Raw genomic sequence first — 288358 nt, 5'->3', positions numbered from 1 at the left:
TTATAATATAATTATCATATATTAATAATATAATAATAAAAATAAATACTTCATCAAATAATAAAATAAACCTTCGAGGGAAAGAGAATAATTTCTCAAAATGTAATTATGTTGGTGAATAACATTGAGAAATAATTAAAATTTTAAGGTCAAATCAATTATCAACGAATTTTCGATGGGCAACAGAAGGTAGCTTGGTGCATGGGCAGATGTGGCATGGGAGGATCTGCCGCATGTGCCCCAATGGGTTTTTTCGAAGGGAAGATGGGAGGACATGGCTCCGCAGGTGATCCAAGGCAAGCAAAACAGGTTTTTTCGCCCGATCTCGAGATACTTTCAAGGGTTTTTCAGTAATCATCAAAGGTGGCAGTGTCACTTTGGAAGGTTTAACTTGCAAAGTCAGGGTGGTAATGGTTTGGTAAAATATAATCATCACTTGAAATTCAAGAATTAGTGGACCAATTATAGAGGTGATAAGAAATCATTTGCTCAAGTGGTGGGTTCTAGAAGCATGGAAACAACTAGGGCATCTATTTCTTTGAAACCAGAGGGCGCATTGGAGATTCTAAATTTGAAGGTTTCTAGCTTTGGCAAGGACAAGATGAATGCTGGTAGTTTTTCCCACTCTATTTCAGGTTTGACAAAAGGTAAGGGGGATGCTGGAGCCCCAGCAAAAGAGGTATGGGTTCATGTCCCATGTTTTGATTTTAGCAGATCTTTTATGGTAGAGAGGGATTATAAGTTACATTTTGTTGCTCTCTTGGGTGAAGTCTAGGGTCCTCAAACTAATTTGTCTAAGTTGCATTCTAAATTGAGGAAGTGTTGGTCTGCATTGGTTTATTTTTAGTTATTATCTGCAAATTCCTTTGTATTTGTTTTTTATTCCCCTCATTTTAGGGATGAAGTTCTTGCGAATCCGTTTCATTGGTTTGGCAATAATTTACTTATGTTATCTACTTGGAAGCCTTTTTTTGTCCTAGAATGGTCCAAATCTAAAAAAATTCTGGTCTAGTTTGGGTTGCCTAAATTTCCCTTCGAATTCATGGATCCTGAAGTTTTGAAATTGATAGGAGATAATTTTGAGACGTTTTTGACATCTAAATCTGATTTTGTGGAAGGGAAGGTTCTGGTAAAAATCTATGTGTTGGTTAACCCTACTTCTGTGTGCCCGAATTCATGTAATATTAAGTCAAATGAGGGTATTTGGAAACAATCTATTGACAAGTTGGATAATGACCTTCTTCAAAATCCGATTATTGTGGATGCCCATTTGTTTTTGGAGTTTCAGAGTAATTCCAACACTGTTACACATGATAAGGGTGGTTCTTATGTTCCTCTGAATCCCATTCCTGATAAAACTCCTTCTCTCCTTGCCTCCTTTGACTCTAATTCTTAGCCAAGGGAGGGTCCTATAGGGAATAATGCAGGTCAATTTATCCTTAATACTTCCTCTGATAAGGTGGAGGGTGTTTTGAACAATATAAATCAGGAGGGCCCAAAGGGGGTTAATATATCTAAGCCTATTAGTCAGGGACAAGGTGTTAATCCTTGGCTTTCTGGTCTTAAAAGACCTTCCTCCCCTCTTGCTCCCACTACTTTTAGTTTTACTCAGGAGGGTGGGCTGGATGGTAAAATGGGTGTTAAGGCTTCTACTTCTTTAGTAGGGATGGGTGTTCAGGTGAACATTAGAGAGCATAATGGGGTTGTAGGGGATAATTTTCCTGTTAAGCCTATTTCTTTAAGTCAAAATTATGATCTCTTAATTTATAAGGTAAAAGAATTAACACATAGTAAGCCTAATCTGGGTCATGGCAAGTCTCTGGAGCTTCCAGTTATCTCTCTAGATGAACATATTGTTCAGCAAGTTGAGAATCTGCTCAATAGTAATAAGGATCAGTTAGATGAGGAGGTTTTGGATAGGGTTGTGTGTTCTATTGAGAATGATTTGAATTCAATTCATAAGAGTTTTCCTATTTCCCCTTCCTTCAACCCTTTCGAGGTTTTCAATAATGATTTTTCTCAGGATGTTTTAAATAAGGTGGAACCTCAAGTAATGGTGTCTTCTCCTCTGTTAACTTCAGGAAAAAAGTCATCCTCTCCTATAGGTCCCCCTATTGCTCAAGAAGAGATGAAATTCCCTATCCCATTTGTGTCACCGGGTAGGGGTAGACCTCCAAAAAACCGTAAAACCCAATTAGAAATTGATGCAGGTATTCAGCAAGTGATGTCTGCTTCTCCTGGGGTTAAGAAGGGTTCATCCTTGTCTTTGGATAAGGAGAAAAGCATTTGGAATCTCTCAAGTTCCATTAAGAAGAAAAAGAAATTCTTAAAGAGTCCTCCGGTTACTAGATCCGTGGCTATTAAGAGGAGTTTACATAAAAGTTTTGGGGAGAATACTTCTTCCCCTAAGGATGGAAAGAGGGGAGCGTCGACCTCCCCTCGAGGGCAATGAGGATTATTTCCTGGAATGTTAGGGGCTTAAATGCCCCTAACAAGAGACACTTGATCAGGTCTCAATTGGACTTGGTTAATTGGGATATAGGTATGCTTCAGATCTCTTTGGAGAATTCTGATTTTATTTTTTCCTCTTGGAAGAGGTGGAAATTTTTTTCCTATCCGGCTTCTAGGGCATCGGGGGGTTTGGCCTTGTTATGGAATGATTTTGTGGTAGATGTAGAACTGGTTGCTTCTGCTCTTAACTGGATGCTATCATTAGTGTCTAATAAATCTTCTATGTTCAAATTCTGGCTTTTCAATATTTATGCCCCCTTGGGTGTTTTGGCTAAAGGCAGTCTTTAGCAAGAACTTATAAGAGTGTCATCCCCCTTAAGGGATCATTCTTTTATTATTTTGGGGGGGGATTTTAATGCAATTTTGGATTCGGGTGAAAAGACAGGGGGTATTTTCCCTAATAAGAAATCTATGGAAGACTTTAATGTTTTTATCTCTGATATGACTCTATTTGACTATAAGGCAAATAATGGTCTTTTTACTTGGACAAATATGAGGAAGGATTTCTCTCAAATTGCAGAGAGATTGGACAGGTTTTTACTTTCTAACAATTGGTTTGACTCAGATATTGAATTTTTTTCTTCTATCCTTCCAATCTCGGGGTCAGATCACTTTCCTCTCTCCCTCTCTATTATAGAAGATAGATCTACTCATAAGTTTCCTTTTAAGTTTGAACCCATGTGGTTTAGGGATCCTTCTTTTTTGTCCCTTCTTTAGAAATGGTGGGGTGAGGCTCCATTTGTAAGAGGTTCTAGAATGTTTCAGATTGTTAAGAAGCTCAGATTTTAAAAAAAAAATTAGGGAGTGGAATTCTCTACATTTTAAGAATATCTTTGAAGAAAAGCAAAGGATTTTGGATATGATTGAAGCCTTGAATAGTCATGTGATCCAGCATGGAATGGGTCCTAGGGTGTTTGATGAACTTAAGTCTCTTAGGAGTGAGTTAGAAGAAATTTTGGCGAGAGAGGAGGTATATTGGAGACAAAAATCTAGGGAGTTATGGCTATCCGATGGGGATAAAAATACAAAAAATTTCCATTCTTCCACTAAATTGAAAAGGGCTAGGAGTAGGATTACTTGTATTCAGAACTGTCATGGGAATATTCTTTCTGATTCGGATGATATTGCTAGTGAAGCAGTTAAGTTCTTTAAGAACTTACTCTCATTAGAAAATAATGATGTTACTAATAATATTACATCTCATATTCCTTCTTTAATCTCTTTAGATGACAACAAAATGTTAATGTCTCCTTTTTCATTAGAGGAAGTTAGGGGGGTTGTTTTTGCTATGAATCCAGACAAGGCACCTGGGCCTGATGGATTCACTCTATTATTCTTCCAGAAATACTAGGAGTTTGTGGGACTGAATGCTCTTTTGGCCCTTGAGGAAGCAAGATGAAATAGGTCGGTTCTTAAGGAAATAAATACTACCTTGATAGTCATTATCCCTAAAAAGGAGGACCCTAAAACTTTTGCAGATTTTCATCCTATAGCTTTATGTAATACCCTCTACAAGATCTTCGCAAAAGTGATTTCTATGAGATTGGCTAAACTTTTACCAAAAATTATTTCTCTAGAGCAAGGAGGTTTTGTCCCAATGAGGGAAACTGCGAAGGGGGCAATAGTTGCACACGAGGTTCTTCATTCAATATCAGTTCAAAAATGTCCTGCCATGATTCTAAAGTTAGATATGATGAAGGCATATGACAGGGTCGAATGGAATGCATTAAAAGTTGTGTTGTCTAGGCTAGGTTTCTCGATGGCTTGGATAAAATGGATTATGTCATGCATCTCCTCAGCTAGATTCTCGATTCTTGTTAATGGGTCTCCTTGTGGGTTTTTTCATTCTTCTAGGGGTTCGAGGCAAGGGGATCCCCTATCCCCTTTTTTGTTTATATTACTAGTTGAAACCTTGAGTTGGGAAATTAGAGCAGTTAGATTGAGTGGTTTATGGAGGGGTATTAAAATTCACAATTTTGATCAGAGGATTTCTCATTGCCTTTTTGCTGATGACAACCTATTATTTGGCAATGCATCTTTGAATGAGGCTAGAATTATTAATAAAGTGATTAAGAATTATGCTTCATTTTCTGGTCAGAAGGTCAATAAGGATAAGTCTAATATTTTCTTCTTAAATACTCACCCCTTGATTCAGGGTAGGCTTCAGAGTTTTTGGGGTTTCCAACTTGGGGATCTCCCTTGTAGATACCTTGGAATTCCCTTCTTTGTTAAAAAGGACAAGGTGGGTTTTTTGGATAAAGTAATTTTAGGAATATCAAAGAAAATCCTATCCTGGAACCAAAAATGGCTTACTATTGCAAGGAAAATTGTTCTGATTAAGTCTGTGTTGAATGCGGTACCAATTTACATAGTGTCAATTCTCAAAGCTCCATAGTGTGTTCTTGTTAGTTTGAAGGATGCTCTGAGATCCTTTCTTTGGAATAATAGTAAGGATGGGAAAAGTAGGATCCCCTTACTGGCCTAGGATAAAGTTTGTCTTCCAAAAGAGCTTGGTGGTCAGGGATTAGAAGTTTGGAGAGTCAAAATCTGGCCTTGGGGGATAAGCTAGTTTGGAGATTGTATGATAAGTCAGATTCCCTCTAGGCTAAGATTATGTTTGCTAAGTATTTTAACAATGGAGCAAAAGAGAGTGTTTTTCCTACTTCAAGTTTGCCCCATGGGTCAGCTATTTGGAATTTTTTGGTTAAATGTAGAAGTGTCTTATTGCCTCACCTTTCTTGGGTTGTGCATAATGGTAGCAAAGTTAGATTTTGGGATGACGCTTGGAATTCTCATTTCCCTTTGGACTCCATTAGGGATTGGTCCCCATTGAAGTCAATCCTTTCTATCAGTTGGGGAGTTTTTTTGGCTGATTATTTTGATATTGAACAATGTGGTCATGTGAAGTTGGCTAAATGGAAATCAATTGACTATCTGAATGTTGACTTAAGTTTGAAAGTAGAATTTTGTAATGTCCTGAAGAACAGAGTTGTCATCTTGTCTGAAAGGGAAGATGAGCTTATTTGGACTAAGAGTGTCTCAAGCAAATATTCTGTGAAAGATGGGTATAATTCCCTTATGCCTGCTAAGGATTTGTCTTCTTGGCCCTATAAATTGTTCTGGCACTCGGCTTGCCTTCCTAAGGCAGGTGCATTTGCTTGGCTTGTTGTACAAGACAGGGTTCTTACAGGAATGAGATTGGACAGGATGGGGTTGACTATTGTTTTCCCTTGTGTTTTGTGCAATAAGAATTTGGAATCTTCCTCTCACCTATTCCTTCATTGTGATTTTGATTTTGGGTGTTGGCAATGACTGTTTGAGAAGCTAGGCCTGTACTTTGTTATTGGATATGATCTTCTCTCTCACTTTAGAGCTTGGCCTATCTTGTTTTCCTCATCCTTTTATGCTTGTCTCTTGCTCGTCTCTCCTTTGATTATCATTTGGAACATATTGTTAGAGAGAAATAATAGGATTTTTAGAAAGCAACCATCTTTGATCTCTAACATTTTAACCAAGATTGAGGCTTCTATCTCGAAGGTGGCTCTGTCATACATACATAAAAATTTGGAGAATTTGACATCCTTCTCTCATTAGGATGGTGGGATTACAAGGACCTGGAAATCTCTCTCTTCCATCCCTTCTCATGGGTCTGTTGCAAAAGGTCTTATAACTATTAATAAGAGACTTGTTGCTAGATGGGATCCTCCTCCTCTGGGACATTTCAAGCTTCATTTTGATGGAGCTTCTAGGGGTAATCCGGGGTTGGCTGTGGCTAGTATGGCTATTTTTCACCATCAGGCAGACTTGATAGCAGCTCAGTGTCATGCCCTTGGTTCCCAGTCAAACAATTTTGATGAGTGCCAAGCTTTGTCTCTATGGATTGATTTGGCTATCTCTTTAGGGATTAAAAACCTATTAATTCAAGGGGATTTGATGGTCATTATTCAGAGTGTTTTGTCCAGTAAGAGTAATTGTTGGCATTTGAAGTGCATATTGGATCATATTTTGGAGAAGTTGTCATTCTTTGATACATTCTCGATATCGCATTGTTATAGAGAACTTAATAAGCTTGCAGATTTTTTGGCTAATATTGCAATTAACTCTGGTGCTCAATTAAAGAATGTGGAGGTAAGTGACATTCCTCAAGATATTCTCCTAGGGTATTTGATCTAATCTAAGGGTATTGTATGGTCACTAATCGCTCATCGCTCTCCTGGCATCTAAAGTATTGGTTGGACAAGAACACTGGCTTAGCTTGATCTATTCAATTCCTTCTCTATGGTCCATTGTTACTGAGAAGCTAATAAGGTGGCAGAGGCATGACCTTGTACCTTGTTTGGTGATTATATTCAGGCATGCAACGTATTGTAGTGTTGATGGCCTTTTTGGGCTTCAGCACTTCATCATGTCTGCATTTTTGTGTGTAATCTCAGTCTGGGTACGAATTTTTGCCTTTGTTGTTATGAGTTGGCACTTGCGGTGTGCGGGAACATTTTATAATTATGCTTTGCACCATTTACACACTTCAAATCTGCTTTGTGCTCTTTATTGCCATGTGGTTTATTGTTTGTCTAAATCATGATGGCTGTATGGGATTTTTTGTTGTGCTGATTTCTTTATGATTGTACTTCGGTCCGAGGGTGTGCTTTCAGTTTTAATGATTCATTTATCCTCATCTCTTACGATGGTAGTTTATTGAGTTATGTCGTTTCATGTGGGGGATTTCGTTCATGTGGCTATCTTGTTTTTTGGTTTGGTATGCTTATGTTGATTTATGGCTATGAGTTTCGTGCAGAGGTGGTCATCATTTTGTATGAAGGTGGCGGCCTCTGGTTGATTTTTTACACGAATGTCGTGGGTTTGTTTGAGATGATATTTATTTTTGTGTCCTTTGGTGGCTGAGCTTGTTCTCTCATAATGGCATTTGTTCTCCTTATATTCTTGTGCTCTCTTTTGGTTTTGCATTATCCTTTTATGGAGTCTGTGGGCTATCTCATTTTGATGCCTCGCAAGCAGTATGACTTCCAAGATTCTCATGTTTTTGATGAGAAAAAGCTTGGTGCCTCCTACTGTTCTCTTTGATGTTGATACCCCCCCTTCTTCTCCTCCATTGGAAAGCACTAGTTCGTGGTATATGATTTCTTCATTGTAACTTTCTCAGACAGAGAAATTTTTGTACTCATTGCAAGGGGCTGGGTTTTTTGTTGGCCAACATGGCAATTTTGTAATCTCGGGTGGGCTTCTATCTAATTTTTTGTATGAGCTAGACCGGAGGTTTTCTTTGCTTGGTTCTTTCCTACCGGTGCTCTTTGAACCAAGTTGTAAAAACTTATAATATTAATAGAATTTAGTGGTTTACCACTTTTATTTAAAATATATATATAATAATAATAATACAATAATATAAGAATTCTAATGTTTATCTATAAGAGAATTTTTTGTAGGAAAATAAGATTATACTATTTAACATTATATAAATAGTTAGTTTTATCCCTCGCTATTCGTGCAACTGGTATAACTATTTGAAACAACTAAATATAATCACACTTTCTTTCATATGAAAATATTTTCAAAATTTAAATCAGTGCATCTCTACTCAACTGGATGGGTTTTTGTTCTCAAATAACTCATAGGTATTGGCTATTAAATGCTTGCAATGACCAACATTAATGAAATAAACAATTCTTCTGAAAAAAAAAAAAGGTAGAATATGAAAATAATACTAGAAATACAATGTTACATTTTAATTTTATCATCAAGATTGGACATGCTAGGGTTTTAATTTTTCCTTTTTCTTTCATATTTTTTATATCTTCATATGGGTTTTAATGGATAATTTGCAAGAGGTTCAAAAATAAATTAATAAATAGAATTTTTTGTAGATTTTTCATAAATAATGTTTTATTTTATACTTATTTTAATAGCGAATTAATATTAGGGTTCTTTTATAATCGAGCAAAAAAATATTAAGGTTCTTTAACGTTTGATTAATTAAAATATGATCTTATTGTTTTATAAATATTTTAAAATTAAAACCTCTAAAGAATTTATATAAATTTTTTCATGAATTTGTATATCGTTCTTAATTTTTTCTATAACATATGTTTTGATGTAGTTTGATTTGTTACTGTTTCAAGAATTTCAATTTAGAATTTTACTTTTAGATATAACTGTATAAAATAAGAATGTAAATGTTGTTATCTATTAAGATATAATTAATGAATATTATGATTTGTACTATTTTGATATAGGTATTTTTATCTTTGATTAGTTAGAACTTTTAAAATAATGTTTCACTTGATATTTATTCTTCTTATAAAATTAAAAAAATTAAGTTATAAAATACATCATGAAGAACTAGATTTTTTTATAAATTAAGAGTAAACATTAAATTTGGAGCATGATCTTTCTTTCAACTTTCTTTGGAGGTCAAAAAATTACAAAATAATTCGAATAAATATTTTACCAAACTATTAGCTTTTAATATTTTCCATTATATACCTTTCTCTAATAATTTTTAATTTGTTAAAATGAAAATCAATTTATAAAATAAAAAATATAATCTCTTACAAAATTACTTTATTTTTTACAATTGCAATTAAATTAGAGTTTAGAGTTATAGTTAGACTACAAGTAACCTTGGGAATTAATCTTGCTAAATTAGAATTAGGGTTACTATTAAGTTAGGGTTACTATTTGGGTTAGGGTTATATTTTATATTTTGTCTTTTATATCTTAAATTATATCTTGTATAATCTTTAATTTGTTAAAATAAAAATCAATTTATAAAGTAAAACATACAATCATTTACAAAATTTGCATTATTTTTTTACGATTGCAATTAAATTAGAGTTTAGAATTATGGTTAGACTACAAGTAATCTTAGGAATTAATCTTGTTAAAATAGAATTAGGGTTACTATTAAATTAGGGTTACTATTAGGGTTAGGGTTATCTTTTATATATTAAATTATATCTTGTATTATAATATTTAAATTATTATTTTAGTTAGGTTAGGGTTATCTTCATGTATTTTAATATTCTATCACTTATAAGTGGAACTAAATTAGATAATATTACAAAATATCTTACTATTTCTAATACTCAACCTCATTTCTCAAAATCAAATTACAATACATATAAGTTTAGCCTACAATATATAATACAAAATTACAATTAGAATTCAAATCACATTGACTATTTCTATTTCTATTTCTAAATTATATCATTGCAATCTTATGATTTCACTTTCATAAAACTATACTAATAGACTAATAATCAATTCATTTAAACAAGCATTCTTATTCTTAAAATTAAAAATATAATAGTAGTTACAAAAAATAAAATCTTACATACTTTTCTTATTACATTTATTATTTCTACTTCTATTACAATATTAAAACAACAAGTACTAGCCACTACCTTACACTTGTTTTGTTAATTGCATATATTTTAAGGATGAAATCAAACAAACATATTAGAACCAAAATTCAAATAAGAAGTTAAATACATTGAAAAGGGTGATTGATGAATCCAATTTATTATTTTTGTTAATCAATAGATTCTTTGAAAAACCCACACCATCTATAATAAAAGAAGAGTAAGATATATTTCTATCAAGAGTTATTAGCTTCAATTTTAATGGTTTCCATAAACACTAATGACAAAAAAATATTAATTGACATTAATTGGTCATCAAAGATTATTATTTTTGTTTCAGAGATGTCAAAGAATGGTTGTGGTTAGGAAAAGGACAAGAATTTACTATTTTTCAAGATAATTTAGTGCAAAAACAAAAGGGACTTCATACAATATCAAATAATGGATGGAAAAATGGATTCACACCTTGATGGTACACAATTATTAATAGTTGTTGATGCATTTCTTGAAGGAAAATATTTGGAGTGAGTTCATGGTTGTGTATGATGAAGATAGTTGATGAAGATCAAATCTAATATGTGGTGATTACTATTCTTATAGTAGTATATAGTTGTAAAATCTTTTTAGATATCTTTAGAATGAAATACAACAATAATTTTATCTACTTCATAGGTTTTCTTATGGAAGATTATTTGACTTTTTTATTGCATGATCAAGTCTATCACCTAAGACCTGTTGCTTTAAGAAAGTGTTACAAATGTTGGAAGGATATTTATGTCATAATTAAATTCTAAACACTTAAGGCATGGTTGCTATTTTTACCAGTCTATAAATAGTTTTGTGTAACAAATTTCATTTATGTCATTTATACTTATGAAGACTATTTTTGTGTTTCCTTATTTTATGATGTTATTATGTATTTCGAAAAGTCACATTTTTATAGGAAAAATTAGAATGCTCATCTTTTGGTGATAAAGGAATAATTTGATTCTATTTCATAATTGGTAAAGCATCAATCTACTTGTAAATTTGGAGATTTTATAGGAACATATGCTGCAAGTATATTGTATGTTCCCTAGATAGCGCCTACTAAGTTATAAACACAACAAAATTGTATATTGACTCAAGTTTCAAGTTGATCATATCTTGAGTGGTCTTCAATGTAAAGTCATTAAAAAAAATATATTTTCCCTTCATTGTTGTCCTTTACTTTATTGTAATAGAATCATAGAATTGAGTGTTGATAGAAGGAATGGGTATTCAAAGATAACTTTGGTTACAATGGGCATAATTGAATAATTGAATACACCCAAGCATCATGGTCAAATTGAAGACATTTTATAGATGGGACTTCAAAAGCTATTTTTCACCTCAACAAATAATAATATGAGCTGAATTTTGAATAATTTCAATGTGCCTAAGACATAAACATGCACCCATACAAAAAGGAAACAAAGTCACTACAAAGGTGCATAGGGAATAGCATGCACTCAAAGGAAGAAATCTAATTTTGGGTTCAAAATGCAAAGGTTGTAGTATTTAAGTGCATTCTTTGAGATGGAAACACACTTATACTGTAAAAGAAATAATTCAAAAATATAATTTTTATTGGCCCTAGTACAAAGCTCTATGTGTAAGCATTAGGTTACAAGTAGTAACCATTCAAACTTTACCTTTGTGCAAGTGCATACTTTAGGAATAGGTTTAAAATTATAAAAAAAATTAAAATTAATCCATAGATGTTACCCCTAAATTTAAACTTTCCTTCATCTTCATCAAAAGTTGTCTCTCGACTTAGCCCCTTTACCTATTCTCACACTTTGTTGGCCAAGTCACAATTTTTTATTTTTTATTTTCTGAGTCTAGTCATCATGGTCCTAAAGTACTGAGAAATGCCAATTTCTCAAGGATCCTTTGAGTTGAGAGGGCATTGACAGTCATAAACAATGTCAATATCCACAAACTGGAATGATCAAAACATTTTCAAACCATAGCACTAGTTCTAAAAGTTCTAAGTATCTTCGACTAGTCGACCGTCTTGGAATGCTTGCCTCTTTACGTTGGTCACTTTGAGATGTTTCCAAAATTTTCTCATCACCCAATCGCATTAAATGTATCTCACCACAAAAGTTGACATCGTCTGGCTTGGTAATTCTTTGGTTCTCATGCAAAGGATCAAGAGCTTTTGCAACCATCTAACTACATAGAAATTTTCATTTTTCAAGACATAATCTGCTTGAAGATATGGTAAGTACATCTCCTTAATGACATATTAGGTGGTTAAAGAATGCAAAGCTACTGGCATAGTTTTCTAAGGAGGGTGATATTATCTTTTGCTACCAAAATTTAATGAGTTGATAGCCCTATACATAAGTGTAAGGTGGCAAATTCCCAAATTCATTCTTTCTTTAGGGATTAGCTAGAAAAATGGTAAGTTGGTAGACTAGTGTGTTCATTGGGAAAGAGTGAATTCTTCAATCTCAATTATTCTTGTTTTTAAAAAATCTCTCACACAAACATTCAACATGAATTATTCATCTACCTCAATATAGTAAGGCGCTTCTTCATGAAGATCAACTTCCCATAGTCTAACCTGATTTGAATTGGATTCAGAGAGAATAGGAAGACATCGTTTCTCAATTGAAAAAAGTTGCATGGAGAGAGAAATCCAATTACACTATGTACAAAAGGAAAACTTCCTTTGTGGAATGAGAGGAAAGACGAGCCAAAGTCCATAATTAGTTTCTGCAAAGGGAAATTATTGTAACTAGAAACCTAGAACCTGATGCAAATTAGCCCAATGCTTATCTGAGTCAATGTGGTATAGAATGGTTCTCCCAGGAGAAGGCATTGCTCTCATACTCTATCCCAACCCGATATTGGTTGAAGACCCACAAGAGGATATCCTTTTTGGATTGACTGCATTGGCTTGGAAATGTAAAAGGAATTATGCAAAGTACCTGAGGATTATATTTGTGTTGGAGGAAGAAGAAGAAAAGGCCAAAATGCATGATACCCAGCTCCATTTAGCAATCTTGGCTAGAAGGAACCCAATGCCTCCTGCCAATTGATAATTCTTTTCCTCTAAACCTATGGTTAGTTTTAGGCAATAAAAATCGGGCTCATATAGGCCATCTTTGTTTTTATTTGGGATAATTGTTTAGTTCTTTTCTTGGAACGATCATGTTCAAAGACCATTATTTTATAGAAAGACCTTTATGAATTGTGGTCTATTTATGTCAGATGAAATGCAAGGATAACTTGGTGAATTTTTCTTTCGCCTGTTCTGGGAACTTCTTAACAGTTTTTGAAAATATATTTTTAATGAAAAATTTGGATGTAGCTTCATGAACTTTGACCTTCGAGTTACAGTTGATGAAATGTATTATTCTTCTTACATTGAAATATTATGTATTTGGATTATCTTTCTTTTTCAATGGAAACTAATTTTTTTGGATATTTTCATTATTGTGAAAATTTATCTTTGAATAAATGAAGCAGTGATGTCTTATCTCCACAAATCTTCACATTTTAGAGTAAAATCTTTGTATTTTGTCCAATTATTTTTTCCTTAAATCTTCTTTTTCATACTTAGAACTTTCTAGTTAAAATTTTTGCCTTTTCTGCTTTCTGGTAAAAAGCATATCTTAAAAATATTCAAATTACACCATAGGAGGGAGTTGTAACTCTAAATTTCAAAGGAAAATCACTAATTCAATATTGATTTCTCCAACAGTTGGTTCATTTTGTCTCTTCTGTCTTGAGCATTCATGAGTCATCATCAAGTTATTTTTGGGAGACAAAATCAATTAACTAACAATGGATTTTCACTTCAATAGTAGTTTGCACTTCAATAACTATGCACAACGTAACTTCAATAATAGTGCACAACTATGAATGTTGAAATTAAAAAAAAAAAATGATCCCAATGTACAAGAGTACATCAAGAAATAAGTGGCCAATTTTTATATGCATGAGGAAATGCAAGCACACATCTGATAAGGCAATTTTATTTATTTATTTCATGATGATATCCAACTCAATATTCAAACCTATGCAAAATGATCTATAGATATGCTTATGAAAAGAGTTGATGGTTCATAAGAATAAAAAAATGTAGAGGCACCCCTTAGAGAAACAAATTCACACTTAAGGAGACTAGTGTATACACACACATGGGGAAATATGGGCACATTTATCTTAGGGAAATTTGTGCAAGTCATGATCACATTCCAATGCATAGGTGCACACTTGGGTAATAAGATATACCTCAAATAAGTAAAAACAAGTGTTTGATAACTTTCATTCATATGTGCATGCTTGAGACTAAGAACACACATTATAAAGGGAAAAATGATTGGTTTGCAAAACCCATTGTCTAGTTCCTCCATAAGGGCAAGGAAACACTATGTAAATATTTTATTTTTTTTCAAAATTTGTGATCAATCATCAAGGGAATGTTTCATCTAGGTAACTCATCTCAATAAAGGAAAAATTCAACACAAATAGTTTTTTAGTTCACGTCAAAGTTTGAAAACCTCATTATTAATGTGCACTTAGGGGCAATGACACACATTAGAAAGAAATTAAAATTCAAAAGTGTACAACTACCCTTTTTAATAGTTTAATTTAGAGACCCAAAAGTCCATTCTACATTTCTCATGGGCTTAGAGAAAATAATAGAAACATAATTTTAATTTAATACTTAATATTTGACATTTCTTAATTTTTTCATAAACTTTATTTTTTGAGGTCTTGAAAGCATTTATGGGCCCAAAAAAATCTTGCTTCTATAATTTTTCAATGTAAATTTAATACAAAACTTTCCAACACATTAAAGAAATTTGAAATTAGTTCGCTAGGCTAGGAGTCAGGATCTCACCAAGTTGGTGTACCTAAAATAAATAATATATTTTCTTCATGGCCCTTATGCAACTTTTATGATATTTAGAATATTCTATAACAAGGTTTTATGAACAAGATACTATCTATTTTCAGCTAGAGTGGCATTGGTATTTAAGTGTCTAATTTGGGCCTTCAACATCTATAAAATGCTAGAAATTTCCTCACTTCAACATCTCATATTTTACATATGAAAACTTTGCTAAAATTGTTCACATATCTATGTTCATTCATCAATTTAAGAATGGATCTCTAGGACAAAAAACTTTTAGTTTATTGAGAGAAATCTCATATAAAAGTTGTATTATGCACTTCAAAAAAAATTATTTTCATAGTTCTTCAATATTTTGTTTGTAGGATTTGTGATAGGAGGATGTTCAATATACATAGTTTTGTTTGCATATTTGAATATATCTTGTTTTAATATTAATTATATTATGTATTCAATTAACAATCAAAATGTACTAGATCTAAAATGCAACACATATGAAAGCAATCAAATAGTGTGTGGAAAAGAAGACATATTTTAATGTGAGAAACCCTTATAGGATGAATTCCACCACCAATGGTTGTTCATAATTGTATTAGTCAAAATCAACACTAATTCAATTTAATAAGGTCTATTGGAAAATATTTCACAAATTCTTAATGCACAACATACCTTTCTATGTTTTATCAACTATTTACACACCAATAATGTACAAATATCTTCAATGTCTATTACAATGAGTTTGTTGAGTAGCCTTGACACATCAATACAAACTATTATATATAGATGTATTAACAAGAATACCAGCTATCCAACTATATAACTGACTCATTGAACACTAGGAGTCACAAAAATATATTTCATAGACATGTGATGTTATCATACTATAATTATCACTATGATATCTTATTATTGACAAGCTCCTTATGAAATTTGTCACTATTGTACACTATGAAACAATAGTTACAACCTTTATATTTTTGATATTGGTATATTTATTGCAACCATCATCACCGGCTTTTCACTTATGATAACACATATCTTTTCTCTAGATTTCTTGTGGTATTTTGTATCTTCTTATGGGACATTAACCATCCTTTAGATGATTATAAAATATTAACCAATTATGTCACAAGTGCACCAATATTACTAATCATGCTTCCAACAAGTACGAAATGTCTATGCAATGGTGATTTCTTCTTCTAGGACCTTGTGATGGTTGTCACATCTCCCATATGTAGACAAGTCATGTATGATGCACCATGACACATCATTATCACATGTTAATCAACATATAATACTATTTTTCAATACTATAAACTCATTGCATTTCATAGTATTCCATCATATTCCATTGCAAATAAGGCTATAAGTTACCTTTACTCACAAGGATCCTTCTAGGTGAATATCACAAAATTCCCAACATTCTCCTCATTGATATTTATTATAGGAGATAGTGCAGTATTTTAATCCAAGAGATTAACCTCATGATTGAGAATTGAATAAATCCATATCCTTTTCAACATTATATTTTTTTGTAGCACTTACATGTTTATACAATGACTTTGTAGTATTTACCTAAGTTTTATTTTTTTCCATTTGGACTTTCCTATCCCCAATCATCTCCCTCACAAAATTTTATTGCATATCAATATATTTTATCCTTAAATGGTGAATATGATTCTTAACCAAATGAATTGCACTCTACGTATCATATTTCAACACTATTTGACTATAAAAACCAATACTATTACCTAACCTCTTTAAATACACCGCTTCCTAACAATCATGTGTTGCAGCCATTTATTCAACCTTAGTGGTTTTTCAAAGCAACTGCTTGTTGCCTCTTTCTCATCCAAATTACTTCACTAGACAAAATAAACACATATCCATTTGTAAATATTTTGTTTTCAAGATCTCTAATCTAATCAAAATCAATAAATATATTTACACTTAGAACTCTACCCATACCATTAGTATAATGAAAAATTAAGCAATTGCATAGAGTTCCCTTCAAGAAATTGAACACTCTTTACATGTGTTGAATGTTCTTGATTTGGTTGTACCATGAACCTACTTAGAACTCCCACTACTCAAGTAATATTATTTCTTGTCCAAACCATTACATACATGAGACTTCCTATTGTACTTATGCAAGGAACATTTTCTCATGTCCTACAAATCCTCTACAAATTTAGGACATTGTTTCATATTAAAATTTGCACCTATCGATAGAGTGGAACTTACTAGTTTATCGTCTCACATTCTAAACCTTTACAAATTTGTCTCGTGATACTTCCTCTAGGTTAGCCATAATTTCTTGTTACTTAGATATTCCTACACATCTCTCTTTTAAGAATATATTTCACAACTCCTAAGTCCATACTAAAATTTCTATATATTTTAGTTTTAAGTTCTTGAATTAATATTTTATTGTCTCTAATGATAAGCATGCCATCAACATATGGCATAATAAAAATATGACCATTTACCCTCTTGAGGGAATCACAATGATCAATATCACTTTTTCCAAAAACTAATTCTAGCACATATCAAATTTTTGGTTCCACATCCACATAGAGTGTCTTAATCCACACAAAATCTATTCACCTTATAAATTAGTTTTCTTGACCTTTCACCTTGTATTCTTAAGCTATTCCATTAAAATTTTCTCCTCTGAGTTTCCACACAAACATCAATTTTCTCAATGTTAATCAAGTGTTGAAACAATAGATAACAACAATATAATATAACTAAACATAACATTATGGGAGAATATCTATCCAAAGTATATTCCCTCAACTTGTGAACAACCCTTTGCCACCAACTATGCTTATACTTATCAAGTGATCCATCTACTCTAAACTTATCCTTAATTATCCACTTGTAGTCAATTGGTTTTCTATCCTTAGGTAGATCCACCAAATTTTAATTCTTGCATCCTTTTAGTGCCACCATATCTTCATTCAAGCCATTTTACCAAAGCTTTTCCTCCATGGAAGTGAGATCCTCTTCCGTAGAACTTGGTTCACTATTAGTACAAGTTAAAGAAAAGACATAATATAAATTTGGTGGATTGTACCTCTTAGGTTATCTCTATTGACCAACAAACCTTTTCACAACTTGTGGTGAAGAACTTCTTATTGTATTCACACCTTGTTCTTCAAATTTTGCATTAGATGGCATTTCCTCTTCTTGATCAAACTATCATGTCCATTAACCTATTCAACTTTTAATACACTCTATTGATCTATTTTTGTTTCAAAATGTACCCTCTCACTTTTAGTATTCTTTGGTTTTTTAACTTTAGGATTTACACTAAGGTCCTTGAATGCAATATCCCTTTAGTAGAGAACCTTCAAGGTTTCTAGATTCCAAATCATGTATCTCATTTATTTATATCCATTGAAAATGGACTTTTTTAGTTTTAGAATCCAACTTTGAATGTTGTAACATGTGTTTTACATTGCCTCCTCCAAAACTAATGTCCTAGGCCTATACCATAAATTTAATGCTCTTATTCTTTCTCACAAAATTTTTAACTATTTTATTTGACTTAGTTATACATCAACTATAACCTTTTAACTATTGTATGTTTACACTACTGCACACACTAGGGTTTGTACTCCAATGAACTAGTTACCACCTAAATAACCAATGTTGGTTCCTAATAATTCCCTAGTAATTAAGACACATTTTCTTGACTGTAAGGTTCAATTCTCTGCATCATTCTACTACTAATTCATTAATCATAAGCTCATTCACTTGTCAACCCAGGAACATATACTTGAAATAGGTTTGCACTATATGTGCACCAAGAAACTCATAAGGAATACTTAACTTAAGCTTAAAGCACCTAAATAAGAAATTGATGGAGAGCACTAAATTCTAGATTTGGTTCTACTGATATCAACTTAATCTACTTAATATGAAACTTATAACTTTATGCAGAAAATGAACTAACCAACTAGTAATCATAAAAATATGTTTTCCTTTGGCTGCAGGAAGTGTCACAGAATGGAGTTTCTATGGCTGAAGGACAATCAACAAAAAGATTCTAACCAACTAACATAAGATTTCTAATGAATTCACACATAAGAGAATAAAAGTAAATGAATGTGGATGCTCCCCAAGTGGGCCCCCTTGGGTGAGCCTCCAGAATCTTAACCAAATCTAAAGATTACAAAAGCATCATAAACACATTGATACTTTTTTACGGTGAATATGATATAACTGAAATCTCTTTATTATTTTCAACTAGGAAACAAGGTACACTTGGTGCTCAAGTAAGATAAAATTGCATTACATTCTCCATCTCTAACCGATGAATTTATAAGAGATTCTACAACTAACTAACTACACAGTCGATCCACTCCAAACAAACTAGGAGGATGACTTTTATTATAAATAAAAGCATAGAAGAATAAATCATTCTAGGACCCAGTCTCATGCACAAATATAGGCCAAGTTTTCCTCTAAAACAAATCGACAAATGTTTTGAAGCAAGAACTGCATCAACCGCAACTAGGAGTTTTGTGATAGTTAACAGTTGTTGGCTTGACTGGTTCAACATTTCTATTTGATCAAGAATGCAATTCTTTGAATCGGCAATAAATGTCCTTTGTTGACTTGGTCTTTCCTCTAGCTGTATACACAAAAGTTAAGACACACAACATTTATTTGAACAATACTACTTTTAATCAACATTTAATCAAGCATTCTCTTATCATTAAAATGGATTTAGTATATCATTTATAAGGTTGTTTAATAGATAAAAAAGTTCATAGGTTAAACACAAAAAGGCTTATATCTATCTCAAGCATTATGTCTGAGTCACAAAATGACAAATCTAACATAACATAAAGTTCATATAAAATAGCCAAAAAAGATGACTCATCATTTCCCCCCAACCTAACTAATGCTTGTCCTCAAGCATTTGCATGTTCCTCAAACCTGTCACCTCTGTCTCCCCTGTAGCCTGAACATATGGATCCCAATAAAAAACCTGATTTTTTTCTATTTCTTTCCAATGGGCATCCTCACCTTCTTTGTCATATGTCTAAAGGTTCTAACAATCTAGAACAGGGTATAGTAAAAGTGGAGAGTGAAATGTGAGAGGAATCCACCTTTCCTACAATTATCTTCCCAATTGGATGTACCTGATTGCCCTTTTCAACATTGCATGGTAGTTCTGCGGAGAGTGTGGTTCCCGCTACTTTAACTCATCTGGCAACCCATTCCATCATTGAGAAAGTTATCCAAACACCATGCATCCTGAAGTCTTGGCCATTGCTTCATATTCTTTGTACACATGTTCCCTTTTTATCAAAACAAGGTCTTTGTTCTTGTTGTCATTTAAAAGCTGATTCCATTGGTACAATACATTGTCTGAGTTAGATGTCTTAGCTATTAATTGTAATGGAAAAGTTAATTCTAGATCCCTATATTGCCTAAATTGTTGCCCCTAGAACTATTCTGATTCTAGATGTAAGACATGAATGCCTTGAGCTGAACATCACCAATGTATAACAAAGGGTTCTAATGAGTGTCAACTGGAACTGCATAATTATGCAAATATAACTCACAAAGAAAGTTTTTGTCAATATAATTTGAAGTCTCATATGCACATAGAAACTCTCTTGGGGTTAGCAGAGAAGAACATAAACTAGAAAAATCCCTTGATAACTGGTAGGAAAGATATAGTTCTTTTAAGTATAAAAAATATACTCAGGGTGGAGGCCAACATTGCACAATTTGAGGGACTAACTCCATGACCTCTCCCAAATTGGCTTTCAATTTCAGAATTTCCTTATCCTTCCTATTGATTTCATTCTGCAATTTTTCCTTCTCTTGTTTCTAGGTTTCATGTTCCTCTTGAATGGTTTGGTACATCTGAAACAACAATTCTGGATACATGAATGTTGGAGGAATTGGTAAGTGCATCCTTCTTTCTTCTTGACTTGCAGAAGCACCCTTGTATTATCCGAGTCACCCTTGTATTCTTTATCACTAGAGGTGCTTCACCAGTTTTCTTTTTCTTTCCTTTCCCACTTGTGGTAGGAGCAATATTGGTTTTGTCATGTGCATCCTGGAATACCACAATATCTAGTTTTTCCTTCTTTTTATCTTTAGGATATGCTAATAGGGTATTAGCATAACCAACCAGTAGGTCATGGTTCACCTCATAACTCATGTCTTCCATTTCCTCTTCTCTCAGCTCAATTGCTTGCATCAAACAAAAATCAGTGGTAACAGTAAAAACAATATCTTTTGCAAAATGACTTACCACATCTTCAGGCAATCTCATTCTCATGCTCATCTTCTTCTAAAACTCATTGAAATACTTATTCATAGCAGCAGGAAAAGTATTCTTTACAGCCTTGATGTTTTTCTTGATTTGTGCTGATACTGGTAGGTCCTTTGACCATTCAATATCACCTATTCCTGGTAGCAAATTTTGAAAACAAAAGAATAACCCCACCAATAGTTATCCATACTTGAACTTTAGACTTTTGTCCTTCTTGATAGATTGCAAATTTAGAAACAGTTGTCTTCTAATAGCCTCGCAAAGATCATAATCTACATTTTCAGCTATCATCTTGTAAGCTATGTGTACTGCTGCTGATGGAACACTATTTAGTCTACTGGAATAAAATACCTAGTAGCCTATCACCATTGCTGCCAATTTCACCATAGGGTCTTTGATATTGTTAACAGAAAAAGCATGTTTGTCAGATGTTGAACCGGTTAGAGAGTATACCGTTTCTTTTGAAATTCGTCTTAGCTCAGGTACTACACCGATTGAGAAATAACCAGTTATAGCTTGAATGGCTTCCTTGGTAATTGTGTGAGTTCTCTCTAAGTACATGTTCTAACCATGAACCCGACTCAAAATGATTCTTATATGCTCTTCCTCAAAATCTTCTAGAAAATAAGTGGCGTTGTGAAAACCTTTCTCAAAAACCCTATCATATTGTGTTTGAATATTTTCATTGTCATCACAGAGGGATTTTAGCTAAGTGTAAATGTATAGTGATCCTAGATCATCTATCTTACAGTCAATATAACTTGACAAATCTCCTTTTACTAAAACTCCACTCGGAACTTGTGATAATGCATTATACGACACAATTTGTTCTGCCTCTACTACTTCCATTGGCTCAGATGTAATCATTAACCTTTCTACAGTCTTTGAAGATGATGTCATTATGGATGAACAAGATTCCAAGCAGGATTTTCAAATAAATACCTTTTCTTATGCATGCTGCCTCGTTTACTGGTTGAATGCCCAAGTGCACACCAGCTCGATCTTCTGCAACCTTCAAATCAGCTTGATTGCAAATCACAATGCAACTTCGACAATGATCAACCAACAATCTTTCTTAGCTCAGCAAGCGCTCCAAATTTCTCTCTCAAATGCGTTAGGGTAAAAATAACAAAGTAAAAACTCGCTTTTATCCTTTTTACCTTCTGCATTAAATGCTCACCTGTTAGGGTTACAAACCCTAATTTCACCGCTCAAGGAGAAAACCAATTGATAACATATTGACAAAAAGTTATCAAAATTTCATGCTTCAAAATTCTCTTACCGCTCATTTATCTCAAGGGGTCCGAAGGTGGATTTACTGTTAAGCTCCCCTTAGCCATATTTAAAAGGCTTAACTCACCGGTGCAGGGTCCTCTTCATTGGGTGAAGGAACAGTTTCTTCTCCAGGTGATTCGTCACTTTTCTTCTTCCATATCCGATTCATTTCCTCTCTAGTTTCTTCAACATTACATTTCTTCTTTTCTTTCTAATCCTTATAATAATTGACCGGTTTGTTACAGTGATAGCAGGCCATACCAGATGATTTCCAAGGTCCTGCATTTCCTCTCCCAATTCTTCTTCTGCAGTTCATAGCCACATGACCAAAGCTATTACAGATGGTGCAAATGACATTTGTTACCTTTTCCATCTCAAATGGACTAAACCGGTTGTCGTAGGGTCTTTTCCAGTTCATGTTGACCCGGTTGTCAAAATTCCTCATCCAATTTCCATTCGGTCTTGGATGCATATGTGGTATAGGATTGTTTGCTCCATATTTGCACTCAACAAATCTATGTCCATACATTCTGCATGTGAAGCAATGACCTTAAAATTTCTTGGACACATACCTAGTATTAGTATTGTAGCTTGCATTTCTGTTAGGTTTGTCTTTACAAACATTTGCAGTGTGGCCAGGTTTATGGCAAACAACACAAACAGGTTTAAAGACCTTCTTACCGGTAGGCATTTTGGCCTTAGGAGCAGATTTGTTCTTAAGAGTGTTGCTCTTGGTACTAGAGGATTCACCTTTCTCAAATGTGTGAAAACCAAGTCCAAAGGTATCACCTTTCATCCTTTGTGATTGAATTTGTTCTTCAAGCAAGGTAGAACTCTTGTTCAACTTTTCCAATTTCTCATTATCTTCGGTAAGCTATTTGATGAGATCTTCATTATGCTTTGGCAGGTTCTCTCTTAGAGATGATGCTAACTCAAGATCTAGCTGTAAGTTCTCCTTCTCTTCTCTTTCAGCATTCAAATGCTCATGAAAGGTAGCATTTTCTCACTTGATCTTGGCAATCTCATGATCTCTTTCCTTGATAAGATCTCCAGTAGCTCTTCTAGCTTCCAGTTCCTGACTCATGCGAATAGTAAGACCTTCTAGCTCTCTTCTTGGATTTAGCTTTTCATAGTTTAACTTTTCAACCTCCTCAGCTAAAGCATCAATATTGGCCTCGTCTGAAGAACTATTATCAGATATCTCTAACAGTTGTTCAGTAAGCTCTCTCCTTTTGACTTGTGAAGCTTTCAGTTTGACCCTAAGGGTTTCAAGCTCATTTCTGCTAGCTTCTAGCTCTCTAGCCATCTCAAAGTAGCTCATGTCCCCCATGGTGGTTTCAAGGCTCCCTTCTAAGTGATTAGGCTTCAAAGAAGTTAGGCTCTGATACCAATTGATGGACTTGAAAAGAACTGAGGGGGGGGGTGAATCAGTGACACCAAAAATGAAACTACTTCAAACACTAACCGGTAGATGAACTTAGCAAAACTTTTATTCAAAAAGGAAGATGGAGGAACGCGGGCCTAGCAAGGATGAGTTGACACAAAGCAAAAAGGGAAAAAAAGCTACTGTGGAGAAAATTCAAGAGGACAAGGGTAATCAAAAGGATACGAAGATTGATTTAGAGGACATTGGAAAAGATGGAAGTGAGATGGAGACCGATGAGTTTGAAGGAGAGGAGAGCGCTCGAAGGAAGAGGAAGTGGGGGAAGAGGAAGGAGGAGCTGTGGATGTTTCTGATCAAAATAGTCCCACCCATAGTGTGAGCATAAGAAATGTTAAGAGCCAGCTAATGGAGGAGCAGGACAATAAGATTAATGAGGAAAGGGAAATGGAAATTGAGTAGGAGAAGGACAAGGAAACTATGCAGGAGAAGGACAAGGATAATTTGAGCAGGGATCAGGATAAAACTAGAGAGGGGATAATTCTGGATAAACTCAAAAACCAGTCTGAGGCTGGTATGGGATTTGACAGGTGGGTTTATGAAGGAATCAAGAATCTGGAAAAAACTGATAAGCAACAGGAAGAGAAAGGGAAGAAAGCTGAAATAAACCAGGAACAATGGAATAAAGGTATGGAGGAAAAAGTGGAGAGGCTGGAAGCTCATATTGGTAATCTGGAGGAAGGAAAAACAGATATGAAAAACTTTCTGGTAATGAATTCGGATATCCTTACCTCTGTGACTAAGAATTTAGAGGAAATTATCAAGTTCCTTGATGGTTCCAGCACCTCCAAACTTGTCGTGGACCTAGATATTGATGAGGATGCTATCGAGGCGGGGATAGTGGAAAGTGCTCCTGGTGGTGCGGCAAAAAGAACAAGGGCAAGCATGAAAAAAGCTATTGTGACCTCTTCCAAGGATATCCCTAAGCTTAGAGATAATATTAAAGATTTGCAAGGGATTAGAGAAAATTTGGCTAATGCCCTAAAAAACATTAAGTAATTTGTTGTCTGTCTTTTTTATGTTTTGGTTGGATGTGGCTGGTTTTCTTGGGCTTTTTTGCTGATTTTTGCCCATAACTGTATTGGTTTTTTGGCAGTCAGTCTTTTCATGTTTCTTAATGCTATTATCTTTTAAGGATCTTTTGTAAAGGGTTTCAGGATCCCTTCAAAACCTTCTTTTCCCATAATAAAAAACCAACTTTTAATCACAATGCATGTAATCCAAAATGTTATAACAACATCCACAATAAGTAAAACATCCACCATAACACAAGTGTTTGTATGTGGAAAACCCAAATAGGTAAAAACCATGGTGAGATGGAACTCACAAGTTAACTATCTACAGTAATGGATAACTGTCCGGTTAGGGTCTACAAAGTGCTCTTCTAGGAGCGAATCTTGTTAGAGATCCCAAAGCTTGATTAGAAGCTTATACCCTATTAAAGTAGTACCCTGTTAGGAGTAACCTCGGTGGAGGATTTTTGAACCCAAACTAATGGATCACCCTATTAGAGGATCTATACAAAGAAGCTTGTTAGAGCTTACCTAGTTAGGGGATTTGAATTCTATTGTGATTGTTAGAAAACAACAAGATTGGTTTGATCTATCTGAGTAGCACAATAATTGCTTGATCAGATCCTTCTAAGCATATTCGACACTTCTCTTCTACATACTCTGCAACTTAACTCTTTTGTCTTTCGCACACAACATAACACTTTCACTCATATGAAATAATTCATTGTAATGTCAATATATAGACATTAAGATTTCATGTCGGCCATAAGAAATCATAACACAATTTCTTAGGTGTAGTGTATCTGGTCAAGTGATCATAACACATCACAAAAATACCGCCAAAATTTGTCAGTGGGATAACTCATCACGATTTGTGGTAACTCGTCACAAAATCAATGAATACTGGTTGGAACAATCAATACCGGTTAGAGTTAAATATATGAACCATTATCCTTGAATCTCCTTATATAATCTCCGCTTGATCTTCATCTTGATGTTGACTAGGGAGTATCCATTGGTTGTCTTCTATGCATATACCGGTTGTCACAAAGTACCGGTTAGAGATAAACCCTCATAGTATAACCTCTTACATAACGGTTGTAGTATAAACAAATTGAAGTTATATCGGTAGACAATATAAACATATGTGTGTGTATGTGTTTCATTAGTGACAACATATGATGAATTCATTACAATCATCATCAAGCCAGCATTTTTCTCCAACTACAGGTAGTCTGGTTATCTCAGCTATGCATTCTTTTGTGGCTACTGTTGTCACAAAAGTATGCACCCTTGGTGATTAGGCTTGATCACCAACCTTGTGAAACATGGAAACAACCTCTCAAGTGTGGGACCTTGCGTTGTTGTGAGGTTGAATCTCCAGAGAAGGCCAACTTCCTTTCCAATCTGATGCAGGTGTTGAACCAACCCAGCATTGATAAAACTAACCTATGTTCAGACAGGGAAAAGGGAGAGAGGGAAGGATTGCATGAAAGAAGGGAAGTAAGGCTCACACCTAGACTGAAAGTTGATCTACCCCACCTATAACTGCACAAGACATTGACAAAACTGCCAAAATATACACTAGTTCCTATCTAAATCTAGCTTTATGAGACCAAGTCAAGGTTGTAATTCTTAACAATAGCAGAGAAACAAACAATGTTCTTGGATGCCACTCCAAGAGGGATCAACACTATTATAGATGCTAAGAAAGCAAGAAAAGATACATTCACACAAACAGGTAAAGAAAATACACAATTTGCATAAAATGAAACTAGGGTAAGCAAATTTTATTAATGAGAGGCAAGGTGATTCTATAGTTGCAGAAATCATAGATTACTGCTAGAGAAAAAAGGAGAAGATCCTGAGAAAATGTTACAAAATTTCCTTTATAGTTCAAGCATAACTCAGATGGGTTACAATTGAGAAAACCCTAACCCTGCCCGGGTTAGGTTACAAAAAATCTGAGAGGGAAGAAAAAGATCAGATCAAAGTTTAATCTGATGGCATGTTGCATCGAGCTTCAGAAGCGTTCTCTACCTCTAAAAAGGTGAAAACCACACCTTGGTGAGGAAAACCCTGCCGACAAGCATGGTCGAGCACACTTGTAGGAACAAAAGTCTTTGTTTAGCATTGAAGAGGGCATGATGGTGTCTGAAATCGATCCACATAAGTCACCTCTAGAGTAATGGCGTCTGAAAACTAGTCATTGGAAGAAAATCTGACCAAGATAGGGCACTGACTGAGCAAAAAATGTCCTCGACCAATGGGTACACAACCACCATGCACAGAGAAACTAAATGCCAATGGCCACTTTGAATTTGAACCTCTATCATTGATAAAGAGATCTTGCATGCAGACAGACACGCGAGATCTCGCCATGTAAGCGTGTTCAAAATCCTAACAAAAGATTAAAACATCGTCATTGGATCGAACTTTATGAAGATCCAACAATTGTTGATAGCTGATGTGGCACCCGGGGTCCACGCTTCCTTAATATATTTGACCATTGAGCGGCCTTGCAGTCATACCCTGCAGCATCTCCACAGGTCCATCTTTACTCTGTGGGATAAGACTCTCTGTGCTCCTACTTCTTTTCTTATCACGCAGGTCCCTTTCACTATCGGTTCACCCCTGTGGGATAAGCCATTGCCTTTGTTCTTTCATGTCTTCTTATCCCGCGACATCCTTTGTTGTCTCTATTTACCCCATGGGATAAGTGGTTTGAGCTTTGTCATAACACTTCCTTACCCCACGGGATGTTGCCACTGCCCTAGAAACCTCACGGGATAAGCCAAAAGTCCTCCCACCATCGACCATCCTTATCCCGCAGCACCTTGCACTCCTTCAATTTACCTCGCGGGATAAGGTCCCATTGTTTTCACCTTTATTTTCTTATCCCACGACATGCCTTGAGTCTTTGCTTTATTCCACAGGATAAGCATTTAATTTGTCTTTGTTGAGTCTTATCCCACGACATCATTTTGTCACCATTTCCCCCTCGTGAGATAAGAGAAACCCTTTCGCTTTTCTTGTCAATTCCTTATCATGTGAACTACCATTGTTGCCCCTTGTTCCTCATGGGATAAGGGTGAATGCCCTATTGCCACTGAGAGAAGACCACCATCGACCGATGAGAGGAAAAGGGGAAACCAGCCCACTTTCGACCATCGACCCCTCCAACTAGTAGACTTAAGTGAGTTGACCAGATGACCCGGTCAACTAAAAAATAGAATTAGAGCCCCGCCACTACATGTTCTCAACAAGGAAGAGTGCATAATGCGAAGGTTATGCAGGCACACATAACACACATTTTATGCAGGAAAGCATCTCTTAGATTGGACCCTAAGTTGATAGATTAAGGTCAACATTTTGGCAACTCGGAGGGGGCCCTAAGCCTGCTTAGGGAAAGACTAGGTGTCTTTGAGTATCCATTGGGAATGAGTCCAAACCTTGAAGCAAAAGAGACAAACTCTGTCCCTAGAAAATATCAAAACTTCACCATTTTGGAGAATAGCCTATGTGCACACACTTGTTGGAAAGCAGTAGAACATAAATTACAATATTTACAACATAAGTTGCGACATTAACCCTTAAGTGCATGCTTTAAGGTGAATCCCATTCACCCTAATGGGGAGATTTTCTCCCTTCAAACTGGTTAACTTGAAAGCATTAGCCTCCTTGCAGCCTGTAATCACATAGGGACCACTCCATATTGCATCAAATTTTGAGTATTTCCCAGGTTTTACTCTGTCAGCGTCCCATTTTAGGACAAAATCTCTGACTTGGAAGGTCCTCAAAATGGATTTCTTGTCAAAATGTCTCTTCACCTATCCCTGATGTACATTTAAAGTATGCTTGGCTTTCTCCCTAACCTCTTCAAGCTCTATAAGTTCAGCACACCCTACTAACAAGACATCATTTTCCAAGAGCTCCAGCTGATGTGCCAAGTCCAGGGATGGCAACTCAAGGGATAGAGGGAGCCTAGATTCCCTTCCATATACTAGCATGAAGGGTGAGTTTCCCAAAGCCCTCTTGGGAGTAATTCTATCAACCCATAGGGTTGTTCCCAACTTGAGGTGCCATGACCTCTTACTGTCCTCAAGATTCCTCTTGATGATTCTAATGAGATTTTTGTTAGAGGACTCAGCTAAGCCATTGCCCTGGGGATAATAATTTGATGATGTTTTCAAAAACACATCATGCTGGATTGCCCATAGACTGATCTAAGATCCCACAAAGGCCTTGACATTGTTTGATATGATGGTAGAAGGGGCTCCAAATCTGGTTGCAATCCCCTCAAGGAATTGAACCATTGAATCCTTGGTTGCATCCTTCAAAGAAACAAACTCTGTCCATCTTGTGAAATAAACCGTGGCAGCCAAAATCCACTTGTGGCCTGCACTTTACATTGGATTGATAGGGCCAATGAAATCAAGCCCCCATTGTACAAAAGTTTGATCAACAGAGATGGGATGAAGGGGCATAGCTGCTAATCTCTACTTACCTACAAAAAGTGCACACTCTTTGCACTGTCTAACCCATTTGTGAGCATCATTGAATAGAGAAGGCCAATAATAACCCGCTCTCATGATCTTCATAGCTATAGTTTTCACTGAGAAATGGCCACTAGAGGGCCCATTATGAAATTCCTCTAACAACTCGTCGGTTTGGTCTCCATGGATGCACCTCAGCAAGACACCATCTAGGCTTCTTTTGAGTAATATACCATCCACTAAGGCATAGGGGATGGACTGCAATCTGAGATGCCTTCTCTTGGCTCTATCAAAGTGGGAGGGATATTTGTCATCTTCCAGGAAGGCAGTCATAACCTCCAACCAACCTATTCTTCTTCCTACAGTAAGCGAGAGGTCTCTAACTCTTCCTTAAAAGATGAATTGAATTGATCACAGAGTCGTCTTCCCCTCACTAACCTGGTAATTTTGATGTCAAGGTCATACTCCATGACCTTAGTGATCCATCCAGCTCTCTTCTCACCCATATCCTTGTTGAGAAGGAAGTCCTTAACACTAGCATGTGGGACCTTAATCATGTTGTTTGAGAACATGTGTCTAAACTTTTTTAATGCTCTCACAACTGTGATGACTTGTTTTTCCACATAGATGTACCTAAGTTCATAGTCTTTTAGGCCTTCACTGAAAAAATCTATGGGCTACTCTAGATTATCCTGATTTAACTGTGTTAGGACAACAGATATGCTAGATTCTCCTCCAAAGGTGTAAAGGATGAAATCCTTCTCATAGTTCGGATTTACTAGGGCAGGAACTTGAACAATGGCCTGTTTGATCTGATCAAAGCCATCCTTCCCTTCCTTAGTCCATTTGAAGGGTAGGTCCTTCTTTAGCATGCCTGTGAGAGGCTTAACCAAAGCTGCAAGGTTTGGGATAAACCTTTTAACAAAGTTGATTCTTCCAAGGAAGCTTTGAAGTCCTTTCTTATGATGTGGAAGTGGAAGAGACACAATGGCTTCTACTTTATCTAGGTCTATAGCCAGGCCATCTTTGGATACAATGTGTCCAAGTAGTTTTCCCTGATTAGTGGCAAATACACGCTTGTTGGGGTTCAAGGAGACACCATATTCTCTGCACTTTTTGAAAACTTGCTCAAGATGAAAAAAGTGGTATGTCGCATGCTTGGAGTATAAAGTAATATCATCAAGATATACTAGTACAAATTCGTTTAATACTCCCTTAAAAGCCATATCCATGGCTCTCTAAAAAGTTGCACCTGCATTTGTTAGTCCAAAAGGCATCTTACAATAGGCATAAGTGCCCCTTTTAGTAGTGAATGCAGTCTTGTATTGGTCAGATTCTTGGACTAAGATTTGGTTATAACTTGAGTATCCATCCAAGAATGAAAATCTTTCAAAGCCACTAACTTTGGCTAGAGTTTGTTCCATGGAAGGGAGGGGATAATGGTCTTTAAGGGAGGCTCTATCGAGGTCCCTAAAGTCTACACACAGTCTAATTTCCCCATTTTTCTTCCTAACTGGAACAAGATTAGCTACCCAAGAAGAAGGCTTAATTGGAAAAATAACACTAGATTATATAAGCTTGGATAGCTCTTTCCTCGTCAAAGGCTCAATCTTGGGATTTATAGGCCTTTTCTTTTTCCTGACTAGTTTAGCGTTAGGATCTAACTCTATGGTATGTTCAGCTAGACTAGGATCAAACCCTTTTAGATCCTCATAGGTAAAACAAAAAATATCATTATATTCTTGAGAGAGATTAACAAAAGTATTTTGATCTGATTGGGAACATACCTTTCCCAAATTGAGAGATTTTCCTTGTGCCATGGTTATTGATTTGTAGTCTCCTTTCTTGGTAGCTAGGTTCATTGCTTTCCCTTTCATTTGATCATCATGGTTGAAGATCCCCTCCAAGGTGATCAACCCCTTGGGCAACTTGTTAGATCCGAGCTGCATGATTTGATCTCCATACTGGTCTTGTAGCATGCCCTGCTTCCTATGTGAGAACTCTGCTTCATCTTGCAGGAAGCTCACAATCTGCTGATCAGAATCAAAGACCTACCAATTCACTTGGTTATCAGGCACTGCAGGTCTCACCACCAATCTGATCTATTGTTCTTTCCCTGCTGCAACATGAGATGGAATGTCATGTTGGGCACCTACAGCTGCTAGTCTATCAACATGTTTATTCTGATTTCTAGGGACACTAGAAATATTGAAGGCCTCAAATCCCTCAATTAGGTCCCATGCTCTATGCTTGTAGGACTTGATAAGGTTGTTGTTGGTAATATTCTGATCTCTAACCTGATTTACAACCAAGTCATTGTCCCCATGCACCTTTAAAGATTTGATCCCTCTCCTATGCGTTGTTTGGAGACCCAAGATCAAAGCTTCATACTCAGCTACATTGTTAGTGCAACTAAATTGAAGTCTAACAAAAAAGAAATATTTCTCCCCCTTGGGATATATCAGCAATACACCAACCCCTGCACCATTTTTGTTCCTTGAACCATCAAATAACATATCCCATATCCCCTACATATCATTGTCTTCCTTTGAAAGATTGAGAATGGGGGTGTCTTCTTCATGTATACAATATGGACCCAGGCCGATACCATTGACCTTATCAATGGGGTCAAATTGAAATGCATTTGCCCACTCATCAAGTAGGCAATCATGAACCTCATCTAATTGAGTCGCATGTTCCTTTAATAAAATTTCTTCTTTCTCCTCATGGAGGGTACAATTCGTGTTGATAGGACTTGGGGTATAGGGCTCTATATGATCATTGGCAATGGGTTCATCCCTAATGGTGACTTTGGTACCATATCTTGTCCTAAACAACATGTGAGACCAGTCAAAAGATAGGTAGCCACCTATCTTGGCAGTGAATTCCCTAGATAAACAAATGGAAAAATAAGCAGGGAGGTCAATTACTGAGATGTCTTGCAACACACTACAACCCAGGCATGCATGCAAGATTAGATTTAAATCTTTAATGACTCCCACAGTCTGAACTAATGTGCCATCAAGATGCACCACCCCCCTTGTTATAGGTTCATACTTGATACCTAGGCAGTCAGCTATATCCTTAGGCATGACTGAACTACTAGCCCCACTATCTATCATGCAATTATAAACAATTTTATCTCCTATGATTAATGGCAGATAAAAGGGAGGAGGCTTACTAATTTTCTTATAATTCTCTACCTCCAAAGGTTGCACCAAGCTTGTGGAAGTTCAAGAATTGCAACTCTGGCTGGTACTTCCTACAATATCCATCCCCTTTAGGGCTTCTTGAAGTAGGTATCTTTGAGATGGGATATCAAGATCATCCCGCATAGATACATTGAGGTTGACCCTCTTCATCTGTTCAATAATATTGAAGGGAATGGCAACCTTAGTAGGGACCTTTTCCACAACAAGGCTCAATTTTGATATTATAGGGGTCTTAGGTGGCTCCCCCTCCTTGACTTTTTGCATCAAGTATCTCTCTTTGTTTGAAGAAGTCAAATTGTCAAGGGTCTTTGGCATTGTAATCTGTAGGACAGGTTGAGAAACTTGAGCTACAGATGGAGTCTAAGTTGCTGCTACAGAATTTGCACTAGGATCTATGGCCCTCCTTTTTTATCTTGTGTTGTTGGCCACATTATCTCCACTTGTCTGATTCATTCCACAAAAATTGGCCTCCTGCCAATTCACGAAAGTTGTATCCCCCTGTGTATGACTGGGACAATCAACAAATTGTTTCTGCTCTGATCTTGTTGGCTCCTCTTGTGGTACTAGGGCTTGAGAAAACTCACCATTCTGACATGAGACCTGGTTATGTGGCTGGTTGCATGGAACACACCAATATTGGTCATGAGCAAGATTGTTCTGAACTGGCACTATAGCCTTTGAGGTGCTCCCAGTTATGGGATTCAAACTGTTCAAAGACCTAACATTACTCCATTGGTTTTGCCCTTGAAAATTAGGCATCTACTACTGATAATTCTGGTTTTGGGGCCGATAAGGCCTATTGCTAGCCCGTGACAACTATCTCTTGACTAGGACCAAATCATTTCCAAACCCTTGCATCTGTTGGCTAATATTTTGCACTAAAACCTTGAGCTCTGGAATCTTAGAAGGTGGAGGAGGTGTAGGTGTAAGCATTTGACTTGTAGATGTCATTGGTATTGATTCTAAAACAGGCTATTGGGTAGGAGCCTCTAGAAATAAGGGCATTGGGGGCCTAGGAGACAACTTTCCTGCCTGTATTAAGCAATTTTCTGCCCTTACGACAGTCTCATAAGCTAATGGGAGATTATCTCCTCCCATGGATTGAATCATAGCTACAATATCACTATTCAAAGCCTTAAGATAATATAGAAAAACATGGTTTGATGAAGGCTTCACCAATGATGGGATCCTATCCCATGTTTTTTGGAATCTATAATTGAAATCACCCATGAACTCATGGGGTGCTCTTTTAATTGTGGTCAGTTGCTCCATAAGTGATAGATGGTCACTTTTGTCTCCAAAATGTTTGCAAAGCTTTTCTCCTAACTCATACCAATTAGGAATGGAGTTAGGAGCTAGCCCTCTATACCTTTGGAGGGCTTTTCCCTTGAAAGAGGAGGCGAGAAGCCTCACTGCAACATTGTCCTCAGTGACATCAAACACAGTGCAGATGCTTGCCACATCCTGGATATGTTCTTCAGGGGAGGTAGATGTTTCTCTAGTAAAAAAAGGTATAGCCTTCAAGGCTGCTACTGGAATATCATTCTTTTGGGCAAGGACTAAAGGACTGCCACCATTGAAAGTGACAAAGGTATGTTCTCTTGACACTTCCATAGCAAATAGGGGTATGTTGATATGGATGGCAGGGCCTCTAGATTGTGCTAATCTGATAAAAGGAGGGGTAGATTGAGACCTTAAGGGTGTAGGTGATTCCCCTTGAGTTCCCCTTGTTGGTGACAATGAAAGCCTACCTCTAGTTCTTCTAGAATTTGAATATGAAAGATCAAAGTATTGGAAATTACCTCTAGAAGATGCTCTGGTTTGTATTCTGGGCATGTAAAATGATAGCTGATCCTCACCAAGAGTCTGAATTTGTTCCTCAGAGTCACCAAGTTCTTGATTGATTGCCTCCAAAGGTTGGGTTTCTAAGAGCAACATTGAATCCTTAGGAGATATGTTGAAATTTTGTCCCACCGGACGTGCCAAAATTGATGTCACAAAAGTATTCACCCTTGGTGATTAGGATTGATCACCAACCTTGTGAAGCATGGAAACAACCTCTCAAGTGTGGGACCTTGCACTGTTGTGAGGTTGAATCTCCGGAGAAGGCCGACTTCCTTTCCAATCTGATGCAGGCATTGAACCAACCCAACACTAATAAAACTAACCTATGTTCTGACAGGGAAAAGGGAGAGAGGGAAGGGTTGCATGAAAGAAGGGAAATAAGGCTCGCACCTAGACTAAAAGTTGATCTACCCCATCTGTAACTGCACAAGACATTGACAAAACCACCCAAAGATCCACTAGTTCCTATCTAAATCTAGCTTTCTAAGACCGAGTCAAGGTTGGAATTCTTAACAATAGCAGAGGAACAGACAATGTTCTTGGATGCCACTCCAAGAGGGATCAAAACTATTATAGATGTTAAGAAAGAAATAAAAGATGCATTCACACAACCAGGTAAAGAAAATACACAATTTGCATAAAATGAAACTAGGTAAGGCAAGCGAATTCTAATAATGAGAGGCAAGGTGATTTTACAGTTGTAGAATTCATGGATTATTGCTAGAGAAAAAAGGAGAAGATCCTGAGAAAATGTTATAAAATTGCCTTTATAATTCAGGCATAACTTAGATGGGTTACAATTGCAAAAACCCTAACCTTGCCTAGGTTAGGTTACAAAAATTCGAGAGGGAAGAAAAAGATTAGATCAAAGTTTGATCTGATGGGATGCTTCATCGAGCTCTGGAAGCGTCCTCTGCCTTTGGAAAAGTGAAAACCACGCCTTGGTGAATAAAACCCTGCCGACAAGCATGGTTGAGCACACTTGCAAGGACAAAAGTCTTTGTTCTACATTCAAGAGGGCATGGTGGCATCTGAAATCGACCCACAAAAGTCACCTATGGAGTAATGGCATCTGAAAATTGGTGGTTGGAAGAAAATCTGACCAAGATCGGGTGATGACTGAGCAAAAAATGTCCTCGACCAATGGGTCGACAACCACTGCGCATAGAGAAACTAAATGCTAATGACCACTCTGAATTTGAACCTTCGTCGTCGATCAAGACATCTCGCATGTAGATAGACACACGAGATCTCACCATGTAAGCGCTTTCAAAAGCCCAACAAAAGATTAAAACATCGTTGTTGGATCGAGCTTTATGAAGATCCAACGACTGTTGATAGCTGACGTGGCACCCGGTGTCCATGCTTCCTTACTGTGTTTAACAGCTGAGTGGTCTTGCATTCATAACCCACAGTATCTCCACAGGTCCATCTTTACTCCACATGATAAGACTCTCTATGATCCTGCTTCTTTTCTTATCCCATGGGTCCCTTTCACTATCGGTTCACCCCTGCAGGATAAGCCATTGCCTTTGTTCTTTCATGTCTTCTTATCCCACGACATGCTTTCTTGTCTCTGTTTACCCTGCGGGATAAGCCATTTGAGCTTTTCCATAACATTTCCTTACCCTACGAGATGCCACTGCTACCCTAGAAACATCGCAAGATAAGCCAAAAGTCCTCCCACCATCGACCATCCTTATCCCGTGGTGCCTTGCACTCCTTCATTTTACCTCATGGGATAAGGTCCCATTGGTTTTGCCCTTATTTCCTTATCCTGCGACATGCCTTGAGTCCTTTCTTGATTCCACAACATAAGTATTTGATTGTCTTTGTTGATTCTTATCCAGCAACATCATTTTTTCAACATTTCCCCCTTGGGGGATAAGAGAAACCCTCACTTTTCTTGTCAATTCCTTATCCTGTGAACTGTCATTGTTGCCCCTTGTTCCCTGCGGGATAAGGGTGAATGCCCCGCTGCCACTGAGAGAAGAACACCATCGACCAGTGAGAGGAAAAGGGGAAACCGGCCTACCATTGACCATCGAACCCTCTAGCCAGTAGACTTAAGTGAGTTGACCGACTGACCCGGTCAACTCAAAAATAGAATTAGAGCCCCCTTGCTATAGGTTCTCAACAAGGAAGAGTGCATAAGGTGAAGGTTATTGCAGGCACGCATAACATGGAGGTTATGGAAGAAAACATCTCTTAGACTGGACCCTAAGTTGACAGAAAAAGGTCAACAACTACTACTTTGACCCCTCGTACCATGGCTTCCCCATCTTGAAATGTGGATGCAAACTCATAGACCACGACATTGTCAAGACTGTCGAGCTTTAGAAAGTAATCCAACCACCCACTTGCTTGAAATACTGGCTCACAGTCTGCATCTGAAAAAAGAAGTTCATGGTCTACCGGTTCATGCCTATTTGGTTGTCCTCCCATTTCTGCAAACTCAACATTCTCTCAACACAAAGAGACTCTCTTCCTTCTGAAACTTAACAAAAATTCTTTAACTGGCTACCCCCAATCTTTACATATTACAGAGCTAATTATAACACTTCATTTATCACATGTATAAACCGAAGACAACGGGGTGACAAGAAAGATATTTCAAAGGAAAAGCATGACTCTAAGCTTAGGATAGCTTAAAATCAATCTTTTTCCAAGATGACTAATGTGTGAATTTGCATAATTCTAAAAAAAATACATCATTGCAAAAAAAAAACACATCATCAAATAACCCCTCCCGCCAACCAAAATTTCACATGGGTCCTCACATGGGAAGGGATATCAATACAAGAAGGATGGAAAATAAATGATGTAAAGTAATGATAAGGAAATAACTCAAATTAAACGTAGTTAAGACTAATAAGTAAAAAAAAAATATGCACACGTACCTGAAGTTGTGATGCATAAAAAGTAATAATTACCGGTATTGATGTGATTGTTGATAAGCGTGCAATATAACAATAGAGCCAAAGAATGAAAGAAAATGAGGACGGATGAAAAAGTGAAAGATAGAGATGAGGTGGAATGACGACGAATGAAAGAAGAAAGCGTTTCCACGTGGACATGAAAAAATTATTAGGAAGTTGGAAAATAGAACCTTATTCAACACGTGGCGAACTAGGAAGCCCGCCAAATTTTCCTATAGCAAATTTGAAATTTGGATTATCAACAAATTGCTACAGGAACTCCTATTTAGAACTAGGCCTATGATAAAGGTGAATCATATGGTCATCTACCAACAAATTGAAACGGACCGGATCTATTGTGGTGAGTCACACAACACCAATTTCAAAGACCTCAGCAACTTCATATGGTCCCATCCAATGTGTCTGCAATTTCCCCTGAGTATCCTGATATTTGGAGTCAAATAACAGTGCCTAATCTCCAGGGGAAAATTTCTTATTTCTGATATGCTAATCATGTCATCGGGCCCGTTGCTACTGGATGAGCTCTGTATGATGGAGAGATTTATTTCTATATTCATCAAGGGCATTAAGTTGCATAATACATTCCTATTGTTCTTTAGAAATATCTATATCTAGGTCAAGGATTGTCCGCAAAGTCTTGTATTCATATTCTATTGGAAGAACAATTGTTTTTCCATAAAACAGCTCAAATGGTGTGAAGCCAGTAGTTGCCTTCCACGTTATTCTGTAAGCCCAGACTGCCTTAGGTAACCTAGATGCCCAATCCTTCTTATGGAGACCTACTATTTTTGTGAGAATGGCCTCAATCTCCTTGTTTGTGACCTCTGCCTAGCCATTGGCTTGGGGATGGTATGAAGTTGACTTTTTATGATGAATTTCATAGTCATTCATTGGGGCTGTTATAAAGTAGAAGTGAATTGTGGCCCTTGATCAATTACTAGCTCCCTAGGGACTCCATACCTAATAAAAATTTCTTCATAAAGGAATTCTGCAACTGTATTATCCCTAGAATGTTTCATAGCTCTAACTTCCACCTGTTTGGTAACATAATTATTACAAACAAGGATATAAGATTACCATTAGATGGAGGATCAATAGGACCAATAAAGTCTATTCCCCACTTATCAAACGGAGTGACAACTACCTATGATTGCAGAGGCATTTCATCAGATTTAGTTGGTCTCCCCATATGTTGACATCGGTCACACTTTCTGGTATATTTGATGGCATCCTTGTGAAGGGTTGGCCAATAATAACTAGTGTTGAGGATCTACATGGAGGCTCGCTTTGCAAAAAAATGTCCTCCACAGGGCTCATCATGATAGGCATGTAGAATGTCATAGGTTTCAACTTCTCTAACACGTGCACATCACATGGTCTGGCCCAATATAGTATAGACATCCTGCAATCCAAGAATATGGAAAACTCTTTTCAACTAGCAACCTTTTCTCCTTTGGGGAAAAATAGGGGAACTTTGTCTGAAACCAGATTGTTTGCTATGTCTCCATACCATGGGGTATAAGTGTTGATAGAAAATAGGTGCTCATCCAGAAATGAATCATCAATGATAGGTTCAGAGCTAGATGTTGTAAGCCTTGATAGAAAATTTGCTACCACATTGGACTTTCTTGGCTTGTTCAATATTGTAATGTCAAAATCCTGCAGTAATAACAACCACTTAGCTAACATGTCTGCTACCAAAGGTTTGTTCATGAGATATTTGATGGTTACATGATCAGTATGGACAAACACTAGATACCCAGTGATATAATGCTTGAATTTGTTTAAATCATAAACTAATGCTAACATTTTCCTTTTATGACATTGTGTAGTTTAACTTAGCTCCCTGTAGGTCCTTACTGATGAAATATATCACATATTCACTAGGTCCTTCATTTTGACCCAAGACAACTCCAATTGCATAGTCAAATGCGTCTGTATGAACGTGAAATGGAAGTTCCCAATTGGGTCCTCGGAGAATAGGTGTTTTAGTTAAAGCATCCTTGAGTGTGGAGAATTCTTGATCATAAGAATTTGTCCAGTTGAATTCAACATCTTTTGTTAAGAGTCCATATAGTGCTCCAGGTATTTTGTTAAAGTCTTGGATAAATCTTTTGTAATGGCCTACATGACCCGGGAAGCTTCTTACATATTTTTTCTTTGTAGGTACTACTAGATTTTTGATAGCTTCTATTTTAGCAGGGTCCACTTTAATACCTGATGGAGATATGTGGTGGCCTAGAACTATACCTTCTGTCATCATCATGAAACACTTCTCACTATTGAGGCATAAATGATGATCTTCACATCTTTGCAAAACCTTCTCCAAATTGGATAGGGCTCCATCAAATGTTTTTCCATAGGTTGTGAAATCATCCATGTATATTTCCATATTGTTAAGAGAAATATCAGAGAAGATACTGATGGCTACCCTTTGAAATGTTGCACGGGCATTGCACAAGCCAAAAGGAAGAATTAAATAAGTATATGTACCCCAAGGGCATGTGAAGGTAGTTTTCTCATGATCCTCAGGAGCAATTTTAATTTGGTTATATCTACTAAACCCATCCAAAAAGGAGAAATATTGTTGCCCTGCTAGATTATCCAATACTTAATCAATAAGAGGTAATGAGAAGTGATCCTTCTTAGTGGCTGCATTCAGTTATCTATAGTAAACACATACTCTCTACTTGCCTCCTTTCTTTGGTACAATGACCAAAGGAGATACCTACTGGCTATCCAAGATAGGATAGATGAAGCCTGCATTTAACAGTTTTTTCAATTCTTGTTTAAACAATTTCTTTGACTGCAGGGTTCACTCTCCTTTGTGGTTGCCTGATTGGTTTGCAATATTTGTTGATGTAAATTCTATGCATACAGAGCATAGGATCCAATCCTTTCATATCATGATAGTACCAAGCAAAAGCATGTTGGTGGGCTTTTAGAAGAGTTGTCAAAGAGTCATGTTGGGTTCTAGTCAACTTATTGTTGATATTTAGGAATCTTCCTAGAGAAATCTCTAATTGCTCAGTCAATTATATTATTGATGATGGACTAATAGTGGGGGTCTTCACTTCATGTGGGAGCAATGTGTGCAGCAGGAGTGACTGGCCTTAGAATTCAAGAGTAGAGGGTGATGGTAACAACATTTGCAAAGGACATGAAAGGTGATTCTCTGTTTCACTCCCAATTCATAATTATTTTGAATAATTTGGGATAAAATTTCATCATCATCTTACATTTCCAAGATAGAACTCCTACCAATCATAATCAATGATCATAGAGAATTAACCTCCTCAACATCATCACCCCAGTTAGGCCAAACTGCAATATCATTCTCTTCATTGGTCTTGGCTAGTGGAAAAAGAACAAGATTCTTGGTGGTATTTCCATTTGAAATGGTCATATCTCCAAACCTACATCCTATATAGGCATCTAGAATAGCTATCCATGGTCTTCCCAGTATAATAGTAGGGGATAGAATCATAAAATCTATTGGATATTCCCAAGAATCTAGGGTGACAATAAGGTCTTCAACAACCCCATCTAGTATGATTTTGGAACTGTCCACTAGTTGCAACACGGTGGGTGTGTGCCTTAAATTTGTGATGTTTAAATTCTCCATCAGGGGTTTGGTCATGACATTTATAGCAGCTCCCAAGTCTATAAGTGCATTTTTAACAAAAACCCCATTAATGGTTATCCCTACCACTAGACTGCCAGGATCAAAATACTTAGGAATTGCAGCTTTCCCCAACATAATATCTGATAATTGGCCCATGACATGAACAGTTTCGGGATCTTTTCTTTTTCTACTTGGTTTCTTTAGGCACATTTCCCTTATGGCCTTACTATAGATGGGAACATCTTTGATGGCCTGAAATAAGGGTATTTTAACACAAACATGCTAGAGTTGGTCTAGAAAATCAAAGGTTGGCTCCACTTTAGGTTCTTTGACTGCTAGCTTATGAGGAAATGGAGGGTCTAGCTTAACTGTTTGTGTTTTCTCAGGTTGTCTTATTGGAGTAGACGTGGTGGCTTGAGGGTAAACATTTTCTAATTTTTCTCCTTGTTCTAAAGAAAGTTTAGTAATAATAGGTGAATGAGGGACCCTCAAGTCCTTTCCTAAGCGTAATTGCATGTTACCGATATTCACAACATAGGTAGGGTATTGAATAGGATCAGTGGCAAACACTTGCTACTGTGTTTTACTGTTAGGATTTGTTGCAAGTTGTGCTGGCAATTGAGTGGGTCTAGTTGAATTGGCATTTTGGTTAGCTTGAGGTAATAGGGCTTGGTAAGGAGGAGGATTAGGTGGCTGCATGTAGCCATCTGATTGGTTTTGCCATTGCTGTCCTCCTCTCCATTGAGGTACTGTCTGCCAATTCCCCTGAGAGGGTTGCCAATTACCTTGAGGCGGTTGCATATTCATATTTTGGTGATTTGACCATGAAGGAGGTTGATTTCCCCAATAGTTTGGCCCATAATTTGACCAATTTGAAGGATTTTGAAATTGCCAATTATTACTATTAGCATTGGGATTTGCATAAGGAAGATTGAAAGAAAGAAGATCTTGAGGCATACCTTGTCTTGGTGCCCATGGTCTCCTTTGTGCCATAAAGAAGACTTGCCCTTCCTCATCCTCAATTGGTTTGAATTATCGATACTTATTCTTTCTCTCAATGCTTGAAATGTTTTTGCATTTGCAATCTCTCTTCTTTTGTCTGCAGTGAGGGCAATATTATGCTAACATAGCTTTTGCTTCAGCATGCTTCTTGTTGGCTTGAAGTGTGTCCAATTGTGTTGCCATATTGTTGATAATGTCTTCCTTGAAATCTTTCAACAGATAAGTTATCTTTATCCTAGAAACTATTGAAGATGCTTTTGTTGTTGTAGAGTCAGACCTATAGTGTCTACCCTTCTTGGCATAAGACCTAGAATATTTCAAGCAAATCTTCCTGATATCATCCCATTGAGCTTGAGTAATGTCTCCTCCTCCCATAAGGTCAAGTGCTTCAATACAATCCTCATTGATTCCCCTTATAAAAATCAATTTCAGGGATTCTTAACTCAAAGTGCTATGCTTGGACTTCCTAACACTGAGCAGAAACCTTTCAAGATAATCTTCCAAACTTTCATCCCCCTTTTGTGCCATTCAGAAGATATCATCACCATGTTGATCAATTCCTCTGTAATAGTCTTTATATTTCTCCAAAAACTTTGCCTTCATCTCATCCCAAGTAGTTATTGTATCCCTACCTAAACTCATAAACCATCTAAGAGCAACTTCCTTCAATGTAGCAAGGAATAGCTTGAGTTTATGGGCATCAATGGTATAATCATAACTTCTGCAGAGGATATCAAATTCAAACAAAAAGGTGTTTGGGTCTTCAGTGACCAGGCCATAGAATTTTGGAAGAGAGGAGGCTGGAATATTCTTCGGATTTGCATTATCATGCTGGTCAAGAATAGGGAATTCAAAAGTAGGATTGGGAGGTGGAGTACCTCCCCCACTAGGAGCCATCATTTGTGGTTGATAAAGAACCAAAGGTAAAATATTTTCTTCAGGGAGATCATTTAAGAAATAAAGGTCTCCTTCTAATTGATAAAAAATACCTCGGTTTCTATCTTCCACAAAGACTTCAACAAAAGGATTTATATCTGGGGATTGATAGGGACTTATTTCAAGATTAGACCGAGAGGGAAGGAATCTTCCTAATGTATCCCTCCTTCCCCTATGCATGCGGATTTTGTCTTAATTACCAATATACTTAAACAAAATGTTGGGTGATAGGTTTGTGCTTCTTTTCTCAAATGATTGAAAGGTGCCTCTAACTCTAATGACATCTACTGAAGGCTTAAAAATTCTAAATCCTATATTCCCAATAAGTTCTTAGTTTGACACCATCCCCGACAACGATGCCAAAAATGTTGGTTCCTAATAATGCCCTAGTAATTAAGACACATTTTCTTGACTGAAAGGTTCAATTCTTTGCATCATTCGACTAATAATTCATTAATCAGAAGCTCATTCACTTGTCAACCCAAAAACGTATACTTGAAACAGGTCTACACTATATGTGCACTAAGAAACTCATAAGGAATACTTAACTTAATATTGAAGCAACTAAATAAGAAATTGATGGAAAGCACTGAATTCTAGAATTGATTCTACTGATATTAACTTAATCTACTTAATAGAAACTTATATCTTTATGCAAAAAATGAACTGACCAACTGGTAATCATAAAACTCTACTTTCCTTTGGCTGCAGGAACAGTCACAGAATGGAGTTTCTATGGCTGCAAGACAGTCAACTGAAAGATTCTAACCAACGAACATAAGCTTGCTAATGAATTCACATTGAAGAGAATGAAAGTAAATGAATGTGGATGCTCCCCAAGTGGGGCCCCTTGGGTGAGCCTCCAAAATCTTAACCAAATCAAAATATTACAAAAGCATCATAAACACATTGATACTTTTTGACAGTGAATATGACAAAACTGAAATCTCTTTATTATTTTCAACTATGAAACAATGTACACTCGGTGCTCAAGTAAGATAAAATTGCATTACATTCTCCATCTCTAACTGATGGATTTATAAGAGATTCTACAACTAACTAACTACACAACCTATCCACTCCCAACAGACTAGGAGGACAACTTTTATTAGAAATAAAAGCATAAAAGAATGAATCATTCTAGGACTCATTCTCATGCACAAATATAGGCCAAGGTTTCCTCTAGATTTCCTTGACAAACCGACACATGTTCTGAAGCAACAACTGCATCAACCGCAACTAGAAGTTTTTTGATAGTTAACAACTGTTGGCTTGACTAGTTCAATGGTTCTATTTGATCAGGACTGCAATTCTTCGAATCAACAACACATGTCCTTTGTTGACTTGGTCTTTCCTCCAGTTTTTACTTTTAATCAAGCATTCCCTTATCATTAAAATGGATTTAATATATCATTTATAAGGTTGTTTAATAGATAGCAAAGTTCATAGGTTAAACACACAAAGGCTTATATCTATCTCAACCGTAATGTCTGAGTCACAAAATGACAAATCTAACATAACATAAAGTTCATATAAAATAGCCAAAAATACGACTCATCAACCAACATGCTTTGATACCAAGTGTTGAGGATTTTCACCCTTGTTATAGAGGACACACATATTGGAACAATGGATTCTTAAGATTGTGCTGAGTTAATAGTTAACATGTACCAAATCTAAATACATGTATGAAAGTAAGCAAAGAATATGTAGAAAACAAGTCATTTTTTATGTGGGAACCCTTACGATAGAAATCACACCAACATCAGATGCTCACAATATTATTATTCAAAATCGACACCAATTTAATACAAGGCCTATATAAAACCTTTCATAGAGTATCAATCTACAACATACCCTTCTTTTATAATTTGTCAAGTTTTTATACAACAACATACAAATGTCTTCAATGTCCATTACAATGAGTTTGTAACCTCGAGCAATCTTTCCACATTTATAAAAATTATTATATATAGACATATTCAATCATCCAATTGTATAACCAACTTATGGAAAAATCAAAGTTATATAAACATACTCCATACACATGCTACACCAACATATTGTACTTACCACTAAGTAAGATGTTTGCATGTAGACACTCTCCTCATAAATCTTGATCTTTCCACATAAAATGAAATGATAGTTACAACCTTTACAATGTTGATATCAATATGTTTCATGTATAACCCCCAATACAAGCTTCACTTAATTTAGCATATACAAACATAACTTCACTCCAAATTGGTTTTGACACCTTATATTATCTTTCATGCCATTAACTAATCCTCATATTATGTTCACATGCTCATCAATTCTATTGCAAGTGCACCTACATCACTGGTCATGTTTTCTACTATTACTAAGTATGTAAGTGATGGTAAATTTGTCCAGATGTACTTAGCAATGGGTGTCATAACATCTCTAGATGGAGATGATCCATGTATGATGAACTACAACCATTGTCACATTATTACTGCATGCTAATTAGCACATTCTATTTCATTGCAATATTAGAAACTCATTACATTTCATTGCATTCCATCATATTTCACCACCAAAAAAGACTACAGGCAAACTTTGACCACATGAATCCTCGTAGGTGAATATCACCTAAATCCCAACATTGTCATAATCAAAGGAAAAATTATATGATCATCAAGTCATTTAGAGACACTAAACTAGAGCCTATTTTTTGTTTGTGCTAACAATAGTTTTTAACTCACGTTAAAATTTTTCAAAGAGAATAGTGTATTATAGGATTTGTTATTTTTAGTTAGAGTTATTTATAATTTGTGCTAGTTTTAAGAATCTTTATTTTTAAGAAAAATAGCTCATGCTAATTTAATATTCATTGTTTATACCCTAGTGGCATCTATTTTTAGGTCTTTACCATAGAGGAGATGTGAACACCAAGTCATAGTTTATAATAAATTTAATGTACAACTAGATTGGAGGTTGCATGTCCTTAATTTTAAAATAATTTGATAGAATTTTGTAATAAAAATTACATTTAATGCAATCAGTTATTCATAAGAGTTGAAGTAATAGTTTTTAATTTATTTTTATGCAATTTAGCTTTGTTAAACAATATAAATAAGTATTATTTTGTGTCTAGATTTTTAATAATAATTTTCATGTCTAAATACTATTAGAGTTGCTATTCATGAGTGTTAACTATTATTGTGATCTAAAATTTATTACACTAAATGACATTTATTACCCTACTTTCTTACAATAGTTTATTGAGATGTCTTGATATGTTTATTGTAGATTAAATTGCTTTGAAAATTTTACAAACTTTGTATTGCATGTTAGCTTAAAATGTAAATTGTGGTTTCGTATTGAGTCCTATATTTCATTTACCACAACAATTATGTGTTAACCTATCCAATTCATCCGTACTTGTATTACTTAATTTTTGTTTTTAACTAAATAGTGTTAGTGCCTAGCTCTTGGATTTATTTTCACTAAAAAAACAAAATCTTTTGCTTTGTTGAAAAAGTATTTCTTCCTTTTACACTAAACAGCCCAAAAATATCAACATATAAATTACTTTTAACCTAAATGTGAAACACCTAGAAAAAACATTGTAAAGATTGTAAATTGCAAGTACATACTGTACAATTTGGGCTAGTTTTAATTTAACAAGAGTATCCCTTTCTCTTTCAAAGAGTGGATTTTGCCACACGTTTGTTTTGCTTTGTGTTGCACTAAAATGTACAAATTAAAACATTAATATAACATGAACTAACTATTTAGTGCAAACAAAGATTTGAAAAGAATTACAACACATAAATCCATATCACTAAATTTCAAGCATTAATCAATTAAGCTACACACAAAATCACAACTTATATGAATGATATTGAAAATACAAAAGCTTGACACTACAATCTACATTTAATTAGACTCACATAATTATAAAATCAAGTTCAACAATAACGTCAACTTGAACAATAATTTTGACAGCATCAATATAACATCGACTCTCCTTATGAACATCAAATGCCCAAGGAACTTATTTATAGTTTATAGTTTACAATGCAAATGCCTTTAGGATTTGAAAATAATCCTTAAATATTCCAAAAAGAAATGTTTTAGAGCAACCCACACAAAAGAAAGAAATCGACTTAAACAAATCTATTCTTATAAAAATAATACTTATTTTGGTGTACAAATAGGTACTCATCTTTGCCTAGAAACAAAACACTAGAATAGCCATTCCTAAAAATTACCATTTGCACAAGAGCATTCTGTGATTCTAAAACATTTTTAACACAAAATTCATGAATTCTCTAACAAATACTAAAACCCTAACCACCATGGATCCATCCACAAGATGAGAAATAATTCCTTTAATTTTGCCGATACTAAAAATCAAAGTTGAAACCTGATTGAAACTACATGGCATTAACCCTTTGTAATGCTACCATTCCAACCAACTTCCACATGATCAGACGATTCATTTGTGTCAAGTATTGTTATCAATAAATGATTCCTTCTTAACTTTGAAAAAAGATGCAACATAAAATAACAATACAAATATTTAAATTAAAAAAAAAACATCTCAACTATAAAAATCAAGTGTGTGTGTGTGTATATATATAGTGGTTTCCTTCAACTCCCAATATAGAACTTTTTTTAAAAAAAGGTGTAAATGGAGAACAACCCCATGATGGGATGCAAACAAAAGGTTAAAGGTCTCAAATTGACATTAAATTGCTAGAAGACTAATTCTAATTTTTCATTTGGCTACTACTACCACTTAACTATAATTTTATATGGTATCAAGGTGAAAGATCCCCAACCCAACTCTAACGAAATCTGAACCAAACTCTGAGGTTATTTGCAATTGTTTGTTTACTGATAAAGTCTTTGACCAACGTATGATGAAAAGGGTTTGACTGATTTTCTTGTTTTTATTTGGTTTTTAAGTGTTTTTAAAAGATTCTTGAATGCTAAATGAAAGAAACTGTTGATACAAAATAGAATAATGCATAACACATAAAGAAGACAAATAAGATGGCTTTCTTTCACTCAAAAGGCCGGTGTACATACCATTAGCTGAGCACATAGGTCTGATACAAATATCCAACTGATTTAATATGAAGATCGATTCCAATATTAGCTAAAAACCCCAAATACAACCTAGGGTTTGGTGCCCTTATTTCCAAGATGGAATGACTGGCTGAGAATAAGTTGGAAATGAGTGGTAGGGACCTCTAGAAGGTCTACCCTGCAATTAGTTGAAAAGGATCTACCCTCAAACTAATAAGCTTGCAATCAGAGCCCCAAATAAGGCTGCCAACTACACACTAAAGTTGGATAATGTTGAAACCTGTCAGTAGGAGAGATGGGTCTTCATCCGAATCTCCAAAATTCTCCCAGAAGTTTGCATTCTTGGAAGCTCCAAGCTGTTCAAACCCTCAAGTTTGTTGCTTCTCTCAAAATGAAGTCATAAGAATGAATCCAAATGAGACACAAAATGCCTTTTTACCCTCTCCAAGAAATTCGATTTGATTTGGGGTTACTATTTGGCCTTAAAATCATAAAATATCATTGAGGGTATAATTCCTCATTGTTAACTTGGCCCCCTTTTAAAAACAACTTAAGTTACTAAGATGGGAGGGGGGCACTTTTCACTATTCCTCTTATGTTTCTATGTTACTATTCACTTTTTACTATTCCCTTAAGGCCAGCTTTAATACTTGAATTTTAATCATGGATTCAACCCCAAAACTCCAATCTAGAAGACCCGTAAAGCTCCTTGTTGAGCTTCACAAACCAAGTTGGGTCCCCAAACCACACTACTGACCTACGAGACCCTAATAGTAGGCCAACCTCCACTAAAGTCTGAGATGCCTAAGGAAGGGACATGACAATCTTCCCTTCCCAAGATTGCTTCCTCCCAAGCAACTGCAAAGCTGGATGTTGTAGTATCCTCTCACCTTCCCACATAGCATCCTCTAACAAGTCCTTCCATCGTACCAAATAGTCCCTGATGCTCTTCAAGATCCTCTCCCTCATATCAAGAATCTTTGCAGGAATCAGTATCAACCAGCCTTCTTCATCCAATGGAGGCAAATCTGGTGATGAAGTAACATGCTGTCCCAAAGCCTTCTTCAAACAAGACACATGAAAAACATTATGTATCTTGCTTTTTAAAGGTAACTCAAGATCATAAGCAACCTCTCCAACCCTCTGGAGAACTCTATATGATCCATAAAATCTAGGCTTGAGCTTTTCAGCCCCACTCCTCTTGAGTGTACTCTACCTATAGGGTTGTCGATGCAAGAAAACCATATCACCAACCTCAAAGGTCCTCGCAATCCTATATCAATCAACATAAAGATTTTGTTGACTTTGTGCATGCTCAATGTTATACTTAAGTTCCTTAAGGATATTCTGACTGTCCTGAAGTCACTCTTGAGCTCTAGGCATTTTGCTATCACCTAGCGCCATATCCACAAATGACAAAGCATCATAACTATATAAGGCTCGGAAGGGAGTCATGCCAAAGACATATGATGTGTAGTATTATAACGATACTCACCCAAGTATAACCAACACACCCATGCTCTTTGTTGACTCGAAACATAGTTACACAAATATTCCTCAACCCACTTGTTGACAATCTCTATCTGCCCATCAGTCTGAGGGTGGTAACTAGTACTGGGGGGGTCAACTTTGTACCTTTAAGTCGAAATAGTTCTTGCCAAAATATACTCATGAATCTACTATCCCGATCACTGACAATGGTCTTGGGAAGACCATGGAGACAAAATACCTCACGAAAGAATAACTCTGCCACCTGTGAAGTTGTGACATCAAGTGCAATAAGAAAGAAGTGTGCATACTTCGTCATTCTATCAACAACCACATATATGCAGTCCTTCACCTAAACTTTTGGAAGACCCATAATGAATTTCATTGATATACCTTCCCACTTCTGCTCTAGAATAGGCAATGGTTGTAGAAGTCCAATTGGGAAAGTATGCTCTGACTTGTTTTGCTGACACATCACACACTCGTGAACATAACGTAAGACATCATCCTTGAGACCCTTCCATGAGAATCTCTCGCATACCTGCCTGTAAGTCTTTAAGTACCTATGATGTCCTGCTAGAGGTGTATCATGAATGGCACACAAAATCTTATCCTTCAACTTTGATCTAGGAACTAAATAGATTCTATCCTTGTAGTATATCACATCATCAATCACCACATACCTGTCATCCTGGACCTGTCCATCCACAACCTCACATGCGAACTGATTTTTGGAATACTCAACTAGAAGTTGAGAGTTCCAATTAGCTGAAATCTCACTCATGGAACAAAGGGCAACAACTGAAGGCCTCCTAGAAAGTGCATCAACAACAACATTTTTCTTCCCTTTGACAAAATCAATATTAAAATCATATGCCTAAATCTTGTTGACCCATTTCTGTTGGTGCTCATTAAGTTCTTTCCGTTCCAAGAAGTATTTCAAACTATTGTGATCAGTTCTAACCACAAACTTCCCACCCACTAAATATTGTCGAAACTTCACCAAGGCATGCATGATGGCGATCATCTCCTTATCATAGGTGGAGTACAATCTCTCATTGTCCCTCAATTTCTTGCTCTCATATGCAATGGTTTGGCGGTTCTGCATAAGTACGACTCCTATGCCACCTCCTGATGCATCAAACTCTAGAACAAAGGGCTAAGAGAAGTTTAGAAGAGTTAGGACAGCACGTGTGCTCATAACCTGCTTGATCCTGTCAAATACACTCTGTGCCTCATCTGTCCAGCTAAAAGAACCCTTTTGTGTAAGATTTGTCAAAGGGGGTGCCAGTTGTGAATACCCCTTCACAAACCTCATGTAATATGCACATAATCCTAGAAAACCATGCAACTCTAAAATAGTCCTAGATGGTGGCCAATTTAGCATTGCTTGTATCCTCTCTTGGTGAACGTTCACTCCATCTGCACAAATCACATGTGCCAAGTATAGTATCTATGTAAGTCCAAATTCACATTTGGACATCTTGGCAAACAGAGACTGAGCTTCCATAATACCAAGAACCTCATCCAAATGCCCCATCTGCTCCTCTTAGTTTCTACTATATATCAAAATGTCATCGAAGAATACAAGCACATAGTTATGCAACTGCTTATTGAACACAAGATTCATGCATGACTGAGACGTAGCAGGTGCGTTAGTGAGACCGAATGGCATCACTAAAAACTCATAGTGGCATTTGAATGCGGTCTTGTGGATGTCCTCCTAACGAATACGGATATGATGGTATTGTAATGTCCCCTTTTCCGCTCTAGTTTGTTTTGGGGAACTGTTGGCCAATTCCGAGACCCGTTGGTCAATCAAAGGCATAAATTAGGGTTTCCTTTTTTCTAGGAGGATGCTTTGGCAATTTTGGTAGCTTGCATGTTGGAATTTTACAGTTTCGATTCTAGATTTTTTCTGGGTTTTCAGAAAGCTTCGCAATGAGGGTACATGCATAGCAAGCAATGAAATTTGATTGACTTACTATTTTTAGTAAGTGGTGGCGGAAGCAGCTAAATTCTCTGGGTTTTCTGAGAGCTTCGCAATGATGTGACATGTAAACGAACCTAAAGACTTTTCTGGACTTACTATTTTTAGTAAGTTGTGACAATTGTTCAATATGTGGTTAACTTGCATGTGGACACACTATTTTTAGCAGTATGCTATTTTTAGTAAGTGACAGTTGCTTCCCGATTTGTGCCCTAATGGAGTTTTGAGACACTTACTATTTTTAGGGTTTTGGGTTGAGGTAGTGCAACACAGGCTATTTATGGCAGTCCAACTTGGCATGATGATCCATAGATTCAGTTCTATTTTTTGCAGGTTCCTGTGTTCTAGCTCAAATGGCTATTTTTAGCAATGCAGTTCAATACTTTGGCCTCAACTCAACATTGGCAGTTGTCAGTAATTGAAGAGGGTATATTTTAATGGTTAAGCGTTATATTTATTGTATTTAGATTTGGACGACTTGGAGAGGAGAAATAATATTTTTATCCTAAGTCTATTTGGTGAAATATTTTACCTTCATAATGGGGTGCCAAAATGAAGTTTAATTTTATAACTTATGGTTGGACGTCTTTGGAGGAAATTCTCATTATAAAGGTTTATACTTAGTGTTATTTTAGCATTGGCTAAAGTTGGCATCCACTTGAGGGAATAATGTATTTGTTGCCGAATAAAATATTATTATTCCTAGGGCGATTTATTGTTGAGGAAAAATATTTTATAAAGTGAAATATTAATAAGGCAAGATGGACGCCTTATGGAGAAATAAGTTAATTTTATAATATATTTCACTCATCTACCTTGGATGACACATTATGATTTTATTGTCATTTTTATAAAGTATATTTGCTTCTATGAGAAGGTCGACTTAGAGAAAGGAGAAATGAAATGTAATTTCAAATTAATGTGAAGTGAATGTGCATTTGGAGGGAATATGAATTTGAATTTGGAGACACAAATCTATAAATAAGAGTGTTGGGCTCTTGTTTTTGGTATCCATGAATATTTGTAACGAAGTGCCGCAGAATTGGTACCAGAGTTGAGCTTCAAAGTTGAGAGCTTCCTAGCAACCATCAGTTTCGTACATAAAAGACAGTGCCAAACTGATTATTTGTGACTATCTTTCACCCAGAGAGATAGATTGTGCTGATCGAATAGATTGAGAGATTTTCAGTTTTGGTGTGTGGGGTGTGTTTTTCAATTTGCTGGTTTTTGGAGTGGCTGTAGGTGATTTTCAGTCATATCTTCCTACTCGGGTGACTGTTTGCTCTGGGTAATAGCTCGTTGGAAGCCTCTCTGTTGGACGATTCATCATCTGGAGGCTTGTTTCAAGTCGTTTGGTGTGCATTTTTCTCTTGCTGATCGAACTTTCCTGCTGGCCATATATTTCTAGCCAACCCTAGGGCAGCGTGCAACATTTTCAGTGGTGATTTGATGGGATTGTTGAGCTGGGTGTCTGATCGCCTATCCTCTAGCATTCATTTGCCGCCAGTTTGGAGCTGTTTGGTTGAGTTTTGAGTGAGTTGTGTGCATTTCATTGTTGCTGGTTTGTTTTTGGTGTTGCTGATAGTTTCATTTCATATTTGTTTAAGTGTGTATTTGGGTTGTAATTTCAGTGTTATCCATTGTAATCTCTAGAATTTTCCTTCCATTAGAGTTGATAATTCTCTTGTTCTGACAATAGTTGCAGGATTCATTATTGTAAGATTGTTTCAGTAGTACTGATCAATCCCTTTGCTGCAATTTACTTATATTTCCCCACTGCATAAGTGGAAAAGACTGGCCCTACCGTCTATCTCTACTCTATTTTGTACTCCTGTCCTCCCGCTGAATAAGTGGTTGAGTGATAGTTTATTATTTCCAATCCTCCCACTGAATAAGCGGTAGAGTTGATTTGTAATTTCATTTCTAGTCCTCCCGCTAGATAAGCAATTGAGTGATTGTTATTTCAATTTCTTGGCTTGTCCTTGGTTGGTTTACCGCCAAGTGATTTTTAATATTTCTATCACCCGTTGTATAAGTGGAAGGGGATGGCTTGCCGTCCAAGCATTGTAATATTTCTAGTTATTTGAGGCTAACGATCCCCTCAACACCGTATGCTCTCACCTTCCCATATTGGGCACTTGGTGATCAGAAAGTGGAAGGGTTACAATTTCAGCATTATTGTATTTCGATTTCATAACCTTAATGGGTTTTTGTTGTGTTGTAACTAGAAATTAATTAAAAAAAATTGTGGGGATATTACAGGTATCCTGATCGAAGATCAATCTTTGAAAAATACACTACCCCATGGAGTTCATCAAGTAACTCATCTATGCGCAGAATTAGATACCCATTCTTAATTGTTTTCTTATTGAGTGCACGGTAGTCAATGCACATGCGCATAGTGCCATCCTTCTTCTTCACCAGCACCACAAAAGAAGCGAAGAGGCTAGAAATGGGCTTGATGAATCCCATGTCCAATAACTTCCAGATGGTCTTCTCTATCTCATCCTTAAATGCCTTAGGATGATGATAAGGGATATTAACCATAGGTTTGGCACCCTCCTCTAGCTCTATCACATGCTCAAACCCACGATCGAGAGGTCTACCAGAAGGAAGGTCTCCAAACACTATGTTGTGCCTTTCCAACACTGTTTGGGTATCTACATGCAATGTTGGTCTATCGTTTGAAGAAGCTGACTTGGATGAGATGAAACATTGCATTGCCCAAGCAGCATCCCCATGCCTGAAAATAGACTCCATCCTATGTGCTGAAACTGCAATAGGTTCACCATCAGAGAGAGCCTTCAACACAACATTCTTGCCATCCTCTATGAACTCCAATTCCATTTGCCTAAAATCACGAACATATCTGCCAAGCAACTGAAGCTACTTTATGCCAAGCACTATGTCAATCTCACCAAGACCCACATAGAAGTCATCGGTCAAAGTGTAATCACCCATCTGAATATAGAGCTGTGGGACCCTCCTAGTGCAACACATAGAAAACCCATCTACAATTATCACACTAAAACCCAGAAAATCCTCTGCTTGTAGCCCATGCTTAGCAACCAAACCCTCGTCAACAAAATTATGCATGGCACCATTGTCCACGAGGCAAGTCACACGCTATCCCTTAATCACTACCCTCAACCGAAAGGGATGGATCCTAGGGACTCCCAAAAGTGTGGCAATAGTGACCTTGGACATATCCAAAGTCTCATCCTCTCCAAGCTCTATCTGTGGAACCTCCTACTCATCATCACCATGGTTGTCCTCAGATGTTGTATCCTATGCGTGCTCATCATCTACATCTGAATAAACCTCTATGAGATGCGCTTTGCCTTTCCCAAGGCATCTGTGTTCGAGCTCCCAAGGTTCCTTACAGGAGAAGCAAAGCTTCTTCCTCCTCAACTCATTCTGTGTCTCCTAATCCATCCTAGGAGGAGGCGGTGTACCCCTATGCTATGTAGAAGACCTCTGATTAGGCTTAGAGCCTCTGGAAAACTTCCTATCTGAGTGATAAGAAGTGGGTGGTGGTGTGGTGTCTAAGTCTAGGGTAATCTGTATAGCCTCATGTAGGGTACTAGGCTTAAGAGCCTTGACCAGTTACTGTAGTCTTTCATGTAATCCCTTCACAAATAACATCACCACATGTCTGGCAAGCATCTCAGGAACCATCACTGCAATGCGTTGAAACTCATTGATGTAAGTTTCAAAATGGTCTGTCTGTCTCAATATTGCTAGATCCCTGTAATACAACTCCACGTCCCTGTGATCAAATCTAGATCAACCGCTCGATAAACTCAATATAGGAGTGTATAAGTCCATGGTTTTGGGTGACCAAACCATGGTGCCACCAATCGTAAGCCACACCCTCTAGATGCAACCCTACGAACTGTATGGCCTCATCCTCGAGCATAGGCTTAAGCGACAAGTATATACCGAACTTGTGCACCTAAGCACGCGCACTCATCGTCCCACTACCATCAAAAGTAGACAAAGAGAGTTTGTCGGTAGCCCTCTCTAGTTCATTGTTCCACTACTAACGGGGGTGTTTATCATCCCGCATCATGCTATCTTTGCGCTATGAACAGTACTAGTGGATAGGGAAGGCCTCTCTCACATGAGCAGGTAGGTGAGCCCACTCATCACTGGCTTCTATCACCACATCTTGAAATGCAATGCCCTCCCGTGGGTCATCTCTAGGAGGGAAATGAGGTTGCATGGATCTATCTATTGTCTGAGTATGATCCCTCTCATGTCTATGTGAACCACGAGCACTGTCAAACGATGATGGAGCTCTACTACTTCCACGACTACCAGCTACAGATACCAACCTGTCATGCCTGTCACGCCTATCCCTATGGCGTCCCAAATCCAACCTGTCCAATGTATCTTGTAACCTGTTAGGTGCATGCACAATCCTGGGTTGAGAATTAGCCAAGGTTCTCAACACCTCATCAGGGTCGGGGCGGTTTTGTCTATGATTAGGGCTCCTACTACCCTCCTGATGGTCACCCATATCTGCACCTACTGGAACACTGACATTAATGGCTAATTGACAATGTCCTCTCCTGCGGGTGTAGTATCTGTAAGGTCCAAACTGTCTACGATGGATGTAATAAGCCACAAAACCCTCAGGCTGGCAAGGTCATGGCTCTAATACCAATGAAAGATCCCCAAACCAACTTTAACCAAATCTGATCCAAACTCTGAGGTTATTTGCAATTGTTTTCATGTCAATAAAGTCTTTGGCCAACGTATGATGAAAAGGGTTTGACTGATTTTCTTGTTTCTATTTGGTTTTTGAGTGTTTTTGAAAGATTCTTGAATGGTAAATGAAAGAAACTATTGATACAAAATATAATAATGCATAACACATAAATAAGACAAATAAGATGACTTTCTTTCACTCAAAAGGCCGATGTACATACCATTAGCTAAGCATATAGGTCTGATACAAATTTCTAGCTGATTGAATATGAAGATCAACTCCAATATTAGCTAAAAACCCCAAATACAACCTAGGGTTTGGTGCCCTTATTTCCAAGATGGTATGGCTGGCTGAGAATAAACTGGAAATGAGTGGTAGTGACCTCTAGAAGGTCTGCCCTGTAATTCGTTGAAAATGATCTGTCCTCAAACTGATAAATCTGCAATTAGAGCCCCAAATAAGGCTGCCAACTACACACTGAAGCTGGATAGTGTTGGAACTTGTCACCAAGAGAGATGGGTCTTCGTCCAAATCTCCACAATTATCCCAGAAGTTTGCGTTCCTGGAAGCTCCAAGTTGTTCAAACTCTCAAGTTTGCTTCTGCTCTCAAAATGAAGTCATAAGAATGAATCCAAATGAGACAAAAAAATGTCTTTTTACCCTCTCCAAGAAGTTCGATCTGATTTGGGGTTACTATTTGGCCTTAAAATCATAAAATATTAGTGAGGATCTAATTCCTCATTGTGAACTTGACCCCCTTTTAAAAACAACTTAAATTACTAGGATGGGGGGGCCGGGGGACACTTTTCACTATTCATCTTATGTTTCTCTGTTACTATTCACTTTTTAAAAATTCCCTTAAGGCCAGCTTTACTACTTCAATTTTAATCATGGATTCAACCCCAAAACTCCAATCTGAAAGACACGTAAAGCTCCCTGCTGAGCTCCACAACCCCTGGTTGGGTCCCCAAACCACATTGCTGACCTACGAGACCCTAATAGTAGGCCAACCTCCACTAAAGTCTGAGATGCGTAAGGAAGGGACATGACACAAGGACAATAACAAATGTGATCATGGGAGTTCAATGGCTGGCTTGTTGGGTGCAAACACATTTATTCTCGTCCATAAGATGACCAAATAAATTTGTTTGGAGAGAAAGTAGAGGCCAAAGATTAATGTGTTGATGCTTGTGAGTAAATAAGTAATTAGCCTGGAAACCGCCTTTAAAAAAAAGTTGGGTCTTTGAGGTGACATTGCATTTAAGTAAATGAGTAAGCCACCTTCCATCATAACACAACTGAATACGAAAATATTGTTTATAGAACATTTTGTACATAACATAAGACTAGTTATAATTTTCACTGTTCAATGATATTTAACTTGGAGATCTTCAATCACCAAATAGCCTTGGGCGTTGTAAAACCAGGCCCAGTATAATGTTTATGCCATTCATAGTGTAGTGTTTATTTGGGAAAAAAAATATAAAAGTGGTGGTGGAGGTGTAATTTGGTGCTGCATTTGGACTTAGCAAAATTTAATGTACAAGGTGTCAACATTCAAACATTAAGAAACAAAAGAAGCTATATAACGCTCTGATTCTTAAGTCCGAACCAATACAAACACACCTATCTGTGCTTGTGTCATGTACCAGTTACCTGCCTCTTAAGTCTGAAGCATTATAAACACACCTAACTGTGCTTGTGTCATGTAACCGTTACAGTTATCAATATTGGATATTAGTTTCCTTCTATACAAGGCAACTACTTGCAAAAGCAAATATCTAGGGAACACAAAGTGATAAAATATGAATAAAAATTTCACTATTTAAAGCATAAAAGGTTGATATCTAACATAATGGTGGTCAGCAAAGTCAATACTGTTAATCACATTTTATTGTTTCACCAAAGACTGGGTAATGAAACAGAATTTTCTCAATTCTACCATTATTTACATCAGTCCATATGTATAATGATGTTCTTTAGATAAGTATAAATATCCTTATGGCATCCACAAGTTCAAATTCACTGAGCAACGATGATGGAAACAGTTAATGCAATTTTCAATATCGTTGCCTTTTAGTACAAATGTCATAGGAAAACTTGAACTTCTTTTTAGTGAAAACATGAAAAGAAATTGTGGCAAAGGGCAAAACAAAATGCTAAGAATTATCTTATACTTTCATTATACAGTTGCTATACTTGTTATAAATTACAGCCTGAATGAACAAAGGTTTTCTTAACAAATGTCATCTCTAGATGATTGGCAGCTAAATAGAACTAAATCCCTTGAGCTGAGAACAATTTGATGTATATAATTTCTTTGTTCAAAGGGGTAATTCATCCTCCAAGACCATCTGAATTAATGCCTACAAAAATGTTTCTCTTTCTATCAGGGATAGGCAAGGGAAGAGGACATGCCGGAGCCGATTAATCTTCAAAGAATACAAATACAGAAACTCGTGGGAAAAGCTCCGAAGAAGCAGATCCAGTTCACACATGTAGGAGTGTACATGTAACAGGCAACGGTTTGTGCATTGATAAATTGGCAGCACCGGTCCAGTGTAACTTTCTTGTGAATTCCCAAACAAAAGTCAAGAATTGTACTGACATTCTAAAGGTTTTCCATTCATGCACTGCTAAAATCTTTAAGAGATTCTTCTTCAACCTTCATGATTGCATCGACACGCAGCAATGATTCCAGTGCATACTTGACAAAAGATTTTTGTATTGCCATCTCATCAAGTATCATAAGATTTGCATACTTACATGCTTGCTCATCTGAAAAAGCAAGAGTCCACCTTCCATCAGACATCTGATTGGTTCTGTATCTTCCAATTGCTGCTATTTTGGAGCCAAAAGAGGGCAGGTCTGCTCGAATTTGCAAATGTAACCACCTTGGATGGATTTCATCTACTTTTGGCTGTTAACAAAAGTGAAATAACATACTCTCAGAGTTAATTTATGAAGTAACAAAATCTACGCCTGTTTTAAAATGATCTTTGTATTATAACTCATGAACATGGTCATGCTATCTTATAACATGACAAAACTACTGTAGTCTTGCAATGGGGTAATCTTTTCAGCAACAGTTCAAATTTTGGAATTGAAAATTTGAAGTTCAAATTAAGGAAATGTTTAGATAAAAACAGAAATCTATTAAACCTTCATAAGTCTCAACAAAAGGGTTCACTCAAAAAAATGATTATTTTTGCTAAGAAAAATCCTAAATCACTCCTAAAAAGCATTATTTTTATAAAAACAGATAGTAATCCTCCTCCAGCCTCAACAAGGCCTCTTTTTGAAAGTACACACGACAATTCACTATTCAACCTCATGCATAGGAAGAGAAATAATTTAAACATTTAGAACCAAAGCACTACTTTTCATTATATCATTATCATCTCCTAAATATAGCCTCTAAGAAGGTCTAGTTCCTATTTGGAAATATGATATTCTTTAAAGTGACGAGACTATTAAAATATCCAAAGGTTTAATCAATTATGAGGTCATAAATTAATTACCAAAACAAAAAGTGAGATATGTTTTCCCAATCAAGTAATGTAACATGTTAATTCCATGGCTATTCCTTAGATAATTGCATTGATACAGATTTATTTCTAAAGCCCTATTGTCCACATGTTCTATGCTTATTTAAATTTTAGAGATGTAAGTACAACAATTATGACTGACTTCTAGCACCTTAGAATATTTTATGCAAGTTTTCATATGACCACATCCATTCCTACATCAGTTGCATCACTTAATGCATACTCCAAAAATGCTACCACACACATGAATGCATAAACAATCCCCAAAACCTATGTTACCGGGCTGCCCCATAAAGGACCCAGATCTCAATCTGGCATGGGTTCAAGGTTTAGATCCGATCCTTCATGGGTTCAGCCAGGGCTCACCATTTCAATTGTGGGTTTGTCTCAGACAAACCCAAGAGAACCCATGATGAGTTTTGCAATTTTTTCTTCACTCTATCACATATTTGGTAGCCACTCCTCTCTCCGGCTTTAGGGACAAAGAAGGCTGGTAGCGACGTTCCCCGGTCTAGCTCCTTAATCTCTAGGAATTGGGTTAGAGGGTGGGTGCGGGTACGAATGCTATCCATGCATGCAGTTCGTTAAGTGGAGAAGTGGTAGACTCCACCATTATTCCCTATATTTATTTTCTTCAGCCTTGAGATCAAACACAGGAAAGGATGTCAAAATTGGGGAGTTTGGGAAAGCTGTGTGATTTGGCTTCACTAGATGGGCTTATCAGCAAATTCTCGTGGGTAGTGAAGAGGGCATTCAAGGAGGGGTTATATATATATGCATGCTTTTCCATTAAAATTCCTAACAATGAACTTCCCTGGCTTGACGCTTCTTCTAATTCAGAAACTACCCATGATTCCCGAAAAAGTAAAAAAAGAAACTTTCAATTTTTAGAAAAAAGAAAAACAAAAAAGTAGGTTCCCAGATTGGCCACAAAATGCCAAATATAAAACTTTTCAAAAAAACAAAAAGTAGAAAAAAGAAATTTTCCTAAACATAGGAAGTTGTCAGAATTGATCCTAGAAAATTGCGTTTTTACTCCTTCGACCTGTTTGAGCCCATCCGTAGCATCAGAGCACTCTTTTGATCATTCTTTCTCCTTATTGATTTGATGACTCCTCCAAATTTCTTGACTTATTTGCAAAGGTGAGAGACCGAAGACAGAACCTAAGATGCCAAAACAATACCCTAAAAAGCGAAAACTAGGGGGGGATCTCCATTTGTGTAATGTCCCCTTTTTTTGCTCTAGTTCGTTTTGGAGACCGTTAGCCTATTCCGGAGACCCGTAGGCTACTCGGAAGCAGAAATTAGGGTTTCCTATCTCTGGGAGGATGTTTCTGCTTTTTCAAAGGCTTGCATGTTGGAATTTGTCAGTTTGGGTTCTGGATTCCTTCTAGGTTTTCAAAATGCTTTGCAGTGAGGGTACATGCATAGCAAGCTATGGAGTTTGTTTGACTTACTATTTTTAGTAAGTGGAAGCAGAAGCAATTGAGTTCTCTGGGTTTTTCTGGGTTTTTTGTGAGCTCTGCGATGGTATAATATGCAAACCAATCTGAGGACCTTTTCGAGACATACTATTTTTACTAAGTTTGGTAACTGCTCAGAATGTGGTAAAATCACTTTGGAAACACTTACTATTTTTAGCAATATTCTATTTATAGTAAGTAATATTTTTGCCAATGCTCTTTTTGGCAGGGGTTTTGCAGCTTAGCTCAGTGGCTATTTCTGGTAGTATTATTTTGGCAGGATCCTGTGTTCACTCAGATGACTATTTTTAGCAGTTTAGTTCAGAGCTCCAATTTAGTTCAGTTTTGGCGATTTCTAGCATTTCAGTCCCCGGTTCAATTTGGCAATAATCAGCATTTGAGGAGAAGGTATTTTTAATATACTAATACCTTAGGCATAAGGTTTTAATATTCGATTATTTTATGGATGGATGACTTAGGAATAAGGAGAAAATAATATTTTTATCCTAAGTCTATTTGGCGAAATATTTTACCTTCATAATGGGGTGCCAAAATGCAGTTTAATTTTATAACTTTTGGTTGGACACCTTTGGAGGAAATTCTCATTAAAAAAAGGTTTATACTTAGTGTTATTTTAGCATTGGCTAAAGTTGGCGTCCACTTGAGGGAATAATGTATTCGTTGCCAAATAAAATATTACTATTCCTTGGGCAATTTATTGTTGAGGAAAAATATTTTATAAAGTGAAATATTAATAAGGCAAGATGGATGCCTTATGGAGAAATAAGTTAATTTTATAATATATTTCACTTATCTACCTTGGATGCCACATTATGATTTTATTGTCATTTTTATAAAGTATATTTGCTTCTTTGAGAAGGTCGACTTGGAGAAAGGAGAAATGAAATGTAATTTCAAAATAATGTGAAGTGAATAAGCATTTGGGTTTGGCATTCATTTGGAGGGAATGTGAATTTGAATTTGGAGACACAAAATCTATAAATAAGAGTGTTGGGCTCTTGTTTTTTGTATCCATGAATATTTGTAATGAAATGCTGCCGAATTGGTGCCAGAGTTGAGATTCGAAGTTGAGAGCTTCCTAGCAACCATCAATTTCGTACTTGAAAGACAATGCCTAGCTGATTATTTGTGACTATCTTTCATCCAGAGAGATAGATTGTGCCGATCAAAGTGATTGGGAGATTTTCAGTTTTTGGTGTGTTGAGTGTGTTTCCAGTTTGCTGGTTTTTGGAGTGGCTGTAGGTGATTTTCAGTCATATCTTCCTGCTCGAGTGTTTGTTTGTTCTGGGTATTTTCTCATTCGTTTCCTATGTTATGAGTGATTCATCTTGTAAGTTTTCGTTGGTTTTCTTGGAGTATTGAATTTTATTATGCAAGTTGAAGTTTTCTGTTGTAAACGCTTTATGCTGGGAGTGCTTTGGGTTGTGTGCCATGGGTTTGGGCATTGTTAGTTGATGTCATTCATTTCCATTCTTATCGCCATCATTGTATCTCTCATTTGCATCTGTCTAGAGGTGATTCTGACGAGTGTGGAAAGAGTAATGAGTAAATTAAAGAGTTCTTAGCTTGCTGGTCTGTGTGTTTTCAGCGTGTTGGGAGTATATCAGATTTAGAGATTTTCCGTTTTGGAGTGTCTTCTTGTGTGGAGTTGGTTATTGGGTGTCTAGGTTCTTTTGTGTGGAGAGAGAGTGATCTTGGTAATTGTTTGCAATTGTTGGTTCTTCATTCTTATCTTCTATGATTCATATTGTAATGCTGGTAGTAGTACTAACAACAATTTATTTGATCTCTCCTAGTCCCACTACATAAGTGGAAGAGGTTGGCCTTGCCACCTAGTTTGGACAGTGATTCTAGTAATTTTGTAATCCATGTTTGCATTGTAAAGTTGATCAGTAGTACTAACAGCTATATACTTGGATTGTTGTTCTTTGGCCCACTGCATAAGTGGAAGAGACTGGCTTGCCGCCTTCTTATCTATTGTAACTCTGTCCTCCCTCTGAATAAGCAATTGAGTTGATTGTAATCTCATTATCAGTCCTCCTGCTGAATAAGCGGTGGAGTTGATTGCTATTTCATTTCTAGTCCTCCCGCTGCATAAGCGGTAGAGTGATTGTTCTTCAGTTTCTTGCATCATCCTTGGCTGGTTTACTGCCAAGTGATTTTTAATATTCTCCATATCCCGCTGAAAAAGTGGGTTGGCTTTCCGCCCAAGCATTGTATTATTTCCAGTTATTTGAAGCTAACGATCCCCTCAACACCGTATGCTCTCACCTTCCCATATTGGGTACTTGGTGATCAGAAAGTGGAAGGGTTACAATTTCAGCATTATCGTATCTTGATTTCCTAACCTTAACAAGTTCTTGTTGTGATTGCAATTGGAAATAAATTGTGGGGATATTACAATTTGCAATGGGGCGATGTGTGAAAACGTCACAACACAGACATATGAATTTCCCCATTTTTGACCCAACAAGTAGCGGAGTTCATGAGAATTTTTCATTATTCCTTGTCGGACTTAGGAGTTTGCAATTTCATCAACATCCACCTTGCTTTGCCTTAGTGCAAAAATTTCCTAAGTTGCCGAACATTCAAACAAAAATGCAACATTTTCAAAACTTGACAACCTTGACACTTTCATCATCAATGTTGTACTTCACAAATTTTAGTGCTTCATCACTGTAAAGAAAGACTTGTATGAAATACTTGCAATTCCTGACGGAATCACAAGCAAATTTTCCACTCCGAATTTGTCTTGACAACATTTTTGCAACTTTTCTTGCATCTTTAACAACTTTGTAATTTTGACAAGATTTTGCAATTTTATCATCAAACAAACTATTTGGCTCAATCACACCCTACGGATGAACTTTGCACTCTTAAGACTCACTCCACCTCAGATTGACCAAACCAAACCCTCTCACAAGCAAAGGCTAAAAGACTAGGACTATTGCCAAGCTAAACACATTGAGCAAAACAACTACCCTAAAATGCAAAAAGTGGGGGTCCCCATTTGTAATGGGGTGATGTGCAAAAACGTCGCAACAAGTACCTAACATTGCCTAGTATTTGGGACACATCTTTCATTGTTTGCATTTGTGTACATTCTCCCTAAGTTGCACTTAAAGGGGGGTGCTAGTGTGAAAGAGGTGTTTTACCTAGCTAGTTCATCACCTAGGTCCTAATCACACATGTACATGTTACTTAAGTTTACTTAGGGTACACATAGGATAGTTATCACTTTACGTCTCAAGTTATAAGATCAAGACACAAGTCATAATCTTTTGCAATCCTATGTTCACCTTGGCCTATAAATCCAAGGGGTCTCCTTTGTAATCTCAATTCATTCAATCAATCTATCATTTGCATTCTTCGATAGAATAGCAATGTTCTTTCATAGCTGATCTCTTGTGCTTTCATGAAGTTCCTAGATCTTGGGTGGCTACAATCTTCAGCCAGATCTTGCAAGTTATAAAGCATTCTATACCAACTCTTAAACTAGGCAAGAAAGGCACAAAGACAACGAAAAGTCTCTTATTATTTTGGTGCTATACGAGACGTGCAGAGTTAGAAACTGAAACCGAACTACTCAATTGTGGTGATTTTTATGAGCAAATTGTGTCTAATATAAGGATTCTTCTTTCTTTGGAGGTTTGCTAACAACCAAATGTTTTTCCTAATGATTGTTACATATCCTTTGCAGTTCAGTACAATTGCATCTATTTCCATAATTGAAATATAACAGACCATATGTATATACTTCTCCAAAAAGTTTGATTTCAATAAGGTTGTTAAGTGCCAGTTTTTGTACCCCTTCTCTTATCATTTAAAACTACACTATAATATGCATGCTGTCAAACAAATCACAAAAAAAATCCTGATGATGGATCATGGAGTGTGATCCCAAACATTGATGCTAACAAAATCTTACACAATGGAATCCAAAAACAAAGCAATAATCTCTACGGACTATGGAAATCTGATCTCTCTTAGATCACAAAAATATTAATAAGAATAGACATGACTTTAAGCACATCCTCCTAATGTTAATAAGGCCTCAACACAAACAAAAAAATGATTGAAATAAAAAATATATGTGCCAGGATTTAACTTACTTTTAGGCCTGCTAATGGAGCATGTGCAATCACCACTCCACGCTGTGGTTTGGAAAGAACTTCTTCTGCAAGAAGAAGCCATCCATGAGCACCTTTAACCACTGCTAACATGCAAACATGCATTTCCTTCCCCTCCTCAAATGCGATTCTGCAAGGAATTGCCTCACCTGGATTAACAATACAAACTTGAAATTTTCAGGGGATCCACATTCATGGGATTGCTATTTGAAGTGTATAGAATTTCATAAATCAACATACCAGGATAGTGTATTTCTATGTTAAAAACTCACCTAAATTCACTTCAACACCAACTTTTAAAGCTACACAATCAAGGCCAGCACATTTGGCCCTAGAACTGGCAGGAAATTCTTTTATAAGATCTAATGGAGGAATTTCAGGAAATGTGCCTCTCAGAATTAAATTCACAACTTGATGAAAAAGTACAAACACCTGAAAATCAAATTGAGGATATCAGTAATTTAAACTGAGATGCAAACTGTATAGATGCAATATCTAGGTATTATTCTCAAGAATTTTTGGAAGAACAACATCAAGAAATGGTAATCTAAAAGTGTAATCATGTTCTTTAATGCATCTGAGGAATCCAAGACATGAATTCACTTGCACTAACTGCTTTTTGCTAGATTTTATTGAGACCAATAACAATTTATAAACCGATTACATTTTGATTAAATATATTGCAATTAATTACAACCTTCACAGCATCCAACATCCTTTCTCTAACAATAAATGAAGAACAGCTGCCTGCAAGTGTAAATAAACACAATTATAAAATTTACAACACATCATTAAAATATTCCTCAGCATATACTTTAAGAGATTGTGACAAGAATAAATCAAATCTTGTTAAGAAATGACAATAGCATCAGTGAATTTCTTCTTTACAGTACCAACTTACCATCAGGAACAACTGGCTGAGAATCAGGTAGGAGAATGAATCTGATGTCCTTATGAAGTGCTGATATTTCTAGAGCTGGTAAGTAATTTAGATGGAAGACCTTGTCAATTCTTGAAAAAAAAACACTATCAATGGCCATGAAATTTAATGGGATAACAGAAGTCTTAATACCTTTCTTGCAGTCTTTCCATTCAGCCAATAAAGCTTTCAGAATCAGATCGCAACATGAATCATTGATTTCATTCAAAATGTTAAAAGATGCATTCTCATAAGCAGCCTGTAAGATAGGAATAGGCAAAATGATTTTATTTTGATGGTATAATTTGGAATTCCAAAAGATTTTAAATGTTTGATATCAATATGTGATAGCTCATACAAACAGGTCTGTTAAGTTATTATACCTAAAAACAATTGTCTAGAAGAGTAAGATACCCATGCCTTTGAATGCGGCTGACATGTCAACAATTTTCATATTTATTCAATAACAGATGCAGATTACATTACATATATGAAGAGCACATATTTATATAAGCATTAGCAAGAAGGTCCAGGCTGTGTGACACCTTTCTATTTTGGGAGTGGCTAAAGCCGGTCTGGAAGCCAAAGTAAGTTTGATTAGTTTTACTTTGAGCATGTGTGCCCTCCATTGGATTCCTTCCCTAGTCTTTATTCACAATTAAATCAAGCTTTGAATTGTGGGATTATTTATTTTATCACATGCAAATTTAAACAAATAAAATCCAAAAATTGGCAAACTAAACTAATTGTGTATGATGGCATTGAACATGGCATATGACTACAAGTCAATCCATGCCGTATGACACATACGTAGGGAATGTGGTAGAAAGACTTTTCAATGTTGGAGACATGGCTTTGCTTTGCATATTGGTTATTCATCTTAGCTCAGCATCCACATGTCATCCGCCATTGATCTTCTACTCAAAGGTGCCAAATGTTTATTCTTGTGTGTGATTGATTATAGGTAACGCTCGTCTGCACTGCCTTTGCTCACATACCTTACGCCATAGGTTCCACTGTCATTGATTGATGTTCACTAAGTTTCAAGCCCATGCTACTTGAGCTTGCAAGGCTTAGTGAGCATCATTGACTATAATATGCCAAAGACTACCATCTCCAACACCATCAATGCTCTTGAAGTTCAAATGATTGATGTTTGCCCATGCCCATGTGTTTTTTTTCTTCTTATGTATCCAATGCCATTTCCAAAGGCTTTTTAGCTTGTAGATGTATGTGATAGGAGCAATGAAGGCTTTGTTATTCTATAGATGAAACACACATTGAAAACCATAAGATCACAATTACTTAAAGAAGATGCATATATACATGTACATATATATTCAAGAATTGCCTAAAGTCAGGGATGACCCCGCAACACAATTGAAGTTGCGAGCCTTGCTATTAGGAAGGTCTTGCGTTTGGAACTCCGCATGTTGATATGTTGTTTTGAACCCTCTCTGCTTGGTCAATTGTAGGTGTACATGCAAAGGTTGCATGTAATGTCCCCTTTTCCACTCTAGTTTGTTTTGGGGACTGTTGGCCAATCCTGAGACCCGTTGGTCAGTCAGAGGCAGAATTAGGGTTTCTTATTTTCTAAGAGGATGCTTTGGAAGTTTTGGTGGCTTTCATGTTGGAGTTTTACAGTTCTGATTTTGGATTCCTTCTGGGTATTCAGAGAGCTCCACGATGGTGTGACATGCAACTAAATATGAGGACTTTTTTGAAGGGGCGAAGATAGCTTATTTTTCTAGGTTTTTCTAGGTTTTCAGAGAGCCTCACGATGGTGTAACATGCAAACGAATCTGAAGACTTTTCTAAACTTACTATTTTTAGTAAGTTGCGATGGCTGCTCAGAATGTGGTCAAAATCACTTTGGAAACACTTACTATTTTTAGCAGTATTCTATTTTTAGTAAGTGTTATTTTTAGCAAGGATTTAGCAGGCCAGTTCAAATGGCTATTTCCGGTAGGTCAGTTTGAGCAGTTTGTCTTCCAACATTTTTGGAGCTTATTTTGGGTGATTTATGCTTGAGGAAAAATATTTTACAAGTGAATTATTTTTAAGGCATGATGGACGCCTTAGAAAGAAATATGTTATTTTTATGAAATAATTCACTTCATTTCCTTGGACGCCATATCTCACTTTATGAATATTTCATAAAGTATATTTGCTACCTTGAGGGGGTCGATTTGAAGAATTAAGAATTATTTTTGACTTATGTTAAGTGGGCGTCCCTTTAGGAGAAAATACATGATTTAAAATAATGGCAAATATTATTTTTGCTTGGGTGTCCAAATTAGTTGTAATTTCATTTCATTTCATGGCAATTTGGAGGGAGTTGAATTTGAATTTGGAGCTTCAAAAAGTTATAAATAAGAGTGTTGGGCTCTTGTTTTTGGATCCATTATTGCTTTGATAACGAAGTGCTGCCAAAATGTTGTTAGACTCTTGCTTCAAGGAACGCATACCTCCTAGTGCCTCAATTTCGTGCTTGAGAGATATCACCTAGCTGAATTTATGACTGTTTCTCACCCAGAGGAGCAGATTGGACTCAATGTGGTGAAGATTTGTGTGGATTTTTGAGTGTTCTTGTTGCTGGTCGCAGAGTGTGCTGAAGTAGATTCCTAGTTGCAGGTCTCAGTGTGTCATTCTTCTCGTTCTGTGTATTTCTTCTATCTCTTTTTGTGGTTTGGGCGATTCATTTTGAGAGTTTGTAGAGTCTAAAATGGTGTTTGGGATTTAATTTTGCAAAATCCTACCCTAGCTGGTCGTACCATGTGGCTGAGTTCTTTGGGATGTGTGCATAAATTATCGGGGTTAGTTTGCCATGTTTTGTTGTCGTAGGATTGATCGCCTACCTCCTAGTGATCTTATGCTTTCAGTTTCATGTCATTTGGTTAAGAATTGGGTGAGTTGTGAGTGTTTTAGTGGGATTTGGTGTTGCTGGTCTGTTTGTTTTCAGCGTGCTGGGAGTATATCAGATTTAGAGATTTCCGATTTGAAGTGTCTTCTTGTGCGGAGTTGGTTTTAGGGTGTGCGGGTAATTGTTTGCAATTGTTGGTTCTTCATTCTTATCTTCTATGATTCATATTGTAATGCTAGTAGTAGTACTATCAACAATTTCTATTGATCTTTCCTAGACCCACTGCAAAGTGGAAGAGGCTGGCCTTGCCGCCTATCTTTGGAATAGGGATTTCTCATAATTTGTAATCCATATTGTGCATTGTAAAGCTGGTTAGTAGTACTAACAACTATCTAATTGATTAATTGGAATATTGCTCTTAGTCCCACTGCATAAGTGGAATTGGCTAGCTTTGCCGCCTACTTTGAATATTGTAATATTGTCCTCCCGCTACATAAGCAGTAGAGTTGATTTGTAATTTCATTTCTAGTCCACCCGTTGGATAAGCGGTTGAGTGATTGCTATTTCAGTTTCTACCTTGTCCTTGGCTGGTTTACCGCCTAGTGATTTTTCAGTATTTTCATTAGCCCACTGAAAAGTGGAAGGGGCTGGCTTGCCGCCCAAGTATTGTAATCAATTTCAGTTTCTTGCATCTAACGATCCCCTCAACACTGTATACTCTCACCCTCCCAGATTGGGCTCTAGGTGATCAAAAGGTGGAAAGGGTTACTTTCAGCAGTATTGGGATTTCATTTTCTAACCCTAATGGGTGTTTGTGTTGATTGTAAACTGAAATAACTGAAAAAAATTAAGGGGGATATTACATTGAGCATGAAAGGTGGCGGCTTGTATCCAAGGACAAGAATGACGAAGGAGGTTGCATGGAGTTGAGTGTCGTTGAATGGCTGGTAGAGTCGATGACAAGCAGGCGGCGATGGCATGGAGGCAAAAGGTGTTGGGAGGGTATCGTGTTGGAGCCCGATGGATGCCCTGATAGACCAGAGGTCAGTGCATTGGAGGGATAAGGTGAGGGAAGTGGAGAGATAAGGGGTCGTTGATGGAGAGATAAGGAGATAAGAAGGCATGAGAGATAAGGGTGATTTGGTGCAGTGGAGAAATGAGAAGTGGAGAGATAAGGGTTGCATGAGCTTGGAGAAATAAGGAGAACAAAGGGATAAGGAAAATGTAGTGATAAGGAGTAAGGATAGCACAAAAATATTTCAGCAAGAGTCAAATCTAGGAGGTGTTAACACCTTAGCAAAAATAGAATTGTAACCACAAAGATGGGGTCCCCCAATGTGACCCCCACTAGTTCGTAGCTCTGGTCAAAAGTGAACTCAATATTATCAACCAAAAAAAAAAGAATTGCCTAAAGTAACTCAAATTTTCTATCAAACATATTGTACACTATATAGGATGATGTTCATGTGCTCCAAACTCTCAAAAATGAATCTGCACCTTACACATTTGAAAATTTAAACCACTTTAGTGAATGCCATATGAAACTTCAAGGAATGTCAAATCTCATCCTCACAATATAAGGTACAAAGAAAATTAATCACAATTTGAAATCGTTCAAGAGAATTACTACGAGTTCTTTTTTATTGAGTTTTAGGTATAAGTTTTTGTGTAGGCTATGGTGCTCAAAAGTGGCCCTTGTAACTATATCTTTAAAAAACCTACTTTCAATTATGCTTTGATGGATGTCCAAATCCTCTTTCAAAGCTTCAAATTGAGCAAAGGCAAAGGTTGATGAGTTTGGATTTACACCCGTCAGTTGCATTTGCTTAAAAGTTTCTAAGGCCTTTTTTAGAAAACCCATGTTGAACATATCCTACAAGCATGGTATTCCATGACACCAAAATTCTTTGAGACATTTTGTCAAACTATTCACTTGTCTTGTCTATGGTTTTACATTTTGCATAAATGTCTACCAAGGCACTTGTAACTACAATATCTTAAAAAAATTCCCCTTATCTTATGCTTTGATGGTTGTCAGTACCCTATTCCAAAGCTTCCATTTTTGCATAGGCTACAAGGATGTTGACAAAGGTTGCAAATTCTAGCTTTACACCTACCAACTACATTTGCTTGAAAGCTTTTTAGGCCTTTTCAACAAATCCATTTTGTGTGTATCCTACAATCATTTCATTCAATGAGACTACATTCTTGAGAACACCTTAAAATTACACAAACTTCCAAATGTGAAGGACAACTCAATGCCTTATGCATACTTCTACATGCATACATGTCTATCAAGGTAGTGGCAACTACAACATTTCATGAAATTCCTCTATCCTTTGTACTTTGATTGATGGCCATACCCTATTCTAAAGCTCTCATTTGGCACAAGCAAGATCCTAGTAAGAGTTATGTAATTTGACTTTACATGTGCTAATTGTGTTTGTTTGGAAGTTAGTAAAGCCTTTTAAAAAAATCAATTTTTTGCATATTCTACAACCATGGCATTCCACAAGACTATTGTAGTCATCATGCAATGTCAACTATAGTGGTAAACATTTGGCATCATATGAAAACTTCTAAAATCTGTACAACTTCTACTCATCACTGTACAACCCCAGATATGAAAGTGTCATTTCACATTTTGCACAGTATGGTGGCATTGTATTGCTCACATGCATAATTTGTTTCATATAGTACAACATGTTAAGATGCCCACTGCATAGCAGTCCTTCGTGCTTCACATATGACACCTTGATGCTCCTTTCATACAGCCTTGGCATTGTTCCTACATCGTACTGAAAATCCTTGACATCATATGGCCTTTTGAAGAGTTTAACAAATTCAATTGTACCACATTGTATGACCTCTCACTTTTGTGGTACGGTGACCTAGGCCGATGGCTATCATCCCTTGCATACGGCCATTAATTTTGAAATGGAGAGTATGACTTCATCATAATTTTCACATTTAAACTCTATTTTCGAGCTTTATTAGTATTGTTTTTGGCATCTTAAAAAATTGATGCAGGAGCATCCCCAGTTCACAGCAATCTTGCATCAACCAAAAACATTTTCCTTTTTGTTTTGTTTTTTGTTTGCAATTTCAGTTTTCCTTTCTGTGTGTCCCGGTTTTGGCTCATCGGATCCTATGAAGTTGGATTCTACTTGAAGACTTGATCATCTTTCTTGCTTCCAGACCGCATCGCATTTGGATCATTTTTCGGCAAGATATCACTACTGGTTTCCATGACAGTTTCATGTTACCGGTTGACAGTTCTTTGTTACCGATTGCCTGGACCTATTCTGGTGATCTACCGGAACCCATTCAGAAGCTTGCGGAGCCTTGGGCGTTGATTCCGATGTTCCTTGGCGTGTGGCCGATCGTTTCCTGCGATCTACGTTTCATCCTTTGGATTTTCCGGAGGAATCTCTTGGCGGAGGCCTTTTTGTATTTTGCATGTTAGGTCTTGTTCTTCGGGTTTTGATCCTTTTTGGGCCAACTGGATCCTTTGGATCAATATATATATATGTAATTAAGCATTAGAATGTAACGAATCAAGAGGAGAATCAAGTAGCTAGACTGTGCGTAGAAGATAGATCATAAGATTCAAGGTCCCGGTTGTAACCTATTCTACCAGGCCTGTGAGCCGGTATGTTGTAACCCGTTTGTTACTGTTTGGAAGTAATCAAATTTCATGCAATAAAACAATCTGTTCTGCATTGCCTCCATCATATCTTTGTGTTTCCATTGTGTTTACTCTTGCTGTCCGGTCCGGATTGATCTCTTTGAGGTCCCTCCTCACCGGTGATTGCTTCAAAAATCAAGAAAATGATGCGCGCCATGGAGTTTTGTGTGGTTCTAAATGTCTTAATTTGGGCCCTAGATGCCCACAAAGGAGACACCCCCTTGACCCTGTTGGGGTGTTGCCCCTAAACCCCCATTTGATTTTCCAAGTACAATACAAGTCTGAGTTTGCAAGGTACACTTCCAAGTTCACGTACAAGTATTTGTCTACAATAATGTACTTAGTCTTCCCAAATGTTACTTTATGTTTACTTGTCATCTGCAAGATGACTTTTTCTTTTCTTTTTTTTGGCAGGGAGCAGTGACAACATACAATGTCTATTGTTATGTTTGAAAATATTGGTTACACGACAATGTATTAATTGTTCATATTAAGTTGTTTGTCACTCTTGGGTAGTGTTGTGACATTTTCACACATCGCCCCATTGCAAATGGGGACCCCCACTTTTTCGTTTTTTAGGGTAGATGTTTTGCCTAGTTTCCTAGTTTCAACTTTTGCTTATGAGAGAGTGTCATGTCAAAATGTACCTGATGTTGAAATTGTTAAAATGATCCTAAATGTCAAGTTGCCTTAGAGTTTTGATTTATTCTTGCTAAGTGTTGAGTTTCAATTTTGCCTTGAAATGTGAGCGAAAATGATAAAAATGTTGCCAATTGGTGTGATTTATCTACGCAGGTGCTAAACATCCCTACAGGAGTTGTTTTTCCACTCCTAGGAGGTGAAATAAGTCAAAAATGCACAAAATCCCGATGGACCCCTATTTTCCCCCACTCAAATCTAGTTAAAGCATTGAAAGTCCCAATGGAAATAGAATTTCCACTAAGCAAAATGGCAAAATATGATAATTGGGACTTTACAATGTGAAAATCATCACAGTACCGATGGAAGATGTTATTCCCCATGAAATTAAGGCATAAAAGTTAGTTGTCTTGATGGGAGGCGTTTTTCCACCGAGTTTTGAAGGCATAAATGGACTTTGTCCCGATGGAGCATGATTTTCCACTATGTTTTGAGCAAAAAGAAGTGATTTTTATGGTATAAATGGTCTTTGTTTAGATGAGGTGCATTTTTCCCCTAATAGAGAGTGTTTTTTGGGAAAATCCCTATGCATCTAGATTCTCCACTAGGGTTGTCCCGATGGAGGTCGTTTTCCACTCAAGGGGAATAAAGTGTCTCGATGACCCATGTTTTTTCATTAGGCTGGTATTTTATAATATTTATCCCAAATTCATTGTGGAGTGGAACAAAATGAGGTAAGAATGAATAAACATGCAAGGACTTGAACAAGTTTGTGTCCCGATGGAAGTCGATTCTCCACTGGGGATAAAATGATGGAAAACGACGAGATTTTCATGTTCAGATGGAGTTTGAATTTCCCTTGGAGGTATTTTGATGGAATTTGACAAGTTTTAATGAGAGTTTTGAGTCCAAATGAAGGATGTTTTTCCAATGAGGAGTATTTTTACATGAACTGATCAAATCTGTGTCCCAATGGAGTGCGTTTTTCCCCCAAGTGACTGAAAGGTTGAATTTGAGTGGAATTTTAAAGACAAATGTGTCCCAATGAAGATCGATTTTCCCCTACCACATATTTAATAATCAAGCAAACAAAAAATGTGCCAAGTGTTGAATCCCAATGCATATCGATTTTCCTTTGTGGCTAGTAAAAGGCAAATTTTGATCCCACATTGGCTGTGTGGTGACTTTTCAAGGTAGAAACATGAATAAAGACACAGCCGAGCCCCTTATATTTTCATTATTTTGTAATTGATTTGACAATTGAAGGGCTGAAGAGGCGAGTTTGAAATCGGCCTGCAATGTCCCCTTCTCTGCAGTGATTAGTTCAGTTGGTCGTTAGCCTATTTCGGAGGCCCGTAGACTAGTTGGGAGCAAAAATTAGGGTTTCCTATTTTCTAGGAGGATTCTTTGGTGTTTTAAGGGGGTGTATGTGGGAGTTTGATAGTTTGGATTCTGGATTCCTTCCGGGTTTTCAGAGAGCTTCAGGATGGTTCAACATGCAACTGAATCTGAGGACTTTTCCGGACTTACTATTTTTAGTAAGTTGCGACAGCTTCTCAAAATGTGGTTAAAATGCATTTGGAAACACTATTTTTAGCAGTATGCTATATTTAGTAAGTGCTATTTTTAGTAAGAGAGGGCAAGGAAAGTTTATTTTTTGGGTTTTTTGAGAGCTTCACAACAGTGTGACATGCATCTCCATCTGTTCATTTTTGGCAGACTTACTATTTTTAGTAAGTGACAATTGTTTCTCGGTTTGTGCCCTAACGGAGTTTGGAAACACTATTTTAGTAAGCATTGTTTTAGGGTTTAAGACTGAGCCAGTGCAACCCAGACTATTTTTAGCAATCCAGCTTGACATGGTGATCCAGTGATTCAGTGCTATTTTTGGCTTTCTGCAACTCAGTGTAGTGGCTATATCCGGCAGGGTAGTTCTTTTAGTTTGAACTCCCATACTCTTGGAGCTTGTTTTGGCAAGTTCAATATTTGATGGAAAATGATGTTTTAAGTTGACTTATAACTTAAGGCAAAAATGGACGATTTATTAAAGGGATTGCTTAAGTTATATTAAAAAGTCATTTTCTCAATTATGTTGGGCGAATTCATGATTGAGCAAAAATATTTTATAAGTGAATTATTAATAAGGCAAGTTGGACGCCTTAGAAAGAAATATGTTAATTTTATGAAATAATTCACTTATTTACTTTGGATGCCATAATGCACTTTATTGATATTTCTTATTAAATATATTAACTTCCTTGTGATCGACAATTTTGGGGAAAAAAGAAACGAAATGCAAATTACAAATTTGAGAGAATTGAATGTGCATTGGATTTGGCATCCATTTCGAAGTGAATTTGAATTTGAATTTGGAGCTTCAAAAGCTATAAATAAGAGTGTTGGGCTCTTGTTTTGGTTATCCAATCTTGTTATAATAACGAAATGTTGTTGAAATGCCGTCAGACTCTTACTTCAAGGGATGCATACCTCCTAGTGCCTCAGTTTCATAATTGAAAGATAGCGCCTAGCTAAATGTATGACTGTTTCTCATCCAGAGGAGCAGATTGGGCTAAACGGTGGTGTAATGTCCCCTTCTCCGCAATGATTAGATCAATTGGCCGTTAGCCTATTTCGGAGGCCCGTAGGCTAGTCTGGAGCAGAAATTAGGGTTTCCTATTTTATAGGAGGATTCTTTGGTGTTTTCAGGGGGTGTATGTGGGAGTTTGATAGTTTGGATTCTGGATTCCTTCTGGGTTTTCAAAGAGCTTCAAGATGGTTCGACATGCATCTGCATTGGGTGACTTTTTTCGGACTTACTATTTTTAGTAAGTGCGACGGTTGCTCAGAATGTGGTTAAAATCACTTTGGAAACACTTACTATTTTTAGCAATATGCTATTTTTAGTAAGTACTATTTTTAGCAGTTCTATTTTTAGCAGGATGTCAGCATGCCTGTTCAAATGGCTATTTCCGACAGGTCAGTTTGAGCAGTTGGTCTTCCGAGCAATTTTTCGTGCTATTCTTGGCAAGGGTTCTTCAGCTCAGTTCAGTGACTATTTCTGGCAGGGCAATTCTCTCAGCTTGTTTCCCAATATCTTTGGAGCTTGTTTTGGCAGGTTCAGTATTTGATGAAAAATGGTGTTTTGAATTAAATTATAACTTAAGGCAAAGGTTGGACAATTTATTTTAAAGGGATTGCTTAAGTTATATTGATATCTAGGTCATTTCCTTAATTATATATTGGGCGATTTATTGTTGAGTAAAAATACTTTATAAAGTGAAATATTAATAAGGTAAGATGGACGCCTTATGGAGAAATAAGTTAATTTTATAATATATTTCACTTATCTACCTTGGATGCCACATTATGATTTTATTGTCATTTTTATAAAGTATATTTGCTCCTATGAGAAGGTTGATTTGGAGAAAGGAGAAATGAAATGTAATTTCAAAATAATGTGAAGTGAATGTGCATTTGGGTTTGGCGTTCATTTGGAGGAAATGTGAATTTGAATTTGGAGACACAAAGTCTATAAATAAGAGTGTTGGGCTCTTGTTTTTGGGATCCAAGAATTTTTATAATGAAATGCTGCCGAAATGCAGAGTGAAAGCTTCGAGGAACGCTTACCTCCTAGCCATAGCTTGATTTCTTACTTACAATACAACAACTAGTCGATCCAGAGACTGCTCTTCATTCAGAGGAGTGGATTGAAGATAATGTTGCAGATTTATATATTAGATTTCTGATTTTTGGGAGTGTTGTAGTGTGTTCTTGTTGCTAGTCGCGGAGTGTGCTGAAGTGGATTTTGGGTCGCAGGTCTCAGTGTGTCATTCTCCTCGTTCTGGGTATTTCATCTATCTTTCTTTATGGTTTAGGCGATTCATTTTGCAAGTTTATTGAGCTTAAAATGGTGTTTTGGATTTTATTTTTGCAAAATCGTAACTTAGTTGGCCGTACCATGTGGCTGAGCACTTTAGAATGCGTGCATAAATTATTGGGGTCGGTTTGCCATGTTTTGTTGTCTTAGGAATGATCGCCTACCTCCTAGTGATCATTTATTTTCAGTTCGTGTCATTTGGTTAAAAATTGGGTGAGTTGTGAGTGTTTTAGTGGGAATTGGTGTTGCTGGTCTGTGTGTTTTCAGCATGCTGGAAGTATATCAAAATTAGAGTTTTTGGTGTTTGGAGTTGGTTTTGGGGTGTGTGAGTTCATTGGTGTGAAGAGAGAGGACTTGGTTTCATTTGCAGTTGTTGGTCATGTTATTGCACTTGGTTCATCACTCTTCTATGCTATGATTCATATTGTAATGCTGGTAGTAGTACTAACAATAGTTTCTATTGTTCTTTCTTATCCCATTGCATAAGTGGAAGAGGTTGGCCTTGCCGCCTATCTTTGGAATAGTGATTTCCCTTAAATTGTAATCCATATTGTGCATTGTAAAGCTGGTTAGTAGTACTAACAGCGATCTAAATGGATTATTGCTCTTAGTCCCACTGCATAGGTGGAAGAGGTTGGCTTCGCCGCCTATTTTGAATATTGTAATATTGTCCTCCCGCTGCATATGCGGTAGAGTTGATTGTAATTTAATTTCTAGTCCTCCCGCTGAACAAGCGGCTGAGTGATTGCATTCTTCAGTTCTTTAGTTTGTCCTTGGTTGGTTTACGACCAAGTGATTGCATTGTTTTCATTATCCCGCTGTATAAGCGGAAGGGGCTGGCTTGCCGCCCGAAGATTGTAATCATTTTCAGCTATTGCCATCTAACGATCCCCTCGACACTGTATGCTCTCACCCTCCCAGATTGGGCTCTCGATGATCAAAAAGTGGAGGGTTACTTTTAGCAGCATTTGGTTTTCATTTCCTAACCATAACAAGTGTTGTGTTGAATGTAATTGTGGAAAAAATTAAGGGAATATTACAGTTGGTGAAGATTTGTGTGGTTTCAGAGTGTTCTTGTTGCTGGTCGCGAAGTGTGCTGAAGTAGATTATTGGTCGCATGTCTCAATGATTCATTCTCCTTGTTCTAGGTATTTCTTCTATCTCTCTTTTTGGTTTGGGCGATTCATTTTGTGAGTTTGTAGAGTCTAAAATGGTGTTTTGGATTTTATTTTTGCAAAATCATACCCTAGTTGGTCATACCATGTGGCTGAGTGCTTTGGGATGCATGCATAAATTATCGGGGTTAGTTTGCCATGTTTTGTTGTCCTAGGATTGATCACCTACCTCCTCGTGATCTTATGCTTTCAGTTTCATATCATTTGGTTAAGAATTGAGCGAGTTGTGAGTGTTTTAGTGGGATTTGCTGTTGCTGGTCTGTGTGTTTTCAGCGTGTTGGGAGTATATCAGATTTAGAGATTTCTGATTTTGGAGTGTCTTTCTTGTGTGGAGTTGGTTTTAGAGTGTGTGGGTTCTTTGGAGCAGAGAGGAAGATCTTGGTACTTGTTTGCATCTATTGGTTCTTCATTCTTATCTTCTATGATTCATATTGTAATGCTGGTAGTAGTACTAACAACAATTTCTATTGATCTTTCTTAGACCCACTGCAAAGTGGAAGAGGCTGGCCTTGCCGCCTATCTTTTGGATAGTGATTTCTCTTAATTTGTAATCCATATTGTGCATTGTAAAGCTGGTTAGTAGTACTAACAGCTATCTAATTGGATTATTGCTCTTAGTCCCACTGCATAAGTGGAAGAGGCTGACTTTGCTGCCTATTTTGAATATTGTAATACTGTCCTCCCACTGCATAAGCGGTTGAGTTGATTGTAATTTCATTTTAGTCCACCCGTTGGATAAGCGGTAGAGTGATTGTTCTTCAGTTTCTTGTATTGTCCTTGGCTAGTTTACCACCAAGTGATCTTCAATATTCTCCATATCCTGCTGAAAAGTGGAAGGGGCTGGTTTACCACCAAGTGATCTTCAATATTCTCTATATCCTGCTGAAAAGTGGAAGGGGTTGGCTTGCCGCCCAAGTATTGTAATCAATTTCAGTTTCTTGCATCTAACAATCCCCTCAACACTGTATGCTCTCACCCTCCCAGATTGGGCTCTCGGTGATCAGAAAGTGAAAGGGTTACTTTCATCATTTCCTTTCTGCGCAAGTTTGATTATTCTAACCTTAACGGGTGAATCTTGTTGTGTTAAAAATCAAAAACATTAAGGGGGATATTACACTGCCATTGCTAGAGTAAGGGGCGATTTTGTCTAAGGCATCATTTGCCATGGTTTAAGGTTGCTAGAGCTGAGAGGGGTGGCACCATGACTAATTGAAATCTGAAACAACATTTCTAGCCACCTTTCATTTGCAAAACATTGTTTCCAGCTCTCATTTCCAGGCCAAGACGTGATCATTCCAGGCCATCCAAGGTCAAAATCGCACCGAATATACCAAGTGCGCCACCATTAGAGAGGTTTATAGGTCGGCATAACTGGTCAAGAAGACATTTCCAGATCTGAAACATCACTTCCAGCCACCATTTGCTGACCCAGCAGGCTGAAACGTGGATATATTTTTTAAGCAATTGATCAAAATCGTACTATGTGGGGATGTGGCGCCATGATTGACATTGTTTCCAGCCATTGAAGGTTCATTATCAGAGATGTTTTCAGACTTATCATTTAGAAAATCAAACTGAGAACACATTTTCAACATCAAACATTTCATTTTCTGAGTTTGCCATGGTGTCTTCAAACTTGGTACTCAGAAAAGAAAATCTAAGACAACTTTCCAACACCTAAATCAACCATTTTCAGGGGTGTCCTCAGACTTTATACTCGGAATTCAAACCTGGAAACATACTTTTGAATGCCAAATACTCCATTTTCTGGATTTATTGGGGTGTCTTCAGACTTGGCAATTGAGATCAGACTTATCCTAAGTTTGAAAATCAGGTTTTCTGAGGACAAATTTTACTGATTTTGATCAAATCCTTTGTATTTTCCAGAATTATGTTACATAGTTCTAATTTGCTAATTGAAATCAAAACCAAAGTTAATTTCGGAGAATTTACAAGCAACTTACCCATCAGAAATAAGGACAAAGTAAGGAACATTGAAGTGTCCTGATGAGGTTAGAATATCCACTCCATCAAATGATGATCAAATCAACACAAAATTTTCAAGGATAATGAGTCCTGACGGGGGTCGGATTTCCACTTGAGGTCATAATTACAAAGGGACAAATCAATTCAAATGAAGATCAATGACAAAGAAGTCCCTATAGGCATCAAATTTCCACAAAGATATTGAGCTTTCTTCAATATCTTCTCCTTCATCTTTGATTCGGGTACCAAAAAGATTTGATCCTTGTAGTAAATGACATCGTTCACCACCTTGTACCTATCATCTTGTATTTGACCATCCATCAATTGGCACGCAAATGAATTCTTGGAGTATTTGACCAACAAGTATGCCTTCCAATCGGCCGAGATCTGTGATAGAGAACATATGGCAGGCCTCCTTGATAGGGCATCGACGAATACATTATTCTTCCCCTTCACGTACTCAATGTCAAAGTTGTATTTTTGAATTTTCCTCACCCATTTCTGTTGTCACTCGTTCAAGTCCTTTTGCTCCAGAAAATATCTCAGACTGTTGTGGTCTATCCGCACAACAAATTTTGCTCCCACAAGGTACTGCTGAAACTTGGCCAATGCGTGCATAATGGCGAGCATCTCCTTATCATAGATTGAGTACAGTCATTCAACTCCTGAGAGTTTCCCACTCTCAAACGCGATGGGGTGACGGTCTTGCATTAGCACGGCTCAAATGCCTTCACAAGACGCAGCGCACTCCAGGACGAAGGGTCGAGTGAAATCTAGTAGTGCCAGTACCGAACACGTACTCATAACTCCCTTCAACTTGTCGAAGGTGTGTTGCACATGCTCATCCCAATGGAAGGCTCCCTTCTTTGTAAGGTTTGTCAGTGGTGCTCCAAGCTGTGAAAATCCTTTCACAAATCTTCTGTAATAATTGCACAGTCCGAAGAATCCACGCAACTCCAAAAGTGTCTTGGGTGGAGGCCAGACAAGGATTGCCTGAATCTTTTCCTGGTGCACCTGAACTCCTCGGGCACTGATGACGTGACCAAAGTACAAGCTTTCAGTCATCCCAAACTCACACTTGGACCTTTTTGCAAACAATGAATGTGACTCCATGATTCCTAAAACTTTGTCCAAATGTCTCAGATGTTCCTCCAACGTCTTGTTGTAAATGAGTATCTCATTGAAGAACACCAACAAAAACTTGCGCAGTTGCTTGTTGAAAATGTGGTTCATACAAGACTGGAAAGTGGTTGGAGCATTGGTTAACCCAAATGGCATGACCAAGAACTTGTAGTGTCCGTAGTGGCAACGGAAAGCTGTCTTCTCGACATCTTGATCCCTCATGTGAATTTGGTGGTAGCCGGAGCGAAGATCAATTTTGGAAAAGTAAACTGTGCCATGTAGTTCATCCAACAGCTCATCAATCCTAGGGATGGGGTATCTATTTTATATAGTCTTTTTGTTTAATGCACGGTAGTCGACACACATCTTGAGGGACCCGTCCTTCTTCTTTACCAAAACTACAGAGGATGCAAAGGGACTAGCACTGGGCCTGATCCATCCTTTGTCGAGGAGTTCCTGGATCGTCTTCTCTATCTCATCTTTAAACTTCTTAGGGTGGCGATAGGGTGTGGTGATAACAGGCTTGGCTCCTTCCTCCAGCTCGATGGCGTGCTCAAAACCTTGGTGTGGGGGAATACCAAGTGGAATGTTTGCGAAAACCAAACTGTGTTTGCCCAACACTGCTTGAAGCTCATCATCCTGGTAGTATGCATGTTGCCCACATAATGGTTTGTTCGAGACCAAGCAGTGTGCTGCCCAGACGATGTCATCATGTTTGACGATTGCCTCCATCCATCTGGCCAAAATTTTCCTCACACCGCCATTGGACATTCCCCTTAGTACCACCTTCTTGCCATCCACTTCGAATGAGAATTCGATCCTCTTGAAGCTCTGTGTGTACTGGTCGAGGGTCTCCATCCAGTGAATGCCCAATATGACATCTGTATCATCCAGATCTACCACAACGAAATCATTGGTTATTGTGTAATTTCCCATTGTGATGCTCAGTTGTAGGACCAGATGGGTACATGACAAGAGATTTCCTCCCACCACCTTGACTTCGAACCCTTCGTGTTCCTCCGTTCGCAAACCCCTCCGGGTGACGAGTGATGAGTTGATGAAGTTGAGTGTGGCCCCAATGTCGAGCATGACTACAACCCGTTGTCATTGGAGTGTGCCACGTACTCGGAATGCACTGCACCCTGGAAACCTTCCAGTGTCGGGATAGCACCTCCCCTCCGTACCAGTGTGGGAATTCTCTCTGCACTGTTTATGTTTTCTTTAGCCTCCTTAGTACCTTGTTGACCATCCTCCTCAATCTCCTCTTCATCGTCGGACACCACTTCAATGTAGTGGATCTTTCCCTTGCCTAAGCATCGGTGCCCTGGTTCCCACAACTCCCTGTAGGTAAAATAGAGTTTCTTCCTCTTGAGTTCCTGCCTTGTGGCCTCATCCAATAATGACTTCTTCAGATGGGGTTTGTTGTCTTTCTCCTTTGGGGCGAGGGGTGGTTTGTCATGCGAGTAACTCTTGGTGGAAGAAGATGAGGTGGCCATGTCACGAGCCTTCTTAATCGCTTCAGTGAGCGTGTTGGGATTGAAACCCTTGATCCAACCCTTCAGAGGTTCTATTAGCCTATCCATGAACAACACAACTAGTCTCCTTTTTGAGATGTCTGTCACCAACACTGACAGTCTCTGAAACTCTATGATGTAACTGTCCACTAATCCAGACTACTTCAGTTGAGCCAATTCCTTGAAGTTGAGCTCTGGATCTTTTCCATCAAAGCGATCTATAAGTCTCTCTGTGAAATCGGCATATGAAGTTACTTGTTCGTGACCGAGGGTGACCATACCGTGATGCGACCATTCGTAAGCGATTTCTTTCAGGTGAAGCGCAACAAACTTGATAGCCTCATCCTCAGGCATCAGGTTGAGCTGGAAGTAGGTATCTGCTTTCTGTACCCATGCTCGCTCAGAATCCGGTCCCATCAAAGGATGATAAGTGTATCTTGCCAATTTTTCGTTTGATGTCATCATTGTAGTAGCCACGACTCCTGCCATCCGAATATTTCATCTGTAGGTCTACGTAATCCTTAAAGGATATATCCCCCTCAAGATTTGCATCTCTCCAATCTTGTCTCAACTGCCTCTGCATCTCCTGAAAAGTGGGCTCTTATTCCCTACAAGGGGCTTCTGTTCTTTGGGGAAATGTTGGCATCAACAGTCGAGAATATGAGCGTTGTGTTAGACCTTCCCGTGATGGAATTATCGCCATGTCCATTGTGTTCCCCATTTGTTCTACCCTTTGCCAATTTTCACAATGTCTCTTCCATGAGTTTTTGTCATTGTTCCCTTTGACCATAGCTTCATTGAGATCAGCTTGACTTCTGGCTAGCTCCCTCAACAATGTCGTGATTTTAGCATCGGGATCCCCCATTCTATCCACAGAACGATATCTCCTTCTAGTGTATACTTTGAGCTCGCTCTGCATCCACTACTTGACAGGCTAGCAGAATTACAGGCTCTGATACCACTGTAATGTACCCAACCGCACGGTACCCAAATTTCACCTTCGGCAGAATTTCACTCTCGGCGTACTACACCTTCGGCAGATTTCACTCTCGGCGGAACTACACCTTCGGCAGGTTTTCACTGTCGACAAGATTACACTCTCGGCATACTGGATTGCACTCTCGGCGTACTACACCTTCAACGGGTTTCACTCTCAGCGGAACTACACCGTTGGCAGGATTACACTCTCGGCATACTGGATTACACTCTCGGCGGATCTACACCTTCAGCAAGATAAGTATTTCTTGAGCCTTGTGTAATTTGCCAACTATTGAAAGTTACTACTCAAATTATGCAAACAATGTTACATGCAATATACTCTTCAGATATATATATATTTATATTAGTTTAGTGCACAGCAAAAACTTTGGGGACATGTATTTCATCTAGAACTCGATTACAAACGCATCTTTAAATGAAGGCATTACAGATTCGAACCACCAGCAAAATAGGGTGAGGAGGTACTCCCACCGAAACTGCAAATACAGAATAGGGAGGATCTTGCACCTCCGAAACTACAACAGAATGGAACTCAAACTGGAATTCGCAAACACAACAAAAACATCAAATTCACCATGCCTACAACAATGCCAAACTCGGCCTTATAAATGGGCTCTGGGAAGTTTCCCGAAGGGTTACAAACAAGTCGACACCAAAAAGTTTATAACTAACTAATTAATAAAAAGGGCCCGAAAGATATTATTAAGTATGAGGCTGTACAATAAATTATTTAAATTGACTATTTAATTATATCGAGGACATTAAACAAGTACACTACAAGTTGGGGCTGTCCAGTCCAAGTCATTAGCTATCATTAGTCTTCCCGAATATTACTTGATGTTTACTTGTCGTCTGGAAGATGACTTTTTCTTTTTTGGGGGGGATGATGTAGTCGGCATAAAATGCCCATCATTATATTTGATAATATTTGTTATCTACCAATGTATTACGTGGGTTGTCACTCACGGGTAGTTAATGTGTCGGTTGGTTGACAATTGTGTTCCTCTCGGCAACCGTCCCGTCCTTTAAATATGTTGTATACTGCCAAGGAAGGTAGTACGGTATAGTCAGATCAATTGTAATCCTTGGCCGACCATCTCTGGTCTTCTTCTCTGTAATAATTGCATGTGTGAATAAAGATATATTTGCTATTGTGTCTAGTATGCATTATCATTTGTATTATTATTTCCTGTACTTAATTTATCAAATATAGCAACAAACAAAGAAATTACCAATGGAGGATGCTACATGAGAAAGAGAGCAGATTTTACAGCATCCAAAGCTGTGATTGCTTGAGGACAAGCAATCTTGGGGAGGGAGGATTGTAAATTCCCCTTCTTGAACCTAGTCATTTTGAGGTTTCCATTAGCCTATTCCCAAGTTCCCGCAGGCAAAGGGATTTGGTTAGCGGACTTAGTGTCCTATGGTGAGCGCTAGTAGGTGATTTCAGTGTTTTCCATCAAAGTTCCTATTTTTTAGAATATAATTATTTTTAGTAAGTTCTATTTTTATCACTTGGTCTTAGCTTCTATCTACTCTTAGTTCAAAGTGAAGTGTTCAAATTCAATGCCTTGGTGATTTTTACGGTTGGATGATAATATTTAATTTATTTCAGTTAAGTGATTTTATAAAGTAACTTTATGTTATACCTTAAGTGACTTATAAAGGGTCTTGTTATGTCCCCTATTGGTATGCCTAGGAACTGGGGAACAACATATGTTGTTTTAAAAAGCAAGTTTAGACCCCTAAAGGTGACGCCAACAGTAGGAGATGAATAAAGTGTTTTTAAAGGTTTATTTTATGAGCTCAAATGGGGATGCTGTTGTGCGTTGCACACGCTCCCTGTCGGCGACAGGGTCCCCTTTCCTGTTTTAAGCTTTCGATCGTTGTCCTGAGGTTCCAAGCAGAGTTTCTCGTGTCTCTTCGAGCGAGTTCGTGACCAATCCGTAAACTGATTGACGTTGAAGTAATGAGGCGATGAGTCCTCCTGACTAGTCTGGCTCTCGGGCGTGAGCGCCAAGAGCTTTGTTCCAATTTTTTGAAGATTGCCTTGGATAGGTATAGGATGGTAGGAATTGACGGATCCCGCCAAGCCAAGTGCCTTAGTATTCTGATGTCTCCCAAATCCAGATTTGTGGAGCCTGGCGAAGCTGGTGGGAGGTCCGACGTTTTGTGCAAGTTTCCAAAATTGTCTAAAAGGCCAAATTTCGGGCCCTGGAGCGAAAATTTCAAAGCAGATGCTCCCCGCTCGGTTCGAAAGCAATCCGAAGTTCTTTTAAGATGTTGCGAAGATAGCGCTTCAAACCCAGAAAATCACTCAAAATCTTTATTTTCGGACCCCTGTTCCGAAATTTTAGAGGTGTCTCGACTTCGCTAAAGCAGACCTGTGGTCCGAGGTTTTCTTAATATTGCAGAAGTGTTTCAAGGTCCGAAACTTCGGATGGGGGCTCATAAATCTTCTTTTCGGACCCCTGGGGTAAGAGACGTCAAAAGGAAAACACGGAAAAGAAGAGAAGCGAAGTAGTTTAAATGGACGCATTAGGTCCGAAAGTCTGAAAATCACTTAAGTGCGATTTTCGGACCCCAGGTCCGAAGCTTAAATCGTGAAATCTTTTAAACACGCCAAAACCTCCGAAGTTTAAATCTCAAAATCTTTATTTTCGGACCCCCCGAAGAAAGCTTAAACAGAAGGCGAAAAGCAAAAAAAGGACGCATTAGGTCCGAAAGTCCGAAAAGGCGCTTAGGTGTTATTTTCGGACCCCAGGTCCGAAGTTAATACGACATCTTTTAAAAGCGCCCCTAGGTCCGAAGTTTATATCGCGAAGAGCCTATTTTCGGACCCCTGGGAAAGTGAAATGCGAAGTTTAAAGAAAGCTCTCCTCGCGAGGAAAGCGCCTCCAACACCCGAAATCACTTAAGAAGCTTATTTTCGAACCCCAGGTACGAAGTTTAAAAACGCAAAGCTTATTTTCGGACCCCAGGTCCGAAGTTTAATATCACGAAGTGCTATTTTTGGACCCTAGGTCCGAAATCGCGAAGTCGAAGTGCGAGAGGCTTTAAAAACCAAAACCTCCGAAGTTTGAACGGGCACCCAACGTAGGCGGCAAGTCCTCCGAGTTTTCCAACTCGCCGAAGTTCAAGTGGGCGCTCAGGTCCAAGGTTTGCCGAGGTTTGCAATCCGCGTTCCCAGCTCCGAAGTTCCAAAGTTGCTGGAGCATGCAAAGTGGGCGCTCAGGTCCAAGGTTTTTTGAAGAACTTTGAAAGCGTTTCCAGCTCCGAAAGCGTCTCCAGCTCGCCTAAACCCCAGGGACTTCCGAAATTCGCCAGCGGGTTGAGATCTCCAAGGTTGCAACTAACATCCAAGTTCCGAATTTCGTGCAGCCCGAGTGAAGCCAAGTTTAAATTCCGAAACCTCCAAATTCGTCAAAATCCAAAGTTGAAGAGAGAATGCAATTCAAAATTTGAAAGAACTCTCCAAGATCCGAAAACAAGAAGGTAAGACGCTGCATCAACCCCCCCCCCCTCGACCATTTAAATTCAGATTGCCAAGGATAAAACCATTTAAAATTGATAAATTCCCTTTCATCCGCCAAACCGCGAAAAATTAAATCAAAGGGATAACCGTTGGGATTCAAACTTTGCAGGATCGTCCATTCACTTCACGCGACGAGGTCGGCTAATCTCTCGCCATCCGCTCCCATCAAGTAAGAAAGCTTTATCACGTATGGTCATTTGAAATTGTGTAAATCAAGTAGGCAAATGAGCGAAATTTGATCGCAATGCTTGAATTCTTGAAGTCTACATCTCTTTTTCATAAAGCGTTGTTCGAAACATTCGAAATTTAGAATTCACTCCCAAGGTTTAGCCAGAAACTGCATCTCTTTTCAAATTCAAGAAAATTCTCATGTTTTGCCTTTGTTGAAAATTAATCCAAAATCCGAAAGTGATAATGCGTAGTCACAAATCTTCAAGAATATGATGCTGTTAAAGTTAATCAAGTTGTTAGCTAAAATGATATTGCTCCATGTCCGGACTAACTCTAAACTAATCCCGGCCTGCTGGAGCACTTCTTTTGTTATCTAACCCGCATTATCGTTCTTGTATCACCTTGTAATCCGCATCCGGCTGTGCAGGATAGATGCCTAAATCGGCGGTGGAATCATCAAAAACACCCGCTGCAGCCGAAACCTCACGAGCATCCAAATCGGACATCCCGCGGAAGGTTGAAAGAATGAAGTATCAATATCAGAGGGGAGGATTAAGGGAGTCGAAGGTCCAGAGCGTCTGGGACAACATTGGTGACACCAACCTTGGCCACATTGATATTCAGGACTTCAGGAATCGGGTCTTCTCACCCAACGCATATGGCAGGCCTAGGTGGATGGTGGAAAGTGGCATCGCCCAAGCGGCAGGTTTTCCTCCAGCAATCCAGAACTATGAATTAGTAGTAGAGGCTGCTCGGCATTACGAACCAAAGTCCAAATTAGTGCTTCTGGAAAATATGACTATCGCCGACTTCTCCCCTGAGGCTATCAGTGATGCATTTGATATCCCCTTTCCAAATAATCCCACAGCTACAACCATAGACGAAGCACAAGGGGCATATGATATGAATCCGGCCCGATGCAGGGCATTGATTAACGAAGAATGGTTCAACGAGAAAAGTCCTCCGAACACCAGGATTGTGAAAAAGACCCCCAGAAGTGATTTTCATAATGAACATGGGGATATGGTCACCTTACTCAGCCGAGTCATGGGACTTCCTAAGTCCAGCTACTTTGAAGAGTGGATGTTCTATTTTACAGAGCAGGTCTTTGCCGGAAAGTCTAAGTTTGACCTGGCCCAGATCATAAGCGATAACATCCACACTCAGCTAATTGAGCTCGAAACAAAGAAGTACTTCACCATGACCTCCTATTTGGTCTATATGTTCGCAAAGAACCAGCCACTGCCAGGATTAATAACGAAAGGTGAGATCGGGAATGGGCCTGGTCAGGTGAAGGTCTATGATTGCTACCCGCAGCTGCATTACCAGGATATAGCTCAAAGGGAAAAGAACAGCCCGGCTTACGCGGTTGGTCAGTATGAACGCGTCAATGACGCCTTCACAATGCGCCTGGTCAGGCTAATGCAGGGAGGGTTACACATAAGGCTCTCGGAGCAAGCTACCACTTTAGTGCAAAGGTATGGAGCCTGGTTCATTCAATTCCCAAGGTTTTCCTACATCGGAATAGCTGGCTTCGATGGTGCCCCCCTTCGACTTCCACGATACCCAACCGATAAAGTAATCCTCATGGAGGTGGCAAGGCAATCACGCCCCGCCGGCATATTACTTCGAGAGAGCAAGCAGGCTGGATTCACATTTCCTATGATCATAGGCAGCCATGATGTCCAATTGAGAACCCCCACCCTAGCAGAGGAGTCCCTTGCAGAGCTAGCCTCTTATGGCCTCCAGGACCATTTCCCAAGAAAATACTTCGATCATGATAATCTGGCAAAAAGGGCGTATGGTCGAAGATACAGAGCAAAGGAGTCAGTTGAAGACAATTGGAAAAATTGCTCCGATGACTACGAAGTCAGGCGATGGGAATATTCTAGGTTGAGTGTGCAGCAGATGCGACTCTTTGAATACCGTCAGGTCCCAAATCAGCTCACGGACTCAGGGAATTGCCTCCAAGTCCGAGAATTCGAAGCAGTAAGACACCTCTTGCCAGGCGTTGATTGGTCTCAGGACCCAATCACGGATTTCGAAGCAGTTGTGGTAGCCCCAGCAAGATACACAGATCAGTGGTTACATCATCAGATCGAGAGGCTAGTCCATGAGGGGGTCCAGTTCACTTACCATTTGATGGGCAGTCTCGACTCTCAGTCTTCCGAAGACGAAGGGACATCAACTGAGAAACCAGAGAAAAGAAAGAAAGCTAAGGCTTGCAGAGGGACTCGGACGTCCAAAAGAACAAGAAGGGAGAAGATTCCCATAAGGAGGCCAGAGGCCACTTCATCTTCAAAGGACCCCAGTTCGTCCGACGATGCCATAGAGTTGGATTGCGTACCTACTCCGCCTTCCCAGAGCGACATCGATGCATTCGAGGCCAATGATCCTCCTGCACCTGATATACCGGACACTGAGCCAAAAGGCCCCAAGTTGACCAAACTGGGTGACCAAATAAGGGAAGGAGAAATCCCATCCACCCAGGGGGTCGAAGTGCATGAACCTACCCAGCAAAGCCGTCACGAATTGCTACTCCTCAATACAGCCAAGGACGACTCGACCGTCGAAGGAGAACAAAGGATAGACGAAATTCATGAGTCCGAGAGAACCGAGGAGCAGCCTTCACAGGAGGATGTCAGACAATTGTTCAGCGAAATAGGGGAAAACTCAGCTGCAAGCAAGGAGCTTCCTCCCTCTTTCACCCCTCCGATGGCGGGGCAGCTGCTAATTTGTGGTCAACCGGTTGAGAGCATAGGAGAACAGGGTGCTAACTTGACCCTATCATCAACCGAGACAGTGCCTCAAGAGTGGCTGATCGCCAGAGCTCAGCGCAGGGCCGCCACCAAAGCACCCATAGATCTAGAGGATATCTTCTCACGAATGGATCAAGCAAAAACTAAAGGGAAGAAGAAACAAAGGGCATATTCTAAGGTAACCAGGGATGAGCAAAGGAACCGCACTCTTCATATTGCCACCCCGCCCGTAGACAACCCAGCAGATCAAATAACACTGGCAGATTATAGCATTACGACTATCCCCATCGGACGAGCTACAAAAGAGCAGGAAAAGGAGGAATTTAAGGATTCCGTGCAGAACATACTCAGACAGCTCGAGGAGATCACTGCGGAAAAGGATATGTATCGGGCCCGTGCTGAACAAGCCGAGGGATACATCGATAAGCTCCTACGGCCATTACACAACCCCTCCGAATCCCATATTCCCCCAATGGCATTGGCACAAAGGACCACAACTGAATTTGAAGGAATTCGGGATACCGCAAAGGCTGTAAAGGAATGGATGCAGGACATCAAGAAAAAGGGAGAACAGATCCTTAGGCAGGTGAAGGAAATGGCTCTCCATCGAGAGCTCACTCTAGTCAGGCTGTTGGAGGTAAAGAGGGAATCCCTTCACATGCACGAAGTAGCGACCTCTACCCTTCCCCTCATGAGAGCTCTTTTTTGGACACATACGCAGATTCCCACATTGTCTGACATCCTAGATCCCCATGGCATCAGTGTTCTCAAGGAATGGTACTGGACCGTCACCATCAAGAACGACGCCCAGGAAATTATTGACAAAGAAAATGACGCATGTGAGGTAATTCTGGGGAACATGCAAGAACTAGGTAAGACCATCCTCCGATCAATGTTTTCAGGATGGATAAATGACCTATCCAACAGTGTAATCCGGCCAGACTGGGAAGAAAGGTTGGGGGGAGATAGGGTTTCTTATTCCGTTGGAGACTTGAGTTTTGCTGGTCAGTTCCATTCAGACATATTGTGCTTCGAGCTTAATCGCTCCAGCTGGAAGGGTTTAAGGCACGTAGACCAGTATCTCGAGGGCATGCAGTACAAAATTCGCCACCCTCCCATGCCACCTTTCAGTCTCCTCTTCCAGTTATGTATCAAATTTCAGGAATACGTTCGCAAGGAACGAGCGGCAGGTCGTGATTTATGGCGGGAATACCTGCATGACGAGGACCAGTTTCTAAAGAAAGAGTGTGAAACCAAAATAGAGAAAGTAGTTTCTCAAAAGTGCTTTTTTCCCTCCAAATCTTAAAAGTGCACTTTTGTCCCAAAAGGGTGACAGTTGACTTCTGGTCAACAAATTGTAAAGCTTTTTATACACCTTTTTTTGGATTATTCCAATTGTTGTAATTATCACTTTTTGGGTAGTTATTGCCCATTTTGGGGTAGTTGTTGATATTTGCCTCCCATTTATGGGTATGGGCAGCCCTGTTTTATGGTGAATCTGGGCCACTTATTTAGATTTAATCCAGGCCATTCATCCCTTTTTGAGGCCTATTTAAGGGACTGGTTTTCCCTCATTTTGTAAGAAGTTCTTGGATTGTTGCGAAAGCTCTGAAGGAATTTGCAGGAATTAATACAATGGATTAAGACTATTTTCAAGTTTCCTTGCGAGTGCATGGTCTCCTTCTTCACTTAATTTTGAAAGCTTTTAATTATGTCTATTCATTTTGCATAGCAGTTTTTTTTTAATCAAGCATCTAATAGAGCCTTCACAGTCCATACCATTAGAGGATAGCTAATTGCTTTTCCTTTCCGCATGGTTAATCTGGACTATTTTATGCTCAGATCGATTATCAAATATATATACCATGAATGTAGAAGTTCTAATATCGTATTTGGTAATATGAAAATCTGGTTTCTTCAATGATTATCAAATATATATACCATGAATGTAGAAGTTCTAATATCGTATTTGGTAATATGAAAATCTGGTTTCTCCTTTGAAGATTGCACTAAGTTTATGCAAGCATTGCGTCTGAATGACTGATGATGCCTAATCTAGTTTCCTGGAGGTGTCTGTCTGCTTAATTGAATCTGCTGTCCTAGTTAGAATTTACAGTTCATGTCTCTCTCTCTCTCTATCCTTTCTTCCCTTTTCCCCTTTTTTATCTATTCGGAAAATCTGCAGTCTTGCTAAAACAGCTTCAAATTAGCCAATATCACCTGATGGAAAGACCGTAACAGGTTTTGAGGAACTTATTCATAGAATTGCCAATTAAACGTAAGTCCCCTTGTGTTTCCAGCATAAACACATCAAGCCACTGAGAGATCCCGCAGTCAAGACTTGACAAAAGAAACCTTGAGGTAGTCTCCTTTGATCAAACTTAGAAAACAGCATTAGAGACTTCCTTATCTCAAGAGAGAGTAGGATAATCAGTCGGCTATTCTATTTTGTGTTGGCCATATGGAGTTTGCAGCGATGCGATTTCATCCACGTCAACAGAATTGGCGCTAGAAGGAGGGCCTTGGAGCAATTAGCTCAAGATCATATCAGCCTACTCTTGTGAAGAGTCGTAGAATCAGCTTTTACCCTTTCTCGCGTACAACAGATACTAGGAGGGCAGCTCAAGATGCAGTATGGTGTTGCCCCGTGAATGCCCACTTAACCTTCCCCTTGAACAGCCAGATCAGGGGCTAAATCAATCATATATTGTGGATCAGTTACGATCCCTAGCCTGGAAGTCAAAGGAATATCATCCCCTTTTCAGACAAGTAAGCCACACTATCAACCAGGAAGAGCGGAAGGGGTTGGCAATAGAGGTTGTGATCAGGGAAAATCTAGAAACGCAACGGATTGCTGCTATTCGTAAGCAAGTCCTTGAGGAAATCCGACTATTTTCTTTCCCTCCCACAAGTATGGTTAACAGCAGGCATGCCCATTGACCCTCCTCAGCCAGAGAAGGATCCGCACCAAATCCACAAAATCGACTTCAAAGACAACTTACGCTGGAACGAATTGGATAATTCTCTCCGGAGAGATTCGAAAGAGTCCAAAAATCAAGCCCAAAACGGGAGAGATTTACTGTTTTCAGTTCTACAGACGCAAGGGTTATCGCCAGACTTCAGATCCCAATTAGTCCAGCTCTGCAAATCAGCAGTTTGCTGCTCCAGTAAGTTCAGTTTTTACAGTTCCAGCGGTTGCAACTCCAGTTCCTATCACAACACAGATAAATCAGCCACAGATGGCGCACAATCCACCTGCTCCAAATGGTGCCACATGGTTGGTAGACAACCCGTCGCCGCTAATTTTTCCAGCTTACCATGATATGCCCAAGAGCCCGGACAGGTTCTGTTCCATTTTTCATCCAAATGACCCAAACAAGACAGCGGAAGAGCATATCAAAATATTTGAGGATGCGTTGCGCAATAGACAAATTGAATACGCAGATGTTGCATGTAGGCTTTTTCCTTATTCATTAGGGGAAGACGCATTTTATTGGTTCATCCATTTACCGGTATCTTCTATTGACTCTTGGGAGAAGCTGAAGACAGCCTTCATGGGAAAGTATGGCATCCCTATAACCCCCACGGAGCTGTACAGGCAATTTGTAGAAGTCAAGAGACAGGAACACGAGCCTATTAGTTCCTTTAACAATAGGTTCCATAAGGCCTTCACCCGATTGCAAGATCCATATGTAGTGAGTGACGCTTCGGCAAGAGAAATCTATTATTCAGCGCTGGATTATTTGACAGCCATGTTCGTCCGACAATCACATCCTGCGCCGACCACATTAACTGAGGCCTATGCTAAGGCTATGGAAATCAGTAAGGGACTAGGCCAAAATATCGCCGGGCCCTTGATGCAATTAGGACCCCCTGCTGCGTCCAGCCAAGTCCAGGGAATCAGCCAAGCTTTGGCCCACCAAACGCCCATTTTAAACCCGATCCCGCAACCGACATATCAGCCTCAGCAGTCCACCAGTCAGTTGGTACTTCATCCAGGACCACCTATATCCCAAATCCTTCCTAAACAGCCCATCTATCTGCAAAATACCACGGTGTCATCAAGAACCCAAGAGGAGAAGGATGAAATGCGGGAGCTGACTGACCAAATGAAAAGGCTGTCCTCTGAAGTCACTTATCTGCGAAATCAGAATAATCAATTGCAAAGTAATCAAAGGAACCAACAGCAGGGTCAACACCAGGGTCAATACCAGAATCAAGGATATCAAAGACCCGCAAGGACATGGAATACCCGTCCCAACAACGGAGGAGTGCCTACTCCACTTGACAATCCGCCAATATCAGAAAACAGGCCAACAGATAGGGTGTTTTTGGCAGAGGCAGCACTTTCTAACTGGTGCAGGTTGCACAACACTAACCAACACTCAGAGTTACAATGCGACGAATTTCAGGTTGCTGCCAACATATTCCAGCGGGAGGTGGAGAACACAATACCTCAACCAGTGCTTCCTCCCTCTAGATTTGAAATAGTGCCGTCACCAAGGTATGACACCGCACTTGTTCTAGAAACCTACATTCCCCCATTTTTCTTCCCTAGTCAGGATGAAAATGAGGTGGCCGACCCGAATCAGCCCGTCGATGTAAATGCATTTCAGCAATACCAGCGCGGAAATCGGGGATATTACAACAATAACAACCAGAACAGCAACAACAGTCCTTACACCACTTCCACACCTCACAAGGACATCCAGGTTCCTCCAGATCAGAATGCCAGCAATAACCCGAATTATCCAAAGGCATCGCAACAGTATGCGAGCCAAGGTCAGTCCCAGAAGGCACCCCCCCAGCCAAGAATGCTCGTTCCGCAGAGCCAGCCAATTGCCGTCACAAATCCAGGCTCCAGTGATAGGTCGTCCAGCAATATAGAGATTGCTAAGCTAGGCCAGTTGGTGGCAGACGAGTTCAAAAAGATTAAAGTCAGCTTACCCCTTGCTGAACTAATGAAAGTCTCCGAAGTTAGGGACATGGTCTTGAGTAGCCTTAAGGAACCCACGCCAACTCAGTCCAAAGGGATGGACGACCACTCCGGACAGAGAATAGTACAAGGACAACCCCAGAAGATCAGTAGTGAGGTAAGAGGACCAACAACTCCTAGGGGTGCAACAGTGAATTATGCTGCACCACCTGAGTTTCCAAATGATCAACCTATGGAGGCTGGCTTTGGAGTACGTGCACGGGGAAGAACTCAGGATATCTCAATCATGAACAATGATACCTTACCATCGGAGCCTACAATTAGCTTGTTCACTGAAAAGCTAGAACCCCCGCCTTTCCTATTAACTCTCCGAATCTTTGGTAAGAACTTGCACAACTGCCTAATTGACTCGGGAGCTTCAGCTAATGTTATGCCCTTGTCAGTATGTAGTGCTTTAGACTTGACCCCCACCAAGACTAACCGAAAGGTTACCCAGTTGGACAAATCTGAAGTAACTGTAGTGGGCGAGCTAAACAACATACACATGCAATTAACAGCAGATCCACGTATTCAGATGTACATCGATATTCAAGTGGTGGACATCCCGGGGGCCTATGGCATGCTACTCAGCCGAGATTGGACCCGCGTCCTAAACGGTTGGCTGCATTCTAGTTTCACCCATATGTGGCTACCATGGAGAGGGGTAGCAAACCAGATCCGGATTGAGTCCGAACCTTGGCTCAAGCTGATGATTACGGAATATAATCAGGCCAATGAAACCCTATTCTTAGAATCAGACTTGGGCACATATAGGGCAGATGTCGGGTCAATGAACGAAGTTTTATTGGTACAATGCTCAAATCCAGTCCAAAATTTCGGACGAATTGCAGAGAGTTATGATAAAGAGGTCCCGTCGCCAGAGGAAGGTGAGTTATTCAGCAGCCTCAGGGAATTCTTTTGCAAATGTAAGGGACTAGTGTCCCAACTTAACTATTAGGATTCTATTGGGAATTTGCTCCTAACCAGTTGGTGCAGAGTTCACAATGCTGCCCATTCAGAAACAACTTGTTCATTATGCAAGGCAGCATTGAGTCAAGCATGCAAGAGACATTCAGAGGTGCTGCAAACTCATACTCTCAGGCCGGAAGACACCATACCCCCGGAGCTCTCTGAAAGGAGACCCCCTGAGCAGCAGAAGTATGAAATCACAGGTCCGACAACCGCAACAAGCAAGGTTACCAGCCCAAATCGAATTTGGACCTTAAGGTTCGATGGCTCTAAGTCCAAGCGAGGGGCTGGAGCAGGGGTAGAACTGATAAGCCCTACTGGCGAGACCTATTTGGCTTCCTACAAACTAAAGTTTCACTGCACCAACAATATAGCAGAATACGAGTCTTTGATTCACGATTTGCTATTAGCCACCAAAAAGGGGGCCCAGATCCTGCATTGTTTCGGAGATTCCGAAGTGGTAGTCCGACAAGTACGAAGACAATATACCTGCCATGACAAGAGACTCAGCATTTACCGCAATCACGTATGGGACATAATGGAGAGCTTTGATGCTTTCAACATCAAGACCATATTCAGATCACAAAACCAGGTTGCTGATTCGTTAGCCCAGGCCACGAGCACACTTGAGCCACTATCAATGCAAAGTTTGAAAAGATTTACAGTAGAGTTAACATCAGTTCCGTCAGTCCCAGACAACGTTACTAATTTTCAGGTGTTCGATGATGACAAACACATCATCGACTTCATTACAAGCTCAAATTTGTTTGCAACACAGATTATAGATGAGGAAGAACCTCAAGAAGCCGAGATCGACATAGAGGGAGTCTTGAATCTTAGAACAAATACGATTCCCAAAGGTATGGTGCAGTTAGAACGAATTTTCGACTGGGACCAGCTCAAGTCTCGCAAGGAAGGCACTTCGGAAGGAGGCGCCTGTGATAAAATCAATATCGGCACGCAAGAGAATCAAAAGAACGTGCTGATTGGCAAGGTGTGTACACCTCAAGAAAGAGACGGAATCCTCAAAAATATGAGGGAATTCCCAGATATCATCGCTTGGGGGTATGAGGATCTCAAAACCTATGATACATCCGTGATAACTCATACCATACCCCTTAAGCCAGATTCAAAACCTTTCAGGCAGAGACAGCGTCCAGTGAATGCCCTCCTCGAACCATTGATATATCAAGAGGTAAAGAAGTTGCTGGCTGCTCGCATCGTCTTTCCAGTATGACATTCTACCTGGGTTGCTAATCTAGTCCCAGTAAGAAAGAAGAGCGGGTAAATCAGACTGTGTGTCGATTTCCGTAATCTAAACAGAGCATCAGAAAAGGATAACTACCCGCTGCCCTCCCTTGATGAAGTCCTGCAAATGGTCAACGGATCCCAGATGATGTCTTTCCTAGATGGTTACTTCGGGTACAACCAAGTAATGGTCGAGTACGAGGACCGACTCAAGACTGCATTTACCACTAAGTGGGGGATATTTGCTTATCGGAGAATGCCTTTTGGTTTGATCAACGCAGGAGCTACATTTCAACGTGCCATGGACATCGCATTCAAGGATCTTATAGGTCGCTGCATCATTGTTTACATGGACGACTTGACCGTTTTCTCCAAGCAAAGGGCGGATCATGTGAGTGACCTACGAAAGGTTTTTCAGCGCTGTCGTCAATTCGGGATATCTTTAAATCCAAAGAAATGTATGTTCGGAGTGACCGAAGGTAAGCTCCTCGGCCATGTTATCTCAGAAAAGGGCATATCAATTGACCCTGATAGGACCAAAGCCATACTGCAAATCAATCTCCCTGCAAGTAAAAAGGAACTTAAGTCATATTTCGGAAAGATAAATTTTGTTAGAAAATTTATAACTGGGTTTGCTGAAATAGTTCGCCCTCTCAACGATATGTTAAAGAAAGACGCCAAGATAGAATGGACCCCAGCAACCAAAAAGGGCGTTCGAAGAGATCAAGCAAGCAATCGTCCAGGCGCCAGTTCTGGTAAGCCCTGACTACCTAAGGCCGTTTTACATTTATTCCTTCGCCTCTGAACACACCTGCGCAGCAATCTTAACTCAGCGAAAGGAGGAAGAGGGTGAGCACCCGATAGCGTTCATGAGTACTCCGCTGAAGGAGGCTGAACTAAGGTACCCAAACATTGAAAAGCAGGCCTATGCGCTAGTCAAAGCCATCAGGAAGTTCCGACATTATATACTTAGGAGTAAGATATACGCCATAGTGCCGGATGTTGCAGTGAAGACATTATTGATGCAAAATGAGCTAGGTGAAAGGAGAGGCAAATGGGTGACCATCATTCAGGAATATGACATTGAAATCCAACCTATGAAGCTAGTACGAGGTCAGGCTTTGACGCAAACCCTCGCGTCCGAATGCTCAGGAATCGTGCATCAGCAGTACCTGATTGAACAGGTCTCTCCAGACAAGTGGTATGATGACATAACTTTCTACCTTCTTAATCAGAAATGTCCATCACACCTCAACCCAGTGCAGAAAAGGGCACTAAGGATGAAGAGTAGCCGTTTCATGCTGCAAGGTGCCGTCTTATACCGCAGAAATCACGAGGGCATTTACCTGAGGTGCGTAAATAAGGATGAAGCACGCCAGATTATAGAGCAATTCCATACTAAGCTCGGAACAAGCCATGGGTCAGGCCTAGCAACAGCTCACCAAATCCTCAAGGCAGGCTATTACTGGCCTGCCTTATTCCGAGACACCCACGAACATGTGAAGAAATGTCATGTGTGCCAAGTATCCGCAACAAGGGAGCGAACCCCAACTATGCCACTCCAACCAGTCATAGAGGTAAAACCGTTTGGCCAATGGGCGCTCGACTTCATAGGTACGATCAACCCGCCCTCCTCTGCGCAACACAGGTACATTCTAACCGCTTCTGATTATTGCACAAGGTGGTCTGAGGCTCAATCATTGAAACAATGCAATGCTGATGCTGTTATTAAATTTTTAGAAGAGAATATTATCACACGTTTTGGTTGTCCTCACGCTCTAGTCTGTGATAATGGTTCCGCTTTTCCGTCATTAAAATTTTCAAATTGGGCCTTCGATTACGGGATCACTTTAAAATTTTCATCTAACTACTATCCCCAAGGTAATGGTTTAGCGGAATCCACAAACAAAAACCTCCTGAGTGTGATTAAAAGGCTCCTAGACAAGAATCCGAGAGATTGGCACACCCAACTCCGATTTGCCCTTTGGGCAGACCGCACCCGATGCAAGGCCGCCATTGGAACTTCGCCATACCACTTGGTATATGGCCTTGACCCCATCTTCCCGATACAATTGAGAATACCAACTTTGCAATTCATGAGCGAATACCTAGGAATCAATAACGCTGTGGAAGCCAGGTTGTCCCAGCTGTTATACTTAGAGGAAAAAAGAGACGACGCTATAAATAATTTTGCCAAACACCAAGAAGTGGTCAAGCGTTGGTTCGACAGAAGGGCAAAAGTAAAGGCCTTTCGCATTTCCGATCTCGTCCTTTGTTGGGACAAAGCTCATGAAAGAAAGGGAGAGCATGACAAGTTTGATAATCTGTGGCTCGGTCCTTTTCAGATTTCAGAAATTTTGGGAGAAAATGCATTCCGACTCAGGACCCTAACGGGCGAGGACGTTCCCTTGCCCGTGAATGGTCAATTCCTCAAGCATTATTTCCAGCCATAGGCTTCCCTAAGCCTTTTAATTGTGAATAGTGGTTCTGTTTTCCTTTCTCGTTTTAGCTTAGTTTCCTGTTTTCCTACTCTGCTTTGGGACCCCTGTCATTTTTGAAGGAAGCCTTCGCCGTGTACAACTTTGGTGCGATGCCAGATTGCTGTAACCATCTGTTTTTGGGATCCAAGCTCGGGGAGACTCTTGATTGATGGAGCACCCCATGATACGTTCGGTTAGATCTAGATGACCTTTCTCTACAAGATCTTGTCCTAGTCAAAACCTATCCCCGATATCGTGATTACAGCACAAACACATATTAAAATTGCATACAATCAGTTGTTAATCAAAGGGACGCTATATCGATGAAAGGTCCGAAGCTATGCTTCAGCGACCACTGTTACGCTCAATCCCGCGTAGGCTTCACTACCTACTATGCCAAAAAAAAAAAGAGAAGAAAAGAGGAAAAGGAAATCGATCAAGCACTCTGAAATCAAGCACTAAGCGTAAAATTGGCAAATGGGAATGCAGGCATCTCTGCCGGTATAGAGCAAAAAAGGGTAAAACTTTCTTGCCGGAAACAGAGCAATCTCTGTGAGCTAACAGCCGATAACTCCGCCGGGGCTATAGACGCTTGCTGGCAGCGGGGCTCTATCCAGGTTGCTTTAAGAGTATTAGCCCGTTGGACATCTCGACACGGTGAAACATTGATGCCACAACTTTTTCTAAGCTGGAATAAACTCCATCTGCACACACTAGTTAATCCGATCTGCGTGTGGTTTGATTTGATTATTCACATTATCTTGTTTTGAAAGACTCTTCTCCTTCTCTCCTCTCAATCGTGGTGGTTAACCAGAGATTCTAGGTTCGATCCGAACTTGCATCCCCGAAATGACTGGGAGCATTTCTCCAGCAGAGTCGCCATTTGTTGTGCGTTGCACACGCTCCCTGTCGGCGACAGGGTCCCCTTTCTTGTTTTAAGCTTTCGATCGTTGTCCTGAGGTTCCAAGCAGAGTTTCTCGTGTCTCTTCGAGAGAGTTCGTGACCAATCCGTAAACTAATTGACGTTGAAGTAATGAGGCGATGAGTCCTCCTGACTAGTCTGGCTCTCGAGCGTGAGCGCCAAGAGCTTTGTTCCAATTTTTTGAAGATTGCCTTGGATAGGTATAGGATGGTAGGAATTGACGGATCCCGCCAAGCCAAGTGCCTTAGTATTCTGATGTCTCCCAAATCCAGATTTGTGGAGCCTGGCGAAGCTGGTGGGAGGTCCGACGTTCTGTGCAAGTTTCCAAAATTGTCTAAAAGGCCGAATTTCGGGCCCTGGAGCGAAAATTTCAAAGCAGATGCTCCCTGCTCGGTTCGAAAGCAATCCGAAGTTCTTTTAAGATGTTGCGAAGATAGCGCTTCAAACCCAGAAAATCACTCAAAATCTTTATTTTCGCACCCCTGTTCCGAAATTTTAGAGGTGTCTCGACTTCGCTAAAGCAGACCTGTGGTCCGAGGTTTTCTTAATATTGCAAAAGTGTTTCAAGGTCCGAAACTTCGGATGGGGGCTCGTACATCTTCTTTTCGGACCCCTGGGGTAAGAGACGTCAAAAGGAAAACACGGAAAAGAAGAGAAGCGAAGTAGTTTAAATGGACGCATTAGGTCCGAAAGTCTGAAAATCACTTAAGTGCGATTTTCGGACCCCAGGTCCGAAGCTTAAATCGTGAAATCTTTTAAACACGCCAAAACCTCCGAAGTTTAAAACTCAAAATCTTTATTTTCGGACCCCCCGAAGAAAGCTTAAACAGAAGGCGAAAAGCAAAAAACGGACGCATTAGGTCCGAAAGTCCGAAAAGGCGCTTAGGTGTTATTTTCGGACCCCAGGTCCGAAGTTAATACGACATCTTTTAAAAGCACCCCTAGGTCCGAAGTTTATATCGCGAAGAGCCTATTTTCGGACCCCTGGGAAAGTGAAATGCGAAGTTTAAAGAAAGCTCTCCTCGCGAGGAAAGCGCCTCCAACACCCAAAATCACTTAAGAAGCTTATTTTCGAACCCCAGGTACGAAGTTTAAAAACGCAAAGCTTATTTTCGGACCCCAGGTCCGAAGTTTAATATCACGAAGTGCTATTTTCGGACCCTAGGTCCGAAATCGCGAAGTCGAAGTGCGAGAGGCTTTAAAAACCAAAACCTCCAAAGTTTGAACGGGCACCCAACGTAGGCGGCAAGTCCTCCGAGTTTTCCAACTCGCCGAAGTTCAAGTGGGCGCTCAGGTCCAAGGTTTGCCGAGGTTTGCAATCCGCGTTCCCAGCTCCGAAGTTCCAAAGTTGCTGGAGCATGCAAAGTGGGCGCTCAGGTCCAAGGTTTTTTGAAGAACTTCGAAAGCGTTTCCAGCTCCGAAAGCGTCTCCAGCTCGCCTAAACCCCAGGGACTTCCGAAATTCGCCAGCGGGTTGAGATCTCCAAGGTTGCAACTAACGTCCAAGTTCCGAATTTCGTGCAGCCCGAGTGAAGCCAAGTTTAAATTCCGAAACCTCCAAATTCGTCAAAATCCAAAGTTGAAGAGAGAATGCAATTCAAAATTTGAAAGAACTCTCCAAGATCCGAAAACAAGAAGGTAAGACGCCTCATCAACCCCCCCCCCCTCGACCATTTAAATTCAGATTGCCAAGGATAAAACCATTTAAAATTGATAAATTCCCTTTCATCCGCCAAACCGCGAAAAATTAAATCAAAGGGATAACCGTTGGGATTCAAACTTTGCAAGATCGTCCGTTCACTTCACGCGACGAGGTCGGGTAATCTCTCGCCATCCGCTCCCATCAGGTAAGTACGCTTTATCGCGTATGGTCATTTGAAATTGTGTAAATCAAGTAGGCAAATGAGCAAAATTTGATCGCAATGCTTGAATTCTTGAAGTCTACATCTCTTTTTCATAAAGCGTTGTTCGAAACATTCGAAATTTACAATTCACTCCCGAGGTTTAGCCAAAAACTGCATCTCTTTTCAAATTCAAGAAAATTCTCATGTTTTGCCTCTGTTGAAAATTAATCCAAAATCCGAAAGTGATAATGCGTAGTCACAAATCTTCAAGAATATGATGCTGTTAAAGTTAATCAAGTTGTTAGCTAAAATGTTATTGCTCCATGTCCGGACTAACTCTAAACTAATCCCGGCCTGCTGGAGCACTTCTTTTGTTATCTAGCCCGCATTATCGTTCTTGTATCACCATGTAATCCGCGTCCGGCTGTGCAGGATAGATGCCTAAATCGGCGGTGGAATCATCAAAAACACCCGCTGCAGCCGAAACCTCACGAGCATCCAAATCGGACATCTTGGTGGAAGGTTGAAAGAATGAAGTATCAATATCAGAGGGGAGGATTAAGGGAGTCGAAGGTCCAGAGCGTCTGGGACAACATTGGTGACACCGACCTTGGCCACATTGATATTCAGGACTTCAGGAATCGGGTCTTCTCACCCAACGCATATGGCAGGCCTAGGCAGATGGTGGAAAGTGGCATCGCCCAAGCGGCAGGTTTTCCTCCAGCAATCCAGAACTATGAATTAGTAGTAGAGGCTGCTCGGCATTACGAACCAAAGTCCAAATTAGTGCTTCTGGAAAATATGACTATCGCCGACTTCTCCCCTGAGGCTATCGGTGATGCATTTGATATCCCCTTTCCAAATAATCCCACAACTACAACCATAGACGAAGCACAAGGGGCATATGATATGAATCCGGCCCAATGCAGGGCATTGATTAACAAAGAATGGTTCAAGGAGAAAAGGCCTCCGAACACCAGGATTGTGAAAAAGACCCCCAGAAGTGATTTTCATAATGAACATGGGGATATGGTCACCTTACTCAGCCGAGTCATGGGACTTCCTAAGTCCAGCTACTTTCAAGAGTGGATGTTCTATTTTACAGAGCAGGTCTTTGCCGGAAAGTCTAAGTTTGACTGGGCACAAATCATAAGCGATAACATCCACGCTCAGCTGATTGAGCTCGAAACAAAGAAGTACTTCACCATGACCTCCTATTTGGTCTATATGTTCACAAAGAACCAGCCACTGCCAGGATTAATAATGAAAGGTGAGATCGGGAATGGGCCTGGTCAAGTGAAGGTCTATGTTTCGTACTCGCAGCTGCATTACCAGGATATAGCTCAAAGGGAAAGAACAGCCCGGCTTACGCGGTTGGTCAATATGAACGCGTCAATGACGCCTTCACAATGCGCCTGGTCAGGCTAATGCAGGGAGGGTTACACATAAGGCTCTCGAAGCAAGCTACCACTTTAGTGCAGAGGTATGGAGCCTGGTTCATTCAGTTCCCAAGGTTTTCCTACATCCGAATAGCTGGCTTCGATGGTGGCCCCCTTCGACTTCCACGATACCCAACCGATAAAGTAATCCTCATGGAGGTGGCAAGGCAATCACGCCCCGCCGGCATATTACTTCGAGAGAGCAAGCAGGCTGGATTCACATTTCCTATGATCATAGGCAGCCATGATGTCCAATTGAGAACCCCCACCCTAGTAGAGGAGTCCCTTGCAGAGCTAGCCTCTTATGGCCTCCAGGACCATTTCCCAAGAAAATACTTCGATCATGATAATCTGGCAAAAAGGGCCTATGGTCGAAGATACAGAGCAAAGGAGTCAGTTGAAGACAATTGGAAAAATTGCTCCGATGACTACGAAGTCAGGCGATGGGAATATTCTAGGTTGAGTGTGCAGCAAATGCGACTCTTTGAATACTGTCAGGTCCCAGATCAGCTCACGGACTCAGGGAATTGCCTCCAAGTCCGAGAATTCGAAGCAGTAAGACACCTCCTACCAGGCGTTGATTGGTCTCAAGACCCAATCACGGATTTCGAAGCAGTTATGGTAGCCCCAGCAAGATACACAGATCAGTGGTTACATCATCAGATCGAGAGGCTAGTCCATGAGGGGGTCCAGTTCACTTACCATTTGATGGGCAGTCTCGACTCTCAGTCTTCCGAAGACGAAGGGACATCAACTGAGAAACCAGAGAAAAGAAAGGAAGCTAAGGCTTGCAGAGGGACTCGGACGTCCAAAAGAACAAGAAGGGAGAAGATTCCCATGAGGAGGCCAGAGGCCACTTCATCTTCAAAGGACCCCAGATCGTCCGACGATGCCATAGAGTTGGATTGCGTACCTGCTCTGCCTTCCCAGAGCGACATCAATGCATTCGAGGCCAATGATCCTCTAGCACCTGATATATCGGACACCGAGCCGAAAGGCCCCAAGTTGACCAAACTGGGTGACCAAATAAAGGAAGGAGAAGTCCCATCCACCCAGGGGGTCGAAGTGCATGAACCTACCCAGCAGAGCCGTCACGAATTGCTACTCCTCAATACAGCCAAGGACGACTCGACCGTCGAATGAGAACAAAGGATAGACAAAATTCATGAGCCCGAGAGAACCGAGGAGCAGCCTTCACAGGAGGATGTCAGACAATTGTTCAGCGAAATAGGGGAAAACTCAGCTGCAAGCAAGGAGCTTCCTCCCTCTTTCACCCCTCCGATGGCGGGGCAGCTGCTAATTTGTGGTCAGCCGGTTGAGAGCATAGGAGAACAGGGTGCTAACTTGACCCTATCATCAACCCAGACAGTGCCTCAAGAGTGGCTGATCGCCAGAGCTTAGCGCAGGGCTGCCACCAAAGCACCCATCGATCTAGAGGATATCTTCTCACGAATGGATCAAGCAAAAACTAAAGGGAAGAAGAAACCAAGGGCATATTCTAAGGTAACCAGGGATGAGCAAAGGAACCGCACTCTTCATATTGCCACCCCGCCCGTAGACAACCCAGCAGATCAAATAACACTGGCAGATTATAGCATTACCACTGTCCCCATCGGACGAGCTACAAAAGAGCAGGAAAAGGAGGAATTTAAGGATTCGGTGCAGAACATACTCAGACAGCTCAAGGAGATCACTGCGGAAAAGGATATGTATCGGGCCCGTGCTGAACAAGCCGAGGGATACATCGATAAGCTCCTACGGCCATTACACAACCCCTCCGAATCCCATATTCCCCCAATGGCATTGGCACAAAGGACCACAACTGAATTTGAAGGAATTCGGGATACCGCAAAGGCCGTCAAGCAATGGATGCAGGACATCAAGGAAAAGGGAGAACAAATCCTTAGGGAGGTGAAGGAAATGGCTCTCCATCGAGAGCTCACTCTAGTCAGGCTGTTGGAGGTAAAGAGGGAATGCCTTCACATGCACGAAGTAGCGGCCTCTACCCTTCCCCTCATGAGAGCTCTTTTTTGGACACATACGCAGATTCCCACATTGTCTGACATCCTAGATCCCCTTGGCATCAGTGTTCTCAAGGAATGGTACTGGACCGTGACCATGAAGAACGACGCCCAGGAAATTATTGACAAAGAAAATGACGCATGTGAGGTAATTCTGGGGAACATGCAAGAACTAGGTAAGACCATCCTTCGATCAATGGTTTCAGGATGGATAAATGACCTATCCAACAGTGTAATCCCGCCAGACTGGGAAGAAAGGTTGGGGGGAGATAGGGTTTCTTATTCCGTTGGAGACTTGAGTTTTGCTGGTCAGTTCCATTCAGACATATTGTGCTTCGAGCGTAATCGCTCCAACTGGAAGGACGGTTTAAGGCACGTAGACCAGTATCTCGAGGGCATGCAGTACAAAATTCGCCACCCTCCCATGCCACCTTTCAGTCTCCTCTTCCAGTTATGTATCAAATTTCAGGAATACGTTCGCAAGGAACGAGCGGCAGGTCGTGATTTATGGCGGGAATACCTGCATGACGAGGACCAGTTTCTAAAGAAAGAGTGTGAAACCAAAATAGAGAAAGTAGTTTCTCAAAAGTGTTTTTTTCCCTCCAAATCTTAAAAGTGCACTTTTGTCCCAAAAGGGTGACAGTTGACTTCTGGTCAACAAATTGTAAAGCTTTTTATACACCTTTTTTTGGATTATTCCAATTGTTGTAATTATCCCTTTTTGGGTAGTTATTGCCCATTTTGGGGTAGTTGTTGATATTTGCCTCCCATTTATGGATATGGGCAGCCCTGCTTTATGGTGAATCTGGGCCACTTATTTAGATTTAATCCAGGCCATTCATCCCTTTTTGAGGCCTATTTAAGGGACTGGTTTTCCCTCATTTTGTAAGAAGTTCTTGGATTGTTGCGAAAGCTCTGAAGGAATTTGCAGGAATTAATACAATGGATTAAGACTATTTTCAAGTTTCCTTGTGAGTGCATGGTCTCCTTTTTCACTTAATTTTGAAAGCTTTTAATTATGTCTATTCATTTTGCATAGCAGTTTTTTTTTAATCAAGCATCTGGTAGAGCCTTCACAGTCCATACCATTAGAGGATAGCTGATTGCTTTTCCTTTCCGCATGGTTAATCTGGACCATTTTATGCTCAGTTCGATTATCAAATATATATACCATGAATGTAGAAGTTCTAATATCGTATTTGGTAATATGAAAATCTGGTTTCTCCTTTGAAGATTGCACTAAGTTTATGCAAGCATTGCGTCTGAATGACTGATGATGCCTAATCTAGTTTCCTGGAGGTGTCTGTCTGCTTAATTGAATCTGCTGTCCTAGTTAGAATTTACAGTTCATGTCTCTCTCTCTCTCTATCCTTTCTTCCCTTTTCCCCTTTTTTATCTATTCGGAAAATCTGCAGTCTTGCTAAAACAGCTTCAAATTAGCCAATATCACCTGATGGAAAGACCGTAACAGGTTCCGAGGAACTTATTCATAGAATTGCCAATTAAACGTAAGTCCCCTTGTGTTTCCAGCATAAACACATCAAGCCACTGAGAGATCCCGCAGTCAAGACCTGACAAAAGAAACCTTGAGGTAGTCTCCTTTGATCAAACTTAGAAAACAGCATTAGAGACTTCCTTATCTCAAGAGAGAGTAGGATAATCAGTCGGCTATTCTATTCTGTGTTGGCCGTATGGAGTTTGCAGCGATGCGATTTCATCCACGTCAACAGATGTCTAAATGAGGGATAATAATATTGTTTTATAAGGTGAAATGGGAGGGAAATGAATTCAAATTCAAATTGTGTTGCCCTAATTTCTCCCTCTTCTTATAAATATGAGTTTTGAGCTCTCATTTATATATACTGGATTTGACAACTTAAGGATATGCTACTGGAGTGAGCTCTGAGAGTTTTTCATTTTTTGGTTGAGGACAAAAACCCTCTTCTTGGCTGCTGGTTCGATTGTGAAACGTCCACCCTAGCTGGTTGGTGTGCTTAGCTTCAATTTTATAGTGATTTTGGCTTGTGTTTGAAAATGTTGAGGATTTATGAGGTATTTTGATATGGGTATTGAGTTTTTGGTGTGGTGTGAGATTTCTTAGAGTGTTGCTTTTGTTTTGTGGCGATTTGGTGCTTTTTCAATGTGCTGATCTTCATTTTCAGAGATACTAGAATCCATAGTTCTGCTTACAACTTAGAGGGTGAGAGAGATATCTTTCTAGGTACTGATTCATCATGTTCCTCATAGCTGAGCGCCACAATTTGATAGCTTATTTGAATATTTTGGTGAACGTTTGAATTTTCTAGGCAAGTCGCCCTTACCAAGAGGGTCATACCCTTTCTCTTGGCACATGGTTTTCATATGGGTTCAAAATCTGTATCTTTTGGAAGTCTGAAATCATCTAACTCAGGTGCCTAGCATTGTTGATTGGTATCTTGATTTTCTGAGCAGATTTAGTGAAGTTAGAAGGCTTGAAAAATTGTTTAGTGAATCGCCCTTGTCCCATTTTAGCATCTAGTTTGGTGCTGATCATTTTCTAAGCATTCTCTTCATGGTTGGAGACTACTTTAAGATCTGAAAATTATAATACAATCTGATTTCGGTTATGTATTTCAAGCTTACTTGATTTGTAATGGTGATAATTGTGGTTCAATGCAAATGAGATGTTCTACTCTCTTTTCAATGCAATATATTCAATGTATGCATCAAACATGGTGAATGAATCTTGAAAACAAACACTTTCTACATCTTTGTCTCTTCACTTAAAACAAACTCAAAAAAAAAATAATCAGGGGTGCACATTTCACAAAATGGCCAACCTATGGTACCACCACTCATGAACTTCTCCATCTAGATGTAGTGTGGCATATTTGATGACCTCTGACTCTACCATAGGATTAAGCTGAAAGTATGTATCTAATTTTTGTACCCATGAATGTACAATGCATCTGCCAGAACAATCATAGCTAGAAATGGTCAACATGCGTACCTTACACTACAAATCTTGATAAGACCTGTGTCCCTCATCTCCTCTTGGTCTATTTATGTATTTGACCTAACAAAAATCAACCAAGGACATAGTTGCATGAAATTCATACTCCAAGGTTTGGTACTCCCATGAATAATCTGCCTAATCTTCACCACCTTCCTATTGTCCTACTTTTTTCTCTTGGTGGTGCTTATGATAATTCAGGCATTAAAGGTCTATGGGTAGTTTTGTTGGCTGTCCTAGAGTTATTTACCAAGATATTAGTGTTACTCCCCTCTCCATGGTTGTTATTATTCTCATTGTTGCCATTGTTCCCATGATCACCCTAATTTTTGTTATTCATTGTTCGCATCATTTGGGTCATTAGCTAAACCAACTACTGCCATCCTCTAGCCGAATCATTTAAAATCTCCATGGTAATAGGGTTTTATTGCTCACGTCTATCACCAATACTTCCTTCTTTAGAATTTGAACTAAGAAGATGTTCTCTCCTCCTATAAGTGATAAATTTTGTATCCTCAGGATTGAAGAATTAGATCCTTTCATTAACTTGTCACCTAACCCTCTAGGTTGGTAAGATAACTTGCTCTGATACTATTGTAAAGACCCATGCCCAAATCTATAACAATTTTTTAATTTTTCCTCAAAGTTTGTGTTAGGCAATTTGTCAAACAATGGATATTTTGTTGGTTTGATTTGTTAATTTGTTTTGTGTCTGGTAAATGGAAATATGTTCTCCACATAATACTTTGAAACAAGATTGTATTGCAAATACATCAACACAATTTATTCAACAATGATTTTTATTGACTTGGATGATTTCATGCAGAATACAATAGCTATTCACATGTACAATAGTTACAATAACCTTTAATAATAAATTTGTTGACCTTTAGAGAGGCCAATGTAAGTTTACAGGTTTACCTTAGGCTCATGTCACACTCCTCACACTACCTGTTGCTACTATCACTGATTGCGCTAGCCAAACACAACCTCCCAAAACTCCCACAAGCACCCAAATCTGGTTTGACTGTCATAAACCACCACACTACCCTGTTGGGTCAATTTGGCTTGCATTCAGGTCCGCAAACGCCTATGATCTGCCTGTTAACATTTTCCTAAACAAGTTACTGCTATAGCCACCAACAATAGGATCTCAATTGCCCCAAAAATGACTAAAAGTCATGCCCAAGAACACAAGAAATACCCATGACCGCCATCAAAACTTCATTGCCCAACAAAATAGGTGAATGACAACTATGAATGGAAGAACAAATCGTTTCAATTTGCCATAGATTTCATTGCCCACTTTCACATATGTGATCTCATACAAAACGCCCCACTACGAAGTTCTCAATCACACCATTTACTATTTATTTCCATCATCCAAACCAAAACAATGAGTAATAATGGCGTCCCAAACCAAAACTACGAAGGGACTAAATGCTTTGAAGATTTGCTGGATTGAACGGTCTGAAGTTTGTGATTGCAGGATTGAATGGTCTGAAGGCAGGCACAGAGAACGTAGGAACCCAGAAAGAACGCAAGCAGGTAGGCACAAAGACAGCAAGCAGAGAGAGCGTAGGAACCCAGAAAGCATCAAACCCTAAGCACGAGGTGAGCTCAGAACACAAAGCAGGCACATGGTAGGGAAGAACGCCCATAAGCTTTCTAACAACAGATAGAAAGGGGACAAGCAGTGATCCCTCTTGAAGGAGACAAGGGTCCCATAGGCAGCAATAGAAGACACAAAAGCCCAAGTCCACTATCACCTTCTCCTGATTTCTCTTTATCTCTTTATTTCTTTAATGTATCTTTCCTCTCCATCTACAAAAAAGAACAAAACAAATCTTTTTGAAAACTGGCAAACCCACATTCAAACCACAATTAATGATCAAATGGGAAGCAAACAAAAGGGTTTGCATGAAAACTTAAACATGGCATGTTAGAGTTTTAGTAAGGCAAAGGCTCTGAAATATACCTTAAAAACCTCCTCTCAGAGGAAAGCATGGGCTTAAAAACCCCAGGAGTGGTAAAATGTACACCAAGAAGTTTCAAACCAACACAAGGGTTTTCAAAACCATTTATAGGCTCAGAATGGGGAGATTTTGGCAAGCCATGGAAGTCATTTTTACCAGATTGTCATCAGTCTAATAGAGATATCATAAATGGTAATCTAATTTTCGTAAATGAAAAGCAATATTTGGAGATATTAAAACGTAGGCAAATCCGTAAGAGGAGACAGTTGCAGAAAAAGAAGCTTATTATGATTCTACCAAAGCCAATTAAAATCAGTTCCATGGTGGCTGTTAAGATGTATGATCTAGCAACTGATCAGATATTTAAGGAGTGGAACAATAACAAAAAGAAAGAGATGATATCTTTCAAGGGTGAATATGAGACTGATCAGGCTGAAACTTGCACGTTAGACAAGGTGACAAGGGAGGAAGACCGTCAAGGCAACCAACACAATAAAGATCTATAGAGCCCCACAACCTTCCCTTTGTTGTAAGGTCTAAACTATACGTAAGTGACCTCATGAACATGAAGAAGAGGATTGAAACGTTGGAAACAAAGGGACAACAACAAGACAAGAGACTAAGAGAAATTGCAGAATTGTAATGTCCCCTTTTTAGTTCATTCCTGTTTTTCAGTGGGATTAGCCTATTCTAGACCCTTGTAGGCTACTGAGGATGGATAGAGGGTCTCTTGAGGGATCCAACTTCTTCAGTGGCCTGAGTTTTGCAGGATTGGTGTTCGTTTGAGGTCTCCAAGACTTTGTTTGCCCAACTTACTATTTTTAGTAAGTCAAGGATGTTAGAGATGGACTCCTGCTAATTTTAGGAAAAGGGTATGGTCATATGTAGCTCCAGCAGTATAACCCCCAGTTCAGACGACATTCAAAGATGTTGAGTTTGCACGTAGATATTAATGTTTATTTGATTTAATAAACTTGTCCTCATTTTTGTTTTCAAAAATGACGGACCATTACATAAAAATTTTGTCAAAAAATGAAAATTTTACTCTAAGGCATGCTTGTCGAGGCAGAATTTTGCCTTACCCTTGAACTGGCTTAATCCTCAGTCCATCCTCAAACCACATTTCGAATTTCATTGCATTCTGGGTTCGTTTGCTATGTTTTTCCTTCAATTTCGGGTTTTTTCTCCTTGACTCCAAGTTGGAAATTTTCCTTAAGTTGCAAGTTTTAATTTTCCCTTTGTTTTAGTGTTGTAGGGAAATTTTTAGTTAATTACAAGTGCACTTTATGAAAATAGAACTTGTAACTTACTTTTTTATTTCCCCCTTGTTGCTTTTAGGCTTTTAAGTCATTGTAGGAACTTTTTGGGCATATTACAAGTGAACTTTAAATTATAAAGTTTAAATAAAACTTGTAATTCATTTAAAAAGTTCCACTTGAGAGATTTTAAGTTATGGTAGGGGTTTTTCTCCTCCATTACAAGTTTTATAAAATCACTTTAAGTTGTAATAAGGATTTTATTTCTCTATTACAAGTTTTATTTTTAAGTTGTTTTTATGACTTGTAAAAGGAATTTTATTTTCCCTTTACTAGTCTTTTGTTTAAAAACTTGTAAAGGGAGTTTTATTTCCCTATTACAAGTATTTTAAACTTGTTGTTTCCTCTCACAAACCCGATTTGCCTCATGAGGGTAAAAGTGAACATTTTAAACATGTAAAAAAGTTTAAGAAACCCGATTTTCCTTATTACATGCATTTTAAACTTGTTCTTTCCCAAGAACCCGACCAGCATTGTTGAAGGATTTTGTTGCCAATTTACACTGATTTTTGTGGAGAAATCTTAGGAGGAGGAAGGCGTTTTGAATTCCTTGCTATTTTCATGCATTTTCCAACTCTCTTCACGCCATTTGGAAGACATTATCGCTGGTTTTATGGTGTTTTAACAGCAAAAACGTGTTTGAAAAGTGTCACGATTTTCCTCATCTAAGTGCCACGAATCTTACTTCTTCCAAGTCGTTTTTGCTTGTCTTGCCTAGGCGTGGAGGTTGGATGTCTTTCTTGACCGATTCTTCATGCTATTAATGGGTGTTTTGGCAAAAACGTGGCTAGGGTTTTGGAATGTGGTTTATTATCTATTTAAGAGTTTTCCTCTCTTCTTTCAAGAATTGTATTTTGCTTCTTGGAGGACGTTTTGATTGATCAAGGTATGCTCTTTTCCTTTCTTCTTTGTTTTTATTTCTTGTTTTTGGTTTGTTTTGATTTCCTTGGTCAATTTGTATATATGTTAGTTTTGTTAGTTCTTGTCTAAAATCGGTTTTGTGAGAGATTTTCCCCTTTTATTCCAAGTTTGCAAAGAAATTTGTGAATTGCATTGTCTTTCTCCATTTTCCCTCCTTACTTGCATTCGGGATTTAAAAACCCGATCGTAAGTAAGATGAAAATAATTGATCTTCCCCTTTGGTTGGAAAATTTTAACCATCTTTTGGTGAAATTCCAAGTTTTTAAGTTGGAAAAATGCTCATCCTTTAAAAATTGGGTTTACAAACTCAGGACAGATTATATAAACATAATGTACATCAAGTATTTTAGAATTCTCTTAGCATAATTCCAACTTCAGATCAATAACAAAAGCATCAAACATAAGGTTTCAAGTTTAGACTGTCTTCTGCTTGATGGATGAGGTTACATAAATACTCTCTATAATTAAAATAAAGTATGTCTACCCAATGGCCAATACTTATGTAAAATCTCATTTTTCACTCACTACTTCATTTTCCTTTTTACAAGTATACTTGCATTCGGGTTTCAAAAGCCCGATTGCACATTTATTCTTCCCCACTTGTATACTTGTAAAACGTTCCCCAAGATCCAAAATTGGTCCAAAATGCACTCCAAACACACTTGAAAATGAGTTTTAAAGGTCCAATTACAAGTGCAAACTTGTCGTTACCCATTACACATATGAAGTTGCATGTTTGTTTTCCACAATTGCAAGTTAATGCTCTTGTTTTTCCACACATGTAATGCAGCTTCTAGAACCCGAAATTCACTTGTGAGCCCTTTTTTGCATCAATTTATCCCTTCCCTTGTCAGTTTGGTTTGCACACACGATCTATCAAATCAATGGATTAAGGCATGGACCTTATTTTGCAAGCAGATTTCAAGATTGGAGGATGATACAAAGAAAAGATACAACAACAATTCATGGTTGAAAGCATAGAATACTTTTAAGACAGAGATGGTCATGACATGAAAAGAAGAAGAAAGCCCTTTCCCTCTTGAAAATCCAGTACTACCTGTTGTGACCATTTCACACATCGCCCCATTGCAAATGGGGACCCCTGCTTTTTGCTTTTCTGGGGTTTGTTTTTAGGTCTTTTAGGGTTTTGTCTGTTAGCCTTTGCATTTTGAGTGTCGCCAAGGGGATCACCTGGATAGCAGGTCTTGCTGGAGTGATGTCCTTATCCTGAAATTTGGCTAAGTCTGGAAAGTCCTGATCCTGAAATTTGGCTATGTCTGGAATTTCCTGATCCTGAAATTTGACTAAGTCTGAAAACTGAAAATCCTCCAAAAACTAGATTTTGCAATATAACTCCTGGAGGTCTGAAACCACTCTCAAACATCCTGAAAGTATATATGGAATATTCTTATACTTAAATGTTATATTCCATAAAATTATCCTGACGGAGAGTTCAAAAAGTCAAATTTCGCTCCTGACCCTTCCTGAAGGTCCAAAGCGAATTTCGCTCCTGACCCTCTCAGGAGGTCCAAAGCGAATCTCGCTCCTAACCCTTGCTAAGGGTCCAGAGTGAAATTCATTGTAGACATCATATGCCAACTCACTTGAATTTGAAACCTTGTTCCTAGCCTTGAAAATGACCTGACTTTGCCTTGTGAAGTGGTTTGCGACTTAAATTTGAAGCAGTTTGGCCTAAAAGGATAAAATCGCTCCTGACCCTCAGAGAGGGCCCAGGGCAAAAATATTGTTTAAGTCATATTTGTCACTGACTTTTCTAATTTGTTTTGTGTAGGGTCTCCCGAAAGGATGATTGAACGTCTCTGAAGGCGATTGAAGTTTTGAAGACAGGAAAAGTGATGATTTTTGGCCTAAGAGTGAAAAATCGCTCCTGACCCTCAGAGAGGGCCCAGGGCGAGATTTTGATTTCCTTCATTTTGCAGTGGAAAGAGACCAAGCTTTGAGCATGAAAGGGAAATAAATGACTTTCTCCACCCGCCTGAAGAAGTTTTGACTAGAAATGGTGAAGGACCTTGTTGAAAACAGAAAAATCGCTCCTAACCCTCAGAGAGGGCCCACAACAAGAAATCTTATAAGGGTCATTGCTAGCCTTATTTGGTCGATTTGAGAGGTCAAGAGCATGATGAAGGATAGAATGAGCATAATGAAGTATCCAGACTTGATTGAAGATGATAAATTGAAGGAGTTTTGCCCAGGAAAGGTAAAATCACTCCTGACCCTCAGAGAGGGCCCACAGCGATTTTCTTTGTGTGCACATTTTTGGACCTTTCTTGGACACGAATTTTTATTCATAGCAAAGAACAAGATGACATCTTCCTTGGCAAAGTGATTTTTAGATGAAAAGTGAAGCATTTTGGTCCAGGTAGCAAAAATCGCTCCTGACCCTCAGAGAGGGTCCAGAGCGAGATTTTCAAAAATGCACTGTTCTTACAAGATCAAAGTATGTTTTATGATTGGAAGAGATGAAGGAAAGCATGTTCTATCCGTTGAATATAATTTGGAGGATCAACACATGATGAAATCAACCCAAAATCAAAAAATCACTCCTGACCCTCAGAGAGGGCCCACAACGAGAAACCTAATATGGGAACTTTTCATCCAAGTTTGAGGAAAGCTAAGGTTAGGCATGGGTTTGAAACAATGTTTGAAAGGCCTTGAAGTGAAAAGAGATTGTTGAGAATCAATATTTTGAAGGCAATTACAAAAATTGCTCCTGACCCTCAGAGAGGGCCCATAGCGATTTTCCAGGATTCTCTCCTTTGTTTGAAGAATTGAGACAAAATCTTGCTTGGACAAGAGGAGAACGTGATATGTTATGCCTTGGAGGTGATTTGAAGATTAAAAGATAAAGGAATTTGCCTAAACCAAAAGTCGCTCCTGACCCTCACTGAAGGTCCAGAGCGAGATTTTCAAAAAATGCATGTTTTCTTAAAAATGGTGCTAAGGCAAGGTTAGGATAAGGCGAAGAGACCTCCAAAAACATGATGAATATTGTTTTGCCTTTGAAACTTGATGATTTTGGTCAGAAAATGAAAAATTGCTCCTGACCCTCAGAGAGGGCCCAGAGCGAAATTATTGAAAATCCTCATTTTACCTTACGACAACAAAGCGAGTTTGGATGAGATGGATAAAGGAAGAACATTGCCAAGTGATGAATAAAGTTTCAATGAAAAATGGTGGATAATCAAGCTCAAAATCAAAAAGTCGCTCCTGACCCTCAGGGAGGGCCCAGAGCGAAAAACACCAAAAACACTTTTTTTCCCCAAAATTTGACAAGGTTAAGTTTGCAAGTCAATGAGGGGGCCTAGTTGAAATGTCTTGAAGAGGTTTTGGACATTGAAAAATACTAATCATGAGCAAAAAATAGAAAATCGCTCCTGACCCTTGCTGAGGGTCCAGGGCGAAATTTACATTTTCACCTATTTTTCCTCATAAAAAATGACAAATTTGAAGTGCAACGCGTTAACTGGATATCAATTTACCCTCCAGTTGATTTTCAAGTCAAAATGTGAAATATTCAAGGCTAAAATTCAAAAATCACACCTGACCCTCAGAGAGGGTCTAGGGCGAAATCCTAATGAAATCTCATTAAGCCTTGTTTTAAAAATTAATATTCTCCAAATTGCATTAGATCACCAAAATTGCTAATTTTGAGGCATTTGGAAAATTAAAATTAAATTAGCATTAAATTAAAGCATTTTTGCATTTAATAAATTAATTTTAAGCCTTGTGAAAATCGAAATGTTGCTTTAGAGGCATTTAAAATTAATTTTTTGAATTAAAATTAAAAATAAAGCGCTCAAGGCACTATTTTGCGTTCATTTTGCCAAGTTGGCCCCCTTTTTGGAACTTTATTTATCTTTTACCTCCTTTTATTAGCCAAGTCGGCCTAGAGGAAGCAAGGGGTGAGCGCTCTATATATTGAGGAGTTTGTTTCACATTTTAAATCATTCAATCATTTCCTTAAGTGCCAAATTGGAGAGCTAATTGGAGGAGTGAAATCTGGCTTGCTTGGAGCGAATTTCTTTCAAGTGTTGAAGGCTAGAAGGAAGTGGAGTTTATTCTTTTCCAAGCTAGAGGAGGCACAATTCGTTCAAGAGAAGGCTTTGATCTACACTTTGCCTAGAGAAATTCATCTATTTTTACATCATTTCTTAGAGTTTAATACTCAAGAGGAGGTATGGCGAAATCATCTTAACATCCTTGTTTAAGGTTTGATTTTTAGACATTTTTTTAGAAAAGTCTAAGTATTGCATGGTTAATTAGGAAATGATAACTCAAAGATTTATCATGAAGTTTCCTCATTAAAATCTTAAATCTTCCTTTTAAGTCTAAATTCTACACTTCAAGATATATTACTAATTGTGAAATGTTGTGTAGGTGTCAAGATGGCAAATCCAAAGGTAGGAGCATCTACTAGTCGCCCAGCTCTCACCAAAGAAGATCAAGCCAGATCAAGGACGGTCTCCTCCAGTCTAGCATTGACAAAGACGGCCTTCTTCGGACAAACATCATCAGGAATAACTTCTTCCAATCCAGCATTCCAAGGCGAGGTACATCAATCATCCTGCACATCAAAGATACAAGAAGTCAGAACAAGGATTCGTTGAAGAAGCAAATAGTTTCAGAAGAGTTAATTAAAGCTAGCTTCTCAGCATCATCGAATTGAATATCTACCAAGTTCCAAGTGTCAGACGAGGTGGCATCCCAGTCATCACTTCTCCAGTCGGTGTGGTCCACCTCAGCATGTCCAGATTCAATGTACCTAACTCATGGGAGGTGGCACAAACTTCGATGTACCTACCCCAGCTATCCATTGGTCGAATTTTCCAGAGAAGACGTGTGTCCTAAAAATACAATTATTTCATTGGTCAAGCATTAAATGCTATGTAATGGTTGTAACAAACCCTAATTAGGGTTTTCATTATTGAATCTTGGCCATTGATCTCAAATTGATTTTAGCCATCGAATTGTATTATGGGCACTATATAAGCCCCAGCTCTTCATTTGAAAAAGATAATATAATAGACAATAGAAGATAGATAGAGAGTAGTTAGAAGGTGAATAGTCAGTAGATAGAATAGCAATTAGAGTAGAATAGAAGGACAAGGCAATAAATTGTTGCCATTGATTGTAAACAAACTCCATTTTCATTGAAGTAATGGTGAAGTGTGCCGTTTCTTGCAATATGCATGGTTTCTTGTTGAATCTTCAATTCTAGATGGTAGATGATTAGATCGAATGAAGGAAATTGTTGAATGCACCTGTGTGGAATCCGTTTAATCCATACCACTAGCCTCTTACTGATTGTAAGGACGCCTTGTGTGGTCAACTGGAATGAAATGAGCTTAATCATAAGTCGTTACACGTCTATTGTTTCATGCATTTTCTTGAATGGTGATCATTGTCAGATGGTGTACGATTTAAACATATTGGAAGCATCCCTTAGAAGATCGCACTGAGTTGGTGTTGAATTGTTCAGCCTGATGGTGAGACCTAGCCCAGTAGGAATCCACCTAGTCATTCATCCATCTTCTCGCATTCTAGGTAGTAGAGTAGACTTCCTGAACCTTGTATCTTTTGCCATTTATTTGTCTTCCAGTTAGTTAGTTAGGACTTGTGATTCTAGCAAATCAGACGTTCAGGTCATTGAGTGTAAGTCCCCTTGTGATTCCAGCAAATCAAATCATACCACAGAGAGCTTATCCACACGTAGAGATCCTACAAAAAAGAACCTTGAAGTCACCCCGATTGATCCTTTTCGCGACATCTTCAGCATTTGGAGACTTTATTCAAGAGAGGATAAGGTACCCTTTAGGTATTTTATTCTGTGTTTGGTCGTGTACAAAATACACGTCAACACTACCCTAAGCTAGAAGACAAGGTTGAAGTTCGTTGGCCAAGGACACAAAAATCATTAAGGATGCAAGTTCCCATTCCAGTTCAAGATGTCTTCACTGGTCCAGAATACTTCAAGTTCTAGCATCCTGAAGCAGCATGAAGATCATCACAGACAAAGGATGAGGCAGTTAGAGTCGTGTCTTTGGACACATAGAATAGTTTTAATTATGCATTTGTAATTTTGTTTTGACAAGTTACATGTAAAAATAACTTTGTAATTGCAAGTTAACTCATCACTTGCACTTTTGTAATTACAAGTAAAGCAACTACAAGTTGAGTTCAATTAGGACTGTAGTTGGAATAAGTCATGGTGGTTGAGAGAATTTCTCAAGTTAGTTAGGATCCTCCCACCTTTTTCTCAAGGTTCCTCTCCTATAAATACTTGAGGAGGTCTATTGTAATTGATATCTTTTGGCAATGCAACAAAATTCTGTCAGTTTGTATGTGCACTCTAAGACTTTGAGCTTAGATGTAAATCAAATTGCTTTCAATAAAAGAGGCAAGCTGTGTTGAGACTTTGTGCCAATTCAAGTTGTTATGTGACAACATTTTCTGGAGTTGATTATGATTTTTGTTCTATTGTTCAAGAGAGATTTAAATTCAATCTTGCAGACTTTAAGCTGCTAATTGTATTTAGAGTTATATGTTTGGTTTTCAGATTTGGTCTTGCAAACTTTAAGCTGCTTATCATATTCGAAGCTAGTGTGGAAAGCTCAAGAGGGAAGATAGCTTGTAGACTTTGTGTTGCTTCTATTTTTTAGACTTGTGCATGTAAGGTGAAGTGCATCATGTAGTTAGACTTTGAGTTGTTACATACTGTGCTTGGTTATTAAATAATCATCTAAAAAGGTTGATAGGAGAATAGATAGTTGACGACTTTGAGTTTTCTTTCTGTTTTCCCATCCCGGGGAAGTGACAGAGGTTTTTGTGCCTTCATGGAAACTTTGCTTCCCTTTATGCTTCAAAAATCCTACAAAAAAGTCTCATTTTTGTATTTGTTGTTATTTATTTCCAAATGCTATTACTTTTCTGTGAAGAGAAAAGAGTATAATTTTTCTTGAAAGAAGAAGAAAGACTGTTGTCCCATCCATAATAGATTAGCTTAGTTTGTAGATAGGGGGAGTCTTCCCTAAATTAGGAGAGTATCATACTCACATACTGTAGCTGAAATCACAATTTTGCACATTCCCCAGGTGTACAAAATTTTCAACCAACAAAACATTAATTATTATTGAGTTTATATTATTAAGTTACAATATAATATAATTTTATATTATAACTTAAGTCACTTAAGTGAAGGGGTCCTACAATCATAAGAAGGGGCCAAATTGCAATTAGTTCGAATGGATAAATTAATGCTCTGACGATAGTATTAAATGATAATTAAAAAATTTAAATTTTTACTCATGAAGAAGTTCATTCAATGTGCTTTTTGGCCATAATTCGACCCAATTGGGGTTTATAAGGAATTTGCCTTGAAAGAAAATTCATTATGTGATTGAAGTTTTCTCTGGAGCATTGAAGTGTAGAATACCAACGGTATCTGCAGGATTCAGGACTTGTCAGCATTGAAGAGCGTGGCTACTTCATTGTATCAGCATACAGAGGGTGTGCAATATCATCTGATTATGCTTGTGAGGATTGCCCTCATTCAGAGGTCAATATTGGGCTGATTGAAGGACTATTTTCAGACATATACTTGTCAGAGTATGAGCAGCTGATTGGGATATCATTGTGATTGATTCGGAGATTGTTAGATAGCTGTACCAGGGCTGTACAACCAGCACTTGCAGATTTATTACCAGCCGTACCAGCAGTCAAGCATATTGGTACGATTTGAGGTTTAAGGGCATTAAAATTTTTAATAAAAATCAGCAGTGTGAACGGCTAGCATTGGAGATCAATTTGAAACCATCTCTTGGGCATTTCTTGCATTGTGGAGGAAATACAGCCAGCAAAACCCTTGCTTTTTTGGCCAGCAGTGAATAAAGGACAATTTTATCACATTTCCGAGTATGAGCAACAAATGTATTGGTTTTTGTATTCAGTTATTTGCTAAAGAAGTATAGAATATCCCTCTATTCATTTGAGAGTTAGTTTGAATGCTTGAAGCTTGTTTCAATTCTATGTATCTTTCTTTTTATGTATAAACGCATCAGAACTCAAACAAATTGCAAAACAAACAAACACAAAGTACCAACAATCGCAATCCAGTCGGGAAAGCCAAGAAGGGTTCTCTATAGTGGTATCAGAGCTTTGATCCTACCATACTAGAGGGTTAAAGATTTCATATGCAGCCATTGGAAAGTAGTCCTCACAGATATTATAAACGCAGAAGGGCATTGTTGAACAAGGAACAAGATTTTGATAATCAGCAGGACAGTATGGGGGACCGAAGAGACAATAGTCCACCACGTGATGAGGCCGCGGAAGTGAGGGCAACCATGAGAGTATTACAGGATGGGTAGTAGCGTATAGCAGATACATTGCAATAGCATACCACTGCCATACAACAATTGGCTAATCCTAGAAGACAGAATCGTGAGCACAAAGATAACAGTAGTGTGGTTGGTACTCCCAGAGCTCATTGAACTCCTACACACACAGTTGAGCGGCCTACTAGGCCAACTATCTTGAGAGATGAGGAAGGAGGTGTAGGAGAGGATGATGATGCCTTGTTTGTGGACAACGCCATGGCAGTGCATGACGAATGGAGCTTATTACCTCTTGATGTCAGAGAACATCTGAACTTTGATCAATATATGAGGCAAAAGAGAGAGGATGCTAGAGTTAGGCAAGACAGAAGGCCACAAAATCAGAACAAGGATTTGGAATATGCCACTAGCAAGTTGACTCTACCATTGTTCGATGGAAGTGGGAAGGTCACAACTCGGTCTTGGATACATAAATTGGACACATACTTCCATTTGCGGCCTATGACTGAGGGAGATGCAATCAAATCTGCCACATTGCATCTTCATGGAGTAGCGAATGATTGGTTGCAAAACCAAATGATCACCCTATAGCATAATCTTATCATCTCATATCAGGAGTTCGTTGATTGGTTGGTTGAGCGTTTTGATAGGAAGGATCCAGAATCCTATTTCATGGAGCTTGCTCAGTTGAAGCAGGTTGGGAGCTTAGAGAGCTATATTGGAGATTTTTAGTGGTTATATATCATGGTTACTAATATTTTTGAGCAAAGATTGATTGTATTATTCATTAAGGGTCTTCTAGAACCTTTGAGAGGTCGAGTTAAAGCTTTTGACCCTCCATCACTGCAGGAAGCCATGAGGAAGGCTAGGAGCGTGGAACTCGCAGCACCAAAAAGCAAGAGCTCACATAAAGATAATCCTTCCACCAACAATGAGAGTCCTCAACCATTTGTTGATAAGAAAAAAAAAACCAGTAACCATGGTGGATGAGCAAACACGAGAAGAGCTAAGAAATAAAAAACTATGCTTTTGGTGCAAGGAGCCTTACAACAGAGATCATGACTGCCCTTTGAGGCCTAAGGGCAAGGCAAACCGCGTAATGTGGGCTTATTATGAAGATTCAGACATTGAAAACTCAGATCAGTAGGCTGCAATAGGGGATGATCAGGGTGGAAAAACTACAACAGAGTTAGAGCTTGATGGTAACTTATCTCCTATGGCAATATTCGCAGACGTGCAAGATGAGGTTACCTTCCGATTTAGAGGATCCGTTAGTGGGCAACATTGCATTGCTTTGCTTGACACTGGAGCAAGGTGTAATTTTATTGATGAGGGATTTGTGGCCAGAGGCAAATTACAAATAGAGGATTTCAATGGATTTCGAGTTAGAGTTGCGGATGGATATACCCTCATGTGCACCAAATGGATAAGTAATCTCACCTTACGACTGAATGATTATGAGTTACAAGCTGATTTTTATGTGGTCAATATGGGTGCAGTGGATGTAGTCTTGGGCATGAAATGGCTCCAAGACATTGGAATATTTACCCTCAACGTACCTAAATTGGAAATGAGATTTGAAATGAATAACAGGACTTATGTGTTGAGGGGAATTGCGGATGGGAGCCTACATACTATCTCTCTCTGTAGCAAGGAGAGCAAGAAGATAGAGCATGAGATCATTCAGGAGGGGTTCTTGTTTGCTCATGACTCTAGGGATTCAAAATGGTATGATTTGGATCAGCATAGAGGTGTTGTTCAGTTTGTGAACAATCCTGTTGACGTGTCAAAAGTCGTATCGCTACAACTCTCTCCGATCAATGCAGAATAGAATGTTGAGTATCCTATCCTCTCTTTAAATAAGGAAATCCCTAATGCTGTTTGGTTTGATCATGTGGGCATGACCTCAATCTTTTGGTTGTCAGGTCTTGACTGCAGGATAGCTCAACAGTTTGATGTGTTTTGCTGGAAACACAATGGGGACTGATGTTGGTGGATGGATTTGGCTCGAAAGGTCTCAGACATGATTTCCCCTAGGCTCTACAAATTGATTCATTTGATTCTGCAGTATGTTCGATGCTGCCATGGATACTTTGCTTTCAGATTTTTTTTTAAAAGGAAAAAGGAGGTAAAAAGGGGAAGGAGGATGCTAACTACTTCTACCTAAAAATAACACATTCAAACTGATAGACAGAAACCTTGCAATAATCAAATTTTATTTTGCCAGCAATTCACACAACTAGATAAAATTGATGCAATCTCCAAAGGGGAAACAAATTTTCATGTTATTAAACATAAACGTTGAATTTAAGACATTCATACACTCCATGTTAAATAACCGAACTATGCATACTAGTGAGTTTAGATTAACCATGCAGAGGAACTGGCAATCAGCCAATTCATAATGGTATGAACTAAGATTTCTATCAGATATCAACTTGCACATATTATTTTGTAAAACAAAATGCATAACATAAATTCAAAGAGTGAAGAAATAGACCATGCACTCACATGAAACAATAACAGCTTTAATCTTCACAAGTCTTAATGTATTTCTGCAGAGTTTCTGCAACAATCCAAGATTTCTTACTGAAAATAAGGGAGAAACCATCCCTTATATAGACTTTAAAAAATGGATGAATGGCCAAGATCTAATCTTACAAGTGGCCCAGATTCATCCTATAAAACATGGCTGCCCATACCCATTAATGGATAACAAAATATCATCACCAACCATCAACTAACTAATAACTACCAACTACCAAACATAAAGCTGCTCCAAAAAAGTGCACTTGCACGGAGCTAAAAAATTTACAATGACTTTGGTAGTTGAAAAGAAACTTTATGCTGAAAAAGTGCATTTAGAATTTAAAAGAAACAGATATTTTCAAGAAAGCACTTTTTCTTTCCCCGAAGTAGACTTTTTCTCCAAAAATTCAATTTCCCCTTGCAAGTAACCTTTCCAAATGTCCCAGTGTGTCGTGCGTTCTTCTCGAACATATTCTTGAAATTTTATACAAACATGGAACAATTCCTTATTAGAGGGAAAAGGAGGATTGCGCATTTTGAACTGCATGCCCTCGAGATGAATGTCCACTATCCTTAGCCGCTCGCGCCAATCTGATTATTGATCTTCGAGACGTAATATGTCTGTGTGCAGCTTGATGATGCATTCTATGTCTTCCACAGAGCATGCAGTTTTATCGACCTTCAACCTGGCATTCCATCGTGACACCACATCAGCATCCTCCATGGTATCCGTCCAGCCAATGACCAATGCCTTATGGATATTTTCACCAATGTTTTCGATATTGGACAAGTCCTCGCATTCCTCCCGAATTTTCCTAACGATGTCTACCATGTCCATTTTCATGCTGACAATCCAATACCACTCTTTGAAAGTATTGATATCATAGGGATCCAGGATAGCACGCACTGCAGGAATCTGAGTGTGAGTCCAGAAAAGAGCCCTCATAAGTGGTTGAGCCAAGCCAATTGTTTCCTAGATTTTGGTGTACTCCTTTTGTACCTCCAACATCTTTATCTGAGCTGCATGTATTTTGAGTGTTACTTCAAACACATCATTAATAGTCTTCTTTCCTTTTACCTTAATGCCCCGGATCCATTCTCTGACGGCCTTGGCAGTGTCACGCACTCCTTCAAATTCAGCTGTAGTCTTTTGTGCTAGTGCCAATGGGGGAACATGGGATTCAACGGTATGTTGCAGTGCTCTTAACAGGTGGTCTATGTATCCTTCAGCCTGCTCAGCACGAGCTCAGTACATATCTCTCTCAACAGTCATTTCATCTAGCTGTCTGAGCATATTTTGTACGGAATCCTTGAATTCTTCCCTCTCCTGCTCTTTGGTTGCTTGCCCTATTGGAATGGACGTGATGCTATAGTCGGCCAATGCAACCTGATCTGTTGGTTTGTCTGCAAGTGGGGCAGCAATATAAATCATACGATTCCTTTGCTCATCTTTGGTAATTCTGGAGTAAGTCTTTGGCTTTTTCTTTCCTTTAGCTTTTATTTCTCCTAACCGAGAGAAAATATTCTCCAGATCAATTGGTGGCTTGACAGCCGCTTTCCGCTCTGCTCGGGCTATCAACCAATCATGAGGAATGGTTTGCCCAGATGTGACTACTAAATCCCCACTATGTTCTTTGGATGCCCCAGCTAATCCACTGCCTATCTGCAACTGATAGGGCACAGAAGGAGGAATGGGTGCAGTATCTAATCCTTTACTCACAGTTGAGTTCTCTCCCACCTCACTGAGTAACTGATGGGTATCCTCTAATAGTGGTTGTTCTTCAGTTCTGTTGGGTTCTTGGGTTCTATCTTCTTCCCTTTCTCCCTCAGCCGAGGTGTCATCCTTGTTGCCGCCTTCCTACTGCAACTCATGCATGCTCTCCTGCGTGAGCTCTTGTTTACCAATCCCTTGATTAGGTGCAATCTCTCCTTCCTCGACCTGATTCTCAGGTCCATCCAAACCAATGATCCTTGCCTCCACTTCTTGCTCATTTTGTATTTGAGGATTATCTGCCTCTGATGCAACGGGATCATTCTGTGAAGGTGGAGTTGGAAGATGATCAAATTCAATCACATCATCCTCTAAACTGGGGTCCTTGGATGAAGAAGTAACCTCTAGCCTCCTGATTCGGATCTTTTCTCTTCTTGTGCTTTTCAACGTCCGAGTCCCTCTATTGGCTCTTGCTTTCTTTCTCTTCTTTTCAGTTTTCTCAACCTCTTCTTTTGGCGCGCTTGAGGTTCTTTCGTCTTCTGAAGACTGGGAATTGAGACTACCCATCAAATTGTATGTGAATTGGGTTCCTTCATGGGTTAGCCTCTCTATTTGTTGGGATAGGAGAAGGAAAGGATAGGCACGTCAGAGTTACTCTAAGAAGCTTGGAGGACAAATCTATGATCCTAAAAAATAGGGGATTGCTTAGAGGTACTTATATTTATCTAGATGATGATTTGACTTTTCATCAACAAGAAGAATGAAGGAAAGAATGGGAGAAAGTGAAATCAGCAAGAGATGCAAGGAAATGGGTAATGGCTACAAAATGGGAAAGCGCAAATCAGCGAGTGGTGGACACACAAGAAATAGGGATTCGGGGCCCCATGACAGTATATAAACATGGTAAGTTGTAATTGTAGAGGTTACCCGTGGAAAAGAGGACTGGGGTTGGGGTCCATAGCAGAAGGGAAAGACATTATTTTTCTTATGGAAACACATGAACATGATGGATGTAGGATTCCAGACTTCGAAGGGTATATTAAAATTTCCATGTGGAATGAAGACACTGAGATACGTAAAGGACATGGAGGGATCACAGTTTTAATAAAAGAAATATGGAGTGATATTGTGAAATTAGAGAAAGAGGACCCAAATAAGCAATTCATATGGCTGAAAATAACAAATAATGAGGTTACGATTTGGATGGCGGTTTGCTACTTTGCTCCAAAAGGTTCAAAATTCTATAAGAAGAGAAACTTAGATAGCGAAGATCCTTATGCTTGTAATATCCCCACAATTTTTTCAAATAATTTCCAGTTACAATCACAACAAGAACCCGTTAAGGTTAGAAAATCAAGATACAATAATGCTGAAATTGTAACCCTTCCACTTTCTGATCACCAAGTGCCCAATATGCGAAGGTGAGAGCATACGGTGTTGAGGGGATTGTTAGCTTCAAATAATTGAAAATAATACAATGCTTGAGCGGCAAGCCATCCCCTTCCACTTTTCAGCGGGATATGGAGAATACTAAAAATCACTTGGCGGTAAACCAGCCAAGGATGATGCAAGAAACTAAAGAACAATCACGCTACCGCTTATGCAGTGGGCGGACTAGAAATTAAATAGATATCAACTCCACCGCTTATTCAGTGGGAGGACAGAGTTACAATAGATAAGAAGGCGGCAAGCCAGCCTCTTCCACTTATGCAGTGGGCCAAAGAACAACAATCCAAGTATATAGCTGTTAGTACTACTAATCAGCTTTACAATGCAAACATGGATTACAAATTACTAGAATCACTATCCAAACTGGGCGGCAAGGCCAACCTCTTCCACTTATGCAGTGTGATTAGGAGAGATAAGAGAAATTGTTGTTAGTACTACTACCAGCATTACAATATGAATCATAGAAGATGAGAATGAAGAACCAATAGCTACAAACAATTACCAAGATCACTTTCTCTCCACACAAAAGAACCCACACACCCAATAACCAACTCCACACAAGAAGACACTCCAAAACGGAAAAATCTCTAAATCTGATATACTCCCAACATGCTGAAAACACACAGACCAGCAAGCTAAGAACTCACTAATTTACTCACAACTCTTTCCACACTCGTCAGAATCACCTCCAAACAGATGCAAATGAGAGATACAATGATAGCGATAAGGATGGAAATGAAAGACATCAACTAACAATGCCCAAAACCATGGCACGCAACCCAAAGCACTCCCAACATAAAGTGTTTACAACAGAAAACTTCGACTTGCATAATAAAATTCAATACTCCAAGAAAACCAACGAAAACTTACAAGATGAATCGCTCATGACATAGGAAATGAATGAGAAAATACCCAGAACAAACAGACACTTGAGCAAGAAGATATGACTGAAAATCACCTACAGCCACTCCAAAAACCAGCAAACTGGAAACACATCCAACACACCAAAAACTGAAAAATCTCCCAATCACTTCGATCAGCACAATCTATCTCTCTGGATGAAAGATAGTCACAAATAATCAGCTAAGCACTGTCTTTCAAGTACAAAACTTATGGTTGCTAGGAAGCTCTTAAATTCGAAGCTCAACTTTAGCACCAATTCGGCAACACTTAGTTACAAATATTCATGGATGTCCAAATGAGAGCCCAAGGCCTGTATTTATAACTTTTCGCCAGCCAAATTCAAATTCAAATTCCACTCAAATGGCGTCGAAATTCCATTACATTTCATTTCACCCCTTAGGCGTTGTTTTTCATATTTTGCCCTTAGCATATGGCGTCCAAACATGTCCCCCCTTAAATCAAACTTTTGGAGATAACATAAAGTATATAGAATAATAATGATGGATTGTATTTTGGCATCCAACAAGAGGGTGAAATAATTTGCCCAAGTAGACTTAGGATAAAATTATTATTCTCATTTTTCTTAAGTCATCCATCCATTAAATAATCAAATATTAAAACCTTATGCTTAAAGAATTATTATATTAAAAATTTCTTCTCCTCAAATATTGATTATTGCCAAATTGAGTCGGGGACTTGTTGATGTGTTTTTTATGCACATGTGAACACAGAATAAAATACCTAAAGGGTACCTTATCCTCTCTTGAATAAAGTCTCTGAATGCTGAAGATGTCGCGAAAAGGATCAATCGGGATGACTTCAAGGTTCTTTGTATGTAGGATCTCTACGTGTGGATAAGCTCTCTGAGGTATGATGTGATTTTGCTGGAATCACAAGGGGACTTACACCTGATGACCTAAACGTCTGATTTGCTAGAATCACAAGATTTTACTATCTTAGATTTGAAAAAAAAGGAAAAAGGACAAGGTCGAGGAAAGGATCTAATTTTAACACTAAGAATGTAGGAGCAATAAATGATTTTTGATGAAATTCTAACTAAGTCTTGTTTTGACATCCTAGGACCATCTCCACAAGGTTAGTGCGATCTTCAGAGGAAAGCTTTATGATGTTCAGATCATCACTACAGGCATAGACACCATCAGGCTGATGCATATCAATGAAGAAGCAACAATTGAAGTTAAGCTTAAGCTGAATGATTCCAATTGACTACACAAGGCAAGTCTGCAATCAACAAACTGCTAGTAGTATGGATATACGAATTTCACCATCAATCAAACACATTTCTTCCACTCATCTAATAACATGAAATCAAAACTGAGAAGTATAGAGACCATGCAAATTGTTGAATCAACCCATAGATTTCACCATTTCTTCAATGAAGTTTTACAAGTCCTTTACAACATCTTGGCAACAATCTTTGCCTTCTCTCTCTACTCTACTCTAATTGCTATACTATTAACTGACTATTCACTAACTATTTACCCACTATTTTTCCACTATTCACTAACTACTTTCTATTATCCTTTACAAATGAAGAGCCGGGGCTTATATAGTGCCCTTAATACAATTCAATGGCCAAGATCAATTTGAGATCAATGGCCAAGATTCTACAATGAAAACCCTAATTAGGGTTTGTTACAACAAACTCAATTCTGACCAATGAAATAATTGTATTAATTGGACACATGTCTTCTTTGGGATATTCGACCAATGGATAGCCGGGGTAGGTACATCGAAGTTTGTGCCACCTTTAATGAGTCAGGTACATTGAATCTGGACATGCTGAGGTGGACCAACCCGACTGGAGGAGTGATGACCAGGATGCCACCTTGTCTGATACTTGCAACTTGGTAGATATCCAATTCGATGATGCTGAGAAGCTAGCTTTAATTAATTCATTTGAAACTATCTGCTTCTTCAACGAACCCTTGCTCTGACTTCTTTTGTCCTTGATGTGCAGGATGATGATGTACCTCGCCTTGGAATGTTGGATTGGAAGAGGTTATTCCTGACGATGCTTGACCGAAGAAGGTCGTCTTTGTCGATGCTAGAAGGGAGGAGGTTGTCCTTTTCCTGACTTGATCTTCTTTGATGAGGGTCCGCCAAGTAGTTGATCTTCCGACTCCGGGGGCGCCATTTGATGCCTACACAAAAGATTAAAGTTAGTCTTCAAGCATCAAACCTTAAAGCATAGAACTTAGGACTTTCCAAGAGAATGATTTAAGATATTAATTTGGAAATGACATGATAAATCCAGAATTCTAATTTTTCAAATTAATGGCAATGAAATCAAAATAAATCTTGAATAAGAACTTCAAAAAAAATGATTCTTCATACCTCCTCCTTGAATGTCTAACTATGAACCTTGAAAAAATGGAAGAAAGAAGCTCAAAATTTGCTGGAAAAAGATTGAATTTCTGGCCTTCTTTTGGATGAAATATGCCTCAATTAGCCTTTTCGCCCTGGAAATTCGCCTTCAAACACCTTCCAAAATCTGGAAATTCTCCTCCAACTTGCTCAATTTCGCACCTCCAAATATGCTCTTCAAGTTCACATGAGAGATAATGAAAGAATGATTTGAATATGCTACAATACACCTCCCTTATATAGGGCGCTCACCTTGATTTCCCTAAAGGCTGACTTGGCAAATAGCGAATAAAATAAAATAAAATACCTCTCAAAAGATGGCCGACTTGTTTGTAAAGGCACAATAATGATTTTGAGCGCTCACCTTTTATTTTTTAAATTTTAAAATTAATTTTAATGCCTCCAAGGTGGATTTTTCAATTATTTTAAGGCCTAAAAATTAATTAATTAAGTTGCAAATGCTTTAATTCATGCGAATTTAATTCAACCTCCCAAATGTCTTGAATTTGGCAAATTTGGTGAAACTTTAGAAATATGGAGGTTTGATTGAGGCTTAATGAAGCTTCCTGATGATTTCGCCCTGGACCCTCTAGAAGGGTCAAGAGCGATTTTTTTCAATTTGGTCCTAAATTTCTCATTTCTTGACTCCAAAATCTCCTGGAAGGTGAGTTCATGTGTGCTTTGGCCTACTCCAAGTCTTGCATTCCGAATTTATATCATTTTTCATGCAGGAATTAGGTGAAAATGTGAATTTCGCACTGGACCCTCTGGAAGGGTCAGGAGCGAAATTCTCTCCTGAGCTCAAAATTCTCATTTTTTAAAGTCCAAAGCCTCTTCAAGGCATTCCAAATAGGCTCTTCCATTGAACTCCAGGCTTAGTTTCATTCAAATCAAGAGGAAAAAGGGTGATTTTAGGGTTTTTCGCCCTGGACCCTCTAGAAGGGTCAAGAGCGATTTTTCTTCCTTAGGCTTACTCCTTCATCAACTTTTTTTGAATCTTTCACTCAAAGCTAGGCAATAGTATTCCTCATTCACTCCATCCACGTTTGTCTTGTTCTTGCAAGGTAAAATAGGGGTTTTTTAAATTTTCGCCCTGGACCCTCTCGAAGGGTCAGGAGCGATTTTCCCTCTCTAACCTAGAATCATCAACTTTTGAAACAAACATTTACTCATCAGTGGTCTTAAAGATCTTTCTTACCTTGGTATATCCTTGCCTTAGCACAAACTTGAAAGGAACATGTTGGTTTTATGATTTTCGCCCTGGACCCTCTGGAAGGGTCAGGAGCGACTTTTAGGTTTTAGGGCAATTCCTTCATGCTTTTTAACTTCAAATCACTTCTAAGGCATAGAACATCATGCCTCTCTCCCATCCAAATCATGAATAGCAAGATCTTGTCTTAAATTTGCAAGAAAAGGGGAGAAATTGGAAATTTCGCTCTGGACCCTCTGGAAGGGTCAGGAGCGAATTTCCTTCTTGGCTTCAAAATTTTCATTCTTAGCAATCCAATTCCACTTCAAGGCAATTCAAAAGTCCTCTCAAACCTATGTCTAAGTTTGGTCTAGTCCAATCTTTGGAAGAAAAGATAGGTTTTAGGATTTTCGCCCTGGACCCTCTGGAAGGGTCAGGAGCGAATTTGACCATTTGGCTCAATTCCTTCACCTTTTGATGATTTCTTCCAATCTCAACTTAATCCTAGGGGCAATTCCTTCTTTGTTTCATCTTATCCCCCACTTGACTTAGACAAATTTGATAGCAAAAAAGTGTTTTTTGAGAAAATTTGCTCTGGACCCTTTGGAAGGGTCAAGAGCGATTTTCACCATTTTGACCAAAATCCTTCATTTTTAACCTTGAAACCTCTTTGCTAAGTGGGATTTCACCTTTCACCATGCTAGGAATAAATTTTTATGTCCAAGGAAGGCTAAAAAATGTGTTTACAAGGAATTTCGCTTTGGACCCTTTGGAAGGGTCAGGAGCAAAATTGCCTTTCCTGGGCAGAATCCTTCATTTTCTTCATTTCCAAACATGCCTAAGGGTTTCAACATGCTCTTTCCACCTTTCATCATGTCTTTGACATTTCAATTCGACCAAACTGAGCAAGAAATGCCTCTTATAGATATTTTCGCCCTGGACCCTCTCGAAGGGTCAGGAGCGAAAATTAGGTTTTAAGCAAAATCCTTCATCCTTTTAAGTTCAAACTTTCTCAGGAGGCAAAAAGGAGTTGTCCTTGTTTCATTCATGCCCAAAACTTGACCCTTTTCATTGCAAGATGAGAGCTATTCAAAATTTCTCTCAGGACCCTCTAGAAGCGTCAGGAGCGAATTTATCAAATGATGTCCAATCTTCACTCCAAGAGACTCTGCACATAAAAATTTAGCCAAAATTAGTGACAAATAAGCTCAAATAAGATTTTCGCTTTGGACCCTTTGGAAGGGTCAGGAGCGAAATCTTCATTCCAGGCTAAACTGCTCAGTCTTTAAGTTTCAAACCATTTCACAAGACAAGGTTAGATCATTTTCAAGGCCAGGAACCGGATTGCAAGCTCAAACAAGGCAGCAAATGAAGTTTATGATGAATTTTTGGCAGTATTATTTTGGCAAGATCATGTGTTCACTCAGTCCTGTTGTGACGTATTCACGTATAAAAATTACAATATACTCATCACCCTCTCAAATATTTATAGGAGAGGAGTCTTGAGAAAAAGGTGGGAGGATCCTAGCTAACTTGAGAAATTCTCTCAACCACCATGACTTATTCAACAACTAACCAAGACTTATTCAAGGTTACAAGTCCTATTCTAAATTGACTTGTAATCAGTTTACTTGTAATTACAAAAGTGCAAGTGATGACTTGCTTTTCACAAAAATGCTTTTACAAGTAAACATGTCAAAAAGGAAATTACAACTATGAAATTATAATTCTGAAAATACAGCCAAGTGCTGAAAAACACTTAAGTTGCAGCATGTTTAGATATGAATCCTTCAAACTTCTGGATAACCGTTCTTAGCTCAGCAGGATTCGGCGCGTGGGTGTTCTTGGCAACAATCATGGTCTTCACAATGGTATCATGGCACTGAAGAAGCATAGAGTTGTTCTTCTCCAAAGTGGACTAGATTTCTTGCAAGAAGATTTGATGTTTCATCAAAACTTGAATTGAGCCAGCTGAAAATTACTCACTCCTCCACTCATTATGAATCTTCATCTATAGATCTGCGAGAACTTCTTCTGGTAGCAACTCCCCATTCTGACCCATGATATTGCAAGAGGCCTTCTCACAGCGAGAAACAACACCTTGGAATACTTCAACTCGCAATCTCATCGCATCATCAATATCTTCAATGAGGGATTTGAGAACGAGGGCTTTGTTCTCTAGGAGCTCTTCAAATTCTAGATACATGACCCTGGAAGGAATAATGTCATGCTCCTGAAGAACACTCAACTGTTGTTGAGGCATCTTGCACCAAACCGTCAAGCTACCTTCAACCCTTTCCAAGTTCTGTTTGAAAGTCTCGGAGGTATGATTCAATTTTTTTTCAATGGTCTCCAACTTAACCATCATTTGGAATATGTCTTTCAGCACTTGCGCACATAGATCATGAAGCCCAAGAGTCCAACGCTTGTACCTTCTGAGCAGATCTTTCAACTCCTCGGACTGGTTCCTATGCACTTGTGAAAGTTGAAGGATTGTACCCTTCACTTGAAGACTTGGTAATCTTTTGGATTGCTGCCATAAGTTGCACATTTTCCTCTTCTAGCTTATCTTTCTTAGCTAGAAGTTCATCACATCGCTGCACCAATCAGGCTATTGACTATTGAGCATCATGTTTGACCACTTCATGCGTTTGTTTGCCCAACTCCACCCTTGTGATCCTGTAATCAGCAGCTTGCATCTCTTCACGTGGCTTTGTATACAATTGGCTCAACAATTTCAACCACTTTCATCCTGTTACTATCAATTGTCACCCTCGAGATCGTCTTAGCCCTTTTGGCAACCTTGGGTTTTGATTGCTTGAGATGCTGGAAATCAAAGATGTCAGAAGAGATTTCTTGCTTCTTTCTTTTAGGTGTAAAAGAACTAAGCCATTGAGGTAAAGTCATCAACTCTCCTTGAGCAACAACTAAAAGTGAGGGAGAAGCAGTTTATGTTTGAACAATAGTCATCATTCTGGGAGAAGTTACTGTTTCGATGGCAACTATAGACTGCTCATTAATCAAAGGGCGTGATGATTGCATCATGAACTCTTCAAAACCGGAAGTGGAAGTATAAATCTCTGACAGAGGGGCATATGCAAGATTATCCTCAAAGATATTCATCAAATTCTCTTAAGGATGATCAAGAGACGGCTCAGCTGCTGAAATTGGAATGACCCCTCTGAGGAGATCCACCCGCTGAAACAGGAACAATATGAACAGTGGAAAAAGAATCGATATTCACATCAAGAGAAGACATAGGTAATTCTAGAGGAATTTGGGGGTGAACTTCATGAGGTGACTCTGAAATGGGTGACTCAAGAGCATTGTCTGATTGTAGTTCCTCCTTTGGATCTTCATCATCTATCACATGAACATGGAACTAGGATTTTTCCTTTCCTCGAACTGTCACTTCCTGAGGAGGAAGTACCATCACCCGACTAACCCGCAACTTGATTCTTGTGCCCGAAGATGATGCACCTTGTTATCTATCTGGATTTCAGACTTTGGTCCGAGAGGTCCTATAGAATCATCTTCTTTTCCAACCTTGATCTCAATGAGTCTAACACCGTTGTTTTTGAGCCAAGTATTAGTGTTAGCTAAGATAGGCTGAAATCTGTCAAGAATGGAAGTACCCTCCTTATGTGACCAATGAATTGATGGAAGTTTCATCAACTCTCTTTTCAACATACTCTAAATCGAGTACATTTCCATCATCAATCATTCCTTGCGGAATGTCCACTAGGTTCAAATCAACAATTTGCTCAAGGGTAAGCCTGCAATAATCCATCTTACGGAGTTATTTCTCTATACGGAGATCCACCCAAATATCCTCTATGCGATGCACATGTATGGCGGACTTTTTGATCCTTTCCTTCATACCTCGGTAGTCGAAATCTACTCTTGACTTGAACCTTTTGAGTTTTATCTCCTTCATTTCGGTCTCCATGCCTTTGGCTTTGGAGGATGTAATGAGAGAGTACTGACCAATCTTCAATGGGTTAGTTGTAGAAATCCCCATCCCAAACTTATGCCTGACAGATTGATGTGCATGAACAGCCATGATCTGTCTTCCCAACTCCATAAGAATAATCTTATCAGTTGGGAATCTAGGAAGCATGTACGGATGCCCACTGTAACATCCAACTCTCATGTAAGTGAAAGTCGGGAATTGAAAGAATAAGCAGCCATATTCATTCAGTCTTTCCCATGCCTCATCTAACACTCTTCTATTCTTTAGTGTCTTGTCAAACTAACACATAAAATAACCAAAGAATGCATCCTGAACCCTCCTATAATGCAATTTGTTGAGTCTCAATGGCAGCTGATCATAGTAATCCCATATGGGTATAAGCGAGTGATCACCCTTGGTAGAAAGACCAGGGAAGTGTCTAAGTGATGCTGCTAGATACACTAGGTGTGAGTTCATGAAGAATGTCATGGTGGTAGGGACTGCTGCAAGTTGTTCACACAAAGCATCACTGATGATTTCACCCCATGAGATGTGATAGGACTGCCTTATAAACATGATAAACTGATACATCTAGGGTTCAAAAACATTAGAATGCTCTAGACCCAACATCCTGCTGAGGAGAGTAATGATGTCTCCAATTTCCCATTTGAAGTTGCAACGGTATAACTTAGCCCACCTTGTGAAAGCGGTTCGTGGCTCATGGATCCCCATGTTAATGTGGCGTTTGCAATCCTCTTCTCTTGAAACATAATATCCAGCTGCACTATCTTTGGAAATCTCCATATACACAAGTGCAAGTGGTATTCTGAAAACTTTCTCAATAGTATCTGCATCAAGACAGATTATCGCCTCCCCATCATCACTTCTGATAGTTCTTGTCTCTTTATCAAAATGGTGAGCACAAGCAACAACAAACTCAGGTTCTAGGGCAACCACTGGAAAGGAAGAAGCATGGTGAATGTAGCTGTCCAACAAGAGCTGCATGTTACTATCCTTTGGATCCTCCACCCTTTTAACAAACTCTGACATGTCAACATGCCCTATTTCCGTATCTTTCATATGCTCCATGGAAGAGGAAACTTGAGAAGGGGAGATCTCATTCTGGTACTTGTCATATTTGTATTTCATCTTCTTTGGAGTAGAAGATGACGGTAAATCAGACATCGAACAAGAGTTTGGCACACTGCGATGAAGATCTAGAAGTATCAAAGCAATATCAAGATCAGCCGAATGAAACATATTTCTTCTTTTCAATGGGAAAAACTCAATCCCTCTTTGAGAGGAAAATGGTGAATAAATAGGAACGCTTGGAAATTGGCTTTTGGTCAATTTCGGATCTTGGGAGATATGTTATAAGTATGTAAGTGGGGTAGGACATATTCACAATCGGGCTTGTAAAACCCGAATGCAAGCATACTTGTATTGAATAAAATGGAAGAATGTGTGAAAAATGGAATTTTGACATGGAAAAGATAATGGGAATGGAATGTGTGTACAAGAGTGATGAATGCAGATGAAAAAGGAAAGAATTTTGGAAGATCATCTTCAAGAGAATGGGAAAAACCTTTACTTGTAATCAGGTTTTTAAAACCCGAAATTGGAAGGACAAGCTTTTTAACAACTTTGAAACTTGAACTTTTGGCAAAAGCTGAAAAGTCTTTTCAACCAAAGGGGAGAAACTCACTTTTTCATCTTACTTGCAATCGAATTTTAAAAACCCGAAATGCAAGTAAAGAGGGAAAAAAGAAAGGGGAAAGACAATGCAGTTCTTAAATTCCATTCAAGACTTGCATAGAAAGGGGAAGATCTCTCTCAAATCCGAACTAAAACAAAACAAAACATACATCCAGAATGATCAAACAAGGAAAGAAAACAAAAAAGAAAGGAAATGAAAGCAAAACTGAAAATAAACCTTACCTTGCTTAATCAAGATGCCTCTTCAAGAGATGAAACAATCCTTGAAAGGAAGAACTGATTCCTTAAATAGAAAATGAAACCACAAAACCGAAACCCTTGCCATGTCCAAGCCAAACTCGGATTTCAACCGAATGCACTAAAAACGACATTCAAAAAGGAGAAAGAATAGGTCAAATCCTCATGGAAAACCCACGTAGGAGAAGTATAAACCAAAACACCTAAGTTCCAACTGAAAAACGTGGCATTCCAATCTCCAAATCGTGGCATTCAAAAACGGTTCATGGAGGAAAAAACGTGGTCAAAGATCAATGAAATGGCAACCAAGAAACATGCAACGTGTTTCCAAAAGCATAAAATCTGCCTTGAATCCAAAACGCCTCCTCATCCCATGGATTCCTCCACCAACATTGGTTAGAAATTGTGGCAAAATCAAACTCTAAGGAGAGGAAAGCAAGTCGGGTTCCTGGTAGGAAGCAACAAGTTTAGAATGCCTTGCAAAGACATGTAATCGGGTTTTAGAAACCCTTTTACAAGTTTTAATTTGTTTCACATTTCATTTCTTAGGCAAATCGGGTTTGAGAAAGAAAAGAACATATCAAAATAACTTGTAAGAGGGAAATAAAATCCCCTTTACAAGTATTAATGACTTAACTCAAAAAAGAACTTGTCGTAGGGAAATAAAATTCCCTTTACAAGTGACTAGAAAAACAATAAAACATGTAATAGGGAAATAAAATCCCTATTACATCTAAAAAGTAACTTTAAAACTTGTAATAAAGAAATAAAATCCCTATTACATGTTAAAATCACTTAAGTAGGAACTTTTAAAAGGAATTACAAGTTCTTTTTAACTTATAATTTTAAATTAACTTGTAATATGTCCAAAAAGTTCCTACAATGACTTAAAAGACATAAAGCAACAAGGGGGAAATAAAAAGTAAGTTACAAGTTTAAAAATTACATAAAGTGCACTTGTAATTGACTTAAATTTTCCCTACAACACTAAAACAAGAGAAGAATAAAACTTGCAATCCAAAGAAAATTGTCCACCTACAGTCAAGAAGGAAAAACCCGAAATTGAAGGAAAAACATAGCAAACGAACTCAGAATGCGATGAAATTTGAAACGTGGATCAAGGATGCATTGAGGATTAAGCCAGTCCAAGGGTGGAGCAAAATTTTACCTCGGGAAGCGTGTATTAGAGTAAAATTTTCATTTTTAAACAAAATTTAAAGGGTTTGTCTATTTTTGTGAATACAAAAATACGAACAACAAATCCTCAAATTGGTTTGCATGTTATACCATCTCAGAGCTCACAAAAAACCCAGAAAAACCCAGAGAACTCAACTGCTTCTGCCTCCACTTACTAAAAATAGTAAGTCAAACAAACTCCATAACTTGCTATGCATGTACCCTCACTACGAAGCTTTCTGAAAACCCAGAAGGATTCCAGAACCCAAACTGACAAATTCCAACATGCAAGCCTTCAAAAATGCAAAAACTTCCTCCTAGATGTAGGAAACCCTAATTTCTCCTTCCAACTATCCTACGGGTCTCCGAAATAGGCTAACAGTCCCCAAAACAAACTAGAGCGGAAAAGGGGACATTACAATGTTGCTAAAGAAAGATATCTCAGCTTTTATCATTGTAGGGGATATTATCCTAGTTGGTGACTTCAATGCTAGGACTGCAAACAATCAATCTATTCAATTGAGCAGTAATGTTGGGGAGGATAACAACCCCTTATGGCTAGGGGAAAATGAAGATCATCTTTGGAAAAGGACTTCACAAGATGAGAAGGGGAGCGTATCACACTTTGGAGCTGAGTTGTTAGGCCTTTGTAGTCTATACGGAATGATCATATGTAATGGCATGAAGAATTGGCCAAGATCCAAGAGTATCACTTGCAAAACATAAAACAAACAAAGTGAGGTAGATTACGTAATATGTTCTCAGAACTCTATTTCCAAGTTAATGGACTTCACCACTGAAGGTTGTCCCATAGTGCTGAATTCTAATCATATGCCTCTTTGTATTAAGTTTGGCATAAACACTAAAGGCTCACATGGAGAGAAGAACCAACACTCCCTTAGGCAAGCCAGCACACAAGGTAAAACCCTTATAAATCAAGAAAACCAAGAACTCTTCAAGGCAACTCTAGAAAAACAATTGCAAATGGCAAAAAACCGTATAGAGAACAAGGGAAACAAGAGGGAAAAAGAATATGTAACATGCTGATCCTGTTAATACACAAAGCTTTGAAGGTGTGTAAACGTTCTAAACCTGTGAAGGTGTCAAATACCTTTCCAATTAATCCTTGGTATGACAAAGAGTGCAAGGCTGCAAAAAAAATCTCTTAAAGGGAAAGACTCAAACAAGGAAGACAAGTTAATATACAAGCAATTGATAAAATCTAGATATGTAATTTCTAGAAGGTGCTACTTGCTTTGGGGAAGCATGACCCCAAAGGATTTTGGAGGGAGTTACAAGTAAAGAAAAAACAAGTAGAAAATATGATCACAGATACCCAGTGGATGGATTATGCGAAGCTCCTCTATGAACGAAAAAATGAGAAAATGAATCCACCCACAATTGAAACTTCAACTGAGTTTTTTTCGGTAAAAGACATCAAACAAGATATAAAAAATTTGGCAAGTAGTAAAGCACAAGATATTGATGGGCTACAGGCAGAATTTTTAAAATGGGGAGTTGACCTCCTAGCTCCACATATCAAGAAGATCTTTAATGAAGTTACCCAAAACATCTTTCCAGTTGAATGGACAACTAGTGTTGTTATTCCTCTCCACAAAAGTAGAGACATCAATAACCCTTCTAATTACCGTACTATTGTGGTCAACGCTCTCTTTGGAGAACTTTTTGGGAGCATGCTAGAACGAAGGATCAGTAAATGGGCAGAAAAAGAGGGAAAAAAGGCTAGAGGGCAAGCATGTTTCCAACCTAAACACTCCACCATTGACCATTGCATAACTCTAAGACATTTTATTGAAAAAGTTTGGGACAGATAGGGTGAAGAAGCCTTTTGTTGCTTCGTGGATTTTAAAAAAGCTTTTGACATAGTTCCTAGGGATAAACTTTGGTGTAGAATGGAAGAATGTTCCAAAAGAGCTTAGAGCTGCTGTCCACAAACTATATGAACAAGTTAGAGCTAAAATCAGAACTAAAAATGGGTTGTCTGGATGTTTCAGCATTGACATCGGGGTCAAACAAGGGTGTCCTTTATCTCCCACATTGTTTGGCTTATATATTGATAAGCTTGAAGAGTGGTTAAACAACACAAATGGGGAAGGTATCCAGTTGGTTGGATACATGCTGAAATTGCTTCTATATGCAAATGATCTTATTCTTATTGCAAAATCCGCGCAAGGTTTGAGAGAGCATTTGAAGGCTCTTGAGTTATTTTGTTAGGAGGTTGGGATGCAAGCGAATACCAACAAGACCAAAGTCTTGATCTTTTCTTCGAAAAAGAAAAAATAGCAGGTTGACTTTATATTTAAGGGCAGCCCTTTGGAGGTAGTGGCGGAATACAAGTACTTAGGAATCGATTTTCACAATAGGCTCAGTTGGGAAACATGCAGATCAAAGAGGATCCAAGGAGGTTGGAGAGCTTTATACCTTCTTCAAAAAAGATGTAGGAAAGTTGAACTGTGGGGTTGGAAGACTAAGAAAACTCTTTTCGGTTTTTTAGTGGTTCCAGTTATCCTATATGGATACGAAGTTTGGGGGAATAGCATGTCTAACCTCGAATGGAGACAAATAGAGAGAATTCAAAAACATCTAATCACTAGCAGCCTCAAAGTCAAATCAACTATACCTTATGATGTCCTCTTGGCTGAAGTTGGCATGTATCCAATCGAAGCTTCAGCAATAATTCAGGTATTATGCGACTTAAAAAAGGTAGAAAGTATGGACAAGCATCGGTGGCCCAACTTGATTGTCGAAAAGGACTACGAAAAGACTTGGAAGAAACAAAATAGCAAGTGGTTGAACAAGTGGGGCATAAATTTACATGACTGTCCCAGCAGCAAATAGGAGATAAAAAAGTGGGCGTTAGAGAAATTCAGGAATGCCATGTGGATAAACCAGCTAGGTAGAAAAAAAGTGTACTATATTAGAGAGTTCAACCCTACTTGGGAGCATGATGAAAAAGATTACCTAAGATCCGCGATCAATGGAAAGGCCAAAATTCTAAAGACTCAATTAAGGACTAGATCTCATCACTTGAGATCTGAAACAGGTAGATGGAAGGTGCCAAAAGAAAATTGGGAAGAAAGAACGTGCATTTTTTGTAATAAGAGAGGAGTAGAGACAGAATGGCATTTCATTATGGAGTGTGCAGTGTATGATGACATCCACAGCCAGTTTGTTAACAAACTAAAAGTGGGCAGTTTAAACGAGCTTTTTGAAGAGTCGAGGCTTCACAAAACAACAAATCTCTTAATCAAGATTCACAAGAGGAGATCCAGCATGGAAAAGAACCTGAAATTGGGCTAATTTGGAGCATCTAGGTCCCTTAGACCGTTGGGTCTCGTGGACGTCATTAAAACTCCTTCATTCATTTATTCAATCCTCCTACAGGTGCAAGAAATTAAATATAGCAATCTTCCACAATAATTTGTCTTGCTTGCAAAAACTTCACAAATTACGAAAATTTCCAACCATTGAATACAAGCATGAAACCTATATGATATCATCTACAATCAGAAAGGGAAGATATTTCACCACCAAAACTTATTTCTCTTAAGGTTTTCGTCTTAGGATTTTGCTCCACGAGAAGCTCCAAACTCCACAATAGGAAAAATAAACATGTCCAAATGAGCTCCCAATTCACATTTTTATATTTTCCTTAGCACATTCCTAGAGGGTTTTTCAATTTTCCACTTAAAATAATTATTTTTAAATTTCACTTAAGTCACTTTATTCGATCAATTAAAATCTAAGTTACCGGTTCGGGTTCAGATTCGGGTTCGGGTTCGGGTATGGATTCGCGGGTTCGGCAAAAAAAAAAAATTCTTGGGTACGGGTTTGTCCGTACATATATACATATATTAATTATAAATTTATATATATACATATATATTATATATATCCATACAAAAATAAAATATACAATGTGACTTTCCATACATAAATCATAAATCATAAATGATAAATCCATAATTGCCAATGCCAATAAATATCCATATATCGCAAATGTTATCAGTAAACTAATAACTAAAGTCTAATATCATATTCATAATTTGCAAAAAAGATAATATTCAAGTTTCAAGTCTCAACTGATTCAAGTTTCAAAATGTGAATATGTCATGACACAATAAAAATTCAAATTACAAGCCATCTATGGGATTTAAATTCCATATTCATCTTCATCTGAACCATCCAACCCAAGCCCAAGGTCATCAAGTGGTTCAAATCCAGCATCAATTAAGCCACTATCGAATGGAATGTCACACCCACTAGCCAAGTCTCTCTCAAGTTCCATAGCTGCCTCGTCTATAGAGACTTGGGCAAGTTGTGCAACTGTAGCATCTAAATCAGCACACTCAGGGGCTAGATCCCAATTCCTTGTTGCACCCACATTATATTCAAGGTCCTTATGTGACAACAAACGAAGGTTGGAGTGTACGTAGACCAAATCCTCAGCTCTCTTTGCACCCAAACGATTACGTTTGACTGAGTGGATGAAGGAGTATGTACTCCAATTCCGCTCAGCTGAAGAAGAACTTGCAACCTGTTAAAAGTTAAAACATTATTAGAAATTTATAAAATATAAAATAAAAATATGATAGCATCAAATGGAATTGGAAAACTATAAAAAATAAAAAGATACATACTTGGGAGAGAAGTTTAATTGCAAGAGGCTGCAAGTAAACGGAGCCTTGACCATGTACATACCACCACTCATCAGCATCCATCCCATATCTAGCATTGAGAGCTACAACATCATGATTTTTTGTGGATACAAATTGGCCAAACTCCTTCATGACAACATTTCTTGTCTCCTCATCTTGATATATCTTTTTAAAGGCAGCTCTATAGCCAGAAGCAACCTCTGCATCTCTATATGGTGGTACCCTCCTTGGTGTTGCAAGCATCTCTGCACTATAAAATTTTGGTGTCAAAGCAAATGCTAAGAGATGTAAGGGATTGGTCATCTTGTTCCAATGGTCAACAATAATATTCTGCACAACCTTGAAAAATGTTTCCGTTGGGTCATTTACTTTTCTTTTTATTACTTCTCTTATTTTCTCCACCATGCAATCCATGCCATCATAAATCTCACCCAAACATGGGCGATCAGTATCAGCATACCTAATCATGCTCATGATGGGCTCAGTGAAATTCAAAACATATTCCACAGTATCCCACCATTTCTCATCGAGGATCAATGCTCTTACTTTTAGAGCTCTTTCTGTCTGAGCCTACTTCCATACACTCCACAATCTGTTGATGACCATAGAACTCAAGGCCTCTCGCACCTTCACAAGTCGTCTTAAGACGAGTGTGTGAGATGCAAATCATGTTTCAGCTACCTAACATGACATAAAAAAATACACAACATATATCAATTATAAAAAATTAAAAAATAAAAATTAAAAAATAAAATTAAAAATTTAAATTAGTAATTACCTTCAACAACTCCAACTTGGAGAAGGTCCTAAAAATGGCTTGTGACATATGATGATTAGTCACAAACATTTGAATCTCCCCGCCCTCGTAGTATAGTTTTTGCACCCAATCAATTTGTGTGCCAATCTTTTGCATGATTAAATTGAGTGAGTGGACTGCACATGGTGTCCAAAAGATGTGACCGTATGTAGCCTCCACTATAGTCCCCGCTGCCCTACAATTTTTAGCATTGTCCGTTATGACTTGGACAACATTTTGAGGCCCCACCATGTGAATGCATTCTATGAGGATTCTTTCACTTGCCCCTCACAATCCACCGCTTTCAAAAACATTGCCCCTTTAGGGAACACTTCTATAACATTGATCAATGGCCTATTTTTACAATCTTTCCATCCATCAGAAACAATGGTCAAACCTGTTTCCGGCCATGTATCTTTGATGACTTTCAACTGTGACTCTACGGATGCTTTCTCCTTTGCGAATAAGGTGGTTCTCACCTTTTCATACCCTGGACAAACATAATCAAAAGGTGTGTTGCAAAGGGTATGTACCATGTCCCGAAAGTAAAGTGATCTAACAAGGTTGAAAGGAAGCTCATTGCCATAAACCAATGCTCTGATCTGCAATCTCTCTCATTTCATTTTTGAAGGCAGTATCCAATGGGCCTCTTTTCCATGAAGCCACAACATTTTGATTCTCTAGTGGAGCAACTGGTGGTTTTGGCATGAAAGGATGCGATCCGGCTGGTCTTGTGGAGCCAATACTACTAGAAGGCCTCGTAGTCTTCGAGCTTGACTGGACAAGAGGATGATCAATCTTTGCTTTGCCACTTCTCCTATCAGCTTCCTCTTGTTCTCTAATATATTCCAAAACTAGAGCTTTTGGCAGCCCCTTGCCATCTGATCCCTTACAAAATTTTATTCCACGCCCAGGGATGAAACAAAGGTGGCCTTTCACTCGATAGTATGAGCTGGTATACTCAGTGCCACAATGGTTACACTTCCAAACAAAACCCCCACCACCAGACACTTGCTTGATCATTGTTGTATAATGCCAAAGTGGTGAATCTTGATCAATTTTAAAGGCGTTATTTTCAGTTTGGGCATGGGCAATTGAACTAGAGCTTGCACTTGCACTTCCAATTTCAGCCATTATGTATGATTATATGAATAATGCACCTAAAATAAAAAGAGAAAACACAACATTATTGAAAAAAATTGATAAAATTTCGGCATTATAACCCCATACTATGCATACAAAGTATAAAAAAATATACAAAACTTATTTAAAAATTTTTAGAAAAACTTTTTAAAAAATTAAAAAATTTGAAAAAAACTTTAAAAAATTCTTGAAAACTTGTAAAAAATTCAAATTCACTCACCTTTGATGGCTAAATCTTCCTTCTCCAGTGATTCCTATGCCCTTTATGCATGTCTCACATCTTCATAGTCTCTAACTTCGAAGAAAAATGCAAAAACTAAGAAACCCGGCTTGAGAGAAAAAATCTTCAAAAATGCAAATAGAATGAGTTGAATGAATGTTTTGATGCATGAAATGCATCATAAAGGGGCGAATTAGGGTTTAATTATTAATTAACTATTTTTTAAAGTACTTTTTTATTGGTTTTTATTGTTTTTTGACCCATGGGCCCCGTATTTGGGAACCCACGGGCCTGGGTTCACCCGGGTCCTCTCGGGTTCGACCTGGGTTCCACCCGGGTCCTTCCCAGGTGGCTGGGTTCCCTGTAGGTCCTGCGACGCAGGACCCACAGGGAACCGGCCACCTGGGAAGGACCCGGGTGGAACCCAAGTCGAACCCGGGCTGGACCAGGACCGGGCACGAACCAGGACCCGGACCGACGCAGGACCCACAAGGAACCCGGCCACCTGGGAAGGACCCGGGTGGAACCCAAATCGAACCCGGGCTGGACCAAGACCAAGCACAAACCAGGACCCGGACCCAAGCCAAAACCCAAAGAACCGGTAACTTAGATTAAAATAAAGTTATCCATGAAAATTACTTATTGGACAACTTTGATTAATTAATTTGTATCCCGAAATGAGCCCACAGGAATTAAAAAGGCTAAATGAGTCAACTCCAACCACTCTTCAAAAGGGGGCATTACATTCAACTTTTCCATTGACAAATTGCTAAAATTTTTGCAGTATATTCCTCAAACATGCTCCAAATATACTCACAACCTGAAGCATCACATATTTGGCACAAAACTTGATTGGAATTTATTTCCAATTTATATTATTGTTTGGCTACATAAAAAAAAATCCTTGGGTTGAGATGAAGAACTAAGCCTTGTGCTCTAACCTTTGAGACCAAAAAAATAGGATGAAATTGCTTTCTATTGATTTGTTTCCATGCAAAAATATATATGAAGTTTTATAGTGTACATAAATACCAAGAATTCTCATTGTTAAGATTTTTATCTAAGCTAGTGGTCCTAGCGCGAGTGTGGGTATGGCGATATGACATTTTTTTTTCCTTGGTTACGAGTTTGGATATATCAAATCATATAACATAAAAAGTGATACTCATAATTGCCAATAAACAAAATATTTAAATACCTCATAATTTAAAAAACTGAAAATACTCATAAATTCATAATTAAGTGATTTGTCAAATGTCAATACGCAATGAAGATTACAATCAATATTAAATAATCTTCATATTAATCTTTATCAAAAGAATCAAAGTCAACATTTGGATTAATTTCACTAGAACCACAAGTTACAATGTCACTTCCACTAGCCATGTGTTGCCTCATCTAAAGAAATTTCTAGCAAGTTGTGCAACAATAATATCTAAGTCAACACACTCAAGAGTAAGATACCAATTTCTTGTCACACCCTAATTGTAATCAATTCTCTTACATGACAAGAGATCCTAATAACTAGTGGGGGTCTAGGAGTGGAGTCCCCAATGGCGCTGACAAGCAACGTTCCCAATGGGGTCTAGGGGCAGCACACCTCATGGGGGTTTGGGGGCAACATCCCTAATGGGGTTGAGAGGCAACACCATTCATGCTCTCCCTTTCACAATAAATGGCAAGGTCAACGGGAAGAGTCCTCACCGACAAAACTAAATTAAGGCCTTTGAAACCACATAAACCTTCATTACGCACGCCATCTTCACAATTTTATAATTGAAGGGTGAAATTCGGTATGTAATCAGTTTTTTGTTTACAAAAATGTTTTAAAAAAATAACTATTTTTTAGGCCCCTTGGTTTGGCACAGGTTCTCACAAGTTTGACCCTAGTTCGCCTAGGGTCCCTCCTAGGGAACCCAAGGTGCTCGAGAGGGATTGTAGGTGCACCACCAGCCTATGAAATATCCTATTGTCTGGATTTTGATGGAATTTATGAATTTGTTTTGATATATGCTTGGTGTTTATTTCATATCTTGAATATTCTTGTGCATACAATGATAAAAATGTGCAATAAATATAAATGACACAATGGAACTGTAAACCCTTGTATATTACTATTGGAATGGTGAATTTTGGCACTTATTACAATAGCATTTGATGTTGCAATTACTCAGAAATTTACAAACAATACATGCAACACATACCCAATTCTGCAATCATTTCCAAACAAGCCCTACAAGAGGTTGCCTAAGCTAGAAATATCATATAAATTCATGTAACCTTCAACCTGCAACATGGCTCCATTATTGTGTCCAAACCCTAGCTGGAACTTCCACCAATCTACTCAAAATTCTGCAAATAAGCTCAATGATGAACTCTGAATGAATCCACCTCACAAGTATTGTTGGGTTTCCTTCCAACCTACAAATATCCAAGGGGTTTCGTCCGCAGAAATGGCTGTCACTGTAAGAACTCTACCAGCTCATTTTTTGTCTATGCTGTGAATTTGTTTTTGGTTTTGGTGTTTTTATATTTTTTTGTGTTCTTGATGAGGGTTTGATTGAAAAAGCAAATGCCAAATTGCTAATGAATCTAATGCAACTTAAAATACTAAGATTATTCAATGAAATGATAATTGCAATCATATAACTCCAATATCTATTGAAATAATAACACTTCTACAACACTTGCATACCCGGTTAGAATTATTATAACTGCTGATGGAATTTACTGCAAAAAAGCAGTCCTTTGATGATTCGATTTCTCTTCAAGATGAATGATTTTTCATTCGTGTTGCTTACTAATGATTTCCCCACTATAAGGTGCCCCTTCCTGAATTTTATTGGAATTTATTGAATACTTCTTGATCAAAATCGCCCTTAGTTTTAGTGTTCCTCCTGGCTGCTTTTGTAGCTGAAAGAATGCAAGTCATACCTCCTAGGAAAGGGTGCAAACAAATGTAAATGATAGCTGTTCTGATTCGCCCTTCAATCTGCAGATGTAATCCCTTCAACAACTGTAGAACCCTTGTATTTTCACACCAATTTGCTCAAATGGAACCTCTGTATGAAGCTCCCTCTAGATGCCAAATTCACTGGATATCTCACCAATTCAAATGGCTGCAGCACTAAAGATTTTCACTTTCTCCAATGGCGAAGAAAATTGAAACCCTTGGTCTTTGCTCTCCAAAGTCATGAAAGAAGAATGCCAAAACAATAATAATCGAACTTCTCATTGAAAGCTCTTATATTCTCATGAAGAAGTTCGAACATTCCCCATAAAGCACTTTTAATAACATTTAATGTTATAATTTAACATTGGCATCAATAATTAAATAAAACCTTGGCTTTGCGTGTAAATAATTAATTAAGAGTTTGGCCCCCTTTTATGATGCCTAGACCTTCAAGTTATAACGTTAAGTTATAACTTTATAATCACTTAATTAAATGATTTATTATTATTTTGGCCACATAAACTTTAATATCTCCCAAAATACTTAACATCTCACTGTGCCGTCTGAAATGGGAGTCCACCCTGCTTTTCCCAATGTGACAATACCTCCCTGTTAAAAATAGAAAGGGTCCTTCTCAAACACCCCAAGACTTACTATAAATAGTAAGTAGAGCAAATGATGTCTGAATGATGCCAAACGAAGACCATACTGAAGCACTCTGAACACTGGAGATGATACAAATCCTCAGGAGACCCTCTAACCAACCTCATTAGCCTACGAGGGCCAGGATGATAGGCTAATCCTCACTGAAGAACTGATGTCAACAAGAAGGGGATATCACAGTCACTATCACACCAACAACTAAGGAGAAATATCAAGTATCAAACAATCACATGTCATAATCCTTGGAGAAGGAAACCCCTTAAATAGATTTTCTAAACCGCATTTGGACTTCAAAATCACAATGTGTGATTTTTAATAAACTTTTCCCTCCAAGAAGTTCGTCCCACTTCTAGAAGACTTAATAAATGTTATAAATTCATTTTGTAACTTTGCTTTCATGATAAAGTCACTTTATATTTTATTACCTTCTTAATAAAGTCACTTTATGACTTTATTTCATAACTCGAGTCACTTTATTTTTATAATTTAATTTTATAACCAAAAGTGACTTTTCCCTTATAATATTACTTTATTGGCTCAAAGTAATATTATTTATTTCTCCATAAATAAATAATTGACAATGCTAGCCTCTCATCCCTTATATCTCCGAATCAACCTACCAGAATGACAAAAGAATAGGCTAATCAACACCTAAATGATCACTAAGGAGAAGGGGACATTACAGTCCTCCCTTCCCCGAGATTGCTTGCCCTCAAGCAATCTGCAACTGCATGCTGAAACCAAATGCTTGGATCCCATATCAACCTTAGGAACACTGCTCCACCAAAACACTGCGCTACTCTGATATCAATGCCAATACACCACAAACCGTGAAGCAACACAATGGAATCCATGTGAAACAATACACCCAACCGATCAATACCGTTTTTATATCTCAGAACAGCAGCAAATAGGATGGCAATGGTGTCATCATACCGAGGCAAAAGTAGAAGACTCATCTCATGAGGATTTCCCATGAAATAATCTTGTTCCCACACACTCCAATGCATACCCATAGCTGATGTAGACCCAAACAATTCTGAAAATGTAGTGAGCAGCCATGTAGGACAGTCACTTGTCACTAAACAACCCATGTCATTGGCTCAAATGCCAACCAATAAGCAGCTGTAGTGTCACAAGAATTATGTGCCGACATCAAATTTGCAATGTAGATGCCATCACCAACACCCAAAGTCAACTCATGAGTGGCTGTTCCACTAATAGTAACATCCATAGAATCATTATGTCCACCAATAATATTGTCAACATCAACAAAAATTTCAGTATTAGAAGGCTCTCGCTCATCATCAACTATGGAATTGTGTGTATCCCGAACCTATTGTAGTGGAAACTTGGCTTGTTGGGCTATCAAACTAGCTTCCTTTACCATCTCAGCTCTTTGTAACCACCCATCATACATATCTTGTGTCCTTTTAGCATCTTCCATGGTATGATGTACAAAATTAGAACCTTTGTGGCTTGAATCCACAATATATACTTCATGTTTGACACCTTCAACTAGAGTGCCAACACTGGAAGACTCAAAAATACCATCATCTTCATGTGTAAGGGCTGCCAACTCATGACTCTGCATAGGTAAGGGGTTGTTGTTCCAAATCAGGGAATCAGACCTTTCTTCATGCATTTGTGTGATGTCTTCATGGATCTTAATCACCTCTCCTTTCATGAGTTGATCGTCATCAACAAATGCTGGTTCACTACATACTGAAAATTCTGAATTGCCTCCACATAGCTGATCAATTATTGCTGGTTTGGAAAACCTCGTGATTCCTCTTTGCCTAAACCCTAATATGGCTGAAGTGAACTTGTGGCTTCTTTAATCTCTTGGACAACTTTATGCCTAGTCAGAAAATCGTGATGGTTTGATGTCAAAACATAAGTAGACTCTTTCAGTTCTCCTTGATTGATTAAATATGTAATGTCCCCAATTTTAGCCTTTTGGCTAATGGGAGTAATAAGGAGAAATTAAATTTTCTTATAAAGTCATTAAAATAAATTTATTATTAAAAGTGACTTTATATTTAATTAATTTAATTAAAAAGTGACTTAAGTATAAAAATTAAATATAATTAAAAGTCACTTTAATAATATTAAATAATAAAGTGTACCTACCCTCTTCTAGAAGGAACCTCGTGAAGGGTGATAAAAAAGGATAAATAGAAGATGATGTTAGGGGATCAAAGATGGGAGATTGTTTGGATATGATGAAATGACTGATGCGTGGCATCGGTTGAGTCTCTGAGGACGCAAACCTTCAGCAGATTTGAGAGAAGGGCTGGACGAAACCCTAGTTCTTCATTTTGGGAGTAGGTTCGTGACGGGATCTACATCAGTGCCTAAATTTGTGAAGTCTTCTTTCGAAGACAAATTTACAGTTGAAAGGAGGATATTCTAGTCTTCCTGTTTGAGCTTAATTTGTGGCCAAAGGCCAAATTGCTAAGACAGATTTTGTAGAAGTCAAATAAAGATGTTTGTTTAAAGATCTTTGGAAATGGAATTAATTGAAGGTTGAATCAGATTGCAGGTCAGTCATCCAAAACCCTCGATCTTATTCAAACATCACCATTGAGGCATCTTACATCAGTAAAAGGACAGCATTGGTTATTGAAAGAGATAGGTGATATTATTGAAGGATGGTTGGAGGATGAATTGCATGAGGATTGGTCAGTTTGCAGATCTGATAACAAACTGACTTCAGACTGTGTTCCCACGATTTTGTTCATGCCTCCATCATTATGCATCGATTTTGACTTCAATTGGTTCCAAAATTCAGTAGAGGATGTGGCGATAATTTTTGGACAGGTTATAGGGCGATTTGGTGTTCAATTTATTTATAGAGAAGGAGTCAAGCTGTGCAGGTCCGTTCCCCTATACTCCATCGGTTTTCATCATTTAATGATTGTAATTGATCAAGATCATATTGGGAGATTAGGCACTATCCCCTTGTTTGGAATCAAATCACTTGGAAGGAGTTTTGAGGCACTTGAATGCAGTTTAGACTATGTTCTCAGACCTGTTAATGACAGCAGCAGGGCGACATAAGTTCTTGCAAATTGGAGATCTCTTTGGATAGATATGGTTTGATTCTTCAAGAGCAACACTCAGCGATTTGTCCCAGGTTCATTTGCTGATAAAACTCATTGTAATTTTCAGTATTGAATGATAAGAGTATGACTGTGATTTTTGGCTTCAGACTGTCATTTAATAACAGTCCTTATGAATGTTTATTTGTTGCCTATGTAATGACCATTGGAAGGCTAAATGAGATAAGGAATGAGAAGTTTGGAATTATATCTATATTTGTTTTTTCTGAGGATGTGTGCCAAATGTTTGTCAAATTGACGCTTGGCTGTAAGTGCATATGTACACATTGTAAATTCATCACTATGCATTGGTTAAGGGTCTAGAGTGTCATTTAAGCATTTAGATGATAAATTATGCATTCTAGTGTTGATACTCAAGCATTGGTAGCCATCTATAGACATTTTAATAAGGACATTTCAGTCTGATATAGTAGACCAGCAAGCTGGAAAGTGCATATGAAGTGTTCGACAATATTCCTTGGGTTGGAATTCATCATTTTCTACTCCTATTTGACCAAGGGATATTACAAAATACTTCCTCAAATCTGAATCAGTAATGTTTTCCACCAGACATTCTTTAATGGGATCCATTGTTCCCACCTCATTGTTCATATCCTCAACATATGTAGATCCATGCTCAAGTAAAGGTTCATGGAAAATTAATGTACCGTTGTTATTATGCATAACCAAATCAGTATTAACTTCCTCCCTTTCAGCAGCATTACCAAAGCTGCCACAAGTCTCATGTGCCTCTTCTTCAAGTGAATTTTCAGCATTGGAATGATCTATATGCTGATCCTTAGTGACTTCAATGTGTTCATCATTGTTATTCCTCTTATCCATCTTCTTAGCTTCTTCCAAAAGCAATTTCTCTAACAATATTAACAGATCCGATTGATATTTTTGAAATGCTTGAAAGAAGTCATTCATACCATTCATAAGCTTGTCCATGTGTCGATCATTTCTTTGTGGACTTATACTATCCTTTCTATCCCTTTCTTTAGGGGGTGAGGTGGGAATGAAAGTAGTTAACAATCTCCCATCTTTAATTTTAGCCATTGATGTAACCTTTTATACTCCTCCTGTAAATGTCTAAAATAAACTCTAATTTGTACCCTCAAGCAAGCAGATTCACTAAATTTGTTTCCTCTGTTTCCTACCAATATACCTCTAAGTTCATTCACTATCACACATGAGTCAAAATTCTGACATGCAACTCCAACCTGCTAACATGCAAGGCTCCCAAATGACATGCAAAAACTTCTAGGTAATCTCAAATCTAACATGCAAGGTAAACCCACTTCATTAAACTGATCATAGTAACATGCAACCATCTGGGTATCCACCAAACTGACATGCACCACAAATCCTATAACCAGAACTGCTCAGAATTAACATGCAATGTTAACCCTCTTGATAAACTGCTCCTAAACTGACATGCAATTATCTGGGTGTTCACCAAATTGACATGCAATAACATCCAACACACATGCAACTGCAAAATTTGGCATGCACTGTTGAAACCCTAATAGGCTGGCAAGATCACTAGCTCTGATACCACTAAAATGTCCTATTATCTAGATTTTGATGGAAATTATGAATTTGTTTAGATATATGCTTGGTGTTTATTTCATATCTTGAATATTTTTGTGCATGCAATGATAAAAACGTGCAATAAATATAAATAACAGAATTTTCACAATGGAACTATAAAACCTTGTATATTACTATTGGAATGGTGAATTTTGGCACTTATTACAATAGCATTTGATGCTGCAATTACTCAGAAATTTACATACCCAATTCTGCATCACATACCCAATTCTGCAATCATTTCCAAACACGCCCTACAAGAGGTTGCCTAAGCTAGAAATATCATATAAATTCACATAACCTTCAACCTGCAACATGGCTCCATTATTGTGTCCAAACCCTAGCTAGAACTTCCACCAATCTGCTCAAAATTTTGCAAATAAGCTCAATGATGAACTCTGAATGAATCCACCTCACAAGTAGAGTTGGGTTTCCGTCCAACCTACAAATATCCAAGGGGTTTCGTCCTCAAAAATGGTTGTCACTGTCACACCAGCAACTAAGGAGAAATATCAAGTATCAAACAATCACATATCATAATCCTTGGAGGAAGGAAACCCCTTAAATAGATTTTCTAAACCGCTTTTGGACCTCAAAATCACAATGTGTGTTTTTATGAAACTTTTCCCTCCAAGAAGTTCGTCCCACTTCTAGAAAGCTTAATAAATGTTATAAATTCATTTTATAACTTTGCCTTCATGATTAAGTCACTTTATATTTTATAACCTTCTTAATAAAGTCACTTTATGATTTTATTTCATAACTTAAGTCACTTTATTTTTATAATTTAATTTTATAACCAAAAGTGACTTTTCCCTTATAATATTACTTATGGGCTCAAAGTAATATTATTTATTTCTCCATCAATAAATAATTGACAATGCCAGCCTCTCGTCCCTTATATCTCCAAATCAACCTACTGGAATGAAAAAAGAATAGGCTAATCAACACTTGAATGATCACTAAGGAGGAGGCATTACAGCCTAGGACCTAAGCTTGAACTAAACCCATATGGGCACGATGGGTTTTATAGGTACTCAGGAACATAGATTTTATTAATATGAATTAGGGGCCGTCCCCTACAAATTTGACGAAAGGCTTACTTCACATATGCTTCCAATTTGAGTTGTCCTTAAAAGGACAAATTAAAATGCTAACATTGTTGATAATCAAATTTGCTTCAACTTCTTGTAATTGGTTTGTACATATCATTTGATGTATTTGGATTTATATTTTTTTATATAAGGAATTGTCTTTTTAATGAGTAAAAAATGACTTTCTATATTCATGGTTATATGCAATTGTGGTCAATCATGTAGTGACAAAAATTTGCTTTGTGTCACAACAAGATCACAAAGTTAATGTCTTAAAAAAATGCATTTTATAACAAAAATATGTATCAAAATCATTTGGATAATGCACATTGAATCTTACAACTACCATAGCTTATGGCTATCTCTTATATTAAATGAACTTAGTTCTTAACTACTTACTCCCATGTCAAATTTAGAAAACAAACATGAATAGCTAGATGTCTCTAGCAAAAAAGGAAATTATTTAGTACATTAGGAGTTTGAAATTAAAATCATCACTAAAAGCTCAAAACCTTGAAGATATTTAACTAGTACTATATTTATAATTGCTTGCATTACATACATTCAGGTGATGATCAAAAAGTTTTGTTTCAAGGTATGGAAGAATATTTTTCAACAGCCAGCCTATATGCCACATTGCTTCTCCATGTCGAGGTCTTGAGCAAAGAAGCCTTATCAATGAATCAAAAGCCTGCCAATATTTACAAATATAATATCAAATGCAAAAGTTGTAAACTTCTTGAGATTGTGGGTTTGAGAAATTATCCATATGATAAATCTAAATCATGCTAACACCATAAACAGTCATAACCCAAAAAAGAACAAGTTAAAGATTGATACCTAGCTCGTTCACAAACTGCTGGTTTAGCACAACGTAATTTACATTTGAAGTTCCAATCCCACATTAGCAATTTTCTAAATGTATTTCCTTGAATTGGAAACTATAGGAAAAATGCTTCACTTAAAAAAGTAACAATACAAAGAGAATATACAAAAAGGATACAAATGTGAAATTTAAGTCCATGTGTACCATAAGAAATACATGTTTCACATAGGTTTATCTAATGTGTCTCTATTTAATAACAAAAAAATAATATATATTGATGCCAAAAAGGTACATAATACTCCCAATAGAAACCACAGCTACTACATTTAAAAAAATACATAATACAAAATCCCTGTTAACTACAAATGTCAACACTTTTAACAAGATGAGATCAAAATAGTGTGAACAGAAGAGAGTTAAACAAAACTATAGTGGTAACATTGAAACTAAAAGCTATAGGCACCCTTCTGCAGTTACATATCACATTGTAAAGTAAGAAATGGATAACAGAGGCAGAGAAAACAGCAGGTAACAAGCAGTTGATTGAAAATTTATACAACCTATACTCCATCCTTATCAAGAAGGATATTCATTGCACACGAAAATTATTTGTGTAGGAGACTGCTCATTTGGGGCCAGGCTCAATACTTGTCCAAGACCATTTTTAGCAAAGATCACATTCTTTAGACAACCTAACACATCTGAACTATTCTTAAACGCAAGGTTTCCTTTTAAAGGAAGGGAGAATATTTGTGTTAGAACATACAGGCACCTAGTGAAATAAGAATTGCATAAAGCTGACATAAATAAGGTGTGAATTGTACCAATCAAGGAAGTAGAATTTGTTACAAACCAAGAATCAGACAAGTTGGTATTTTACTGATATTAAATTTTGTTTGAGGCTTTAACTATTTGTATGTAAACCTCTAACACTATTGTTGGCCTACACACCCAGGTGACAACCAAGAAATGAAAAAATTCTAAAAAGATCCATAAGGTCTTAAGAACATTGTTGTCCTCATTTTTGAACTTTCAAAAATTAGGCAACCTCTAAAAAGTTTTGCTCAAAATGTGTCATTTTTGTCTCTAAAGCACATTTTACGAGGTGAAAAACTCATATTTGTTAGTGTCTAATCATGCATGGGTGATTTTGTCATCATTGTCCAAGTTTTGGTTTGTTTTGGCCTCCATTTTTCTATCTTTCTTAGCAATTTTGGATCTGTATTTGTTGGTGGTGCCTCAAGTACAAGCCTTCTAGTGGTGAAGAAAGCTAGTCTTGATTTTCAGCTACATGACTAGGAGCAGTATTTGGATACGGCCTTCTTGAAAGGTCTTCGTAGGAGAAGAGAATACACCATGAGCTATTTGCTTTTTGAGGGCAAGCAACTCATTAGCCAACCTCTGCACCATGGGATCTGTTCTCTTGGTAGACCATGATCCCAAACAAGAGTTTTCTTTGGACCCATTTGGCTCTATATTTATCTTACCCACAAGGATAAGGTCATCTTCAACCTCAACTGCTAAGGTTTGTGCAGCTGGAAGGTCTCTTGGAGTTGCCCTTCTCAACAAGAAACTCACCTCAGGCACTTGAGCGTTGATGAAGAAGCACTTCAAATTTGCAGCAATAGGCTGAGCAACCATTGGAATTTTGTTAGAAAACTTGTTGAATTTAGCCACAAACTCCCTCAAGGGTTCATGTGGCTCCTTTTTCATTTGAGTTAGTTGCACTAACAATGCATCTACATCCTCTACAGGCTTGAATCTTTCTTCAAACTTTGTTTTGAGACTAGCCCAGTTTGTGGTCTGTGGCGCGAGGTGGTAGAACCAATCTGTAGCAGCACCTTGGAGTGTTTCAATGAAAAGTCTCACTGAAACATCCTCATGTTCTACACCAAGCACACCACATGCAATATAGAAGGCAATTATGTGCTCATCGGGATGTTGTCTTCCATCTCCAAAGAACTTGGGGAAGCTCTTCCTCGAACCATCAGGAAGAGCATGTAAAGGCGGAGTTAGATTCAACGGACCAAAAGCATTCCCCCAAGGACCTTGAGGAGACATTTTACATGTCCTGGGTGAAAGCTTGAAAAACTGCAATAAAAGAAATTACAATGAATAGGATACCGGTATACTTCAACCAAAAGCATGAGGCCTTTGGATGCATATCGTATGTAATATCCCCACAGTTTTTTAGATTAATTTCTAGTTACAACACAACAAGAACCCGTTAAGGTTAGGAACTCAAAAATACAACAATGCTGAAATTGTAACCCTTCCACTTTTTGATCACCAAGTGCCCAATACGGGAAGGTGAGACCATACAGTGTTGAGGGGATCGTTAGCTTCAAACGACTGGAAATATTACAATGCTTGGGCGGCAAGCTAGCCCCCTCCACTTATACAGCGGGTGACAAAAATACTGAAGAAATCACCTAGCAATAAACCAACCAATGACAAGCCAAGAAACTAAAATAATAATCACTCAACCGCTTATCCAGCAGGAGGACTAGGAATGAAATTAACAATCAACTCTACCGCTTATGCAACCGGAGAATAATATTACAATATTCAAAGTAGGCGGCAAACCCAACCTATTCCACTTATGCAGCGGGACTAAGAGCAATAATCCAATTAGATAGTTGTTAGTACTACTAACTAGCTTTACAATGCACAATATGGATTACAAATTAAGAGAAATCACTATTCCAAAGATAGGCGGCAAGGCTAGCTTCTTCCACTTTGCAGTGGGTCTAGGAAAGATCAATAGAAATTGTTGTTAGTACTACTACCAGCATTACAATATGAATCATATAAGATAAGAATGAAGAACCAACAGCTGCAAACAATTACCAAGATCTTTGACTCCACACCAAAGATTTCACACACCCCTAGACCAACTCCAAACAAGAAGACACTCCAAAACGGAAAATCTCTAAATCTGATATACTCCTAGCACGCTGAAACCACACAAACCAGCAACACCAAATCCCACTAAAACACTCACAATTTCACCCAATTATTAACCAAATGACATGAAACTGAAAGCATATGATCACTAGGAGGTAGGCGATCAATCCTAGGACAACAAAACATGGCAAACTAACCCCAATAATTTATGCATGCATCCCAAAGCACTAAGCCACATGGTACAGCCAACTAGGGTACGATTTTGCAAATATAAAATCCCTAACACCATTTTAGACTCTACAAACTCACAAAATGAATCACCCAAACCACAAAAAGAGATAGGAGAAATACCCAGAACGAGAAAAGTGACACGCGAAGACTTGCAACCAAGAATCTACTTCAGCACACTCCGCGACCAGCAACAAGAACATTCAGAAATCCACACAAATCTTCACCACATTGAGTCCAATCTGCTCCTCTGGATGAGAAACAGTCATACATCCAGCTAGGCCCTATCTCTCAAGCACAAAACTGAGGCACTAGGAGGTATGCATTCCTCGAAGTAAGAGTTTGACAACATTTTGGCAGCACTTCGTTATCAAAGCAATAATGGATACCAAAAACAAGAGCCCAACACTCTTATTTATCTTTTTGAAGCTCCAAATTCAAATTCAACTCCCTCCAAATTGCCATGAAATGAAATGAAATTACATCCAATTTGGACGCCCAAGCGAAAATTATATTTGCCTTTATTTTAAATCATGTATTTTCTCCAAAAGGGACACCCACTTAACATAAGTCAAATAATTCTTAATTCTTCAAATCGACCCCCTCAAGGTAGCAAATATACTTTATGAAATATTCATAAAGTGAGATATGGCGTTCAAAGAAATGAAGTGAATTATTTCATAAAATTAACATATTTCTTTCTAAGGCGTCCATCACGCCTTAAAAATAATTCACTTGTAAAATATTTTTCCTCAAGCATAAATCGCCCAAAATAAGCTCCAAAAATGCTGGAAAACAAACTGCTCAAACTGACCTGCCGGAAATAGCCATGTGAACTGGCCTGCTAAACCCTTGCTAAAAATAGCACTTACTAAAAATAGCATACTGCTAAAAATAGTAAGTGTTTCCAAAGTGATTTTAACCACATTTTGAGCAACCGTCGCAACTTACTAAAAATAGTAAGTCCGGAAAAGTCTTCAGATTCGTTTGCATGTCACACCATCGCGAGGCTCTCTGAAAACCTAGAAAAACCCAGAAAAATAAGTTGTCCTCGCCCTCACTTTCTAAAAATAGTAAGTTCGGAAAAGTCCTCATATTCAGTTGCATGTCACACCATCGCGAAGCTCTTTGAAAACCCAAAAGGAATCCAAAATGAGAACTGTAAAACTCCAACATGCAAGCAACCGAAACTGCCAAAGCATCCTCCTAGAAAATAGGAACCCCTAATTCTGCCTCTGACTGACCAACTGGTCTCGGAATTGGCCAACAGTCCCCAAAACAAACTAGAGTGGAAAAAAGGACATTACATCGTATCCCCAGCAGAGTCACCAAAAACTATTGGTTGAAAATTTTCTACACCTGGGAAGATGTGCAAAATTGTGGTTTCAACCACAATGTGAGTATAAAACTCTCCTAATTTAAGGAAGGTTCCCCCTTTACTACTACTAACACTAATCTAATTTTGGGTGGAACAACGTCCTTTTCTCTTTTTTCAGAAAAGAAGTTACAGCAACAACGGTAAATACAAAAATGAAACTTTTTGTAGGATTTTTAGAACATAAAAGGCAGCAAAGTTTCCATGAAAGCACAAAGACTTCCATCACTTCCCCGGGATGGGAAAATAGAAATGAAAGCACAAAGTCTACAGCACTTCTATTGTCCTATCAACCTTCTCAAAATGATAACAGTGTACAACACACAGTAGCTCAAAGTCTGTCTATATGATGCACTTCAACTTACATGCACAAGTCTTAAAAATAAAAGCAGCACAAAGTCTACAAGTTATCTCCTTACTTGAGCTTTCTACACTAGCTTCAAACGTGATAAGCAACTCAAAGTCTGCAAGACCAAGTCTGAAAACTAAACCTATAAATACAATTAGTAGCTCAAAGTCTGCCAGATTGAATTTAAATCCCTCTTGAACAATAGAACAAAAATCACAATCAATTCCAGAAAATGTCGTCACATAACAACTTGAATTGGCACAAAGTCTCAACACAACTTGCCTCTTTTATTGAAAGCAATTTGATTTACATCTAAGCTCAAAGTCTTAGAGTGCACATACAAATTGGCAGAATTTTGTTGCATTGCCAAAAGATCCCCATTACAAAGAGCACCCTCATCTATATATAGGAGAGGGGCTGAGAGAAAAATGTGGTAGAAGTCTAACCAACTGAGACTTATTCCACAACTAACTAACTATGACTTATTCAACATTGCAAGTCCTATTGCATTTCGACTTGCAATGTGATTACATGTAATTACAAGTGACAACTTTGCAAGTGATACGATCTCCTGCAATTACAATTTTTGACATTACATGTAATTTGTCAAAATGAAATGACAAATGCATAATTGAAACTAAGTGTCCAGAGACACGACTCTATTTACATCATCCTCTGTTTGATCTTCATGCTATTCACTTTGTGATTGAAGTACTCAGGTTTCGGAATGGCATCTTGAACCAAAACAAGAACTTGCACCCTTGATAGTCTTTGTGTCCTTGGCCAACGAACCTCAACCCTATCACATGCTTGGGGTAGTACCATTTCTTCAGGATGGAAATCCTTCTATTCGTTGTGTTCTTTCTCCATGCATGATTCACTTTGTCACCGGATGACTTATATTTACAGATGACTTTATAAGGATTGTTGACCCTTGGGCTGCCCCATGAATTACTGTTGTATCTCTTATTCTTTTGTTAACTGATGTAGAACCCATAACACCTTATTCAAGATGAAATTGTTATAAAACAATGCCCATGCCTTAATTTGTTGGTTTAACGGATCGTGTGTGCAGAAAAGAGTGACAAGGGAAGGGATAAATTGATGCAAAAATGGGCTCACAAGTGAATTTTGGGTTTTGAGGACTGCATTTCATATGTGGAAAAACAAGAGCATTGACTTCAATTGTGAAAAAGAACATGCAACTTCATATGTGTAATGGGAAAATACAAGCTTGCACTTGTAATTGGATCCTAGAGACTCATTTTCAAGTGTTTTTGACTACATTTTAGACCAATTTCGGGTTTTGGAGGACTGATTGCAAGCAAGGGAATCATCACGACTTGCACTTGTAATCGGGTCTTCAAGAACCGACTGCAAGTGTGAATGTACAGTTTGAAAGCAAGCGGTTACTTGAAATCGGGTCTACAAGACCCAACTAGAGAGGTTGCTTCTAACCCCTTGGCTTCTCTTGGCGGCTCATGCTTGCTGACCTCTCAAGTCCATTTCCCATACAAACAACATCTTGCGAGTTTGGGATAGAGGATGTAACTAGGTTCCTTGACTCAGGGTCCTTATGACCTCTTACGAACCCCTCGACACCTCTTCCATTACACCTCATACCCTCTCCCACAAGATGAGCAAAAATCACATATTTTTCTATTCTTATACTCTAGATCAAACATGGAGCATACACAAGGTATACACTTGTATATACACAAACACGGAGTATACACATGAAGTCATATATTGTTCGATTCTTTCTCTTTAGCTAGAATGATTCATTTATTCATTTTTATCCAGGTTTCTTGCATCAATAGTGCTTATAGAATAATCTAAACCTACCATGGAGTATTTTTTTTCCCTACTAGTGATTTGTTGCTATTTTGATCCTTACTTTAGTAATAACTCCAAGTCTTCTTTTAATTTCATCAATGTATACTCCGTATCCTCTTCTTTTCACAATCCAATATTTATTGAATATATGGTACTTGTAGACACATAAATATGTCCACGAATTAAATGAGTATTAATATTTATTTAATACACTAATATTCCTCTATTAATTAATATTTAATTAATTCACCATTAGCCTCTTCTTCTATCCTAGTTAAATAAATTTAATAAATTTATTTAATTACTAACTATAGTCCCATCTATTAAATAAATTAATAAATTTATTTAATTCTCCTTTCTTCTTATTTAAATAAACTAAAGATTTATTTTAAAACCCTCATCAAACCCTATTTAAATAAATCATTATTTATTTAAAAATGCCACCCACTTGCATTCTCTTACAAATGCAAGTTGCACTGCCTATTTTAATTAAATAAAACATTTAATTAAAAGGCCTATTTATCCTCACCCACTTGCTCGATCCACTTGCTTACTAATCCCCTTCTAGATTCTTCTAAGCCCTTCTAAATTAGCCTAATCCCTCTTCTAATCATTTGCACAATCCTAAACCAAAATTAACCCCCAACCCATCATCTCAACCATTTAAGACTCTTACAGAGTCATAAATGATTTGATTCTTCAACAAACTAACCCACATGGATCTTGACCCTTTAGTCAAGGCTTAACCATGGGTAAACTTTGCACAACAGTTTACCCCTTGGATAATAACCTTACCCTTGGGTAATAGCTTTATCCAATAACCCAACCCACATGAGGTTACCCTCATGTCTTCTCAGGCATTAAATGTTCCTTCCCTCTCCTCTCAAGCCATCTCATGCTGACACTTGTCATCATAGGATTGGGTTGAAAACCATCACATGGATCATGAATCATGCAATCTTGGCCCTCCACAAACCAGATCAATCTTGACCATCCAATATTCTATTTTACCTATAAATAGAACCCTTCTCCTCAAGCAAAGGAGGAAGCATTAGAGCATTGTTACTATACTAGAATTAGCATAGATATTTAGGCTTTCTCATAGCATCAGTCTTTGCATTTGCCTAGTATTTGTTTTTCATTTTCAACCATCTTGAATCTCCATTTGGCATCCATGGTTAGTGCTAAAAGCTGAGAGCTACACCAATTTGGAACTTGGAGAGGAAGGAAACAAGGGAGGAGCAACAAAGGCATCATGGAAGCATCTTAGGGAGACTCTTCTCCTTTCTTTTGTTTTGTTTATGCTTCATTTATGCTTTTAAATCTCCTTTGATATGTTTTGGAATGGTTTGTAGTTCATTTGTTTTGGTTTTATGGTTGAAACCAACATATTAGCATTGAACTTTGTTTTTGGCTCTTATCCACATTTCCATGCATCAGTACTATTGCTAATATTGTCTTCCTAGTTCTTCATTCATAGCAATTTTTCCTCATATGATGGAGGACCAAAATGGAGCAATGCGGTGTATTAGATCATTCATATGTGACAGGGATACTCGTTGCATGAAAGCTTCTATCCTCTATCGTCTTCTCACGAAGATGATGTTGTTGCCATGCATAAAATCACAAAAGTGATGTAGAAATTCTTGATTTTGCTAACAATTTTGTACAGTTTTTGTACAAGTAGTTTCTTTTCTTCAGTATAAACTTGGAATCATGATGTCTTTTCTTGGGTTGAAGGTAATTGATCTTTCTCTTAGGATGTTGAGACCTTTGGTTATGTCACATGGTTGATCTTTAAAGTGATAACTCTTTCACAAGTTTGCAGGATTATGCTCTGATACCATTGTAATGTCTCCTTATTTTATGGTTTAGGAAATAGGGACATTTATCTTACAAAGATCAATTGCAAGAGACTTCATTCTATTTAATGTTAATGAATACGATTCTACATGGATTATATTGCCAAACAACAATTCTGAAATTGTTAGAGTTATCTTGTATTAGCTAATAATTATTTATTTAATTATTAGTCTATTACACTCTACGCTTAAGCTAAACCTAGGCATTTAATAATATTGTAGGTATTTAATAATTATTCTAATTATTAAATACTCTTTATCCCTTTAGGGTTTCTTTAGGGTTGCACATCTTTAGGGTTTCTATTCTCCTGTCATAAGGATTGTTATGTAACTTTTCTTTTTCAATTCCCTCTCTGAAATGATAATCTTTTCTTCAGAGCCTTTTTTGTGCTTTGTCTCCAATCTTTTCTTGTGACAGGTATTTTGCTTGCAGATGCTCTTGGGATCTCAGAAGTTGTACTTTCTCAACTTCTTCATGGTATCAGAGCCATCATCTGCTGTTGCTTGTTCCTGATTTCTTTTCAGAAGATTTTCTCTGGAAGCAAGGGTTTGAGTTCTTTTTCAGAGTTTTTAGTTTGGATCTGGGATATCTTTTTTGTTTCTGGGCATTTTGAGCTCAAAAGGACCTCACCATTGAGCTCAGAACACCCAAAAACCCCCATTTTCATATAAAATTTGTCTAGTTTGGACAACTTTAGCTCTGGGAAATTTTTTTTGAGTTTGGCCCTTACAGGCACTTTTTTTTTTTTTAAACCCTCTTTATGCCCTACAAGAGGGGTTTTTTTCTTTTTGCCATAACTTGGGCAAACGGAGTCGGATTTTCGAAAACCTATAGGCGTCGGAAAGCTCTTTTCGATCCCTACTCAGATCTGGTGGTGAGATTTGCTGATTTTTTCATTTGGTACCTGTTTTTTGCCGTCCAAGTCAGCTCTCTTTTCTGCACTCCGAGAGCCATAAATTGGGCAAACAGACTCTGTTTTCGGAAAATGAATAGGCATCGAAAAGGTCTTGGAGAGTTCTTCTCAGATTTGGAGTTATTGTTTTTCAAAAAAATCACTAGGTACACAAGATAGTGTTTGTCGCATTTTCTTTGCTCATCTTCTTTTCTGGCTATCAGATTGTACTGGGTTTTTGTTTTGCATATTGTGGGGTGGGTGTTATTTTTTACTATTTTCTGTAATTTACTTCAGAAAATCAGAACACGTAAACTCAAAACAAACAAACAAAAATTCCTTCTGCATCTTCCGTCTAGTCTGAAAAATCACTTAATTAAAAAAATCAATAGTAGGTCCAGGTTCAGGTACAGGTGCCCATGGCAGATTCCTCAATTGAGCTTCTTACATCCTAGAACTATCACCTCTGGAAAGCTCGTATGACGAGGTTTCTCAGATCAAGGGGGTTGGGGTCCTGTTTGGATGCGGATTAGCCGTTGTTGCAGCATCCTTTTGAGATTCTTCAGCACTGGAATAAGATGGATGAGGCTATAGGTGTCATCTCCTTAGGCTATGTGGTCCAAATTTGAAACTCTCTTTGGTACTGTCAATGAGTTCAGAGCATTACAGATTGAGGCCGAGCTCTCTTCCTTGTTACCTGAGTCTTTTCCTCACACTGAGGACTTTCTGAACAAGTTCAAAACCACTAGATCTATCTTACACACTTGTGGTAAGAATAAGACAGACCCAAAGTGTATCTACCTGATTCTCTCTAAGCTTCGAGGTCCTTATCAGATATTTGCTTCCACATTTTATTCTACTATGGATGCGTTGGATACACGCTTCACCATGCCTACTTTTGATGTATTTTGTGATCGCTTGACTCAAGAGTAGGCTCACCTATCTCAGTTGGACACTCTCACAGGATCACAGCCGAAAGCATTGGTTGCTCAAACATCTAAAGAGAACAAGAAGCAGAAACCGAAGCCTAAGAAGGATTCAACTGGCAGTGAGCGTTCCTCCAAGCCACCACCTAAGTCTAATTACAAACCAAAGTCCTATCCCAAACAAGAGCACTCTTCTAAGTCTGGTGAGTCTTCCTCCAAGACTAAGAAGAAGTCAGACGAACTTTGCAGTTTCTGTGGCAAAGAAGGTCATTCAGTTTCTCGTTGTTGGAAACGATTAGAGGCCTTGGAGGCAGCCATTCAACAGCATCATATTTCTCCTCCTCAGCCTCCATCTTCCTCTTCTATTGGGAAAGGACATGCTCTTTCTGCACGAGCTATTCCTTCTGCATCCACTTGGATTATTGATTCTAGGGCTTCTCACCACATGACACACTCACCGCAGCTTGTTACCTCACTTGCTCACAGTAATACTTTACAGATTGCAGTTGGTGACTCAACACAACTTTCAGTTTCAGGTTTAGGTTTTGTTCCGTTGACAGGTGGTTGTTTTCAGGATGTTCTTTTTGTTCCTGACATTTCTACGAACCTCCTCTCTGTTTATCAAATTTGTCATTCTGGCTCTGGCAAAACGGTTGAGTTCTCACCACATGATGTGGTTATTCGAGAGCTCCATGATCCTGATTTGGTTTTGGCTACTGGCAGTGTTGATCCTGATTCTCGGTTATATCGATTTGATGGCTTTGAGAGTCCAGATGGTTCAGGTGTTTCTCTTATAGCACATACAAATTCAGTGAGCAGACTATGGCATGAGCGTTTTGGCCATGTCAACTACAGATACTTACAGCAGATGAGCACATAGGCACTTGTTATTGGATTCCCTTAGATATCCTATACTGATGGTGTATGTCGAGGTTGTGCACTTGGCAAGCATCACCGTGATCCTTTTCCTATAGGCAGAGCCACCCGTGCTAAGGCACCCTTGGATTTGATCCACAATGATCTTATGTCATTTCCGACTCCATCTTTTTCAGGGTCCAAGTATGTGCTCACTTTCATTAATGACTTCTACAGACGCACATGGGTGTACTTTCTTAAGTACAAGTCTAATGTCTTTGATTCATTTCGAGTCTTTAAGACATTTGTAGAGAAGCAGTCTGGTCTTTCTATAAAGAAGATACGCATAGATAATGGGAGAAAATATGTAAATCAGGCTTTTACAGATTTCTGCACAGAGCATGGTTTGCAGCATCAGTTATCAGTTCCTCACACCCCTCAGCAGAAAGGTGTTGCTGAGAGAGAACAAAACACTAAGGGAGATGGCCAATTGTATGCTTCAGTCACGTTCTATGCAACCTTCTTTTTGGGCTGAGGCAGTTAATTGTGCCACCTATATTCAGAATCGGATGCCTCATAAGGCATTGCACCAGTTGACTCCTGAGGAGGCTTGGTCCTATGTCAAGCCTGATGTTTCTTCATTCCGAGTTTTTGATAGTGAGGCTTGGGCGTTTATTCCAGTTGCTCTGAGGAAAGCCATGGAGAGGAGGAGCTGACCACTCATTTTTGTTGGCTACTCTGAGCATGTTAAGGCGTACAGGTGGTTTGATCCTGATTCCAGAGAGGTCCTGTTTAGGCGGGATGTCGAGTTTGACGAGTACCTTCCTCAGATGGATTCTCCATCAGCAGCTTCTCCCTCACTACCTCCTCCTCCCTCTTCATCTTTTGCTTCCTCCTCCCTCTTCATCTTTTGAGGATTCCTTCTTCCTTGAGGATGATGCAGATGATGGTCCACCTTCACCACCACCACCCGATGCTCAGCCTTTGCCCAAGTGGGCCTGCTTTACAGTTGATGTTGTTGGTTCTATGGCAGGTGATCCTACTGACACTCGTCGTACTCGTGCACAGACATCTGGTTCTAGTCTTCTGAGTCATGCCATTTCGGATGATCCTCAAAAATTTTCAAAGGCGATAGGTCACCCAGAGTGGGATAGGGCCATGGATGAGGAGTATTCTTCTTTGATGAAGAATCATACTTGGGATCTTTGTTCTCTTCCGAAGGGAAGAAAGTTGGTTCGGTGCAAGTGGGTGTATCGTACCAAGTATGTTGCAGATGGTTCTATTCATAAGTATAAGGCTCGTCTTGTTGCAAAGGGGTTTTCTCAGGTGGAGGCTATTGATTACTCTAAGACCTTTGCTCCTATCGCCAAGATGAATTCTATTCGCTTTGTACTTTCTCTGGCAGCTTCACAGGGATGGACAGTTTTTCAGATGGATGTGAAGAGTGCTTTCTTGCATGTAGACCTTCGTGAGGAGATCTATATGGAGCAGCCTCAGGGATTTGTGCAGGATTCCTCTTTGGTTTGCAGACTTCGACGTTCATTATATGGTGTCAAACAGGCTCCTCAGCCTGGTATGAGAAGTTGGACTCCTTGCTTTCCACACACTTTACACGTTGTCATTCCGATCCTACAGTCTACATTCAGCGTCAGGGTTGTTGTCCTCATTTTTGTTTCCAAAAATGAAGGACCATTACATAAAAATTTTGTGAAAAAATGAAAACATTTACTCTATGGCACGCTTCCTGAGGCATAATTTCAACTAATCCTTGGACTGGCTTAATCGTCAATCCATCCTCGAACTACGTTTCGATTTTCGTCGAATTCTGCATTTGTTTGCTATGTCTTTCCTTTAATTTCGGATTTTAAAATCTCGACTGCATGTGGAGAATTTTCTTCAAACTGCAAGTTTTAATGATGTCCATTGTTTTGGTCTTTGTAGGGGAATTTTCAGCTTATTACATGTGCACTTTTATTAAAAGATGAATATTTGTAATTTGTTTTAAATTTCCCCTATGTTGTTTTTATTATTTTTATTGTTTTTTGGCTTTTTTAGTTAAAATAGGGATTTTTTGGCTAAGTTACAAATAAACTTGTAGTTCTCTCCAAAAACCCCTACTTTAATGGTTTTTACATGTAATGGGGATTTTAAACCCCTATTACATAAAATCCCCATTACATATGTGCAAGTAAGTTATAACTTGTAGGGATTTTATTTCCCCTTTACAAGTAATTAAAACTTGTATCTCTCTCCAAAAATCCCGATTTTGCCTTGCAAGTGAAAAAGTGACAATTTTAAACTTGCACTTTGGTCTAAAAAACCTGATTTTACACATAAAGTGCATTTTTGACATTTTAAACTTGCATTTGTTTCAAAAAACCCGAATTTGGCTTTGTTGAGGAAAAAGTGAAAATTAGAACTTGCTATAACTTCCCAAAAACTTGATTTTCATTGTTTCATGCATTTCGAACTTGTTGTTTGGTCCAAAAAACCCGAATTGCAAGAAAATCGTTTTTGTTGAACATTTCAAGGCAAATTTTGTGGAGAATTTGTTGGAGGAGGAAGGCGTTTTGGATTGCTCTCTATTTTCATGCATGATTGGACACCTTTCACGCCACATGGAGGTTGCTTTTGCTGGTTTTTAGCTTATAACAGCCACCACGTTTTTTACCCTTTGGGATGCCACGAATCTTCAACAATATGAATCGTTTTGGCTAAGAGTGATAAGGCGTTGAGAGTTAAGGAGGATTCAAGCATTGAGAAAAGTTGTAAGACTTTGTGCTTACACTAGTTCTTGAGAGAGATTAGAAGAAGCTTTTATAAGAGTAAATAGCTGTGAAACTTTGAGCTCACACTAGTTCTTGTTGTCTTGTGTAGAAAGAAATAAGTTATTTCAGACTTTGTGCTGTCATAAATTGTTCTTGAAATCATTAGAATAGAAAAGGGTAGATAGGACTTCACATAGTCAAGACTTTGAGGTTGACATTGCTGTCCCATACCGAAGAAAGTGACAAAAGTCTTTGATCTTTCAAGAAACTTCATTTCCTTTCTCTCATTTCATTTCAAAAAGTTGTTATTGTTGTTTTATGTTAAATTGCTATCACTTTTCTGTGAAGAGAAAAGGATATTGGCTTTCTTGAAAAAAGAAGAAAGACTGTTGTTCCATCATATTTTAGTTTTAGTATTAGATAGATAGGGGGAGTCTTCCCTTAATTAGGAGAGTTTTACTCACACACTGTGGTTGAAGCCACAATTTTGTATATTTCCCCAAGTGTACAAAATTTTCAACCAACAGGTATAAAATGCCTATTGTTATGTTCAATAATATTTGTTATCTACCAATGTATTAATTGTTTGTATTAAGTGGGTTGTCACTCTCAGGTAGTTAATGTGTCAATTGGTTGATGTTGTGTTAACACCTCTTGGCAACTATCGGGTCTTTTAAAAATGTTGTTCACCGCCAAGGAAGGTAGTATGGTATAGTCGGATCAATTGTAATCATTGGCCGACCATCTCTGGTCTTCTTCTATGTAATAATTTCATGTGCAGATAAAGATATATTTTACTGTTGTGTCTGGTATGCATTGTCATGTATATTATTATTTCTCGTATTTAATTTATCGGATATAGCAGTAAACATTTTTGGTGTCATTGCCTTAAAAGAAATTGGGTCGGCCCTGAGTGATTCATGCCCTTAGACCCCAATAAAGGTGAGAAGAGGCCACAAGGTGGTCAAGACCAAGCGATTAGGCAATCTTTAAGTATTGTAGAACAAAGAGAACGAAGAAGATTACGAGAAACATTCGAGGAAAATCCAATCGGGCGAGTAGACCATCCATCTATAGAGTCAATGTTGGATGAGTACGAAGAGGGAAATCCTCAACTCATAGACATATTATGTTGTCTATCCATCTCAGGGGAACCGAGATTTGGAGGATCTGAACCGTCGACCCTCAACTGGAGGGAGCACAGGGACGAATCAAAGTCGTGAAGTACCTAGAGTGTTGGGGACGTTGGAGGTGGACGTGTAGAGGACGCGCACGTGGCCAAGAGTGTAGGGAAAGCACCAGAATGTAGTGGTCAAAACAATCCACCCAGGTCCAACACACAAGGGAGTAAGCAAGACGTGAAACCAATTTGCACTGTATTGGGAACTTGTCCGTTGTCGAGGAACCGAGAATAAGGGGTCCTGAGTCGAAGACTCTAGCGAAGAGAGAGTATAGAAACGAAGAAAGTGACCAAGGTGTAGAAGACGCAAAAGGTGGACGTGTAGAGAGCTTGCACATTGCTGAGAATCCAAGAGAGGCACAAGAATGCATGCAAGAGCGAGATGGTCCAATCTGGTCGAATACACATAGTACCTTCCAAGTGAAAACAATGATGAACACTAAAATATCCCCTACAGTTATTAGACTGAACATACAAGGAATATTCACAAACAATTGGCTATCAACCTACATGTAATGCGGATTTTATAATTTTGCATGTTATGCTGTATGGCTCTCACAGAGTTGCAGACTTGTTTGGAGGTATCAACCACAAGTTCTTATCAATGAATGACTTATAAACGACTTCCTAATGATAGCATAAACCCCTAGGATGCATGTGCAACTAGTTTATAATGTTATTACACCAATTTTGGATGCAAATCATACACCTACAGCTGACTATAATTTCATCAAACAATTGGCATGAAACCTTGGACAATATACAAATAAGATACAACCTTATTACTCCTTTTATTAATGAGACAATGGGTCAAATGTGCCCTTACAATAGCCAAACTAATGACCAAACACTTAGCAATTATTAATGATTTTCCTCGGTAAATCTGAAGATAAATATCAGCCATCGACACATGCATATAATTGATCATTACAAGGAAATATGATGCCCAAGAGAACTGTTGTCCTCATTTTTGTTTCCAAAAATGAAGGACCATTACATAAAAATTTTGTGAAAAAAATGAAAAAATTTAATCTACGGCACGCTTCTCGAGGTAGAATTTCAACTAATCCTTGGACTGGCTTAATCCTCAGTCCATCCTCGAACTGCGTTTCGATTTTTGTCGAATTCTGGCTTCGTTTGCTATGTCTTTCCTTTAATTTCGGGTTTTAAAATACTGACTGCAAGTGGAGAATTTTCTTCAAACTGCAAGTTTTAATGATGTCCATTGTTTTGGTCTTTGTAGGGGAATTTTCAGCTTATTACATTTGCACTTTTATTAAAAGATGAATACTTGTAATTTGTTTTAAATTTCCCCTTTTGTTGTTTTTATTATTTTTATTGTTTTTTGACTTGTTTAGTTAAAATAGGGATTTTTTGGCTAAATTACAAGTAAACTTGTAGTTCTCTCCAAAAACCCCTACTTTAATGGTTTTTACATGTAATAGGGATTTTAAACCCCTATTACATATGTGCAAGTAAGTTATAACTTGTTGTAGGGGTTTTATTTCCCCTTTACAAGTAAGTAAAACTTGCATCTCTCTCCAAAAATCCCGATTTTGCCTTGCAAGCGAAAAAGTGACCATTTTAAACTTGCACTTTGGTCTAAAATACCCGATTTTACACAAAGTGCATTTTTGACATTTTAAACTTGCATTTTGTTTCAAAAAACCCGAATTCGGCGTTGTTGAGGAAAAAGTGAAAATTAGAACTTGCTATAACTTCCCAAAAACCCGATTTTCATTGTTTCATGCATTTCGAACTTGTTGTTTGGTCCAAAAAACCCAAATTGCAAGAAAATCGTTTTTGTTGAACATTTCAAGGCAAATTTTGTGGAGAATTTGTTGGAGGAGGAAGGCGTTTTGGATTGCTCTCAATTTTCATGCATGATTGGACACCTTTCACGCCACATGGAGGTTGCTTTTGCTGGTTTTTAGCTTATAACAGCCACCACGTTTTTTACCCTTTGAGATGCCACGAATCTTCAACAATATGAATCGTTTTGGCTAAGAGTGATAAGGTGTTGAGGGTTAAGGAGGATTCAAGCATTTTCCATGCCATTTCACATGCATTTGCTGCCACGTTTTTCCACATAAGACGTTTTTCCAAAAACGTGGCAAGCATTTGGGGATTGCTGTTTGCTTCTATTTATTGATTTAGCTTCTTCATTCCGAAGATTGTTGCATTTTTTGAGAAGCATTTTCAGTTTGAAGAAAGGTATGTTCTCTTTCCTTTCTTTCCTTCATTTTATTATTTTCTTGTTTTCTTAGTTTTCTTTCTTAGTTGCATTTTTGGAAATATGTTGTTCTTCCCCCAAAAATCGGTTTTTGTGAGAGAAATCTTCCTCTTGGTATGCAATTTTTGAATTGCATTGTTCTTCCCTAAATTCCCTCTTTATTTGTATTCGGAATTTTTAATCCCGATTACAAGTTCGCTGGAAATTCTTGTTTTTCCCTTACAGTTAAGGAATTTAACCATTTTTGGTTGAAATTCCAAGTTGAAAAGATGTGAAATACCCCTCCCTTTCAAATTCGGGTTTTAAAAACCGGATTACATGTTGAAAAGTTCTTCCCATTTTCATGAAAATGACATTCCCGGATTTTTCCATTTCTATCCATTCATGTTTCCCATATCCGTACTTTTCATTTCCGTCATTTTCCGCAAGTCAAATTCGCATTTTCCACAAGTCAAATTCTCATTTTCCATCCATTTCTCCATTTGCAAATTTACAAGTGTACTTGCATTTGGGTTTTAAAACCCCAATTGCATGTATGTTCTTTCCAACTTGTATACTTGCAAAAATTTCCCCAAGATCCGAAATTGGTCAAAGTAAAGATTTTCCCATTTCCATATATTTCCCCTTTCTCTCACAAAATCGTGAAGTTCAAGAATCGAAGTTTTTCCCATTTGAATTCCCATTTGAAGAAGGAAGAATGATATTTGCAGCTGACTATGATGTTGCCTTAACTCTTTTAAGTCTTCATCACAGTATTCCAGGTTCAAAATCAATGTCAGATTTGCCGGCATCCCCAGTTTCAAAAAAGATGAAGTACAAATATGACAAATATCAGAATGAGGTAGCACCTTCCCAAGTTTCTTCCCCTTTGGATCGTATCAGAGATACAGAAATAGGGCACATGGATATGTCGGAATTCATCAAGAGGGTAGAAGATCCACAGGATAATAACTTGCAGCGGCTATTGGACAGCCATATCTATCATGCATCTTCTTTCCCGGTGGCTGCCCTAGAACCTGAGTTTGTTCTCGCCTGCGCCAATCATTTTGACAAAGAGTCAAGAGTCATCAAAAATGATGATGGCGAAGCTATAATCCGTCTTGATGCAAACACAATCGAGAAGGTCTTCAGAATACCTCTTGCACCTGTTTACATGGAAATCTCCAAAGAAAGTGCAGCAGAGTATTACGTGAAGAGGGAAAAAGATTGCAAGCGACATATCAACAGGTGGATCCAAGAGCCACGAGCCTCCTTCTCAAGGTGGGCGAAGTTGTACCGCTGTGATTTCAAATGGGAAATAGGAGACACCATAACCCTTCTCAGCAGGATGATGGGCCTCGAGTATTCTAATGTCTTTGAGCCATGGATGTATCAGTTCATCATGTTCATAAGCCAGTCTCATCACATTTCATGGGGAGAAGTCATCAACGATGCCTTGTGTGAACAACTTGCAGCAGTCCCTACCACCATGACTTTCTTCATGAATTCGTATTTGGTATACTTGGCAGCATCACTTAAACACTTTCCAGGTCTTTCTACCAAGGGTGATTGCTCACTTATACCAGTTTGGGAATATTATGACCAGTTGCCGTTGAGACCCAGCAGATTGCATTTCAGAAGAGTCCAAGATGCATTTTTCGGATATTTCAGGTGTCAGTTTGACAGAACTCTTAGAAACAAAAGAGTATCAGATGAGGCATGGGAAAGGGTATGCGAATATGGATGTCTGTTTCTGCAGTTTCCCACCTTCACCTATATGAGGATCGGATGCTATGGTGGTCAACCATATATGCTTCTTAGATACCCGACTAACAAGATCATTCTTATGGAGTTGGGAAGACAGATCATGGTTGTCCACACTTTTCAGTCTGCTAGACACAAGGTTGGAATGGGGATCTCTACCACAAATCCACTGAAAATTGGTCGGTATTCTCTTGTCACATCTGTGAAAGCTAAGGCCATGGAGACTGAATTGCAGGAAATCAAGCTCAAAATGTTTAAACCTAGAGCTGATTTTGATTACAGGGGTATGAAGGAAAAGATCAAGAAATCCTTTGTGCATGTGCATCGCATTGAGGACATCTGGGTAGATCTCCGTACAGAAGCCGAAGTTCTGAAGATGGATTACTGCAGGCTCACTGTTGAGCAAATTGTTGATTTGAACTTGGTGGATATACCACAAGGGATGATTGATGATGGGCACATACTTGATCCTGAATACATTTCTCAGAGGGTTGGGGAAGCTCCACTTCCTTTGATCCAATGGCCGCACAAAGAGTGCATATCCATCCTTGAGAGATTTCAGCCTATCTTGGCCAACACCAATGCATGGTTGAAAAATAATGCTGTTAGACTTATAAAAATCAAGGTTGGAAAAGAAGATGATTCTACAGGACCTCTTGGACGTAAGTCTGAGATTCAAGTTGACAACAAGGAGGGTGCATCATCTTCGGGCACAAGGATCAAGTTGCGAGTCAGTCGTGCGGTAGTGCTTCCCCCTGACGAGACGACAGTTCGTGGGAAGGAAAAATCACAATTCCATGTTCAGGTGATCGATTTGGATAATCCAAAAGAGGGGCAGCAATCTGATGATGCTCCCAAGTCTCCAGTTTCAGACTCGCCTCATGAGATCATTCCTCCAGTTTCCATTGAGACGCCTCTTTCTCCTCCTGATTTGCTTGTGGATGAGTCTCCTCAGAATGCTATTCCCATTTCAGCATACGAACCATCTCCTGATCATCAACAAAAAAGTGTGTTGGAAGTTCCTGAGGATATTCCTACTTGCATCCAGCTATCAGAAATTGATACTTCCACTTCTGGTTTTGAAGAATTTATGAGGCAATCTTCATGCCCATTGGTAACTGAGCAAACCGTGGTCACTGTCCAAACAGATATTCCTCCCAGGATGACCACGGTGATTCAAACAGAAACTGCTTCTCCTTTGCCTATAGCTGCTACTGAAGGGGAGTTGATGACTTTGCCTCCATGGCTCAGTTCTTTTACTCTGAAAAGGAATAAGCAAGAAATCTCAGCTGATGCCTTTGATTATCAGCAACTGAAACAGTCAAGATCCAAAGTTGCTAAGAAGGCCAAGACTATCTCCAGAGTAACTGTTGACAGCAACAAGATGAAGGTAGTTGAAATTGTGGAACCTATTGCAGATAAGCCACTTGAGGAAATGTCAGATGCCGATTATAAGGTTACAAGGATAGGGTTGGGTAAACAAACGCATGAGGTCATTAAACATGATGCTCAGTTTTATGTTGCTTCGCTAGTGCAAAGTGTTGTGACCATTTCACACATCGCCCCATTAAAATGGGGACCCCTCTTTTTGCTTTGTTTTTTGCTTCTCTCTACTTGTTTTGCTCTCTGCTTTTAGGGTTTTGAGTGAGTGAGTGGTCTGTCTGGGCTAGGGCTAAACCTTAGGGGTTTCTTTTGATGTTATTCAAGCTAATTCCAGTCAAATTTTGAAAGTTGTTAAATATCCTCCCGAAGAATCAAGACGATTGAAGTAAGGTAAGCCTTTCAGGGGAGTCAAGTAGGTCTCAGGTTAGGTCTAATAAAGGGTTTTTAGGGTAAAATCCAATTTTGACTAAGTGTTAGCATTTTTGAAGGTGAAATTGTGTGTTCTTGCCTAGGTGAGTTTTGATCAAATTTTTGAAGCAAGATGATGCCTAAAACAGACAAATCGCTCCTGACCCTCAAACAGGGCCCAGGGCGAAATTTATCCTGAATACCATTTCTTGTTTTTGATGAACTTGCTAACTGGTTCCTGACCTTGAAAATGACCTGACTTTGCCTTGTGAAGCAGTTGGAGACTTAAATTTGAAGCAATTTGGCCAAAAGGGGTAAAATCGCTCCTGACCCTCAGTGAAGGCCTAGGGCGAAAATGTTGTTTAAGTCATATTTGTCACTGACTTTTCTAAATTGCTTTGTGCAGGGTCTCCTGGAAGGATGATTGAACGTGACTTGATGCTTTGGACGGTTTGGAGACATGAAAGATGGTGAATTTTGGAAACTAAAGAAAAAATCGCTCCTAACCCTCAAAGAGGGCCCACAGCGAGATTTTGATTTCCTTCATTTTGCAATGAAAAGAGACCAAGTTTTGATCATAAATGGAAAATAAATGACTTTCTCCACCCGCCTGAGGAAGTTTTGGCTAGAAATGATGAAGGACCTTGTTGAAAACAGAAAAATCGCTCCTGACCCTCAGAGAGGGCCCACAGCGAGAAATCTTATAAGGGTCATTGATAGCCTTATTTGGTCGATTTGAGAGGTCAAAGGCATGATGAAGGATAGAATGAACATAATGAAGTATCCAGACTTGATCAAAGATGATGAATTGAAGGAGTTTTGCCCAGGAAAGGAAAAATCGCTCCTGACCCTCATAGAGGGCCCACAACGATTTTCTTTGTGTGCACATTTTTGGACCTTTCTTGGACATGAATTTTTATTCATAGCAAAGAACAAGACGATATCTCCCTTTGCAAAGTGATTTTTAGATGAAAAGTGAAACATTTTGGTCTAGGTAGCAAAAATCGCTCCTGACCCTCAGAGAGGGTCCACAGCGAGATTTTCAAATATGCATTATTCTTACAAGATCAAAGTGATTTTATGATTGGAAGGGATGAAGGAAAGCATGTTCTATCCGTTGAATATAAATTGGAGGATCAACACAAGAAGAAATCAACCCAAAATGAAAAAGTCGCTCTTGACCCTCACTGAAGGCCCACAGCGAAAAATGGTTCGAACCCTCAAAGAGGGCCCACAGCGAGAAACCTAAAATGGGAATTTTTCATCCAAGTTTGAGGAAGGCTAAGGTTAGGCATGGGTTTGAAACAATGTTTGAAAATCCTTGAAGTGAAAAGAAATCGTTGAGAATCAAAATTTTGAAGGCAATTACAAAAATCGCTACTAACCCTCAGAGAGGGCCCATAGCGATTTTCCAGTTTTCTCTCCTTGGTTTGAAGAATTGAGATAAAATCTTGCTTGGACAGGAGGAGAATGTGATGTGTTATGCCTTGGAGGTGATTTGACGATTAAAAGATAAAGGAATTTGCCTAAAACCCAAAAGTCGCTCCTGACCTTCACTGAAGGCCTACAGCGAGATTTTCAAAAAAGGCATGTTTTCTTCAAAATGGTGCTAAGGCAAGGTTAGGACAAGGAGAAAAGACCTCCAAGAACAGGATGAATATTATTTTGCCTTCGAAACTTGAGGATTTTGGTCAAAAAATGAAAAATCGCTCCTGACCCTCAGAGAGGGCCCATGGCGATATTGTTGAAAATCCTCGTTTTACCTTGCAACAACAAAGCGAATTTGGTTGGAGTGGATTAAGGGAAGGCATTGCCAAATGATGAATGAAGTTTTAATGAAAAATGATGAAGAATCAAGCCTAAATTGCAAAAATCGCTCCTGACCCTCAGAGAGGGCCCACAGCGAGAAACTTCAAAATCACACCTTTTCTCCAAAATTGGATTGAGCTAAGTTTGCAATTCAGTGAAAGGACCTAGTTGAAATGTCTTGAAGAAATTTTGGAGGTGGAAAAGTGCTAAATTTGAGCAAAAAATGAAAAATCGCTCCTGACCCTCAGTGAATGTCCAAGGCGAAATTGACAATTCCACCTATTTTCCTCATGAAAAATGTCAAATTTGAAGTGCAACGCATCAACTGGATATCGATTTACCCTCCAGAAGATTTTCACGTCAAAAAGTGAAATATTCAAGGCTAAAATTCAAAAATCGCTCCTGACCCTCAGAGAAGGTCCAGAGCGAAATCCTCAGGAAGTTTCATTAAGCCTTGTTTTAAAAATTAATATTCTCCAAATTGCATTTGATCGCCAGAATTGCTAATTTTGAGGCATTTGAAAAAATTAAAATTAAATTGGCATTAAATAAAAGACATTTTGGCATTTAATAAATTAATTTTAAGCCTTAAAAAAATTGAACTTCTATCTTGGAGGCATTTAAAATTAATCTTTATTAAATTAAAATTAAATATAAAGCGCTCAAGGCCTTATTTTCATTTATTTTGCCAAGTCGGCCCCCCTTTTTTGGAATTTTATTTATTTTTTTAAACCTCTTTTTGCCAAGTCGGCCTAGAGGGAGCAAAGGGGTGAGCGCTCTATATATTGGAGGTGTTTTTTCACAATTCAAATCATTCAATCATTGCTTCAAGTGCGAATTTGGAAAGCTAATTGAAGGTGCGAAATCTGGTTTGCTTGGAGCAATTTTCTTTCAAGTGTTGGAGGCTAGAAGGAAGAGGAGTTGATTCTTTTGAAGGCTAAAGGAGGCGCATTTTATTCAAGGGAGAGCTTTGATCTACATTTTGCTTAGCGAAATTCATCTATTTTTGCATCATTTCTTAGAGTTTAATACTCAAGAGGAGGTATGGCGAAATCATCTTGACACCATTGTTGAAGATTCGAATTTTGAACTTTTGTTTTGAAAATTCTAAGTTTGGCATAGTTAATTAGGAAATGATAACTCAAGATTTATTATGAAGTTTCCTAATTAAAATCTTAAATCTTCCTTTCTACTCTATAATTCTACGCTTCAAGATCTATTACTAATTGTGAAATGTTGTGTAGGTGTCAAGATGGCGACTCCAAAGGCAGGAGCATCTACTAGTCGCCCGGCTCTCATGAAGGAAGATCAGAAGAACGAAGAATTGGAGACCAAGATCGTGTCCAAATGGAGTAATATCGGAGATACCAACTTGGGAAACTTCAATGTGAAGAAGTTTCGAGAGGTCCCCTACATTGGCAAGCCATCACCTATTGCGAAGAAGATAATTGAAAGTGGCATCATCAAGGCGGCCGGTTTCCCCCCAGCAGTCCAGTGTCATGAGCTGATGATCGAGTGTGCCCGCCATTATGACTCACAATCAAGATCGATCGTATCCAAGGAAGGAAACACTTTAGCTTACCTTTCAAAGGAGGCTATAAGCGAAGCTCTTCATCTTCCAGAGCATAAAGATATGATTTACAAAAGCCTAGAAGGAGCCAGGTCAATGTATGAAGATGATCCCGACACTTGCCTGAATCTCATCAACAAGAATTGATTGCTCAAAAGTCGTCCTCGCCTGAACAAGATTCTCAACACACCGCATAGGATTGATTTCCAGGAGGAGTACAGAGATTTGATAACTTTGCTCAATCGAGTTATGGGGGCTCCTCAAGCCTTCTACTTCGAGAAGTGGATGTTCTACTTCATTCAAGTGATTGTCCAAGGGAAAGGAACGATTCATTGGGCCAGAATTATTAGCAATAGCCTGGATGTGCAGTTGAGAAGACTAAGGCCTACCAAGTCGTTCCACATGAGCTCATATGTCATATATGCCTTGATCAGGAGTTTTGAGTATGTAGGGCTACCTTACAGAGGAGTGATCAGAAGAGGACCCGGAGAACTGAGAGTTTGTGACTCTTATGTTCACTTGCATCATCCACCTGGAAGTGACTACAAGCTAGTCAATGATACCTTCACGATGAACATCACTAGGATATTGCAAGGCGGGATTCACAATCGACTATCTCTGGATGCACAAGAGCTTGTGAAGAGGTATGGTGCATGGTTCATCCAGTTTCAAAAGTTTACATATATCAAAGTTCAGGGGTGTCCTTCACCTCCCTACATGTTGCTGAGGTATCCGACAGACAGGATAGTGCTACTTGAGGTAACCAGGCAGTTGGTAGCTTGTGCAAAAGTATCCAGACACAAGCATGGAAATGGAATTCCCGTACCTATCATATTGGGGAATTCAATTGAGGTATGTCCTAATACTCAGGCTTCGGAGGATGCAGAGAAGGAATTAGCCTTGTATTCATTCACCTTCTTTGCCTCGAGGGAGAATTTTGATCCTTATGGTTATATGGAGGAGACAGTTGCTAGAAAGTACGGACATGAGTTTCAGGTGGAAGACTTTTGGATGAATCTCTCAAGTGATTTAGAAGTGAAAAGAAAGATGCATTCCAGATTACCTTTAGATTTCATCAGGAAATGCAAAGTTTACAGAGTAGCCGATCAAGCTCAGGACAATGGCAGACATCTCCAGTCATCCTATGACAAAGAAGATAAGAGAGTGAAGATAGATTGGAGCGAGCCCGAGACTTTGGACTTGAGAGCTTTGATGGCTCCAGTTTTGTCATGTACTCGCAGATGGGTGGATGTACAACATCAGAAGTTAAGAGAGCAGAACGTACCAATGACTTTTACTTTGGAGGAAAGACCAGAAGAAGGAGGAGCAAGCGTAAGTGAAGACAATTCTCATCCTAGAGGCGCAAAGAGGAAAGAAAGACCTGAGAAAAGAGAATCCTCCAAGAAGAAGCAAGAGGCCAATCGAGATCGCCCATCAGGCACATCTTCTCGACATGGAAAGAAGGCGAGTCAAGCTAAAGGTCAAGAGCAGATGGTACCTAAGATTGATGAATCTATGGAATCCATGGTACAGAATGATAAGCCAGAGAAGGGACAAACACCTCAACATTCATCAAGTCAACCTCTACAAATTGATGAGCTACAAGAGGATCAGGGAAATGATGATGAAGCGACATCTCCTCTCCGAGAAGATGAACCACTACCTAAAGAAATACAAGTGAGAGAGACAAGATCTGCCATTCCAGATTGGTTGAAGGAGAGACTGACAAGGGTGATTGTGATTGAAGAAGAAGAGGATGTAATTGACTTAGAGAGCCTTATAGGAAATTCTCAAGAAGTAACGGAGAAGAAGAAGGCCACCAAGATGTCCAAGGTGATCAGGGATGAGACAGAATCCAGGCAAATTGCAGATAGCTACGCCAGTGGTGGACAAGTATGAAGGTGAAATTCTCGCAGATGAGCATGATGTAGAAACATTTGAGCTTGGTCCACTCACTTCTGAACAGGTGATGGATGAGGCAACCGATTCATTTGAAGCACTTAAGGGCAAACTTAAAGAAGAAATGGAAAAGAATAGGAAGCTTGAGAGAGAGAGAGGTGCGTGGAGAGGCTATTTTAGTCATCTCAATCAGCCCTTGAGACGTCAGGATCCAGCTGTATCTCCTGTGCAAGCACTTCCCCTTGAATCAGTTGGCGAGGCAGAAAGAGTCAAGAGCTTGGTTCAACTTATGAGCTCTTGGATTGACAAATCCCACACGGTAGCTGTTGAATTTACAACAAGAATGATGAAGACAATCCACCGAGCTATCCAGGTCCTTGAGATCGTCCACAATCTAATGATAACTGTAGCCGCTTTCGCTCACACTAGAGATGTTATCATTCCTGTTCTGCAAGTAATCAGGCAAACACCAAGGAAGATCCTAGCACAAGAAAAGATAATGGATGGAGGAGCTCATAACCTACTTCAGTGGTCAACTCTACTCCAGATGAAAGAGGTTCTTTTCGAAGACATCAGCACCAAATGCAATCAAGCTGAAGGCGTCATTCATCCAATTCAGGATAAGGTGTTTGAAGTGTTGTGTACCATTCTTGGCAGGCGGATCGAAGTTGAGACTGATGTGGACCTCCAAGAGTTGGAAGAGAGAGTCAAGGTCATCTTTTGCAAAGATGAGAATGTCATCACAGATGAGCAACGGGATCTAATGTTCACTACTATGCTCCTGATTGAGAAGATCAAAGAACTCGAACCTGGATGGGAAGCGGCTCTTCTCACTGCCTTTGATCAGGTTATCCACTTGGAGGAACGAATGAAGAATCTTCCTGAGATTCCCATTGTTGAAGGAATTGTGTCCAGATTCGTTGCATATGCTAAGAAAGAGCATTGGAAAGGGAACAAGGTTCTAGAAGAGAGGTTGTTATAGGATGATGTGGCATCTTAATTATCATTGGTCTATGTTTCGTCGACTTTTGTGCCAATTAAATATTTGGCTATGCATTTAATAATGTTCATCTAAAAAGGGAACTTTTTGTAACAAACCCTAATTAGGGTTTAGGTGTCAGAATCTCAGCCGTTGATCTTCTTTTGATCTAGGCCGTTCATTGTAATTGAGGATGCTATATATACCCTCACTCATTTTCATTTTGTCAATTAGAAATTAGATTAGAAATGAGATTAGTGATTAGAGATTAGAAGAGCTTTGGAGAGAAGAAAGTTATTTTGCAGCAAGATTGAGTAGTGAAGAAAGAATTTCGAACAATTGTTGTCTATTTTGGCTTTGAGATCAATAAAATATTGAAGTTATGGTGTTTTATTGCAATTCTTGTGGCTATCTTCATGGTTGTTTACTTTCTTGAATCATTCTCAGTCGAAGTAGTATTTAAGTTTGAAGGACTAAGTGTTGTGCTTGATCTTTGGTGAGATTCACGTTCCAAACCACTAGCTTCTTACTGATTGTAAGGACGCCTTGTGTGGTCAACTGGAGATATTGAGATTGCTTGAACCTTCAATCGTTATTGAAATATTGATATGTATCTTTATGGTAGTATCTATAATTCTTGATGATTGGAAAACCATTAATCACCTTAGAAGATCGCATCAATTCCAGTAGAGTTGTAATCCCTTGGCAATACTGAAATTGGTAGAATCTTACCAAGTCTAGCTTACATTGAGCCATTCTTAGGATTAGATTGGAATTCATCTCTTGAAAACCCTATCTTTTGCTATTTTTTGAGAACCTGTTAGCATTTAGGAAAATCCTGTTCCTACAGATCGAGAATACGTAAGGCCCCTTGAAGAAACAGCATTCACAACGACCACTGGTGCTTATCCACACGTAGAGATCCTACAACAAAGAACCTTGAAGTCACCCTGATTGATCCTTTTCACGATATCTTCAGCATTCAGAGACTTTACTCAAGAGAGGATAAGGTACCATTTGGGTATTTTATTCTGTGTTTGGTTGTGTACAAAATACACGTCAACACAAAGGTGTAATGAGCTTCTAGCAAAGAAAGACAAGCTAGAAGATGAAAACCGACAACTTATAGCAGCCGTTCATAAAATCACAAAACCTGTTGCTGAAGGGAGTAACTCCATAGGTTCTTGTGGTTCCCAAGAATCAATTCGTGGAGTGGAAAGGGCTGCTCAGAAGGTACAAGCACTGGATTCCTGGGTTGATCAACTTCATGACCTATGTGCACGGGTAATGAAAGACATTTTCCAGATGATGTCTAAGTTAGAGACCATTGAGGAGAAACTAGATCAGACTTCTGATACTTTCAAACAGAATCTGGAAAGTGTTGAAGAAAGTTTGACAATCTGGCGTACCATGCCCCAACAATAGCTGAGTGTCTTATAGGAGCATGTCATCATCTCTTCCAAGGTCATGTACTTAGAATTTGAAGAGCTCCTGGAAAACAAGGCCCTTGTTCTTAAATCCCTCATTGAGGAGATCGATGATGCAAGGAGATTCCGGGGTGAAGTTTACCGAGATATTGTCTCACATTGTGAAAGGGCCTCTTGCAACATAGTAAGTTAGGATGGAGAGCTGATTCCAGAAGAAGAAGTTCTTGCTGATTTACAGATGAGGATTCATAATGAATGGAGGAGCGAACAATTCTCGGCAGCTTCGATTCAAGCATTGATGAAACACCAAGCCTTTCTGCATGAAATCCAGTCTATCCTGGATAAAAACAATTCTGCGCTCCTCCGCTGTCACGACACTATTGTGAAGACTATGGTTGTTGCCAAGAACACCCATGAACCGAATCCCGATGAACTACAAGTGAGCATCCAGAAATTTCAAGGATTTGTGTCTTCACAAAATGCAACTTAAGTGTTTTTCAACACTTAGTTGAATTTTCCCTCTTTTGTAATCTTTAGTTGTAATTTTGTTTTGACAAGTTACATGTAAAAGTATTTTTTGTAAAATGCAAGTTACACATTACTTGCACTTTTGTAATTACATGTAAGGCAACTACAAGTTGTGTCCAATTAAGACTCTAGCTGGAATAAGTCTTAGTTAGTTATTGACTAAGTCTTGGTCGTTGAAAGAATCTCTCAAGTTAGTTAGGATCCTCCCACCTTTTTCTCAAGGCTCCTCTTCTATAAATACTTGAGGGGTTTATTGTAATTTTTTTTTTCTTTGAAAAAGCAAGCAAAAACTCTGCCAAATTTACAGCAAAAAAGTCTTTGAGCTTTAATGTATAAATTCAAGAATTGAAAGGAATAGAAGGAAATTGTTCAAACTTTGAGTCTTTGTGCTACATTCTTGAGTTAGTGTTCTATATTATCTTTCTTGCAAGTGTTCCTAAAGAGCTTAATCACTTCTGATTTGCAGTCTTTGTGCTGCAAGTAGTTGAGTTTAATATAGATTAAATTAAATATTTTGTTGAGAGAAGCTGCAAGTCTTTGTGCTTTCACTTGTTCTTAAGAGAATTTAGGAATGGATTCTATGAGAAATAGCTGTAAGTCTTTGCACTTATACTACTTCCCATTATTTAAAGTAGAAAAGAATAGTGTTTTTCAGTCTTTGAGCTGTCATAACTCGTTCTTTATAGCATTAGTCTAGAAAAGGGTAGATAGGACTTCACATACTCAAGTCTTTGAGTTTGATATTGTCGTCTCGTCCTGAAGGAAGTGATGGAAGTCTTTGCGCTTTCAGGAAACTTCATTTTCTTTCTCTCATTTCATTTGAAAGTGGTTACTGCTGTTTATATCCAATCGCTATACTTTTCTGTGAAAGGAAAAGGGTATTGTCTTTCTTGAAGGAAGAAGAAAGATTCCTGTCCCATCCTATTTTATTTTCAAAGTTGTAGTTAGATAGGGGGAGCCTTCCTTTAATTAGGAGAGTTTTTACTCATGTGCTATTGTTGAAACCACAATTTTGTATATTTCCCCAAGTGTACAAAATTTTCAACCAACAAAAACCTAGTTTGAATCACCTTGCCTTGGAGCTGAAGAAGCAAGCAATATCATGTTGATTGGAGCCTCCACCATGTCAAATCAACCTGTCTCCCAAAATCACCCCTGCTGCCGGTCTACAGATGATCAATAATTAATTGGCAGCAATTGTGTTGGTTGAAAATTTTGTACACTTAGGGGAAATATACAAAATTGTGGTTTCAACCACAGCACACGAGTAAAAACTCTCCTAATTAAGGGAAGGCTCCCCCTATCTAACTAAACCTGAAATAAAAATAGGATGGGACAGCAGTCTTCCTTCTTTCTTCAAGAAAGACAATATCCTTTTCTCTTCACAGAAAAGGATAGCGATTGAATATGAACAGCAGTAATTACTTTCAAGTGAAATGAGAGAAAGGAAATGAAGTTTCCTGAAAGCGCAAAGACTTCCGTCACTTCCTTCGGGACGGGACAGCAATATCAAGCTCAAAGACTTGACTATTGGAAGTCCTATCTACCCTTTGCTATACTAAAATTTACAATGAATAAAAGATAACAGCTCAAAGACTGGAATAATCTATTCTTTCAACATAAAGACAAGAAATAATGCGAGCTCAAAGACTTGCTGCTATTTCTTATCAAACAATAATTTTCCTCAAGAATGGACGCAAGCTCAAAGACTTGCTGTTCCTTCAAGAGAGTTTCCTATTCTAATTAATCTTCTCTACTTGCAGCTCAAAGACTTCAAATCAGATTGGACTAAGCTCCTTTAGAAACACTTTGCATAGAAGAAATAAAAAGATTCAAACTCAAACATGTAGCTCAAAGACTCAAAACTTGAGTAATCCTTCTTTATTATTCTTCCAAAACCTTCAATTCACATTCATAAGCTCAAAGACTTCTTGCTATAAATTTGGCAGAGTTTTTGCTTGCTTTCCAAAAAGATAAATATTACAATAGACTCCTCCAGTATTTATAGAAGAGGAGCCTTGAGAAAAAGGTGGGAGGATCCTAACTAACTTGAGAGATTCTCTCAACCACCAAGACTCATTCAATAACTAACTGAGACTTCATTAACTAACTAAGAGTTACTCCAACTAACTAAGACTTATTCCAACTACAGTCCTAATCGGACACAACTTGTAGTTGTCTTACATGTAATTACAAAAGTGCAAGTAATGTGTAACTTGCATTTTACAAAAAATATTTTTACATGTAACTTGTCAAAACGAAATTACAAATGCATAACTAAAACTATTCCATGTGTCTAAAGACACGACTCTAACTGCATCATCCTTTGTCTGTGATGATCTTCATGTCGCTTCAGGATGCTAGAACTTGAAGTATTCTAGATTGGTAAAGACATCTTGAACCGGAACGGGAACTTGCATCCTTGTCTTCTTGCTTGGGGTAATACTAGCTTTTCAAGAGGGAACGGGCTGCCTTCCTCTTTTCATGTCATGACCATCTTTGTCTTGAAAGCATTCTATGCTCTCAACCATGAATTGTTGTTGTATCTCTTCTTTGTATCATCCTTCATTCTTGAAATCTTCTTGCAAAATAAGGCCCATGCCTTAATCCATTGATTTGGTAGATCGTGTGTGCAAACCGGACTGACAAGGGAAGGGATAAATTGATGCGAAAATGGGCTCACAAGTGAATTTCGGGTTTTGGAAGCTGCATTACATGTGTGGGAAAAACAAGAGCATTAACTTGCAAATGTGGGAACAAACATGCAACTTCATATGTGTAATGGGTAACTACAAGTTTGCACTTGTAATTGGTCCTTTAAAACTCATTTTCAAGTGTTTTTTGAGTGCATTTTGGACCAATTTCGGGTTCTGGATGGCTGACTGCAAGTAGACTTTAAATGGGGAAAATGAATGAAGGTGTGAAATGAGTGGATGAATTGGTATGTACGGATGAGGGAATTGGAAGCGGATAGGTAAAAATGAATTTCAAGAAGATCACTTGGAACTTTGCCAATGCAAAAATGGGAAGAACTTTCAACTTGCAACCCGGATTTCAAAAAAAAGATGGTTAAATCTTTTATCCGTAAGGGAAGAACAATGATTTTCATCCAACTTGTAATCGGAATTTAAAATCCCGAATACAAGTAAAGAGGGAAAATGGGGAAGAACAATGCAATTCTAAAATTGCTTTACAAAAGGGAAAATCTCTCTCACAAAATCTGATTTTTGGGGAAGAACCAACCATTTACAAATTTACAACTAGAAAGAAAAAAACAAGAAAACAAGAAAAAAGAAACAAGAAGAAAATAAATCTTACCTTGCTCCAATGTGAAAATGCCTCTCCAAAAGATAATCAATCTTTGAAATAAAGAAGAATATCTCTTAAAAAGAAATTAACCGTATTCCAAAACCCTAGCCACGTTTTTGAAAAAATGGCAAAAACTGAAAAACGTGGCAGCAAATGCATGAGAAATGGCATGGAAAATGGCCAAGACTCTTTCTAACCTCAATACCTTAGCATACCAAGCCAAAACGATTCATAACATTGCTGATTCGTGGCATTTTTAATGAAGAAAAACGTGGTTTTTTAGCAAAAACGTGTTTGCTGTTATAAACCTAAAAACCAGCAAACTTAACCTCCATGTGGCGTGAAAGGTGTCTAAAAATGCATGGAAATAGGAAGGAATCCAAAACGCCTTCTATCTCCCAAAAAATCTCCACAAAAATTTGCTAAAAATCTTCAAAAAACATGTTTTTCCTTGCAATTCGGGTTTTTTGGAACAAATAGCAAGTTTAAAATGTATGAAACAATGAAAATCGGGTTTTTTGGAGGATATGACAAGTTTAAAATTTCACTTTTTCAACATGTTAGGCAAAATCGGGTTTTTTTGGCCAAATAGCAAGTTTAAAATGTCAAAAATGCACTTTATAAGCAAAATCGGGTTTTTTGGACCAAAGTGCAAGTTTTAAATTGTCACTTTTTCACTTACAAGGCAAAATCGGGTTTTTTGGACCAAACTGCAAGTTTTAAATACTTGTAAATGGGAAATAAAATCCCTACAACAAGTTATACTTGCTTGCACATATGTAATGGGGATTTAAAATCCCTATTACATGCAAAAACCATTAAAGTAGGGGTTTTTTCACCAAACTGCAAGTTTACTTGCACATATGTAATGGGGATTTAAAATCCCTATTCCATGTGAAAACCATTAAAGTAGGGGTTTTTTGACCAAACTGCAAGTTTACTTGCAGTTGAGCCAAAAAATCCCTATTTTAACTAAAAATGACCAAAAAACAATAAAAAGATAAAAACAACAAAGGGGAAATTTAAAACAAATTACAAGTAACATCTTTTAAAATAAAAGTGCACATGTAATTGGTCAAAAATTCCCCTACAAAGACCAAACAATGAATATCATTAAAACTTGCAGTTTGAAGAAAATTCTCCACCTGCAGTCGGGATTTTAAAACCCGACTGAAGGAAAGACATAGCAAACGAACCCAGAATTTGACGAAATTCGAAACGTAGTTCGAGGATGGACTGAGGATTAAGCCAGTCCAAGGATTAGTCGAAATTCTGCCTCGAGAAGCGTGCCATAGAGTAAATTTTTTCATTTTTTCACAAAATTTTCATGTAATGGTCCTTCATTTTTGAAAACAAAAATGAGGACAACAAATTGTTCACTTTTCAATCACCAAACTTCATTGTCATCCTTCCTGAATTATAGCGCCCACATCCAATGGTTGATTTGATGTCTAAATCAAGCAATAGAAGCAAAATCGTGGGCAAAGGTGAACTGGTTCGAACTATTCTCAGATTTGATTTAGCTACTGAATCTTCTTATTTCTTCTCCCCATTTGCTCTTAAGGGAATAACCTTATGTCTCCAATGCCAGCGCTGACCTCCAATGAAAGTTATGATGCTTCAACGAGGAGATAAGAGCAAAGTCATGGGTTTGAAGGATGGAACTCAATTTGCCTCAGACCTGCTATACCATCAATTATCTCCCAATTTTCACCTTCAATGGGTCTTCAAATGAAATTGTCTATCTTCTCCAATAAGAACCAATGCACCAATATGCCAAATATGGATGGTCTGAAAATACCATGAAATGTCTACCATGAGATGCACAATAAACTCTTTGAGCACAATTGAGATGATTGAAGTATCACCTCCTCAATGCAACCCCTCGAGAGATCTTTCACTCCCTCAGTTATGCTATCAATGGGAGTTTTCGTTCCCAAAAACAATATTCTGTAGAAACCCCTTGGCTCTACAAAACTCAATCAATATCAAAATCAATTCCCAAGCTACCTTGAAGCTCAACTAGATCTCCTATTATACTTTTTTAGTCCATCTCTAGAAGCTTCTCGAAATAATATTAAAATACTATTATTTTGCTTAAGTGACTTTATGATATAATATTTAATTAAGTCAGTTTATTAAATTAATTAAATATACAGTCATCTTTTAATTTTTTAATTTATTTGATAACTTTATAAATAATTAACTTAATACTATTAATTAAAATAATTAATTAAGCTATCCATGAAAAATAATAATAATTTGGACAACTTAACTAATTAAATTAATTAATTACTCTTACTCCAAAAATGGGGACATTATAAACACCCAGGAGAAGCATAAACTCCCTAAATTTATAGGGGACGGATTGGAGGATCCCATACGCCATTGCAAGACCTGCATAACGATATGGAAGGTATTCGATTAGGACAACCAGGATTATTGGTTGAAGACATTCCCTGCCACCCTACGGGGAATTTCTATCGATTGGTATAAAGACCTAGCGGCTCAATACAAAGCGTCATGGAACGAACTAAAGAAGGCACTTCCGGAAGAGATTAAACTATTAAGACACGACAATGAAATTGTTGTAGAAATTTACAACACTAGGCAAGGAAAGAACGAGAACGTGCGAACACACAATCATAGGCTCAAAGAACTACTGAATAAGATGGAGAACCAGCCAGCCGATGAGTTGAAGATGTGGTTCACTAAGGGATTGATCCCCTCGATGCGCAAGAAGATGAAAGTAGTACCTTCGTCCTCATACGTTGATGCTTACAATCGGGCAATGAACATCGAGAGTGAAAACAAAACATCCTCCCGAGGGAAGAAGAAGACTGACAATGACAAGAGCACCGAAGGTAGCAATGATGTATAATCCAAAACCATTCAGGCCCTTCGACGGGATATGTTGAGAATGATGAAAGAATTGATAGCCAAGAAAGGAACCAATAAAGAATGTAATGAGCTATGGTGTACTGAGTGCAAAATTGAGGGGGACACAAAAGGTAATTGTCCTAAAAAGATGTTTTGTGAGATTTGTCAAGTGATGGGTCATTCAATAAAGGAGTGTACATATAATTTGAAGACTAGAAGTACACAAGTACTCTTCACACAGCGAAAGTCTAGCCCATCGTAACCACAAAATGTATCACCAAGCAGTTATAGAAATCAAGGAGAGCAAAATCAAATGCAGCATGACTCCAAAGGACGTCCTATCATACAATGTCGGCAATGTAGTGAATGGGGACACTTTGCGATAGACTGTCAGAAAAAGAAAGACAACAAACAATTATTGTGCAAATGGTGTGGACCAGGGAATCATGAAGACACCGACTACCCAAAAAAAAAGGGTATTAATATGTTGGATGTGGCATAACAAGATGAGGCAATTCTAGCAATCACAAGAGCACAAACAAAGAAGGCAATGTACTCAAACCCCTGTACAAAGAAGGAATGACTCTGAGATGCCAGAGCAGAAGTAGAACAAGTGTTGGTGAAGGACCAAGTAACTTCCAATGGAAGTGCAACTACGTCATTGCAGGAGTCAAAGAAGAACATAGTTCGACAGGTCCTACAGACAACCATACCCATCAAGGTGACAAACCTTCTTCAAACTATGCCACAACTGAGAGTGGCAATTATCAACACAGTCAGTGATGACATAGTTAGCCAAAGACAATGTAAACCACAAGAGGAACTGACAGGGAAACCACCATGTGAAGGGAATGAGGCCAGTGATCCAATGTTGTTGATAGTGAGCATCAGGAGGAAGTTGACGGTCGTCGAGATGGAAAAAACGGGGAAGAAGTTCACAAACACCATCGTCGACGGAGGCTCGGGAGTAAACGTACTACTAGAAGATACTTGGAAATGCCTTGGAAGACTAGTGCTCTAACTGTCGACCTTCCACTTGGTAGGTGTCAACCAACACAACATCAAGTCGTTGGGAACATTGATGGCACAAAAAGTAACAATCGAGACACAACAATTTCTTTTGGACTTCGTAGTCATCCCTGTTGACGTGTTTTTTATGACAGCGTCGAACACAGAATAAAGTTGCCTAACGGTCACTTCACTCTCTCTTGATCAAAGTACGATTGCATGCTAAGATTGCAAGAAGTTCAAACAATCGACTCCAAGGTTCCTTCGATGCGTGGACGTGACTCAATTGGCTGATGTGATTGCTGGTAATCCAAGGGGCCTTACGTGTGCATCGTTCTTTCACTTCTTCGTTGTGGCTGGAACTCCATCATCGGATATGGCAATTCTGCGATGCTGCTGCTTTGAATGAAATAAAATGAACTGAAAGTAAAAGGGAAAGGGTTCAGAAGGATCTAAATCTATTCCTAAGGGCAGTGATAACAATGAATAGTGCTCTGGTGGACAAATTCCAAATAAACCAAGCTCTGCTTCGCCAAGATAAACTACAACTCCACAGGAACCGGTGCAATCTTCTGAGGATGTTGGAGGATTTTCATATCGAGAAAGTACATTTGAATACCCAACATGGCGCAATCCAAATGACTATCCACAATCGAACTTAGCACGAATTTAGGGGGCTCAGACTAACTTTACACTGCAACTTACAATCAGCAAGATGCAAAAAGTATGAACCATGGAAATTCATCAAACACCATTACATTCTCCATTGAAATCAAAGCACTTTACTATTTCTAATCTAAGCGAGGAAGGTGAAACCATGCAAGCTTTGAAAAAATAATTTAAGTGGACACCATCAGAGAACAATGTTTCACTATTATTTTCTCAAAAACTTATCGCAACAATTTCATACAAAGCTCCCTCCTTTACAAATGAGGGGTTCACCCCTTTATATAGGCCTCGGGCCATGATTACATGCAAACCCTAATTAGGGTTTTCCCTAAAAGATTCTCCACACATGATGCAACAAGGTGGGAATCTCCAATTAATAACCCATCATGCCCATATACAATAAATTCAAAAGTACCCAAAATAGCATCCACTGCGCATTAAATGCACCACCTCCTTCAAATTCGCCCAACATGCGTTGAATATTCATCCATGCAAAAATCACCCCATTATGTCATACATGCTCCATCATTTCCACATGCGGCGGCTGCATGCAAAAGGAATCTGCCATAAATTCAACATCATTACCAGGTTGCCATTTGGTCAAATATTCCGGCAATGAATGTGCCACCATATTGCCATGCGTTCAATAGATCCTCGCCATGCAAATGGACTCTGCCGTCGTATATCCGCTCCTGCACATCTGGAATTGTTGGAGGGAAAATTCGATTCAGGAAGAATTTTCTTGAAGTCTCCTCAACTTTCCTTGCTTGAAGAAGGTTTTCTTATCAATTCTGCACATTTCCTATTTTTTAGGAAAATTTCCAAATTAGGGTTCCACGGTCCAGGAGAGAGAAAATTCTCCTACGAATCCAAATCTGTAAAACTTTTGAAATTTGGATGTGATTTGATGCCTGAGAATGGATTTTTCAATTTTTTCCTCAGAGGGGAAATTTCTTGTTCAATTCATCCCTGATTCCTTCCTTGCCTTAGAAATTTTATGTTCAATTCATCCTTGGGTGTATTTCTTCCTTGCTTGGAATTTTGTCCCGAAGGAAGGAATTTCCAATACTTAGCCAAATTTTCATCTTTCTTGGAATTCTGCCCTGAAGGAAGGAATTTCCAATACTTAGCCAAATTTTCACCTTTTTCAGGAACTCTGTCATGAAGGAAGGAATTTCCAACACTTAGTCAATTTTTTACCTTTCCTGGAATTATGTCCTAAAGGAAGGAATTTCCATCACTTAGCCAAATTTTCACATGTCTCCTTTTCAACATCCCTATTTTTGGGGATCCTCCTAAAATTTAGGAGCCAGGTTCATTGGATGAAGAATTTCACCCCGATTCTGAATCTATAAAAATTTCCATATTTGGCCGGGATTTGATGTCTAAAAATAGCATAACTGAAAATTCGCCTGAAGGGAATTCTTCTTTTTATTCCTCCTTGACTCCTTGGATTCCGTGCATTAGGCAGAATTTTGAATTCTTTGCTTGGACGAAATTTTTTTTGACCACGCCAAGGATTCATGAATTTTCTCTCTGTGAATGACTTCTTGGATTCAGCGCTCCAGCCCAGACCTGGGCGCATTTTGGCTCTGTCCATGGAGAGGTGGATTATTGCACTTGTGAATTCATTCTTGGTTTTAGCGCCCCAGCCCATACCTAGGCGCATTTTGGAGATGTCCATGGAGAGGCGGAAAATTGCACTTGTGAATTACTTCTTGGTTTTAGCGCTCTAGCCCATACCTGGGCGCATTTTGGAGATGTCCATGGAGAGGTGGATTTTTCCACTATTTCAGGCTCTTCGTCAGGATATATGTATGAAATATAACATTTAAGTATAAGAATTTCATATATACTTTCAGGATGTTTGAGAGTGGTTTCAGGTCCATAGGAATTATAATGCAAATTCTGGATTTTGGAAGATCTTCCAAATTTCTAGACTTAGTCAAATTTCAGGCCATTTTCGGATCAGGATGACATTGGTGGATTGATGTGAATTTCTGGACTTGGATGATCATGCTTGCTTTCCTCTTCTGGAATAGGAGATCCAAACTTAGCCAAATTTTGACCACTGTCTATGCTGAGATGCCACTTTGGGATTTTGAAGGTGGATTTTCCAGACTCAGAACAATTTTGTGCCTTCCACTTCAGGGATGATTCTCATACTTAGCCATTTTAGACCCCTGCCTGTCTGCTTTCAACTTTCCAGATTTAGAAGTGATTGTGCATGTTGATTCTTCGCTGTCTGCTAGCTTGATCCTGCCACAAATAGACTTTCCCGAAATAGAAACTTTCCAAAATGTCAGAGTTGGAGCCTAAAACAAGACGCATGAATGACTTACTATAAGTAGAAACTTACTAAAAATAGATATTACTAAAAATAGTAAGTTTAATTTTTGGCAAAATGGCGACATTCCAGGACTCGGAAAAATCCCTAAAAAATAGGGACTTTCTAAAAATAGAAAGTTGCTCCGTTTGGGCTCAAATTTTACTGGGAGGTCCCTTGAAGGGTCTTGATTCCAGTCGTATGCTTAGTTTTCCCGAAACCCTAACAAGAACCCCTAAAATCTAGGACAAAAGGCAAAAACCCTAAAATTCACAAAACGAGTCCTAGACTTAGCCGAATTCGCTCAAACAAAAAGCAGATTTAATCAATATGACCCCCAAACACTTGCAAAGCAGATAGACTGACGAAACTGTTGCGAAAAGACCACAAAAACGCAAGCCAAAAAAACCGGGAGGGCCTAAAAAGAAGGGGGTCCCCATTTGCAATGGGGCGATGTGTGAAAACGTCAGAACAATCCCCTTGCAGAAAAAGGCATACAACGCACTCCTCGAGAGGGGATGGTTGATTGTTGGCAAGGCAAATCACAATTGAAAGTGAAACACGCTCTCAATTGAGCGTAAAGGAAGGAAGTACATCACTGACCTAAGAAATCAAGCGTGAGCGAGGAGTTGGCATCCTTCGAAGACGAAGAGTTGGATATGAAGGAAAGAAAGACATGGAACCAAATGATGAAGGGGTGCTCGATTTGGAAAATTGTTCTGAAGACGATACGAATTCTCTCAATGGACTATTTTATTGGCAAATGGAGGACTATGAGGTATTTATGTCAACACGTATCTTTCTTGAAGCCACAACTCTCGGTGAAAAGCATCGAGGAAAGTACGTAAAATTGTGAATGATACATCTCAGAGTACGAAGAGCAAAATATCTAATGTGGAGCATATAAATAATTGTCAAGGGAAATCAATTTCACTAGAAATTCACAGGGAAAAAAAAAAGGAATTAGGAGGGATGGGAAATGGAAAGCAAAAAATAATGGAGTCGGAGAAAATTATTAGATTGAAAGGGCAGCTGGAGAGTGAGAAAAACAATGCACATTGTGTACAACAGGTTCTTCCTCCCATGACGGTTTCATTGTCCAGGGAGCCTCCTATTTCGCCCGTACAACCTCCAATCTCTATAGTAAAGCCTGGAATATCTTATCCCGTACGGACTCCACTACTCACTCGATATACAAAGTACTTTCCAAACCATATGACAACTACTAAAGTCTGTACAACACCCTAGGCACGAAAGTGTCAATTCACATTTTGCACCGTATGGCAACATCGTACTACTCACGTGTGGTCTCTATCTCATACTGTACGAAATGTTAAGTTGCCCACCGTATGATAGTCCTCCATGCTTCCCATATGGCACCATGTTGCCCCTTCTGTACTTTTGTCTGCTCCTCACCACGTACGACCTATAGTCTTTCTCGTACAACGCCTCACAACCATACGTCAATACATTAAGCTTCCAAGTATATGACACATTGTTGTACCCATAAGGCTTTCTTGGTGTCCTGTACGACAGTTAGTTCTCTTTGGGCAACATTTCTTTCACTTTGTATGGCTTTGGTGTTACCTCGTACGGCCTTTTTGTTACGCCATACAGCAACTATGTGCTTCAATTTGTATCATATGATAGTTGTCTAACGTATGAAGATCTCATGCCTTGTCCGTACGGTTAACCTTGGTTGTTCTTATGGGGTCATCTTCTGATTTCTCCGTACGACACTTTCTTGGCTGTCTTAAAAACCCCATAAGACATCATTTCTACATTGTGTGGACACCATTCATCTCTATATGGATCCTCTTGCATCACGTACAACACAATAAGCTACAACAGGACCTTCCCGTATGGCAACAACAAACACTCTTCCATACAGCTCAGCAAATCTCATGTATGGCCCAACAATTCTCACATACAACCTTATTGTGGCATCATATGGTTTGATTGCATACAACACTCTCCGCCACGACACATTCTTGGTGGATTCTTCATGACACATCCGACTTTATTATGTTACATATGTTGGTTAAACACTGCAAACTTTCTCTTTTCTAGCTTCATTAATATGGATCGTGGCATCTTAAAAAATCAAAAAAATGATGTGCGCCATGGAGTTTCGTGTGGTTTTGAAGGCCTTAATTTGGGCTTGGCGATGGGGGCGCTGCCCCTTGACCCCATTGGGAGCATTGCCTCCAAACCCCTATTTGATTTGGCAAGTACACTACAAGTTGGGGTTGTCCAATTCAATTCATTGCCTACACTCTTGTCATTAGTCTTTCCGATATTACTTGATCTATACTTGTCATCTAGAAGACGACTTTTTCTTTTGGGGGGGATGATGTAGTCAACATAAAATGCCTATTGTTATGTTTGATAATATTTGATATCTACCAATGTATTAATTGTTTTGTAGTAAGTGAGTTGTCACTCTCGAGTAGTTAATGTGTCAGTTGGTTGATGTTGTGTTCCTCTAGGCAACCGTCAGGTCCTTTAAATATGTTGTGTACCACCAAGGAAGGTAGTATAGTATAGTCGGATCAATTGTAATCATTGGTTGACCATCTCTGGTTTTCTTCTCTAAAATAATTTCATGTGCGAATAAAGATTATTTTACAGTTGTGTTTGGTATGCATTGTCGGGTATATTATTATTTCTTGTATTTAATTAATCAGATATAGCGGTAAACAATTATTTTCCTGCATAACCATTGAGAGTACAAAACTAAATCGAAAGGTGCCAACATACTTAGGGGGTTCACTAAAAACCTAAAAAATGGGGGCATTACATGTAAACATTGGTAAACAAAGAAAAGAAAGCTATAATTGTGGAGATAGTGATATCTTTCATCCTAGCTTCATTGCAAAAATTTGCAAAGATAATTGAAAATTTCCCATAGGAACTAGCAACAATCTTGAAACAAAAAAGAGAAGGAACCAGAATTGAAGAAGATATAAGAAATCAAGCTTTAGACATAGTAGTAGCAAAACTATCACTAGCGTAGACAGAAAGGCTGAAGCAACTACAACAAGAGAGTTAAGGTCCAAACACAAGGTAGACACACTCCTCTCCCAAGAAACGGAGGGTATACAAAATGTAAATAGGATACCACAAAAGCAACCCAAGGGCCTATAATGCTTTCATAGAGAAACAAAAAGAAGACAAATTACAAAAAGAAAAGTTAGAAAAGTTGAAAAAAGAAGAAGATAGGAAACAAGAAAAAATATATAAAAGGAAAAGGAGGGTAAGTCACAAAAGGATAGACTATATAAAGAAAAAGAAAAGAAGCTACAAAAAATAACTTGCAGAATAAATTGGAGGCAAAATAACAGAGGGAACAACAAGAACAAGCCACAAAACAAAAAATGGTTTTATAACAGCTAACACCACTGCCATCTCCATCTCACCAAATGACGAAGCAAATCAAACAATTCCTTGCAAAACAAAAGCAACTGCAATGAATTTGAACAAGTACAAAGCTCATCTTGTTGCAAAAGACTATTTACAGAGAAGGAAATAGGTTCTTTACTAGAAGGAGATATTTTCTCTCACAACAAACATGATCACATTTTGGTTATTTCTCTATAGCAACTTAGTTTGATTGGAAGGTGTATCAGATGGATGTGAAGAGTCTTCCATAAATATGTATTTGGATAATGAGGTTTACACAAACAGGCATTAAGAATGTTAGGTACTCTTAAGGCCCAAAAGTGCACCCAATAACTAAGCTATTAAAACCTAGCACTTTGGGTTAACATGGGAACAATCATGAGTCTGTGGGTAAATTGTTATTGTGATTGAACCTCCAGATAGGCCGGTTCCTGAAAAATGATGGATCACTAACTCTAACAATACCTTAGGGAAAAAACCTTTGAGGAAAAGGGAGAGGGAATAAGAAAAAGGATAACTAACAACTTAAATAAGGTGATACACCATATGATCTGAAAAATGACAGGAAAACTCCTTTAAATGCACCTGTTCTACACATATGACATCTCTGAATTCTTATCACAAAAAGTGTTTCACGCGAAGGATTATTGCTCAAAAACTTGAAAGGAAATGACTTTCACAAACAATTATTTTGATATACCACAATGCATGACCTGTGATTCATGTATGAGACAGAAAATTCAAGAAAGGTTATTTCACAAATAACACAAAAATGAAAATTGCTCTCAATCACACAATGAAGAAATAAACAATTATTTTGATAGACCACAATGCATGACCTGTGATTCATGTATGAGACAGAAAATTCAAGAAAGGTTATTTCACAAATAACACAAAAATCAAAATTGCTCTCAATCACACAATGAAGAAATAACTCAGAAATGAGAAAGGCATAAACTGATATCTGTATTGAAATTTTCTGTCAGAACTGCAAAATGGGTTACAAGATACAAAACTCAGCTAAGCTTGAGAAAAAATCCAGAACCCCATAAACTAAAATCCTTCCTTCCTTTATGCAAAAAGCCTTCCAAAGGCAAGGATAGGATGACTAGTGCTTAACTAAAAGTCTCCATGAGTGATCTCCAAGTCAAAAATATCTTGAAATCCGAGTAGGGAAAGGAACCCCCACAAAAAGGCTTCAAACTCTGCATAATTGCGTGAAATCAGGTGTAAACATTTGGTCAACAAAAGGTTGACCCATGAAATACTCAAAATCAGGCTCTAACTGCTGGAGAACTAGCCCAAACTCATGAATAACTACATTCCAAGCCCAAATTCGACCCCAAATTCTTGTGATAACTTCACCTATCCAAGGTTCAATATTTTCCTTCCATGTGCATATTGGGAATGATTTTAAAGACCAATTATAATAAATATTAATTGGATTTATAACCCATCCAATTAAATATTCATTTTACATTTTCATGTGTATATGGAAGAAAGGTATTGAACCTTAGAGTTTAAAAGATGCAAAAAAAAATACAATTTCCTTTTAAGAATATTACTAGGAAATTTGACATGCAAAAAGTAATTAATTAAATATTTATTAATTATATAAATGTTGTTTAGAAAATAGCAATTTTTTGCAACATTTATATAATTAAATAAATATGAAATTAATTTACATCTTTTTTAAATTTTATAAGTCTTTGAAGACTTAAGGGTTTTAAAGCCTCCCCACGGCTAGGCAAAGTTTATAATAACACATAAGTGGGAGTTTGTGGAAACCTCGACCACAATGCATATATTACTTTCGCATTTCATAAATGAAATACAATCCCATAAAAATGGGCAAAAGCAAAACAAGGGGAAATATAACGATGAAAACCTAAAATGATATTTCATTTTTGCTTTGCAAGTTTTCTTTTTCACCACTGAAGAGGTAAATGGGCCGAGTTGCTAGGGTTTGAACTGTAGAAGGAAAATTGGATTTGTGTGTTGATTCACCCTCGACTGGCAGCTATCCACAGCTTGACTGGTCTGCTCCTGCGTTAGAAATCATAGGGTTTTCACCATACCACGACATCACTCCATTTTTGCAAAAAGTGAGGTATTTTCGAAGTTCTTTTTGTGAACTTGGCATTCTATTTGGCACGAGCTTTGTTAATGATATTTCGTTTGCATTTTCTGGAAAAAGAAAAAACTCTGCATATTTTGCACTTATTCTGAAAGGAAATTTGACTCACATAGCAGCTATATGTAGTTTTTACATTTTCTGAGAAATTTCCATATAAACATGATGGGTATATCTTCGCCATGAACGAGATTTGCTGCAATTTTTTGAAAGGAAACTCTGTAATTTTTTGGGTTATTTGCATTTTCGAAAAGGAAATTGGGGCTTTTGTTCATATTTCCCTTGTTATCTCTGAACCTTTCTAAAACGGAAAACTGTTAATTTCCTTTGAATGGAAAAATTGCTAATAGTTTCTTTATGCATCATTTTTTTACAAATTTCTCTTTCCCTTTCTGTTGAAAAAGTAAATAAGGTAATACTTGAACAAGATCCTCAATTTCCTTTTCGGTTAAGAAACCCTCTCTGCAATTTTTCTATTTCCCTGTAAATTTCACTTTCTGTGAGTTTTTGAAAAGAATGTTGTAAAGAAGTGGAAAATCTGTAATTTCTCCTGGGTTCTTTGCTTGCACTTTAAAGGAGGAATCTATGTTTGTTTCCCTTTGAATGAAACTCTGATGGTGGGTTTTCACGCACAGGTGGCTCTGCAAATTTCTATAGGCACAAAATGTTGACGGGTTTTTTTCATTTTTTTGTTATTTCTGCACTTTTCTGAAAATGAAATTCTGTAATTTTTTCCTTATGCAAATTTAGACGAACCATCATTTTCAGCTTTTTGGCGAAAGTCATCCTTGCTGTCATAAGTTTCACTCAAATGGATGAATAGGTATTTTCTGCTGAATATTCTTACCATCACAGTGAGCAAGTCTGAAACTTACATTTACCTTGTACACACTCTTGCACCAGCATCTGTTACCATCTTCGCAGAAGCAGTGTTTATTGTCGGTTGTAACATTGGTTCTTTTGTCAATGAATCCCGGTGGTGAACTGCCTGGGCTTGAAATGCTTGTTGGCAAAGTTGTGACCTGACACTCCATCGCACTGCATACTTTTGAACAGATTCTAAAAGCATTCTAATTCCCTTTACTATTGCATTAGAATTAGCTACCATAGCTTCAAATTATCCTTATGCTTCTAGTACAGATGTGGTTTTCCTTTCCATTTGCAATATTGGCGATCACTTGGCATATTCCTTCAGACCTCAGAACTTAGGCTCCCTTTCTGCATCTTTATGGCTGTCTTTACATCATCTCATGCTTCTTGTATATACTTGCAAGTACCCTCTGAACAATCACATGGTTTCTATGAGCTGGGCTCAACCCTTGTGGGAGCCTCATTTAACCCCACTCATAATAAAACCTCTGAAATTTGTAATTCTTTACCTGTCTCTGCACATTAAACAAACAGTTAGAAAACAATAATTCTCCAAGCAATGAAGATGACCTTTTATTCTTTGTCTTCCAAGATGCTTATTTTTTTCTGTCAAGGGGAGCTTGATTATATGATGCAAATGTATAGGTAAGATCAGTAAGCATTCAGTCATTGCTTAGATCCTTTGATCTAACCCACTTCACCTTTTGATTTTTTACAGGACATGAAGGAGAATGGAAGAGAACAGATTCCGAAAATGCAGACTTACGACTTCGAGAGCAAACTTACGCCAGCCATATACCCCCAGGCAATGGCTGGTTCCTTTCTTATCTTATCTATGCATTTGCTTTATTTAATTCAGTTTTTCTCCTTTGCATAGGAAAGTAAGGATTACTCTCACGATCTTGTGTGAGAGAAAATTTATTTGTAGATTACTTCTCGTAATCCTTTCTTTTGCTCTGTAGATTACTTCTCGTAATCATTTCAACTGTATAAAATATAATGAATAAAATAACAATTGAAAGATTTCACTTATGTGACTGTAATCTTTGCCTAGGTACTAAAATTTTCCATTGAATTGTAAATATAATGAAAATTTCAGTAACAGGTACATAGTGGTCATTTGGTTTGTAGGATTCTAAAGTCTTTGAGCATACTTAAGAGGGCACCACAACCCTAATGCACAAAAATTGATCAACATCTACGAGATATGGATTCACGCAAAGTCTCTCTTGCCCAAATTTCTATTTCAACAACAATTGTTATGACTTTGTGAATCTTTTTGTCTGCGTAGATAATCTTGCCATAATCGGTAGTAGGGCCATCACATTGCAATGAGTGAAATCTAAATTACGTTCTACTTTTGACATGACAGATCTAGACCTCCTATTATATTGCTTAGGTGAAGAATTTTGGCAATGACCAACTCATTTTCATGTCTCATTTAATGTATGCTATGAATATTTTAAAAAGGTTTTGCAAACAAATTTGAATTCTTCTATTACATCTAATAAGGAGTTCAGGTTAAAATTGTCAATCTATGATGATTAAAGATATCAAATTTCCACAATCCATAGAATTCATTGAAGAGTTTCTGGATTCGATTGTGTTAGCAATTTTTTTCATAACATTTTGGATCACACTCTGTGATCCATCATCAAGATGTATGAGAGCACAAAGTGATCCGAAATGTTATGAAAAAAATTGCTAACACAATCGAACCCAGAAACTCCTCAATAAAATCTATGATGATTCATCACCATTCAATGACGAATAACTGTTAGAACATAATGTTATTAGGGATCACATCCTTATAATATTTATGTATAATGTTCTAATATAAGGTTATAAAATCTTATATATTATATGCTTTATAAGCATATCCCATTTGAAATAATTATAATCTAATAAATATTAGATTATTAATTATTTATGAGTGGGGGCTATTGAAAAGGTGTGACTAGTGAAGCCACCCTTCCTCCTATATTTAAGGAGGTTTTCTCTCATTTGGGAGTGGTGAGAATTTGGAGCATTATGGTGAGTTGTATCACTATGCATATGAGGTTTTATTGGCCATGTGGATGTATTGGAGGAGTGTCCCCAGGTTCGAGTCTATTTTATGATAGACTATATTTGTAAGTGTTTTAATAAAATGATGCTTTATGGGGTTTTTTACCCGAAAGGGTTTTCCCCATGTATATCTTGTGTAATGTGTACATTTATGCATGTATGATTCTCATTTCATTTATTTTATGATCTTGTTTATAATGATTAGTATCCTAAGATCCTAATTTCTAACATGGTATCAGAGCAGGTTAGGCTAGTACTAATCATTTTTACAGGTTATACTAGAAGACATATAAAACTTGATGGAAAAATTATTTATGCTAAATCAACACACGTGCAAGGCCATTTGTGCTATATATTTAGTGTGCCTTCTCTATTGATTTAAAATCAATTTATCAAGGTCAAGTAAGGAAATTCTAACTATTCCTTTTTATAAGTGTGATATTTTCAATAATATTTCATTTTTTTTAGCATTGGATTGTGAGGGTCAAATATTTGATTATTAAGTGAAGTATAACATATATATTTTTAATAACATCAAATTTCATAATCTTATTAACTCAAAATTAGTCCATTATAAGAGAAGTACATAGTCACAAAACCCTTTTTAGTGCCAATTGTATAGAAAGTTGTGCTTTAGTTACTAGATCAAGTCCTTTAGAAAGTTGGATGTTGTTTCTCTTTAGAGAGATATGTGAGACTAGCCATTATAAAAAAAATTATCTTTATACAAGGCTTAGAAACTTGAGGTGTTTAACCTCAAAATTGAATTCATGAAATCTTTTATTAAATTTGATGTCTTTATAAAAGTCAAAAACTTGTTTTTCAACTTATCAAAGAAAAATAAAATTCATAGCTCTTGAACATGACATTTCAATAAAACACCATTTTACTTGTAATTTGATCATAATTGATAAAAGATAATGACATTTTCTTTTATGAAATAATATGAAAAATACATTACAACATTCAATCAACATTTTAATTTATCCATATATTTAAGTTTGTTAAGTATAAACAATGAAACCATTATTTAAATAGGAGTTGTTAAATGAAATCTTCAAAGAAATTGAATCACTTATTGAAGCCTTCATCTATGTCGAATTTCTTATCTTCATGTAATTCTTCATACAAGTTTGTGTCATATTTTACTCAAGGAAATAGCACTTATCCTTATAAAAGTTAAAAAGGGCTTTCTTTGCAACCGATTGAAGGTAAATGAGTCGCAACCTTTACTAATTCAGTTTTGTCAAGTGGCTATCTTCCCAACCGACATCTTGTTGTGCGTTGCACACGCTCCCTGTCGCCGACAGGGTCCCCCTTTTTTTGAGGGCCTTTTTCGTCTTCGCCCTGTTGAATTCCACGCAGAGTGTCTCGCGTCCTTTCGAGCGAGCCCGCGATCAATCCATGAGATGATGATGTTGAGCAAAGGAGCCTGTGATTCAAAAGGGCCAGTTGAACCCTCGGGCACGAATTCCCAGAGATTGTCTAAGCTTGTAAAATCGCCTTGAATAGGCGTGGGATGTTGGAGACTAGCGAAATCCGTCAAGTAAAGGATAATGTGTCTAAAGGTCGCATGAGGACCCAAAGACACCGATTTTTGCACTAAATGAGAGAGATTACATGATGTTTTTAAAGGTTTGCGGGATTTGTATGAATGGCAATTTTTGCCAACTGAAAGGTAAAAGAAGGGCGAAATCTTTAAAGTGCCTCAAGGTGCCAAAATCGACAAAACTCACCCAAGTGCCGAAATTCGGACCCCCAGGCCAAAGTGTTAGAAAAAAGAAAGTTGGTAAAATGCCCAAAAGGGCCGAAATTCGAACCTCTAGGCCAAAGTGTTAGAAAAAAAGAAAGTTGGCAAAATGCCCAAAAGGGCTGAAATTCGGACCCCCAGGCCAAAGTGTTAGAAAAAAGAAAGTTGGCAAAATGCCCAAAAGGGCCGAAATTCGGACCTCCAGGCCAAAGTGTTAGAAAAAAGAAAGTTGGCAAAATGCCCAAAGGGGCCGAAATTCGGACCTCCAGGCCAAAGTGTTAGAAAAAAGAAAGTTGGCAAAATGCCCAAAAGGGCCGAAATTCGGACCCCCAGGCCAAAGTGTTAGAAAAAAGAAAGTTGGCAAAATGCCCAAAAGGGCCAAAATTCGGACCTCCAGGCCAAAGTGTTAGAAAAAAGAAATTTGGCAAAATGCCCAAAAGGGCCGAAATTCGGAACTCCAGGCCAAAGTGTTAGAAAAAAGAAAGTTGGCAAAATGCCCAAAAGGGCCGAAATTCGGACCCCCAGGCCAAAGTGTTAGAAAAAAGAAAATTGACAAAGTGCCCAAAAGGGCCGAAACTCGAACCTTTAAGTTAAAGTGTTAAAAGGCGAAATTGGCAAAGTTGCCAAAAGGTCTGAAATTCTCAAATGACACTTAAATTGTGAAATTTTCAAAACACTAAAAGTCGCCGGAGTTGACAAAGTTGTCGAAAGGTCCGAAGTTTGGCAAACCACGCCCAACTCCCGAAAATCGCGACTTGGAGAAAATCGCGATTTCTTCAGAGGTTGCGAGGTTGACAAAGGGGGTCAAAGTGCCGCACTTCGCAAAATACCCCATTCCTCCAAAAATCACGTTATAAAAGAAAAACGCAAAAGGTGAAGTTTTCAAACCACGCCGAACTTCGCGTGACCAGGGATAAATGCGAAGTGTTTAAATTCTGAAAAAGTTCCCCCATTCTTCCGAAAATCGTGTTGTGGGAGAAGTGGCGAAGGCTTAAGTCCATGCAAACTTGCAAAACCCTTCTAATTTCCGAAGTTCGTCGTCCAAGCAAAAGGGAAGAGCCGTGGATTTGGGAGGTGCGATTTTCCTTCAAAGTTCAAAAAACGCATGGCACCGAAAATCGTGATTTAGGGGTTAGTTGCAGGAGAATCTTCCAAATTTGAAAACCCCTTACGTTTGCTAAGAGTTCGCATAAGGTAAAATCGCCCAAGTTTGGAGCCGTAAAGTGGAAACGCGCAAGGTAAAAATCGCTGAAGTAAATCACCAAAATCGCCCATTGTAAATTGCTAAGTCTGAGTGTAAAATTGCAAGTTTTTTACAAACCATAGGCGCGAAAATTTGAATAGGAAGTTAACCGTTAAAATTCAAAAAATTGCAGAACTCTTCCTTTCAAATTTGCAAGTTGTGCAGATTCGCGCCATTCATTTTCGCTAGGTAAGTCTGCTTCACCTCTCTTGAAATCATTCAAAATATTTGCAAATTGGATAGATGTGTGTGCAAAAAATTGATTAAAATGCTTAAGTCTTATGCATATTTTTCCGTTTGTAAACGTTATGCAAAGCGATTGAAAACTGAGTCTTGGGATTAACCATCCATTTTGAAATAAGTGCCTAAGTGTAAATCTGCAATCGAAAAGCTTCATAATTATTCATGTTTAAATCAATCAAGCTTTTAGCTAGCAATATCATGTTGTTCTTTCAATTCGATTTTTGAATTGATCCTCTTATGTTGGTATATCCTTTATCTAACCCGCTTTACTTCCTTTATATCGCCTCGTAATCCACATCCGACTGTGCAGGATAAATGCCTAAATCGGCGGTAGAATCATCAAAGACGCCTGATACAGCCGAGACATCGCGAGCATCCAAATCAGATATCCCTCGCAAAGTCGAAAGAATGAAGTATCAATATCAAAGAGGGGGACTAAGGAAGTCAAAAGTTCAGAGTGTCTGGGACAGTGTCGGTGATACTGACCTGGGCCATATTGATATCCAAGATTTCAGGAACCGAGTCTTCTCCCCTAATGCCTACGACAGGCCTAGACAGATGATGGAAAGTGGCATCGCCCAAGCGGCGGGATTTCCTCCAGCAGTGCAGAACTATGAGTTAGTAGTGGAGGCAGCCCAACATTACCAGCCAAGTTCCAGATTGGTACTCCTCGAGGACATGGTCTTCGCTAACTTCACCCCTGAAGCCATTGGCGACACATTTGACATTCCCTTCCTAAACAACCCTATAGCAACAACTATGGACGAAGGACAAGGGGTGTATGATATGAATCCCGCCAGGTGCAGAACACTAATGAATGAAGAGTGGTACAAGGAGAGAAGACCTCCAAGCATCAGGATTGGGAAAAAGACCCCTAGAAGCAACTTTCACAACGAGCATGGGGACATGGTCACATTGCTCAGCACAATTATGGGACTTCCTGGATCCAACTACTTTGAAGAATGGATGTTTTACTTCATAGAACAGGTCTTCGCTGGGAAATCCAAGTTTGACTGGGCCCAAATCATAAGTGACAACATCCACACTCAACTGATAGAACTCGAGACAAAGAAGTATTTCACTATGACCTCCTATTTGGTCTACATGTTCGCCAGGAACCAGCCACTGCCAGGTTTAATAATGAAAGGTGAAATTGGGAATGGACCTGATCAGGTAAAAGTATATGATTGTTACCCACAGCTACACTATCAGGATATAGCTCAAAGAGAAAAGAACAGCCCGGCCTATGTCGTCAGTCAATATGAGCGTGTCAATGACGCCTTCACAATGCGCCTGGTCAGGCTAATGCAAGGAGGATTACACATAAGGCTCTCAGAGCAAGCTACTATTCTAGTACAGAGTTACGGAGCCTGGTTCATCCAGTTCCCAAGGTTCTCCTACATCCGGATAGCTGGCTTTGATGGCACCCCTCTCTGACTTCCACGGTACCCAACCGACAAGATAGTTCTTATGGAGGTCGCAAGGCAGTCACATCCAACAGGCAGCTTACTCAGGGACAGGAAGCAGGTTGGATTCGCATTCCCTATGATTATAGGCAACCAGGATGTCCATCTAAAGAGCCCATCCCAGGCGGAGGAATCCTTTGCTGAGCTGGCCTCCTATGGCATACAAGAGCATTTTCCAAGGAAATGCTTTGATCACGACAATCTAGCAAAGAGGGCCTATGGCAGGCGATACAGAGCAAAAGAATCAGTTGAAGATTATTGGAAAAACTGCTCTGATGACTGTGAGGTCCGTAGGCGCGAATATTCTAGGTTGAGTGTGCAACAAATGTGACTCTTTGAATACCGCTGAGTCCCAGATCAACTCACAGATTCAGGGAATTGTCTCCAAATCCGGGAATTTGAGGTAGTAAGGCATCTTTTACCAGGCGTTGATTGGTCGCAAGACCCGATCACTGATTTTGAGGCAGTCATGGCAGCCCCAGGGAGATATACAGACCAATGGTTGCATCAGCAGATTGAGCAACTACTTCATGAGGGAGTCCAGTTCACTTACCACTTAATGGGTAGCCTTGATTCTCAGTCCTCCGGAGATGAGGGAACTTCCAATGCACCTAAGGAAGAGATTGAAAAACCTGAGAAAAGAAAGAAGGCTAAGGCCAGCAGAGGAACTCGGACATCTAAAAGAACAAGAAGGGAAAAGATCCCCATTAGGAGACCAGAGGTCACTTCATCGTCAAAGGACCCTAGTTCGTCCGATGATGTAGTGGAACTAGATTATATACCTGCTCTGCCTTCCCAAAGTGATATTGATGCATTTGGAGTTGATGATCCTCCCACACCCGACATGCTAGACACTGAGCTAAGAGCCATTGAACAAGCCGAGCCGGGTAACCAAATTGAGGAAGGAGAGATTCCATCCATTCAGGGGATTGAATTGCATGAACCCACCCAACAGAGCCGCCATGAGTTGTTGCTCCATGGTACTACCAAGGATGACTCTACCGTTGAAGGAGAGCAAAGGGCAGAGGAGACCCGCGAGCTCGAAAAGACTAAAGAGCAACCATCACACGAAGGCACCAAACAGTTGTTCAGTGAAGTGGGAGAGAACTCTGTTGCGAGCAAAGAACTTGACACCTCCTCCACTCCTCCGGTAACGGAATAGCTGCAAATTTGTGATGAGGCGGCTGAAAACATCAAAGAACAGAGTGCAAACTTAACCATAGCATTAGCCTAGACTGTACCTCAAGAATGGTTAATTGCCCGAGCTCAGCGCAAGGCCGCCACAAAGCCACCCATCGATTTGGAGGACATCTTCTCACATATAGATCAAGCTAAAGCCAAGGGGAAGGAAAAGCCCAAGGCATATTCCAGAATAACCAAAGATGAGCAAAGGAACCGTACTCTTCACATCGCCACCCCGCCTGTAGACAAGCCAGCAAATCAGATTACACTGGCAGATTACAGCATCACGACTGTCCCCATCGGACGAGCCACTAAGGAGCAGGAAAAGGAGGAATTCAAAGATTCAGTGCAGAACATACTCAGGCAACTTGAAGAAGTAACAACCGAAAAGGACATGTATCAAGCTCGTGCTGAGCAGGCCGAGGGGTACATTGATCAACTCCTGAGGCCATTACACAATGCTTCTGAATCCCACATTCCCTCGACAGCATTGGCACAAAGAACCACAATGAAATTTGAAGGAGTACGGGATACTGCAAGGGCCATCAGGGAATGGATACAAGGCATCAAAGGCAGGGGAGAACGAATCCTCGAAGAAGTAAAAGAAATGGCCCACCATCGAAAGACCACCCTGGTCAGACTATTGGAGGTAAAAAGGGAATCCCTCAGAATGCATGAAGTGGCTTCCACAACTCTTCCCCTCGTAAGAGCTCTCTTTTGGACCCAGGCACAGATCCCCACACTCTCCAACATCCTGCACCCCCATGATATCGGCATTTTCAAAGAATGGTACTGGACTATCACCATGAAGAATGACACAAGAGAAATCACTAATAAAGAATACGATGCATGCGAGACAATTCTGAAAGGCATGCAAGAACTCAGCAAGACGATCCTCCGATCAAGGGTCTCGGGATGGTAAAATGACCTGTTCGATGAAGTGATACAGTCGGACTGGGAGGAAAGACTAGTGATGGATAGGATCACCTATTCCGCTAGGGACCTGAGTTTTGCTGGTCAATTCCATTCAGACATGTTGTGCTTCGAGCGTAATCGTTCCAGCTGGAAAGATGGTTTGAAGCACGTAGACCAATACCTTGAAGGCATGCGGTATAAAATCCGTCATCCTACTATGCCTCCATTCAGTTTGCTATTCCAATTGTGCCTCAGGTTCCAACAGTATGTTCGTGAGGAACGTGCAGCAGGTCGGGACCTTTGGCAAGAATATTTGCACGGCAAGGATGACTTCCTGGAAAAGGGATGTGAAGCTGAAAAGGAAAAAGTGCTCTCCTAAAGTGCTTTTTTCCTTTTGATTTTGAAAAGTGCACTTTTTGGCCAAAGGGTCTATTGATGTGTTTTTTATGCACATAACAATACAGAATAAATTACCAAAGTAATTTACCCTCTCTTGAACAAAATCACCTTAGATGCTAAGAATGAGATCAACTAAAATGATTCCAAGGTTTCTACATGTCAGGTCTTGACGAGTGGGTAAGTTCAGTGGTTGATGTGAATTACTGTGTTTCACTTTGGGGACTTACGCAAATGTTTGGATTATCATGAATGATGCGGAATAGGTGTGCTGACAACTTAAGATTTATCAATAAGGCTCTGGATTTACTTCTTACTAAAAAAGGGGGAAAAAGGATAGGGTTTAGGAAATCTATTCTAATCCTAGGAATGTAGGAAATGATGAATGGATTTAATGGAATCAAACCAGGCAAGGTCTCACAATCAGGTATTGACACAAGCTTAGTGCAATCATCTAAGGTATACTTAATGATTTTCAAACTATTACCATCAAATGTAGACACCATCCAAGTTGATGCTTGTCAACGGATGCATAATAGTTGAAGTTATGCTTACTCAAACTCCAGTTGACCACACAAGGCGCACTTACCAACGGAAAGAGGCTAGTGGTATAGATTAAGGATTCCACACAAATGAATTCAACAAATCTTCCACTCAATCTAACATACATGAAAATAAATTCTAATCTAACTTGGAGGAATTGAGAACCATGAATGCAAATACAACATTTGAAGAGCAAAATCACCAACAATTGAATGATGATTAGGATTCAAATAGCTGTAGCATATACCAACAATTCTACAAAAACTCTCTTACAAATGAGAGACAAAGGGGCATATATAGAGTCTCTTACAAAATGGATGGCCCAAATTGATCTAAGATCAACGGCCGAGATCATGCCAACAAAACCCTAGAATTGCCCTAATTAGGGTTACATCAAAAATGGTGCCACCAACATATGGCCCAATGAAAAGATACCTAGTCATCATATAGGGAATCTTCTAGAAGATTCCTTTCTGCATCTCTCTCTCTCCTAGCATATTCCAAGAATCTAGCCAATACTGAATCTAACTCTTCCATGGAAATGCTAAGCAAGGTATCCTACTATAAATCAATCACATCCAATGAATCCGAGCAAGCATTCAAAGTGTTCTCCCATTCTGGCATAAGCTTCTGCGAATTATGAACATGAATCAACAAAGAGACCAAGTCATCTATCTGACTCTTCTTCAAAGAGTCCAACTGGCAAAAATACATAAATTTTATCTTGTCTCTTAATTCGGCTAAGTGTAAACCACTAGCATCACTAACATCAACACCCAATAATTCTTCAATCGAGGCAAGGATTTTCATCTGAATGTCTTGAATTAATCCTTCCATCTCCATACAACTCGATTGGGCGTTCTCATAAGCTGATTTCTTCAAGGCTAGTGCACAATACCAGCCATGGAAATTATATATCTCTCCACTGTGCACAATGTTCTCGCTGACCAAGGTGGAATTAGGAACCTTCTTCAATGCCAGGAGGCGTGGAATAGTCTTCTCTTGGATAGGCCTGAATTCTTCCCAAACTCCCTCCAAATACTGAATTCTGAATACAAGCGTTGTTGTCTTATCATATGCTTGGACAAACTGAGTAAGGAAATCATCTGTCTACTTCCTTGTGCTTTCAATCCACTTTTCCACCTCTGAATGTGTACCTCTCGCTACCTCGCAGTGTGAATGTATTCCATGGTCAACTGCAATAGGGGAAATAAGGGTGGGATCTCCACGCCTTGTATCTGCAATATACTGTCTAAGTCTAATATTTTCTTCTTTGTACCTTTCATTCTCCGCAATCGTTGTATCTAACTTTGCATTGATTGCTTGGAGGTTGTCACCAATCTCCTGAAATTCCTGCCCTGCGGATGGACGACCAAGGGCAACTGAAGTGATCTGGAAATCCATGGGGGTAGCAGTGTCCGCTGTCACGCCGGCTCTAGGAGCAGCAATCTGCGCAATCCGCATTCCTGTCTCATCTCTAGCTATGTGCGACAAAATCTCCGCTCTCTTGGGCTCCTTCCTCTTAGCACTCCTAGCTAGGTAGTCATCAATATCATCAATAGGCTGTACATCTATCATTTGTTTACTTTTCTCCATGCTTCTTCTCAGCCATTCAGGGATAGCGGCCATTTCCATACCATCATCAAGACATACTTCTCGATCAAGTCCTTTCAATGCCGAGATAACATCCTCATTATCATCAGGATTATCCTTAGTCCAATCATATACTTCATTTCCCAAAGTAACTTCCAAAAGGACAGTAGGGGATTCTGGCTGATCATTATTCTCATCAGGAGGTGCAGATGTTGCTGTGGCATGGTACTCCTGAATATTCTTTGGTAGTATCCCTGTGTTGGAACACTGTTGAGTCTCTTTATTCTGTTCTGTTACTTCAATCACTTCGATTGATGAGACACTGGGAGGGGGTGAAGGAATGATAAGTGGACTGATAGTCTTCTGTTTCTTCTTCACATCCTCAATCTTCTTCCCTCTAGCCTTGACTTCTCCAGGCATGTTCTTCCTTCTCTTGGGAGCTTGACTCTCTTCGTCTGCATGAATCCTGACATCACTAACAGTCCTCTGATCATCCTCGGAAGTAGACTCTTCCGGCTTCATCCTTTCATAAGTGAAGGGAACACCCATGTCAACTAATCTGTCCATCTGCATATCTACCCATGTGCGGGAGAAATTCAAGATTGGAGAAATTCAAGACTTCTCTCATCCATACATTCAAGTCAGTCTCTTCTGACTCTGACCAATTTGGCAATAGGATTGCCTTCTTCATTTCATTCTCATAATGTGGGTGTGTATGATCTCTATCATTTAATACCTGATCAAGAATGAGGAAAAGTCCACACTTCCTCATGAAATCTACTGACATTCTGGACCACATTCTTCTCTTTGCTGCTTGTTCGTCCATCAAGTTAGCCCAATAATCCTCTATGTCAACCTTATGCATGAACTTCTCTCCTCTGATCCTTCCATCCTTCTTGTCTGGATCGAATCTTTCTCTTTTCTTGTAGGTAGCAAATCTGTAGAATGCAATCTCCTCTCCTGCAGTGCTTTAGCCCAATAATCCTCTATGTCAACCTTATGCGTGAACTTCTCTCCTCTGATCCTTCCATCCTTCTTGTCTGGATCGAATCTTTCTCTTTTCTTGTAGGTAGCAAATCTGTAGAATGCAATCTCCTCTCCTGCAGTGCTGGCAGCTATGGCGGATTGGCAGACCTCTGACGTCTTCCCAACTGAAATAGGGAATGTCATTCTTGTCCTGTGCTTCTCTCTCTGGATATCATCAAACTCTAGAAGCTGTCTTACCACTTCCAACAATATCATTCTGTCAGTTGGATACCTAGGAAGTCTGTAGGGTTCAGATTGAAACCCATGAATCCTGAGGTATGTGAAAGTGGGAAACTGTATATACCACGATCCATATTTCTCTATTAACTCTGTTGCCTCCTTGGACAATCTTCTGTGGATTCCGCCCTGCAACATCCATGTGATGTACATAGTGAATGCATCATTCACTCTCTTATAGTCTTCAATTCTGTGCATACTCAGATGGGGGTAGCATTCATAACTCTTAAACTATCCTTGCCCATTCCCGACTTCACCTTTGCATATTAATCCTTTGTATGAAACAAATCGTGCAAGCAAGTACACCAGGTAGGAAGTCATGGCGAATGACTTGGACCACTCTACATTCCTCAGTTGGAAATCCAGATTGTCACTTATGATCTTGAACCAATTCACTAGTGTTCCTCTAAGACAATCCTGGATGAAGTAGAACATCCATCCATGAAATATTGCTCCCTGCGGCATTCCCATCACTCTGTTGAGTAGGAATATCAAATCACTATATTCCTCCTTAAAATCTACGCACATAAGTGTCTTGGGAGCCTTGGAATGATGATTCCTAAGTGCAATCATCCACTCTTTATTAATTAAACTCTTGCATACATCCATCTTCTTTGTGTATCTGTCTGCATAATCTTCCTTGGTCACATCCTTCATGTCTGTACTGCGTGGAATTCCGAACACCTCAGCAATGGCATCCTCAGCAAGGTAGGCGATGACAACACCCTTGGGACTCTTGATCATTCTTGTGAGCGGATTGTAACATCATGCACATTCCAGGATCAACTCACTGCACTGTATGGATTGTAGAAACCCAGCGGCATGGAAAATGCCACTCTTCATAATATTCGCATATGCTGGAGAAGGAACCTGATCTCTGGATCCGAACATCCGACGATGCATCTGGTCGAAGTCCGTGAAATGCATGTTGGTATCAGTGATCTCCTTCCATCTGGATGAAATCTTAAACTCTGGATAAAATCCAGTCTTCAGCAGCTCTTTCCTTTCCTTGTATCCTGAATTTGACATCGCACTGGATTGAAGCTGGAAGTTAGACTTAGGAAAATATTCGTAATAAAATTCCTGACTTTCTAAAGATTTAGCTAATTTAAAGCATGAAGTCAGGAAAATAATCCATACACTTGGTAAGTTTTAGCAATTACGCTCAAAGTGTGACAACACTAAGGCATGGAAGCCTTCCATAAAATTTATTTATACCTCCTTATGCTTAGAAAATATGCAAGCAAAGAATGCAAAGGAGTATACCGGATAAGTGGTGACTAAGGAAAAGTGTGAAAGGTTGTGTTTTCAAACAATGAATGTCTGAAGACACCTTCCGCAGTCAACAATGGAGGTCAAAATTCTGAAGACAACCTGAAAAATCAGACTTTCAAAAAAATGTTGTAGTCTTCAAAATGTGCATGAAATCAATAAAAATCAGTTTTATTGATGAAAACAATCATTTTCTGGAGTGTAAGTATGGCTGGTAAAAATTAGTTTTCTGAGGACAAGTCTGAAAATCGAATACTTCAGACTTACCAGCACCTTGCAAAGTGGTTTAAATCCCTGAAAATGATGAAAAATTGCTAAGGAAACAGCCCCAAGCAAATTCGCCAAAATTGGTTAGGTGGCTGGAAATGAAAATTTATGAGGACAATTGCCTAACAATGGAGTTTCAAATCTGCAACAGCGATAAAATGGTCTAAAAAATGCATAGAAAACTCCATAAAACACCTCCGAATGCTAAATATTTAAGTTGGAATTGGCTGGGCAATAAAAACTTAAGTCTGAAAATTAATGGCAGCCATTAATGGAGGTCAAAATTTGAAGCAAACCTCAGATCTGAAGCGAATCAGCAGGCTGGAAGTGATGGCAGCCACAAAACATGCATGAAAATCATCAAAACATGGCACCAAAACACCTCCTAAACAAAATCGAAATTTCCCAAGTCTAGCGCCAAAATGGAATTCTGAAAATTTGATGTCAATGGCAGCCTTGATCTGCAACAATGAAGGATGGCAGCAATCTGGAAAAATCGCCCAAGTTGGGGTTGGATACCCCAAATACAAAAAAATCGCCTTCCTTAGCAAAAATTGAAATTTTCAAAATTCTGAAAATTGTTGTTAATGGCAGCAATCTGCAGCAATGAAGGTCTGAACAGCAAGCACAAATGGTGGAGGAAAATCGCCCAAGTCTCCAATCATGAATTTGCCAACTTCACCAAAAAATGCTAAATTTGGAAAAAAATCGCCAAACTTAGCAAAATCGAAAATCTGAAACTGGTCTTTAATGGCAGCCAAGGAGGAATAGATCAGCAAGCTGGAAAAAATGGAGGAAAATAAATCCTCAATCCCACACTTCACAAAAACGACTTGCTAAAAATTTGCCCAACTTGGAGAAAAATCGCTTTCATGGAGACACTAATAATAAAATAATGCTGAAGTTCCTCTCATATACTTGCTTTCATCTTTCACTTTCACCACACAAGCAATGTGGGATAAAAAACACTTGTATAAATACTTGCTTGGTGAAACCCTAACTTGCTTCTAGAAGGTTCAAACATTTAATAATTATTGCAAGTTATTTAATTTTGCTTTTAAATTTTAAATAATCATTAATAATTATTTAAAAGCAATCAAAATGGGGCTTATTTATTAAAATATTTCAATTTAAATCCAAAATAAAGCCTCCAGGGGAAAATCGCTATCAGTTGGGATTGAAAAATCCCTTCAAAAATCACATAAGTGTCAAAATTCGCCCCATAGGGGAAATTCGACCCATGCTTGGACAAAAATCCATGCTCAACTTCATCAAAATGCACATAAATACCATCCCAGGGGAAAATCGATATGAATTTGGACAAAAATCTAGACAAAAATGCACTCATTTTGCAAAAATCACCCCCCCAGGGGAAATTCGATGGGTGTCTGGACAAAAATCCACACTTAAAACTCACTTAACTTGAAAAAAATCTCCCTGGTGGAAAATCGACCTCAGTCTGGATAAAAATCCGGACTCAAAACTCTTCATAATGTTCCCAGTGGAAAATCGATCCTTGTCTGGACAAAAATCCGAACAAAAATCCTTACAAAAATGCTCAGGAGAAAATCGATCCCTATCTGGATAAAAATCCGGACAAAAATCCTCACTTAGTTGTCACAAAAATCCTGGTGGAAAATCGACCCAGGCATGGAATTATCCTTGCACTCCAGTCCGCACTCCCAGGGGAAATTCGATGGCAGTCTGAATAAATCCTGACACTTAGCCAAATTTTAGCACTTCCAGGGGAAATTCGACCTAGGTGTGGATAAACAATGGGGGAAATTAGTGGCCAGTATGGATTTCAGGGGAAACCCATGTGTAGTATGGATTTTGAATGGGGGAATGGGTTGGGTAGTCTGGAATGTGAGGGGAAAAACACCTCTAGCATGGATTTTGACCCTTTAACCCTTGGAATAAGGATTTCCCTTAGGATTTTATCATTTTAACCACTCAAAATCACTCAGCGACTCTAAATTTGACTGGACTTATACTAATTTTCCATAAATATGAGCGAAATGCTAGGAAAATATTGGAATAAAGTGTGAAACCAACTTAAATATTACCTTAGGAGCGAGAAAACAACTCCAAAAGGTCTGTGAATATCTTGGCACTTTAGAATCACTGATGCGCATGTTTAAAAACACGTTAATGTTCAATAGGTCTAACACTTAGCAAAGCTTAGGATCATTAAAAATATCATTTTTTGCAACTTGATCCTAACACTTCAAAAACCCTAGACGGCACTAGGCATGATCAAAATTCCGAGACTCGGGCATGGGAAACGCAAAATTGCCCACTAAGCAGCCAAAACCCTAACCTAACAATGCAGGAAGCTGGAAAAGAGGGGGTCCCCGTTAGCAATGGGGCGATGTGTGAAAAGGTCACAACAGGGTCATATTTGACTTCCAAGTCAACTAAATGTAAACTTTCTGCATGTGCACTTTTTGAATTATTTTGGATATGTTTTAATTACCTTTTTGGGTAGTTATTACTCCCTTTGGGGGTAGTTGCTGATATTTACCCTCCATTTATGGGTATGGGTACTCTTTTGTAAGGATGAATCTGGGCCTCTTGTTTAGATTAGATCTTCGCCATTCATCCATTTTTTAAGCCTATTTAAGGGGACTGGTTTCCCCTCATTTTGTAAGAAGTTCATGGATTGTTATTGAAGCTCTGGCGAAATTTACAGGATTTAATGCAAAGTTAAGACTGTTTCAAGTTTCCTTGTGAATGCATGGTCTCCTTCATTAATTTAGAATTTTCAATTATTTTTCTTTCCTTTATATAGCATTTTCTAGATAAACATCTGATAGAATCCTTTTGTTCATACCATTAGGGAATGGCTGATTGTCTTTCCTTCTACATGGCTAATCTGAACCCTTCATATGCTTAGTTCGGTTATTGAATGCTCACTGAATGAATGTTAAAGTTATGATGTTCTATTTAATAACATGAAAACTCAATTCTCCCTTGAAGATCGCACTAGATTGATGCAAGTATTGTGCTTAAATGGCTGGTAATGCTTAATCTAGTTATTTGGAGGTGTCTGTCTGTTTACCGAATCTGCTATCTTAGTTAAATAACTTAGATTTTCTGTACCTCTCTCTCCCTATCTCTCCTTTTTCCCCTTTTTTTACCAAGAGAATCTGCAGTCCTGCCGAAAACAGTATCAACCCAACTTAAACCATTCGATAAGCGAGACTATTAAAGTTCTAGGGAACTCATCTAGCAATTGCCTATTTCACCATAAGTCCCCTTGTGTTTCTAGCAAAAACACATCAAACCACTGAGTAATCCTGCAGTCAAGACCTGACAAACGAAACCTTGAGGTCGTCCTTTTTGATCAAACATGAGAAATAGCATTAGGGATTTCCTTATCTCAAGAGAGGATAGGATACTTGGCAAGTATATTCTATTCTGCGTTGGCCGTATGGAGTTTGCAGCAATGCGACTTTAGACACGTCAACACATCTCCTTTCTCACACTCCCTATATAGGGAGATCAAATTCATTTATTTTGTACCTATCCAGCTATCATCGCAGTCCATGAGATATAATCTAATTGAGGAATTCTTTCAAACAGTTCACTTACATCTTGCATGACGTTAAAAAATGTGGATTTAACATTTGCACTAATGAAGCATTTCCATAAATATATTTTGTTCAAACCATGCAATTAGATCTCATTGAAAAATTATGTCAAACACTTCAATTGCCCTGCAAATTCAAACCTCTATTTATATCAGTCGACTTCCACTAATTAATGCTTGCCTCTATCGAAGTCTTTTGTCCGAGAAACACCCCGACCATGCTCTCTATGTCCTCCTTCATGCTACCATTTTCCCGAAGGCTATTATTATTTATGGTGAGTGATCATCTTTTACAGTTTTATGATAATCCTAGAAGCACCAAGTAACGCACACATATTCTAGGTAGGAAACTTCATTTATTTGTCAATCTGCATGAGTATGGATTTTCACTTTTTTGATAGTACAATGTGTAGTGTTAAAAAAAGTTATTGCATAGATATTCTTATCCATGCAAACTTATTTCAAATTTTGTGCGCATCCATGCTCTGTCACTCAAGAATCTTATCGAGCCACCAATAACTAATATAAAAAAGTTCTACATTTTGGGTGCTAATAACCTTTATTAAGCCTTTGTTCATCTTGTTTCAAGACAAACACATTCCTTTCAGATCGGATGGTAACACTGTCTATATAAAAAAAATCAGAGTTATGGAAAAATTGTTGCCTATGGAACTACAAACAAAGTCGAAATCATTCAATGATTTATGCCTCAACCATGTCGTAATCAAGAACAATTCATGTTAAGATGGCAGGGTATGTCTCATTTTGAATCCTTCCCCAATCGTATGCCTCTCTAACGTGATCATATTGCTATTTTAATATTTTGAATACATCACCATTGTTGAAGCAATAGAAATGATTCCTAAGACTAGGGAGCTAAAGACAACCAACCCATCCATAAACAACAAAACTTTTGATCATTACCTTCCTAAAATATTAGATAAGATCAATTTATTGGTTGAGTAATATCTAGTTTAAAATGTGTATTAGACCTTTGGCTGGCAAGGGATCATTTTTTTATAACAGTTTTTTGGAGAAGCACGAGGACAAGGGTGACAATAATGACCACAGTGGCCATGTGGCAATGGATACAATGGATGGGTAATATATTGAGATCATTCTTGCACTCTCACCATGTCAAAATAATTTCTCATCTTTGATAGCTGGTCATGTACCTCCTTAATGAGAAGTGACAATATTTTTCATTTCAAAATTTTATAAAAAAATTTTATAGTTTTTAACTTCATGTTCAATAAAATATTGGTCTACACTCCTAATCATGATATATGAACATGTGAGGTTACTTGGTAATTTAAATTGGAGCATGATCTTAGATAGCACCTACAAGAGAATGTTTACAATATGGATTATATAAACATAGTTGGTAATTAACTTAAGTTCCAACTTCATGCTATTAAATATAATTGTAAATTATTTTCAAGGAACTAGTATTCTTGTGTGTGCAAGCCTTAAGAAGCATCTATTTCTATATAGTAAATATGAAATTCTTGCAATATGTGGGTAAAAAGGCACTTTAATCACATTGATTTTGCCCCATGGATCTAGATAAAATTGCACTATTGATGACTATCACATACCTAACAAGGAAAGGCTTATGGTCAATATATGGGAAATAAGAAGAGGCCCAATTGCAAGAGGGAGTCTCTTAATCTTACAACTTAAAAATCCAGGAAATATTCTTCAAAAGGAAAAAGTTAAGACTTAAGCTTGCCCCCATTTTACTATTGGAGTGTGAAAGTTTCTCAAAATTTGTAACCACATTAAATAAAAAGATAACATGATATCTCATTAATTGTTAATTGACTATAAGATTAAATATGATAAGGGGTAAAATATTTACCTTTATTTCACATTTTTTTTATAATATCATGTATTGAAAAAACCCTCTAATACTTCTTGATTTTAATGGACCTTATTATAATGGGTGGCTACCGACCTTATAAACTGTCTGGGGAGCAAACTTGGAAAGGATAGCTCACCCGTTGCCTAATTTTTTTAATGGATCATTACTATATGTAATAGTATGTCTATGTTTTAAACAAGACAACTAATTATTCATGCTTATTCTCATGAAAATGTATGTTGATTTCCTTGCTACAAATTATTGGACTATATTTTACATTTATGAGGAATATTATATGATCTTTGACAAATGACAAAAAAATAATATTATGTTCTTTCTTTGCACCAAAAATGAAGTTGATTACTATGTTACTAACTATATTGTTTCTTCTATGGTGAGGTTATGCCTTCAAAACATATGGTGCAAGTACTATTACATGGATGGTACAATACTTTGATAATAAGACTATCTTCTATGTGTCTTTGAATCAAATGGGCAAAATATGAATGTAGCTCTTGAAGAATCAATATGGCCTTGAAGATTTATGGAAGAGTTCCATTTGGATACATATGAAAGTACCACATTACTTGAAGTTACTTTACTCTTTCTAGAGAATATCATTTCTAAAGATCAAAATGAACATTGAAGATCATGGGCACCTCACTCAAGTGAAAGCATTCTATAATAAAGGCACCTTGAAGATCATGGGCACCTCACTCAAGTGAAATCATTCTATAATAAAGAAACTTTGAACATCATGGGTACATGCTATATATTGAAATTTTAGCCATCACTTTGAAATCCTCTATGCAGTGATTGGCTTTAGGTGAAGCCGTTAAGGGGGAGTGTACATGACACCACCTAGTGGCTAAATCCTAGATGTAAGACCTAATAGACATAAGACCTTTAGGCATTATATGCTCCAAATTCAAATAATGCTTGGCCTTAGGTGATGCCATTGAGGGGGAGTGTGCATGTCAATGACACCACCTAGTGGCTAAATCCTAGTTTTAAATCCTACGGGTAGGCATATGTCCTAATAAGTATGAAATAGGACCTATATAGGCATTAGTAAGTCCTTTAAGCCTACAGATAGGCATATGTAAGTCCTTTTTTATTTTAAATACTGCAGGTAGGCATTAGTAAGTCCTATAGGCACATTTGTGCTTAAGTCCTACGGGCATATTGTAAATTCTTCTCCTTGTAAATCTTCCACTTGTGAAAGCATTGTACTAAGTGCTACGGGCACTATGTAATGAACCTGGGGAGAGGATAATTTGAGGAGACCGTGGCTCCAATATAAATTTTTAAGACCTCATAGCATCATTTTTAAAACACTAGGATTATAAATTATGACAAGATGACTTTCATGTAGTCCGGGATGCATGATCTTCATGTTGGCATATATTTGTGTCCCTATTTATCACTATCAAAGAAGACCTACATTACTGGGCTACTTCATTTTTTCTTTTATAGACATGCGATCCCCTATTAACATTAAGGGGGAGTGTTGGAACATAATGTTATTAGGGATCACATCCTTATAATATTTATATATAATGTTCTAATATAAGGTTATAAAATCTTATATATTATATGCTTTATAAGCATATCCCATTTGAAATAATTATAATCTAATAACTATTAGATTATTAATTATTTATGAGTGGGGGCTATTGAAAAGGTGTGACTAGTGAAGCCACCCTTCCTCCTATATTTAAGGGGGTTCTCTCTCGATTGGGAGTGGTGAGAATTTGGAGCTTTATGGTGAGTTGTATCACTATGCATATGAGGTATTATTGGCCATGTGGAAGTATTGGAGGAGTGTCCCAGGTTCGAGTCTATTTTATGATAGACTATATTTGTAAGTGTTTTAATAAAATGATGCTTTATGGGGTTTTTTACCCGAAAGGGTTTTCCCCATGTATATCTTGTGTAATGTGTACATTTATGCATGTATTATTCTCATTTCATTTATTTTATGATCTTGTTTATAATGATTAGTATCCTAAGACCCTAATTTCTAACAATAACTCTACACACAATTGGTGGGAGATTGGACATATCTTACATCCATATAACCGAATCTTTATTTTGTTGTTAGTTATCTCTTTCAGCTTTTGGCACAATTAAATTTTGTTCATTGGTAGGCATCAAAACATGTGTAAGGATATGTCAATGGCACTCTTCACTTTGGCCTGCTCTATCAAAGAACAGCGGCTTTTAGATTGATAGGCTTTACAAACTGTGATTGGTTCAGATACATTGATAGTAGAAGAACAATCACTGGCTATATTTTCTCCTTGGTTCAAGCATCGAATTTTAATATAATATGCTTCAACAAACTATGGCTCTATTGAGTTATATGTGATCTCCAACTTCGTCACACTACACCAACTCCACATTTTTATGACAATTAGACTATTTTAAAGTTGGTGAAGAATCTAGTTTATCATTTTCACACCAAACAGATTGAGGTTCATCATCACTACATTCAACACATGGCCAATATTGGTAACATTTCTCTCTCCAACGTCACATCTCAGGGGCAGTCTAGTAAAATGACTAAACTTCTTGGTTCTACTCCCTTTTCAAATTTTGGGACAAATTAAGGATTACCTCTAGTTTGGTCTTTAGGAGAGGGAAAGAGAAGGGGGGGATGTTAGATTTAATGGCATGTATTTAATACTTATAAAGACTTTTAACATGTTAATTATTTCTAATTAACTTACACAATATAAGTTATAACAACTACAACCATTGGAACTCCTTGAACATTAACAAATAAGTGTGCACGTATTCCTATGTGTTTCTCATGGATGATTTTCTCATTATTTGAATCATCAATCTTCTAACAAAAGGGACATACCAACATCTGTCAAGTTTGAACATATATGTTACACTTGAAATTATTATATTTGCTACTGTACATCGTATGTATTATATACAATCAAATAATAGATGATAAAGGATTACTTGTCCACTAGAGATATATTTAAGTCCAACTAAAATGTATGTAGACAAATAAGACATCTTTGAACAAACACCAACTAAAACATAAATAGAAAAGCTTGAAATTTCAAAAGAACACTTACTTCTGATAGTTTCTGACATTGCATCTTGGGAGGAAGAATTCCTAATGCCTCCAGCAGTGAATTTTTTAGCTCTGGGTAAAGAAGAATACAATAATAAAAGTTTGCAAACAAGCACTGATATTTCATTTAGCACATTAACATTTGTCATCACTTTGACAAAAACGTCTTACTATCAATGGCAAAATATAAATAATACCTTTATTTTCCAATAGGAGAACTAGCAAGCTCAAAGATGCCAGCACCAGTTTATAGTTCTCATAAGAAACAAACGATGGAAGTATTGAGCTGCTTGTGAAATGAGACCAGATATAAGAAAAAACATGCTCAAGGGTAAGGCAAATGAAGCGCACCAAGTCAAATTGATAATAAAATTATACATAAATAAATTATTTTAATTTTCATCAATACAGATTTTGAAAATGTAAGGCATGAATACATACAAAGCATTTAAAAACACTTGTAAGTGTAAGCCACAATCATTACAAATCAACACAACTACCTTCAATATTTTCTTCTACTTACTTTCAAAAATAAGCACAAATTTGTCATTTAGCATGTTAGGAAAGCTGCAAGTTATAAACTTACCTTACATTTGATTTTCTATCCTTTTCACTTTCCTCCAAAAGCCCAACATTTATACATGGTTCTTTAAAAGGCTTAACAACCATGTGTTGATCTTCTTGATCTATTGAGTGGGTATTAATGTTAACCATAGAAATGCCAGATGCCTGCTCCTTTGTTTCGGTATTAGTGTTAACCACAGAAATTCCAGAAGCCTGCTCCTCTGTTTGCCTATTAATGTTAACCATAGGAATTCCAGATGCTAAAACTGATTTTTTACTCTCATGTTTGTCACACTCACAGTTGAAACTTGTAGTAGCCACCCTCGGTGGACAGAGAAAAGCAGCACTAATAGTATTCGCTACTTCTTTGCTATTGACTACTTGGAGGAGACGGGAGAGAATGTATAAAGATGTGGTAGCCCTTATCTGCATGCTCTGAAGTAAATAACAAATAAGCTAGGTAAGGGATGAGAATTTTGGAAACCAGGAATTGTTACAAGAAAAATTTTGGATTACAAAATGGTAGAAGGTGAGAACCCAGCTACCTAATCATTATAACACTCAGACGATCCAAAATTATAAATTTAAATGCAGTGGGGCAAGAAGTCCATAAGTTTAATCATTCTAAGAAAAGCTAGTTCATTATACAACTTACATTGGAGTGGGATAAATGAAGGGATGGTAGTAACATTGGAAAAACCAATGTATGCAATAAGTTGTGTGTCACCGGTCCACTCAAATCAGAAACACTGGCACAAAGTATGTCACTTAAATAATAAAGGTCATCATCAATTTCTTCAATTGTTGAAACCAGCATTTTTTTAATATCGGAAGCATCATCAATCCTGCATCAGCAAGTTAATCAATTGTAAATTTAAAAAGGACTTAATAATTACACTTCAAAATGTAAACAGGATTTTTTTCTTTCTCCATTTGACCAAACAGATCATACTGCAAGAAAATGGTTCAGATGCTCACTGTGCCGCTCTAACAACAAGAGCATCTAATTTGAAAGTATTTTGCTTTAGGTGTTTCACCAAATCTGAGAAATATTCTGACAGTGGATGGGTTGTGATAAATTTATTGACACTATGGTCATTCACTGCAACCATAAAAAACAATCAGAAAACCCCATCAACCTATTCTTCAAAAATGTTCATGTATCTTTGAGGTACAAACAAATGAACAAATGAGGAATGAAAGCAATAAGAGAATTTACAAAAGACAAAATAAACACAATTCACATTAAAGATTGAAAATTTCATTACCACGATATATGCTAAGTGTCAACGCGCGTACGGCTATGCAGATCATGTTGTCTTGGTGATTGAAAAATTTGATAGCTTCACTGTACAATGGAAAGGAGACTACAGCATCCTGTTAAACAACAATTAAAAAAGCCTCGACTCAGAAGACAACTATATATCACTCCTACTCTACATGGTTATAATATTCAAAGAGTGTGAATTGCAAAATAATCATTATAGAACTTAAGGAGGTGATCAAAGAAATTGAAGCTTATATTTTTCAAAAAAATTGATTGGGAGTTCTCCAGCTAATCTAGATATGCTCTTAATTTCTGAATATAAAATATCTGACTTATTCTTAGATTATGTAACAATCTCAAATCATAATAGAGTGACCACATGGGTATCGGTAGGATCCCCCCTTTGTTGAAGAACCATTACTTGATCCTACTCTACATCAAATAGCTTATTCCCTAGAGAATAAAATGTTGTAATATCCCCTTACTTTTTTTTATTTTTAACACAACAAGATTCACCCGTTAAGGTTAGAATAATCAAACTTGCGCAGAAAGGAAATGCTGAAAGTAACCCTTTCACTTTTTGATCACCGAGAGCCCAATATGGGAAGGTGAGAGCAAACGGTGTTGAGGCGATCATTAGCTTCAAATAACTGGAAATAATACAATGCTTGGGCGGCAAGCCATCCCCTTCCACTTTTCAACGGAATATGGAGAATATTAAAAATCACCAGCCAAGGATGATGCAAGAAACTGAAGAACAATCACTCTACCGCTCATGCAGCAAAAGGACTAGAAATGAAATAGCAATCAACTCCACTGCTTATTCAGTGGGAGGGCTGAAAATGAGATTACGATCAACTCAACCGCTTATGCAGCGAGAGGACAGTATTACAAACTCAAGATAGGCGGCTAAGCCAGCCTCTTCCACTTATGCAGTGGGAACCAAATAAGAAATCAGAAAGATAGCTGTTAGTACTACTAACCAGCTTTACAATTCATTACAAAGATTTCTGAATATAAGAAATATTGCTAATCTAAGGTAGGCGGCTAAGCCAGCCTCTTCCACTTATGCAATGGGACAGCAAAAAGCCAAAATGTTGGTGTTAGTACTACTAACCAGCATTACAATATGAATCATAGCATATAAGAGTGATGAACTAAGTACAATAACATGACCAACAATTGCAAATGAAACCAAATCCTTTCTCTTCACACCAATGAACTCACACACCCCAAAACCAACTCCAAACACCAAAAACTCTAATTCTGATATACTCCCAGCATGTTGAAAACACACAGACCAGCAACACCAAATCCCACTAAAACACTCACAACTCACCCAATTCTTAACCAAATGACACGAAACTCAAAGCAAATGATCACTAGGAGGTAGGCGATCATTCCTAGGACAACAAAACATGGCAAACAGACACCAATAATTTATGCATGCATTCCAAAGCACTCAGCCACATGGTACGGCCAGCTAAGGTACGATTTTGCAAAAATAAAATCCAAAACAACATTTTAAGCTCTATAAACTTGCAAAAACAATCGCCTAAACCATAAAGAAAGATAGATGAAATACCCGGAACGAGGAGAATGACACACTGAGACCTGCAACCCAAAATCCACTTCAGCACACTCTGCGACTAGCAACAAGAACACACTATAGCACTCCCAAAAATCAGAAATCTAATATATAAATCTGCAACATTATCTTCAATCCACTCCTCTGAATGAAGAGCAATCTCTGGCTTGACTAGTTGCTATATTGCAAGCAAGAAATCAAGCTATGGCTAGGAGGTAAGCATTCCCCGAAGCTTTCACTCTGCATTTCGGCAACATTTCATTTGAAAAATTCTTGGATACCAAAAACAAGAGCCCAACACTCTTATTTATAGACTTTGTGTCTCCAAATTCAAATTCACATTCCCTCCAAATGAACGCCAAACCCAAATGCACATTCACTTCACATTATTTTGAAATTACATTTCATTTCTCCTTTCTCCAAATCAACCTTCTCATAGGAGCAAATATACTTTTATAAAAATGACAATAAAATCATAATGTGGCATCCAAGGTAGATAAGTGAAATATATTATAAAATTAACTTATTTCTCCATAAGGCGTCCATCTTGCCTCATTAATATTTCACTTTATAAAGTATTTTTCCTCAATAATAAATCGCCCAATCTATAATTAAGGAAATGACTTAGATATCAATATAACATAAGCAATCCCTTTAAAATAAATCGTCCAACCTTTGCCTTAAGTTATAATTTAATTTAAAACATCATTTTTCATCAAATACTAAACCTGCCAAAACAAGCTCCAAGGATATGGGGAAACAAGCTGAGAGAATTGCCCTGCCAGAAATAGTCACTCAACTGAGCTGAAGAACCCTTGCCAAGAATAGCACAAAAAATGCTTGGAAGACCAACTGCTCAAACTGACTTGCCGGAAATAGCCATCTGAACAAGCCTGCTAACATCTTGCTAAAAATAGTACTTACTAAAAAAAGCATACTGCTAAAAATAGTAAGTGTTTCCAAAGTGATTTTAACCACATTCTGAGTAGCCGTCGCACTTACTAAAAATAGTAAGTCCGAAAAAAGTCACCCGATGCAAATGCATGTCAAACCATCTTGAAGCTCTCTGAAAACCCAGAAGGAATCCAGAACCCAAACTGTCAAACTCCCACATACACCCCCTAAAAGCACCAAAGAATCCTCCTAGAAAATAGGAAACCCTAATTTTTGCTCCTGACTAGCCTACGGGCCTCCGAAATGGGCTAACAGCCAACTGAACTAATCACTGTGGAGAAGGGGACATTACAAATGTCCACTTCAGAGTCTCATACTTTGTCACAGTAAAGATCTCAATTAAAAAATCCAACAATAGGGTCAACTACCATCCCAATCATGGCCACGACACATACTTTCTAGCAACAGTTCCTTTGAAAGAGGAAGATACTCCTCTTAGCCACAAGAGATAAAAAAAAATGCTGCCAATTAGAAACGTCTTTTTTAAATATTGGGTTACAAATATGATTCGCCAGCAGCTATATAATGAATGAAACTAAGTCAAGCTGTCAAGCCACACAAATCTAAACCACAGTACAAAATTGCTCAGTAAGAGTTCATTGCCATAATACAAGAGATCTTATTATAGAGGGACAACTACAATATCATCACATGAAAGCATAATTATCAAAATAGCTTACAGGAATTCAGTTCAACAAAAGAACAACAGCAGCTTTCAAAAAACACAATATAAAGGGAAGTGAAAAAAGCCCCAAAGGACTTGACATCTTGTTTTCTGCAAATTTATTGTCCAAGAAATCAAGAAACTTGACCAACTTTTCTTCGATGCATTTAGTATGGCGATCAATGCAATCGTGCACCCACCATTCAGGGTAAGCACTTATTGGTGTAAGACTGTGACTAGGAACTGACTCAACACTGTTATCAGATTCAGAACTCTCACCATTATAAACATCAGCAGGTTTTTTACCTTCTCTTTAATCAGGTATCCTTCACCATCAAAACTGTCATCTTTGACAAGAACATAGAGGACAAACTAGGGGTGATTTCCAGAATTTAATACTCAAATTCATCAACCACGTCCTTATCAGCGAAAAAAGTACCATCAGCAACAAAGTCATTGATCTCTTCATAGCTCTTATCCACCTATAGGCTGACCTTAAATGATACCATAAAAAGGGTGACATCTCTAGAGAAGCCAATAAGTTCCCTCTATTCACCTTCAAGCACATTCTTGTTCCATGTTGTAGTGCCCTTCTTGTTTGCAGCTTGGAGATGTGCAGATCTCGGCACTGGTCCAAATTTACAACTAGAAAGGAAAAACAACAAAACAAGAAAACAAGAAAAATGAAACAAGAAGAAAAGAAATCTTACCTTGCTCCAATCTGAAAATGCCTCTCCAAAAGATAATCAATCTTTGAAATAAAGAAGAATATCTCTTAAAAAGAAATTAACTGTATTCCAAAACCCTAGCCACGTTTTTGAAAAAATGCCCAAAACTGAAAAATGTGGCAGCAAATGCATGAGAAATGGCATGAAAAATGGCCAAGACTCTTTCTAACCTCAATACCTTAGCATACCAAGCCAAAACAATTCATAACATTGCTGATTTGTGGCATTCCAAATGGCAAAAAAACGTGGTTTTTTGAAAAAACGTGGTTTTTTGAAAAAACGTGGTTTTTTGAAAAAACGTGGTTTTTTGAAAAAACGTGGCTGCTGTTATAAACCAAAAAAAACAGCAAACTTAACCTCCATGTGGCATGAAAGGTGTTTGAAAATGCATGGAAATAGGAAGGAATCCAAAATGCCTTCTATCTCCCAAAAAATCACCACAAAAATTTCCTTAAAATCCTCAAAAAAAAACATTTTTCTTTGCAATTCGGGTTTTTTGGAACAAATAGCAAGTTTAAAATGCATGAAACAATGAAAATCGGGTTTTTTGGAGGATATAACAAGTTTAAAATTTCACTTTTTCAACATGTTAGGCAAAATCGGGATTTTTTGACCAAATAGCAAGTTTAAAATGTCAAAAATGCACTTTATAAGCAAAATCGGGTTTTTTAGACCAAAGTGCAAGTTTTAAATTGTCACTTTTTCACTTACAAGGCAAAATTGGGATTTTTGGAGGGAGATGCAAGTTTTATGCACTTGTAAAGGGGAAATAAAACCCCTACAACAAGTTATAAGTTACTTGCACATATGTAATGGGGATTTAAAATCCCTATTACATGTGAAAACCATTAAAATAGGGGTTTTTAGACCAAACTGCAAGTTTACTTGTAATTGAGCCAAAAAATCCCTATTTTAACTAAACAAGACTAAAAACAATAAAAAAAATAAAAACAACAAAGGGGAAATTTAAAACAAATTACAAGTAACATCTTTTAAATAAAAGTGCACATGTAATAAGTCAAAAATTCCCCTACAAAGACCAAAACAATGAATATCATTAAAACTTGCAGTTTGAAGAAAATTCTCCACCTACAGTCGAGATTTTAAAATCCGAAATTGAAGGAAAGACATAGCAAACGAACCCAAAATTTGACGAAATTCGAAACGTAGTTCGAGGATGGACTAAGGATTAAGCCAGTCCAAAGATTAGTCGAAATTCTGTGTCGGGAAGCGTGCCATAGAGTAAAATTTTTTATTTTTTCACAAATTTTTCATGTAATGGTCCTTCATTTTTTAAAACAAAAATGAGGACAACACCGTCTCCAACGACGGAATGCGAGCGGCCAATTCCGCAGCTCTATCTGCCTGGATCTGAGTCTCCCGGAGTCGGTAATAGCCATCCCGCACAGCCTCCTCAATCTGTCTCACCAAAGTCTGCACTCGACTCTCTCCGACCACCTCCTGACATTGCCACTCTGCTCTCATCTCAGGTAGGTCTATGGTCGGCCATCCTCGTGCCTCAAAGCACCTCCGGAATGCCTCTCCTACCCCCGAAGTAGCAAACTCACGTAGGCTCTCCAAGGCTGGCTGAACAATGGAGTCCTCAACTGTGGAGGCTACCAACCGCTGAACTGCCCCCTCCATCTCAACAAAAAATTGTGCTACGGCAGTAGGCTGGGTCCTCCCTACACCTCCGTACTGAAGGCCCATCTGTGAAGGTATTTCCTCCTTGCCACTAGTGGGCAAAACCAGCTTTGCAGGATGCTCCACCAACTCGACAACCTCTACTTGCGTAGGATGCTCCCCCAAATCAACTACCTCAGCCTGTGTAGGATGGCGAGGTGTAGCAGGTGGTGGCCCTACCGGAACTATGGGTGGGGCGGCATACCAGTCCAACCATGTGTCTGTGTCCTCCACTGCTTCCTTACTGTCCTTTGCCTACCCCATGCCTTCCGTCCCTATTTCCTGTTCTATGACAGGTGAGCACACTAGAATACAAGGAGTGGTGGTCACTGCAGGTGTGTGCATTATAGGACAAGGATGCATCTGCCCGAATGCTGGATTGGCCACCCCAGAAAGGACTCCCGTCGTCACCCCAAACGAGGAAAGTGGTGTCAATTCCCCGTCCACATGCAGGAATGCTAGTGTGAATAACAACTGCCCTGCCCGAACCCCCTCTCCTGGAGGTCGTGCCACACCCCCTGCTAGCAGCCCGCGGGTTCCACGTGGTACCTGGCCAAAAGACACTGCACAGTCGCCCTCTTCCGTACCAGGGGTCCCTGTCGCCACCTCTACTTCGGCCAGCTCCGAGAGTCCGAAAGTAGTGTCCCCTCCGGAACACCTCGATGTCTCCTCGTACTCCACACTCTCGTCTGCACTACTCTCTGCCTATCCTGAATCGGTGTCACTGGCCGACACCACCACCGGGACCTACCTTCTTCTCTTCCTGCTGGTCTGACCCTCTCCACCAGCCGCGAGTGCGCCCAACTCTATCCAATAGAAAATAGTTGGCTGTAAGGCATCAATGCAGTCTCGTGGTCGCCACCCTCTCAGATTGGCTAGTACCTGTACTTGTACGAAGTCCAAAAACAACCCGATGGCATGGTACAGCATGTAAAAAACTTTGTGCTTCACCATCAGGAAATCGTGGGCTCTATCTGATAACAAACTTGCCCAATCATATACCGTACCTTTCTTCAGGCCCTGCATCAGTGCAATCATAGGTACCACTGCATCCGATGCCCTACTTGTGCCAATTAATCGACTCTGCATCAAATCGAGCAAGCACTGCTAGATGCCAGGTTTCAGGAATGTTTTCTTTAACCCTCTGCCCTGCGGTGCTAGAATCCTTGCCCAGTCGGCTGTCGTCAAGTCATCCCGACACATTTCTTTTAACAGTTGCGTTTTCCATTCTTGGGACATCTCCGTTGCATTTTTGTCAATCTTTCTCCCTGTATCCGGGATGCCAAAAACCCTCTCGAAATCATCCGGATTGAAAGAAACTATGATATCTGTATGCTGAAACTTAAATGACGATGTACGCAACTCTGGATCATAGGTTTTGATCATAGTAAGCAAGCATGGTTCAAATTCCTTAATAAAAAAGATGGGCATTTGTACTGCGTCATGGACGCGTGCTTTGGCAAGGGCTACTTTGACCTCAATGTCGGCTGGGGTTAGGGCCGTTTCCCACCATTGTCTACATGTACTGCAAGTTAGTCCCTCAAACGTCACAGTGTCTGGCGTGACTTTGTGCATGCGTGCAACCTACACCACAGCCTTCCCCTGGCTCGCATCCTGCTGATCACCCATTGAATCCTTTCCGTGTTGTCCTCTCTGGGATTCCTGTAGCCTCCTTCGCCAATCTAATTTCTTCAACCTTCTAGTTGCCTGCTCCATCGACTGAATTTTGTTTCCTGGGGTACAACTGCCTTAGTGTGTACGGCGTGGCAAATTTTGCTCTTATACAGTTGCAGGATGTTTCGACTTCTTTCCCTGATGAAATGGTGTACGGAATATGCACCTAGTAATCAAAACATCTGTCAATTCAAAACCGTATGAACCTTTCTCTTTCCCTGTGGATGGACCAATTTGCCATCGTACGACCCTTTTGCCTCTTTTTTTTTTGACACCAATGACCGTACGAAATTGTACGGCCTTTTCTCTTTCCTGGTGTTTATGTCCGTACGGAATTGTCGAGTACTAAAATGCCTGAGACCGTGACCGTACAGAATTGTACAGCTTTTTCTTTTTTTCTAGCGCTTGTGTCCGTACGAAATTGTTCCGTACTAAAATGTATGTCCGTACTAAAATGTCCTCCCCGTACTAACAAGTAATTCCGTACTAAAATGTCCTCCTCGTACTAACAAGTAATTTCGTACTAAAATGTCTTGTACCGTACTAAAACTAGTAATTTCGTTGACCTGGCAATGATTTTCGTCGACCTGGCGATGATTTTCGTACTAACAAGTAATTCCGTCAACCCGGCAATGATTTCTGTACGGAAATTTCCTTCTTACTAGCCCCAGTCCATACGGAATTAAGACTGTTATTTCGCCATTTCCAATGTATGCCGCACTTTATTTTCCTTCATGTCTCTACTAACTAAGTCCCATTTTAATATTCGCCAAAATTAAAAATATTGCTTGTAAAAGAAATATCAAAAATGTTTTGTTTTTGTTTTGTTTTTTCAAAAATTTTCATTGTTTTTTTTTTTCAATTTTTCATTTTTTTTCCAATTTTTACGATCTGGGCATTCCCGTCGTTCCTGGTACACCTTTAATTTCAAGTCGTTGACTGCATCGGGTATTTCCTTTCCATCGAGCATCCACAGTTTAATGGCTTCGTTCGCGCCGACTTCGCGAACCTTAAATGGACCCAGCCACTTTACCTTGAACTTGCCAGGGTTTATTTCATTGCGTCCGTTAAACTTCAGCACAAGTTGTCCGGGAGTAAACTGCATTCTTCGCAGGTGTTTATCGTGCCACGTTTTCCACCTCTACTGTGTCATCTCTGTCGCCCACTGAGCCATCATTCGTCGCTCATCCAATTTGTTCAAGGCGTACAACCGCTCTCGGAGACACTCCATGTCGTCTAGTCTGTTGTCAATGGCGATCCGAAGACTCGGCACCATGAATTCCACTGGCACCACCGCTTCCTGCCCGAACATTAACTGGAAGGGGGTCTGTCCTGTGGTGACCTTAAACGTCATCCGGTACGCCCAGAGTACTGACGGTAAGCGTTCCTCCCAATCTTCCTTCTCCACTCCGCAAGACTTGTAAATCACAGAGACAATTATTTTGTTTGTCGCCTCGGCTTGCCCGTTCGCCCGAGGATAGTAGGGGCTTGATAAGGAGTGGAATATCTTGAACTCCGTCGTGAGCAACCAGATTATATGATTGACAAAATGTCCTTCCCAGTCACTCGTCAATTGGATTGGAATCCCATTCCGTGTAATGATTTGCTCGTAGATAAACCTTGCCGTACTGACGGCCAAATTGTCTGGCAGAGCTCGTGCCTCAACCCACTTGGTCAAGTATTATGTGGCCACCACGATGTATCTGCACCGTCGGGCTCGACTTGCCTTCAAAGGTCCGATGAAATCCAGCCCCCATCATTCAAATAGTTCCTGGGCATTGGACGGGTTGAGTGGCATAAAATCCCTCTTCAGCAGCCTCCCCGCCCGTTGGCACGTGTCACAACTCATCACCCACTCCTGGGCATCATTGTGCAGTGTCGGTCACCATAGCCTTGCTAATAGAACTTTCCTGGCCATGGTGTCGGGCCCCATGTGCCCTCCTGTCGGGCCTTCATGTGCTTCCCGTAAAACACCTTGAAATTCTTCCTCCAGGACACATCGCCGTAGGACCTGGTCAGGGCCCATTTTATACAAAAGGCCATTAATGAGTTGAAACGTCTTACTCCTTAGTACGAGCTTCCTTTGCTCCCCTAGTGGCATCTCTCTAAGGAATTGTGATGTCGACAGATATTCCCCGATGCTTGTGTACCAAGCAAGAAGAACGGCAATGCAGAATAAGTGGGCGTCCAAAAAGTCTTCATTTACTCCTTCCGCCGGTTCCCCTGACTTGATTCTAGATAGCTAGTCAGCTATCACATGGCTTTTCCCAAGTCGTACAATAATGTTGAATGTAAACTCCTGCAACAACAGCAGCCATCAGTTGATTCGCCCCTAAATGATTGGCTTATTCACTAGGTACATTAACGCCTGGTGGTCCACATAGAATGTGAACAGCGTGGCTAGTAAGTAATGTCTAAACTTTTGGACGCAGTACACCATCCCCAGGGCTTCCCTCTCTGTCGTACTATAGTTTTTTTCCGCATTTGACAGGAGTCTGCTCGCGAAGTATACCGGGTGATCTAGCCCGTGATCGCCAACCTAGGCCAGTGTGGCCCCTATGGCAAAATTTGATGCGTCGACGTGTACATGGAACTCTTTGTCCCAATTCGGATATGTCAGGATTAGCGCACCTACCAACCGTGACTTCAGTTCTTGGAAGACTTCTTCCTGAGCCATCCCCCATGCGTACCGTTCACCTCTCCTCATCAACTTTGTCCAAAGGGCAGGATACTTGAGCAAAATTTTTGATAAACCACCTGTAATACCCTATTTGTCCTAGGAAGGATTTGATTCCCGTGACATCTGTCGGTGCGTCCATTTCCACTATCACCCGAACCTTGTCCGGGTCAGTCTTGAGTCCAACCTTACACACTATGTGTCCTAACAGCTTCCTTTGAGGCACCATGAATCTGCATTTTTGGGGATTGAGTGCTAGGCGGGCTCGCCTACATCTCTCCATGCATTCGCCAAGTGCGGCCAGATGTGCATCCTGGTTATTGTAGATGGACCAGTTGTCAAGGAGCGCCCTGAAGTTCCCGACTGACATCTTGTCAAATATGTGAAGGATTATCCGTTGGAATGTCACTGGAGCGTTGCATAACCCGAACGACATTCGGTTATACGCGTACATGCCATCTTCCACTACGAAGGTCGTTTTTAATTTGTCCTCTTCGGCAATGGATATCTGGTCATACCCAGAAAATCCATCCATAAATGAATAAATTTCATGACCGGCCACTTCCTCCAAGATGCTATCCGTAAATGGTATTGGAAACGGGTCCTTTACGGTGACCGCGTTAAGGCATCTGAAATCCACGCAGATTCGGATCTGGTTTGCCTCCTTTTTAAGGGATATCACTATGGGCGACACCCACTCGCTGGTCTGCACTTTAAAAATAATCCCGGCTTCGAGCATACATTCAATTTCATCATTCACTTTCGCAGCATAGTTTTTATTCATTCTGTACGGCCTCTTCCGTATAGTTACGAGCCCAGGTACGAGTGAAATTTGGTGTACACACAGTTTTGGGTGCACCCCTTTGAGGTCCTTGTACGTCCAAGCGAATACATCCTTGTATTCCATGAATATTTTAAACGCGACGGCTTTCAAGACTGCATTCCAGTCGTCGCCAACCAAGATGTTCCTTGACTCTGCTTCCGTGCCGAGGTTTGTAGGTTTTACAGACTCTCCGTACCGGATTGGTTTCGTCATGTCAAACCTATGTGTTGGTGCCTCGTTGACAGGAGCATCCCCTTCCGTGTATACCACGTATGCTGGCGGAAATTCATTTTCGTCCGGCTCCTCGTCAACCTGCAACATGTTGCACCCATACAGCAGCTCGTAGTCTTCCATTTGCTAGTAGAAGAGCCCATTAAGGGAATCGGTCTCATCTTCCGAACATCCTTGGATTCCCAAGACGCCTTCCTCATCCGGTTCCCTTCCGTACTTTCCTTCGTCAACTCTGCCCTCATCGTCCGATTTCGATTCTGACGCGAGTTCTTCACTCACGAGTTGTGCTTTCAGGTCGATAATAAATTTTCGCCTGGCTTTCTCCATGGACAGCGTGTTACACTTCCAGTTGTGATTCGCTCTGGCCACCACCAACCACCCTCTACCAAGAATGGCATCGTATCCTTTCTTCGCGAGCGGAATCACCACGAAGTTGAGGACAAATGGTTGTGTCCCAATGGTCACTTGTTGCGCCATGAGCGTTCCAAGAGGTTTGATACCATGTTGGTTCGCTCCCAGTAAGTTGGAGGTTGACGGCCACAGTGTCGACTTGCCAAGCTTCTTCCAGGTTTCTTCCGGAAGCACATTCATTCCCGACCCGCCGTCGACAATGGTGTCATCAAAATGGTGCCAAGTATTCCCATTTCTACCACCGTCGGGTGCCGACCACTGTATAGTGTCAGGACCAATGGGTCTGTTGGTGTTCCGCCAAGAACATCCGTATTCCGGGTCACCCGACTCTATGGAGTTACTTGCACCGTATGTAGGAGTGTCGTACGTAATTGCGGCATCGTTTCCAGGAGGTCCTTCATCTTCACAGGTACTTCAATCTGCAGCATTTGATTCAAGATATTTTCCTCAGCCTCAGAGCGGGAAGTACTTGCCGCTTCAGTGTTCCCTTGTGCCAACATTTCCTTCGCCACTTCAACCTTCGCTTCCAGCGCCCACTGCTTCTCCGTGCGAGGGTTCAAGTATGTGGCCTTCTTTGCCTGTGACCGTGTGATTGCCAATACCCGTTCCTCCGTCCTATCAATGTTGAGCAAGTTCACTCCAAACTTTGGGCAAGTTCCATCATCGTGGTCTCCAGGCCCACACCATTTGCATAGTTTTTGTGGAGTTTCTTCTGAGGTGCATTCCTTGGCAAAGTGGCCCCATTGATTGCAGGCTCAGCACTGGATCATTGGCCGTCCCTTAGCATCATATTAGATCCGGCTCCTATTATTATTGTTATTATTGGTCTTCCCCCCTCGCCGATTGTTCCGGTATCCGCCAGATGATGCAATATTGTTGGCGGTTTGCGAAGTTCTGGCAGTCGGCTGCTCTTGCGTGAAGAGAATTTGTTGGCTCCTGGATTTCATATTGTAGGGACATTCCTTTGTCAAATGTCCGACAATCCGACAAATGTCACAGAAAGCCTTCTTGGGGCAGGACCCCTTGGTGTGTCTGTCACTCCTACACTCCATACACCACACGTCGTTTTCTTCAGTCTTACTTGTACTCCCCTTCATGGCTTTGAATTCCTTTAGCATTCGTTCCATATCCTTTTGGAGCGCATGCACCTTTTTACTCGATTCGCCACCGCTGCTGCTTTCCCCGTCAGAGTCTTCATCATAGTCGGATGAGGATTTATTACTTTTCTTCTTCTTTGATGTTTTGTGTTCGCTCTCGAGGTCCATCGCCCTATTATAGGCGTCGTCATATGACGTCAAGGGTACAATTTTCATCTTCTTCCGTAGGGAGGATTTCAACCCTTCAACGAACCATCATTTCTTCAACCCATCTGTGGGTTGGCTTTCCATTTTACCCAACAATTCTTTCAGCCTCCGGCCGTATGCCCGTACTGTCTCCTTGGGACCTTGTTTGGTACTGTATATCTCAACTACGATTTCATTGTCATCACAGAGCAACCGAAACTCCTTAAATTCCTTTTGTAGATTGGCCCATGTGGCCACTTTTTGCTTGTCAACATTGAAGTACCAATCTATGGCAACTCCGTGTAACGTGGCTGGGAACTACTGTACCCACTCATCCTGGTCCGTCACTCTGTTGGCGGACCAAATAGTTTCACATGTGCGGCAGTGTCGTACGGGGTCTTCCTTGCCGTCCCCTGTGAACTTTGGCAATTTTTGTTTACTTGCCATCCCACCGCTGGGTCTCGCTCCTCTAATGCCTTGTGTGCTTGTACCCAGTGATCCTCCGCCTCCGCCTCCTGCACCTGACCCTCCACTCGTGGGTCCTCCGGAGAAGGTTGCTGACCCCGAACCGAACAAATTGCCTCCCGTACGGTACCCTTGTGTTCCCTCGGCACCTTCGGTTGTCTCCCTCCGGTTGGTTGTCTCCCTCTGGTTGTCCTCCGAAATGGACAAGTTCTTTAGTAGGTCTCTAGTAGCATCGATCAGGTTTAGATTTCGCCTTGTTTGTTCCACCAACTCTTCACGACTTCTTATCCCATGGTGGTATTATGGCGAACTGTAGAGTTCTCCTTCGGCACCCTCCGTGACTTCTTCTAGGTTCCCTTCGGGCAGCCCTACAACAGTGTAGAGAGTGTAATTCTCTCCATCTATCTTTGCCTCCGCAACCTCCGTGACACCTCTTGGGTTCCCTTCGAGCAACCCCTCGGCTAGTCGTCCGTCGGCAAGCTGCCTTAGCCTACGCCTTCGTTCTATCTGTTGTTTGAGATTCAACGCTCTTTGTGCCACTTCCCATTCGTCACTTTGTATCTTTTTATTTTTGTCTTTATTTAGTATATTGGGCATAAATCACTTCCGTACACAGCAAGCACACACCATGTACACAACCAAAAAAAAAAACTTTTATTACTTCATCCCTCATACATAATGTATGTCACTGACATACTCATTACAATGGGGTGTTCTTATTTATTCTCTCTGACCGTTAGAGTTCATGTATTGCGCTCATCTTCTTGGCACTCCCTAAATTCCCATAGAATTTGCTGCCGTCGGTTCTCTCGGTAGATGTCTTCCCTTTGGTTCTAGAGAGCCAAAAATCCTTGTGCCAAAACGTTAGGCAGTTCGCTCATCAACCGATTCAAAGCGGGGCTTACTCCGAGCAAACTCCACACAGCATCTTCTGGGACATCTTCGGTCGTGGCTTCCCTCCGTACGTGTGTTTCATTGCCGCCTGTAGGATGCAGGAGAAATCCTTCGTGAGTGTCTTTTCCCGCTTGAACAATTCTTCGAGTTCTCTGTCAGGGTCACTCGTTCCTTCTGGTAATGGTTGTCCCATTATCCGTGTGCCATGTAGTATGTCCTTTTCCCCGTTGCTCCCAGGTTTTTACTTAGGCAACGGTGCCAAATGCTTTCCCTAGTGGGTCTCAGGTTAAGACATTGCATAGATGACAGAAGTACACAGAATATATGGAACTCACAAGTGTTCTATTGATTCATAATAAGCCAGTACATACAATGATAGCAATATGTTCGACTACAATAGCATGTCCAAGGACTGGAAACAGATACAATATTAAGGAGTCTGGTCAGTTCCCCGGTGCCAACTGCCGACAACCGACGGGTTAACTGCCGATGCTAACACAATTTACCTTAATGCTTAATTACCCGACAACAATGCCCATTTTAAAATAGGATTTAATAATAAATGCTAATAATAAAATTAAAATATAACATAATGAAAATAAAATTAAAATAATTAAACTTTCGTTAAGTTTAATGAATGGTTAAAAGGCATGAAATGAAAAGTTGTGACTCCCTCAAACATGAGATATAAAAGGGAGAAGAGAACTGCATTTGAATGGGATGGAGAAAGGAAGAAGAATGGAGCATGTGAAACAAGGAAGGATTAAGGGACGAAGAAAGGAATGGGAAGTAAATGGGGGGGTAACTCTTTAAATAGGGTAGAAATTATGAAGGGTTGTACTCTTTCAAAGGGTGCTAATTGTGAAAGGTTGTGACTCTTGCCAAAAGGCAAACATGATGAAGAGGTGTGACCTCTCCCTCACATTGGAAGATGTAAAGAGGAAAAGGTTTCATTTGAGGAGGACATCCAAGAGAGAACAATTGGGAAATATATATTATTCTAAAAGGTAGCAATGAAGGGTGGTGACTCAATTGTTATGAAGGGTACCAATAAAGTATAAAGGAGAAATCATAAAAGCATTAAAAGGAAAATCCCAAAAGGGGACATTACACACTTCCATTCTGAAATTAAACCTTTCACTCTACTCTCTTTCACTATTAGCCTTTGTGTTGAAGAAGCCAATGAGTCAAAAGTTAATCAAGTTAGGATTATCTCTTTAGGATAGAGTGAAGTCAGTCAATTTTCAAGGCTTTTGGAATGAATGACTCATCTTTTGCTTGCAAGGCTAGGAATGAAATGCTTGGCTAAGGCATTGATAGTAACTTCCTTTGCCCTTCCTATGACATGTGAAATGAGGTGATGTGAGATGAGGTGTCAAGTAAGGTCAATTTGAGCATGACAAGCGAGGAGGTTTGAGAGGGGGATCCCTTGGATGAAATTTCACCAATTATACAAGATTTCCTTGCCATCCAAGAGGGTTGATTGCACTTTGTTGAAAGGCAGGTCGCATAGGGCAAAATTTGGTTGTGTATGAAGATTTCCTTTGCTCCCTTGCTGGAGCCAACCTACTTCCATTGCCCCTCGGTAGGAGCGGCTGCACTTCCATTGCTCCCTCATGGGAGCGATATGATTTCCTTTGCTCCTTCAAAGGAGCGAACTTCCTTCCCTTGCCATCTAGGAGGTCCAAGATACCTTTGATCATCATGAATTGCAATATGGAGCCTTGGTCAAGCAATGAATTTGATCTTCAACCAGCAACCTGAAAATTTGGCTACGTATGTGCAAATTTCCTTTGCTCCTCAATTGGAGCAAATTCACTTCCTTTGCTCCTTCAAAGGAGGGAAGTGACTTCCTTTGCTCCCTTGAAGGAGCGACCTCCCTTCCTTTGATACTTGAGGGGAGTGACATAACTTCCACTGCATTCTAAGAGGTGATTTGGTGAACTTGAGCAAATGGAGGAACAAATCTTCAGCATTTCTTATGTTTCACTTTGAATACAACCTCGCCTTTGCTCATTGAAAGGATCGAATTGATGGAGATTTTGATAAAGAACTGTTGGGGATGGCAAGTATAATGCATTTCCATTGCTCCATCATTGGAGCGAAGTCACTTCCATTGCCCCTTGGCAAGAGAGAAGTCACTTCCATTGCTCCCTCGATGAAGCAATGTGACTTCCATTGCTCCCTCATGATAGCGACATGGCTTCCAAGGCATTCTTTGAAGATAGATTGATGAACTTAGACACATGGAGAGAAAAACCTCAAGACATGAATTGATGAAAATGGACAAATTGATGAAGAAGCGATGGAATGATGTTGAAAGTTTGAATTTTTGTTCATTTCCTTTGCTCCTCAATTGGAGTGAATTCACTTCCTTTGCTCCTCAATTGGAGCGAATTCACTTCCTTTTCTCCTTAATTGGAGCGAATTTGCTTCCATTGCTCCTCAATTAGAGCAAATTCACTTCCTTTTCCAAAGGAAGGGAGCGAACTTCCTATCCACGCCCAACAGGGATTGAAGGAGTATCTTTTGACGACAAAATTTGAATTTTAAAAAAAAAGGAAAATGTGTTAAATGATCATCAAGTCGGCCACCCAATGAGATGATATTAATTTTATTTGAATGAATCAAGTCGTCCTATAACTAAAAAGACACATATTTTCCTTCAAAAGCTTATAAATGCCAAGTCAATTTAGTCATTTAAACACTAAACAAAGCGAATTCCTTCCTAAAGAAGAGCAGAGCAGCGAATATAATCAACAGGGCAGAGAATTTAGGTCATAAGTGCAGCGAATTAGATCAGGTGTAAAAGATCAAGAACTAATGCAAGGAGTGATACATGAAGAAGGAGAAAACTTCACAACTTGAAAAGATATCAAGTCATACAAAAGGGAAATTCAACAATACAATGAGGAACACTTCCAGAATTTATGAGTCATTTCCAGATCTTGAAGGGTTTCATCAAGCAAAATTTGTGCATTATCGCGCATTCAGTTTACTTTGTTCACCATCATAATCTAAGATTCTTCCTTTTCTTTTCAGGTTTGCTATAGGGATGGAAAGCTAGGAAGGGGAGGGGCAACTCCAGCAATCAAGATCAAATATCAAAACAAAACGAATGGGACTTCAAGATGATTTAATTCGGCAATAAGGAAAAAATCAGACCTGCATCATATCAAAGTCAGCCCTAATAAGAAGATTGAAGATGACTTTAGAGAAAACCAAATCACAAGCAAATCAGTTCAAAGCATGGTTGCACATAATTGACAGAACCGGAAGAGGATCAATATTGCAAGAAGCATTGCTAGTATAAAGGAGAAGAAGAAAGGTAAAAGATGCAACATCAATATTAAGGCAACATTGCTCTGTGTAAAGATCATCATAACCTCAATCAAAAGGAGGAAGCATCATGGGAATTTCACCAAACCAAGGGTTCCACAACATGAGGTTGAAGATCATGAATAAGGAAAGATCAACCATCATCATCACTGCTGAAGCTTGAGATGTTGAATATCAAGAGATATTACCCAAGACATCAATATTCATTCATGATGACGTATCAAGTACAAGCAAATTGAGGTGGCATCCTAGTCATCATTCCACCAATCAAAGGGCTCCACATCAGCATGTCTAGATGCAATGCACTTGACTCATCTTATGGAGGCACAAACTCTAATGTTCCTACCCTCACTATCTATTGGTCAAATATCCAAGAGAGGACATGTGTCCAAATATTGTGATTATCTCATTGGCTAAGGAGAGTTTGTTGTAACAAACCCTAATTAAGGTTTTCATCTTGTAATCTTGGCCATTGATCTCAAATTGATCTTAGCCTTTGAATTGTAATGAGATCTCTATATAAGGCTCAAACTTTTAATTTGTAAAGGTTAATAGTAGAACAATAGGAAGCGAATAGCAAGTTAATAGTTAGTAGCTCAAGAATAGTTCAGTAGAAATTAGAAGTTAGAATAGAGTAGGATAAGAGGAAATTGTTGCTAAGGCTTGTAAATGGATATACTCTTTTCATTGAAGATATGGTGAAATGTGTTATTTCAACAAGCTACATGGTTTCTACTTCTCATTTGCTTTCATGTTGATTAGTTGAATGATAGAGTGTTGTGCATGATTCACGGTGAAACTTTTAATCCATACCACTAGCAGTTTGTTGATTGCAAATTCGCCTTGTGTGGTCAACTGGAATACTTGAATGAGCTAAGTTCAATTGTTATTCAATCATTGATATGCATTCAATTAATGGTGTCTATGCTTGATAATGATTTGAAAATCATCTAATTTCCTTAGAAGATTGCACTAAGCTTTGTGGAGTTGTTGCTTTGCATGTCAAAGCTAGGCTTAGTCGAGTTTAACCAAAGATTGTCCATCGTTCCTATGTTCTTAGACTTCTCAAACCCTATGTCTTTTGTCTATTTTAATTCTCCTAGCAAGTAGTTAGAATCTAAGTTCCAACAATTCAAACATTCAATTATTCAAAATAAGGCCCCTTGGAGTAACAGCAATCACATCAACCATTGAGCTTATCCACAAGATGTGACCCAACATTAGAAACCTTGGAGTCTTCCAATTGATCACATAGTTTAGCAATTGGGAAGATTTTGTTCAAGAGAGGATAAGATACCTTGGTATTTTATTCTCTGTTTAATTTTGCATAAAAAACACATCAACAAGACCTTTAATCTAATTTCTTGCAAACTTTGTGCTGCAAATATTGAGGGTTGAATTAGTATAGTTAAATGTCAAGATAGGAAGGAGCTACAAGACTTTGTGCTTGTACTTGTTCTTATTCAATAACAGCCAAGAGTGCATTATACTAACAGACTTTGAGTTGTTATATGTTGTGCATTGTTATCATACTAATCATTTTGGAAGGTAGATAGGACAGTAGAAAATTGAAGACTTTGAGCTTTGCTTCTACATTCTCGTCCCGAGGAAGTGACGGAAGAATTTGCGCTTTCATGGAAACTTCGCTTCCTTTTATATAAACATCTTTGTAGTTGTAGTTTTCTTATGTTTTTGTATTTGATACTCTTGTTGCAGTTTCTTTTCTGAAAAAAGAGAAAAGCATATCATCTTTTTTGAAAAAAGAGAAAAGGATGTTGTCCCACCCAAGTTATATTAGTGTTATCCTTAATTTGTAATAATAGAAAAGGGGGAGCCTTCCCTTAAAATTAGGAGAGTTTTTAACTCAAGCTGTGGCTGAAACCACAATTTTGCAAGCCTCCCCAGGTGTACAAAATTTTCAACCAACAAGTATCTATATCTATCAAAATGAGGAAGGGACCATGGGATTGAGTCTTCCCCTTTCCCAGTTTTCGAAGAGAATTCAATGACTAGAGAATTTGGTAGATTGATTTGTTCTTCTTAAGAAGATCCATACAAGAGTCAATTTGTTTTCTCATGACTCACCACAACCTGCTCCTTCTAATACCCACATTTTGTCCCCCTACTCATTTTATGATCCATCCCTTGGAGCAAAAGGATTAGCTTTTGTCTTCTTCCCTAAACTTCATTAAGCCTTCCATCCCTTCATCAAAAACTGGCATATTGAATGCAGCACCTAAGGCCTTCCTAGTGAAGTAGAAACTAGAAACAAAGACTAAGTAGGCAGGACCTAGTTTAGAAATGACATTGACTATAAGTTCAAAGTCAGTTTTCTTCATTCGGCATTCCTCTGATTGAGGTCACAGTGACTTCACATGTAATGCGATGACCTACATGTTATCAAATTCAGCTAGACTTACATTGTTAGCTTTCTTGATCTAGCATTCCTCTGATTGAGTTCATAGTGACTTCAAATGTAATACGATGACCTACATGTTATCAAAATCAGTTGGACTTACATTGATTAGCTTGTTTTCCAATCGGTGACCCTTTGAAAGATCCCAAATGGATCCTTTTGTTGTTGCTGCTGTAAATTCTTAATTAAACATACTATATTTTTGTAATTTTCCGGTGATCTTATAGAATAGACGAAAGTTGCAGAAAGGGATTGTTTCTTTTTGGGTTTTGATGTTATAAGTAAAGCATGTGATAAATAGCAACAACTGTGAAATAAAACAGTAAACAATGTTCATATGTAAGAACACTTAAGCAATCTAAAAATACTACAAATCATACCAGGCAAATAACCTAGTTTTGTATTCAGCAAGAATCCATACATTTATTTGGAGCTGTTCTCAATCTGGATTGATGCCAGATAGAGGAATATTACTGGCAATGAACAAGGAAGACCAAATAAGTTGAATACAACCCTTCAAGCCAACATACAAACAAGGCGTGGTTGCAAAGGAGGCTTGGAAGTTGCTGCAAATCACGTGCCAGCTGAAATAGACCAGCCGCCCTATTGAAATCCCCAATATGCACGCTGAATCTTCAGGCCAAGAAGATGTGTCTTCTACCTCTGACAATCTCTATGCAATCCTGGATAAATCCACTGTCAACTCCTGCTAAGGGCTACGTCCCAGCAAGCTCAAACCTGGGGTTTGCATCCCAAACCAAAATCACTCTTCCAGAGCAATTCCCAAATTCGCAAGTTTCAAAATGATCAAAGATGCTATCAATTAGGTTTTCATCTCCTTATAACTCCTTTCCCTTTGCAAGTTGAACCCTAAAGAATAATAAAGCTTGTGCTTTATAATTAAAGTGACACTTTCCCAATTATGGCGTCAAACTATAGAAAAATATCACTTTATTGCGAATAAATAGCTTCAAGCATCCAAAAAGACTCCGGGAGGTGAGAATCATGTAGCAAAGTTCAAGACCTTTCCAACGAGCTATAACACATAGGCATATCAAACCAGATGAAACCAAAAACCCCTTATTACTCCGAAATGGCTATATACATAGCCTTATTTTAATTTATTTAATCGCTAACTTAGGAAATATTTAAATATATTAAAATATTTCCATAGATCCAATAATTGACCAAAATAACCAACCAAACATGAATCTGACTTTGTCACCTGTCTGTGACTGATGCCGGACAAGATGGGCCAACTGGCAATCCCATCCCTAAAATCTAGGGATGCATCTAGAAACTAGGAAACACACCCAATCTTCCTGAAACTGAAACCATGGTATGGTCCCGTGGAACCTCAAATATGGAAACTGCCACAACCTCCTAAAAAGTAGGGAATCGCCCTAAAAAGTAGGAACCTCTCTCCAAACACCTATAACTGCTCAAAAGGATCCTGCTCTACTCCTTGGTCCCCCAGGTGGTCATTCAGTCAACTGCCAGTTCTCCCTAAAAAATAGGAGACCTCCCTAAAATGTAGGAACTGTCGTCTAAAGGTCCAAAACGGCTCACAGAGCCCCTGCAAAGCTCCATGACCCTCATAATGACTCCCCTAACCATGTCATTGACCTACGGGAACTCGAATGGTAGGTCAACCCCTGCTCATCTCATGTCACCTAGAAAAGGGGACATTACACCCTTAATCATGCCAATCTTCCCAAACAATTATTTCAATTTTTTCCAGACTTCCTATACTTCTTGTCGTATATCGAGTCTCTCTATGCAGAAATGAGAAAAGTAGACCTAGAGACACCACAAGGAAAGCACATACACTTTATCAAGTTCGTTAAAAGATTATCTTTTATGCAACTCAATTTGGTGTTGCATATATACCCTCTATGATCCTAAAGTAGCCATTTCTTCTTAACAAAATCTTCATTTTACTTCTTCAAGAACGGAGTTGTAGGGCACAAATGAAAGAGGTTAAGAGCAAAAACAAAAGCAAACAAAAAAAGGTAGAGAAGACTGGTGCAGGAGCACCCAAGGGTCCTATGAGACCACATGAGTAAATGTGTCAAGTTGAGTCTAGATGAGGTGTAATAAGGTCATTTTGATCATTTTGTGATGTAATAAGACCATTTATGGTCCATGGTGTAATGTGTAGGGTTCATGTGTCATTGTTTTCAAAAGTTGTCTAGTTGAGTCACAAAGTTGTCATATGAGCAAATAAATGTAAAAATGCTCCTTATTGGTGTGAAGATCATGTTTTAGGTGATTTTGAGTCTAATTAGGTGTGTTGATTAATCAAATGATGTAAAAGGTCAAGCAATGTAAGGTTGTCATGAAACAACTTGTTAAAGTTGTCAAATTTGAATTCCAACGGTCATGTTTAGTTTAAAAGTTGGTTAGGGGGTTGAAGTCGGTTGAATGGGCATGGAGCAAGTTTAAATACTCATGTTCACACCTGGAAAAGGTTGTTGATGGTTGATGGCCGGACTTGATTGGCATTGTAGCTATTTGGAGTTTTGGCAATGAAACACACAGTTTTCCCTGCAATTTTGGTCTAAAACCTGAACTTCCAACTGCTATAGCTTTCCATTCATAGCATCTTTTGATCTGATTCTTTTGGAAGTGATAGGGCAATGTTTTAACTTTCATTTGACACTGGTTTGAAGTTCCTTTAATTCGTTTTGTGCATTTTATATTGACTGTCCTAAAAACAGTCACTTTTGACAAGTTTTGTAAGGGTTTGAGGGTCACATTGAAGAATTGACCCATTCCACTTTATGTATCCACTGTTTCTTCTGGAATGGGTCTGGAAAGTTGTATTATAGCCTATTCTAACAATTGGAGTGCAGGTATGGCCATGGAGATGTGATGGTGAAACCCTAGGGTGAAGAGTGGTGAGGAATTGTGTGTTGAGTAAGTGAATTTATGGTGCCATGTGTGGAGTTGAGTGAAACCATTGAATGAGTGGGTGTTTTTATTGTTTCTGGAGTTTATGGAGGTCATATGGAATGTGTTTGGTCCATTGTTGGAGTCTTGAAGTGATTTGACGGGTGAGATTGAGAAAGCCCTTGTTTGTAGTCCTAAAAAGGAGGGTTTTGTGTTTAGGAGTGTAAATGTTGATTTGCATCCTTTAGTAAGACTGTTTTTGGGTGTTGAGGTTTGGTGATGAGTTTTTTGAGGTAGTTGCTTTGTAAAAGTGGGCTAATTAGCCTAGTTTCATGTGTAGCAGGGTGCTGGTTGGTACAGTTGGTCCAAAGTACCTATACCTGAGTTTTGGATATGTTGTAGAACTTCCAAATGGGTGTCTGAATATCTAATTTGTTGGGCAAGTGTTTTGGAAGAATTTGGAGTTAAGTTGCAAATACCTGTTTAGTAGGGCTAGTAGGAATAAGCCTTATAGAGCAGTCCGGGTGTAATGAAGTTAGAACCCTGAGTTTGAAGAGTGCAGAACCTTTTGTCAAGTTAATGTGAGTGTGTTGAGACCCTTGGATGTGTTGGATAAGCCTTTGGAGTTGGAATCCACAGTTGAGTGCATTGAATGAAGCCTAGTGAAGGTTGAGTATCAAACAAAGTGAGTAGATTGTGAACCTAGTTGGGAAAGAGGTTGATGTTATCCCTCTAGAGTTGATCAGGACCAATATCCTCTGCATCAAATACATCCCAAAGCACAAAGATTTATCTAAAAACAGCCAGGTTCAAACCATCATGACTTGTGGGCAATAGAGAATGATAATCAGCTTTCCTGGACAGATATCTCTAGGATTTTAATGTTACATAATGAATTCAATTCTGCTTTTATGAACCTTGGGAGCTTAATAGATCCTATATACTCAAAGCAGTTGTTTGTAGATATGAACTTGTCTCAAGGGGTAGAATATGGCCAAATGGTTCACACATCATTAAATATGATACTTTGTAATGATGTACCAAGGGATTAAGCCCAAAAGAAAATGTGGACAAAATATAATTTTTAGTCTTTATGGATGACAGAAACTATTGTACCTGCTACGATCCATTTTCTTCAAAATTATATTTTTTATGACACCAAGTGGCATCAATCAGATGTATAAACTCCTAGCTTGGTAAAGAAGCAAAGTCAAGGGTTTTCTAGTTATTGCATTCTCACTTTTGTGTGTAATATATGACCATATTTCACAGAAAAAATTGAAATTTACCAAACATATGAATGTTCAGAACTTACATGTTGAGTCTTGACAAGAAGAGAAATTGTGTTTTTGTCCAGCCTTCCACTTATTGTTCTATCAATCAAAGCAAAAACACAGTAAAGACAATGCCACAAGAAAAATCATAAACTTAGGAGGACAAAATAAAGCATGAGACACTTTTGAATGAAAAGCATGCATTTGCCTTTTAAAGAACAAAGTAACTGAGAACATGTTCTACCAGTCTTTGCCTACTGTGACAAATGTGAACCAAAATAAAACCATCAGTAAGATTCTGAACCTTAAAAAAGAAATATAGTAAAAAATCAGCTCTTCATTTTGGAATTCGAATGGATAAGTTATGAGATTATTGATGTACTCATTGCTGAACAAATAATCTGCACAAATAAACAGCAGTAACAGTCATTAAACTAATATGGCATGCCATTTGACTTTCGCTCAGAATGCATAATCTTAAGAGAAACAAACATAATGAAAAGATTAAGAACATGCATAGACACTAGTATCTAAATCACAAAGATTGGTAACTTACAGATTGCATGTTCACTCTGCAAGCTCTGGATCATAATGCTCAAAGTCTGTAGTAACTGTAATGCAACATCTGAATTATTATTTACCTTTAAAATATTGAGGAATTGTGCCATTACCTGCTTCTCCATAAAAAACCTACAAAATGAAATCCGCCATTTATTTTGCAGTTATTAATATGTAACAGATGTCAACACTAAAAAGTGGTAAGTTATGAATATAGGGACAATATCTTACTCAAAAACTGAAGGATCATGCTGATCCCCATAAATCACCAACTCAGCTATTAATCTGAGTGTCTCCACAAATCCCTAAGACAAGAACTAAAACAGGTTATTAAGGCATCAAAGAAAAGAAAATCAAAGAGTGATCACAAGTGACAGAATGAAGATTGTACTCTTCTCTGTGCAAATAGTGAGGTTTTCATACCTCATCTGTATCATTTACAGTTTGGTACTCTTCCAGCTGATCAATCACGTATCTGCATCAGCTACAATATTCTAGTCAAAGGTCTAGGTTCAAGATATACAAAGCTGCATATGATTATTATTTTAGAGCCCTACAGTTATCATTTACAAATCACTAATCAGTGTCAAATAAAGAATATTGAACCTGACCAAACAACCATTTACATGCACTGAACACCTGCAGAGGCAGCTTTTATTCCTTAAAACACAATTACTAAGCAGACCACCTAGAAAAAGCGATTGGATGTTACATCCATGTTTGCTCCGAATTCAATACTTATTTCCTATAGATATTACCAAACAAGAAAATATGTTCCTTTTTTATATGTCTTGTGCTAATTTCATCTTTGTGAGCATAAATATTCTATATTTGTATCGTATTACTTTCATTAGTTTCTTCAAGTTTTTCCATGTTTGCATCATACCACTTTAATCGTTGTCTACGTAGAGTTTCCATATTTACCTCATACATTCAAGTTTCATTGTTAGGCGTAGAAATAAATAATACTTTAGTTATGGGTTTTATAATAATTTGGTATTGAGTCGGCCATATGGTTCCCGTGTTCGTTATGATGGTTGGTACCTCCACCAACCGCCGAACAATATATATTGCCATGTAAGGGAACCTGGCGGTAGGAATGATCATGTACTAAACATTTTGGAAATGCAATAAAGGATATAATTTTCTGCCAATTATCGTGACTGTTAATTATGTTATGTGTATAGTAAATCTATTGGTTAGCCAGTTGCATATGTTGAAACTCTTTGTTTGTTCTCTAAGTTAAACTATATTCACTCTAGGGAGCAAACATTTTGGCACCGTTGCCAATTCGAATTCCAGAGATCAATATGGCGATAGGCGGTAGGCACTAATAGGCCGACCATTCGATCAGTAGTTGATCGTTACTGACAGTGATACACACAAAGAAGTGTCCAAGGCGGAAGCACGAGAGAATCAATTAACAGAGGAATTGGTAGACCCATAGTTGAACTACTCGTGACTCGGCTCAACTTGCCAAGCCCCTGAGAAAAAAACTCGGCGAAAACTCAGGAAAAACTCAGCGAAAAACTCGGCAACGTAAACACACGCTTAATTTTAATAAAAATGCATTTTTTTTGCAAAATTTAATGAGAAGATGCATCCAATGAGTCAATAAATGATAACACAAAAGAAACAAGCTGATTCTAGATATATTTAAATGCAAAGTGTCGACAAAATCACATCCTCATGAGAAATGGTGATGGCTGGAAGCAAAATAGTAAATAGTTTTTGTAAAACCAAAAGTAAATACAACTTCCTCTTCCCAACTCTAGCTAAAACTAGTTTCAAACTTTCATCATATTTGAAATTTCATCATTCATACTCATAGTTTCAAACTTTCAACTCAAAAATGTATAATACCAAGATTTCTTCAATGCTAATTATGTTGTTATATGGAGCCTAATCAGACTTGGAGGTTAAATTTTCCCTACTTCCATCAGCGTAGTTTCCCCCTATATTTTTCGACGGGGGTTTGGGGGCAGCGCCCCCAAGTTGGGGTCAAGGGGCATCGCCAAAAGATCCTGAAATTTGACTAAGTCTGGAAAATTGAAGAATCCTCCAAAAACTAGATTTTGCATTATAACTCCTGGAGGTCCGAAACCACTCTCAAACATCTTGACAGTATATGAATCCTAACAGTATATGAATCCTAACGGAGAGACCAAATTTTTTCACATGTTTCGGCCTCTTCTTTTAGTCTACCCGAATTTTTAAAAGAAACTCGACGAGTTTTTGCTGCGAGTTAAAGTCAAAAAAACTCGCAGAGCTCAAAAAGTCGGCGACCTATGGGAGGTTTCTGTCACACAGTACGTGCAGAGGGAGGCTCGAGAGAGAGTCGTTCCTGAAGGCACGGTGTAATGTCCCCTTCCAAACAATGATCATTCTTGGTGGAGAATAGCCTATTCAGGAGGCCCGTAGGCTATTTTTGGCAGAATTAGGGTTTTCATCTTCAGTTGAGGTTCGCATACTTACTATTTTTAGTAAGTTAGGGTTTGGCTAACTAGATGGTACAATTTTACCGAGCTTTCCAAGCTCTTTTTCTGGGTGCAAAGATCATGCTTTTCGGAGCAGTATTTCATGACTTATTATTTTTAGTAAGTAGCAGTTTGAGCGTTGCTATTTTTGGTAGTCTTGGACAGGGTCCTGATCCAATTCAGTTCAGTGGTTTTCATTGTTCAGCTTCATCCTTGATTTTGATGATAATCAGTATTGGAGTTATAAGTTATTTAATTAAATATTATTTCCTTATCCTAAGGTTTAATATTTAATTATTTTATTACTGATTAATTTTATTGAGAATTGTGCATAATGTCGTTTTCCTAAGTCTGTTGGGCGAAATATTTATGTTATGAAGGGGGATGCCAAAGAGTGAATGTGGAGACATTATTTTATTTAACAATGTGTATTTACATGCCAAAAAAATCGTGGTCTTTTCCCTCTAGGTGTGATTTTGACTTATGAGTGGGGCGCCATACTTGGGTCAACCTTGGGGAAATGAAATGCAAATTGAAGGGGGTGAATTTGGAGGTCATTTGGATTTGAATTTCAGACTGGGAAATCTATAAATACAGGTGCTTGGCCTCTCATTTGATCATCCAGAGAATTTACATTGTTATGCTGTCAGAATGACTCCAGACTTCTTCGAGGGTGAAAACCTCCTAGAGAATCCTTTGCAGTTTCGAGTGTGAGACATCACTCCTAGCTGTGGTTTGATTTTGTTGGATTGCTTGGTAGTGGAATGCTTGTTGGATCGGTGACAAGGCCATTGCAACCAGTTTTCCTTCCAAGGGAAACACCGCCTCCTGAAGTTGAAATCCTTGTGGCTAAGGAGATCCAGGCTAGTTTCGTGGAGTATGCAGCATTTCCCCAAGAGATTCGAAATGTCTTGTCTCTTGACCAATACATGAATCAAAAGAAGAGGAGGGAAGGAAGGTATGACAATCGATACTCCACTCCAAGAGACTATCAACAAGCTCTTGGGAAGGTTACTCTAGCACATTTTGATGGAAGCAGTAAGAGAACGGCTAGAGCGTGGGTGCAAAAGTTGGACAATTACTTGCCCTTGAGGCCTTTGCCCAAAGAAGAGGCCATCAAGCTCACCACCTTGCACTTAGATAGAGCTGCTCATGAATGGTGGTACCATGGGTTGGTCACCCTTGGCCATAACTTGATCAATACCTATGCGGAATTCACCAACAAGTTGATTGAAAGATTTGATACCAAGGATCTGGAGGTGAAGTTTAGAGAGCTTGCACAACTCAACCAACAGGGCTCTTTGGATTCTTTCATAACTGAGTTTCAGAGTCTTTCAGTTATGGTTAGTAGTATCTCTGAGAAGAGGTCAGTGGTCCTATTTACTGAGGGACTTGAAGAACCATTGAAAGGTTGGGTAAAAGCCTTTGACCCGCCCACCTTGGCTGAAGCAATCAAGAAGGCTAGGAGCATGGAGTTGGCTGCCCCTAAGCAATCACGAATACAGAAGGCCATCTATAAAAAAGCCAAACGTTGTGTTGGTTGAAAATTTTGTACACTTGGGGGAAATATACAAAATTGTGGTTCCAACCACAGCACACGAGTAAAAACTCTCCTAATTAAGGGAAGGCTCCCCCTATCTAACTAAAACTGAAATAAAAACAGGATGGGACAGCAATCTTCCTTCTTTCTTCAAGAAAGACAATATCCTTTTCTCTTCACAGAAAATGATAGCGATTGAATATGAACAGCAGTAACTACTTTCAAGTGAAATGAGAGAAAGGAAATGAAGTTTCCTGAAAGCGCAAAGACTTCCGTCACTTCCTTCGGGACGGGACAGCAATATCAAGCTCAAAGACTTGACTATTGGAAGTCCTATCTACCCTTTGCTATACTAAATTTTACAACGAATAAAAGATAACAGCTCAAAGACTGGAATAATCTATTCTTTCAACACAAAGATAAGAACTAATGCAAGCTCAAAGACTTGCTGCTATTTCTTGTCAAACAGTAATTTTTCCTCAAGAATAGACGCAAGCTCAAAGACTTGTTGCTCCTTCTAAAGATTTTCCTATTTTAATTAATCTTCTCTACTTGCAGCTCAAAGACTTCAAATCAAATTGGACTAAGCTCCTTTAGAAACACTTGCATAGAAGAAATAAAAAGATTCAAACTCAAACATGTAGCTCAAAGACTCAAAACTTGAGTAATCCTTCTTTATTATTCTTCAAAAACCTTTAATTCACATACATAAGCTCAAAGACTTCTTGCTGTAAATTTGGCAGAGTTTTTGCTTGCTTTCCCAAAAGATAAAAATTACAATAGACTCCTCAAGTATTTATAGAAGAGGAGCCTTAAGAAAAAGGTGGGAGGATCCTAACTAACTTGAGAGATTCTCTCAACCACCAAGACTCATTCAATAACTAACTGAGACTTCATTAACTAACTAAGAGTTACTCCAACTAACTAAGACTTATTCCAACTACAGTCCTAATAGGACACAACTTGTAGTTGACTTACATGTAATTACAAAAGTGCAAGTAATGTGTAACTTGCTTTTTACAAAAAATACTTTTACATGCAACTTGTCAAAACTAAATTACAACTAAAGATTACAAAAGAGGGAAAATTCAACTAAGTGTTGAAAAACACTTAAGTTGCATTTTGTGAAGACACAAATCCTTGAAATTTCTGGATGCTCACTTGTAGTTCATCGGGATTCGGTTCATGGGTGTTCTTGGCAACAACCATAGTCTTCACAATAGTGTCGTGACAGCGGAGGAGCGCAGAATTGTTTTTATCCAGGATAGACTGGATTTCATGCAGAAAGGCTTGGTGTTTCATCAATGCTTGAATCGAAGCTGCCAAGAATTGTTCGCTCCTCCATTCATTATGAATCCTCATCTGTAAATCAGCAAGAACTTCTTCTTCTGGAATCAGCTCTCCATCCTAACTTACTATGTTGCAAGAGGCCCTTTCACAATGTGAGACAATATCTCGGTAAACTTCACCCCGAAATCTCCTTGCATCACCGATCTCCTCAATGAGGGATTTAAGAACAAGGGTCTTGTTTTCCAGGAGTTCTTCAAATTCCAAGTACATGACCCTGGAAGAGATGATGGCATGCTCCTGCAAAATACTCAGCTGTTGTTGGGGCATGGTACGCTAGATTGTCAGACTTTTCTCAACACTTTCCAGATTCTTTTTGAGAGTGTTAGAAGTCGGATCCAGTTTCTCCTTAATGGTTTCTAGTTTAGACATTATTTGAAAAATGTCTTTTATTAATTGTACACATTGATCATGAAGTTGATCAACCCGGAATCCAGTGCTTGTACCTTTTGAGCAGCCCTTTCCACTCCACGAATTGATTCTTGGGAAGCAGAGGAACCTATGGAGTTACTCCCTTCAGCAGCAGGTTTTGTGATTTTATGAATGGCTGCCATAAGCTGTCGGTTTTCCTCTTCTAGCTTGTCTTTCTTTGCTAGAAGATCATCACACCTTTGCACCAGTGAAGCAACAGAAAACTGAGCATCATGTTTAATGACCTCATGCATTTGTTTGCCCAACTCTATCCTTGTAACTTTATAATCAGCAACTGACATTTCTTCAAGTGGCTTATCTGCAATAGGTTCCACAATTTCAACTACCTTCATCTTGTTGCTATCAACAGTTACCCTAGAGATAGTCTTGGCCTTCTTAGCAACTTTGGATCTGGACTGTTTGAGTTGCTGGTAATCAAAGGCATCAGGTGAGATTTCTTGCTTCTTCCTTTTCGGGGTAAAAGAACTAAGCCATGGAGGCAAAGTCATCAACTCCCCTCCAGTCACAGCCGTAGGCAAAGGAGAAGCAGTTTCTGTTTGAATCACCGTGGTCATCCTGGGAGGAATATCTATTTGGACAGCGACCACGGTTTGCTCAGTTACCAATGGGCATGAAGATTGCCTCATGAATTCTTCAAAACCAGAAGTGGAAGTATCAATTTCTGATAACTAAATGCAAATAGGAATATTCTCAGGAACTTTCAACACACTCCCTTGTTGATGAACAGGAGATGGCTCGTATGCTGAAATGGGAATTGCATTCTGAGGAGACTCATCCGCAAGCAAATCAGGAGGAGAAAGAGGCGTCTCGATGGAAACTGGAGGAATGACCTCATGAGGCGAATCTGAAACTGGAGACTTAGGAGCGTCATCAGATTGCTGCCCCTCTTCTAGATTATCCAGATCAATCACCTGTACATGGAATCGTGATTTTTCCTTCCCACGAACAGTCGTCTCCTCAGGAGGAAGCACTACTGCACGACTGACTCGTAACTTGATCCTTGTGCCCGAAGATGAAGCACCCTCCTTGTTGTCAATCTGAATCTCAAATTTCCGTCCAAGAGGCCCCGTAGAATCATCTTCTTTACCAACCTTGTTTTTGATAAGTCTAACAGCATTGCTTTTCAGCCATGCGTTAGTGTTGGCCAAGATAGGCTGAAATTTGTCAAGGATGGAGATGCACTCTTTGTGCGACCATTGGATCAAAGGAAGTGGAGCTTCCTCAACCCTCCGTGAAGTGTATTCAGGATCAAGTATATGCCCGTCATCAATCATCCCTTGTGGGATATCCGCCAAGTTCAAGTCAACAATTTGCTCAACAGTGAGCCTGCAGTAATCCATCTTGAGGACTTCGGCTTCTGTGCGGAAATCTACCCAGATGTCTTCAATGCGATGAACATGCACAAAGGATTTCTTGATCTTCTCCTTCATACCTCTATAATCAAAATCAGCTCTAGGTTTAAACCTTTTGAGCAACCTCCATGGCCTTAGCCTTCACAGATGTGACAAGGGAGTATCGGCCAATTTTCAATGGGTTTGTGGTAGAGATCCCCATTCCAACCTTGTGCTTAGCAGACTGAAAAGTGTGAACAGCCATAATCTGTCTTCCCAACTCCATAAGAATTATCTTATCGGTTGGGTATCTCGGAAGCATGTATGGCTGACCATCATAGCATCCTATCCTCATATAGGTGAAGGTGGGAAATTGCAGAAACAAACACCCATACTCAGACACCTTGACCCATGCCTCATCTGATACTCTTTTGTTCCTGAGATTTCTGTCAAACTGACACATGAAATATCCAAAGAATGCATCTTGGATCCTTCTGAAATGCAGTCTGCTGGATCTCAACGGCAACTGGTCATAATATTCTCAAACTGGTATAAGCGAGCGATCACCCTTGGTAGAAAGACCTGGAAAGTGTCTAAGTGATGCTGCTAAATATACCAAATAAGAATTCATGAAAAAGGTCATGGTGGTAGGAACTGCTGCAAGTTGTTCACACAAGGCATCGCTGACGACTTCCCCCCATGAAATGTGATGTGACTGTCATATGAACATAATGAACTGATACATCCATGGCTCAAAGACATTGGAATGCTCAAGGCCCATCATCCTGCTGAGAAGAGTGATGGTGTCTCCTATCTCCCATTTGAAATCACAACGGTACAACTTTGCCCACCTTGAGAAGGAAGGACGTGGCTCTTGGATCCACCTATTGATGTGCCGCTTGCAATCTTTTTCCCTTTTCACGTAATATTCCGTTGCACTTTCTTTGGTGATTTCCATATAAACAGGTGCAGGAGGTATTCTGAAGACCTTCTCGATTGTATCCGCATCGAGACAAATTATAGCTTCACCATCATCATTTTTTATGACTCTTGATTCCTTGTCAAAATGATGGGTGCATGCAAGAACGAACTCAGGTTCTAGGGCAGCCACCGAGAAGGAAGATGCATGGTGAATATGGCTATCCAGCAGGCGTTGCAAGTTATTATCCTGCGGATCTTCTACCCTGTTGACAAATTCTGCCATATCAACGTGCCCTATCTCCGTGTCTCTGATGCGATCCAAAGGAGAAGAAACCTAGGAAGGTGCAACCTCATTCTGATATTTGTCATATTTGTATTTCATTTTCTTTGGAGTTGGAGATGCCGGCAAATCTGACATTGATTGTGAACCTGGAATGCTATGATGAAGACTTAAGAGAGTTAAGGCAACGTCATAGTCAGCTGCAAATATCATTCTTCCTTCTCCAAATGGGTAAAACTTTGATCCTTGAACTTTACGATTTTGTGAGAGGAAGAGGGGAAATATGTAGAAATGGGAAAATCTTGACTTTGACGAATTTCGGATCTTGGGAGAATTTTCGCAAGTATACAAGTTGGAAAGGACATACATGCAATCGGGGTTTTAAAACCCGAATACAAGTACACTTGTAAATTCGAAAATGGAGAAATGGACGAAAAATGAGATTTTGACTTGCGGGAAATGACGGAAACGGAAATGACGGAAACGGAAAGTACGGATATGGGGAACATGAATGGATAGGAATGGGAAAATCCGGGAAAGTCATTTGCGTGAAAATGGGAAGAACTCTTCAACATGTAATCCAGTTTTAAAAACCCGAATTTGCAAGGGAGGGGTATTTCACACTTTTCAACTTGGAATTTTAACCAAAAATGGTTAAATTCCTTAACCGTAGGGGAAGAACAAGAATTTCTAGCGAACTTGTAATCGAGATTAAAAATCCCGAATACAAATAAAGAGGGAATTTTGGGAAGAACAATGCAATTCAAAAATTGCATACCAAGGGAAGAATCCTCTCACAAAAACCGATTTTTGGGGGAAGAACAACACATGCCAAAAAAAAAAAAGCAACTAAGAACGAAAATTAAGAAAACAAGAAAATAATAAAATGAAGGAAAGAAAGGAAAGAGAACATACCTTTCTTGAAAATGCAAATGCTTCTCCAAAAATGCAACCAATTTTTGGAAAAAAATGAAGGAAGACCAAAAATAGAAGCAATCCGCAATGCCAAACCCTTTACACGTTTTGCAAGAATGTCTTATATGGAAAACGTGGCAGCAAAATGCAAACTTGGAGGCACAAGAAGAGGTCAAATCTTCCTCAAATCCCAACGCCTTAGCATGGAAAGCAAAAACGATTCATCTTGTCAAAGATTCGTGGCATTAAACCCTTCCAATTTGCAGCCAAAGGAATCACGTGGAGGAAAAACGTGGTATTCAATGCATCATTGATGGATCATTAAATAGCTTAAATCTTATCCCAAACTCCACGCCTAGGTGAGAGAAGGGAAAACGATTTAGGAGAATGCAGATTTGTGGAGTGAAAAATGCCCAAAATGTGGATTGAAGGAACCACGTGTTAGCTGATTTAGCTCAAAAAAACAGTACCAATAAACCCTAAATGGCGAAAAATGTGTTTGTAAATGCATGAGAATAGGATAGAATCCTAAACACCTTGCATCCCCAACAAATCTTCACAAAAAATCGCTTTCACAACTTCAACAAATCCGTTTTTCTTGCAAATCGGGTTTTGGGAGACAAACAAGAAGTTCGAATTGCCATGAAACAATGAAAATCGGGTTTTGGGGAGGAAATAACAAGTTTGAATTTCACTTTTTCAACTTACAAGCCAAAATTGGGGTTTTTTAGACAAACAACAAGTTTAAAATTTACTTTTTCCACTTGCAAGGCAAAATCGGGGTTTTTGGAGCAAACTGCAAGTTTAAAATTTACTTTTTCCACTTGCAAGACAAAATCGGGGTTTTTGGAGAGGACTACAAGTTTTAATTACTTGTAAAAGGGAAATAAAATCCCTACAACAAGTAAAAAAGACTTGCACATATGTAATGGGGATTTAAAATCCCTATTACATGCAAAAACCATTAAAGTAGGGGTTTTTAGACCAAACTGCAAGTTTACTTGTAATTGAGCCAAAAAATCCCTATTTTAATTAAACAAGACCAAAAAACAATAAAAAAGACAAAAACAAGAAAGGGAAATTTAAAACAAACTGCGAGTAACATCTTTTAATAAAAATGCACATGTAATAAGCTAAAAATTCCCCTATTTCAACCAAAACAATGAATATCATTAAAACTTGCAGTTTGAAGAAAATTCTCCACCCGCAGTAGGGGTTTTAAAACCCGAAATTGAAGGAAAGACATAGCAAACGAACCCAGAATTTGACGAAATTCGAAACGTAGTTCGAGGATAGACTGAGGATTAAGCCAGTCCAAGGATTTGTCAAAATTTTGCCTCGGGAAGCGTTCCATAGAGTAAAAATTTTCATTTTTTCACAAAAAATTTAATGTAGTGGTCCTTCATTTTTGGAAACAAAAATGAGGACAACATGTTGTATGCTAAATCTGAAATACATATGCCAAACCAATAAATCAGACTTGTCTCATATGTAATTAGGAGATGAACTTTGGATTTTTTTGAAGGAGAAGTCTTAGTCAAGATCATCCTACCACAGTAACATAACTAATCTAACACAACATCTATCACACCCTTGACAAAAAGAAAGTTCACAAAACCACCGTGACAAAGAACATTGCATAGATGTGTGTCCTGCTTCTTACCCTCGTCTTAACGTATGGAAGGGTCTACCCATAGAAGATGCCACATGCAAAGGAGCTGAAATCTTTGATCGCCCAAAATTAAAATTGCTTGAGGACAAGCAATCTTGGGAAGGGCAGACTGTCATGCTCTGCCTGAGTTCAGGGTCACAGCCTTAATAATAAAAGCATAATCTATAAATTTTATGAGAAATAGCCAACCCAAATTAGAAACTACTAAATTCAACTATGACAAATTTAGGAAGGGCCGACTAAAACTAAATAAAGGGGCCAACTAGTTTATAGACAACATTCAAATAATAATTATTTCTTAAGGGCCAACCCCAGATTTAAGTCAAGCGCTCAGTTTGAAGAGATGCAACTCTTGCCAAAGGAGAAAGGGTGTTGGGAAGAGACACAACCCTATCCAAATGAAAGGGTATAAAAAAAAATCCCTCCAAGAAGGGCATCGTGAAGAATCAGATCAGATTGTCTAAAAACAAAAATAGCAGATCAAAGGAACCTAGAAGTTCTACATATATAATTTGCATTCATCGAATCAGAGCAGAAATTCCTATATATAAAAATTTCATTCATCAAGGAATTGGATCAGATCAGTTATAAATAATCTGCAACAGCAGACTTGGATCTAATTACGTGCAAATGGCAGACTTGTGATCTAGCAAAAAATTGGTATGCAATATGAGGGTCTTGCTTAACATATAATCTCATATGTAGTATTAGGATAATTAAGAATGGGAATTGTAAAAGCAGCAAAGCATGGGTGCTGTCCCAAAATACAACAGCCCAGAGGGCGCATAGTAAACTAGAAGACTAGTAGCAGCACATTAACAGAAAATTAATCGCAAACTACTAGGATCAAAACAGAACCAAAACAGCACTTACAGCAAAAAGAAACTAACTATAACCGTGCTTCTACAGCACATTAACATAATTAAAAGCAGTCTTAGTAATTTAAACCAAACTACTAAAGGAACCATAATAAAAGAGTCTTTAAAGTCAAGCCAATTCTGGCATAAAACAGTAAAGTAGAAAACATAAGGGATCATATCCCTAGCGGTTCTTTCCAATCTTGCATCCTGCCTACTGCAACAAAGTAGACCAATCTTCAGTTAGGAACTTGAAGAGTTCCTTGCATTTCTCATCCTCTTTGTCTTCCTATCTGGTCATCTCTTGCTGAAAAAGGAACAAGGTAGTGGCCGAGCTATGCCTCACTCTCAAACCAAACCTAGAGACACTTGCCATTTTACTTTTCAATTTAGTCAGCCTTCCATTGGTATTTTTCAGCTCTGCTTCCAACTCCGCACATTTCAAGCAGGTCCCCAACTGAATCTTTGCACAGGTCCCTAGAGGATTTGCAGTCTCTTCCACCTCGTCTAGCATCATTTCCTAAGTAAGATCAATAGGTCCATTGTTGCCGGAGTCAAAAACATGTGTTGAGCTATTGACAATCTCCATGTCCTCCCTATCTTTCTCCTCTTTCTTTTTTGACAGCACCTTTTTACACTTATTGATCATCTCCTCACTTCCATGATCTTCCCCCTCCTCCAACCCCGAATTTTCAATTATTCTTTTCTTTCCCTTCGTAACAGGCCTAGAAGCAAGCCTGTTAGATCTTCTTGGGGTACTGGTTTCCTCAGCCACTTCATCCTCAGAACCCACTTCACGGATAGTGAGTTTAGCCCTCTTGGCATGAATTTCCCCTTCTTGTTGGGTGAGGGAGTCTTTCCCTTTCCTTCCACCATATCAAACTCCGTGGCTTTATGTGTAGGGGTTTCCGGAGAGTTTTGGGCAGACCTAAGTTTAGGCTTCTTGATACATTTTTTCCAGTTAGGTCCCGGGATGTCAAGAATGCTAAGAGAGGGGCAGGCGAATTTGGGGCTTCCTAGACCACAATTGGTCTTAGTGGGCAAAGGGCTAAATGAAAATGATAGAGGCGGAAAATAAGGCCTTAGTGTATGGGGATGGGTTTTCTACCTTGGGACTTAGCACCTTCAATGGCCTCCAACACAAAATTTTCCAGAGAATGTAAAAGGAAAAACAGAAAGAAAACCAAAGAGTGGTTGCGGAAGTGATTGGGCAAGGGGAAATGATAAAAGTATAAAACTTTGAATCTACCCTAAAGTCTAAAATACTTCATTATCATGAGGCATACCTGGTCTTAGGGTTCAGGTAGTTCTTCTCTGTCGAAGCCACCATGGAATTTGACCGGGTTCTCATCCTCCCTAAAAAATTGATTAAGGTTCTCATTGTCTGCGACCCGACTCGTTTTCTTCTATTTTCTCCCCTTGGTAGGGAGTCTCGTAGCCTTAGCTATCACCTCTTCATTGATTTCGAACGAAATCCCTCCCATTGTCACTTTGCGATCTACCCATGATGAGGTAAATTGAATGGATAGAGTTTCATCATATCTATTCATACTTTCAACAGACTGGGCCACTCCTCCCTTCTTACAAATATGTCGAACAGTAACCTTGTTCTTGAATTCTTCATGCTTATCAAGCTCTATTCTCACTCTATCACCCCCCATTTTGTCGCTCTCAATAACAGTATACTTCACACACTTCAAATTTTCACTATTGGCACTATTCTTTTGAGGGAAAAAATAACCCTTCGGGAAAAAGAATGGGAATTGTTAATCCATCTAGATTCTTATAATTTTTTATTTAATCATTATATTCTCCTACGAACAATCATGTAGGAGTTGGCAAGGTAATACGATTGGAAAAGAAGATATGGATTACCCTCTAAGTAGGCCACCCCAAGTTGGATGGAATTGTCTTGGTTGGATGTTCCTGCCACTTGTGGGCCAAGGGGTCGAGTTGTCTTGGTTGGATGCTCCACGCCCTTGGGCTTAGTTGTGGTGAATGGTTCCAAGCACCCTTTGTGTTATACTCTCCAATCCCCATTATGGTTGGTTGTGGGAAATGAAAGAAGAAATCATGTATGGGTTAGTAAGGAGACATGGATGAGAAAGCAAATGCAGGTTCCCCCTCTAAGTAGACCACCCCAAGTTGAATGGACTAGAGTTCCTACCACTTGTGGGCCAAGGGGTCAAGTTGTCTTGGTTGGATGCTCCATGCCCTTGGGCTTAGTTGTGGCAAATGGCTCTGGGCACTCAATCGTGCTTTCCTTTGAAGTCCCTACAATGGTTGATTCTTGGAAACACAATTGTAGATTAGATCCCAATGAGTGATGTTATTTAACTTAAATATCTATTTGATAGTTAATGCAATTGATTATATATGCAATTATATGTTATTAGATTCCTAACCCTTATAGAAATAATTGGCCTTATGAATTATATTTCAAATGTTGACTAACATTATTGCAAGGGTTAAACCAAAGTTTATGTTGGAAAGGAAATTGTTAATTGATAAGTTGTATCTTAATGAGCTATATTTCTTATTTTGATTGTAACTTGTGTTTTTAGGGCAAGATTTAAGAATATCCCAAAAGGGACATTGCAGGTGTATCCTTGATTGATTTTCAAAGTAGCATTGTGGATAGATAAGCATTTAAGGAGAATATTTGGATTGACCCTAAGGATGGAGGTGTTGAGGATATCTCAACAATTCCTATTTTGGCAAAGGGATGTGAGGACTTCAATTGCACCCTAATTTATAAAAGTTGTGATCATATTTCAAATTTGATGCTTCCTACTATTTCATTTCAAGACTCTTGTCATCATCAAAAACATTCTAAAGAAGGTGAAAAAGTGAAAGATACAACATGCAAAATACAAAACTGGCTATGCATAAAGGAGTGGGATCCTAGTAATTCGGGCATTTTAGCAATTTACCCTAGTAGAGGATGGAAAATGATAATAGATTTTTGCAAGCGAATAATTTATGAAGGTTTCTTTGTTGCAATGGGAAATGGAAATGGTACAAATTTCCCATCTTCTTGATGGATCTTTTGCTTTTAAGATGACATCATCCCATAAAATTCACACATGAGCATGTGAGTTTATACAACAAATAGCAATTAGTTTATGAGATTATACTGTAGGTAGTATGTTCTTAACACCTATATATGATGAGAATTTATTGCGCTTATTGGAGGGTGAAGATCTTTTTATCCTTGTTGAAGATAGGTAAGAGGAATCTATCTCCACCATTTTTGGGGGGCAGCCAAAGCCATCAACACTACGGAACTATAATATTCCTATATTTCATTTAACAAAAGAGTGGGAGGAGAGGCACACATTGTCAAGAAGCACCGTGCTGGTTCTTGCACAGTAGAGTCAACCAATAGGTGATCTAAAAGTCACCTACAAGGCTTTTTGGGCTAATGGAAAGTGTACTTCATGTTGGTATGATCTTATCTGTAATGTCCCCACTTCGAAATATAATTTAATAATAAATAATAATAAAAAAATTAAAATACAATAGTAAAAAAATAAAAATTAAATTAAAATATAAAGGAATACAATTAAAATTTGACTAAAGTTAATGAATGGTCAAAAGGCATGAAATGATAAGTTGTGACTCCACCAAATATGAGGTATAAAAGGGAGAAGAGAACTTATTTGAAGGGGGGATAATTTGGGAATCAGAAGTGCAGATCTGATTGTGAAAGGTTGTGTCCCTTTCAAAGGGTAGAAATAATGAAGAGTTGCACTCTTTCAAAGGGTGCTAATGGTGAAAGGATGTGTCTCTTGCCAAAGGCCATACATGATGAAGAGGTGTGACCTCTCACTCACATTGAGAGATATAAAGAAAAGGAATCAAAGCATCCAGTGACATCACCATGGATCAGATCAGATCAGAACTGTTATAAGTTACAGGCAGTAACATCTTTGTTCTTGGTGGTATGCATGGGGATGTGCTTAATATATGAAGCCTAATAATGTTCCTAAGCAGAATTTAGTAGTAATATTAATATAGACTACAATATGTATGAGAGTATACTTAATTCCATATATATTCATGATACATGAGAAGTTAGTATACTCATAGCCCAATTACTTAGTCATTTATATTCCCCCCCATAAGGAGAGGCGTGGTGTTGTTAGGGAGAGGCGGAGTAAATCCATCCCCAATTAGGTGAGCCCCAAGGGTGGTCTGCATGGATGTTCCTGAAACTTGGGCCCAAATATGGAGGTGGTGTCAGCACGCCCTAGACAAGTAAATCCCCATCCAGGGTTAAGGATTTGGAAGGAAGTATGAATTGGGGTCTGAATATAGCCCCTATCAATTGTACAATGAATAAATATGGCCATCTAGTTCAATAAATTAATTTAAGGCATGATAGTATTAAGTAATGGATGATTGATTATTGGGAGATTGGCAGCGTCCTAGTAGGGGACATTACAATATCCAACCAATGCCATGAGGCTAAAATGACATGCATACTAACACCAAGAGAAATAGGAGACTCTAGGGCACTTGGTACAACAAAGGACAACTTTATCTTGCTCCTACTAGTGATTTTGAGCAGCAGAATAATTGTTTTTGCAAGGTGCCATCTACTTACCATGCTTGTGCTGATAAGGGGAATAGAGAATCCATGGATACACTGATGGTAGAAGGAGGTAGTTATGCTCCTTAAATTTTGTGTATGATGCTGGCTATGAAGATTTTCATTATCCTATAGGAACACAATCAAACCTCATAGAGATGTGTACAATAAGCAAATAGAGGAAGGTGACCCAAGAGAATGCTAATTCATAAATACTTTGAAGGACAAGCGTCATTGAGATATTTTCATTGATCAGAGATTGCTTTGGGATCCAAGAACTTGCAAAAGGGTTCAATCAGAAGAAGTTGATGGGTTAAGTCCATTGATTGTGGACAAGAAAGCTTTGCAAAGGGAGGACTATCAGGTCCCGTTTTTCAAACTAGGAAATAATTTAACAATTTAATTTAAGTTGTCCAAAAAAAACTTTAATTTATAAAGGGCAACTTATATTTTAATTTTAAATTATAAAAGTACCTCAAAATGACATTATAAAGTGTTCTTGAAAGAGGACCTAAAGTGATATTATAAAGTGTTACTAGGCATGGGGTACAAGGTGGTAATATTTTAAAAGGTCCTTAAGTCAATTTAGAATTACATTTTTTGAAGAAAAAAACAAACAGAAAATAATATTTTATTTCCTTAAAAGTGCATATAAAAGGAGTTGTAGATAGAAGATGGATTCCTGGTTATTATCAATTTCTTATTTCTTGAGAATGAACAAGAATTCTTCCTTGTTTTCCCTAGAACGAAAACCCTTTGACAAGATGGTTTCAAGGACAAAAAACATCCTAGCCATTCGATTAATTACATTTAGGAATTACCACTGTGCCACAAAGGTTGGATTTGGAGACAAAAACCCCAAATCTCATTTCGAGTGATTCCATTCAAGGGCCACCTTTGGTGCTAAAAGTTTCAATTTCTTTGGTATTTGCTGTTGTTTGCAGATTTGATTAAGTTTGTGAAAAATATTCAGTGTATTTTCAAATTTGAAGATTCAAAATATCTTTGCGAGCTATTTGAGTTTTTAGTTTAGTTTGTGAAAAATGGATTTGCCGAAGAAAATTATATTTATTTGTTTATGAATCTGTTTACTGATACACTAAAGTTATTTCTATTTTTCACTGAATATTAGTTGCTAATAACTGTTGAATCATTCTCTACATTGGCTGCTCCAATCTGGGTATGCGGTTCTTTATATTCAAATTTAAGTACTAGTGTTATTGCTGCCAATGTTTGGATTTGAAATAACATTTAGTAGCTGTTTATAATATATAGCAAAGGGTTTCAGCTATTAAATATTCAACTGCAGGATAGTATTAACAATTTCATGTTAGTTTTGGATGGTGTTCTTCGTCGCAATAGTTGCATATTAGTGTCGTAAGTTAAAATTAACAATTGTATATCAGTTTTGGATGGTGTCCTTCATCACAGCAGTGGCATTTTGGTGTCTATCAGCATTTAACACAGTTTGTGTGTTGAAGTTTCAACATTGAATTATGATCCAAAGGTTCAAAATTAGTTTTTAGATCATACAATTGCGTATTCAAATATTTTTAATTGTTTGAAAAACATCATTGGCAATTTTTTGGAGTTTTAGCAATGATAATACATTCTAAGGTTTGCATCATTCCATTTTTGTCACTTCAAATATGATAATGCTGATATTGTTTCTTGTAAGTGATTGTTTATTCTAAGTTTGATATTTCTACATCATTAATCATAATTTTCATGTTCACTCTTTAACAATATTGTTAAAGATCATGGACGGTTCACCACCAAAACCATGCTGTTATTGTTAAAAGATCTTGCACAGTCCATCGTCGGATCCCTTTAATTTGCATGTCATTATCTGTTATTTTGGCATTGATCCAAAATAGAATAATATAATTTTGTTTTTTGGCATTAACACATTTTCACTTGTAATCTATCATTATCTACTAATTTGGTATTCATCGAATCTATTAGTTTGATATTGTTTGTAATTTGGTTGGCTAGCCGTCAATAAGTTGTTTATTGTGTTAATTGTCCTCATTCTAGTCTCTATATGCTTTCAACCTTACGCACATCGAGATCTTGGTGATTAGAGAGAGCTAAGATTTGAATTGATTGTAAAAAATTTAGTATATTACAAAAACCTGCGAAAATATAGTCTACTTGGGTTGAAAAATGTCAAATAGGAGCTTGAGTCCTAACCCTAAACGCCATTTTTCTTCCCTCGCAGATTTCTATAGGATTTTACTAACTTTGCAAGATTTATCAACTGCTACAACCACACCAATCACTTATACAATCATCTCAAAGAAGCACAAAATTAGGAGCGTGGGAACGATAATTCCAAAGCACATCAATCGGAGGACGCTACCATCTAGAGAAGACACCAACACACCCCGAGATGCTAAGGCCAAAAAGAAGACAAAAGCACGTCCCAAGACACTAGCACCCCAAAAGGGTCATTACAACACCCTCTAGACACTAGCACAACTAAGGGGGCACCTACTCTAATCCAATTACAAAGACCTTTGTACATGTCCAGAAATCTTTTCACTTAACTTTCCAGCAGCTTCAACCCTTCTGTAACTGCCACACCTAACACTTAATCAGACACACATCTCTATCCCTACTCAATTTCCTTTCTAGATTCATTTTAATTTCAACTCTCATGGTTATTTTGCTTTAGTTTAATCTGAAATTGTTACTTTTCTGTTAAAGGAGAAATCAAATTAGTAAGTAGATTAGCACATCATGGTAAGAAAAACACATTCTAGACACTAGAGTAGTAATTATTATAATCTACACAGTGAAAGAAAAGATTATATCAATATTTTAAGGCCGCCCGTCTTTGAAGAAGACTATAGTTTTCAATCAATTGCAAAAACTGCAATGCATGAACATATAACCAGTCTTATTAGAATTTATTGTTTCTCTTCCTGGAAAAAAAATTGATATTTCTTTAGTTCCTTTAGCTTTTCTCAGCCCCAATCACCACATTCGGAAAACCCAATATAATGTTATATCCTATCTAACAAACCTCTATTGAAAGTTTCCCATTTTATAGGGGATCCTTCTAGAAAGCATATAGAGATGCAAAAACAAACTTTTGGAGTCCACCGATGTCTAGCGACATCAACAAATGGATCTCCAAGGCGGGGACGCTAGAACTGAACCAGACGGATAATTATCCATGGTTGGCATAGTAACTAAACAATCCTTCTTAATCAATGTTCATCAACGTGCTCTAGAAATAGTGGCATTGCCTGGAAAGAGCCTTCCTTATTCAAACACCTGTAGCAGTTCTTATCTTTTAACATTTCGGATGAACAGTACTCTACACTTCAAATCCCAATGAAAACATTTGGCAAAACATATTGGGATCTCGCCTAACCTGATTAAAGGAAGAAATAAGGTAATTCAAGAATATTACGGTCAAATGGTCCGTACAGGAATTCGGGCCAGTTACGGTGAAATGATAGACAAACCCATGTATTCCAAGGAAATTTGGCTGTTGTCACTACTATAGATCCTGTGTTTAGGCAAAGGGGCCAGAGCCCTGAACAAGAATTACTCATCCAATTGTGGTAGCTAAGCCAGTTTAAAATTCCCGATTAATTAGTCAGATTAAGTCTGAGATAAATAGATGTTAAATTAGAGTAGCACCTGTGAATTTCAGGCTAAAGTTTATATGGTTGTGAGCTACTAGTATTCCTGACATTTGCTTCTGAGGTCCAATTGAGCTGTACCAACTTGAAGACAGAAAGAAAGGCCATTTGAATTTGATGGGTAAGCCGTGACTCATTGATAAATAAGTAGTTTACTTACTTAAATCCTGCCAAGGAGTAAAGATCGAAGGTACGCCAAAACGAAGGCCACATTGCAAACAGCAGTTGCTTCTGCTTAGTGTTTCTTCACCCTTGTTGTCAAGTATGGAAGTGCTGTAATTCTGCATCGCCTCAGCCTTCCCCTTAACAAATCATTTCGCATCGTGACTTTTCCTCCTAACCTTCAACTGTCTCCAGCTTACACTCTTAATGAATAAACAAGTCAATTAATTATTTTATGACGTAGAAGTCTCAACTTATGAAATATTGAAAATATAAATATAAGTTTTCCATGTTTACCTATAATTTCAATAAAATATTGGCTGCCCCGAAAGCGTAGTCTTGGAGCTAGATACTGTTATGTTAGATAAGTCAAATTAAATTTGCACAATTATGTAATTAAATTTTCTATATTTATGCTATTTTTCATTTAGCTTTTAGATGAAGTGGCATCATTTTTTTTAATAAATGTTTAATTTATCATTTATCGTTAACAATGCATTGGATATAAAATCACACTCTTAAAATCCACACATAGCAAAAGATCAAATCAAAAAAAATATAAATAATATAAAGTCATTAAGCAGTAACAACAATAGCAAAGGGAGAAAGGGGAGGAGAGTCACAGTCACTCGACTTTCCCCATGCATTAGCAAGATCGACAATGTTCACAAGAGGGTCCCATCCCTCATCATCTTTTTCTTTTTCATCTTCATTAACACATTTTGACAAAATAGCAAGAGCCAATTAAGGAAACTTATTGAATTCAAACTAGTTGGAAATACCATTGATAGACCACCCAAAGGTTCCCCTCGTGGGTGGCAAAGAGGTGAAGTGTTGAGTAGGCCATGACTAACCTTGTTGTCCACAATCCCTTGTAACAACCCACGAAGAAGCCTAGGAGCAAGCATCTTGGCCATCATAAGCAAAAATACTATGTCCACATCAATTCCCACAAGGAGGTGAGCAAACCCTAGAGGAGGAGGCAAAGAGGGGATGTTTATTTGTCCCAACCGGTGCTGAGAGGGGAGGGGTGAATCAACACTTGATCAATAATTTACAATTAAAACTTTTAACTCAAATCTGCACTTAATTAATATTCATCAATATACTTTATTACTGCAGAAGAATATGCATGCATGAAAAGATATACAGTGACACCAAGATTTATCTCGTGGAAACCCAAATGGGAGAAAACCACGATGTGAGTAGGAACTCACAAAATTTGTACTCTTCTGGAGTACGCCCGGTGAGGAGCCATCCCTGTTAGGAGATTACAAAGACACTGTTAGGTGCCACCCGGTTAAGGGATTTTGTTTAAGGCCTATTAGTGTCTTTACCCTGTTAAAGATAGCCTAATTAAAGGACTTAAGAACATCAATTAAGATGTCACCCGGTTAAGGGATTTTACAAAGGGACCTGTTAAAGTCTACCCAGTTAAGAGATTTAATTTGCAATGGTTAGAAAGCAACAAAAGGATGATCTGTTGGATTAGCTACTGATAGCTTGATCAGATCACAATGAAAATCATACTCTATCCACACCGGTTGTGTCTGCTCTGCACAACATCGATTTTCTGCTTATACCTTCGGCTTTGCACTCTGTCGGTCCTTTGACCTTCGGCTCTGCACTCTGTCGATCCTCTGTTCCTCGGCTCTGCACTCTGTGGGTCTACCTCATACACCCTCTGCTCTGCTAAATCGGTCTAGCACTTCCTCTCACTCTACTCTTCACTTTGGATCGCCTTCTACAGGATCTATTTTTTGCAAATTTTACGATCAAGAATTTTTGAATGAACTCAAAAATACTTTATACACGTCACCTTCAGGTGTTTCCTCAATCAAAGCAATCACATATTTTGGAAGATTTCAAATCCAAAATCTCCCACTCTTTCTTTGTGCACCCTACAACAATTATGCCAACTGTTAAACTAATTTTGCCACCGCATCCCCCAAAAATAGTGATTTCTGGGTCGAGTTCAGTCATTTAAGTGTGAACCAGAAAATCCGCAAGTAATCATGGCTTGACTACATGATAACTGAAGTTGACTTCACCAACTTTTAGTTTGGCGTAGACACAAGCTCACCAACTCACCTTTTGCCACCGCAACTGAATAACCGATCACTGCTCCGAGATTTATGGTGATCACCTATCTTCCTTCTGCCTTACTGGTGTACTGGTATACCATTGCGCTCTATATTACCGGTTCATCCTTTGATTGCTGGTTTGCATTGTTAGCATCAAGTCTCTTTCCCTGTTTTCCAATGAGGTTTCGGTTTGCATACAACCTCAAGTCTTCTTGCCCGAGTCACCTTTTGTGACTTCATCATCATCAGAATGACCGATCTTCTTGAGTGATAGACCGGTTGGCTTAGTTTGTCTTCCCTTGAGCTGATTGAACTTTGGTCATTTGTTTCTAATGTTGTTTCCATGTGTTTGCAAGTCATCACCTTTTCTACTAAGGTGCACCACTCCACCGATACCACTTCACCGGTCAGTGTTAGACATCAATGACAAAACTTAGCTCATATACCAGTTCTCTAGATTCAATGCCAACATGTTTGACCAATGCACAAGGGGCAATACCCCAATGGTTGCGGGCACTTGTAAGTGAGCAACAACTGATGCAATTTTATTAGCTTGCACCTGGATTTGTAACAAAACATTAGAACAAATAATTGCTTTAAAAAATAGCAAATATGTTGATCAACAAAGTATTATCTCTTAAAGTTGTACCCTCACCAAGTTGTAGAACTTGGTACTTTAGTGGTACTTTAGAGGAACATGGAAACACTCCTAGGGTGTTAGTCACCTAAAATTTAGAGTGAATCTCCAGATAAAGATGGCTCCTAGCTGGTTATCACCTAAAAACTACTAAATTTGCAGAGAAAAAGGGAAAAGGAACGCATACTCAATGTTGAAAATGAAAAAAATGAAAAAAGGGGCTGATACACCAAACTAATAAGGACTATGAAAACTCATATTTACATACACTTGGTTACAAATGACAGAAACTAAATTCGCACAGCCTATTACTGCATGCCTCTTCATAAATATTTCACAAAGAGGTCACGATTCATTAACCCTTAAAAGGAAGATAACTTCACAATTAGAAAGTCGCATGCATCTTCAAGACACATTTTGCAACATGCATAAACATACTTTTGCAGAAAAGGTATAAAACACACGAGACAAAGCTACAAGGAAATAAGAAAAATCTCACAAGTAAATTTGATCAATCACCTAACAATCAACAATACTCCAAGAACACGAATGCAAGATCTCATCATAAATAGTATCCAAGCCCTTTTCTGTATTTCATATCCCAAAAGAGTTACAAAGCATGCTCAAAATCTGATTAAGAACTGCAAAAAAATCATTAAGTCCAGAAAAGTGCATAATAAGAACTCCCTTTTACAAATGAGTTGCAAAAGTAACTATATCCATCAACTTCCAAATAGTTGCACCAAAGAAGGAATTAGAAGCTTCCTTGGGTCAAATGCCTTAAAAAAGCCTAAAATCTAGCAACTAGATTTCCTCCAAAAAGAGCTCCAATGTGTTGAGAAAGTCAAATTTGACCAAATCTGTCATGAAGGCATGCAAAACCACCTCCTAGATGCTCTCATACCCTTCAACAAAGCAAATAAAGGCTCTTACATACTCTCCACATGTTTGATAACTCCCTTTAACCTCTCTATATGCTCTCACACTCATAAATTTTGCAACAATAATCTTCATTAAGTCCCTTGACCCATTCTTGAAGCATTTAAACATTCTAGCTTAGCATAAATATATGTTGAAAGTGATAAATATTATATCAATTAGTAACATTCTACATAAGACATTTGATGCTAAATTATACACGACATGGCATTGTTTTTGAAAGAGGAATTAATGGGAATCAAAATTGTTTAAAACAAAGGCAAAAATATGCCTAGGTCTTAACTGATAACTTTTAGGGTAAACAAAACCCTAAAGCAAAAGCATTTCATCTTCATTTTTTTTCGATGCATTTTACTTGGCTTTGTTGTTGTTTTGGAGAGGCACCGCCGTGAGGGTTTGAATGTATGTTTCTGGAACACTGATCTCAAGTGGACCATATACATATTGAGACTAAGCTGAGTAAGTTTCCTCCATTGTGAACGAACATGTTGTTTCAAGTTCTGATAAGTTTGCAAAATCTTTGCTCTTTTCTTGATCTTGTGATGGAGGCTACTAAAATACATATAACTATTTCCATTATCAATAAGGTTGCCTAGTTCACTATTTTTTACTATGCTTTGATCTACCATTATAATGTGTGGTTGTCTTTTATACCTGTTTCCTTCGAGGACTATTTTACATCTACTTTTTGCTCAAATTGTAATCTCTAGGAGACTGTTTGTTGTGATCTTGTGTAGCTTTAAGGTTGCTCATGACTATATCAGTCCTCTAAAGTATTTCTTTGTGGCTATTAAGGCTTGTATGAATGATTGTAGGTTTGAGACTCTTGTGGTTAACAATTGTTCTTTAAATAGAGATGACACTGCAATTGTGATTGATTTCTGTAAAGCGAAAAAATCGAACCCTAGTTGTTCTCCCCTCCCCAACTCCGAGGAGAGAGAAGGGAGAGTCACTAGGGTTGATGGTTTTCACTTAGGAGGGACTTTACATTCAAAAGAGGGGTTGAAACCCACAAGATCCAATCCCACGCAATGCAAGATTGGATTCTATATGAGTTTCAAGGGTTGTGATAGCAAGGATACCCTCTTTTGTAAAGAATGTAGATAGAAAGATTGAACTAGGAATGCATAGAAAGTGAGAAAGATTCGCTTATAAACTGAGTTAGGGATATGATATGAAGCTGCGGACCTGGAATTGGCAGTAAAATGTTGAGACGGCGCTGTCCTGCAAATTTGAGCAAAAGTTGACGGGACGATGGCGCCCGGCGTGCACACGGTCCTTCGAAAAATCCGCGAAACGAAGGGGGATCTGTTCGTCTCTGCACAAGGATTCCAGATCTTCAATTTCAGCCGCGTACTTGCAACCTACACACAGAAAAGCGAAGACGATTGGGGGGTTAGGGATGAGGGGTTTGCCTTTAGGTCAAACCCCGGTTTTGGAATTAACCAAGAAATGAGAAATGCTGTAAATGTAATGTAAAACAAGTACTAATACCTTGTTGTAAGGATGTTTGTATCCTTATATGCGAAGGTGTAGATGTTGTTGTATGTTGTATGTTTGTATGTTGTAGTATGTGATCTCCTCTTCAATGGTTGAATCCTTGTCTTGAATGCAACACTTAGCCTTGAATGGAGACTTAGAATGATCAATTGCTTGAAGGAATGTTTGAATGCTTGAATGCTTGAATGCTTGAATGTTTGAATATCGTTTCCACGTCTTGTACACATATATCCTTCCTCTCCAAATGGGAGAGGAAATGTAGTTTATATACTTGCTAATTAGGGTTAAAAGACTGATTTTCCCGACCTTAGGCCGACCAGGAAATATTATTTTCCAATTTGCAAACAAAAAGGCCCGAAGTCCCATAGGAGACCGGGCCCAAAATAGGGCCAGGGACCAGGGTGCTGGGCGCCATGGTCCTGGGGGACCAGGGCGCTGGGCGCTCTGGTCCCACCTCCCGGGACAACGGGGTGCAAGGAGGATCAAGCCAGGGTGCTGGAAAAATGCAGTTTTTTGTGTCGTGAGCAAGTTTCGGGGTCTCCATTCAGGTTCAGTGTTGCGTCGCCATCGTGAAGACCCAAATGCGGTCGAAATTGCAAGTGTCACAATTTTAGGACGCTACATTTAGCCCCCACTTTAGTGGGAGTATAAGCGTACGCTCATACTTCCGGTAAAGTACAAGGAAACAACATTGAAAAACTTTCACCACGTCAAGGAGGCAAGATACACCAAGCCCCCAGTGGACTAAGGATCTTACGACTTCGATTGACAAAGTAAAAGGGAAGATCACGAGGGAGAACCATGACTATCAGTAGTAAGGTTCCCTCACTATGAGTCATGCAAGAAAGATATCAAAAATTTTCAAGGCAAGGCTAAATTTGCCAAGAAATTTTCAAGTATCTTGAAAAGATATGAACGGGATGTATGCCCCCCTACGTTAAAGCGATCGCACACGCCTCACCGGGGGTGATTGCTTTAAGGTAGTGATACATATAAGAAATGAGAAAGGAGCACGTTATCACAAGGATTTAGCCCCCAAGTGTGAGATAAGCCCAAGGATAATAGACACAAAACACAAAGCACAAGGTGACTTCGCTTTCCTCGGGGTCAGTATGTTGTATGATAATTCATGTATATCATATGTATGTATGCATAATTGTTCTTCATTCCCCAATCAAGGAAGGTCACCTAGAAGAAGGGAACACATGTGTCTTTTGAGTCAACATGAGAGAGACCAAAAGAGATCTCAATGCTTTGCATCGTCCTCAAGTAGACAACACTAAGGACAACAAATAGAAGAATGAGAATAACACATAGAAGAAGTAACAAAAGAGAGGGGGAGAGAATCTGCTATGCTAATGAAACTAGTCTAGCACGTCATCTACCCCCCGATCTTGCTGATCAATGTTTCGGGAAGGTAGGGAACACGCTAGAGGAGGAACATCCAACACAGCAGATGGAGCTATCACAAGATCCAAACAAGGGCTATGTTCATATCCCAAGCCACGTTGTTCTTGTCTAGGAGCTAGGATAAGTGCTTTAGAAAATTCATTAGATAAATGGTTATCAACATCGACAAGTTCATATTCACTATCAGAAGCAAGAGAAGTAACATTTTCATCTATATCATCATCAAGATTTATAAAAATAGGGTCTTTAACTCGCACAGGATCAAGACCATCATGCATCTTATGTTTAGGAGATTTTGGCTCAATTTTCGGCTGAGGAGAAAATGGAATAATGCTTGTTGAAGGTGTTTTTGGGGATTGCAAAGTTTGAGAGGCAGCTGCCTGAGCTCTAAGACGACGCTTTCGTCGGCGTTCACATGCAGAACGATTTCGTCTAGTGTTAGTAGGAAGATTAGGAGATTGAGGAGGAGGAATGTTCTCATCCTTAGCACTTGGGTGTTTAGGTTGTGGTCTCTTAGGTTGAACAATAGGAGAAGAGGAAGGTCTCTTCTCTCCATAAGAGGAAGGAGGAGGAACTGCTCCATATAAGGGAGGAATATTTGGTTTAGGAAGGAGACCAAGTCCATCATGACGAGGAGGTATAGGTCTACTCTTAGGAAGTTTATTACATATAGGCATAGTCACATCCATAGGAATGGGTTGGGAATCTTCTTGAGGAAAGACATTGGTTTTATCTTTCAAAGGAAGAACTTCCTTCTCAAGAATGATAGGAATGTCAAGTTTGGGTGTTCTAGGTTCACTTAGAGATAGGATCATATCTGTTTTCCACTTTTGATAAGATTTGAAAAGATGATCACTTCGCGGAGGAAGAGATTGGAATTGTTTAGGCCAAAAGTAATCAATAGGAACGCTAGAAGTTCTTTCAGCTGGTTTAAAGAGACTATGATTGACAGTAACAACTTCACCATTATGGGGAAATTTCAAACACTTGTGAATAGGAGAAGCAATAGCTTTCATGGAAGATAGCCAAGGATAGCCAAGCTTCACACGAAATTGTTCGGAAGATGGAATAATAGAAAAGTTCACATCAAGGGATTTGTTATGAACTTCAATAGGTAATGTAATAGAACCAATTGCAGGAGAAGAAAATGCATCAAATAGTTTCACAACCACATTTGTTTCATCATAGATCACTTGATTCAATTGCAAAGTAAAAAGAAATTCTTCAGTAATGACATTAACCATGCAAGAAGGATCAATAAGCACTCCACGGCAAGGTGTATTCTTGACTTTTGCAACTATATATAAAGGACCATCAGGTGCCCTGATAGTTTCACTGGAATCAAATGTGATGGAAGGTTCTTTAGGGATTTTCTGTTGCTCCACAAAATTAATCACATTCGGAGTCATAGACACGAGATCATCAGGTGAGACAGAGGAATCAGTAGTATCAATCGCATTAGAGGTATGAGAAGGCAATGGATCAGTAAAAATCTGAAGATTTTGGTTAGGAAGAGCTACAAATTTGTTGCCTTTATCATTCACACCAGAAACAGAGATAGTATTATTATCAATCAAATCTTGAATTTTCCCCTTTAAAGCAAAACATTTTTCAGTATCATGCCCAAGTTGACGATGAAATTGACAAAAAGATTTGTTATCAAAATAAGGTGAATTAATCTTTGCAGGATCAATTTGCCTTATAGGAGGAAGAGTAAGCACATTTTGTTCCAATAACTTATTCATAATACTATGCAATGATTCATTCAAAGGAGTAAACTTTCTTTCTTTCTTGAAAAACTTAGAAATAGGAGACACACCTGATGCTGTATTCACATTGTTGTTGATGATGTTTTCATTGAATTTAATGGACTCTCTGTTCGGTTTAAACTTCCCAAATGGTTGTTGACTACTATCACCCTTATCACTCGGAGCCATAGGATGTGATTGTTCCATTTGACTCACAGTCAGTTGATAATTGTGAAGAGTTGCGCACAACTGTTGGAAAGAAGTAAACTCAGAAAACAGGAGTTTTTCTCTAATGTCTTTTTGTAAATTAGAAATAAAGATTCTTTGAATATCATTGTCAGGCACTGGAAAAGAAATTTGAGCATACAAATGCTTATATCTACCAATGAAATCAGTCACTTTTTCTTTAACACCTTGTTTACAATGCATTAAATCAATCAAAGTAACTTTAGGACTTATATTGTTTTGAAATTGTTGAATGAAAGCATTTGCAAGTTGTTCAAAAGAAGTAATAGAATAAGAAGGCAACGAGCAATACCATTGTAAGGCTTTGTCTCTTAATGTTCTAGTAAACAGTTTTGCAAGCAACCTTTGGTCATAAGCAAAATCAGTACATATTGTTTGAAAGGTCTTAACATGTGTTAGAGGATCACCCTTACCATTATAAAGCTCCAAATGCGGAATTTCAACATGTTTAGGGGGAATAGCTCGGACAATGTCAAGAGAAAGTGGGCTCGCAACATCGAATGTGGGCACACTAAACTTAGATTGATTCATAGAGGCAATTTGTTGCTGTAAAGAAGAGACAGTTTGTGCAAGATTGTTAATGGTCGCTTCAGTCGAAGAGTTCATATTAGACGTGTTAGATTGTGATGGAGGTGTTATGTTATTGAAAGAAGGTAGAGAGTAAGGTGGTGGGACACTATGATAGTTAGTCATAGGAGATGATTGGATAGGAGGAACACTACAAGGAGGAATGGAATAGTTAAATGAATTGCCCCCTTGCGTCATGTTCATTTGTGGAGATATAAGAGGAACACTCACTGAAGGAATGAATGAAGAAGTTGGATTGAATGAAGGAAGAGGGTTGATTGAAGAAGAAGGATTGCCCCCATGACTAGTGATCATAGGAGGAATGTCTTGTGTTGAAGTAGTCATTATGTTTGATGTAAAAGTAGGTATACTAGCAATAGGAGTCGTCAAAGGAATAGAATGATTGTCTTGAGTAGGAGGTTGTGTATAACCTAAGGTTTCGGCACAACTTTTCATAGGCATCACATTTGAATCCACAATGTGTGCAATACCACGCAAAATATCAATTCCATTCTTATCACTTTGAAGCATACGTTTTAGACCCTCAATTAAAGGAAGAGCTTGACTATCAGGGTATTCTTCAGACATCCACTGTCGAAAATCATCAAATTGGTTATCCAATTTTGAAAGTTGTTCTACAAAAACCTCATGGAGAGCTTCTTCATCATTAAGAGGATTAGAGGAATTACCCATGTCCTCGTTAAAAAGACCATTCAAATTAGGTTCCATCTCCTCAGTAATTAAACCTTGGAAGGACTTAATTCTAAGGCTTCGTCTAACGGGAATAGTGTAAGTAGGGCTTATTGTTGTAAAACTCATGCACTAAAGAGAGAAAGAAGATTTTGAATTTTAGAGGTAGCAAATTTCAGTAAAGCCAGCCAATCTTCCAGATTTAAGTTGTTAAATACAATTAGGACAATCTCCCAAAATTTCGGAAAAAATGTCCGGGACCGTGGCGCTCGGAGTGCACACGGTCCTCGCAACTTTTTTCGAAATTTTCAGGGATGAAAGTTATGATGATTTTACAGCTAACCTGAAAAAATTGAGTGATTTTACGATCTGTAGATAGGCCAAATTAAAGTTGCAATCTCAAAATTGAACCCTACCAAGATTGTCGAAAAATGCAAAATTTGAATTTTGAAAAAGAGAGGGAAACTGAAATTTTGAATTTTATGATTTTAGAGGGAATACCAAAAGCAATGCAAGTTTTGAAATTTGAAGGTTGACTCAATTTCATGCAAAATTCAATTTTGAAAGCGGAAATCAAAGTTGTTGTAATTAAGCACTTAATTTCAAAAGTCACAAATTGCAAAAATTTGAATAAAGCATTGAAATTTCGAATGAATGCTAACACACTTTTCAGATTTAGGACAGTAAGAAACACAATTTTGATATGAATTTTAATTTCAACAATTTTTGAATGATTAGAAGCCTCAATCCAAGCAATCGCTAGACCAACTTTGACTGTAATTTTGAAGGTGTTAAAATTGATAAAATCAGCCAAAATTCTGGATTTTAGCAGAAAAATACAGTAAGATCTAGCTCCCGAAATTTCGGAAAAAATGTCGGGGACGATGGTGCTCGGAGTGCACACGGTCCTCGCAATTTTTTTCCAAATTTTCAGGGATGAAAGATATTATGATTTTATTGCGGAATCCAAAGTTACAGCTGATTTGGAAATGTTTTGATCAGTGAAATTGTCGGACAAAGGTTGAATCAAGAGGGTTTCAAAAATTAGGGTTTTGACACTTAACCACTTAATTTTCAAAATTAATGCACAAATATGAATTGACAATTTGTAATAGAAGGGCAGATCTGAAACAAGCATTTAACAATTAAACATTTCACAAGTTTAATTACTTAAAAAGAAAATTTAGGGTTTTTATGCAATTAACCTCTAAAATTTTGCAAAAGATCAAACATGGAAATGTAATCAAGGAATCCAATTTTCAGATCTAACTATGAATAATCAGAAAGGATGTTCACGTCGGGTTCACCAAAATGTAAAGCGGAAAAATCGAACCCTAGTTGTTCTCCCCTCCCCAACTCCGAGGAGAGAGAAGGGAGAGTCACTAGGGTTGATGGTTTTCACTTAGGAGGGACTTTACATTCAAAAGAGGGGTTGAAACCCACAAGATCCAATCCCACGCAATGCAAGATTGGATTCTATATGAGTTTCAAGGGTTGTGATAGCAAGGATACCCTCTTTTGTAAAGAATGTAGATAGAAAGATTGAACTAGGAATGCATAGAAAGTGAGAAAGATTCGCTTATAAACTGAGTTAGGGATATGATATGAAGCTGCAGACCTGGAATTGGCAGTAAAATGTTGAGACGGCGCTGTCCTGCAAATTTGAGCAAAAGTTGACGGGACGATGGCGCCCGGTGTGCACACGGTCCTTCGAAAAATCCGCGAAACGAAGGGGGATCTGTTCGTCTCTGCACAAGGATTCCAGATCTTCAATTTCAGCCGCGTACTTGCAACCTACACACAGAAAAGTGAAGACGATTGGGGGGTTAGGGATGAGGGGTTTGCCTTTAGGTCAAACCCCGGTTTTGGAATTAACCAAGAAATGAGAAATGCTGTAAATGTAATGTAAAACAAGTACTAATACCTTGTTGTAAGGATGTTTGTATCCTTATATGCGAAGGTATAGATGTTGTTGTATGTTGTATGTTTGTATGTTGTAGTATGTGATCTCCTCTTCAATGGTTGAATCCTTGTCTTGAATGCAACACTTAGCCTTGAATGGAGACTTAGAATGATCAATTGCTTGAAGGAATGTTTGAATGCTTGAATGCTTGAATGCTTGAATGCTTGAATGTTTGAATATCGTTTCCACGTCTTGTACACATATATCCTTCCTCTCCAAATGGGAGAGGAAATGTAGTTTATATACTTGCTAATTAGGGTTAAAAGACTGATTTTCCCGACCTTAGGCCGACCAGGAAATATTATTTTCCAATTTGCAAACAAAAAGGCTCGAAGTCCCATAGGAGACCGGGCCCAAAATAGGGCCAGGGACCAGGGCGCTGGGCACCATGGTCCTGGGGGACCAGGGCGCTGGGCGCTCTGGTCCCACCTCCCGGGACAATGGGGTGCAAGGAGGATCAGGCCAGGGTGCTGGAAAAATGCAGTTTTTGGTGTCGTGAGCAAGTTTCGGGGTCTCCATTCAGGTTCAGTGTTGCGTCGCCATCGTGAAGACCCAAATGCGGTCGAAATTGCAAGTGTCACAGTTTTAGGACGCTACAATTTCCAATTATTACTTGATTCCATATTCTCAAGAACACGAATCTACCTTTTTTTATTCTGAAGATCTGATATTTTGAAGTTCTAATTCTCTATGTTAGCAATGATCTTTAGCTAATGGTGACTGTGATAAGATTGTTCAGTATAGCTCTGAAACATGTGTCTGTTTATGCTGCTAAGACTCTTTGTATCTTTTGAATTGACTGTGGATCATGACAGTGACAAAGTCATTTGATGAATTGCTCTAAATTTGCTTTGTCATTATCATACCCATGGATTTAATGACCATTGATGGCTTATCATTATTTGATAACTTGGACAGTGGGGCTATCATAATATTTGTCTTCATAAACTAGTATTTGAAAACCTTTTATTACCCCTTGAAGATGACTGCAACTTTGACTATTACAATCATTGTGACTGCACTTTGCAACTGTGATTATGACTAAATTTGTTTCCCTAAAAACTTGTCATAAGAACCTACTCTCTCGTGTTCACCATCCTCTTACTTGTTGACTGTATCTTAATCTATCACTTGCCACTGCCCTTGTAATTTGATGCAAACTTCTCATTTTGGGAGTCTTTTAGATGGGACTACCTTCTTTCTTTTTAAACAATTCATGGTTGCTCTTCTTGATTATTGTTTACAAAAACTTTGTTGCTCATCACTATTTGATCATTGCCTTAAACACTTCTATAAGATATTTTAAATTATTGACCCTTGAAAGCTTAGTCTTAGCATAGACTGTTTGACTATTTTTGTGAAATCTAAGACAAAAGACTATCATGTCTCAGTCCCACATATCTTTGTCTCCTCATAACAAGATCTCTGCCCTTATTGCTTTTCACTGCTCATGAAGCTCTCTATATTGTCTTCTCCATAAACACCATTATACCTTTGTTGTGATTGTCTTTGATAAACTATGGAGCTTGTGGTTTTGTCAAAACTGCTCACTCATTGATGAGATCAGCCATTTGATGTATGACATGGCTTCCATATTCCACTGTCACCTTTTTGTTCACTGTGTGTACTGGTAAAGGCTGTTGGCAATTTGGAGGAATTGATTATATGTTGCATTGATGTTTGTCATTGATGGAAACACTAGATGTGAAAATTCAACAGTAACTGAAGATCGGAGATTAACATAAGATATTTGTGTGAAAAACAGAGCTTAACAGAGATATCAGTATAAGGGGGAGATTGTGTTGTTACAAGGAGAAGGAAGGAATTGATTATGTTTAATCCTTGCTCTGGTAGCTAGGATTTTCATATATTTTCAAGGATTTTTCAGGTATGATTTTTGGTTTATGATGACTTTACACTATGTGCATATATAGATGCAGATTGGGATAGAGATATAGGTAACCGAATAGGCTCATCCGGTGAAGTTTTCTTTCTTGGAAATAAAATTATTTCATGGATCAGAAAGAAACAATCATGTACTTTTTTATCTACTGCTGAAAGCTTAGTATGTTATTGTTGCTACTAACTATACACAAGTTCTATGGGTGAAGCAAATGTTGAAGGATATAAGGGAAGATTGCAAAGAACCGGTAGTTATTCACTGTGATAACTCTACTGCTATTGACATATCAAAGAATCTGACATTTCATTCTAAGACAAAGCACATTTCTATTAAGTATAATTTTCTGAAGGAGAAGGTGGAAGAAAATGAAGTCAGACTGGTTATGTGAACACTAAAGAGCAGATTGCAGATATCTTCACTAAACCTTTGCCTAAGGAATCATTTGAGTACTTCAAAGACAGAGTGGGAGTTTCTGCCCCTCTGGTAGAGACTTGAGTGATGCTAATTAGCATGAGTCTGGTATGCATTTATTAGATCTATCATTCATTCTGGATTGATGTGTTGGTGCTACTACTCAGTGGGAGTAGCCAGTTGTGTGGTTCAGAAGATTTATGATTTTTCTTTGATGTTTATGTCAGATTTATAACATTAATGTCAAAGGGGGAGAGATATAAATGTGAAAAACAGAGCTTAATAGAGATATCAGTCAAAGGGGGAGGAACAAGATTTCAGATTGGTTGTATCCCATTGGGGGAGTTTGGTTAAGGTGAACTTCATTGTCATATCATTTTGGGGAGATTGTTGGATGTCTTCCATTGAGGGAGACTTGTTTGGCATTTCTTGGTACTTGGATGTTTTTCACATCTAGTGTTGCCATCAATGCCAAAGGGGGAGATTGTTGGCAATTTGAAAGAAATTGATTATGTGTTGCATTGATGTTTGTCATTGATGTCAAAACTAGTTGTTTTGTTGTCTATCGGGTTCTGATAGAGTGGTTGGATTGTGATGAACATACCGATGATATGTTCTGGCTAGTGGAATTGGTTTGGATTGGTTATTCATTTGTTCCTGATGTGTATCACATTCATTTGGTTCGAGATTTGATGATCCAAATGCTATCATATGTTCTAGTAAGTCTTTTGGTTATCGGTAAGGGTTTTACCAGCAACGCTTTGCTGAAGATCTTTTGAAAAATCCAATAAGTGGTGTTGGTGCGGCTTCTAGAAGGTTATCAAGATGCTGATGGTTATCATGTTCGTGTTCCAATTGTTCATGGTGTTTCATTTGTCTTATGGTGACCTATTTTGGGTCTGGTATTATTCTGCTAGGTTATGGATCGGTTTATATAACGTGTTGGTCGATGCTCCTGATGCATCACCGGTTAGATTTATTGTTTGGTTTATGTTGTTTCAGTCTTAGTACGAATTGGTTTATCATTGGATTGCAGGATTATGTAACGGATCTATTGTATTATCTTTTAGGTGGTCAACCTAATTGTTTAGGTCTTGGGTTGGTATAAATATGATGTAAGATCTCTTTGTAGATCATGGTATGGGATTAAGGTTATAGGATTATCTATGTGCGAATGAGGTTGTAATCATATGCAGAGGTTTTGGTCGATTATAGGTGATCGAGTTGGGTTTGTGGAAGAAGTTTAAGACCTCCGGTATTGAGCTTAACCAGAACTGTACTCAGGCATGGGAGATGTTATTCTTGCAATTGAATCGTCATTCTGGATTGTAGTTCGATATTTTTTGTAGTCAGTGAGGCTCCTTTTGTGATGAGCAATGTGCTCTAGGTTGTTGGCCTTTCTGCATGTGCAGGCCCCTTATTGTAATATTTATTCATCTGATCAGTGGATAGATATTGTGGGTCTCCAATCCCACCGTGGTTTTTCCTCATTGAGGTTTTCCACGTATAAATTTGTGGTGTTATGGTGTTCATCTTTGTGGTTGCATTGTTTCTTATTGTTATATGTTTTTATGTTTACCAGTTGTTAAGTTGGTGTGTTAATAAGGTTGAATTTCTCCATTCCGGTAGAACACTGATTCACCCCCCCTCTCAGTGTTCTTGGATCCCAACAAAGGCTTCTTGGAGTGATTTATATAGAATTTGGCCTTCATGAATTGCACTTTTGGACTGTCATGACTATCTTTTAAGTATCTTTGTGGATTCTCTGTTATAAATCTGTAAATGACAGTCTTATCTTCTCTAAAGATGTTGTTGTTGTTCCATGATTTAAAATAGTGGTGTTCCAAAACCTTTTCTTTCAAAAACTTTTGCTTTGTGGCATTGATAATCAATGTTTTTTGATCATTATGTTGATTCCTTTTGATTACTGTAAAGACAATGTTATTGGTTAAATCATCATTTATGTCTTATATGATTTTGTGGTTCCATTAACCATCAATTTATTGTTCACATCAATGAATTCAATAGCTTCACTGCTATGTATGATAAATTGATGATTGATTGTATCACAATATCATAGAAGAAAGTAACACTTACTTCTATCAAATACCAAAATGATAGCATGTTGGGCTCAACCCTTGTGGGGGCCCATTTTACTCCACATGCTAAAAATAGATAAAATGAAACAATGACAAAAATTTCACCTATGCCTGTTGTGTGCTCATAAGTGTGGAATCTGCAAAAGAGAATCAAACAACCTCAAACACACACATGAAAAATCATGTTAGAGTTAGAAATCAAAATAGAAACTAAACTAAGTTAGCTCCAAAATCCAGAACCCTGAGCGCATCGCATGTTCCTCTATCTCCAAGGATCTTCAAGATTCAAGGTGGCTCTCACTTGGAAGAGAACTTGATCTTTTTGATGTCAACCTAAAGAACATGATTGAAGGATATGCCAAGATCAAAATGAATGCAACTAAGATCCTAGCTAGATGATCAAATCATATGAAAAGATGAAATGCAAGATGTGAGATTAAGATTGATTCCAAATTGAAAGCTTAGGTGTGCTCATTAAACTAACATGGAGATTGCTATGAAATTGATATACAATGACTATGAATTAAACTGGCATGAAAATGGGATTAGCATGACACTATCAACATGATGAAATTGCATGCAACTAAGATTATCTAAGTGCTTGAAGATGACAAATTGAGCTCCTTGATAACCTGCAAAATGACTATAAGTTTGATGCACAAGATGATGGATCCTAATATGGAAGAAATGGGCTCTATTTATAGAGAAAATAGAGAAATGAATGGCCATTATTGAGAAATCTTAACAAGGGCTAGGATTGAAAGTTATCAATCCA

General features: G+C 38.6%; 1 protein-coding gene across 6 annotated transcripts; it reads right to left on the bottom strand.

The window, feature by feature from the left end:
• Positions 1-58282: 58282 nt before the first annotated feature.
• On the bottom strand, positions 58283-271616 carry LOC131065049 (protein TRANSPARENT TESTA 9). Of its 6 annotated transcripts, none has more exons than XM_057999422.1 (19): positions 271385-271616; positions 251626-251677; positions 251434-251507; positions 251201-251334; positions 250949-251045; positions 250686-250743; positions 226650-226758; positions 226360-226483; positions 226037-226226; positions 225404-225816; positions 225015-225103; positions 224819-224889; positions 156048-156176; positions 66360-66465; positions 66189-66263; positions 65952-66034; positions 65560-65719; positions 65270-65436; positions 58283-59045 (listed from the first exon to the last, which is right to left on the bottom strand). In XM_057999422.1, the coding sequence occupies exons 1-19, from the start codon at positions 271435-271437 to the stop codon at positions 58752-58754; spliced, it is 2478 nt and encodes an 825-aa protein (XP_057855405.1). In that variant the 5' UTR covers positions 271438-271616; the 3' UTR covers positions 58283-58751. The 6 variants fall into 6 exon arrangements, with proteins under 6 accessions (XP_057855405.1, XP_057855406.1, XP_059069859.1 ...); XM_057999423.1 differs by having other exon boundaries at positions 65985-66034; XM_059213876.1 differs by having other exon boundaries at positions 251201-251333; positions 251432-251507; positions 251626-251686; positions 271385-271607.
• Positions 271617-288358: the final 16742 nt, after the last annotated feature.

Source organism: Cryptomeria japonica, chromosome 11 (assembly GCF_030272615.1).
Source record: "Cryptomeria japonica chromosome 11, Sugi_1.0, whole genome shotgun sequence".
NCBI classification, from domain to species: domain Eukaryota; kingdom Viridiplantae; phylum Streptophyta; class Pinopsida; order Cupressales; family Cupressaceae; genus Cryptomeria; species Cryptomeria japonica.
The sequence above is the reverse complement of the archived record's forward strand: the minus strand, read 5'-3'. Positions and strand labels throughout refer to the sequence as shown.

What these genes read in the sequence shown, in the direction of transcription:
- LOC131065049 (XM_057999422.1), bottom strand. Translation starts at nt 271,437, where the DNA reads ATGTGGCCTTCGTTTTGGCGTACCTTCGATCTTTACTCCTTGGCAGGA. An exon ending in CTGTAAATGATACAGATGAG is followed by an intron (nt 251,508 to 251,625) that starts GTATGAAAACCT and finishes TTCTTGTCTTAG; the next exon opens with GGATTTGTGGAGACACTCAG. An exon ending in TACTATATTTCTTTTTTAAG is followed by an intron (nt 250,744 to 250,948) that starts GTTCAGAATCTT and finishes TTTGATTGATAG; the next exon opens with AACAATAAGTGGAAGGCTGG.